The sequence below is a fragment of the Phalacrocorax carbo genome, chromosome 2 (assembly GCF_963921805.1).
Source record: "Phalacrocorax carbo chromosome 2, bPhaCar2.1, whole genome shotgun sequence".
NCBI lineage: Eukaryota > Metazoa > Chordata > Aves > Suliformes > Phalacrocoracidae > Phalacrocorax > Phalacrocorax carbo.
This window is the reverse complement of record NC_087514.1, coordinates 104,704,481-104,932,358: the sequence shown is the minus strand read 5'-3', so window position 1 is coordinate 104,932,358 and position 227,878 is coordinate 104,704,481. Positions and strand designations below refer to the sequence as shown.

At 41.2% G+C, this 227,878-nt stretch overlaps 3 protein-coding genes and 1 long non-coding RNA gene across 11 annotated transcripts; 3 read left to right on the top strand and 1 right to left on the bottom strand.

Moving 5' to 3' along the window:
• Nucleotides 1-10,621: 10,621 nt before the first annotated feature.
• TGFBR1 (transforming growth factor beta receptor 1) lies at nucleotides 10,622-45,978 on the top strand. Its single transcript, XM_064443764.1, has 9 exons — nucleotides 10,622-10,786; nucleotides 18,168-18,419; nucleotides 18,808-19,050; nucleotides 23,683-23,913; nucleotides 31,319-31,486; nucleotides 32,169-32,325; nucleotides 38,377-38,501; nucleotides 39,143-39,273; nucleotides 41,523-45,978. Exons 1-9 carry the CDS (start codon nucleotides 10,708-10,710, stop codon nucleotides 41,646-41,648), a joined length of 1,512 nt encoding a protein of 503 aa, XP_064299834.1. The 5' UTR covers nucleotides 10,622-10,707; the 3' UTR covers nucleotides 41,649-45,978.
• A 19,625-nt stretch (nucleotides 45,979-65,603) lies between these two features.
• Nucleotides 65,604-70,209, top strand: LOC135311733 (uncharacterized). The gene is made up of 2 exons (XR_010371320.1): nucleotides 65,604-65,807; nucleotides 67,631-70,209. It is a non-coding gene; the product is annotated as an uncharacterized LOC135311733 (long non-coding RNA).
• A 4,085-nt stretch (nucleotides 70,210-74,294) lies between these two features.
• On the top strand, nucleotides 74,295-136,613 carry RECK (reversion inducing cysteine rich protein with kazal motifs). The gene is made up of 21 exons (XM_064443763.1): nucleotides 74,295-74,472; nucleotides 78,433-78,491; nucleotides 86,228-86,302; nucleotides 90,479-90,515; nucleotides 96,360-96,445; nucleotides 98,731-98,778; nucleotides 108,728-108,761; nucleotides 109,595-109,792; nucleotides 110,178-110,445; nucleotides 111,186-111,365; nucleotides 112,323-112,535; nucleotides 113,316-113,452; nucleotides 115,722-115,862; nucleotides 118,479-118,667; nucleotides 122,480-122,602; nucleotides 123,111-123,282; nucleotides 125,457-125,649; nucleotides 127,874-128,084; nucleotides 129,412-129,485; nucleotides 132,832-132,987; nucleotides 135,349-136,613. Exons 1-21 carry the CDS (start codon nucleotides 74,394-74,396, stop codon nucleotides 135,562-135,564), a joined length of 2,889 nt encoding a protein of 962 aa, XP_064299833.1. The 5' UTR covers nucleotides 74,295-74,393; the 3' UTR covers nucleotides 135,565-136,613.
• Nucleotides 136,614-160,595: 23,982 nt separating this feature from the next.
• ADNP2 (ADNP homeobox 2) lies at nucleotides 160,596-185,054 on the bottom strand. Of its 8 annotated transcripts, XM_064443757.1 has the most exons (7): nucleotides 184,656-185,054; nucleotides 181,189-181,384; nucleotides 178,702-178,876; nucleotides 178,368-178,528; nucleotides 176,300-176,419; nucleotides 169,673-169,762; nucleotides 160,596-165,979 (listed from the first exon to the last, which is right to left on the bottom strand). In XM_064443757.1, exons 5-7 carry the CDS (start codon nucleotides 176,405-176,407, stop codon nucleotides 162,965-162,967), a joined length of 3,213 nt encoding a protein of 1,070 aa, XP_064299827.1. In that variant the 5' UTR covers nucleotides 176,408-176,419; nucleotides 178,368-178,528; nucleotides 178,702-178,876; nucleotides 181,189-181,384; nucleotides 184,656-185,054; the 3' UTR covers nucleotides 160,596-162,964. The 8 variants fall into 8 exon arrangements, with proteins under 8 accessions (XP_064299827.1, XP_064299824.1, XP_064299826.1 ...); XM_064443754.1 differs by lacking the exon at nucleotides 181,189-181,384; XM_064443756.1 differs by lacking the exon at nucleotides 181,189-181,384 and having other exon boundaries at nucleotides 178,702-178,840.
• Nucleotides 185,055-227,878: the final 42,824 nt, after the last annotated feature.

The window sequence follows — 227,878 nt, the reverse complement described above, 5'->3', positions numbered from 1 at the left end:
AAAAAGATAAAGCATTCAGCTTCTCAAGAAAATCTGTTCTTCTGAAAACTAAGAGCATAACAGACTGGACTTCTAATGACTTCAATTATAGCTACAAAAGGAGTAACCTTCTCTATAAAACTAAACTTTATAAAACAGAATGATACTCAGAGATACTCTAATCTTTTGCCCTAGTGAATATTGAACATTTATTGAGCTCTTCATTTTCTGTCCTGTAATACATTCATTAACTTTGACAAAATTAATCCCATAACTAGTTAGTTAAACTGAAAAGATCTCCTTGCCAGTGAAGACTTTTCTGTTCCCATCTTCTGTGATTCATTAGATCAAATATATTTTCTTGCTACCATCATTTCCAATGTCCATGACGGACATTTTCTTGACATTCATTTAAAAAGCTAGGGTTTTTTTCCTTCATTTTATCCTGTCTTTAAGTTAGGAAGTGATGCATTTCTCCTGATTTTTTGGCCATGGTCACCTTTAAACACCACCGACAATAGGCAGTTTGGTCAGGCAGGTGTGATGAAAGCATTTGCAGCACTACTATTGCCAAAGTTCTGGGATATGTAGGTTATCTAGAACCTTGATTTAAGCAGATGCAAAACAGCAGTCATGTTTGGCTGGATAGTATCTCTTTAATTTCAGTTTTGACTCGTGATCCTTCTTGATTTCAGGAATAGGAAACACTTGTGATGACGGCAGTGGCAAAAAATTTAAACATCCTCTCAGACTTAAAGTATTTACTCCTTAGTGTCAACTTCCTCTCGCATTTCCTGTTTTTGTGGTTCATGGTAGTCTCTGCATAGTTTAACAGCAGTTAACATTCACTATCAGAAGTATAAAAATAAGTTAACAGATTTGATATAGCCTGGCTTTTAGGTGTAGTTCTTAATGAATTGTCATAGGAAAGAATGACTACGGTACAGCAGTATTCACTATTTCATAATTTGTAAAAACTAGTCCTGTTTCAGAGACCAGAAATGAATTCTCAGCTTCCAAAGTCCAAATTATTATCTGCTCTTGTCAGTGGGTTGTAACGTGCCACAGAAGCAAGATGGTCCCCAGAGAGGACAGCTACTTTTTTCTGAGTACCAAGAAGGGATGGGGAGTTACTGGTACAAATCCACCAGGGGTGTTATCTTCTTCAGATACAGGCGTCATCTTAGCAAAAAGATATCATCAAACTAAAGGGCATTAAGTGAAGAGCAGCAAATCAATAGGTCTACATTATTGGATGGAGATGCTAAAGGTTGGCAATCTGCAGCAGCAATCACCACTGAAACATCTTCATATGAAATGAAAAATGACACATTTGTCCATTAATATTCATGTGACAGAGAAACGTTCTGCTTCAGGACACGTTATTTTGAAACTCTTTCATATTTTCTGCTCACATCATATACCTTTCCTTTAGTGTTAATAAGCTAAGACAGCAGTCCTATACTGAGGTACAATTTAGCAGATCTTGCTTCCTCACAAGTGTGCAGAGAAACTGTATGATATACTAGAATGGGAATTATTTTCCACATCTTCCTTCTTGCACAGTCACTTAAATTTGAACCTAACCTATTCAGAAATTAATGGAGGTGACTGGGCTCAAGGAGGCTGGTGATTTGTGTGCTGCCCCCCAGAAAACAGCACACAGTTACGTTTGCTGGAGGAATGCAGAGCAATTTGTGAAGTTGGAGAACATTTGGTGTCCAGATTCTGGCATTTGTTCTAGTAGCAAAATGACCTGGGTACAGCAAGGACTGTGTATTGATTTGGCTTCGCTAGTTGGATAGCCAGCGCCCAGACGTCAGTGCTCAGGGTTCTGCTCACAGCCCAGCTCAGTGTGGCACGATTGCTTCACTATTCTGTCAGTCACCAAAGGGGATCTGCGAACTGCTCACAAATATCAGCAGAAACAAGCAATGGAGGATAAACTAGAAATCCCACATGACTTGGCTCTTAATTTAAAAGATATATGAAAAAGCCTTTTCCCTGTCAAATATATTAGAAATATTTTACCAGATGCAGGCAAGCAAAAAACTGAGTGCCAGGAAACCTGTATGACGCTTGCTAGGTCTATGACTGTGCTGTGCTGTGGCAGTGCTGAATTTTTAAAATGAAAACAGAAATGACTCATGACTTCAGGAGAAATTTGAAGCTTTATTAGTAGACAAAATCAGAGGTATGAATCAAATGTTATCTTTATGTACTAGGAAATTCTGAAAAGCTTTTAAACAACATTCCCACGAGATCGAATACTAGCAAAAAAACCCCATTAACTGACCAAAAATGGATACCAGCAGTCATCTGTGAGGACCTCCCATCAAAAAGGCTTTTTTGTCCCTGACTTGAGCTTATTTATTTAATTATGTGCTGTAAGACCCACCTACTTTCATGGGCACTTGAGGAGAGTGTTACCTGAGGAACTTACCAATTGAGGTTGTCACTGGCAAGGAAAATAGATATGAAGAACATGATAGGAATGTTGGGTTTTTTTTTTACATTTTGAAAGTCAGTATCTTAAGCCTTGTTAAAAAAAACAACTTATGAAAAAAACTTAAACTGTGTATCAATAGAAGGTCATTCCCAATTGCAACTCCTTGGGTTTTTTCTCACTTTAACTTAGCAACTGGCACTCTTCCAAGCCATCATAGTTAATATTTCATACTGTTTGGAAGCAGGATAGTTAAGCTTTTGAAAGCAGTACTGTTGCAAATGCAGTAATATTTGAGACAATGTTCGAATCAGAACTGAAGTTACATCAGGAGGAAAGACAAAATCGTTCAATAATTTGTTAACCATCAAAGATAAAAACAATTAACACTTTTTTTTTAGACAGAGCTCACCAGACATTCACAAGAATGCACTTTATAATGTAATCATTAGTCTTTTGCACCACATACATGCATAGACAGGAGTATTTCCATTTCCAAAGACATAGGAACTAAATGTTTGCTTAGTCTGGTTTTGCATACAGTTACTAGGACCTCAATAATCAGTGGTCATCAACCCCACTTAGAAAAAGAAGACCCAGCCTGGAAAAATGCCTGAAGATAGAACAGAAAGCAAAAAACAAGAATGGTTACTCTCTACCAACAAAATATTCCAGATTCATTAACAAGAACATTCCGTTTCTTGTGTGAGGATATTGTAGTTGTTACTGGCTTTAAAAAAAAATCTTGCTTCAAAAGTTTGTTTACTAAGGTCACAATTTAAAAATACATTCTTCCAAGTGGATTCTGGCATGGATGAAGTAGTTTTTCAATACACAAAACAGTTTTGTACATCCCTAGACGTTCCTAAATGAAATTGAGAGCTGAGAGCCATCTCCATAGCCTCTCACAACTTTTTCATCCTGTGTTCTTCAAGCCTTATGCTTTTATTTTAGCCTTATGCTAGCTGTATTTTAGTACCAGCATTCTTGCTACATTCTTAAATTCTCAACAGAGACAGTTCTTCAGCAATCTAGTATCCAGCCTAATAAGACTTCTTGGATAAAAGTCAACCCTTGGCATTACATTTAAGGGATATGGCTGATGGAACATTATCTCTGCAGAAAAACAGAATGAAGTAAGTTCTTATTAGTTGCAACCAGCAAATGTTGTTCGGGAGAATTCGCATACTAATGCAGAAATTTAAAAAGCATGAATTATTATTTTTGTATAGGTCAAGTGACAGAAGTCTTCCCTGTTAATAATGTCACTTGGAAATGGAGAAATAACGAAGGGCTTAAACGATCTCAAAATTACATATTCTTGGAGAAAAGTTAGAAACTCAAGAACTGGTAAAGAACAATGTTCTACAATTGATTTCCACCATCTCTCTTTTCACTGAATAATTTGCCATCTTATTCAAATAGATCTTTAGTCTATTTTTCTCTTTAATTCTTATTCCTGAGTAGGTACAAACTCCATTATCTGATTTAAAGGAAAAAACCACCTTTTTAGAACACTACTGAAAATCTCAATATAAAATTCTTGGACTGTGCAAAGTACAACACCTTTAGAGTGAATTTTAGCTATTCTTTGCAAAACAACAAGTGAAAACTTACACAAAACACTGCTAGAGACTACAGAAACAGGGTTTTGAAACAACCAGGCAGAACCTGAACTGCTATAGAAAATTTGATGTTATCACTTCAGGTAACATACAGTCACAAGCACTGAAGAATGAGTGTCTGGAAAACATGCAGGAAGTCTAGAAAAGCTGCAGCAGAACAGGAAATTCCCACAGCACACTACAGAAGCAACTCTCTCTTCTCTCATTCCCAGTTTGCAGGGTTAATAAATCAGTGTCAGGAATTAATCATTACTGAAGGTGTGTTATTGTCTTTGTTTTTTTATTATTGTGGCTTTACACTTAACTGAACAAAATGTTATTCTAATGACAGAGCAAAAGTTTTATTAAAAAACTCATTTCTTTTTTAAGGATGATTGATATTTAATCCAAGTTGGCATCTAGATGCCCAAATGTAATGCTCCGGGGTCTTAGTAGGTAATCACCACAATACCCACTTCCAGCTCTAAGAAATTTCTTGTAATTAGCCCTATTTCCATGGAAGCAGAGGTCAAGTTTGTCAAAAACACGGGACGCCTACCTGCTAATTGGTACAGAGCGGTCTGCAATAGGACAGCCTCATGATCATGGCATTGCTAAAGAGGCATTAGCTTTTGGTGAGTTACATATGTTGCTCCTTCCCCACTCAAGTCTAAACTGAGTCCAATCTCAAAACTGGTTTCAGTGTAGAAGGAAACTGACCTTTCTTGAAAAGCAGAATGATATAAATTATTACTTGCACCATCAACTTGGTACAAGGAGTAGTGTTCAAGCAGGTAAAAGCTGTACTTCCATAGAAAAGTATCCTTAATTAAAGGCAAGCTACTTTAATGCATCTATCCTCCACTGTAGTCATAGGTGAGATACTCATGCAATTTCAGGGTTGCTATAGCAATACAAAGCCTTCAAATAGATAATGACGTACAGTCGAAAGTCATTTCCAGACCTCGTTGATGTCAGCCTCTTTGCTTCTGGCAACCCCTCCCTAAACTAACCAGTCGTCTTAGTCACTTCTGTGTTTAGCAACATGTCTTGGACTATAAACTTCTTCCCTGCTTTCAGCATAAATTAGACCTCTCTTTAATGAGACTTACAATCAGCACTGCTCTTCGAATACATTCATACCTGATTTCAAATGAAGCTGGATATCATATGTGTAGGAAAGAAGGTCAGCAGCTGATGGGACTCTATAAGCTGGAATGAAACACTAAGTTTGGGGAGTTGAACAGCAGCAGCACAAAACTGTCATCAAGATCTGCTTCACTGCAGAGTAGGAACTTACAACACTATGATGTATCCACAAAACTATTAGCTGTATAACAAGGAGAGTGTTAGCTGGAGGGATCAAGCAGCTGCATGCTGATGCGGTGTATTGCTGGGCTGCCCAGTTTGTAACTCCGAGACACGGACCTGGTGTGTTTCACTGACAGTGAATTTAAAGACAAAAGGGTTTCATATGTCTTAAGCTTTAACTGGACTTCTGTTAACAGAGATCATTAATGGGGTTTTGAATAACTAAGATCTCACTGTATTTAGTTTTGGAAGCACTCATGAGGCAAATTGAGCAATGTTTATAAAGGTTATAAAATGAGTAATTCTGAGCATTTTATAAAGCAGTGACTTCCAAAAAGTGTTTTCTTTTGCTTGTCTCTGATTCAGCAAGATCACAGATCTTTGCTAAACTCTTTGATTTTCTTGGTTATAGAAACCACATGCTTATAAGCACTTTGATCCCTTCTGTCCTAGCTTGAATAAAACTGCTTGGGAAAAGCAAGGACTGGGGCATGGAGGCAGGTGTTTTTTAGTTTGGGTGTTGGTGGTTTTTTTTTTGAAAACAGCTTATTCTGTTGTTTTGGTAAATGTTACACATTCAGTATTTTTCCTCTTGCTGAGATCCTTGGTGAACGTAATTTGTAAATGTCATGATGCACTGAATAGTTCTTAAAAAACCATAAAATTTAGCTAATTACCATGGAGAGAAAACTGTAAAAATGCCAAGTGAAGTTTTGCAACACCTTTATTTCCTCTTGCGCTAACTGTGCATATTTTCCTGCTGAGAGAAAGATTCATTAGAATTCTTTATTACCCTGATACATTGAATCACTTACCTCTTACACTGAAACACTAATAAAGCTTTTAGTGATCACCAATAATAATATTTCCTTCCATACACTTTTACTTTAAAAGCTAAAAAACCTGTATTTATTAGTGTCCATTTTATTAAGCAAATCAGCTTACAATGCAATAAGATTGCGTTCAAGCTAAGATCCTTGATCTTAGTGGACTAAGAACACTAAGTTGACTAACACTATAGAACAATTAATTTTGTATACTTTTTCTATCTCACCACTTGTCCCTTTTCAAAACTGGTTATATTTTAATGCTTTATGTAGTTTCTTGGTAAGTGGGTTCTTTGCATTACAGAGTTCTGTTTGAACCTTTCATGCAGCCACAAATATTCTGCTTTCCATCTTCCAGAAAGAAAGCAGAAGAAACATTCAGAAACTGACAATAATTACTGCAAGAAATAAAACTAGCACTAAGTAAAGATTAATTATTTCATCCTCTCTCCCTGTGGGTGCTGCATATGTGTATAAATTTCATATTCTTGTACAGAAGCAAGAAATTAACCTGTGTTTAAATTGCAGATATCCCCTGTAAAATAACCTGCTTTGCTCAGCCTAAAAAGCAAGGATTTTTAAAACAGGTTCAACCATTTTGATGATCTAAACAGATCTCATGAAGCCAGATAATTTGGATTTTCTATGTTGTCTTGCTTTGCAGTCTATCTTGCATTTAAAAAAAAGATTAAATTTGTTGCATCTTTCTATAATTGGAATGGTGGAAATTCATTAATTTATGACATAAATGAGGCAAGGCAAAATGTTTTTCTTGCCCATTCTACTAAATATATTTCCACTGACTACAGTATTTCCATTCTCAGTAAGCACTGTGAAAACAAAGATGTATTAAAGTAGGTAAGGAGTGGTTTGAAGGATTCCCTCACATTAAATGCTGAAGAACAATGTTTAATACATCCAGTTAAAATGTCATAAACATACAATGGTGAGGAGTTGCTTTCTATTGATCTTGGCAAATTTGTAGAGTGAAATTGTTTTTTTCATGTCATTTGGGCAGAAAATGGCCAAGCAATTATCACCATTTTGAAAACTCTGAAATCGCAGAAGAGTTACTGTCTTCCTAAATAAAATGTGATTTTACAGATAGGCGTATCTTGGAAACTGTTTGCTGACTGTGTCATGGCCATTTGCCTAACTAGCATATTTAAGAATGAATGTAACTAGGGGCAGTCATAAGTAAGATCTCCTCATTTTCTTTGGATTGGCCCTCGGTGCAGACATGGGGAGAAACCAATGATTTAAATCTTCTAAGGCTATCATTTATACTTTGTATTTTTTTATCTAACTGCTCCATCTTGTACAGCAAAAAAAAAAGACAGATTTTATTAATTATCAAACAGGACATGTAACATGAAGTACTGTGCAACTCAACAAGTAAACCTAAGTACCTCTTACATAACCCTCCTAAAGATAGAGAGGCCTACCCAGACCAGCAAACCCTGCTGCCTGTGCGACCAGCAGTTATGAAGCTCACATGAAGGAACAGGAACACCAATATATTGGAATAAGAGAATTGACTGCAGAAGTAATAGTGGGAGAAAGACGATGGAAAAACACAGGGATGAATATTACAGTAAGAAGGGGGAGCTAATGAGGGAAGGTGCAGGCACTGACCTTCACAGTCAGCGACCCTCCAATGAGAACAAGATCCAATTGTCCACCAGAGCCCTTTTAACATCAAGACTCTGTATCATGATCAGAAGTTCTTAATACCCCACCTTAATCAAGCCCAGAAGCTGCAGTCCTAAGAATCTGGAAACATGCAATAGAGGCAGGGCAAAAAAATGGGTGATTCTGGACACACAGGAGCCATTTCAGTAGCTCTGCAGTTGCTGCTTCTGCCCCAAGTTTACTTTGGCTTTTGAATCTAATGTGGTACACAAGATTATAGGCACAGATCACGCAGTGATCAGGACAGGGGATGACACAATTGTAGGTATTTCTTCACTAGTGGTCTTCACCTCATGGATGTGATGAAAGAAGGGTGAGGCCTGGCAAAATATTTTATTTGTGGTGGCACTGTTCACAACTTGAAAGTGACCTGAAAACACCTTAGCTGGTGCACTGTTACCTGCAAGTTACTGACTTAGTTTATTCTTTCTATGGCTGGTAGCCAAGCATTACTCAGGATGCTAATTCAGAATGCTCCCTGTAGGACTGAACTGTGAGTCCTGAAAGAAAACCTTCACCATGTTCTGCTTCCTGTTTCCTGCCTTCCTTCATATAGTGTCTGTGGCCCATCCTTAAATCCAGAAGACCTGTGATGGGGAAATGAATAGTGGATTTTTTTTTTCCCTAAGCATACAATTTTCTTAAGGTTTCAGTGCTCTACATGAATTTAAAAGGTGTCTCGCAATTTGAGTAATTTTAACAGTACCTCATGATTTAAACAATTTTAACAGCACTTCAGTATTTCTTTTTGAGGATAGTATATTACTTGAAGATCAGCCCTTTAAGTATTTCTACGTATGGATACCTAAGAGAACATGTTTGCCTGGTATTGTCAACTTCAGTAGTTCATTATAGCATGAATCTGTATCAACTCCAGATGTCTGGTCCAACATCTGTCACGAAAGGACATCTGTCATTAAAATATTATTTTGCAAGAGAAAATACAACTAGGGTCTGTTTATATATGAACCTGATCACCAGAGAGAAAGGGAAAGAGAATGAATCAATAAAAATTTACCTCACTTTGAACAGTTATGTTATCAACATTCTTACCCAGGTGAACTGTACACTAGGAGAAACAAGCCTTTTAATGAAGGCCATGTTGGCTGAACAATTGCAAGTAAAAACGAGACAGGACATCAGTGTGACATGGAAGTCAATGTGGCACCGAGGAGGGTGGAGGTTAATGCCGTGAACTGGGAGGTCACCATCTGGCAGAGACAGCGCATGACGCCTGCAAGAGTGACTGCAGGTAACAAGTGGGAAAGCACCTGTGACCTTCATGCCTTGTCCTATGATTGGAGGGTCACACAGCGAGCAAAACGAGGAACAAAAGTGGTATAAAAGCATTTGCTGAACTTGAGGTCTCTGAACTGATTCAGGGTCTAGACAAAACGGCCAAGTAATGGAGCCAGAACCGGGGAGGGGGACGGACAGATGGGGGAGGCAGGCAGATCCCCAGAGCAAGCAGGTAACTGCTGGGAGAGTGATCACCTGATCCCAAAAGGGAAGAAGAGAGCCTTTCCTCCTTCCCTGCCACCCATGCAAAAGTTAATAAAGCTGTGGATGACAGTAACGATCTCAGTCACGGTAATTTTCTCCACAGGGTGGATCCTAGCTGCCACAGCTTGTAAGATTAAGCAGAACCTCAGACAGCTATCTGGACTGTGCAAGTTCGCTTCTGATTCCCGGTTAACGCCTCCAGTCACGCGCGGCGAATGCGCAGGCTGTGAAGCGAGCGGGGAGCCGCGCACGGGGACGAGCACGGGTCTCTCCTCGCACGGTACTAACACTTGCCGGCTCTGCCCTGCAGCGCTTCGTGCTGCGGGAAGACACGTCCTTCGCTCCCGAGCTGGAAGCCGGCTGCAGGGCTAGCGGCAGGAAGGCTGAGCTGCCTCGTGCGCACGCCAGCTGGTATGTTAGCAGTGAATAAGCTGTCAGAGTGTTTGTGTGTTGCATCTACAACCCACCCGACAGCCCACGTGAGGGAGAAGCATCGCAGCGAGCAACGGAAGGGCTCTGCACGCTTCTCCTAGTACCGTCTCCCATCCACAGAGGAGCAATTCCTCCGCTACCGCGGCTTCTCCCCCTCTCCCGGGAAAACCCAAGGGCTGCCGGACCCCCCCCCCGCCTCTCCCTCCAGGGTCGTCGCTGCCACTGCGGCCCCGCACCTCACAGCCGCCGAGCCTCGGGGGCGAGGGGCGCCGCCCGGGCCGGCCGATGGGACCCTCCCCGAAAGCCGCGGCGGCGCCTCAGCCACACGCCTGGGCGCTCCGCGGCCGCCCGGCCTCTCCCCTTTTTCGGGGAGAAACTCCGGTGCCTACCGGCAGCGCCTCCCGCAACCCGAGTACTTCACCGAGCCGCGCTGCGCTGCGCCGCGCCGCACCGCCGACCCCCCCCTCCGCCACCGCCGCCCTCCTCCTCCTCCTCCACCTCCTCCTCCTCCTCCTCCTCCTCCTCCACCTCCTCCTCCGGCCCGGCCCGGCGGCGCGGCGAGGCGAGGCGAGGCCGCCCCGCCGCCAATCACCGCCCAGCCCCGCCCCCGGCCGCTCCGGTCGCGCCCTCCAGACGCCTGTTGTTGTTGGGGCTCCCAGCAGCTGCCGGGGGGCGGGGGCGGAGCGGGGCGGGGCGGGAGAGGAGCGGCGGGCGGGGGGAGAGCGGCCAATCAGGGGCCGCCGCTGCGTCAGTTACATTAGCGGCAGGAGCGGGCCGGGAGGCGCAGGCAGCGCGAGCGCCGTTCTGTTTCTCTCTCGGGCGGGAGGGAGGGGGGGGGAGGGGCAGGGGCGGGGAGGGGGGTCGCGAGGCGGAATCCTGGCGCGCCCTGGCTCGGCGGCTTCGGGACCGGACCATGACGGCGGCGGCCGCTCGGCGGCCCTGGGCCCTGCTGTGCCTGGCGGCGGCCGCGCTGCTCTGCCCCGGAGCGGCGGGTGAGTGCACGCGTGCCCGGGGGGAGAGGAGGAAGCGGGTGAGGTGGTGCCTGGGGACGGGGGGAGGAGGGCGGCGGAGGGCTGCGGGTCCCCGTCGGTTCCTTTCAACAACATGGCGGAGGGGCCGGCTGGGGCGGAGTCGCCTGCCCCCCTCACCCCCCCACCCCCCACCCCGGTGTCCGAGCCTGCAGGAGCCCGGGGACTGCTCGTCCCTTTGTTGGCCGAGCGCAGCGGCGGCTTGTTGGGAGGGGTGGGGCGGCCGGGCGAGGAGGGGCGGTGGCTGGCGCTGGGGTGGGGGGGCGGTGGCGATACCCGCGGCGGCTCTCCGTGACACCCGCAGTCCCCCCGCCGCCAGTGCCCGTCTCGCTCCCGCGAAGGGGCGCCCCGGGTGGCGTCCGCCCGCCCGCCGTAACTTTCCTGCGCCCCCGGTCCCTTGAGCCCGCCGGCCCCTCCCCCCCCCCCCGCCGTGGGCTCCTTTCCCACGCGGGTGTGGGCGGCCGCGGCCCGCCGAGGCGAGTTGGTTATCCGTGGTGGGGCACCCTCCCTCCCGGCGGGTGGGCGGAGTAGCCGGTGAGAGCTGCCGTCCCGGGGAGGGGGCCTGCCCGCCCCGGGGCGCGCCGGCTTCGGCACCGGCCCGCGGAGAAGCCGCCGTCCTTCGGCGGCTCCCGAGGGCGCCCGCGAACGGTGCCGCGGGGGCGGAGGGACGAGCGGCGTCGGCTGGTGGAGATACGTGTTGAATGTTCCACGTAGCGAAGGTAAAAGACTCCCTTGACTCCTACGTCAGGTGGCTTCGCTCCGTTACACGCCACATTGTGGTCTGCTGGCAGCGCCTCTTCTGAGAGCTAGTGTCGCCGTGAGCTGGGTAGGCGAGCTTTCGGCTACAGGCAAATGGCTAACCTGCGTGCTCTGTGAGGGCCAGACCCTGCGGGAACGAAATTTGTGGTGAATATTGTACAGTAAAACGGTTTTGTTCCTCCAGCCTTCTGCACCTGTGCTCTCTTGTAGGAGAGGGCTGGTATCGGAGCTGTGCTGCTGCAGAGCTAATGCATGAAGCGGGAGTCCTCAATAGCGTTCAGAAATGCAAGAAATTCGTATTTTTCTTTTATTTTTCTGTTTTGTGGTGTGCTTTTTGGTTTTGGTGTTTACTTTTTTAAGACTATTTTGTTCTTCAGTTTGAACCATATGCCCTACTGGGGTGTATAAATGTTAAAGACACCTTACTCTAATTGGTTAAGGTTTGAGTTTCATTTGTAGCAAGTTAGATTATAGACAAAATCTGCTTCCTAAATTCTTCTGTAGGTGGATTGTATATTGCTTTGGGTTTTAAAGAGGAAGTAGAGAAGCAACACAACTTTCTTCTTCTGTTACAGCTTTAAGACATCCCTTGATCTGGATTTTTACCATGCTGTTCACAATCCAATCTAAGACAGTACTCATGCTGTAAAGAAAATTTTAATTAAAGATAACATAATTGCCATAATAAAATGCTGTGTTAGTTGCCCATATTCTTATCAAAGATGATTGACAGTCTTTGATGTGGAAATAGTGAAATAAGCTTTTACCAATGGTGGTTCTTGAAAAGGTGCAGCAGGCTTCAACAATTTAAAGCTTTCATTTGTAATACATCCAGTGTAGATGTTGAAGGAAACTTTACCTTGATTTCAGCTTTGAACTTTTCTGTTTCCTTTTAAAGCCTCCAACCAATCAACACTTTTTACTCAATCTCGGTGCTGAAATTAAGGTCTAAAAGCTTTATGTTTAAAAAAGGGCAATAGACTTCCATACAAAAGGTTAAGGACAGAAGTGGTGGTATGCTACGTCTTTTTCTAAACAAAAAGATAAATTCTTCCTATCCAAAGGAATAGGGGGAGAATCCAGGGTTCTTGATCCATAACTCATAGACAAGTCCCAGTACTGGTAAAGTGGTTACTTTGTCTGAACCTTGTGGTCTAAGTTGACAAAGAAATGCAAGATATGATTTGGCTACTGATAGTATTCTTATCTTGGGCTGACAAACGTTAGGCATTTTCTGATTGCTTCTGATGCTGCTGTTCTGCAATATACTAGTGTTGTGTGGATAAATTGTCTTGTCATATAGTTTATATGGAGATCGGGCATGTGATGAATCACAGCAGCTAGCTGAACAGTAGAACAGCCCTAATTTGTAAGACAGAGTCTGAAATTTAGCTGGTTTTTTTTTCCCCTCTCCTGTGTGAGCCATAGTCTTTGGTCTCCCCAAGACTGGAGAGTCATCTCTTGAGATGACTTGCATTCACACAGTTGCTCCTAATCGCAAATAAAGATGGAAATCTGATTTGTATGCTGAAATGAATTTAAAAGTACAAATGAAGATCTTTATTCTCTCTGTTTTCATAATGTTAGTAAAATTATAACCCAGGCTTCTAATTTTAACTTTCTTCTGCTTTTCTAAAGCATATTCTTCTATGAAAGTTACCAGAAACAAATATTTAATGTACCTTGCTGTAAGAGGAATGAATGTGAGTAGCTTTATGCATGAGATGCGAAAAACCTGATAGTGCTGTTTGGCACCTGCACTACAGAGAATATAATATTACTTTTTAGAAGCTGAGATTTTTCACCGAGCTTTATCACAACTTGCAAGCTGATGATAGTGCCTTAATAAAGTAGTTTGTCCGTTTTCTTGAGTACATCACTTTGGTTGCCAAAAAGCACTGTTTTCAGTGGAAGTTTTGCTTAACAAAGATGGATGAAGTGTGTTCGAAAGTTGTCCTGAAAACTTTGGGCATCCAGTGCTGTTATTTTACAACAGCCACACTTAATTAGTGCCTTTGTGAGAAGAATGTGTTAGTCAAAGTCATGAAGTATCATGGTTTAAAAAAATGTACCCATGTCTCAGATGTTGTAAGACCTAAACAGTTTTGTATCTTGAGCTACAAGAGCTCAGAGATGAGTCAGGTGTATTGTTTGAGGAGATTGTCTGAATAAGAGAATAGGAAGCTGAAAGCACCTTTTTTTGTATCATGGTCTTTTGCTTCTGGCAAATTTTATTGGATGGAGGAAAAAAAAACTACCAGTAAACACTGCAGCCCTCTTGCTCATCTCCCCAAAATCTGTTACTGTCCCTTGCACATCATTGCCTTGCTCCTTTATCCCCTGAAACTCTACAACTTGTGGAACCAAGAGTCCTGATTGTTAATCTGGTGAAGATCTACTTTCTGATGAAATATTTGTTTCAAAAATTGTACTTGCCACGGGAGAAGTTATAATGCCGAAAGAAGAGGATCTGGAGTTTCTTCTTCAGCATAATGGTGCTTTTAGGGTCCTTGAGACTACTTGTCATCTTATATACCTTTGTTTTACAAATTTTGATTAAATAAACAAAAGTATTAATAATATAAAGTTGTTAATTACTCATTATGAGATGTAGGGTTGGGGTTTTTAGAGCACCTCACAAGTTTCAACTACTCTAATACCCTTTGTTAGTATCCTTTGAAATACAGTATTTCAGCATGATTTCCAGCCAAAAATTCTGAAGTTCTGTGTTGAGGTAGTTCTGTAGGATGTGAGCAAATACTGTATAGCAATTCCTAGTGTTTTATGTAGTTCAGAAAGACAACAGTTACAAGAAAGACTGTTTTGATAGGTACCTAATAGTACAGACTTCTAAAAGTTAAGCGGATAGGGTGTACTTAATTCTCTGTTCATGTTTTGTATATAGTGTTAATATCTGAGTGCTTGGGAAGCAGCTTATTTTAAGTCTTGTCAAGCTGTGTAGTTTCAGTGTCTTATTTATGTTGCCAGCTTGCTTTACCCTTGCTGTGGGCTTTCCAGGCTGCAACACCCATTGGAGAGAGACTTTTTACAGGGAATATAAAGCTGTCGGAGTCTGAGAAATTACCCAAGTAGTTGTATTCAACACAAGAGATTAATCTATTATTAAATGAGATGGAGATATGATAAGTATGCTGTTGCATGTTCTGTGATATGCTGTGTGTCATAATGCGCACACGCACTATTATAACTGTATTGTCTTACTGTTTTCTGTTATGGCAGTCAGTCACATAAAGCAGGAATGATCATGTAGAATGGTCATGGCATGGTGAGGAAATGCAATAGAGAAGGCACTAAATTATGATGGTGACCCAATTTCTGTTCTTGGTTTTGCCACTGGTTGTCTATATAACATTCAGTGCATTCATTTAGCTGTCTGTTCTTTCATTTCCCAAGCCTCATGTCACTTAAACAGATCTGACCTTTCATTAGTTGGTAGTCGAGCTTCATGCTTGTGGTTCCATCCAAACACTGTTGTAATACTTTAAAAAAGAAAAATAAAACCCAACCTCTGTGCCATGGAAAATGTGGACTAAGACTTGAATGATACTTTCTCCCCTCCTCCACTTTGAGCTTAGTAGTTTTGAAGGAGCTTTTTGTGGTAATAGATTTAAAGGGTATTCTCCAAATGCATTGAAATGCATTACACCTGAAAGATATTACTGGCTGTGGAAGATCAGCTTGCATCAGAGTTGTCATTATCAGATACTGCTGCTGACCCATTCTAGAAATGTTTGTATTCATTTAAGTGAACTTGGAGGCCTGACTGGTTTCTGAGTTTTTAAAATTGCTGTAATGCTTCTCAGACAGGAACATGGAGTGCCTGGAGACAAGGCAAAAATTCATATCTCCAAGAGGACAACAGTATGATATCTCTTTAAGATCAGTTATAAGTGAAAACGCTTCCTTATAGGAATGAAGTGAATTAACTACAGTTGGTCATCGACATCCCCTCACCCCACTGATGTTAAATCTCATGTACAATGTGTTCATGTAGTCGTAGACTTTCTTTTATGCATAGATAACTGGAGAGTGAGTCATGGGCAAGGATATTCCAATTCCATTTGCTCTCCAACTGGTATGGATTGTTGCTGAAGATGCTGAATTACTTTTCCTGTTAGTAAAATCTGGAAATTGTACTGTTATGCTTGAGTTGAAAGGCATGAAGAATTTTAAGTTGAAAGGGTAGGAAGGGGGCTGAAACATTTTTAATGTGTGGGTTTTGTTGGTTTTTTAAGAGTATGTCCACTAGAGAGCAGCAAAAACCTGTATTCCTAGAAGCTTTGGCTCTTCAGCTGATTAGGCATTGTTTTCTTCTTTTAAGGGGAGGCGGGGGAATAGCTTCAGAAGAAACTAGTGATCCGTTTGTGCAGAGGAAACCATTCAGTTGTGTGTGACAAAGTACTGTGTCTTGACAGGACACTGGAAGGTAGTGGTGTCAAACTGGAGCAGAATTATAAATTGTATCAAGTTGTACTCATTGGGAATTCTGTAGCAAAAGAGGGGTGGGAACAATATGAATGAGCAAGATAAGTAACCAAATGCTTTATTTAGCCGTTGTGGTATCAGTGTGTCACTACAACTTGGCAAGATCAGGAAAATGAGTAAGTGTAACAAGGTCAATGCAAACCTCATTTTTCACTTCCAGTAACTTGGCCTCTGTACAGTGACTTAATATAAGTATATCATACTGAATATGTCTGAATATGGTACTGAATATCTGTCTCTTACTGTACGCATTCAGATGCATGCAGTTATGATGAGCCAAAGATATTATTTAAATAGGGGGGAAAGAAGTCATGGATTAAGCCAGTGAGATACAGGCCTGCTTGTTAAGGAAGTTGAAAGAAATATCAATGTGTGAATATTTTAGGAAACTTCTGTGGTTTCAATGGGTTCAAAAATTTTGTTCAAGTGTAAATTACCAAAGGCACACCAACAGGAAAATAACAAATGTTCTCATAGTTAAACTCTGAAAAATAAGACTGTCCTTAGTTCTCTGATGGGGGGGGGTGGGAAGTTCCAGCTTCAAAAAGTGGTACTGTTAAGAAGCTTTACCTTCTCATTTTTTATATTTTTCTAATTATTTTTTCAATAATCGTCATACTAAACAAATAATTTTGCAATCCCATTCATGTTTTGTTTGGTTTTTCCCTCCCTTTTTCTGACTTGCCTATGAGCTGGTGACTCTTGGAAACATGGTTGTCTTTCTGTAGCGGGCCCTAAGAATTTTATCTCATCTCTTCTGTAACAGGAGAGGATGATTGGCAATAATCTGTTTTGATGCAGAATCTTGGGGGAAGGAGGTGTTTTCAGAGAAAGGGGTACACCTCGGAATCAAGACTTTAAGGTGTAATATGTATTTGAGATCAGATGGCCATTTACTTAAATCCATGATATCTAAGGATAGAGAGGGGTGTAAAATCTGAGGCAGTTCAGGTGGCTATCTTGAATTTAAATGAAACACCGAATTTCAGATTTTGGGTTGTCTTTTGCTTTGCCACCCATTAATCTGAACACCTTTGGTGTGAAATTTTGTATGTGTCCTTGAAAGAGGCTTGTTATGGCTCAGTGGATTTTTGTTTAGGGCATGAGTGTTTAAGACTTTAAATTTGCCTAAACTTCTGTATTTTAACCTTTCTGCATGTGTGCACACAAGTTCTATGCCAGCTTTTAATCTCTGCAGATGAACAAGTAGACTCAAAGTGTATTGATACTTTTATTGTTGCTACTGCACTGTTTTCTGTCTGTCTGGGGTCCTGTAAATGCAGGAAGGAACGGAGAAAGAAATTTGAGGTAGTAGTCTTCCTTATCTAAGAACTGCAATTTAAAGAATGAAACCTGATCATCTTAAACATGATTAGCCTTCCTAAGATTCCTGCTTCCCTCCCCGTGCCCTCTCCTTTACTAGTGCAATTGATAGCTTTAGTAAACCAGAAGCTTGCATAATGTAAGGCAATGTTTTCCTGTGGCTTCATAAATAACAAGTCTAAACCGTGTTCTGCTTGTGTGAAAAGGGTGTGTTCTCAGGTAATTCAGGGTTTGTTTTTAATGAGGAGTAAGCCTTTAAATACCCTTTCCTCAGTGCAAAATTGAAGCCATCAAGTAATGTGTAAAGCATTAGTCTTGGGTAGCCAGCTTGTCCTGTTTGTCACTTAATAAAGCTATACCTGTGGTGATTGTGAAAAAATGGTATTATTTGTGTTGGGTTTGAAAATAGCAGAATTGCATGCTATAGAGGATACAGTGTTACTAAAAAGTCTAGATCTTTAACATGAGGAACTGTAATGTAACTTCTTAACCTGGAGGAACATCTAGGATTGCAGCCTTCTAATACTTAATTGTGTAAGGAGAGAGGGCTTCAGCTTTAAACTTTGCTTTCTTTCCTCTGCTCATCTCCAATTTTTTTGTCCCACTAAAAAGCCTTGTAGTATTCCTTAGTGTTACAGTTCTGTGTTTATGTAGCCAATAAGAATATAGGCCTCCTAGTGTTTTGAACTTTTTAGTCATTCAAGTTGTTTCTCAGCTCACATGTACGGTACTAACATTAATGTTTTTCTCAATACAGCGTTACAGTGTTACTGCCATCTATGTACAAAAGACAACTTCACATGTGTGACAGATGGGCTGTGTTTTACCTCAGTAACACGAACTGCAGACAAAGTCATACACAATAGTATGTGTATAGCAGAAACTGATCTGATTCCCCGAGACAGGCCATTTGTTTGCGCCTCTTCCTCCAGAGATGGAGTCATTACTGTGCCTCATTGCTGTGACAAAGACCACTGCAATAAAATAGAACTTCCAATTCCAACACCAGGTAAGGGGTTTGGGCATATTTGATTTTTTTTTTTCTAACAGGAAATTCTGTAAAAGTGGAAGTTTCAGTTTTGAAGTTGTAGGTGAATTTCAAGGCCTAAAGTGCACATTAGATTCTGCTAATAAAATTTCAAAGTATTTGGAACAAGAAATTTAATACTCTGGATAGGGATGTTAGGCCACTTTTGAACATATATGCAATTTAAATGGAAACTGTGAGCAAGCACATAATTGCTTTTGTCCTTAGTAATACTGATTTTGAGTCTTGAAAAAGGTAATGTGCAGAAGTTTTAATCAATAAATTGAAATAATTTGAAGATCACTGCAAAATACAATACAGCTGCATAAAAAGAAGTAGTTCTACCATTTTCTTTTATTTTTACTGTCAGGCCCTACTCCAGGAAAACCGGCTTCTCATCTAGGACCTGTGGAACTGGCTGCTGTCATTGCTGGACCTGTCTGCTTTGTCTGCATTTCGCTAATGTTGATTCTATATCTTTGTCATAATCGTACTGTAATTCATCATCGTGTGCCAAGTGAAGAAGATCCCTCACTGGATCGTCCCTTTATATCGGAAGGAACTACTCTAAAGGATTTAATTTATGATATGACGACTTCAGGCTCTGGTTCAGGTAGTATCACGCTTCTCTTAAACAGGGTAATGACTACTAGCCTTTTAAGGCATAAAAATTTTTTAACTTTCAAATCTACTTAAGCTTATAATTCAGGAAAGCTACTTCCATGTAGATTCATTCAATATCAGTGAAGATTCAATATATGGAAATAAGTGAAATCAAAGAAACACCCTGAGTTGCTGCTACTGTTCCCCCTCATTCTGAGAGTACAGTCTGTGATATGCAGGGAATATCACAGCTATTGTAAATGTTTTGTTTCCCCTGTTAGTAAGGTTCAGTCATCTACCTTTTTGTGCTGCACAGCATACTAAATTACCATCTTCTGTGGCTTTGACATAATTTGTGAATTTTTGTCTTTAGCTTTAATCTGAAAATTCACTTATACCTGTAGTTATTGGTAGGTGAAAAATACTCTGAGTTAATATTTTAGCCAATTCTCTCCTTACAGAAGGTACTTCTCCAGTTGCAAATAGACGTTTCTATATGTATAGCATGGATGCAGTATGCAGTTCACACGTAAAGAATTTTTATGCCTTGATTTCATGAATTTTTGTTTTAGTTCTGACTTTAACAGGTATTGCTCTGGGAGGATGAGGCAGTAGTCTGTTCACTGCATATAGGTTCTGCTGTTGTATGATAGAGTTCTCAATCCTTGGTGAAGTAAGAAGCAGGGTCAGCAAAATCACTACCATGGACTTGTGGAGGGAAGACTTTGGCCTGTTCAGGGCACTGGTTGGGAGAGTCCCTTGGGAGGCAGTCCTGAAGGGCAAAGGGGTCCAGGAAGGCTGGGCATTCTTCAGGAAGGAAGTCTTAAAGACACAGGAGCAGGCTGTCCCCATATGCTGCAAGACGAACTGGTGGGGAAGATGACTGGTGTGGCTGAACAAGGACTCAGGAAAAAAATCGGTAAAACTTTGGAAGAAGGGGCAGGTAACTCAAGAGTATAGGGATCTTGTTAGGTCTTGCAGAGACAAAATTAGACAAGCAAAAGCCCAGCCAGAATTCAATCTGGCCACTGTTGTAAGGGATGACAAAAAACGTTTTTGGAAATACATTAACAGCAAAAAGAGAACGAAGGAGAATATCTATTCTCTATTGGACGTGGAGGGAACATAGCCTCTGATAATGAGGAAAAGGCTGAAGTACTAAAAGCCTTATTTGTCTCGGTCTTTAACCGTCACACCAGTTATCCCCAGGGTATTCAGCCCCCTGAGCTGGAAGGCAGGGATGGAGAGAATAAACCCCCCCGCCATAATCCAAGGGGAAGCAGTTTGACCTGCTGTGCCAACTGAACACCCAGAAGTCTATGGGGCTGGATGGGATCCACCCTAGAGTACCAAGGGAGCTGGTGGAGGAGCTTGCCAAGCCACTCTCCATCACTTATCAGCTGTCCTGGTTAATGGGGGAGGTTTGCCAATGTGACCCCCATCTACAAGAAGGGCTGGAAGGAGGATACAGGGAACTACAGGCCTGTCAGCCTGACCTCGGTACCGGCAAAGATTATGGAGTGGTTCATCTTGAGTGAGCTCACCAGGCAAGTACAGGACAACCAGAGGATCAGGCCCAGCCAGCATGGCTTCATGAAAGGCAGGTCCTCTTTGACCACCCTGATCTCCTTTTATGACAGGGTGACCCACCTGGTGGATGAGAAAAGCTGTGGGTGTTATCTATCTGGACTTTAGCAAAGCCTTTGACATTGTCTCCCACAGCATCCTCCTAGAGAAGCTGGTGGCTCATGGCTTGGATGGGTGTACTCTTCACTGGGTTAAAAACTGGCTAGATGGCCGAGCCCAGAGAGTTGCTAAATGGAGCTAAAGCCGGCTGGTGACAAGCGGGGTTCCCCATAGCTCAGTGTTGGGGCCAGTCTTGTTTAATATCTTTATCGATGATCTGGATGAGGGGATTACCCTTTGTAAGTTTGCAGGTGACACCGAGCTGGACAGGAGTGTTCATCTGCTCGAGGGTAGGAAGGCTCTGCAGAGGACTTGGACAGGCTGGATTGATGGGTTGAGGCCAGTTGTATGAGGTTTAACAAGGCCAAGTGCTGGGTCCTGCACTTTGTAGGATTACACAGGGGTTTTGTGATCAGGCTTGGGAAAGAGTGGCTGGAAAGCTGTGTGGCGGAAAAAGACCTGGGGTGCTGGTTGACAGCTGCCTGAACATGAGCCAGCAGTGTGCCCAGGTGGCCAAGAAGGCCAACAGCATCCTGGCTTGTAGCAGGAATAGTGTGGCCAGGAGTAGGGAAGTGATTGTGCCTCTGTACTCTGCACTGGTGAGGCCGCACCTCAAATACTGTGTTCAGTTTTGGGCCCCTCACTACAAGAAGGGCACTGAGTAGCTGGAGCATGTCCAGAGAAAGGCAATGAAGCTGGTGAAGGATCTGGAGAATGTGTCTTATGAGGAGAGGTTGAGGGAGCTGGGGTTGTTTAGCCTGGAGAAGAAGAGGCTGAGGGGAGACCTTATTGCTCTCTACAACTACCTGAAAGGAGGCTGTAGCGTGGTGGGTGTTGGTCTCTTCTCCCAAGTTACTAATGATAGAACAAGAAGAAATGGCCTTAAGTTGCATCGGGGAGGTTTAGATTGGGTATTAGGAAATATTTCTTTAATGAAAGTGTGTTCAGGCATTGGAAGAGGCTGCCCAGAGATGTGGTGGAGTCACCATCCCTGGAGGTATTTAAAAGACATGTAGACGTGGCATTTGGGGACATGGTTTAGGTGACAAGGTGGTGTTGGGTTGACTGCTGGACTTGATGATCCTAGAGGTCTTTCGCAACCTTAATGATTCTGTGATTCTATGATGATGAAGGCTTCATGTATAGATTAGATGAACGTGGCTGAATGCAAGATGCCAAATGTTAGGAGCTGCTGTTGAATTTAATATGTGCTCGAACTTTTTCATCCTCCTGATTAGCAAACTGCCATTGTTCTTCATGGACAGTTAAGATCTTGAAGTACAGTTGCGCCCAATGTTCATGTTAAAAGCTAATGTAGCTATTTCCAGTGAGGTACTCTTCAGTCTGGCTTACAGTAAAGCAGTTGCTCAAGTTCCTGGCAATACAGGGCTGTGTTTCTTCTATAGCAAAAAGGGGACACTGCTTCAGTTGCAACAAAGTCCGTAAGGAACTCTTACGGATTTAAGATAAATATGGATTCCAATCTTCTAGTTTTGTTCAGCAGCAGTAGTAAGAGAAAGCACAGTTGCCAGAAACAGAAGCAGGTTGAATATTGTAAATATTCTAAAAAGAAGTATAGGAGCAAGGTGAATAGATCACAGTGAGCAGGGTTTTTATTGTACTGTGACGTGTAAACCTGATGATTGAAGGTTTGTATTGTGAAATTGAAATCCTTCATGTCCAGAAGGTTAAGAGATAAATTAAAATTCCTGTATGTCTGGAATTCTTGAGGAACTCTTCTGAACACTGCAGTGTTTTAATTTTTACTCCTCAGACTGAAACACAAGCATGGCAATGCTGCTGACTATATCAGATGTCCATCTAATGCTGTTATTAGCAAAGAATATCCAGAGATGGACAGGAACTAGTTAGTTGAGCTATTAGCTGGGATTTTTATTCTATAGCAGAAGAATATCTTTATTTCTTTATATCAGCTGTTGGAACAGTGATTATGGAGTAATAGATTACTTCGTAAAGTGTTTAAGTGGAATAATCCTATACCAAAAGAGTTTATGGTGAGCAAATAACCTAGCTGATACATTCATTCTGCAGTGTAGTATCACTGCAGAATTCTGTGACAAGCCTTGCAGTTACAACAGGAAAGATTTAAAATAAACAGAAAACCCACACTGATTGATTGATGCCAGTGTTTCTTGTTTGTTACATAAACCTACTGGAGCATATTATGAGGCTCCAAGTTAAAACTTGTAGGTGTTCTGAAGCTGTAAAACCTTTATGAATGTAAGCATTTTTCTCAAGTGTGATTATAGTGAGGTGCACAAGGATGGCCTGTGAAATGGGAAGTTTGCATTACAAGGATGTTTTCCTATTACAGCAGATTGAGAGGCTAACAGGCTACTGGTGTACTTAAGCATGAGCGTGAACATTTGACAGTGTTGCTGATAAGCATGGTTTAAATTTAACTTAAAAATGGACGGAGACATATCCAGTGATAAATCAAGTAAATGAATCAGTAGTAAAAGCCTTCTTGAACTGCTTTGCCAGGAGAGTTATAGGCAGGTCTTTTTCTAATTAAGAAACCCCACCCCACAAACAAAACCCCCATAAAACCTAAAAAAAAAAAAGCCACTAAACAGAAAAACCTACTCAGTCCTGGTCCTGATTGCTTCATGGTTTGTTTTTTCATTAAAATAAAACTTTATGGATCAAAAACTGTCAAAATTCTAAACTGAAAGGAAGTTTGTGGCTTCTTTTTAACAACTGTAGAGGCAGTTTGTAGCATAATGTCTTTGAGTACTCAGTTTTGCTGGCCTTTGAGCTTGAAGGCAGCATCTTACCTACATGCCTGTTAACTGTTAGCAGCAAGCTGTTAAAAATTTCAAGAGACTTTATGTGCATCAGGAAATATCTTAACAGAATATAGATCTTATATTTAATACTTACGATAGTGCTTGTTTTGTTGGTGATGTTTAAGGTTAATGTTACATCTTTTTAGGTTTACCTTTACTTGTGCAAAGAACAATTGCAAGAACTATAGTACTTCAAGAAAGCATTGGTAAGGGTCGTTTTGGAGAAGTCTGGCGAGGGAAGTGGAGAGGAGAAGAAGTTGCTGTGAAGATCTTTTCTTCAAGAGAGGAACGCTCGTGGTTTCGTGAAGCAGAAATTTATCAAACAGTTATGCTACGGCATGAAAACATTCTTGGATTTATAGCTGCAGACAACAAAGGTTAGTGATGCTATGGATTCATTTTGCTGATTGTGTACCTGGTCAGAATAGATGGTAAACGGAGGGGCAAATAAAGTTGTAAGGATCCAATTAAGAGTAGCAAAAAATAATTTTGTTACTAGAGCATTTCAGGGTTTGGCAGGCTTTTTATAGGTTTAATGAAAGAAAGAAGTACATTTTCCTTTTTCTGGAAAACATGCTTTGTTTAAATCTTAAAAGCATATTTAATGAGGTGTAATTTCTACAAGCAAGTTAAAATACTCTTTAAGTTTGGTATCAAGGAGATGCTTTATCTTGTCAGGCCACATGTTTGCTGAATATCTGTACCTGCACTCCCTTAACAGCGTAAATAGATGTGTGGGACCAAAAGAGATCATGTCTAATACTGTTGTCCTAATAAAAATTAATCTTCTACCTCATACTTTATAAGGCTGAAATATGAGAAGTTAGTCATTTAGAACTCCAGTTAGAAAAGAAATTGGAAAAAGGGAATTAATTATTTGTTCCTAATATTAAAAAACAGTACCTGTTTTTTAAAGCTCTCCTGATAAGCCTTTAAGTATCCACTAAGAAGAACAGTTAAACCATTTTTTATCTTGATTTGTTGTGGTTTCAGTCAGCTGAATCTTTCTTGGGTTTTCCTGCAGTCCAAGACACGAAATTTTAGCAAAACCAGCGAAAGTTTTTAATTTCTTACATTAAGGAGAGCTAAAATGTTACAATATTTCATTCAGTTATTTTAAGCTGAAATTACACGTTTCACCACAAATGGCCTTTGACTTTTTTGCAAAGAAAGCATTAACAGAAAATTCTGTCACCTTAGGGAGGAGTCAAGAATCCACACACATCCTGGATTCTTAAAGGGTTCTCAGTTTTGTGGGAAATTCCTAAATGGTTTTAGTGTAGTTGAAGTATATATGTAAGCAGAGTTCTTCTTAATTATCATTAGATTAACTTCAAGTTTCTATATCTATAAATCTGTAGAATTGGAACAGAACCCAAGAGGCTGTGTAAAACACTTCCCTTCTCCAGGAAAGGTTAGCTATAGCTAACTTGCTCCTAACAGATACTTGTGCAGCTTGTTAACCTCCAAGAGCTTGCAGATCTACAGCATACCAGGCAACTTTTTTCCCCACAGCTTATTATGCTTACCATTAGAAACTGTCTTTCTTTCATGCCTAAAGTTTTATTGGATATTAGCACCTGCAAGAGCTTGAGTTTGTTCTGATGGACCTAATGGAGTATCTGGAGCCTGGGTTTAAAATTAGTAGATTGGTTGCATTAAAGACACAAATGAAAACCCATCTCTACAGAAGCCTTAGGTACTATGTCTCACTTAAAAGTATATGGGATGTATTGTAATACCTTAGCTATATAACTTTTAACAAAATCTCTCTGTGGTTAAGCATACCGGTCTCCCATTTTGCCCCAAAGCCATAGATCGTTTGTCCCCAAAATACTCTTGACTACTGTGCAAAGGCGGTACGAGGAAGGCTTCCTAAATGAGTTTATAAAATAATTTTCTGATTGCTGGCTTAGGTTCCAGATGTAACAAAATGAAATTCCATTTGACTTGGTCATCTTTAGATCCTTGTAGCATTACATAATATAAAACTGTCTTGTTTCTATTGTTAATATGCTTGTGCATACAGTGAAAAATCCTTAGTTGATAGGTCATTACCGGTATTTGAGGCTTTAAGGCTTTAGGACAAGGTTCTTCTGTTTTCTTGAACTAGTTGGTAATTGGTTTATAAAAAATGGATAGAGATAGATTTTTCAAAATGTGGATATTCTTGACTCTATTTCTAACAGTATTGTTGTCTGAGCAGATGTGGAAAGCTGGATTATTAACCCACCAATGCAAAATTCTCAGTATAACCTTATACACTCTGTCAGTGAGGAAATACGTACACACCATTCTCTGTCTGGGTCAAGCATTCAGAAGTCCTGAATGTTGAAGGAGGTTAATATTTCAACCCTTGGTTAGAATACTTCAGGCCACCTGTATCCCATTAAATGGAAGAACATAGGGGGACCATTACGGAGGTAGTTCTTCCAGTTTAGCAGGTGTACTGTCGTGGTACTCTGAAAGGAGCAAGTGTGTCACAACATGGCTTTAGAGACCAATGGCTTAAAAACACCTATTAACAGTCTTTCATTGTAGATGCTGGTGCTAACTGATAAAGGCTTATCAGGTGCCAGGTGCAAGACATGCTGTGAAGGATTTGCATCCATTTCTCTGGATGGCAGACTGATGCATTCAGGAGTTATTACAGCCTAGCTGGAATGCACAAAGTCATTAGACTATACGAACCTGGCTCTATGTCTGAGACCTTGAAAAGGTGACTACAGAGATACAGCAATAAAAGGAACTATTTGTGCAATTCCTGCAATTCAGTGCTTGCTGAAAGCTTCAGTGACACACGGAGAAGAATTCTCAGGAGTAGGTTCTCATGTATCCGTCATGAATGCTGAGGGCTCATATCTCCTGACATGTATTTTGTGGTGTAAATGTGGGCCAGTGTTGTGCAATCCTCACTACTAATAAAGGTATTAAGTCTCTCAACACAAGTGTGTGTTTTTCACAATGGCTGGGGAACATCTGGCTGGCCATTGTAGTTGGAAAACTGGGGACAGAGGGGGCATTCAGGTAGAAGGGTGCACATATAGATTAGAAAGTGTTTACAAGTTTACAGATTAGTCAGTGGTGTCCAGCTCAGATGGTGGAGTCCTAAAGCTTGTGACTGAACTACTGTCTTTGCTCCTTGTTCTACTACACTGTTTAGACATTCTATGTGCCTTAATGGCATGTTCTCCTCTACCACAGCTGCATGATGTTCAGGAGGCTATAGGAGCTGGTCCAATCTGTTTGCTTTCCCCATCCCAAAATTTACTGGGAAGTACATGCTTGCTGTTAAGCCAGCTTGAAGGCTGAGAGGCAATGCATTATTTTAACTGTAGTTGTGTTCTTTCTGGGTAGCTCTTTACCTACCCAGCAGTATATGCTAACTTTCAGATACTGCTAGGTCAGGGAAATTACTTTCTGGGCCATGTATTGCCTTGTTTTGAATCACCTAAATATAATTTGGGGTTTGGGTGGGTTTTTTCTCTTGTCTTTCTAAACTAGATACTTAGTTGTAAAGTGTATCAGGGACTACTTATCTGTACTATTCTACTAGCAGAAAAGCAGTGGCAGAAACCTCTGTTTACAGTACTAAATGTTTCCCTGGGTTAGCTGTCCATAACTGTAACTGTCTGTAGTCATGTTACAAGTAAGGTGACGTCTTGTACTGCACACTTTCAGGTAACTTTATGAACTAAAATACTTTGGGCTTTCTATGCCTCCCCCTTAATTGAAAGCTGCACTTCTATAGGTGAAAGTTTTGTTCAGTCAGACTACCTCACATGGTAAGTAGATCCCCGAGAATGATGTTAGGCAATAAGCTGCAGAGAAATGAGCAGAATTCCTTCCTCTTGAGAAAAGTAATATTTGAGTTATTTATTCTTTCCAAAGCTCCAGTTTTAGCCTGAGAAGAAGGAATTTGATTGGAAGATCTTGCTAATCTACATAGCTCAAGTGCTTTTCATCAATTTAATTGAGTGACTATTTCAGTGTGATAGAGTCAAGCTGTTCCACTAACAAAATATCAGTCCTCTTGCAGCCACAGACAAAAGTGTTTTTCCTCACATCTCCCTGAATCTCTCATTTCTAAGTGTTTTCTAGTTATAGATCCCATCTGTATCTGATCTTTTCACTGCTTTTTCCTCGGTTTTTTTGTTACATTAGCCTTTTTTGGCATGCAGATAATCTGTCTCACTCTCTGCTTTGAAACAGTTCACTACGTGACACTAGAGAACACATGCAATTAGGCAGTTTCCATAACTTCTTTCAAACATTCAACTTGGAACATAAGTCTGCAGTTCAAAACTCTTGTACCAAGCAATACTGTCACACTTCAAAACCTAGTATTTGGTATAAAAACCAAGCATGTGCCAATTTCAAATTTTTGTTCTGGTAGTACCAATGTGAAAAAAGCATTTGACACTTCGGTGAACTCAGTCAATTCAATTTTAATTGAAACTTGATTATATATTTGATAAATAGTTATAAATTCCTTTCTTCAAGAGGCAGCTTGTCTAAGATGTTGCTTGGACTTCTAATGTTTTTCTCAAACTGTAATCAGTCTTCTAACAATAAATCTGAAAGCTTCTTTACTCAGAATTCCAAATTTTGTTAGAACTGCAGAAGAAAACCTTTTACTTCTGAGAGATTTTGATGGTCTAAAATACTTTCAGGTTTCTTGCAAACAGATAAAATAAGCATAGTTGATCTTTTAAATAGGTTTCCAGTAACATATATAAAACTTTAAAATGTTTTTGAATATTCTGAAATTGCTTGAGTTTCTTGATCATGGTGTATATTCACTAAATCAAGTTATCTTGTCTTGGAAGGCTGTGCTACTGTATGTAATTACTACTGAGTGTAATTACTTTTTCTCACCTGATAATGCAAATCCTGTCATTGAAAACTTCATTGGAGATGCTGCTTAATGTGCAGCCAAAAATACTCAAGGTCAGGTTAATTATTACTTAGTAATAATTAACTACTGTCAAGAGTATAAGGTGACTGAATTTCATCATAACGTGTTCTGCTTAGATGTTAAATGAATGTGTAGCTTGTCAAATATAGCAAGGTAAAGAAAATTTAGTAGGTTCCATCTAATAGCTGGCTGCTGTACTTATTGATGCATTTCATCTTGTCTGTAATTAATCATATCATGTAGGCTTGGATGTAACACTATCCCTTCTTAAAATCTCATTGGAGGGCCATAAATATGACATGCAGTCATGACTCCTTTCACAATGGATAGTAAGCCCAGCTTTATATTTTCTCCTTTGGAAGGAGGATAAAAACAGACTGAATATTAAGACTTGGAGGTAACAAGATAAAACTGAAGTAGAAGGGTTTGTAATCAGCAGCATATTCTCTTCTGTGGGCACCTAGAGTTAAGAGGGGAAAAATCTTTATGCAAAGACACTACAGTCTTGATTCAACGCAATAATTCTTCAGAAACCTTGTCTTTAAAAGATCTGTTTAAACACAATAGGTCTGGTAGACTACTTAAAATCAGGTTGTTAATTTCCCTACTTATTGTTGTCTAGTTTAAACACCTGTTGAGGTATCCCATTCATCAGAAATAAAAGAAATCAAATACAGGATCAGTCAATATGTGTATAGTGTTAATACCCAGGAGAGGATTATTTCAGGCAATGTAGGGTCATAACTGGTGAAGCAGTAGAATAAAACTGGACAAAGAGAATATTGTGAACTGATTAAAGTTAATTTATTTTTAACTTCTACAGCTATTTGGAGCTCTTTGTATTTAAGAGCACCTTTTTATGTGCCTGTGAACACATACCTGTTTCTAATGGTTCTATAAAACTGTTTCAGTGAAGCTAATACAGTTGGATTGACTTTTCAGAGGCCATAATTCTCTTTGGAAAAAGTCACATTTAATAGCATGCTAAGTTCTATGAGTTCATGCTTGGATATGCAAAGTAGCAGAACAAGCAGCAGTCTGAACTATAAAATAATCAAAAATATTTTTTAAAATAAACCTTTAATTTCCTGAAAAAAAAACCCACACCAAAAAAAGCCTCACCAAAGCTTAGGGGTCACTTCTATAGGCATATTATAAGAAGCTTCCCACTGCAATAGCAGCTTTCAGAACAGTCTTTTACAGGTTGGAGCATTTGACTGCTTTCTTTTGCCTGTTTAGTCTCAATTATGATGTTAATTTATTCTGGGAATGTAGCAAGGCAGAATTCTCTTTCCATTATGAGAATTGTTTGAATATAGATTAGACTTATTTCCTTCCTCTGAAGCATTTGGTGGCTTTTTAATTTTTTAAAATTATTTTTAATGGCATCTCTGGCTTCCCTAGAAATATCCAAGTAGAAGGGATGCTTGAAAGTCTTCCCATCCTCACCCAAGAGCTTATTCAAAGATAAGCACAGCTACTACCATTATAGAAGTTTTTTATCAGTCTGTAGATTGAGCATTTTGTGCCTCTGACTTTTCTGGGCCAAGTGTGTTCTTTAAGGCGAGTGGAAGAAGAGGGGAAGAAAATGTAATAACTTCCGATTTGGAAACGAAAAACTTTTCAGTATGTCTGTGATAGAAACTAACTTCTGAATTGACTTCTCTCCTTTCTTCATATTTAGTTCCTGAGTATGCATTTTTATAATCCTTAGTGACTACCACATGATGAGATCTTTTTGGCTTGTGCTGAGTTTTCTCACTTGTTCTTAGGGAATAGTGGCTGTTTAACTCAGGATAGAAGTCCAACTGAAATCTTTTATGGGATAACTAGTATCTTTGAGAGATGAGAGACCCTTCTACAAAAGTAGCTAGCTATAAAAACGCTTCTCAGATCTGCCATGTGAGAGTTGCTTTTATAACAAAACAAAACTGGAAAACCTGTTTGGTGGTAGGATTGTTCTTTTCTGGGTATGTTTCTACTTCTTAGGTCAAAAACTTTTGCCCCCCTCTTGATTTGAATTCCTTTAATAGGCTTCTCTCTGGCTTAAACTTCAAGGTATTTTGTGTCCACTAGTTTATTAAAGTGAACAATTTCATTCTTATCTGTCATTTGTATGCCTTGGGATATCTGCAAATGCCTGTCTTGTTCTTCGTAGTTCAGTGAAAAATCACACAGCACACTCATTTTCTCATAATCAGTATTTTTCATTCTTTTTACTCTTGTGCCTCCTGGAAACTGAGGTTTTCTCCAGCAACTTAAAGGTAACCAGCGGTGGGGTTTGACTTTGTCTTTTAAGTAATGTGCCTGATTGCTGCTTGCAAGCTTCTGCTTCAGCAGAAAAAAAATCCACCAACTGCTGGTAACTGGAAATTGTCTCGCAGGCTGAGGCTGGATAGGTTATGGGAAGACTTTGAAAGAGTTGTTATGGGGCAAAGCTTGAAAGACACAACTTTTCATGGGTAGCCTGGACAATATTGTACTAGACTGACAGTGACAGGATTAGTTTGCATCGTGTTCAGCACTGTTCCACTCAAGCAGAAAAGTTAGGGGAAGGCAGGGACTGGCTAATACCCCAAATAGTTCACCTTGGAATCATAATGGCATCGGCTTACTGTGGTTTGTCTTTTAGCATAAATAAAATACTAACTACACCGTTCAGGAAGTCTTGCGTGGTAGTCCCAGCCCTTACAGAGACATTTAAATGTTACAGGCATAGAAGTAGAGATTTGATAGTCTATATTTAATGAGGTTACTCATAAAATGTAATTTGCACTCCATAAGCGTTGTATCAAAGTGGCATATATGGTTTGCTTGTTTTTTGTGTGTGTATGTGTGGTATTCATGCCAGTGTTATTTTGCAGACAATGGTACATGGACTCAGCTGTGGTTGGTGTCAGATTATCATGAGCATGGATCACTCTTTGATTACCTGAACAGGTATACAGTAACAGTGGAAGGAATGATAAAATTAGCTTTGTCTACTGCCAGTGGTCTTGCCCATCTTCACATGGAAATTGTTGGCACACAAGGTAATCTTACAACTATTTAGCCTGTCATGTGGGTAATACTGGATTTTTAAAAAATTACGCATACGTAGCTCTTTCTGCTATAAATCTTTTCTTAATTAGAACATTCAGCCTTTTCAGGATGTAGTTGCTTTATACGCAGCTACTTATGTGATGAGAAAGTAGTTGAACTTGGCACAGATACCCAAGTTAATTTGTGGAGCTGAGTGAATTGAAAAATGTCTGGGACCTGTGATAAATTCTGAACTAGTAGAACTTCTTAATTTGGAAGGTTTTTTTACCTTCTTTCTATGGTATATCTGGGTTTTGTGATGTAACAATCCTCCCTACAAAACACCTATTGAAAGGCAGTAAGCTAATGGTGCATGTAGTATCTCATTTGATTTAAGGCGGCACTATGGGTATATTTACAGAGATCAGAAATGTTTTTGTGGCAAGTAGTATATGTATGCAATAAATACGTGCAGGAACAGGGAAAGAAGCAGTAGAGTAGAGGAATATGGTAGACATCTAAGTCATTTTTCTGGACAGTCAACCAGTCCAAAAATTTCAGGAGTTACCTTGATGCACATAAATCAGCAGAACTGGAAGGAATTCTGTAACTTCAAACAAAACCTGCACCAGGCTTAGAATAATAGCCATATCTTTTTTTACAGCTGTGTTATTTCTATTTTTTCCCTTACAGGCAAACCAGCGATTGCCCACAGAGATTTGAAATCAAAAAATATATTGGTAAAAAAGAATGGAACATGCTGCATTGCAGACCTAGGATTGGCAGTTCGACACGATTCGGCTACAGATACAATTGATATTGCCCCAAACCACAGAGTGGGAACAAAAAGGTAAAATCATTAGTGTGATGTCTCATGCAACTTTTTTATAATGCTTTGTTTTTTTCTTCTCCCATATAGAATGTGTGCAAACACAAGCAGCAGGAAGATGTAAATAATGGCAGGTAGAGTTCCTAGGCACTTCCCTTGCCAGCTGGTAATTCAGTTAGACAGTAGGTGCTTAAAAAGCATGTTGAATCTTGGCATCTATTACTAGCATGTGTAAAATACTGAAAACTTGCAAAATATTGTAGGGCATAATTATATATTGAAACAATTAGGAGACTTCATGAATGACAGTTTTGGAGACTTCGCTGCTGCATCTTTAATCTTTTTGCATTGTGTTGCGTGGAAACGTTGCTTGCAGCCTAGTCTGGAGAGTAAGACAGGATACTGACAGTGAAAGTAAAAAGCTGGATTTTTTTTTTCAGTGTAAAGCCTGTGTGGTAAAACATTCAAGGTGTTGAGTCTTGGATGTGGACTTTCATGGGATCATATTTTCAAAAGAAACAGGAGAATTTAAAATAGCAGTCATCTTATGCATAAATAGAATTATGAATGGATGAGTCAGTATACATACTCCTTTTAAAAGCCTACTTCTGAATTTGGAAATACAGATTTTCTTGTCATCAAAAGAACTCGAAGCTGTTTAACTCCAACACAAGTGCAATTAAACTTAGTGGCTGTAACTTATTATTGTCTGAAGGACCAGTAATTTTAACTGGAAGCTCTTCTGAAGAGAAGATCAGTTTCCTTTTACTAATCTGCCGCTGTAGAGCATACAGAGGTAGCATCACTAACAGTGAACCATAGCAACAGAGTTCTGCAATGTGGGCAACCTGTTACCTTTTAATGCCTATAGGTTCAGTGGTAGGTCAAACTGCAATTTGTATGCGTGTCACAGAAATTTGTGGAAGACCAGTGGTTCAGGGCTGTACGTGATTAACTTCAGCATATGCCCTAGCAGCTTGGGCAGCATCACAGAATCTTCTCCAAATCTCCAATCCATACACTAAAAATATTTTTTAATACATCTCTTTGAGTGATACTGCAAGGGAGAGGGGGTGTGACTGGGGTTTTAGAATGAACTAGGATGCCCCTTCAGCTGTGGCTTTTTGCAAGAAAGAAAATTTTTTTAAGGCTCGGTGAACGAAAGGTTTTAAAACATGTACTGAAAACTTGTTTTACTGACAGTTATATTGCTGAAATTACTTTGTTCTAAAGCTCTGCTCAAGTTGGTCCTTTGCCAACTTGAAAAATACCACACAAGCGGTCAGATGAGACTTATTTTCTGAACTACTACTAGATTATAAAGTAGTGGGCATTATTCCTTCTCAAATTTCCCAGTAATCATTGGTAGTAAAACAGCAGAATACTTCCAAATTTGTCATGGCAAACTTAGCTGTGTGCAGCGCATATACCCCGTGTGACTTAGTATTTTCTACTACACCTAGATGCAAAGAGAAATGATGTGCAAACCAGTTACTTTCTTTAGTCTAGTCTTTGAAAGCATCCTTTCAGTTGTGTCTGTAGATCCCACTTGCAAGATCTCTTCTTGCGTAGGTGCTATTAAATTGCTTGTTCATCTGCCTTATGCTTCTTAACAAGGGCAAAGCTGTAGTAACTCCCTTGCTGTGCTGGGCAGCAGCAGGACTAAGTCTTTTTCGCACTTTAAAGATGTTAGTCACTTCTGCCTCTCTGAAAAGTGTTCATTATCATAAAAGGCTTTTCTTGTGCATTCTTAGGTAAGTAACTCTGCATCTCTGATTTTTTTTCATAATAAAGTTCAGATCTTGCCTGTTCAATGACAGTTTTAACTCCTGTTGATTGCCACTGCTGGTACCTCTTCTGCACGTGGAAGCTCTGGGTGCAAGTTCAGGGAGATTTGACTTAAGTTTATATTTTTCTAATGATTGTCTGCTGTAAGAATGTATGGTCTAGTGAGCAAGAAAGACTCACTCTTGGGTGAGTGATCTAGGTGCTGAGTCAGACTGATGATCCTTTACTCTGAATGAATCATTTTTCTCTTCTGTTCAGAGGCTTAGCCTTTACCATAGGGTGTGAACTGTGTGCTTTCACAGCTCAGCCTGCAGCATAAAGCAGGGAGTGTGAGCTTTAAAATGAGAAGGAAATAGAATACCTCTCACTCTAAGGCATGTAAAAATATAGACTAATTCTTTTTTTTTTTTGAGGTGTGGCTCAACTGTTACTTTTGGTAGTTGAAATAGGCCGTGTTTAAAAGAAGTTTGGCTGCAAATTCCACCTTAACATGGGTGCTTTTCTGAAGTTTACCTAAACCCAGTATGAGCAGAATTCTAGCTATGCTTGTGAAGAACAGGCTTGGTGAAGGGAGATGTCACACTCAAGTTGTATATGGGTCCTGTTTGATGCCGAGCCCCCTATATGTTGTACAAGAAACTTAGGCGACTAATAAAGAGCTTTTGGACTAAAAGGGATGGGGGGAGGAGGTCAGTGGGCACCCAAAGCTTGGCAATGCCATGCACAACATAATTTGTAAACTTCTTTGTAGACTTATCCTTTCATTCTTGGAGGGTACTGAGCTGCAGACCTTGTTCAGAAGGTCAGAGTTAGTCTACATAGAATAGCTCTCCAGAACTTAAAATACTGTTTCTGACAAGCAATGCATTTCCAATACATAAGCTGACAAGGAGATGCATGTTTCTCTCCCTTTTGTCTGATAGCCGTGAAACGGCTAATCTGCTAACCGCACTAGATGACCTACTTGCCTTTCGCCTCTCTTGTTCCAGCAATAATCTCTGACTTTTTGAGCAGTCAGTCACCATTCTGTGTTATGGAAGCCAAAGCCAATCTAAATGCATTGATGGAGGATTATGGTAAGAGGTCAATTTGCCAATAAATTCAATGGAAGTCGCATTTGGGGGAGGGGCGGGATTTTTTTCTTTTGAGGGTATGAAGTCAGCTCCATTGCCACATTCAGGCCTCTTATGGTCTTTCCTGTTAAACCTTTGTCCTTAGGCTGACTTACAGAAACTGAGACAGTCTACTCCTTGCTTAAGTGATTCTGACTGACAGTCTTGTAGCACGGTTGGGGTTTTTGGTTTGGTGTTTTTCCAGTTCCATCACTCTTCTCATCCCCATGTGATCTTAAGATAAATATTTTTTTCTTGCAGACCCAAAGATGATCACTATACTGTTAAGTACGTGAAGCAGCATTAGATTACTATCCAATAATACAAAATCCTTGGAGAGCATTAAAACACCCACCACAATCTTGCATTATTGATTTAAAAGTTTTGATATGGGTGTCCCAGAATGATTTGAGCCTTGTCCATATCAAAGATTGTGACATATATAGACTTAAGACTCTGCTTAAATACTTACATTCTTCTTCAGACTGTTGTCCTCTGCTTGTGCTGTGTTTATCACTTGTGGGGAATTTATATACCTGTACAGTGCTTAGGAGAATTCTCATGTCAGCAACCTTTGAAGTTCTGGGCTACTGGTTGCAGTTTTGCTCTTTTGTTGATAGCTCTTCCTTCCTTGTATGTTATGTCACGTCCATAAGACAGTAGTGCTGAGAGAGTTCTAAAAGATATGATAGTCCTGAAATTTAAATAGTGTCTTGTATTCTGCATACCATCCCTGGTACTAGGAAAAGAAAATCCTAGTATTATGTTGATTAAATGAAATTGTATATAGGCTTATGTGGCTGTTCCAGAGGTTGAGCTGTTGCCTGACACTATTCCACTCCAGTAATCTATACATGTTGCTTTTTTACCAGTTAACTGTGCTCTCCAAAGCCCTGGTGTCAGTGTTCACCTGCTTCATTAATATGTCAGCTTGAGATTGACAGGCCAGAGATGTGGAGAAACACACTGAACTCTGCTAAACATTACATATCAGATTTAGCTGCCAGAGCTATACCAGATTGAGAGCAATACTACAACTGATGTTGGTTGATTGCAGCAAATACCACTCATTCCTTCCAGCAGCCAGCAGGGATGCTGCTATCAGTAACTCTTACAATGCAGTCCACACTGATATTTTTTTTTTTTTTGCTTGATGTTCCCACGTTACGCCTAGTCACTAAACACGGAAATAATCACTTGGATCCCATGACCAGTTTTCAGGCCTTGTTTCTCAGTTGAAAGTCTGTCAGATTTTTTTCTATTGCAGGAAATGTTGATAAAGTAGACTTTTCTTGTTGTTAATGTGTAACCCCAATAAGGTTTGCTATTTAAAAAATAAAGCCTGGCATGGTTTATGATGGGGCTTACAGATTGTATGATGAAGAATCAGTTACTGCAATGGTAGGGAGCCTTTGTTCCTAAGGAACCCTTAAAAAAGCAGCACTGTTAACTGACTCTTCATGTCTCTTCCCTCTCTCGTCTTGCTAGGGGGTGTTGTAAGTGGCTGCTGTATACCTGCAGATTCCAGGAGCTGGGGCTTCCTCCTGCCTCTGGAGCCCAACCTGATGGGTGCAGAGTTGGGGCTCTGTCAATCCCAAGCCCATGGATATGGCTGCTTTCTTACTTGGGATTCAACCAGTAGTAAGGCTGGGCATACACAGACACATACAGTACTGACAGGGCTGATTTCGGATTGCTATACACAGTGTGCTTTTTTCAACACCCACATAAACCACTGTCAGAACTTGTATAAAAAAAGTACAGACAGCCCAGTCTCCTTCCTTCTCTAACTATCAGTACAACCCTCAGTGTGTCTAATGCGTTCTTCTGTGCTCCACAGGTATCTGCTCGCCAGCTGGGCTGGGTTAACACAGTAGCAAACAGATGCCTGTACTGGTATGCACACCTCCATGCATGGATTCCCTCAAATACCAGCACAGGCCTTCCCCTTGTCAAACATACCTACCTGGGCCACCTACTTGCTGGCTAGACCAGCTTGAAGTTTGCTAGTGAATTACACCCATGCACACCTGCCATGCAAACCAGGTTTGGGGGAAATAAAATCCTTTCAGCCCACCCCAGCAGCTGGCACCCAGGCATATAGACTTTATGACCTGTGATTCCCAGTCCAGTTGCTGGTGCTGAGAGGCCCTTACCCTGCTTCTCTCATCCCAGTTCTTCCCTGTAGCGGGCGCCTGTAAGCATGTGACTGTGAAGCCTGTGACCTATGGTCCCGCTTCAGCGGCTGAGGCAGAGACCCTCATTTGGTCCATTTGCTGGCACCAGGGTGCCTTCACCTGCTCTCTGCAGTTGCCAGCCCAGAATTCCTTCACACTGGTCCCCTGCAGTAGCTCCAGACCTGTGTTCCTAGGCTCTGCAGTTCCTTTTCCAGCTGCTGATGCTGACACTTTCCTTGTCTCCACTTCCTGGCACCCCAGGCCAACTTCATCCCTTGTCTGACTCCAGTTGCTAGCCTTGAATTCACCTACACCTGCCTCCAGTTGCTGGCATGTAGTCCTTAGAGCACACGTCCATGCGAGGTTGAGAGTGAGATCGTATAGAAAGGTAGTCAGGATTTAATAAGAAGATAAGATAAACTGTGGCGAGCAGGTGCAGGGCTTAGGCTGGCAACTGTTTACATAGCTACTCCTTTAATATCCTTTTCTATCTGTTGCCCCACTTCTATTCCTCCCAGTTACTCTTCTAAACTTTCCTTGATAAGCATTGCATAGTCCCACAGGCCTCCCTTGAATATCCACAGTCCTCATGATGTTCTTGTTTCCCACTTGTTAGGAGTTAAAACATGCAGACTGGCCCTCTCTAAAGCTATGCCTGGAGTTTCTTTCTAAAAAGAGAGCTTCAGTTAGCAACTGGAGACTTTTAGTCTTTGTCATTGTCTCTGTTATCCCATGTCTATCAGGCTTATGGCTCTGTTTGTTTATTGTTTCACGTTTTACTTATTTCCCCTATTCCTTTGCTGATTCCTCTTAGTTTACTTATCCTGTTTGCACTGAAAGGTCTTTGATTGGATAACCTTAACAAAGCAGATTTTCCTTTGTCTCGTTTCCCACATAAATATTTAAATTTGGTTTTGAGCTGATCAGTAGCACTGAACTTTCTCTACAGTAAGTATTTATAAAATTAAATGTTTTCTTTTTTTTATTGTAAATAGGTACATGGCACCTGAAGTTCTAGATGATTCCATAAACATGAAACATTTTGAGTCATTCAAACGAGCAGACATCTATGCAATGGGATTAGTGTTTTGGGAAATAGCTCGGCGATGTTCAATTGGTGGTATGTGGCAATCTTTACAAAATTGGACCTACTAAAGAATTTATAAGTAACTTACAGAACCTGAATAAGTTTGGGTAAAAAGTCTGTTCTATAAATGGTGCAAGGTAATAGCCATATGTGTCAGACTTCCTAACTGCTAATCCTGTAAATGACTGATTTATTCAGCCTCCTTGTAAATTGATGAACCATAGGAAATATCCTTGCCTATATTCTTTTTTTTTTTTCCTAAAACCTTTACATAGAGGGAAGAAGAGGGTGAAGTTAAATGTCCTTCAGAGCAAAGGGCAAATACCACAAGTAAGGGCTAGCTATAATGTGTTCAGACAATATCCATACCTTATTTGAAATAAAACAGGCTATTGTAAATCTAAGCAGTATGTCTTTAGTATAGCATATGAAAGAATTAACATGGTTTCCATCTTTTCCAAATATATGTTTCAAAATAAAAATTCTTCAAGGATAATGTACATACTCATAAGGTACAGTTAAGGATTTTTTTACTACTATTTATTTGTCATTGTAAAGTAATTTTTAAAAATTAAAACCAAAAAAGAAAATGGTAGGGTACTGATAAGGGGTAAGAAGTGAAGAATATGTAATTTAGTGTTAGCTAAAATAAAGCTATTTTCAACCTGTTGCAGGAATCCACGAAGATTACCAGTTGCCATACTATGACCTCGTTCCTTCAGATCCTTCTGTTGAAGAAATGAGGAAAGTTGTGTGTGAGCAGAAGTTAAGGCCCAATATTCCAAACAGATGGCAGAGCTGTGAGGTATTAACTAACCTTGCTAAAGCTGCTTTAATGGACACTAGAGCTTTTATTGATTTCAGTGGCTTAAAAAATTGTGTTTGTTATCGAAGGGAGAAGGGTTGCTTCTAGGAGAACTTGATTTCATTCTGATCATTGTGGCTTTATTGAATGTTATTGATCCTTGGTTATATACTTGATTAATATTGGTTAATACTTAATGTAATTTCACAAAAAGTAATAGCTAACTCTGCATGGAGAACTGTAGGATCCCTTCTTGTGAAGCATAGGTGATGCTATGTGAATTAAAACTAGTCTGAATTATATTATACAGGAAGCATCATTGCAAATTTAATTGTGCAACTGGGGTTGTACTGCATCTGGCTAGGATTGAGTAGTTTTTCTTCACAGTAGTCTGTATGGTGCTGTGTTTCGGATTTGTGGCCAAAACAGTTTCATAGCACACCGATGTCTTAGCTATTGCTGAAAAGTGCTTACACAGCTTCAAGGCTTTCTCAGTTTTTCATGCTACACCACTAAGCTGGGGGTGGGCAAGAGGATGAGAGGAAGTGCAGCTGGGACAGCTGACCCAAATTGATCAGAGGGATAGTCCATACTATGCAATGTCATGCTCCCCAGTAAAACTGGGTGAGCGGGGTGAGTTTTCCAGGGGTTGCTGTTGCTCAGGGACTGGCTGGACATTGGTCAGATGGTGCTAATTGTTTTTGTATCACTTGTTTTTCTTTGGTGTTGGCTTGGTTTTCCTCCTTTGCCTATTAACTTGTGGGTTGAGATAAAGAGTTTTTCTCCCTTTTGCCCTGCTGATCTCTCCCCCAGTGGGATGGGGGAGAGTGAGCTGTGGCTGTGTGGGGCTTAGCTGCCTACTGGGGTTACCCCACCACAGGGGCAGTAAAGATATATGAGGTAACTGGGTCTATGCCAATTGGCTTGTAACTAGGCTGGTTATCTTTTTCAAGAAGTGGACTTGCTAGTTTCAGCTCAATACTCTGCCAGTACAGCAGTGCTGCTTGTTGGGACACAAATGGTATCTTGAACAGTGCTGTGCTGCCTCATGTGAATGCTCACTTGGAACTCACTCACTCGGGGGTCTCTGCCCTATTATTGTGTAGTAAAAGAATATCCTACATACTGGCCAAAATAGTAAAGGCCTTCAGGAATCTTCATCCAAAACTGTGGTGACCTTAGTGCTTTGTGTGTCTCAGAATTTGTACTGTATGCACTTACTGAAGGATGAACACAGTTATTAAGAAGCTGAGACTCTAGTAAGCCAAAGACTTAGAACTGAAGTGTGCATGTAACAACCACTCCTGACCATGTCTCTGTCGAGGCGCTTACCTGATTCTGGGGTGAATTCATTATGCTGTTAGTCACTGCATGGGCAGTAGTATGCACAGCAGCGAGCTCCTGCCTTTCCAGCCAACTTTGTTCATATTGCTTGCTCTAGGGACCCAACAAGGGCTAGAACCAATGCTTTCTGATTCAGAGGTTAGGTGAATAGCTGCGATAGGCTATAGTAGGAGTAAGGTTGATGAGATATGATGCACTTCAGATAGAAGAGGGAACTGGGTTGTGGCATGTGTGAAATGCATACATGGGAGAAGGCCTGAGATAAGAGATCAGGCAAGAGAACGCAGGTGGGAAAGAAAGGCGACGATATGCACAAACAGACTGTAGAGTCAATTTTAAATCCTGCATGCTTACGTAGCAGCTCAATGTAATACAGCTTTGATTATAAAATCTTGGAATGTAGAGCTATTGCTTTACTTCAGTCTTTATTTGCATTTAATTTTGTAGTAGCATTCACAGGTTTCAAAGAACGGCTGTTTGAAGGACAAAAAGACTCCAGAAATTTTCAGAGTCATTTCAGAGCTTCAATTTGAAGAATACAGCTGATAAACTTCTGAATTGCTAATATTGAATTAACTCCTTAACTGGAGGTACAATAAAGTATATCTTTGTCTAATGCAAAAATTCAGAAAACAGTTACAAACAAGCTACTACTTTTTCATTAAAATATTTTTGTGGGGGCTGAAAGTCTACTGAAAAATACTACCTCTGCTTTACAGTATTTTAAAAAATTTTGTTTTTCTGAAACTAAAGTAAGGATTTGAGTGTTTCATACAACAGTCTTCCATACAGCTGTAGTACTGGTAATAGGCTTCAGAAAAGCATGAAGAGGCTAAGGCAGAACAGAGGTTACTTGGGCTACATTGGAACAGCAGTACATATAATGACCTGTCTTTCCTTTGCAGGCATTACGAGTAATGGCAAAAATTATGCGGGAATGCTGGTACGCCAACGGAGCTGCTAGGCTAACAGCTTTGCGCATTAAGAAAACATTATCACAACTTAGTCAACAGGAGGGGATAAAGATGTAATCCTGGATTTGCTACCGAAGATTACTGTAAAAATCCGTATCCACACCAGAGTGGCGTGTTAAGAAGGTCAATTGTTCTACCTCATTGGGGGAACAGAATGATATTGCTGCCTTTTAGTAGTTCATAGGAGTGTCACTTACTAGGGTTTTTGTGGACATGCTAAACAGTTGTGTCGGGTCCTTTCTGTGCACTATGAACCTCTTTCCCAGGTTACTTACAAAACATTGGTGTAGTCTAGTTTTTTTTAATTATCCTATAATTTTTTTATTTGGAAAGCTGATAGCTGGTCTTAACTTCTAGTTAACTCTGCTAAAAAAGGAGGTCACTTTTAAAATGGAATTGGTTCACTGTATTGTTCTAGAGTGCATTGACGGCTCTTTAAGCAATTCTATTCCTGACTGGTACATTGACTATTCTGAACCACTGTCATGGTTCTTTGATTCAGATTGTGAATGTACTGTTGGAGTACACTTTCCTAGCTATTAAGGTAGTATATCTTTTGGACTCTTACCTTGACTTACAAATTGACCTCAATCAGTTGTGGGAACATAATTTATGCAACTACACTTTATACATGATTACTGGGTTTTTTCCACTTTTTCAGAACATTGCATTGCCTTCAAAATAGATTGTATTATACCAGTAAGTGCCGCTTTTGAGTCTTTTAATGCAGAACAGTAGGAGTGTACAAAGCCTATGGTACTTTTGGTTTCAAAAATACAAGTTAAAAATCCAACTGTTTCTTTGCCTAGTTAAGATATAATTCATACTTGTTTCACCAAGTGAGTACATAATTCATGGAATACCTTTAATCCTACCGAAATCTGACTCTTTAAGCCACTGTAGGAGTTCTAAATAGTGTAAGCTTGTTAGTTCACTGTCATATTTTGTAATTGTCAAGTCATGAGTTTTAAGTGGTTTTTTTAATCAAGTGGTACTTCTAAAATGCTTGAAGTACCTATCTACTTCAGAAGAGTAGCAAGAGAAGTAAAACATTCTTAGGGGAGATTTTGCTTCGTTGAATCGAATACAAAAAACATATTTTCTGTGCAGTTCTGCAGAGTCTTGAGGCTCTAAAGAACGGTATTTGCAATTAAATGAGGATTAAGTGGACCTGTAATTAGGGAGAAGTTATTTGGGCTTTTGTACTAAAAAGTTAAAAGCTGCTTATTAACTTTATGTGCGTATATTTTGTGTGTGCCTCATACACAGAAAATGGTGAGCTACAGAAAGTGGTGAGCTGCAGGTCTTTGGATACAAATACCAGAGGATTCCTGCAATCCTCTTCATAGTTACAAGAACAAAGCTTACGGTGGTTTGTGTTGTCGTAAGAACACAGAAGAATATGCATGGCTTTAGTCAATATTTGCCTGAGATTTTAAGGATATCACAGGATTTTAGCAAACTTGTTTAGAAATTGAAGCACTTCCTGCCCAAATGTGCAACTTCTGGAAGGGACTGGGAGAATTAATATGGAAAAATTATCTTTAAAAACTGCTGTTACCAGTGTATCTTTTTTTTAGTTGCAGTTTTAGGAAGAGTCTGGTTGACCTTTGGCTTCATTAATGCCCAAAACTCTCGGTAGTATTTCAGTATGTAAATGTGCCTGGGAATTAATATGTCGCCTAACCTACTCTCCAGAACACAGCAGTATCCATCCTATTATGCAACGCACATGGCAACCTTACCTTTGCTTCCTTTTCATTCTTCAGCATAAAGTCCACTGAGAGTTTTCCACAAAGCTAGCAGCAGTGGCAGGGTGGTTGCTAACAGAAGCATAGTTGAGATTGTGTTTGTGGTCTGTGATTATATGGTAGTTAAAGCAGTAAGATGGATGGCTCCTAGTAGGAAGAGGCTATATGGGTGACGCACAAAATGTAGCCAGGACAAGCCTTAGCACTTCACTAACGCTTGTGTATTTCCAAATTCTTAGCGCTTACTTGGAGATAGGTTTAAATGATGTGGGAATTACATACCTTCAGATGTTGAACTGCAAATAGTGGAATGCTTTATTCTTAGCCTTTATGGACAAGTTTACTCATACTGGAAGATGGCATCCGGGAGAAGAGGGAAAAACAAGTTCTTAGAAAATAATTGGGTTTAAACATATGTACAGCTGTCATGCTTATGTTTGTTTGGCATTATCTGACTAGTCAGGCTTCTGTGCTTCAGACCTCTGTCAAGCAAAGATGGATCAAAAATGGCTCCATGTAGGTATTTTAAATAAACTATGCCTTTGTGCGAATGGACAGCTGTGCACCATGGAGTTTTTCAATTATGACTGTTCTAAGACAATGATGAACTAACTAAACTCCCAAGTCTATCTATTTGGCATGCCTCTCTAACAAGTTCTATGTATCAAGACAAATATTTAAAGAAAACAGGTCAGCATCAAAGTAGAACTTACTACATCTCCACATCAATGTCAAAGGCTTCGTATTTAAACAATTTAACGTTATTAAATTTTGAGGGTTTTTTTGTAGACAGAACTAGATCTTTACCATAAGATGATAATGGTATAGTTCATACTTTAGAGTCATCAGGCTACTGGCATGCTTCAGATTTTTATAGTAATCTTGATGGTAACATGAGAGAGTTTCCAATATAATTCATCAAATTATTTTATTAGTGGCTTTTTTTAGCAGCTACGAAACCTCATCACCATAATATTTAGTTTCCTAAATTACAAGGAGTTCTCTTGCATTTAAAAGAGAATCTACAGCAGCTGAGCACCATCATGGCATGCAGATTATTCAGTCAACTGTACAGTGGTTTGTTACATTTGTCTCATCTCAACCACCTACTGGTCTTCATTCTCCTGAATTTGCTAGCAACTGTTCTTAATGTTGTTCTAATTTTTTCTCTTTGTAAGGGAAGCTTGCAAAAACAAAGCACAGGAAGGATGCTTGATACAGTGTGTGACGTTAGGAATGTTATTTTGGGACAACCTTATTCATATTGGAACGCAGAACAGGAAAATTCTGAATAGAGCTATATGTATCCTTAGTTCTGACACCACAACTTCAAGCTTTGTTCTTCTTTTCCATTATATAAACTGAACACCTTTTACAAAGGCTGTGTCTGTATATATTATGTAACTTTAAATGTTACCTGTGTAAGATCATATCTTATATATATGGACACAGGTACACATAAGTATTTTTCAGATTAAGATTGTAATATCACCAGATCTGCTCTTGGAAATCCAGGGGGACCAAAATATTTTAGCATTAAAAATATTAATTTTGTATCATTTCAAGTATATACCAAAACAGTTTCTGATGAATACTGATGCAAATGTTTATTGTAAATATTACATACACTATACATTCACTTAAGTTTTGTGGATTTAATCAATTTGACATTTTAGTAGCATCAAAGCCTCAGTTTGGTTTACAGACTTGTGACCAGGTGGATATGGATATGGAGAAAAAGGAGCATTGGAGATGGTCTGATGCTGAAAAGCCTGAAATGTTGTTTTTGGAATGCTGGAATTCTTCAGGGACCTTCCAACCTTAAAAGCTGGAATTCTGGGATGTTTCTCAAGCTGACTTTTTACAAGTATGACACAATGTCACCCGCCCGTGGTTCCACTTGTAATCCTAAGAAAGACTTTTTATATAGGTAAAGACGTTGGGATTGACTGTATGGGGACATGAAGGTGTCAAATGAAATAAGAGGCTATTTTATTTTTTTTTTCAGTAATGGTTCTGAGTGTGATTGCCATGAACTTCACCTTTTAGTTCCTTGTTTATATTGTGCCATTGAAATGGTTGCAAGGTGTTAATCACTTTGTGTTTGGGGAAAAAAAAAAAAAACACCCACCATATCAGTTGCTTTAAACTCAAATTACCTCTTAAAAGACCAAGGTACATTTACCTCATGTGTATATAATGTTTAATATTTTTCAGAACATTCTCCAGGTTTGCAGTTACATGTTTCTAGAAATATGGGTATTACTAAATTTACAACTTCAGCGGTACTAAATGTATTATCTGGTGCCCCAAAACACTTTAATTTTCTGTATTTTATTGTATTAGCAAGTTTGCTGCTTTGTCACTGTAGCACCTGCCCTTACATAGCTGTGTGGATACTGCCTTGTAAATTTTACTTTTTGGATGATTTGAGGATCCTGTACAGATGAGTGTCACTTTTTTAAACCTTACAAAATTGTGCATTTCCCTTACATTTCTGAAAATATGTATTGTATTTGTAGAGTATACATTTCAATGGATTGTAAATAGGACAGTAGAAGAGTGGATGCTTATGTTAAGTGCTAACACTACGGTAGAGAGATTAAATCAGTGAAAATAAATAACTTTTTTCAAAATGCATGAGTTGTCTTTCAGAGGGAGAAGTTGCAGGTAGGTATGGGTTTGGGTGTGATGTTCTTACCTGGCAAAATACGGGTTTACTGTGAATTCCTTGCCTCAGAAGGCATTTCTGCTGGTATAATAATGATAAAGGGGTTCGCTAATGCCAAGGCAATCCATCTCATGTATGCTATACAGATAATGATAAAGTGTCTGGTCTTGTATGTGTCCTACAGTAGTGTTTGAATAAGTACCTTGCTGGTGTCTCTAATATCTCGGACGAAATAACTAAAACAAAGTGTTCCTTCTCTCCATTTATATTTACATAGATGTAACAGAGCTGCTGAGGTTTTCAGGCTACTTAAACAGCTAACCTCAGTGCATCACAGAACAGCAAGTAAAATCAGCTTGTGTTGGAGTGGATTGTTTCTGTGCAGAACTCTATTTTAGACTGGTGTTATATTTCTGAAGGAACATGAAGGTGTAGACATAACAAAAAAAGATATCTTGCCCTTCCATAACTTTATGTGCCTGCATTACTTTTGTCTCAGAAATGACCAGACAGGATTACCAAAAACCACTTCTTCCAGCAATCTCTTTCTCCAAAATGGGAAGCCATAAGGTGTCCAGAGAAAGGCAAAGGCTATGTCAAAATGCTGTGTTCCTGTTCAAGCTCTTTCACAGGAGGTATAATTATTTAGCTGAGAACACACCTATCCTCCCCCCATGAGTGGCAAAAGGAAGGCTTCTACCACTACAAGCAACCAAAACTCAGTAAAATCCTGGGCCACTCTCATAAGACTCCTAGCAGAGGAAGTATAAGGTCTGGAAATAGCATGGTAGACAGCAACATTACTAAGCTTAGTTTTTGTTGAACAGCCTTCTGTGTCTGATGCCATGAAGGACTGAAACTAGCAATTGAAAATCCATGAACAGCAAACAATTACTGCAAGGAACTTAGATGTGAGGATGTTTTGAGATTGTTTTAGAAGAGATGCTGAATTCAGGAGCCTGCATGCTAGCCTGGATTATAAGTCAGCATAAAGAGTGGCAGGCTTTCAGCTGGTTGGTTTTTGCCTGATGTAATTATTTTTTTTTTCTAAAGCATGGGGCTGTTGAAATAGGTTCTTTTTAATACCCACTGCATTGAAGTAATGAATATTTTGTGTAGGTGCAGCATAACTAAAGAGTGTATAAACAGACCACTTCTGTGCAGTACCAAGTAAGGATTGCAGTTTTCCTTTTATCAATTTTGTGAAATGGGTAACTGATGTACAGTAATGTACCAAGTAATTATAGTGTAAGGGTGGTCCTGGTAGAAAATAGATTCATTTTAAACAGGAAAATTAAAATTCCAAGTTCTCATTTAATGACCTTAACTAGCTTGCTTTATCGTATCAAGCGGTGACGTTTTAACTGGTACTAATAGGGAGGAAGCGCATAGGCATGTTTTCTAGGGGTGCACTCTGCAGCATAACTGTTATGGACATCTGGGTGACAGCTTGTGTCGGGGGATACTGTGGGAGGGGTCCTCTGGGAGTGATGGGCTTGGTCTGTGTGTCTGCAGGGTTTCATCAGTTACGAGACACGTGGAAGGTATGTTGGTTTGCTTGCACTGCTAAGATAATGTTTTTGTCCTGGAATTTGTATAAGTGTTCATCGCTTTGTTGGAGAAGAGTTACTAGAATCTTACACTGCAAACCCCTTTACTGACGTGATGGACTGCTGTGGTTTCAGGAGTCTCGTAATTCTGGCTTGGAGTGGCTGGAGTTGTTCCCAAGTCTTCCAGGTTGGAAAAAAAAATGTAGGCTCAGCATTTCCTTCATTAACTTGACTAGACTGCAAATAAAGTGTCCAGATGCCCTCGGGAAGCCCAAAGCCTTGAGTCTCCCTGAAATCCCTAGTCTCTGAGATGTAATGGTAGCTGAAATCATTATCTCTCTTTTGAAGAGACAAAGCCAGAGCAAGCTGTGCCGATAGGGTCTTGTGCAGAATTTCAGTGTTTATTGGTATTAAAATAGATAGATGGAGATTCAACATCCTTGAAGTGTTTGTAATTAGCTCAATTATGAAACTGAAAAGAGCTCTCCAATTGCCGGTAGCAGAAGGTTTGTGGAAGCTGTTGAAGAATTGGGCACATAGGTTGATATTAATTTTTAATGTTATATATATAGTGTAGGTTTTTAAATGAGGGGAGAAGGGGTTAGAAATACGTCTTTCAGTCCAAGGAGGATTTAGGACTTAGGGGATGTGTAGGGGAGGAACAAAGGGTGGGGAAAGAGGTTTAGGTGATCTGGAGGGGAGGGAGCATGGGAAAATAGAGGGGTAAGGGGATGAAAAGGGTGGGTCATCTGTAAATGGTTGGCCGGTCAGTATGCAGGTCTGGCCCTGGCTTGCACCACCTGTCTTACCTTCTTTTTAAAACCCTTTCTACATCTTTTCCTGTGTGAGGGACTCGGTTCTGGGAGTGCAGGGGTGTCTGAGTGCAGCAGCTGGAACCAGACGATGCATAGGAAGTCCCGTGTGCCCATGGTGCGGCAGCAGGAGAGACCAGGGTGAGCAGACCCAAACACCAGCAGGTGGAGCGTGGCAGTGGGTCCCGGGGGTCTGTGTGTCCGTAGTGCCAGTGACCGGAGCAAGCGTGAGTCTGGGTTCCAGCAGCTGGAGTGGGACTGCAGGGCCAGGTTCCAGCAACTGAGGACACTGGGGTTCTGGGCAGCTACCCAGACATGCAGCTGCTGGCCAGACTGTGTGTGTGAGCCTGGCTGCTGGGGGCATCCACCCTGTACATATGTACATACATGTTCCTGCTAACAGACCTCTGTCCTGCTCAGCCAGACAGGAGAAGGACAAGGCCACAGGTTCCTGTGGGTGCTCTGTGTGGCCAGCCCTGTATGCATATGTACGTGTTGCATACACAACTCCTGTGTGTGAATGCTATTGGGAATACATTTTCAGCCTCACTACTGGCCATACTGGGGATGCAGAGCTCCGGCAGCCTTGCCTCTCTTGGACTGTTGGATCTGACATGTTTTCCCCTTAACAAGTACATTTTAGAAACCTGTTACTTTTTAATCAGTGCATGGAAACTGGTGCAGTGCAAAGGTAGCAACATATAATCACATGCTTCTCTGCTCTGGTGAGGCGGTGGACACTTGGTGTGGCTGTGCCCATCAGCAGTGATGACGCAGGTGGCATATTGGATGTGGCTGCCATCCTGGGGTTTCAGGTAGAGAACTAAGGACACTGCTGCTGAAAGTAGTCCATACGATTCCAGGTGGGATGGAAAGGCTTACTTGCATCAGCCCGGGGGCAGCAGAGGATGCAGTGCTCACCTGTACTTTCCATGGAGAAGACAGATGCAGACTCTTCTGATAAATATGCAGCAGAAAGGACAAGAGGTGGCAGTCACAGCCTGGCCACGGATGGGAAAACACTCTTCACTGGGAGGGTGCTTAAGCACAGGAATAGGTTGCTCAGAGCAATTACAGACTGTTCTTTGGGGACTTTCAAAACTTGACTGAAAGGTTCAGAGCAATGTGGTTTAGTTAGGTTACTCATAGCATAGGGGGTGGACAGAGAGATGTCGGGCTCTGCTGTCCACCAAAAATTGTTTGGCCAGCTACTGGTAGGAGTGTAGGCTCTGAATCTCCTTGTAGAACCTAGTGATGACATAGCAGAGGACTTTGTGCTTGTCCACATCTGAACATTTTTGTGACTGTTACCAGTTATCCCACATCTTAAAGATCAGTGTGTTGCCACCAGTCTGAGTTTATCTGGCACACTGGGAGTTTGTGGTAGGCCAAGGGCAAAGCAGTCACTGTGGTGAGACATGGAAAGTCACGAACCTAGAAAGTCACGTGGCTGGTTGTCTTTTTCAGACAAAAGAACATGTTGGAGGGTCAGGGCTAGTTCATATGTGGTGATCTCATGTGGCTGCTGCAAGTATTGAGCCTGTTGTCCTCTCATCCATGTTGCCCTTTGGCTGGTGACCATGCTTGCGGTTGATAGATTATTCATACAGCAGGTATCACCTGTAACGAGCATTAATAGCAATAAAGCTTACATACCTAAGAAACTTCTTAAACTGGCAATTAATGTATACTGCCACCCTTGTGAGACAGAAGAAATGGCTCACTAAGGGGCTACAGTTCAGAAAGCAAGTTGTAGCTTTCCTTTGAATGGTTTCAAACCACATATTTAAGGGGGTTGTCTAGTCGAAAGGCCAGGTTAAATATGATCTGAAGCAAAATCCTAACACACACAATGTAGACGTAGCATCCTTAGTATTAGCTGTCCTAATCTGTCCATCTGTTCTGATCACTCTGCATTACCTGCTAGTGTAGACATATTCACAGTTACTTGTTTTCCATGAATATTTGTGGCCCAATGCCACAATATAATCTTGATTACATGCCTGCCTGCTGTAGCTCGGGCAATAGAAGCTCATACTTCCAGAACTGGAGGTCACTGTTTTGATTCTTGGCATTGGTCAGGACAGGCTGAGAGAGTTGGGTTTGTTCAGCCTGGAGAAAAGAAGACTGCAGGGAGACCTTATTATGGCCTTCCAGCAGGCCTGTTGTGACAGGACAAGGGGCAATAATTTTAAACTGAAGGAGAGTAGATTTAGACTGGAGATAAGGAAAAAAGTTTTTACAATGAGGGTGGTGAAACACTGGAACAGGTGGCCTAGAGAGGTGGTAGATGCCCCGTCCCTGGAGACATTCATGGTCAAGTTGGACAGGGCTCTGAGCAACATGATATAGTTGAAGATGTCCCTTCTCACTGCAGGGGGGTTGGACTAGGTGACCTCTAAAGGTCCCCTCCGACCCAAAGCATTCTATGATTCATCTGCCCACAGGGAATAACATACTTAGAAAACATCTACTTTATTGTGGTTTTAAGTTAAATATCTAAAAAACTTAAAAGACAGAAGCAGTAACAGTCTTAAGAAAAGAAGAGGTAAAGGGAGAACTGAGTTGCTATGTCTTACAAATTGCTCTGGACATGCCCACTTTAAAATTTGCCGTCATGCATTTTCCCATGAGTCGTATTCCCATTCCCTTCTACACTGGGGTGTGGGAAACTCATGAGTATAGTCCCAGTGGTCAAATTCTTAATTGGTACAGGAACAGGATAACGAATGGCAACATAAGAAGTCTTTGATACCACAGCTGCTGTCTATCTTACGTGGTTCCGAAGAGCGGAATCAGGCCATGCTTTCTTCCATTAATGCCCCACTGTGCAATGGGCTCTCTGACCTACATGTCCTTCCTAAAAGAGAAGCCTTTTAAAACTTTTTCTTATTTCTTATTCCATGAAGATAGTCTCTTGACTCTGTTACCAGAAGTACCAGTGAGATTCAGTTTCTGAACCTCTCCAGACAATTCTTCAGGAAAGCGAGCTACCTTTTTCTTACCTTTTTTCCAGAAACTCCTTTCCCTATGCTTGTTTTTCAAAGATACTGCTTCCCATGCTAGATGTATAAGGCTTTATATTTTTGTATTGGCAGACCTGAGCCCTTACAGAGAACCTCATTTCCATCTACCCCTGTCTGAAATATCCATGGATTGTTAGTCTCTTCACTGCAATAATATTGTTAAACTGCTAATTTCCATTTCTTACAAAGGCTCCTTCTGCTAAGGCTCGTGTGATTGCAGTGGCTTACAGCCTCTGCAGGGTGGTTGTGCACATCATCGCTGGTACCATAGGTAGAGCACTCCCCAGTTCTTAAGACACTCAGAAGAGCATTGAACTTGAAGAAGGAGGGAGTATTGCAAAAAAGAAAGTTTTACAATCTTTCCTTTAACTTCCTCAGGCTGTCTTGTCAATGCATACAGTATGCTCGCGGCCCTCTCTTTTAAAGTCCAAATCTTCTGGTGAAGAGGATTCTCCAGAAGGGGAGGTGGGTGCTTTGTTCCCTTTACTGTTGCTGCAGTTGCACACAGGAGGCTTGAAGTACAATACTAAGGAAACTCGTATGGTAAAATTTACCTGAGAGCTTGCTTACAGATAATCTCAGTGTAACTGTACAAGCAGATAACACATTTTGAAGAAAAGTTCTAGGTAAGTAACCTGTCTTTGTTCATCATTCTGCTAGTCTTTGAGTTGTAATGCAAAAGAAAATGCGTTTAAGAAAAATACAGTTTAAGCTCCTAATGATTTTTTCCTTTCATAATGACGTGCTGCTGCAGCTGTTTTTCCAGTTTCCTGTAGCCAGATGTATGCTTTGTTGTTTCCTCTTCCAAAGATGTTTCATTCTGCAGCTGTTTTTCTAATTGTTTTAAAAAGAAAAAATTTATGCTAATGGCCATATATTCAAGACACTTAAATTAAAAACAGGTAGTTTTTTAGACCACCTGAAACCTGGCTCAAGTTAGACTTCTTTAATATGTGGCTCAATTAATAGATGTTTAAGTATTACTGTTTTTCATGTCACATCACTCATTTTTAGAAGGTGAATGGCGTCTTGGCTCTTTTTTCATTCAGTAGATCTCTGCTGGGAATAATTACATTGGTATTTTTATGTTGCATTTTGTGTATATTTAGTGTTGTAGTATGAAGAAAGGCAAGTCCAGCTGTTAGCTTGCTTGCTTGCTTCCACCTTCTTTTTTAGCTAATCCAAAATTCTGCCTGCTAGCATGTGTGTTGAGTCACTTGTACTCAGCTCACTCCTTGTCTCCCCACAGAAGAGACGGCACCAGTTGCATTTCCTGCTCCGTGTGAGAAATCCACTTGGAAAGCTGGGGGGGTAGTTGGCTTGGTTTAGTTAATTCGAAAAGGTAATCACAGAATCACAGAATCTCAGGTTGGAAGGGACCTCAGGGATCATCCAGTCCAACCTTCTCTGAAATTTCTTGAGCAACTGTCTTGCTTTTTTTCCAGCCTGACTCTTGGAGACTTTCTTCATAAACAACTTTTTAGTGAGAAATTTTATCCCAGTAGTAGGTCTCCCTCTCCCTGCAGTCCTACCTTTATTGCTGATCGATTTTGATTGGCATCAGCAGTTGCATTATAAAAGGACTTTGGCCCCTTGGCATAAAAAACAATGCTTTTTTTAAAAAATAAAATGTAGTTTTTAAGAGCAAAGTTTCCTAGTCCCAGCTATTTTTCTGCAGGCCTTTACAACCCAAAGGAAATGTCAAGCTGCACTTCCCAGCTGCTGTGAATCTTAACTGCTGCTTGCTTTGTTGGACGTTTTGTTGAGAACAGGTAATGCAGTCAGTAATTGACACTGCCCTGCATCCATTTCAGGACCAAATCTGTCTTCGTGTATGACAGCCCTCTAAAAGTACACTCTACTGCCTTGGTGATAGTGATAAAGCAGTGAAGCAGGGTTGCTTGGCTGCTTGTAAGTGGGAGTGTCTGTCAGGCTAGAGGGCTTTCCATCCCTTTGGATGCAAGGAGGAAAACTTCCACAGACCATTTGTGACATGAGCTCCCTTACTTTTACACCCCTTCACACAGAACACAGGTGCTTGATTTTGCTTTGGCCCCTTACTGCTTGAAATTTACAGGATGAAATGTCTGTATTGCGTGCTTGAAGTTTACAGGATGAAATATCTTTTTTGGTATGGGCTGTGAGTCCAGTATCCTTAATGTTCAAAATCTCTCCTAGGTTTTCATGCGTAAAGCAGTTCAAAAGTATACAGCAAAATAGAGCAAACTTTAATGCTTTATTTCTTCTGTATTAATTTTCTGGTTGAAAGAAGTTGCAATCACAAGATTTCAATGAGTGACTTACAGAAGTAGACTTCTGTAATGCTTCAATTATATCATCCTGAAAAATATCTAAACGCTAGCTAGATATTACTTCTCTAATGAAATTCCTTGGGAGAAGAAGGAAGGAAGGGTACAAGACTAGAGATCATGCAGTGTTATCTTGAGTGAAAGGATCATTATCATATTGTCATTATTTTAACCATAAAAAAAATAGAAAGCTGTTCTGGTTGGACTTCTTCAAATCTATGCTTTAGACAATACTTTGTTTACAACAGCCCTTTAGAAAACCAAAAACATAAAAAAAGAATCAAATCAAAAGACCAGTGGCAGCACTTTGAAGCACTAGCTTGTTAGCTTCAATATATATCAACGTGAGTTTCCTTCCGTGTCCATCTGTTAGATGGGATTAAGAAAGCAGCTGTGCCCTGAGGTATATTTAAAATCCATGAGATACTGTAATCTTTATAGATCTAAATCAGTTTGAGTTTCTCATTTAGAAGTTGATACAGTCCTGGGTTACAGTAATACTTACACATGGCAACTGAGCTCATGCAGATTCCATATTTGATCAGAAAGGCAGGAGATTTAGAAGAAATTTAAGATATTTTTTTTTCTGTACTCCTGAGGGTTTTAGTTGCATCCACATGTCTTACCTAAGTGGTGTTGCAAAAACTAGCTGGTCTGCCCAAGACATTAACAGACATGCACTTGTGAAGCAGCGGTAGTGTTTTAGGAGCTTCCAAGAGTAGCTCTGTGTTACTGATTCCTTTCCTAAGACATAACTGCTCAGGCAGTGCTCCAGTCACTGGGGTTTTCATGTGTTTTGGTGTGTGTGTTCTTCCATTATAGTCCTAAGCACTATTGGAGGTGATTTATGTAGGCCACAGTTCAGGAAGCTGTTGTCTCTCGAGGTGATCTGTTTACCATGTCTAAGCTGGAGTCCAGTTACTTTATAAATTAGTACAGATGTTTTACATACGAGTGACTGATTAGGTTATGAATCAATCCCTCAGATACAGACTTGTGTGCTTTTTCTGGCTCCCCGGCAACCTCTTTCAAACTGTCTCCCTAGATGAACCCTGACACTTGGGAAGTAAGAGCTACAAGTCCTAGCAGCGTATGACTGTGGGCCTGAAAGAGGTGGCCAGGTTGAAGGGACACTGGCTCATCCAGTTTTCACAAAGGAAATATTTTGAAGAATTGATTGAAGAAATAAAAGCTGATTCTCGAAGTTGTTCATGCCAGGCCCTACTCAAAGAAATGCATTGGAAAATTTCCATAAAAGCATGGAAAGGATACTTAAAATCAGGGATGGTCTCAGAAAGGAAAGGAGGTGAGATAGCAAGCCACTACTTGGTGTTGCTCAGGCACTATTTAGTATGCACCGATGGCTTTTTACCCAGGCAAGTATCTCCAGCACCCTATTCAAAACAGCACTGAGACGGTGACGCATGCACACACACACACACACACACACACACACACACAGAGAAATGAAGTCATCTTCCTTGAGAAAGAAAAGCATCATAGAAAGGAACATAATGCAGGTATTTTTGAAGCTCTCAATAAAGAAATGACTGTGGCAGACCACAAACATGATCTTATGCAATAAAAATTCAAAAGACATGAAAATGATAAACTAAATCAAAGATGAAAAATCATGGCTAAGAAAGTGAGAAAGAGAGAAACCAAGCTGTATCGGTAGCAGTTCTCATGCCATCTGTGCATATGAGGAGGTGCTAGACAGAATTTTGCTGATGCATCCTATTTTGAAGGTGCTGTTGAAGATAATACAAGTATTCCATTGTCTGTACTGTTATTTTTGTTCTTTCATACAGAAAATCATTGCAGAATCAGTTTGTTTTCATAAGGATTCTGAACAACAACAAAAAGACCCCATAACATGGACTGTTGTAATCTAGGCAGCTAGAACACAGAGATACAGAGAAAGCACAATGCTCCAGTAAAGAGTGAAGCAATAACCACTGAAGGAAAACATGCTCCTTATGTAGGAGGAAAACTATGATTCTTTTTATATATCGGCTATCTCCAGTATAGTGAAAGGACATAAAGCAAGCTGGAAAATACCAATGTAGTAGATTATGCCTCTGCTAGGAATGTAGGGGAGAAGTTAACCCTGATTATTTCGCTCTGCAAACAGCATCTTGCTGATGGCTTAAGGCAGCCAGAAAAAGCAGTGAGCTTTGGCATCCTAGTCTGTGATGAGGCTTCTTCCCTGGCTTTCACAGAATAGCAACTGATAGCACTATCTTGTAGTAAGCACTACTAAGCAGCTCTAACCTTTCTGTTAGCAGGCACAGTCCATGTTTTAGTCTCCCACTGCATGCTCCAATTCACCCTGCAGTTCCTTAGGAAAGGACTATAGTTAATTCATGTGGTACAAACGCAACCATAGCCAAGTGGCATACCAGGGAATGTGAAGGCCATATCTGTAGGTAGGACAGAGGTTCACTGCAGTCAGGAAAATTCCAGCATTGTTAATGTATCCAGGCTGCCCACTGTAACAGTTGTACGTTCCTGACTGGAAAAAGTAGGGTTTCTATCCAGGTGTGGATTTATGCATGTGCAGTCATGTCATGCTGCAGTTAGCAAAGCTGCACTTGGATCTCTTGGGACGGGGGAGGTTTTTCTGCCAGAAGCTCTACAACTACTAGTGTTTTCCCTAGGTTTCCAGCAGAGTACTCTCTCATCTTGTTCCAACAGTCCAGGAAAGATGATGCATTGAAAAATTGAAGTTTCTTTATTTTTCAGAAAGTGTTGTGTTTTACTCATAGTCCCCTAGGTTCAGCTGCAGGCATACCTGATACTTCTTGCACATTTTTGCTCTTGTCTTCAAAGTCACCATTTTGTAAACTACATGGACATGAGGATATCTTAATATATTCATATTAGTTATTGAAGTGATCTTCAAAAGCTAGCTCTGGTGTTTCACTGTGACAGAGTGTCTGGGTTCTCCTTCCATTTTCAGACATTTGGTTTCCACTGTTTCACATAGTTTGAGTCCACTTACAGGACGTAAGGACCTAAGTTATACAAGTAGAGTAGGTTCAGCTGCCTAAACAAAGGCTTGAACTGCTTAATAATGTCCTGGGATATCTCACGCATTTACTTAAGCAGGCTGATACAACACAAAGGCGATGGAGACATGCATCTTGCTGCGGTGACAGCTGACATAGCCTGGAGTGTCTAAGATGACATTAGCAGTTGTGTTTAGACTGAAAACTGTCCTTAGAGAGGGATGATGTGAATGTGTGTACATATGAGATTATATACATAGATATCTGAGGACTGTAAAGATAGCAACTGGCCTTTTTGTAGCTGCAGAAGTTGTTTATCAGTTTTGGGTTTAGTTACTGTTTTGTTTTTCATAGGCACCTCTCTTTTCCTTTTTTTTTATTTGAGCAAATGCCTGAAATGAGCCCAATGTTGTAATTATTCTGCATGCTTGCTTGATAATGCTAGTTCCTGTTCATTACAACAAGAAATCAACCTATAGTGCTGGTCTTTCCTGGTCTGCTGCTCTGCATATTTTCTACCTTTAGATTGTATGCTGCTCTACGGGTTTACTCCTTAAGTTGACATAAAAGTAGTAGGCTCTGGAATATCTTTTTTAACAAAGATCAACTCTGGAGGCTCTTTCAGCTTCATTTTAATAACAATTTTTAAATATTCTCTGCTTTGAAGATCAGTCTTGGACTGATGTGAGCGGTCAAAATCAAGGCAGTAGAAGGCAGCATTGGTTTTGTTCTGGTTTCCTTTAAAGGTAAAGGAAATACACTTCCACAGATGAACCGAACAGAATGACCTTTTGAATTAAGACTTCTGTCCAAAACAGTAGCCCCATCCTATGGGGAGGGCAAATCTACAGATCAGAAAATTACTTTCGTCTTACTTGTGGTTAAACTGATGCTGTTATTTTAAGTTGCTCTTGTGCAGGGAAGAGCTGCTGATGTTGAATGCAAACACTTATATACTTAATATAAGAAGGATATCAGACTATTAGAGACCATCCAGAAGAGGGTGATCGACATGGTGGAAGGCCTTGAGGGCAAGACACTTGGTTTGTTCAGCTCGAAGAGAAGGCTGAGGGTGCCCTCATTGCAGACTATACCTTCCTCAAGGGGGGGCAGAGGAGGGGGAGGTGCTGACCTCCTCTCTCTGGTGCCCAGTGATAGGACATGAGGAATTGGAATGAAGCTGCATCAGGAGAAGTTCAGGTTGGACATTAGGAAAAGGCTTTTCACTGAGAGGGTGCTCAGTCCCTGGAACAGGCTCTCCAGGGAAGTGGTTACAGCACCAAGCCTGTCCGAGTTCAAGGAGCATCTGGATGACTCTCTTAGTGACATGGCTTAGGTTTTGGCAGTCCTGAGAGGAGCAGGGATATGATCCTTATGGGTCCCTTCCAACTTGAGATATCCTATGATTCTCTGATTCTACTGGTGGCACCCTTTCTGAAGCACGAACACGAAAAAAGAGCAGTAAGGAGCAAGTTTAAAGATCTTCTGTGTTCCTGTAGCTCACAAGTATCTCAAGTGTTTTAATTTTGTAGAGCTAGTAAGGACTAAGTTTTTAGTAGAATATGCAAGATAAAACCCATTTGTAATTTAATCAGCCTGTCTAAATTCTGCTGGAATGTAGATATTTTTGCTTATCAAAGCTTGTTATGCATTTTTTCCGCAGCTGAAGCTGTTAAATCCATGCTGTTTGAATGCATTTGTGAGGTGAATTCATGTAGTTGCCAGAATTGCTGCCTGGTTCAGCAATATTTTGCTTTGGTGATCCTGAATGGCAACACATATGTTTTCCAGAAAAGATGTTTTATCATTCTGGAATACGACGAAATGACATGCAGGACTGCACCCTTAAGTCAGGTTGCTGCATGTTGTTATGGAAATCTCTGTAGCTGGAAGATCAGTGAAAAGCCATTAATTCCAAGGTATGAGTGTTTTAATTTCTATTATTCTGGTTAATGCATTTAATAAACGGAATAGTAAATATGAAACTGCTTTTCATCTCTTTGTGTAATTACAAATCTATTTGGATATGGCAAGCATTTTTACACAGTTACTACATGATTTACTGCTTTTATGCTATTGAATTTTTTTGGTACTTGGATTCTGGTTTTGTTGCAACTGGGACACTTCCTTGGCAAAAAAAAACTTACCTACAAAGACACAGAACTATTCTGTGCAGGGGATCACAAGCATTCAGTTCTTGTAAAGTATTTTCATTAGTCTCAGCCTAGTTATTCATTGCACTATACATGAAATGTGGTATTGAAATATGGTATTTCCCACACTCAGTTTTGTATGTGTCTTATTTACGGATACATTGAAAAAAAAAGTTTGTAGAGAAGGAGGACTCGCTTAACTCACCAAGAAATAAAGAAATAAAGTTGTGGCTAAAAACCTTTTTTCCATTGTTTTTTAAATGTCTTTATTCTCCTTGCTGTGATACCTGGAATTTTCTTTTCTGTCAATGTACTTGTAAATTGTTCAGATTTTTTACTATTTTCTTCTTTGACTGCAATGTTCATACAATATACATTTGTTGCTTCTGTTCTGTTTTTTCCTTAGTTTCAAAGGCGTGAGCCTGACAGTCACATAGGTAAATTGATTTGGTACCTGGAAGGAACAGGATGGGCTGCTATGTAATGATACCTGCCTCTGTTTTATGCGGCTACTTCATGTTAAAGTGCAGTAAGCAGAGGCAATTAAATTCTTTGCAATAAGTTCTAAAGCTTCTACAAACTGTAATACCTCTATGGACCTGGCAGAAAATTTGAGTTGGGTGAAGTTAAAAGCAGGTATGCACACTGGTTATATGCTTTCTCTTTTTTCAGTATCTGATGCATTACAATCCAGTACTGATACTTTTCTTATTTGTCATAAGCCCTATTGTAGTGCTCTTAATTCTTTCATTTTTGGCTGCCACAGCCTGTCACAAAATTGGTCAAACCCAAATGCATCAGTTATATGTGCACATTGATGCTGAATGTGGAAAATATTTATTTTCAAAATATTTCAGTTAATACTTGCTGCAAAATCTAGCTGATATGGAAAATAATATTTTCTTAATACTAATGGGGGAGGAGGGGGCAATTTTAAGTGATGCCAGTCAAGAATTCTGAAACCCTTTGTAAAACTACCCTTTATTTCAATCATTTCTTTGTTTTAAATGAAAAAAATCTCCCCCATGTTTATGAATTGCTGGAATATTCTTGCACCTCAGAAGGTGGCTCAGCACTGCTATTTTTACAACAAAATGCTAGTAGATGTAGGTAAGTCAAGAGTTAATCACATCTTACAGCAAAAATGTAAAAGCACCAAATCAAAATGCTTTGTCAAAACTTACACTATATTTCTGAGGCATTCACATCTAGGTGCTGGAGCATGTCCAGAGAAGGGCAACAAAGTTGGTGAAGGGTCTAGAGAACAAGTCTTATGAGGAGCGGCTGAGGGAGCTGCGGTTGTTTAGCCTGGAGAAGAGGAGGCTGAGGGGAGACCTTATCGCTCTCTACAACTACCTGAAAGGAGGTTGTAGCAAGGTGGGTGTTGGTCTCTTCTCCCTAGTAACAAGCAATAGCATGAGAGGAAATGGCCTTAAGCTGCGCCAGGGGAAGTTTAGGTTGGATATTAGGAAAAACTTATTCACCAAAAGGGTTGTCAGCCATTGGAACAGGCTGCCCAGGGAGGTGGTGGAGTCTCCATCCCTGGAGGTATTTAAAAGAAGGGTAGATGTGGTGCTTGAGGATATGGTTTAGTGGTGGACTTGGCAGTGATAGGTTAGCCATTGGACTCGATGATCTTAAGGGTCTTTTCCAACCTTAACAATTCTATGAATTTAAAAACTTTACAAGTCTTGTTACATAAGATCATTCTGCTTTTAAACAATTTGATACACATTTTCTTCACTGGAAGGATGGTCAGATTTGATAGTTACTCAGCTGTTTTTAGTGATCTGCCTACATATGGTACCAAAACAACCATGCCATTTCACTTTTAAAGACAATGAATTGTAAAGTTATGATTATTCTTCTGCCTTCCATATTCTATGCATCTACACCACAGGTGAAGTAAAATTGTAATTTAGCATTAGAAATCATCTCTGTTTCTCAAGTCATCCTCTCAGGTATTCAATATTCAGGTCATCTTCTAAGGTATTCTAAGTATTCGATAGTGTTTTGCTGCAGATACAGCGGAAGGGATTGCTAACATTGCAATTCGTTGCGTGATTGAGTTGTAATTCGTTCATTGACATAGAAGGTGGAGCTAGCCTGGGTGATACTATGCTTCCAATATACCAATGAAAGAGTTTTGCTGTTGGGCTTTTGGCTTGTTTGTTTTTCTCATCAACAAATAATGTATGTCATTTTTTCATTCTTGTGAGTCTGGTTAGGGAACCACTTAACTCTTTTAGCTTCCTGTTTGGACCTACGAGAATAAAAATACATTTGCTGGAACCCCAATTAGTTATTGTTCTGCTGTAATGGAATTAAAGATTTTGGGAAAGATCAGCACCATTGGAACAAGGAGAATGAGAAAGAACAGTTGTCAGCTCTACTTCCCTACTGAAGATCAAAACCACAAGATAGCAATACAACTTTTAATTGAGAGTGGAAGTCTGCTATGTTTATTCTTCCCCAAAACTGAACATTTTTGCTTTAGGCATCAGAGAGACAGAATTTCTTAAGGACTGAAATGCAGGGAATTTGTTTACAAAAACCTATTGTAAAGTTGCAGCTACATGCTCTGCTGTCCAGAAGACTCACTGCACCACTTTAAAATCCTGAGACTATTTTCCATCTTTAAGCTTAGTATAAATGCTAAAAAGCCACAGAGAAAAACAACCAAAGTTCTTAATACACACCTACTTAAAATGTGCCCAGGTCTGGAAAGAAATTATATTCAACAATATTTTTTTTTTCTTTTTAAAGAAAAAGCCATAATGGAGAAGTCTGGAAAGCTCAGTGGCAAGGAGAGAATGTTGTTGTGAGAACATTTTCATCAAGGGATTAAAAAAAATTATTATTTAGAGAAGCTGACATTTTTAATACCACACTACTTCAACATGAGTGTATACTGGTATCATTATTTCCAAGTAAAAAGGACTAATTTTTCATATATTTATCACTCAATGAGAAAAGCTTAGTAATGCCCTTGTAGGATTCTTTGGCAGGGAGGAGTGAGTTATGTTATACTTAATTTTTGTTTAAGTCTATAATTTCCTTGAAATTTTTTTTAGAGAAAAGAACTTTTGAAGTATCTGAATTATATGGCTTTGAAATATTTTTTCTTACAAGCCTCTAATTTTGCAGATAGTTACCTCTCTGGTTTTGTTTGTTGTTTTTTAGAGAGGTTAGAAAAGAACATGATCTATATGATACAGAGGCTTTTAATTCCCTTTTTTCAAACTAAAGCAACAAACATTCATGGGACTGGAGAAAAGTGTCCATTAAATATCTGTCTAAAATTATCATTTTCATAGTTTATTCATTTACTTATATCCTAATCAAAACAATTTTACCTAATAAGTTGGTGAAACAGAAAAGTAGTCTTCAAAATAACACCGAGGAGGAATTGATATCTTTTAATAGAATACAGTCCTTACTGATCAGTGAGTTCATAGTCATTGGCACAAACAAGATGGGTTGATGAGAAACAAGGATTGTTTTGATTTTTTTTCTTTAAAAAACCCAAACAAACAAACAAAAAAACCCTGCTGGAGTTAATGAGTAGCTTTACTGATAGATTTGCTGGTCCACTCCCACCATATCAAATTATTTTCAAATAGAAGCATAGTAACACAAGTTAATGAGAAGAATTTCCCTTTTGTTTCAGGATTCATGGCTTCAGACATGACATCAAGAAATTCCGGTAGAAATTCAGCCTTTCTACCACAAAAATGAGTCACTGTATAACTAACTACCTGCAGTGACATACAGCTGATAATTTGTCGTTATTTAAATTTCATACTTTTTGTTGCGAGTGACCTTGTATATCTATATGTTAAAATATTTGGCTCAGAAGGTAAACGAGCAACAGCACATAGGCATTAAAAAGTAAAAATATCTTCATTAAGAACTGTGCCACTGCATTACTGGTCTCCGTAAGGAATTTTCACTGTTTGAAAAATAATCTTTTGTAACAAATTCTGGATTAAAAGTAACCCGTTCTCCTTGTAGTTAGTAGATCTGCCATGTGTTTGAATGAGGAAAATGTAGCATTTATTGGACAACTCATGTTGCATACAGAGTACTACATGATATTTAGCCTCAGGAATAACATGAATCTGATCAGAAGTCATACCTTGTTATTCCTAATATCTCACAATTGATAACACACGGTTCATGATTTAGTCACTTATATACAGAAAATGCTAAACGTGACAGAAAGACTGAGACAAAAATATATAATGCCTGTTTGGTTGCATTGTACTTCACAGAAGAAAGTTACGTCTTTTAATTACCAGTGCTGATAGTCGAGGTGAGCGTACAGAGTGCCTGTGCTAAAGCAAGACAGTCATGGGAACTTCCACTGACTGTTGAATGAACTTCTTACAAAATTTAAGTTGACTCGATATGATCTAGCAACTAATTTTACAAGAGCAAACGGAACTACAACTACATAATAGATGAAGTAAACCCCACCTCATTTTCTGTCTATCTCCTTTGAAGCATTTGAGGCCATAACTCCTATGATATGTAATCCCAGTTTGTTTCTACTGTATCTTAAAATATAGGAATGTGTCACACAGAAAACAGATCAAACAGATCTGCAGCAAGGAGTTTGAACTTTGTGCTAAAAATGAAATCTGGGAGGATTTGAATGTGGGAGGTGAGTCTTGAAATTTAGAAAATGTTCCTAAATGCAGAATGTTTCCTAGAGATTAAATAGTTTTGTTTGTTACTGTCTCTTGTGGTGATTAGGTCTTATTCTCAATTCTTACGTTGAAAACATAACTTTTGGATTTTAATTGCCAGAAAGGCTGAAAAATTTCAATAGCTTCCTTTGCTAGGTTTCTCTTGCAGAGCACACTTACAAAGGTCCAGCCAGAACAAGGGTGCTTTAAGCTGCTTCAGGTTTGTTTACGAGCACCTTCAGATCTGCCCTGTACAGTAGTCTCTGTGCTGCGCATGAAGGCCCCATGTATTTCTCAGGCATAGCGTGGAGGTCTGTGTGAAGAATCAGAGAAAGATAGGCCTGAAAAAGATTCTAGAAGTCATCAAACCTTTCACACCCCTCCAAAGCAAGATAAACCATATCCATGTGCTTGGCAAATATCTGCCAAGACTATTTTTTAAAGACTTGCCAGACAGTTTCTCGTGGATATTCTACAACTTCCCTAGGCAATACATTTCATTACTTCACTAGCCCTATCTTTAGAAAGCTTTTTTTTTTTTATATCCAACCTGAATTTTCCTTGCTTCAGTAGTTGTGAAGGGAAATATATGTTTGCCACAACTTGATGGTGACAAAATGCATGTTGGCTCTTGCTTGCTTTACGGTGGTACTCAAAAATAATGTTGGATGAGTCAGTCCGGGATTGTTTTTTTCCCCAAAATAATCAAAACGAAATTGACTGGTGTATAATTTCTTACCTCTTTCCTTTGTCCTTCTTCAAAAGAATCACTGCCCCCTCTCCCAGCCTTTTGGTACATTCCCAATCCTTCACAAGTTGCCAAAATAATACCAAGTCCCAACTTTGCTTCGGCTGTTTCTGTAAACTCCTGTAATGAGCGAATCACCTGGAACTAATTTGAAGGCAACATTGTACCTGTTTTCACTTTGTATCACTAAGGGATATAGTCACCTAGCTATCATCTTCCAGTAATTTCAGGGTTTAATTAGCATAAATGAAATAATCTGCCACTTCCTGTTAGAGCATTTCTGCTTTGCTGCAGCACTTCAGCCTTTCTATATACCTCATTTGATATTAAATGGATAATACTGATATATTAAATGTGGCAATGCTCACTTCAAATCTATATGAATTAAACTTTCATTTTGAAATATTTTTTAACTTAAGCCTTGCAGTAACGTGTTCCTGGGCAAAGAACTGATCAGATGTTGGAAAAAATCCTACTTTTGCCATAAAATGTTACATAGAACCAGAACTTCTTGATGACTCCATTTTGGTTAATGGCTTTGATGCCTATAAGCATATTGACATGTGGGCATTTGCTCTTGTTCTATGGGCAATAACAAGAAGAACATTCAGTAATGGTAACTCAAAAAAAATTTTTTTGAGTGTTTCTAAACGTATAAGTAGAATAGGAATTCCTTGTAACAATAAACATAGAAAAAATAACACACGTTAATTTAGCCAGCCAGAAAATCAATATGCCAGAATGCTCTCTTCCCTCACCTTTGCATTGCATTTTGTAGAAATGGTACCTTCAAAATTGCATGCTGTTGTTTAAGATGGCATGTTTTACTCATATGCAAGCTATTTAGAAGCTGCAGCATGCTTTTCAGGGATACATGAATGATAATAGGCTCCTACGGGAAAAATTCAGGGAATGCAAGAGGAAGGGCAAGGAACATGTACAACTCCTGCAACTGTGTACTAGCTCTAGACATGTGGTGTATTTTCAGCTGTTTTTTCCATTCATTGGGTTTTTTCCAACCTGTTTTACTTCTGTTGTTGTGTGTTTTTTTCAATTTATATTCTGAGTGACGTCTAACAGATATCATAACTTAGTTTTTTCCCCGTTTTGGTTTCCTAGCGTAACTGTAAATCCTTTTCAAAGGAGAGGATCTCAAGCTGGTTATCATAAGGCTAGTGACCCATAGACAGCTAGCTGATTATGTGTACTGGCTTTCTTTGGCTTGCAGGTAACACATTAAGAGATCTAAAAGTGGATTATATTATTTGGTTCAATGTTGGTTTATGTGATAAACAGCTCGTCCCCACAAACACGAAGGAGCTCAGAGGCACAGCAGCAGGTGGGCGAACCCCTACAGCCCAGTAAGAGGCATGGAGACCCTGCCCCAGCCTGTCCCAAAGCTGTCCTGGGAGAGCCATCAGCCTCGCTGTCCAGGTGTGCGACCCAGATGATGAACCTGCTGGAGAGGCTCTCTGGATCACCTTGCAGACTGAGGTAGGGTCACTGCCGGCAGGGCTACAGCACATGGCACAGGATGCAGGGAGTGTGCTGGGGTTGTGCTAGGCTTGCCATGGCATTTTTAGGGGAGGAACCAAAGGTGGGGAAATGGAGACATCAAGGTGGTTGAGAGAGGAACGAGCATGGGAAATGAGAGAGGAAAAGGGGGTAAAAGAGGCTGGTTGTGTATAAAGAGGTGGCTGGTCATTACACTTAAGGTCGTTATGCTTTGGTCATTACATTAAGGCTGGGACTTCTGGAGGAGGTGGCTGCCAGAGCCAACCCCAGCAGGTCCCAGCCAGCTGCTGGAGAGTCTATAAGGTATGGGTTGAATGGGACACCAGTTGGTATGTGTGTATCTGTGCAGGAGGCAAATGGGGAGAGAGGGGATGCAGGACCAGCTACTGGCTGCTCTGTGTGTCTAAGCCCAGTTACTGGAGAGATCCAGAGCATGTGTGCCTGTGTTCTGGTGTGCGTATGGAGTGGGAAGTCCTCTACCAGCAGCTGAAGTGAGTCTTCAGGCCGTGGCAATTTGCATGCCCAGGTGCTAGTAGGCTGGGCAGGCGTGAGGATCCAGGGGCAGCTGCTGGATAGACTGCCTAAGCCTGGCTGCTGGAGTGTACGTACATGTAGAGGTTTACCACTCACAGGCCTCCATCCTCATCAGGCAGAGAGGGGAGCAGTATGAGGCTGTTGGTGCTGTTTGTGTGTGTGTGTGCTGAGTACTTCTTGCTGTGGTGTTCTGTGTGCCCCTGCCCACTGGGAAGGGGTGCACAGCCCTGCAACTGGTGGGATGCGGGGGCATGGAGCTGCAGGAGCCTTGCCACTGATGCATTCTGCAGGTCCCCAACATGCTGTTCTCAGGAGATTTTTATTTTTTTTTTAATGTTCTCAACTACAGCAAAATGACCACTTTAGCATTTTGCAGACTTCCCTTCTGTTATTAATGCTATAGTTATGGTGTTGATTTAATTTCAGTCGTTGTTTTAGCAATTTGTTGTTCTTATTGTTGCTGGATAGGTGTAGTCATAGCTGTTGAAAAAATAAGTAAAAATCCCCTTTAATTTAAAAATAGCTTTTTTTTTTAGGAATTGCAGAATAATTTAAAGTAACATTTTAGGATTGTGTTCCGCTATTTTTGTCATATCTTCAAAGCTAGGATTTACGGAACAGCAAAAAACCACATCAGATGACTTTCAGAACCTATAGGTATTTTAAAGAAAAAATTTTTGTTCTGATTTGAAAATATTCTTCCATCTCTAAACATGCATGATGTATAATAAAATGCAGCTTGATAAAGTACACTGGCAGTTCCCCATTTCCTAACTTTCATCTCATTAAGGTGTGTTCCTTAGTTGCTATTTACTTAGTGAAAACATAATTAGTAGTGCATGTAAGGTATATAAATATACATGAAGGGCATCACATATAATTTTTGACATCACTGAAGTATTTATGTGATTTACCTATTGGGCACTAGTAAGAACATTTTTAAACCAAGCAACTTCTTCATTTTCTCCTTTTAAGATGCTATGTGTGGGACTTCATTACATTTTTGAAAGGTTATTTATTCTCAGGCTTTCCCTGAGAAGAGTGTAGGCACCTAGAAAGGTGAGGGGCTCATAGCTTTTGGCTTGGACATCGACAGCCACATCCTCCCTTTGTTCCACTGGAGGAGCTGAGCTTTGGAAGATGGAAATCCACCAGGACAGCTCAGGAGTTAGGAAGAAGCAGGTGCCTAAGGAATGCAGGAAACTGAAGCACAAAGCATATGCAATGTTTACATGCTTCTAAACAGTCAATATATTTTTTTTCTGCAGGTGCAGGCTATGCTGTGCCACGCGTGGCCCGTGGCTGCAGGATACACTCAGCCAGCTCACTGCAAGTGAGGAGCCTGCGGGCAGCACTTGCTCTCCCTAGCCCCGCTGCCTTGTCCCAGTGCACTACTCCTTGTATTCTTCAAAACCTGTGACTCCCTCTCTGTTCTTCTCAGGCACATATGGCTTTCCCTATCCTAGGAAAGACATCAGGGTTCTCTAACTTCCTTCACAGATAAGCTTGATATGTAAATTATGCATATATATTTTTACTACAAACAGTTACAGAAGTTAGAATGAATAAAGCACTTTTTGACGTTTTTATCAAGGTATTTTGAGAAGTATTCAGGATTAATGCATACTAGAAAAGTTCTACCCTAATTCGCACACATCATTCAAGTGTAGCTACAAATGGGAATAGGCATTGATCTGTAATTCGCATAATTATAATGTCATCTTGACAGAACTTGCTAGCTAATGTATGGAACAGCAAGAATAAAATAATTTTATTTTAGCTAAAACTGATTAGTTTTAGTTAGTTTAACTAAAACGGATTTAAATAATGTGAGACAAATTGGTTGAAAAAAAATGGAGTTTTATGTCTTCCCTTTTCATGTTTATTTTATCTGCCAGTCTACACTGATCTTTTTTTTCTGTTTGAAACTAGAAGCAACTGCATAATTGTCAATTAGCAGCATAAATGATTTCATACCACCCACCTCCATTTTTGCAAAGCATGCAGACTGTGTTCATACGGAAATGTATGTATAGCAGTGAATGAATTACAGTTCTTCAAAGATTGCTAATTGAGAGAGCATTATAATTGCTAAAACGTGGAGGAAAATGTATAAAGCTCTTTGGGTGCTTTAAAATATCTCACTGTAGGTGCAGGTTATGATGTAATTTGTAACACAATTCCATAGTACAGCAAAACATAAAAACAACCTTTGGAGAATATTCCAACAGCAATTTGGTCCTTAAACACCATATGGAGAAGTAACTAATCCTATACACGACTCAGTGATTCAGAGGGATAATCCACAGAAGAATTTCCATATGGCATTCTCAATGTTCTTCAACACATCCTTTTCTATCTCCAACCCATGCTTACGATACGCTGGCAGATGCACTGCTGATACTGAAGCCTGAGTTGAAAAGCATAAATGAATATCCATTTTATCTCTATTTGAAATGATGAGTCATCACTTGCTAGATGATGCTATTTGTCCTCTTGGATGGTGAACCAAGGCCAGAAAGAAGATAGAATTTTGACTGGCACAAGCACGGCCCATCTCTACTATGGTACAGGTGTGACAGACTTTATATTTAGACATTTGAGTTTAGATTCAGATTTAGATTATTAGGGTGGCTGAAGGATTTGATGGGATTGACATGATTCCATTTGAAATACTCTTTTCCCACATTTTGAAGGGATCAATTTTCTATCCCTCAAACTCCAGAATCTTCCAGTATAGTTTCCTTTATTTCCAATTTCTCAAACTGAAAAAAACCCCTTTTTTTTCTTCTATCAGTCTCTTAATTTATTCCAGAAATCAAATTAAAATAATCTTCCATCCCATTAGAGAGCCTTTACATGAACATACTACACACACTTGCTAGCAACCCTGGCCCACATATAGTAGTCTTGAAGGCAGCGAATTGATTCAGTTACATGAATATGTAAGTCCATTATAGAGAGCATAGAGCACAAAGACTATAGAGCGTACAACGCAGTGTGAAGCGTGAAAAAGAAGCATAAATGTATCTTGGTGACGTTTTTTAGGCATTATTTTTACCATCATCATCTTTAACATGGAAGGAGATGGTAATTAGGCTTTACTGACGCAGTTTTGCTATGTCAAAGAGAATGAATGCTTCCATTAGCCCACAACCTGTTTCTAAATTATCCACTTCATAAGGTCTGTTATCAAGAAGAATATTTTACTTCACTCAACATTCTCATTTGAAGAGAAGTAGACATGTCTTGAATCCCATAACTGATTTCAGGGGTTCAAAATTTAGACTGACAGGTGACTTTAGTTTCTGTTCACTTGTCTGTTGGGAAAAGTTACACCATGTAAAGCAGAGCCAGATTTTTTTTTTATGGACCTCTTATGAACATCAAAACTGCCTCTTTCAGTGGACATGAAATCTATTTCAAATTCCTTTCCAAAACTATAGAATAGTTTCTTAATTTATGCCCACTGACGATGACAGAACCTTACTTCTTTATTACCTTCATAGCAAATTGTAATTAATTATATACTCCACACTTATTTCATCACTTTCAGTTGGCTATTCTTCCAGAATCGATGTATGCAACAATAATTATTTGCCTATAGCAAGATTTTATGAACTCTAATATGTGCAACATGTTCAACTTTTTTAAAATTAATTGCAGGCATTGTATTTACCATTAATGTACAACTTTATTGGCTTAAATTTCACATCTGTGTTGCTTTATATATAACTCTATCAGTGTAACTGCACACTGCTTCTGATGTGTGTAATAGCAGCCACCAAACCTTGCTTTTTTTATTTGCGTTTTACCTTTTAATATAATTGTTATGAAAAAACCCCCATTCTAGCTTTCTGGTTTTTAAAAAAGTGAAGTGATATGAAAAGAAAATAATCTTTCTTATTCATTATTTGGAAAGTCAGCTGTAAAATGCTGCCCGAGATCTAAAAAAACCTAAAGAAGCAGCTACAATTTGCCTGAACAAAAGGGTTTGCCTGTTTAAGAACAAAAACTCTTTGAAAGAGGTTTTGTCGCGGCAATCCATTCTTAGCCTGAAGAAACAGGCAACAGCCTCACTTACTAGTTAGCAGCTTGTTGGGGACAGTCCCATAGCTGGGCCCACAATTCCCACCAGTGTGCACCCAGATGCATTTGAGGTAGCTGCAAAGCCCTACCTAGTTCCAACAGAGAGACAAAATAGAACAAGCCTCAGCATAGGAAAGCTATTCAACATGCACTAAAAATCTGGCACTGGCTTATCATGCAGGTATCTAGTTGTTGATACACAGATTAGACAAATTAATGCTAATTAGGGTAAATCGACAAATGTTGTAGACTTTCCAGCTGTAAGGTGAAGATATCCTAAGAACTACAGCAAAGCAAAATGTTTTTAAGTATTCATAGTTAAAATACAATGGTTTTAGAATTACCAAGAAGGAAAATACTAGTGGCTTCCAGTAATGAGATAAAAGTAGAAAAGAAGGTATACAAGGTGGAAAGAACCTTTTGCCTGATGAACTACTGTGTAGAGAGGGGTAGCTTCCGTTTTTGAAGTTCTTAATAGGCTGGGACACCAATTTTATGGGGCACAAAATTTATGTACACCTTAAATCAGATATAATATGTTAAATTCAAATATAGGACAGTATATTTTCAGTCCAGAGAGTACTCTGCTGAAACATATCGAGATATGCCACATTGACAATATGATTCTCTGGATTTAAGAAAAATGTGGCATCGTTTTACCTCCTGAGGGGATCCTGATCAGGTCAGATCTCTTTCAGTAGAACAGATATTTGGACAAGTAATTCAGACCATGACTATGACAGAATCTTCACCTATAGCTGAGGGGGGCTTCAACATAAAATACGGAATAACGTTCAAACCTTTTAAGTATTCAGAATTTTTTAAGGTAAGGAAACAGGATCAAACGCTGCTCAGAAGAAAATATAATGAACTAACTCTTCAAGCTAATACAAAAAATGTAGCTGATTGATCAGATTTTATTAAATTCTGAGCAACAAGAAATACAGCGGAAAGTAATAATTTTCCCTTAGCACTTGACAGGAGCAGCAAAAAACAAGATACAGTTACAGAAGGTTTTCTGCCTTATAACCAGACTTTAAAAGTATGCTGTCAGTACATTTGTAGCAAACTGCTTTACACTGAGGCATTTAATTATTCCAAGCCCCAAAGTTCCACCTCTCATTGTTAAATATTGGGTAGGAATCAATTACAGAAGGACTCTGTTTTTAAAAAGGTTTAACTGGAGAACAAGAATTTGCAGATTCAACATCCAAACACCCAAGGAACAAAAATCTTTGCTTTTTAGAACAATAATATTAAAATTTATACTGTCCTTACTGAAAGCCAACTTTAAAACCTTATATTATTCCAAAATTCAGTTTGCTTCTTTAGAGTGAAGGCGATACTTTTAGTGGTCTCCATTATTTCTCTGGAACTGAAGTGTTGACCTGGAGCGATGATGTAGAGCCTTTTAATTACCAGATGTGCTAGCATCTTTTCTCTGCCTATTCACTTCTGGCACAAATTATTGTTGATAATGGCTTTGCACATAAATGGCATTGAGGGGAAGCAGACTGCACCCTCATCCAAAATCGAGCCAAATTAAACCATTTAGCATAAGTGGGGAAAAATGCATCTAATCGGTTCAGGCCCCTTGTATTTTCAGAGAAACTAAATCAGCCCGCAAATTTGGCCATCTGGCTAATTTTGCTTTTGGATCTGCTGCCACCTCGTGGGCCCATGATGAATTTTAAGTCCCGAGACAGTAGGCAGAAAACTAACAAAAGTTAACCTTGGGTTTTGGGGGAAGCCCAGCTATTTAACTGACATGTAAGCATACTTACATATAAGCATCATTCCCATTCTGGTGTGAAAAGTGTTAGGTTTTTTTGTAATCAGGTTATATTTGCCATGTTTCAGTTTTTTGAATTCACAATTACAGCAACAACTTCAATTTATTAGACTTCAAATTAAAATATAACTAAATGTACTGCTATTTCTTATGGATTTTTCATCTCATTGGAGTGTTCTCCTGTATTGCCTTGGGTTTTTTTCTGGACCATTTAAGAATTTGATACTGGAATTAAAGAACACTGGATTCCTACAGCTTCTCCAGGCTGTAGAAGACTGTGGCATCATTAATGGCTTGGTCAGACTGTCTCTGGAGGAAGAGTTCATTGGGATGACAGACTGGAAAAAGGATACCATCAGTTTGTGGGACACTGGGTTCTTAAAAATGTTCCTGTTTTATTCTTGCCAGAAAATCTGATAATGGGATGCTAAGGTGCTCATCCCAGAAGTCTGGAGCTGTCAGAAGCTGATTTATTCACCTTGGAATGGCCAGACTTCAAGGCAAAATAATTACTAGCTATGAAATGAGCAGTAACTTAAGTTCATTTTTACTTCATTGGATAGCTTATGTGTAATTTCTCTTGAATTTAGGAAAAAAAAGGGGGGGGAGGGGATGTGGGACAGAAAATTTCATCGCTACAGGGAAAACAGGCTGCATTGGTAGCCCTGTACAGAGGTTTCTTCAGTTAGAAACTCTTTTTTTCTAACTGTCCACACTGTAGACTGAATCTCCACAGGTTAGGTTGCCTTCCTGCTGCCAGGCATACGAATGTTTTGGCACTGACCCAGGCTGCAGCATAGACACAGAAAACTGACAGCCACCACAGAACCTGAACAAAAGGCAGAAGAGCAGCAGCAGTAGCAGCCCAGCACGAGCATTCTCGGCTCCCTTCACAAACTGAAGTCCATCACAGGCAACACCGCAAGCTAAGGATGGGAACTTCACTGTCAGCAAGAACATACCTGTCACTTGGAAGCTGAGGCAGCTTCCCTGCCTGTCACCTTCAGCCTGAGCACAAGCCATCCTCAGTGGCACAGGGTGCTCAAACCGCGCCAATACCTGCCTGCGCGCTATGGTACCTTGACCCAGAGCAAGCGCTTGGCATAGAGCAAGCGCCAAGAGCTGATGAATCAGGACCTTGCAGCCATGACAGCCTACTCATCTCTACTTGGGGAGTGTCCTCTCAGCCTCAGGCATCTTTCCCAGGCTGTAGCCTATGCTTTGAGCCGTTCAGTTCATTTCTCCCACACAGTCTCTGGATACACAAAGTAATTTGGAGTTGAGAAGTGATTGTGCCCCTGTACTCAGCACTGGTGAGGCCACACCTCAAATACTGTGTTCAGTTTGGGGCCCCTCAGTACAAGGAGGACATTGAGGTGCTGGAGCATGTCCAGAGAAGGGCTACGAAGCTGGTGAACGGTCTGGAGAGCAGGTCTTATGAGGAGCAGCTGAGGGAGCTTGGGTTGTTTAGCCTGGAGGAGGCTGAGGGGAGACCTTATCGGTCTCTACAAGTGCCTGAAAGGAGGTTGTAGTGAGGTGGGTGTTGGTCTCTTCTCCCCCGTAGGAAGCAATAGGACAAGAGGAAATGGCCTCAAGCTGGGTCAGAGGAGGTTCAGGATGGATATTAGAAAAATTTCTTTAATGAAAGAGTGGTCAGGCATTGGAAGAGGCTGCCCAGAGAGGTGGTGGAGTCACCATCCCTGGAGGTATTTAAAAGACATGCAGACGTGGCACTTCAGGGCATGGTTCAGGAGGCCTGGTGGTGTTGGGTTGAAGGTTGGACTTGATGATCTTAGAGGTTTTTTCCCAACCTTAATGATTCTATGATTCTATAATTTCAAGCAGACAACAGTGTTATACAGCAAACTTATACTCGATACTCTAAAACTAATGTGTAGAAATATATTAATAATGCAAATATTATAAACCCGCCGGGAGCAGCTCCCCGCAGCGCCGGCTGGAACGTCCGCGAAGGCCGGGTGGAGGGGGCGGGGCCTGGCGGGGGAGCCGCAGCCAATGGGGGCGGCGGGAAGCAGCGCGGGGCTGGGCGCGGGCGTAGGGGGAGGGGGCGCTGCCCGCGTCAGAGCCCGGCCGTCTGGCGGCTGGGGGTCGCTCGGCGCCTCCGCGCGCTGCCGCTTGGCGAGCGGGCCATGGCGGCGGCGGCCGCTCGGCGGCCCTGGGCCCTGCTGTTTCTGGCGGCGGCCGCGCTGCTCTGCCCCAGGGCGGCGGGTGAGTAGCGACCCGCGGAGCGGGGGGGGGGCGGTGCCGCGGGTCCTTCTTCAACAACATGGCGCAGGGGCGAGGCCGTCGGCGGGGTGCCGAAGCCTCGGGGCGGTGGTGTCGCCGGAGGGGATGGGGCGCGGTCCGGCGCGCGGGTCCCTCCCGCCGGGCCGCAGCCGGGGGAGTGGGGGGCGGTACACGGCGCCCCGGCAGCCGCCGCCACCCGCACCTGCCCCGCGGGAGTGGGAGGCGGGCGGGGCCGGGGCCGCAGCGGGTGAGGGTCGGGGGCGGCTCGCCGGGCGCTGCCGGGAAGGGGCAGCGTCGCCTTCCTGGTGTCGGTCCTCTTCCCGCTGCTACTGTCGCGGTGTCTGTCGTGTCCCCCCGTCCTCACCGTGGAAAACACCTGCCTGAAATCCTGGTGGGAAGGAAGGGAATGCCGGGCGCCGGGGAGGGGGGCTCACGTAGCTGAGGTGGCGAGGAGCGGAGTGCAGGGGCACGGCCGGCCTCCCCACGTCCCGCCTGGCTGGCAGGATGACGGTATGGACCCCTCCGTTTGCCCCACCGGGTTAGGCGGCTCGGGGCCGGGATTTGTGTCTTCGGCTGTCGTGCTGGCAATAGGTAAATTCCCAAGACTGTGGTTTGAAATGGAGAAGACCTGGTGTCTTGCTCCAAATGGGTCAAACCTGACTTCTGGATTGCTATATGAACTGTCAGCACAGTCCTCGCGTTCCCTGTGTTTGCAAACATTGTCAGTAAAAAGAACGATATTGAGCAAGGCACTGAATTTTTTAATAAGTGAAGGCAAGATGTTTAATAGAGGGAAGCACAGTGGTAAAATAGTTTTCTGCATTAAAGTTGTAAGAGCAGATAACTTCTTGACAAGACCGAAAAGGAGTAATGAAAAAAGGAGGTGGCACAAGCACAAGTATCAGCAAACAGCTGTTAATAAATGCATTGCATTGATAATGTTGTCACAGGAGTAGAAAATACAAAATAGGTAGTACTTCAAAGCAGAAAGCTGCAATCACTGAGGCATTTATGGGCCTTTCATTGTTGTTCTATAGTTCTGATTTCTAGAGAGGCATGGTCTTAGGAAGAAGGCAGTGAAAAAACAGTGGAATGAACTATGAAATACTCTAGCCCAACTTTTCCTTGATAAAACTATTCAGATGGCTGAGATAGTAGATCTTATTAATGCAAGAAGTATAGATATTTCATAGTTGGACCCAGAAATTTTTTAGAATACTAGAGGAAGTGGAAATGAGAAAGCAAGGGACTAACTGAAAGAGATGTCGTAAGATGTTTTGGAAGAGGTTAACTGGAAACAGAATAGAGGAATTGTGTTTGGAATGGATATGTTTAATAACTTCCATTTCTGAATTAAGCACTAAAGATTACTGGGGGCCAGTTTAATATGCTCCTAACTCAAGATACCATCAATTTATTAGGGTTTTGTATAAAAAGAATTAAATGACCATAAAGTTCAGTATATTCGTACTTTATTGTTACACTCTCTGGTATAACTGATAAGATTTGTAACTCAGCAGGGGAAGTGATTGAGAAGGAGAACTATTCTGGATGTGTGTTAGTTTATCATAGAAGGGTTCAGAGCCACTGAAAAGTAGTGAATAAAAGGTCACAAAGTGTTAAATAACTATGTGAAGGAGCGATTAATAAAATATTGCCTAAGATATTAATGAACTCAGATCATAGTGACATACGCAGTTAAACATATGCATTGTCACCTAAGTTAGTGTAAATTCTCTTTATAGGTTGGGAACTCTGAATTCTTGGGTCTCTTAAATATAACAGTTGCTCTCAATAAAAATCTATATAATGAAAAATTTCTGGGACTTATGGCAAAACAAAACATCAAAAATGTGATTGAGAAGCCAGTATTTCTGTTTGTAAGTACAGCCTATGTTTAAGTATGTTTGGTTGGATGTTTTTTTTTTTACTTATGACAATTAATTTGCTGGATATCTTTTCATTGTGAACCTGAATGTCTTCTCCAGCAGTATGTTCATGTGCTTGCAATCTGATTCAATAGGCACTGAAATTTAGAAACATTTCTGAAAATAAGTGCAACTCATGCCTTAAGAAAAACTGTCTGTTCTTCAAAGTTAATGTTTATTGTTGTTGTTATATATCTCTAATACCATGGCTTTACAACAGGACTAAGAAAGTGTAAAGCAAAGCTTTTCAGCTAGGTGAAATAATAATGAGCATGGTGGAGCCTGCTAATGATGAAATTGATTCTTGGCACAGATTGGCTTACTGAACATAGGGCAGGAAAACCTGCAAGATCCCATGGGTAGCCCTCAAATCGGAAAGATTAAGTCATCTGTGTCCTATCTCAATCCTTTTATCTGATGGTAGAAAATGGGCAAAAACCCATTAAAGTCAATTTTACAATTTTATTCTTTCATTTCATTGTGTTGTAAGCAGGACTTTTGGTGCTGTCCTCATTTATTACAGGTATTTTGCTCTGCTGTTTCTAATTATTAATTAAAACATTCACTAGTTACAAATCCTACTTTGGTTTCTCTTCTTTCCTCTTCAGGAATTACAGATTTCTGCATTAAAATGTAGTTCAATCCTGTAGTAGTTGTCTTAAATTGTGACTGTACAGACAACCTATTCAGTGATTTATTCCCACCCCCAGTTCCTCAACGTTTTCAGCCTGAAATTTTCTTTTATTTTTTTAATGTAATTTCAGTATTGGAGAATTTTGGGTTTGGTGGTGGTAGAATCTGTTGTTTTTTAAATTGGTTATCTTCTTGTGACAGCTATAAGCTTTCAGATGGATACACTTGTCAGCTGTGAAATTATGAAGGAATTCATGCCCCAGATCCCTCTTACTGGTTTAGTCGAAATCTATTTAGTAACTAGGCATTGTGAGACACAAATTTGTACGTGTGATATCATTGTACAGTATTGCTTTTAGTTGTATCAGTGTGATATGTAGTTCAGATACAGCTGAGCAGAAATCTGTAATCGTTAAATGAATCCTGTGTGTGAAGGCGTGCATGGAAGTAAAAGCTTTGAAGGAAACCTCTGTCTGCCAGTTTTATGATACGTCGTTCCAAACACTGGGCAGTGGGGATGAAAATGAGTATCAGGGAGTTGTGCAATTCATTTTATATTGGCCAAGCTTCACTCTGAATTAAGGAAATACTTGGATGGTAGGGGAACAAAACACCACGAAGTATAATGTTAAAATTGCTGCTTTAAACCTTGGCATTTCATGACTTCCCAGTGTTTCAGTTCTAATTTGTTTTCCTGTTGATGTGTTCATAACTGTGTTTGCTTTATGACTTCCATCTAGTCAGGCAAAACCACTCTAAATTGTTTCACTAGTGATGGATGATTAACAGTTTTGTTCCAAGTTTGTAAGAAGCCAGAGTTCAATGAGCAGCTGTGTTAACCTCTGTATGAAAAGGGTTTCCTGCTCATATTTCCTTTTTCCACCTGTTCCTAACCGGTTCTTACACTTTTCAGATTCTGTGAAATGATTCAATTTACAGAGGCGTATAGTCTCTATAGAGATTTTTTGGTGGGGTTTTTTTTGTCCACTTTTTATTATTCTGGGGTTTTTTCGTTTTTTTATTTCCCCTGGGTTAATAAATTGAATTGCCTCATGAAAGAATTTGGCAGGTGCCAAGCTAGTGCAAGTGAAGCAGCAGAAATGTGGCTAGAAGCAGAAGGAAGGGCAGTGAGAGCTCCTTTTGGTGGCAGTGAGTGTTCAGGGGTAATTCTGTGAGACTTGATGAACGGATCTGTGTCAACTTCGGAACAAAAACTTCTCATGTTCTTTTCTGCCTTCTGGGAAGGAAAATTTCTCACGGGCATCTGTGGACCAGACGAATTGTCCTGATCGGCCATCAAGTGGGGGCTTCTGTTCAGAAGTGATAGTCAAGCGCTTCAAGCCTTTTAAATATGTTTTTCCCTCCCCCTGCTTTTCCATAGGCTTGTCTTGTTGTTACCATGCAAAGGACAACTTAATGTGCCGTGATGTCTGTGAACAGGTAAGCTTGTTTTAAATTTGGTTTATCCCTCAGAGTTAGTCATGCCCTTATACAATGATGTAGCAAGATTAGGGTTACAAGCAAATGATTTTCTGTGTGAATACTATGTGTGAATCATGAGGTGTAGTATTATTGTTATTTAAATGAGAACTTAAAGGCTTAAAACTGTAGTCCTCTTCCCTTTCATCATGGAAAGCAGGTTCTGCTGAAGTTGAGGAGAAATAGAGATACAAATTTGAGATCAGGATTTGGTCAAGAAGGGATAAGCATGTTCGGAAACTGGGAGGGGTGAAGGTATCTTACCCAGTTTCTGGATCATGTGCGTTTCCAAGTTTTTTTGAATTTATAATGAAGAACAAGATGTTGAAACTGTTCTTCCTGCCAGTTCTTGTTTCTTAGCTAAGCATCTGAGATACTTATTGTGATATATGGCTTTGTGAATCCAGCAAAAATCTGCTTGCTTACTCTGTTCATAAGGTAATAACAAAGAGGTGCTTGTGCTAAATTCAAGCTTGGAAAACATTTTTTCACAACTTATGTTTAGATTTGTACCTTCAGGTAGTATGTTGTACAGCTTTGTGTATGTGTATTTGTATAAACTTATATACATAAAAGTTTTATATCAGCAAAGCTTGCATACACATATACACAATTTTTATATTAAAATTGTGTCTTTACATCATATCTGCCCCCTTTTCTTGTCTTCATTACCTGCCTCAGGGCTATTCAAGCACTAAACCTGGTTATGATTAGGTTTATCTGTGACTGTACTAATGAAACTTTTAGGTTGAATTGCACTTCTCCCTCCCTGATATATTCATAGCTTTCCTATTATTAGGCCAAACAAGGAAAAGTCTGGCAGTCTCTTTCCATAAGACAGTCTCTTAATTCCTATAATTATTCTTGCAGCCTTTCCAGCATAAGTTTATCTCTTTGAATACAGGTAAGCAAAACTACATGGTATAATAAACAGAAGTATAGCACTTGGTCTTAAAAACTGCGATAAAACTTGCATGTAAGTAAGAGGAAGATATCCATTCCTGTACATAAACAAATTCGATTGGCAGGTTTAGTAGCTGTATTGAGAAGGCATTTGGAGTAATTTGTCTAATTCTTTCTTCTGTTCCATTGGTTTAAAGTTCCCAGTTTATCATGTGAATTCCTGTTAGCTCTTCATGAAAGGCCTTAAGCTTTTTACTGTCAAATTTCATCCCATTTCTGTTATACTGCTTCTGACTGTTGTGTAAAGTTTTCTGTGGTTTTTTGTAAGATATTCTGATCTTGCCTCATCTGGATGATATCTCTCTACTCAGATAATCAGCATGTTTTAGAGTCTTTCTGGTGAGAGGTCTAAAGCAAGACAAGTGCCCCTCAAATTGTTCTATAAGGAGCTGTCTTAGTTACCTCACATCAGGTTGGTAGCATCATTTTCTGAATGACCCTTTGATATAGACCAACAAACTGACTGAAGTGGCTGTTTACTATTTTCTACTTACTTTCATGTTCTGTAACTTAACTGTTTTGTGCGGCATGATTCAAATGCTTTGTCTTTGTTGAATCCATTTTGGAATGTATTATTTGATGCTTACCCCTTGTCTTAAACATAAAATTTGTAGGATGAAGGTTTACATACATGAGAGGTGACTGTAAGGGAACAGAGTTGGCTGAATGATTTGCCTTTTTCCATCTTTCCAAACACCTTTTCTAAAACATTTGTGATGCGCTTGTTGCCTTGTCTGTACCACCACACTGTACCATCCTGACATGATAATTGTTTAGACTTGGTAGTGTGAGCCATCAAACATTGAAGTTGCTTGCCAGGGACAGCAGGGAGAGAGCAGGCTTGTGACCCATATTTCTATTTAACTAATACTCAAGCAATGCCAGTGACCAGGGTGCACAGACAGGACAGAAATTTGGGGTTTAAGACAGATGTTTCTTGTGGAGAGGGCCCACAGGAGGTGCAGATGTACTGCTTTAGACTGTGCATACCTGCTGTGCCCAGCACAGCAGTCTCTGGCACTGGCTGGGCCAACCACCCATGACATGTTGGAAGTCTTGACCCAGAGGAAGGATGCTGGACACATCCAAGCCTTGGGCTGCAGGGAAAGGATGATGTCTGCCCTTGAGTCAGTGGCACTTAAACTGTGGAGTCATGCTCTGGTGAGCTTCTTGAACTGTCAGATAAAGAAGCTGAGGATAGAAGCATTGCCTCTGTGTAGATGGGAGCTAGACAAGCTCTTCATGGAGAACCTGCAAGGACAATAGCCTGAACTATGCATTGCATGGAGAGAAGGATGGCCAGAGGCTAGGCTTGGTGGAGGCTGAAAGTTTGTGACTCCGACAGCAGGAAGAAGTTTCTTGACCTGTCTTTGGTTATGCGCTTACAGAATAGATTTGGGGACAGAATAGTGAGGAGGAACAAGCTCCACAGGGAGCCATCTTGGCCTAATCAACTGGTTGCAAACAGTGCCACCGGGATAAAGACTCCCTTCTGCAGGGGATGGAGGCACTCATCTGTAGATGAGACTTGCTGTCTAAGATGGTTTGGTTTTTAGGGGCTCAGATCTAGGATGTTGCAGAAATTGCAACGATTTTTTTGACCCTCAGACTGTTACCCATGGGCTGTTCATCTACATGGGTACCAGTGATACTACTGAGGGATGCTTTCGATGGGTAAAAGGTAACTACAGCCCAGGGGCTAGGGTGATGGGAACAGGAGACCCAGTGGTGGTCTTGATACTGCCAGTTAAGGAAAAAGGCTTGATGAAGATAAGGAATGCTGTTAACTAGTAATTCAGCTACTTTAAGTGAGCCCTTTGAAGAAGAAAACTTGGGTTACAGATTTTTTTGTCAACTAACATGATTCAAATATCTAATTATTTTGCATTCTTAGTAAGTATTATTCCAAGCTTAGTTTCAGAATAACCTCCTTTTCGTGATTATTTGATTAAGTCTGTCAGATACTGTAGCAAGGAATAAGTGGGCCTGTCTTTCTGTAATTGACTTTTTTCCCTAAGTTTATTTCTGGGAAGTTTCACAATGATAAGGTTCCTGGCAGCATTCATCTCTGTTCTGCTCCAGAGATCTCCATCCAGATCCTCCTCCAAGCATAGGAGCAGTCCATCCCAGTCCTCAGGAAAACTTGTGTTTCAAGAGCCTGGCTTGGCTAAACAAGAGGAGTCATGAACAAGCTTCAGTGCAGAAAGGCAGTATAGAGAAGGTAGAAGCAGGGAAAAGTTATGAATGCAGAATTTAGAAAGTTTGTCCAGGCACATGAGGTTATATTGGGAAGGACAAAGCTCATCTGGAGTTGAGACTTGCAGAGGATGTCAAGGGCAACAAGACATGCTATGGCAGTAGTTAAAGGCTGAAGAAGGAAAAATGTACAGCGGTTGCTGAATGTAGCATGTGATTTTAGTGTCAGCAAACACAGATAAGGCAGAGGTACTGAATGCCTTCTTTCCTGAGTCTTTGTTAACAAGGTCCCCCAGTCCTCTGTACATAGAGATGGGGTTCAAGGAGGAGTACTACCAGTAATAGGTGATGGTTGAGTCGGAAGTTACTTGAGAAAATTTGACCTGTGCAAGTCCATGGGACTAGAGAGACTGCATCTGAGGGTGCTGAGAGAGCTGGCTGGGGTCACTGCAACGTTAGTCTCTATCATCTTTGAAAGGTTGTGGAACTTGGGGGAGGTCGCCAATGACTGGAGAAGGAGAAACAATGTATCCATCTTCAAAAAACAAACAGAACAAAAAACCAAAACAAAAAAAACCAAAACAACAACAAAATAAACAAAAAAAACCACCAAAGGACAGTTCCCAATCCAGCAAACTACAGACTACTCATCTTTTAAAGCCCTGGGAAAATCATGGACAGAGTCCTCTTGGAACACATTTCTGAGTATGTGAGGGATAAATCATGTCTCACAAAGCTGATTGCCTTTGATAATCAGGCTGGATTTCTGGATGAGGGGAAGGAAGTTGATGACAGTTGTGTTTACTTCAGCAAGACTTTCAACACTGCCTCCCTCAATATTTTTGTGTCCATTTTAGGATAATATGGTTTTGGTGGATGGACAACTAGATGAGTGTGAAAATTGGTTGGATAATTTGGCTCGGAGAGAGATGTTAATGTGTCCTGCTCTGTCTGCCGGCTAATGAGAAGTGGATTACCAAAGCAGTCTGTCCTGGGACCTGTGCTGTTTAACATCTTTATTAATGACCTGGAGGAGGCAACAGATTCTACTCTTGTTGAGTTTTCAGGCAATAACAAGCTGGAAGGAAAAGTTGATAATCTTGATGGCAGGACTGTCACACAGAGGGACCTGGACAGATGGAAGGAATTGGCCAACAGGAACTTTATGAAATTCAGTAAGGACAGATGCCAAGTCCTGCACCTGGGAAGAAAGAATTGCTTACAACAATATGAGTTAGAGGTTGATTTGCTAGGGAGCAGATTTACAGAAAAAGGACCCAAGGGTGCTGGTATACAGACAGCAAGCTGAACATGAGTCAGCAGTGTGCCCCAACAATAAAGGCGGCATTCTGGGCTATATTAACAGGACCATAGCCAGTAGGTCTGGAGAAATTATTCTCCCCACTTAGCACTTGCTGACCACATCTAGAATACTGTGTCCGGTTTTGTCCCCCCGTTACAAGAAAGACATCAGTTGACTGAAACAAGTTAGTAGAGAGTCACCAAGCTGATCAGGGGGCTGGAGCACATGCCTCCTCTGGAGAGGCTGAGGGTACTGCCTTTAGCCTGGGGAATAAGGAGCACCTCAGAGCAGCCTTCCGATACCTGTAATAAGATTGCTCAGAAGACAGAGCCAGGCTCTTCAAAGTGGGAGAACAAGCGAGAACTGTCATAAATTTAAACTAGAGAGTTCCAGCTGGTTTTAAGGAGGAATTTCTTCACTGTGAAAACACAGAGGCTGTGCATTCTCCATCCACACAGGTTTTCACAACCTGACTGGACAAAACCCTGAGCAACATGATCTGACCTCATAGTTGACCCTGCTTTGAGTAGGAGGTTGAAATAAATAGTCTTCTGAGATCCCTTCCAAACGGAATTATTTTACTATTCTTTGACCCCAGAAGACCCCAAATACTAGTGCAGTTCCTTTCTTGCTCTTATTATGGAAACCAGTACTATTGCTCTCTTGTTCCATTAGTTTATTGTGTTGCAAATTTAGAATAGACCTGTAATGTATTTCTCCTTCTGAAAGATCTGAAATGCATCCATGTTTCAGTTATTCCTGTAACTTCCAGTTTCATATCTCACATTAATAGGGCTGTTTCCGTCCCATTTGTTGCCCAGTTCCTTGTTTTAATTTATAAGCGTTTACTTAATTGGACTGCTAAAGGAACAAGAACTAAAAACATGATTAATGTGGGGCCAGAAAACAATTTAAAATGCGCTGAGAGCTCAACTTAGGTTAACACCTCCATGAAACTTTAAAAAGCAAAACAAAACAACAAAAACATCAAAAAGATTTATGAGGTAAAGCCATCTTGTAATAAACCATTGAAATATTGCTACTGTTGTAAGGAAATGAGATGAGCAACACTACAAAATGGTCTGAAAGACACCTGGGTAAAAAAGATAAATCTGCATGATTCAGAATTGCATGTGAAAGTCAATAAGGTATGGTAAGATTTCTTCCCAAATATAGCTATGCAAAATAATTTCAGTTGGAAGAGTCATTTTGTCTAATCTGCTCAGAGAGTGCTACCTTCAAAATGAAATCAGGTTGCTTAGGATCTTTTTAGTCAAGTTTTGAGTATCCTCGATGGTGGGCTTTCCACAATCTCTCTGAGGAATCTGTTCCAGCACTTAACTACTCTCCTGGTGAAGATTTTTTTTTTTTTCTTTCCCCCTTTGTACCCAGTCAGAATTTCTCTTGCTGCAACTTGTTACTTTTACAGCTCATCCTTCAGTTGTGCAGCTCTGAGAACAGTCTGACTTGCCTCTTCTGTAATCCATCTTCAGGTATTGGAAGACAGGAATTTAGATCCCCCCGTTCCCTCTTAACCCTTCTTCAATTTGAACAGATTCTTTTACCTTGTCCTGTCTTGGGATGCTGGACTTTACGACATACTTTTTGGCCTTCTACTGGACACTCTGCAGTTCATCAGTAATGTTCCTTGCATAGGGGTGGCATGAAGCTGGGTTTAGTATTACAGATGTGGCCTCATCAGTGCCCAGTAGAAGAGAATGGTCACTTTCCTTTAACCTGCTGGTAGTGCAGTTGCTAAAGAAGTGCAGTATGCTGTTAGCTTTCAGTAGGGCTGCATCGGTGCTCTGCTGGCCCATGTTCAGCTTGTCATCCACCAGGATCCAACACCCTTTTCTGCAAAGCTGCTTTCTAGCTGGTTAGCACCCAGCCTGTACTGTTGCATGGGGTTACTCCATTTCAGCTGCAATATTTTGTGTTTGCCTTTGTTGAACTACAGGAGTTTCCTGCCAGTCCATTGCTACAGCCTGTTGAAATGCATCTGAGTGGCAGCTCCATCCTCCAGCATATTGATGACAGCTTCCAGTTCAGGCTCATCAGCATACCTGCTGAGGATTTTATCTGTCCCATTGTTCGGCTCACTAGTAAAGCCATTAACAGTATTGGTTTGACTCGTATATTACACAACTTCTAAGTGGCCAACACTAAGACATTGAAATGCTGACTGCTAATCTTTGAACCCTACTGTCCAGGCAGTTTGTCGCCCACCTTGTAGCTCACCCATCCTATCCATGTTTCACCAGTTTGGCTCTAAAGATATGGTGGGAGACCACATAAAAACCATTTTAAAGTCAAGACAGACAGCATACGCTGTTCTCCACTCTTCTGCTAAACCAGATTTTTTATTATGGAAAGCTATCAGGCTAAATTTACTCTTGCTATGCCTGTGTTGACTCTTCCTGGTCACCTTCTTCCCTTTCACGTGCCCCGACGTGACTTCTGTGAGGATTTGTTCCACAGTCTTCCTGCAGGGTGAGGTTAGGCTGAACAGCCTGTAATTCTGCAGGTTAACCTTCTTGCCTTTCTAATGGATAGGATGTGTGTCTTTTTTTGATCATCAGGAACCTCATCCAGTCAGCATGATCTTTCAAAAATGGTAGCAAAGCTGCCTTGCAATGACAGCGGCTAGCTTCTCAACATCCTCAGCTGGCATCCCATCCAGTCTCATGAACTTCTGGATGTTCAGTTTCCTTAGGTAGTGCTTAACTTGATCTTGTTCTGCTATGGGTAGTATTCATTCCCCTGTTAGTTTTGATAGTCTCTTTTACTAATCTAGGTTCTATTCATCTTTGTTCCACACAAATTACTTGTTTCAGGGTGGTGTTTTTTTTTGAAGGAGTTTAGTTGCCTGAGGTCATGTAACATGTAGCAGAAGGTTCATTAAGTAAATTGTTGTATAATATTTTGATATACGGGGCAGAACTCCTCTGTGTTTTTCATAATGCCTGAATAGAAACTTTCTGACTGAAATGTTTGAGGAGGAAATTCTCATTCACTTCTAAGTGTAAAAATTCCTTCTTCATAAAAAGTGGAACATTTGAAAGACTATAGGTATAGAAAAGAAAATCCTAACTTTGCATTGTTTCCATATTAACTGTTGGCCAGAATTGTCTATGGGTAGACAGTAGTGAAACTACAAATGATTAAATCAATTGAAAAAAGTATTAAATATGTAGATACATTCTATATGTTCTAAGGTGTGTTTTGTTGCTAACAGATTTTGTCTTCTAAGAGTGATTCCCGTTTGAAGCACTTACTGCAGCGAGCACCTGAGTATTGTCCAGAATCAATGGTAAGGCTTGCTAGTTTTTAATTAAAGAAAGCAAAACAACTAATCTTACATTAACAAAGTTCTGTTTGCAAAAACGAGATTTTTAAAATTACTTGTATTTAATTTACTTGCTGAGTTTTGTGCTGGTAGAATATGTGTGTTTGTCTTCAAGCTTTTTCTTCCTTGTTATGAGAATTAGAAAAATTCTTATAACGAGATTTGATCCTCAAAGTAGGATTTTTGTTGTTGTAAACCCAATATATATTATGCTACTTGCAGTAAGATGGGACTTGCCAATTTTACTAGGTATCCTGGTTGTGTAAGCTATGAAATGCAATGAGAATCTGACCTATGTTGTAAAAAATTGTGTTGGGTGATTGTCACTTGGATGTTGATGGCAGCAACTTAAATTATATCACATGTTCCAGCTTGTGTATGGGACAAAGTCTTGGTTGGGCTAAGGCAAGGAGACTGTCATAGCTGTTCTGAATGGTTTATGGCCATATCTGACAAACTGAAGTAATGCTTTTATAGGATAACTAAGATTATGGTTTCCTAAAAGTTCTCAAGTGTATCACAAAAAAAATGAAGAATGTAATCTGCTCCCTGTGTTAGATAATCAGGGAAGAGATAAGCACTATCATTCAGGCTGTAAATTTTGGAGTCTTTATCTCTTGGCAGCTTAGAATATCTCAACACATTTGCTGTCAGAAAGGTCTGCTTTATTCTTGTGATTTTTGTTACTTCTGAACAGTATCAATGCTGTTTTGAATTAGCCTAAAACATGTATTCAGATGGGTTGTGTGTAGGAGTAGTAAATCTGAGAATAACATTTTATAAGCAACTTTGTAAGAGTGTGCTTCCTTACAGATCCTTTCCTCCAGAGTATCAAAAGGATGGTTTTTTCAGTGTTTTGTTTCTGTGGATCATCAGCTCTAAGGTCTTGGGAAGTTAGAGGCAGCTGATCATATGAGTAAAATCTGTGGCATGAAAATTCACCACATATCAAAGTGGTGAATAGTATTTGTTTCAGTACTGGTTTTCTTTGTTTTATTCCCTGCTATGAAGAGTAGGCTCTATCTGTATAGTAGAGGAGTGTATTTCTAGAGGACAGGATTGGAGAGCATCTGGAAGGGGGGGAAATGATTGACAGAATTATTAACTCCCAATTACCGTCTTTATAAATAGCAAGTTTACTGTCCAGTGTGTATCTTAAGTTAATATCACTGAACTGGTAATATTTACAAACTTTTTAAAAAGACATCTAGATATAAAATCATTAGCAGTTCAACTTAATACCATATTTGCTGTTTTCGGATACAACTTGTCTTTATTGGAGAAGTGTTCTAGTGACATTGCACTGATGAGCGGATAGGATATGAATTTAATCAGATGGTCTATTTTCTGGAGCAATGGTTACAGACTTTGTGTTGTCTGTTCAGGTAATATGGTAGAAAGGGTGTTGCGTGGTATTAGTCAATAGAGTAACTGCCAACACAAGAAGCGAGTTTATCTTAGAATCATAGAATCATTTAGGCTGGAAAAGAGCCTTAAGATCATTGAGTCCAACCGTTAACCTTCTCATGAAATAAAGGAAGTCAGCTGAATCAATGGGGTGGAGCTAGTAGAAGTAGTAGGTCTTTACCCTTTTCTTTTCAGCTGACTTTGACTCTTATCTAAGTGGGAAACTCCCACCGATACGGAGGAGGACAGTTCTGGATCATTAGATACAGATCCATTGCAACTTAGAAAGTCACTAATTCCTGTGATGACAGAATCATTGCATTACAGTATGGGTTGCTGCTCCAGTGTGATTGAATTGAACTTTTCATTTTGTTTTAAAGAACATGTTCAGCACTCTTCCATTTAAAGCCCCTTGTGGTGGGTTGACCTTGGCTGGATGCCAGGTCCCCACCAAAGCTGCTCTATCACTCCTCCTCCTCAGCTGGGCAGGGGGAGAGAAAATACAATGAAAGGCTCGTGGGTTGAGATAAGGGCACGGAGAGATCACTCACCCATTACTGTCATGGGCAAAACTGACTCAACTTGGGGAAATAAACTTATTGCCAATTAAAAGGTCAGAGTAGGATAATGAGAAATAAGAACACATGTAAAAACACCTTCACCCCACCCTTCCCTTCTTCCTGGGCTCAACTTCACTCCCAATTTCTCTTCCTCCTCACCCCTGCCCTGCCCCCAAGTGGCACAAGGGGATGGGGAGTGGAGGTTGTGGTCAGTTCATTGCATGTTGTCTCTGCTGTTCCTTCCTCCTCATGTTCTTCCACTGCTCCAGTGTGGGGTCCCACCCACAGGGGACAGTCCTCCACGAAATTCTCCAGCGTGGGCCCTTCCTACAGGCTGCAGTTCTTCACAAACTGCTCCAGTGTATATCCTTTCCACAGAGTGTAGTCCTTCAGGGACGGTCTGCTCCAGTGTGGGTCTCCTGCCAGCAAACCTGTTCCAACGTGGGCTGCCCTCCACAGGGCCACAGGCCCTGCCAGGAGCCTGCGCCAGTGTGGGCTCTGCATGGGCTGCAGCTTCCTTCAGGGCACATCCACCTGCTCTGGTGTGGGGTCCTCCATGGGCTGCAGGTAGATATCTGCTCCACCGTTAACCTTCATGGGCTGCAGGAAGACAACCTACCTCACCATGGTCTTTACCACAGGCTGCACGGGAGTCTCTGCTCCTGCATCTGGAGCACCTCTGTGCCATCTTTCTTCACTAACCTTTGTGTATGCAGGGTTTTCTCTTTCATATGTTCTCACTGCTGTCTCCCAGCTGCTGCTGTTCTGCAGCAGTTTTTCCCCCTTTTTAAATGTTATCACAGAGGCGCTACTAACATTGCTGATGGGCGTGGCCTTGGCCAGTAGTGGGTCCATCTTGGAGCTGGCTGGAACTGGTACTGTCAGACACGGGGGAAGGTTCTGGCATCTTTTCACAGAAGCCACCCCTGCTACAAAAACCTTGCCACATAAACCCGATACCTCCCTTAAGACTTGTCACGTGCCTTCTTACTCTCCACAGAATTTTCCTCTGATTTAATCTAATTAAGGTTTTCCTAGTGCTTACTTTAAAAATATTGAATTCAGTAACACTGTACTAAAATACTAAAATGAAATCCTTCAAGGCTTTTCTGTATTCTTGTCATTTTGTGTGTGATCATGTGGTCTAAGTGTTGTAAGACTTCAGTTGTAGGATGTTAAACATCTACCATACATTGTATAGCAACTCCCATAGCTTTTAATTCTTCAGGTTTCTAGCGCAGCGCACCCAGTGTAACTGTGATATTTACTTGTTTCTGACAGTTGAACTAAAATTCTTACCTTAGATGGAATTCTTCCTCTGCTGCCTTCTAGGCAGCGCTCTTTATTCCAGGACATTTCTAACTTCTATTGGGTGGGTCACATAAGTACCTATGGCAGACCGGTGTCTGACCTGGGATTCCTTTTCTTTTATATGAGCTCCAGTGTAAAGAATCCCCTGTAGTCAGCTTGGCTGACAGTAGCCCCAGTAATAACAGTAATGAGAGAGAAGGGGACAGTGACTCTTTGGTAAGCTCTTCACCCTTTCTCTTCTGCCAAAAAAAAAAAAAAATTTACTGAATCCTTCTGCCTAATACCACCAGCCACTTAGGTCATTTAGCAGAACCTGTGCTTATGACCATAAGTGCTTTGCAGTCAGGGTGGACCCAACAGATCCTTGTTGTTACTTTTCATGTTAGTAAACTTCACTTATACAACTCTCTCTTTCATGTATCTGTCTTTCCCTGAAGCTACATTTCTCTGGTCTCTGTCATACCTTAAAACCTTTTGTTTTGTGTGTGGTTATATATGGTGTGAGGAGTTTTTTTTAAGCTGGTGGAATGGAGTGCTAGGGCAATAAGCTTCTCCACAGGTCTTGGTCCTAGATAAATTTTTTCCTTTGTCTAAACAGTTGCTACTTAGTTCTCTAAACCTGGGTGGAGAAAGTTGACTGACAAGCTAATAATCACAGCAATTTCTGCACCTACAAAAACGTTGCTATTGATTCCATACCCTGTAGATCACAGCCATTTCATCAAACAAGTGGTACTCCACTTAGATAGTGCTTCTTTCAGGAGATGTTTTAGACATAAGACCTCTTCAAAGAGGTTTGTGTCTGCTAGAAACTCTCTTATTCTGTAGACTTATTTTTCCTTAATTGCATTTTACTTTTCAGGGAGAAGTGTGGGGTTGTATAAATTCTTCTTTGCCAGGTAAGAAATGCTAGTTTATTATTGAATTGTGTTGCTTTTTCACCATATGCATGTTTTGATGTTGTGTCTACCACCTGCACCTATAGATTTTGTGATAATTTAACTTCCATGTTTCCTTATAAACTGTATTTGACGCCTAGTTTCCTTTAGTCTAAACTGGGTTACCTGTGGTTTTTTTAAAACTTCTTTTGTTTTCCTAGTTAGAAAATGTTTATTATGTTTGTATGATTAAACATATGCCTCTGACACATCCAAGAAATATCAAAATTTCTTTCCTTTAAAGGTTTTCTATTATTTTTAGTTTAAGTGTACCTTAGCCTGATCTTTAAAATCGTGGATTATTGCAACTTTGCTCTAGATATAGTATAATATGGAAAAAAAACAGAGTAACGGGGAAATAGTAAGAGCTAGACAAACAATTTAAGAAGTGCAGGGGCTCGGATCAAGAACAGAACTTGATACAGGTGGATTTAGAAAGTTAAAGCATAAATCACAACACAGGACTATTATGTTAAAAGGAGAGGTCAAAAATAGATAAAACTGGACTTACCTACTACTATTGTATCATGTAATTTCTAAAAGACTTTGAGTGAAATTATCTTGCTATGGTTGAAAAAGTGGTAGTGAGGAAAGAGGAGGCTCTAACAATTTTGTGGCAGCTGCTCAGACTTCCCCCTCGGCCCTGCTTCAGAGGTAGCTGGATCCAGTACATGCAAAGAGATTTGCTGTCTTACATTTTGCTAGTTTTACTTAACCAATAATATCTTTTGGAGTTGCAGTGTTTCTGTCTCATCTAAAACCTGATAAATTTTTAGTTGGAGACAATACCTAATCTTCACTGAACCTCAGTAGCTGTATACAAATGAGTGGCAATTCTTTTACTACAAGTGAGAAATACATATTTTATTTTGAATGTTAGGTTTTTGTAAGCAAGTGAAAAAACATGGGAAATCTTTGTTAATGAACCACTTCCAAATTGCCTTCCTGTACTTTCTAAACTGGTGTGAGGCCTCTTCAGTGCCTTTGCGGAGGATTCTATTATCCTCTGATTTATGGGGAAAAAGTAATTTCTTCAGTGACGCTATAAATCATAGTTTAGTCCTGTGATAAAAGTGAAATCTTCCTGTATATCTTGAGTTTGTATCCTGAACTTTGTACCTGCATGAAGCCAGTCACTTTTCATTCTTCTTGCATGTGAAGTTATGTTACTGTTTTCTTTGACAAATAAGTATTCTCCAGTGATTCTATGCACTGATTTTGTAAATTAATGGTGTGGCGTATATAGGACAGCATTATGGGGAAGTTCTTGTTCGCTTTCTGGGAAATCGGTACAACTGAGTGCCTCTGTGAGGTGCCTGTATGACACTAGTGTATGCAGCATGGGGAGCAAACAGGAGGAGCAGAATTCTATGTGCAGTTACAGAGCTACGATTTTACTAGAGTCACAGAGACATAGCAGGAAGGCTCCCACAGTGGGAGTGCTGTGATGGACAGGTACAGGAAGGACAGGACAGGAAGGTGAGGAGGGGCAGTTGCCCTTTACCTGAGATGCGTGGAGCTCTGCCTTGAGATGGATGATGGGCCAGCTGAGAACACCACATTTGTTTCCACTTCCTTAAACCAATCATGATGGTCTTCTGTTAACTTTCTTTTATGGCTCATCCTTGCAAAACAACACTGTAAATCATGTTTTATTGTCCTTGCCAAAACAGTATTGTAAGCCTTAAATACTTCAGACTAGATATTCAGGAATGTAAGTATTCTCTGAAAGAAAATTATTTCTACATGTTTTTTTGAAGGCAATTATCGTTAGCTTGTCAATGTTTATTAAATCCAGTAGGCCTACAAAACATGTATTTTTTTGGGGGACTTGTCTGGGAAATTAAAGTTTCTTTACAACCATGCACACAAAATACTGCTCAAGAAACTGCTCACAAAAGATGATTGAGGGACCCCCAGCTGGAGGTGGGGAGAGGGGGAGGGCGCAAACAGCAATCTGTAATTCTGTATAACAATGTTCTGATTTTAAGCTTTATCTTTTCTATAAGCAGACTGTAGAAGAATTAAAAAAAAAAAACACAACAAAATTCTGACTAGGGCTTTCGTGCACCCTTCTTGACACGTGCAACTCTTGAATGAGGGAAGCCTAGTTGTTCTTCACTTTCTTCTTTTTCCATCTTCCTCTTTGTTTTCCTCTCCAGTTCCCTCAGGATCACAGTGATCCAGCATTTCTCAGGTATTTTCAGAATGTAGAATGTTTCTGCATTTTTTTGTTTATGCAGCTTTTAACCTCTGTTTCTGACTTCAGTAGTCATGTGGAGACTGCAGTAAAATGTGATTAGTAAGGAAGAAAAATGTGTGTGATGTAAGTCATCTCACTAATCTGATGTGGCTTTTGGAAACTTTGGAGGAGATGTGGGACAAGAGCCTGTGTTACGCAACTAGATCTTTCATAGTTTAGGGATCTGTATTGTACTTCTATCAGTTAATTTGGTGAATAATCAGAAGTATGGACTCCAGTCAATTAATTGTGCACCGAAGCTATAGTTTCATCTAGAAATGCATGCATTTTAATTACATTGACTACAAAATTAATCTCTAAGTTGCCATATTAAAATTGCAGTCAATGTTATTTGAAGACGCAACATCAATTTTTTCTCCACAAGTTTGCCAAGAAAATACTAACTATGGCTGAAACTTATCAGTATTCTTAATTTGGCATTTATTTGTAGCTTGCTTCATTCTTGAAGCACTGTTTAGTTCCAGCAAAAGTATTTCTGAAAACCACAAGCTCTCTATTGCACAAAATATGGACACTTGATTATTCAGTGGTGATTCACTAGTGAATATTCAGTGGCAACACTGCCCTAGAGCTGTACAGCTGTATTTATCATGTGTTTCTCCTGGGTATAGCTGGTTATTGCAGCAGAGATTTCTGGAAATCTTGTTCTCCTATTGCACATGATATTTATTTTACATTTTTTAGATTGCTTGTACCTTACAATATCAATCCTACTAATAAATCATAGAAGCATTAAGGTTGGAAGAGACCTCTAGGATCATCAAGTGTAACCCAACGCTACCATGCCTCCTAAACCATGCCCCCTCAAGTTCTGCAAATATGTCTCTTTAAATACCTCCAGGGATGCTGACTCCACCATCTCTCTGGGCAGCCTATGCCAATGCCTGACCACTCTTTCAGTGAAGAAATTTTTCCTAATACCCAATCTAAACCTCCCGTGACGCAGCTTGAAGCAGTTTCCTCTCATCCCATCACTAGTGACTTGGGAGAAGAGACCACCACCCACCTTGCTGCAACCTCCTGGAAGAAGTCTGTGTATTGCTCCACATACGAAAGCTATGCAGAAACAACTGCTATGTTATTTTAGGCCTAAAATAGAATATGATGGGTAGTTGATATGGCAATTAACTGTACATATGTAGTTAAACATGTGCATGACTGCCACGTAGACATGCATTATCTTTTGGAATTAGTTTTAAATAATGCATCAAATTCCAGATTTTTGAATATTGATTACAAGCTACTCTTTAACACTTTCAGAAAGATGCTCAATCTCTGAAAAACTAATTCTGTACCCCAATTATGGAAGTGGAAAGTGAGCTGAATATGCAGTTGTTCCTGGCCTTCCCAGCTGCTTTGAACTAGTTTGAATTGGAAAGGTGAGCCAATACTCTGAAGTAGATGTAAAGAGGATTTGGACAGTCTCAAAAGACCAGTAAATCAGTGCTTCCAGAAGGTCTGGACCATATGGATGGTACATGGCAACTTCAAACTGACAGAATACAAGCTGCAATCAAAAATTGATCTTTACCTTTGCCTCTCTGCCCCTTCCACCTGCTATGCAATCCTGCTACCTTGCTTGTATTGAGCACTATGGTTTTAATTTGCATTTTAATAAATGTAATTAATATTTTAATTTGCTGGGGAAATATATTAATTTAGTTAAAGATTTTGCTCCTCCTTTACAAATCTACTGTTAGGGTGTTTTCTTAATTTGCCTGTCAGAATATCATGAAAGACTCAGTGGTAAGACTTTCTATGGCACCTGTGTTTGTAAAGCTGACAAAATGCATTTTAATGGCAATTTTGTTAATGATAAATACATACTGGTGATTGTTTTCCATTGATTGCAATTACTTTTAATGACCTTTTTTCCCCAGTGTTTTCTTAGCATTTGAATTTGAGCTCACTGGTCTCACTCATAGCTCTTTCACTTCCCTTTCTTAAAGCTGGACATTCCATATGACTTTTCTGAACAAGCATTTCTACTAGGCTTTAAGAAGCATTTTTTAAATTGTTTGATTCTTTTACTTCATACTTTATATTTCTACATGAAGAATATAATTTGTTAATGTCCTAAAATACTGCTATATTTTTAAAATATTCATAACAAAAATGAGTGGTTCATTTGAGCTAAATCACCCCACCCCCTACCCCAAGGAAAAAGAGTGTAATGAATTTGCCACAGCTTCTGGGCAGCTGCAGAGATTAAACCTTCCCTTTAATTGTTTGTCTAAAGTTATGTGAGAAATAGATACAGGAATACATTCTTTTGCTTCATTTGATTTCTGATGTCTTGAAAAACATCAGAAAATCTATATCTGTGAGCAGATTAAGAGGATGAAACAACTTATGGCAACAATTTGCTTTTCTGTGTAACTCTATGGTAAGAAATGAGGATAATGGGAATAGTGAAATAAATGGAAAGAAAGAGGCAAGGAGATGGGAAACTTTTGTTGAAGATAATTCTGGATATGAGACCATGTTTTTGGAGGGGGATAAACTACAGAGGAAGTGTTGTGGTTTAAACCCAGTAGGCAGCTAAGCAGCACAACAGTCGCTCGCTCACTCACTCCCATGCTAATGGGATGGGGGGGGAGAGTCAGAAGGGTAGAAGTGAGGAAAACTCATGGGTTGGGATAAAGACAGTTTAATAATTTAAAAATGGAAGAAAAAAAACCAAGAAAAACAGATGATGCAAAAGAAAACAATTGCTCACCACCAACTGGCTGATGCCCATCCAGTCCCCAAGCAATGGCAGCCCCCACCAACCTCCATTCCCCCAGTTTTATTGCGGAGCATGACATCATATGGTGTGGGATATCCCTTGGGTCAGTTAGGGACAGCTGTCCCAACTGTGTCCCCTCCCAATTCCTTGTGCACCCCCAGCCTGCTCACTGGCGGGTCAGTGTGAAAAGCAGAAAAGGCCTTGACACCTTACTGCTCAGCAGTAGCTAAAACATCCCAGTATTATCAACACTGTTTTCATCACAGATCCAAAACATAGTCCCATACCAGCTGCTATGAGGAAATTTAACTCCATCCCAGACAAAACCACTACAGGAAGACTGAAGAAAATACAAGAAATACAGTCTGTGTTGATAAAGTTGGTAGAAGAATATGCTGTTGAAACCAACAAGAGGATATGTCTGTAGGAGATAATATTGTTACTTTTAATGAGGGTTTTTTTCCTGTTGGTTTCTGTTGGCTTACATTTCAGATTAGATAAATGACATTATGAAACTTTGATACTTCCAGTGAACGTATAGTTTGCATAAAGCATCTTTAGACTCAGTGTATAGAAGGTACTTCAAAATTGCCAAGTTCAGCATTTATTGAGGCAGAGACTTGCTCTTTTCATCCTTAAAGTTGGTTTGGAATGACTTCATATATTCCAATAAAAATTTGATCTGTAAATAGGCTTCTTGAATTAGAACAGGATTATGAAATTTGAAAAGTAACTGGCTGATGGGGAGGGAAAGGAAAATGATGGCATAGTTTCTCTTCCTACTGTAATATGTATTGTCATCTTCTTTTCAAAGGAGTTTTGAAGAAGTCTGATGGATGGGTTGGTTTAGGTTGCTGTGAGCTAGCTATTGCTGTGGAATGTCGGCAAGCATGTAAACAGGTAAGGCTTTCTAACTTTTTCTATGGTTAGTGACAAGTGACGCTGTGTTGCATTCATTTATATATTACTGGTTGTGAACTTCAGGCTTAATGTATTTTTTTACATCAAAATTAAATTATCACATAAACTCTTTTTAAAGTTGCAGAATATAACATGGTACTTCCCAGGAAGTACTACAGGTGATAAATGCCAGCAACCAAATTCCAAAAACCAAAACAAAAATTTAACATTTTTGAAGTGAATTTTCAGTAAAAAATTAAAAGTTCATATAAACAGAGTTGAAAACCTAGTTAAAAAAAAGTGGTGGGGTTTTGGGGTGAATTTTTTTTTGATACATATTTTCAACTGTGCTGTAGAACTAGGCTGCTTGCTATGACTTGGTGAGCCTGAGGAAGAAATTTTAGGACCTTAGGGTTAGCTGTGGCTTTTTTGTACATTCTGATGCCACATTTAATTGCTTAGTAACGAAGATACAGGTAAGGTGAAATCTTACTGTGTTTATAACTTTGACACCACAGAAGTTCCAGTGTGAGAGCTGGCAAGCTGGCTGCACACGTGTCCTAGCACCACTGCACTTGGCAAATGGAGCTAATCCACTTAGTTTTGCTTTGCAACCAGTAGGCATGTGATTATTACTGATGTGTTCTAGTTTGTTACTTCGCAGTGATTTATTGACTGAATCCATAAAGATTCTGAAGCGCTCTGTGGTTATGCTGAACTTAATTTATTAATCTATTGATTTTTTTTGGTCACAGTCTCTACATGAAAGTTGTTATTTTAAAATACTGCTGAGTGGAAGGCAACATGTGGTTACAGCCCCAAATAGATTTTTGTGCCTCTCCAAAGAGGTTTTTGTTCATCCGATGGAAGAAAGTTGATTTTGGTGCTACTGAATCACTATTTTTGTCAAGTGACAATTTGAAGCGTAATATGTAAATTTAGCAATTACCTTTTTATTAAAAATCTGTGAAGCACTTTGTGATTTGTTTTTTTCCAAATGTATGCTTGTGACCTTAAAAACATCTTCAAAGTCAAAGAGCGTATAAATATTTATCATCATCCTTGTAGGTCAGTTCTGGAGCACAGATGCAGTTAATGTTCACTGTAGTATCTTGCATGTTACCTGTGTAATCTTAATCCTGGACCAGCAGCCTACTGCAAATTGTTGTCATGCAAAAAAAAAGAGATGCTCCTTCACCCAAAATCATATAGTTTAAAGTATTTGACAAGAGATGAGCAGTGACTATACAAACTGTGTACTCACTCACTGTGTGGAAAAGAGATGAGGAGTGTGTAAACCAACTGGGTACATTTGGTCTTCTGAAAAGAAGATACATACATCTGTTCCCAAATGCATTTCTTAGCAAAGTTTTCAAATTTATCCAAATGTTTAAGTGTTTTCCAAACCTGATACAAACACTCCCACTTATTGCAGTGTCCTATGAAATTCTGTCAATTTAATCTTATGATTGTTATTTCATTTCTCATTTTTCTTAGAATCAGATGCTGTATTTTTTGATGGCAGACTCTGCTGTCTCAGAATCTTGGCTATATTTTGTACTTTAGCTGACTCTGTGTGATACATTACATATGATTTTCATTCAGACTAAAATACAGAAACTTGCCAAACATTAGGGATAATGGGAAATATTTGGATTTTAATTTTGATTCTTGAAACTTGAGGGAATTCTGGAGAAGGTGATATGGTAGGTCCAAGGTCAGACTTTACCCTAGTGTTATAAATTACTGGAGGGGAAAATTGCTAATGTTAGCAGTAAAAATAATTTTTAGTATCTGTCATATGAAAAAAGAGCAAGTGGTACACTATCGAAAAAAACTGATCTGCAGTTTGAAGGGAGAATTTCTGCAACTCAGTTTGATGACAGGAACTGTAGGGCTGTACGTACAAGAGGGAGGATAGGGGAAGGAGGCACATAAGTGGTACTGAGCATGCAAAATGGGGAGATTTTTAGTTCTTCCATTTCCTAAACGTTCCATGTATTCTCTATCTGGTAAACTTTTCACAAAAACAAAGTTGCTTTGTGCGCTTCCGGTATTAGCTAACTTGATGCAGAAATATGAGGTTTTGGTATGTCATTAAATGTAGTATTGACAGTCATGGTTTCTGCTTTTTTTTCTTAGTTTTACGTAGATTCTTCAGGTTCTTAAAAAGGAACATTGAAATACATTATGAATCCATGGTTATCAAAGTCAATATAATCTTTATTTTGCAATATGATTTTATTATTTTCTACTAGAAATGGAGAAATTTATCTGTCTTTCAGGCTTCTGCAAAGAATGATGTTTTAAAGGTCTGCAGGAAGGAATATGAGGTATGTGTGTATCTTGTCTGGATATGTCTTATTAAAAATCACTTGTCTTAAATTTGGTAAAAAGTATCCTGTAGAAGAGGGAAGGTCCAGTAGTCTTATAGCCATATTTCTGGATACACTCATTTTCAACTAAATTTAAATTACCTGTCTCTACAGTATTTGTAAAAGGACAATCGTTTCTGTAAAAGGGGCTTGTCTTCTTTCAGACTTGCATATACTTTAATTTGAATGAAAAAGATGCAACTTTCAAGATGGAGACATGGATTCCAGAAAAGTTTGTTTCATAGGAGTTCTGATGAAAGTTGGCATTCATCGTGAGCATTCATTCCGTCAGAAACATTTCGGCTTCTGTAGTGGGAAGGTCAGCTTAAAAGTGACCTAAAGAAATAAACTCAGGAAAGAATAACCTTTTAAGTATCCTATCCTAATGCTAATCATATCAAATGAATAATTTTTTGTAACATCAGTGAAACTATGAATGCTTGCAATTATTTTTACTGTTCTGCTCTTCAAGTTAATCAGAGTATTTTCAGAAATCTGCCTTTACCTGTATTCTTTTTAATACAGTTTGTTAGAAATGCTATTCTGCTAGGACTTCTTTTCTTTTGATCAGTTTCTTAATTAAACACGAGATTCCTCCTCCCCTCTTTCATCTCATTTCTTCCTGCCCTGAATTAGGTAGTCATGCATAAATTCTGCTCATAATCAACAGTTCAGGATACCAGACAATCCTCTGTTCTCTTGATTTGGGCAGAAGTGTAGCAGGTTTCCTGTTTTTCCAGATATCATTAAATTCATTTTTTCCCTGCTTCAGTCCATTTATCTAAGCAGTTTACGGAGTATTTTGCTAGACTCTTCACTGTTGAAGTTACCATAGCTTGTTCTCTTAAAAAATGAATTTTCATTTTAAGTAGTTCTGTCTCCTCTCATGCTATGATATGCTATACTGTCATCACCTGTAAGCTTCTCCTCTATTATGCTGGTCTGTTTCCTTCTGTTTTTTCTGGATTTCTGCATTGCTGTAGGAGAGGTTGGCCAATATGGGTTGAAGGAGAACGGGAGAGGAAAGGTAAGAGATTAAAGAATGACTACAAAATGGTGATAGTCATTTTATTTACTTTTCCTAGTTCTTCTTTTACCAGTTTTTATCTGGAATTTTGGAAAGTGGGTCACTCACTCTTATTCAAGAGTGATCTTGCTGTTATTGTACAGAAAACCTTAACCCTTTCTATCTGTGCAACACTAAAAGAGAAGGAGAGGGAGAAAAATTATAGAAGAAGGAATCAATCTTCTGGTTGGTCAAGAAGGAAAGATACTTCTTCAATGAACACTAGGAAGTAGTAGATACAGATATTATGTTAAAGACAGAAGTGAAGTATATGATGTGGTAGATCTTCAGTTATTACTGAATTTTGTATGACAATGGGCTTTCCTATGTATCTAGGCTTACAGGTACTCATGAAAAATAGTACCTGCAATGGTCTCAAGAGACCAATTGGTTATATAAAATTCAAGGAAGTTTTGTCTAAGGTAGGAGATTCCAAAAAATACTTCTGGAGGGAACCTGTACTTTTTCACATCCTAGTCGTTCTTTCTCCTTTTCTTAAAAAAAGTTTTCTTGGTGCCTTGGTGAATGTGTCCTGCTCTTTCTGTAGTCTGTACGTGTGCCTGTGACCAGTACCATACTTTGTACTCAGTTGGGTTGGCTGGGGAAGAAACCGAACAACTGGGAAGGGAGTGGCTAATTAAAACTGAAAGAGGTGACATAAGATCAGAAAGAGCCTGTGCATCATATAAATGAATTGTCATACATACTGTGTCTGCCTTTGTGTTTAAGAATTCATACTTTATTCACTAAAAATGAAGATCCAATTTGAGAATTAGTTTACAATATAGGTCATGGTGCTGTTCATAAGCTCTCAAGTCTGTTATTGAGGTATTGAATATATAAGTACATGACATGTAAGTCAAAGCTAGCTGAATTAAGAACATAAAAATATAATTCCCTTTTTGTAAACAGTCTCATAGCTTACCAACTTTCATAGCTTACATACTCACGTAAGGATTTCCCGAGGATTTTCACAGACTTCTTGCAATAGGTGACTGAACTGCGCATAGTACTTTCCTCTAAGCTTTTGAGATTAGGGAAGCAACTTCATGAGACACCCTTCAGCTTCCCACTAAGTTAGTGAGCATGAAGAATGAGGTAAGTGTTCAAGGGCGGGGCGTAGGGTTCAGAGCAGTTGAAAAAACCCCGAACTCCAAGCAGGAGGCGTCACAGAGTTTGAAGTTGCTAAGTAGAGTCTTAGGTTGTACAGTAGCAGAATCGCTTTAGCACTGTTGTGCCAACTTTACACAAGATTAACTGAGATTATTTTTCTGCTGGTCATACGTTTCTGGATTAATTTTACTGTAAATGTTTATGAAGCTTGTGATTCTTTTAATTGGGAGATTTTAAAATGAATCATGTTGTAATAAGCTACTCATTTTTGATCAGCGCTTTGAAGATTGAGTGTCCTCTAAAACATTTTTTATTTTCAAGGAGCAATGCATACAAAAATTTAAAAAATTTAACACAGCTTACTGAATATTTTTGGGTGTTACTGAAATGTACTTTAGTTGCCTTCTTTTGAAAGATTTTATTGGGGTAATTCTTTTTTCCATCTTCTGCTTCTCCAATATTCATTTTATCGTCTTCATTTTTTCTCTAGTTCTATGCATTTCAACTCTTTCTTCCACTACTTCTTCCAGCTTTCTGCTATCCTGTTCATCTTCCTCTAAAAAGAAGGTAGGTAATAGTCACAGGAAGAAGAAAAAGTGGAGACTGTATGGATTGTATGTAGGATTTTCTGCTTTTCCTATTTTCAAAAGTTCGATGTAAAGTTAAGGTTCATTTTTTAAAAGACTGCATGGAATATATGCTTGGAAGAGTAACTTAAAATAGTTTATAAAGCTTGAAATTAGCTTTGAAGGCTTTATTATTGAATTTGAGATCACTTTTCTCTCTTTTGTGCATGGAAAGGGTAGTACTAAAATTTCCATTAGATTGTAGCTCTTGAGTCTCTGCACTGCATACTGTGAGTTCACCTCTCTGCACATTAAGAACGCCAGTTCTTATTTCATGTGTACTAAATCAGACATTAAAACTTCCCTAGTTAATTGGCATTATGAGAGCTTTGCTGCAGCACTATTAACATCTGCTGTGCAGTCGAAATATAATTGGAAAAGTTGCCAGTTATTTAGCTTCTGCTCTTAAAACTATCTTTGACACATCGAAGTAAACATTTTTTGGTGTCCTTGGACTGTTTAAAGGTATTTTTGCTCTCACAGATTTAAGCACTGTTTAGCTTAATCTGACTTCATTTTCTTACAGTTTTAAGTACAGAAACTTCAAATGCAGTCCCTGCAGCTTCCAGTGCTGTAGTAGGGATTCAGAAAAGTGTTCACTGTGCTACAGTGTTGGCTTGTTTTATCTTCTAGGGTCATACGATCCTGCATTATGCTGAGGTTTTAGTGGATGCTGGCTACTAAACCTAACTGTTAGTGTGGATTACTCAGAGACAAAAGATTATAACTCAAGGAGCTGTTTAAGGCATCACCTAAGGAAAGGTTCCAAAAGAGTTCTAATGAACTCCTGAGGCTGTGTGTGGCCTCTGGAAGTACTACTTGACAAATTCAGGGTGGACTCTGACCATATAGTAAGCATCGTAGCTAGTATTATTATCATCTTCTGGTGCTTTTTGTCTCTATTCTCTACTGTTCAAATAAGGTTGGTAGAACACTCGATCTTGCCAAAATTTAAGTTCCAGTGATTTTTGTTCTACCTCACTGTGCAAGTGTTCTCACTTCTGTACTGGTTTACATAACTGAGGAAAATCTTGGTCTTGTTAATTATTACAAGTTTTTAAAGTTCTTAACAGATGTGCACCGTCATTTGAAGCTCCAGCTGACTCCACTAAACCTTAGTGTGTTACCTTCTGACTTCTAAGATTAAATGAAGTCAAGGAGAGATTAACAGGACTTTCATTGCTGTTCTCGCAGAGTGAAGCATTTTGTTTCCTACTGTATTTGTTAATTGAGAAGTATTCCCTACAGCTAAGACGGACTTAATCAGATAGGATCTATATTAAAATGTTTAACACGGTTGGGTTGTCCAAGACAACAGTACTAAACTTATTTTTCTGCCAGAGTTAGTAGAATGCAGATATCATGATAATTTTTAGGGAGGAAAATAATCTTTGATTTTTAGCAAACTACTCTTAATTTTTTGGCATGAAGGAATAGCTTCACTGTCACTTTTAATTCAAGACACAGGAGGCAGCCATTTAGAAAATATATGCTCATAATATAAAAGCATGTCTTACAATGCAGAAGGCTCCTTCCTTTAGCAAAATGCTCTGCTCTATTTGTGTTTGTGTGCATGCATTTTGGTTTTTTTGAGCCGTTACCTGCAGCTGATGAGCTCCAAAAAGAGCGAAACCAGTTAGGTCCTGCAGTACTGGCTAAAATCTTTCTTCAAGGAGCTTCTGGTAAGGAAGACTGGACAATGCTCTCTGCAGGATAAACTTCAATTGCCTTTTTCAATTTCTGTAACACCAAAAGATCTCTGAGACGCTTTTCTTTTAAGGCATACATGGGTTTGTTGCCTGCTACTTTCCACTCCTTCTGTTTATAGTCTCACTAGCTTTGATCACCAGTTTCAGCAGCATTTGGTTTTTAAAAAAAAAGTCTGAAATATGAGACTAATGCACAAGTAAAACAAATAATTATGTTTGTGTTTCATAAATTTCAATATTGCCACCTTGTTCAGTCAATATTTTATTCACAATTTGGAAGTGGAGTATCAGACTCTGTGCGTGTACATAGTATTGTCTTTTTATCCTCATTTTTCCAGATCTTGATGACTTAGTTCTTCCTTTAAAGAGAACATCCTTTTCTGCTCTTTTGGTTTTTGTGGGGTTTGTTTTGTTTTGTTTTCCCTTACCTATATCTCTGCTTTATCTGTTGCTTTGTTTTCTCAGTCTTTCTCTTCTGATAGCTCACTAGCAGGTTCAGAAGGAAACTTGAATGGGCAGAAAAGCTGCTGTTTCCTTAAGTGTGAGTGCTTCTTTACTAGAGATGGGTATTAACCCTGTGTTCTGTAATGAAGTTATGGTTAGTAATTCAAATCAGGCTGTCTAATGCTGTTATCAGCTTTGTATACAAGCAGGTGACTACACACTTTTTTTTTAATTAAGATTCTCTATGTCTGTATAGCTGCACTCCCCACCTGTGTACCTGTACTTTCTGGGAAGCTGAACAATTATCCAGACCTACACAAAGAGCAAAGTCAGCACCCTAACTAGCACTGTATTCTGTGGTGGCTACAGACACCACAGTTTCATGAAATACGGTGAGTTGCTTTAACAACTCAGTGCAGCTGAAGTTCTTCCTGTTCCTTCCTGCAGCTGCCCTTTTTCCACACACATTCCCTCCCACTGCTAGCCATACAAATACACTTCTCCTTATACTTTACTTTGCCTCTGGCAAGTCCATCTAAAAGATGATATCTAAAAGATTATTCTGTTCTAACTTAGTATTATATGTGTTGAAATCACTGATCTAAATTCCTAGGATGTGAGAAAAATGAGATTTTAGCAGGGTTACTGAGAAAAATCAGGTCGTGAGAAGATGATTAGTGCCAGAGCTGGTGTAAAGGTGTGCACAAGACTATACAACTGGGAACAGGGAGAGAAGAGTTTAAAACAAGGTGGAAAAGAGGAGTAAGGCCACCTCTTAACAGAAATATGAGCATTATTACAGTGATTCAGCAGTCTTGCAACTATAGTTTCAAAGTACAGAAAGAAGATTTATTATCTTGTATGGGCATCCTATCTGTATAAAATTGGTGTGTAGATTTGCTAGAAGAAGATAATTTTGTCTCAACTTGAGCCCTCCTTTAGAGGAGGAACACTGGTAGACACAATAATCTTCTCAACATTCTTGTCTGTGTTGCGTGTAGTTATAAACTGGAATCTGAGCTAACAGGGCCAGTGGCACTGTTATCCCTGCACTGCTTTTTAATAACTTCTTTGTGAAATTCAACTTTTAAATAACACGACAATTTTTAGCTGAGTTTATAGAAGCATTGCTATAAGCATCACAATTCTAAGCATTGCTTGTTCTGAGAGTGTGGTCAAGTACTCAGGTATAACCATGACAGACAGACTTAAGCCTTTTCACGAGCCTCTACTATCCCAGTGTGTTAATAAAGTTACAATGTTGGTTTTACCTGGCTAGTTAGTACGCCACCTTCCAGTGCTTGATACAGGGCAGGTGTGGAGAAGTCTTAATTTCAGCAGCTCCTGAAGACAGTCAGTTTGGGGTCAGGGCAATGTTGTGTATGGCAATTCCTATCTGACAGTTGTTTCTTTTTTCAAACGGAAGGTCCCAAAGAAACCAAGTGGCCACATTTAAAGAGTGACTTTCTGATAACCATAATCTGGCATCCATAGGATGTATGGTGCTCTAAAAATGACATGAACCTTTAGGCAACAGTATAAATCTGTTCTTTACCGATGTGGGATGGTGACTCTGTCTACATGTTCTGTTTCCATGAGTTCTTTTGTCCCTCATCTCTGTTACACAGATGAATGGGTGACAGGATTTGCTTTGTGGGTAGTAAAGAGGGAAAATCTGAAGTGAATCAGATGAAAACTTGCTGCTGGGATGAGGAATGTTGCTGCAAATCCGTTCTCATTCTCAGAGAATCTATGCAGTATCTGTGCTCTTGGGAGAAAAGAGCTAAAATTTGGTAGAGGATATTAGAAGAATGACAATATGCCTGAATTCTTGCTTTGTGAGGTTTTGGGCATTGTTTTGTGTAAGGTAAACTTGAATTTCTGTGTGAAGTATCTTCAATAGACCTGTGCTTTTATTCATGATCACTAAAATTATAAGTAGCTGGTGTTCATGGAAAACTAACTTACATTTTCAGGTTAGGTTTGCGTTTATTCTCTTAAGGTCGTTAATCTCAGTGCCACATCTGCCATGGTTTACCCATGGTTTAAATTTCTGACTGTGAAGAGAAGAAAGCAATGCTGTGCACTACAATATTGGGACTGTCCTCTTTAAAATCTTGCATTGGAGTGTTAACATATTTCCATCTCCAAAAATATATTATTCAAAATATAATAAAATTGTGAGACTGTAGAAAACATGATTGTGGCACTATGGTTTTCTTGGCATAAAGAGTAATCGGCAAGTTGGAACTTGTGATTTAAATTACAGCATAAAATAAAATCATTAATGTCACGATACAAACTGAAACATCAAGGCTTGAGGCTTTTCAAATCTAAATTAAAATGTGAGTCTTCTGTCTTGGTACAGTAAGTAATTCTTTTGGCTCTTCAGATTTTCATCAGAACTGTCTATTCAGGAATGCTAATTCATTTGAATGTTAATTCATACATAGATAGCCAATTTGTGTTCTGAAGTGTTTACTCTTAAATGAAAACAGAAAAGAGGATGAAGATAGCTACGAAAAATAAGAACAACATTTTAAAAGAATCATGTTTTTACTTGGGTACTTACAAAACTTTAATGAGGAAAAAAAATCTAAAAGGGAAAGTACAATTGTAGAATTCTCCAGTTCTCTAGTGGAATACATGTGCTTAATGAACTTCAATGAAATAAGAAGTTGGGACTCTATAATATTTACTGCTTCTGGTGTCAGGATTTAAGATGTCTCTGAAGGTGAGTAGATAAGGGAAAGGGTGCACATAGTGGGGGTTATGAAGCTGTCTTGTAGAGAGATGAGACTGCCTGTTTGTGCCGCTCCTCTGAACAGAGTATGTTCATAACTGAACATGAGCAAGCTGCTTGAGAGGAAATCCTCAGCATTCAGATGTTGTAGTTAGTGGTATTTTTATGAGTTAGCCACTGGGAGATTTGATCACTTTGATATTTACTTTGCTTTTCTCTGTAATCCTACTTAGACAATAGTGGGGAAAATAAGGATGCTGCCAAAACAGAATAATTGACTTAAATGATCTCAGAGAAGAAAGTAAGTAGAGAAGATTAATTGAAAAACAAACTCTACACAATCTTTAAGATAAAAAGAAAAGTAAAAACGTCAAGAGGATTCCTAACACATTTGTATTTTCCTCACTTGAAAAATGTAACACTTCTCTCTGTTTGCACCAGTACAAATTTTCACAAAAATACCCCAAGGATTATTGCGGATACCCACTTCTCTCCAATGCAGAGAATTGTAGTAAATACTAGTAACTAACACAGATGAAGAATCTAGTGAACTACTGAACTTAAGTTAGGTCTGCATTTTGAGGTCTCTTCTCATGTAGAGGTAGTAGCACATCTGATACTCTGCTGTACTGAAGCAAGATTTTAATTCCACAATATGTTTGTGGGCCAATATGATGGTGTTCCTGTTTTCTTCTCTAGATGCTGTGTAAAGTACAAATTTGTTTAATGATGGGGATAGATGAAATGAAGGAGATCAGGAACTTTATGAAGATCGGGATTGTGTTTTGTCACTATGTTAATATATTTGATGACTTCCTATAATCTTGTATTCTGACAAGTGTGGAGGTCAGGTGTGGAAGGGGTTCAAATTTTTCTTCTTTTTCACAATCATATAATTTTAAAGTCTTTGATAGTTGGCAACTACTTTGTAATTTCAACCTTATGACTTCATCTTTTCATGGAGTTCTGGAAAGCTTATATGTGGTATCTGTTTTTTTTAAGAAGTAGTGTGCTTTTTCAGTGTGGGGAAGAGCGGGGTAGTTTGGGGCAAGAGTTCAAGTCTTGAGGGAGGTGATTCTGCCTGTCTACTCTGCTCTGGTGAGACCCCACCTAGAGTGCTGCATCCAGCTCTGGCGTCCTCAGCACAGGAAGGACATGGACCTGTTGGAGTGGGTCCAGAGGAGGGCCACAAAAATTATCTGAGGGCTGGAGCACCTCTCCTGTGAAGACAGGCTGAAAGAGTTGGGGTTGTTCAGCCTGGAGAAGAGAAGGCTGCAGGGAGACTTTATTGCGGCCTTTCAGTACTTAAAGGGGCCTTATCAGAAAGGTGGGGGCAGACTTTTTAACAGGGCCTGTTGTGACAGGGCAAGGGGCAATGGTTTTAAAATAAGAGAGGGTAGTTTCAGACTAGATATAAGGAAGACATTTTTTACAGTGAGGGTGGTGAAACGCTAGCCTAGGTTGCCCAGAGAGGTGGTAGATGCCCCATCCCTGGAAACATTTGAGATCAGGCTGGACGGGGCTCTGAGCAACCTGATCTAGCTGAAGATGTCCCTGCTCACTGCAGGGGGGTTGGACTAGATGGCCTTTAATGGTCCCTTCCAACCCAAATGATTCTATGATTCTGTGATTGATCTGTCAATGAGAGTCCTCTGAAACAAAACAGCAGAGTGTGCGTGTTTCCCTTAAGTCATTTAACATGTATTACATCTCCCAACTGTAGCTTTTGGCTGCAGTTTGAGGGAGCTGATAGCATGCTTGAGCTTTTAAGGTATATTGTTGAGTTAGTTTGTTAAGGTTTTCTATTTGCATATGTGCATCTGTGCAGAGTTCTTTTTTTTCACATAGAATCTTTAAAATTACTGTAATTAAAAAAAAAATACCAACGCCCACAAACAACAAACCCAAACATTTTGGGACATCCTATTATAGCATGCTGTTTCTAAGTTTGTCCAGGAAAGTCTGCCTATTTACTTACTTGACTATTGATCTATTTTATTATGAATGCACACAGAACTAAGTTGACTACTGATCTTTTAATATCCTGCTTTCAGTGTTTTTGTATAATGTTTTTGTTTCAATTCAATCTAATTGGAACAAATAGTAACAAAGTTAGATTTATTAGCTCATTATAAGAAATGACTGGACACTTAAATATTTATATGAAGTTTTCTGGCTTGTAACACTATTTTTGTTTTGATTTCAGAATGCTCTCTTTAGTTGTATTAACAGAAATGAAAGTAAGTATGTAATGAATAGTTTGGGGGTTGTGTTTTTCTTTTATATTGTTCTTTTTTATCTAAAATGTAAGAAATTCATATATGTACATATAGATTCAGTTCCACAGAAGGACAAACTACAAGCATAAATTTTCCTCCTGAAGTGATAAGGGGATTGGGCTGTTCATATATTTTATATTAGGTTTTATTTTGTGTAACTTTTTTTGCCCTACTTTCATGATTGCTTAGAAGCTCATTTTTTCCTTCTGCTTTGTTTATTTGATGAGTGTTAAGTAACAAAATTAAATGTCTAGATGAAATCTTGCACCATGCAAGTGTTTTGTTGCCTGATGTCTGTCTATATAAAATGAAATCAGTGTGTCAGAATTAATTCTAGTAGAAGTATTTATCAAGAAGTGTATATTTAATAACATATCAAAAATGGGTGATACCATCTGTGTGGTTTTTTTAATAAGTTTTAGGACACTACTTTCATATTTCTTTGTATACTATTAATATTTGCCTAATAATTCAATTATAGAACAAGTTTGGTTACCTTAAGAACAAAATAGCTGAAGAGAAAATTCAGCTGGCATGCTGGTGTCTTGAACCTGAGTTCAAGATGGCTTTGGGGACTTCTTTGCCTAGCCAAACAAACAAATTTAATTTGGCTAGTTACAGATATTGCCAGTCATTCTGTAGACAGAGATTATTTTAATAGAACATAGAGTAATTTAATTTTTTTTCACAGTAATACAATACCTTGAGCATCATTGTGTGTGGTACAGACATGCTCATTTCTTCATTTCTCTGTGTGTAGAAACCTATAGATTTTCTGTTGTTTGTTTCCTCAGTGGGGTCAGTCTGTTGCAGTTATGCAGGTCATCATACAAACTGTCGGGAATATTGTCAAGCAATTTTTCGGACAGACTCTTCTCCTGGTCCTTCACAAATTAAAGCAGTTGAAAATTACTGTGCATCTATTAGCCCTCAGCTTATACACTGTGTGAACAACTATACACAGTCATATCCAATGAGAAATCCTACAGATAGTAAGTATAAAAAAATCCTTCTTTACTGAACATTATAAAAAAATACTAAAAATGTTTGAGGATTGTATATACTTTTTCTATAAAATGAGTTGTGTAAGTCTGTTGTATAAATTGTATTAATGTATTTCTATATTGTAATTATATTAATTTATATGATGATAACTTTTGTAGGTGTATTACTGGTTTTGTTTTTTTAAAAAAAAATTCTGCATATTGCTGGTTTTCCCAGAGCTGATTCTGTTTGTATTTAAAAGAAGCAATGTTATCTGAGGTTATTTGGTGGGGGAGAAGCCTCCTTATGGCACTTCTCTGAGGGCTATTATATCATGTGTCTTGGTGCTTGTTGTATGCTTGATCATTGACTATTTTTTAATTTTTTTAACAGGTTTGTATTGCTGCGATAGAGCAGAAGACTATGCGTGTCAGACTGCTTGTAAAAGAATTCTAATGTCAATGAAAACAGAGCTTGAAATTGTTGATGGACTTATAGAAGGCTGTAAAACAATGCCTCTCCCTCAGGATCCACTTTGGCAATGTTTTCTTGAGAGTTCAAGATCTGTTCACCCAGGAGTCACTGTGCACCCTCCACCTTCAACAGGCCTTGATGGAGCTAAGCTCCATTGCTGTTCTAAAGCAAACTCTTCCACATGTAGGTCAGTATCTCTCTACCATTATTTCCAATTTTGAAAATGCTTCAGAAGTTGTCTCGCATCGGGCCTTTGCATAAATCTTGCTATGTACATCAAATAGAGTTCTGTGAATCCTATTGAAAAATACAGGTTTAGGTAATCAGGTAAACAGTGTGTCACGTTCTGTCCAATACTTACTTTGTATCACAAAAAGTACTGTTCCCTAAGAGAAATCACACTATTCTCACTTTTAGCACTGGCTTATTATAGCAGAAATGCTAAGTTAATGAAACTTATACCTTAATTGTGGTCATAGTAACCAATATTACAACAAGATGAAGAGGCCTTAACCAGAGGCTAAAGAGAGCCAAGGGGGTAATGAACTGCACAAACTCTCAAGTACCTCATTGCTGCATGTTTGAACCTTAGCCGTATTCCTTACTAGATGCTATTCAGATTTTTGTCAATGAAAAATAACTTAGGTTAGCAACAAACAGTACACCTGATTCAAACATCAGGGGAGAAGAAATGTGTTTTGCTTGCCAATCATTTCCATAGGAGGAGAAGGTGTGATTTGAAGTTGAAGGGTGGGATTAGTTGTTGTTCATTGTCATGTCAACCTAGATTCATTACAAGTAAAATTAGCACTGATCTTCCACAGTGAGTGTAGGCTGTTGTGATCAGCAAAGAAACAGGCTCTGCTATATCTAAACAACTGCTGTTCTTTTGATTTTATTTTCTTTGTCTATATTTTTTTTTTTCAGAGAGCTCTGCACTAAACTTTATAGCACAAGCTGGGGCAATTCACAGAGCTGGCAAGAATTTGATCGCTTTTGTGAGTATAATGCAGTTGAAGTTTCCATGTTGACCTGTTTAGCAGATGTACGAGAACCTTGTCAGCTGGGCTGTAGAAATCTTACTTACTGCACTAATTTTAATAACAGGTAGGAGAGACACACTGAATATTTTATAAAGGAATTCCTGTGCTTTGATTTAACAAATAAAATAAAATGTTTTTCAGGCTTACTTTGAGATTGTGTGTAGCTGTCTTTCTGCAAATATTTTTTAGATAATTTAAAAATAAATAGTTTTTATTTAGAGTAAACCTTTGGAAATTTATTTAACAATAGACGTAACAAAACTTACAAGAATAAAAGCTAACCCATGAACTTGTAAAATGTCATCATGTATTAGCAGCATATTCCTCTGTCTTACTGTATAGACAAGTAAGGCATCATTACTGGAATGTTGTATATTATAAATAAGGTAAAAATTCTTGTTAAATGTTTCTCTTTTTCAAAATTTCTTTTCTTTCAGAGATATTTCTGTGGTTTTATACTCTACAGGGCAAAATGTATGATTTAAAAGTGGTGTCTGAATTAGTAATTGCAAGGTTACAACTGAAATAGTTTTGCGTTTTAAAAAAAATAAAGATTTTGTTAGCTGTTAGAGATCTCTGGCTTTTCTTTGAAGTAGTATACAGTGGCATGGGTGTTATATGAGTAGTAGAATCATATGTGATAGATACAGCCTGGGCAAATATAAATGATAAATCAACTTGCATTAAGTGATTCACCAGGAAACATTCGCACAGATATTTGGGATATCTAAGATATTTGCTTTTAAGTCAGCTTTCTTCAGGCAAGAAAAATTTAAGCGATATTTGATCTAAGAGGTAGAGGTAAGAAGGAAGTTTCAACACTGAGTCTTAAAGAGCTTATTTTCCCTAAAGGCAAAATTCAAATTGATTTTAATCTTGCTTAACTGTGGAAGGGGTTAATTTCTTTTATACAACAAAAAGCAAGACATATCAAGGTTGTAGAACTCATATGGTGAAAGGTAAAATGTGTGGTGTGTTATTTTTCTTGGGTACATGCCATATCTTAACTTCTTCTTTTAAGACCAACAGAACTTTTTCGGAGCTGCAATACTCAGTCAGACCAGGGAGCCATGAATGACATGAAGCTATGGGAAAAAGGGAGTATTAAGATGCCATTTATAAATATTCCTGTGCTTGATATTAAAAAATGTCAACCAGAAATGTGGAAGGCAATTGCCTGCTCACTCCAGATTAAACCTTGCCACAGCAAATCTAGAGGAAGTATTATCTGCAAGTAAGTACTGTTATGGAAGAAAACAGTTTAAAGGTTCTGCTAAGGATTTTAATGGGAACTAAAAGGCTGCTGTAGGACTGTGTTTGGCTTATGTTAGGAAAACATGGCAACATGAACACGGAAGGAACATGAGCTCGTGTAGCTGCCATTGCTTGAATCTCCATCACTGTAAATAGAAGGTGCTTGCCTGTTAATGAGATGTTTGTATATGCTTCCATTGTAAATTTGATTTGTTGTTGGGTTTTTTTTCGGCTGTCTGTGGTGTCTATAAAACCTTTCCTCTTTCGGTTTTGGGACCTACTGGTGATTTTCAGCTGACAGAAATGTCTCAAAAAATGAAGTTTATTTTTTAAAAAGTTTTGAAAGTAGGGAATTGGGTGGAAAAGAGACCAGTTAATAGTACAGGTAGTGAGATAGAGTTCAACCCATATTAGACATTGATAAATGAAGGAAATGCTTGGTCTTGAAAGGTATATGCATATGATGCCATAGAAAATAAAGATCACCAAGCCCAAATTAAAGGAAGAGAAGTGCAAGCTTTTCTGTAAGTGTTCCTGTCTTTGTGTCACAAATGTGTTCCTCTCCCTGTATGCAAAATGTAGCATATACATATATATTTATATATATATATATATATATATATAAAAACACTGTTGTGAGGCAGGAGGGGTGAAGTTGTAGATTCGGGGAAGGGAAGAATGTGGAAAGAAATCTTTTTCATATAAGACCATTTTTCTTCAAGTAGTGTTCATGAAGTTCTGTTTCTTTATTTATGTAAAGATCAGATTGTGTGGAAATACTGAAGAAATGTGGAGATCATAATAAATTCCCTGAAGGCCACTCAGCTGAAAGTATTTGTGAGCTCTTATCTCCAACAGATGACTTGGAGAGCTGTATCCCTTTGGATACATACCTGAGTAAGTATCAACATACCAATGCAACAAAATTAGAAACCAAGATGCTTTGAATGCTTATCATTGCTTTTAATAACTTTCATTATCTCTTTTAAAGAAAATTGTATTTAATTTGAGACATTTTGTTTAGTGTATTAGAGAAATTGAATTTTTCAAATTGCTATAGCTCATTACGTTTATTCCTTCTTGTATTGGGTGTACATAGCACGGTTGTTTTGGTAGTGGTGGAGGCTGCAGGGGCTGTATGGGAAGATGTCAGAGACTGCACTGTGCCAGGCACAGCCAGCTCAGCAGCAGGCCCACTATAGGCCAAAGCTGAGTCACTTAGCAAAGTTTGTGGTGCCTCTGTGGGAGCATGTTTAAGAAAGGGCAAAATGTGGCAGGCAGGTGGAGGAGGAGGAAACTGGCGGAGTGAGAAACAGGTAGAAACAAGGTCAGAGCCACAGGAGGTACTCCATGGCAGAGCAGGTGTTTACAAGGCAGCCTGTGGAAGACACTGTGCCACAGCAGGTGGGTATACCCTGAAGGAAGCTGCAGCCTGTGGAGAGCCCTTGCTGGAGCAGAGAAATGTGTGGCAAGGAATGAGCAGAGAGAAGCCGTGATGTACTGACCATAGTCACCATCATCCCCCACTTCTCCCAGTCCCCACTGCATCACCTGGGGCAGGGGCAGAGAAATCTGGAGTGAAGGAGTGAAGGTGAGCCTGGGAAAGGGAGGAAGAAAGAAGTTGCTTTAAAGACTGTCTTTTTGGTCCCATTACCTGAATCTGTAATCAGATAGTTATTTGAATTGGCAATAAATTCAGTTAATTTTCCCCAAGTCAAGTCAGTTTTGTGCGTGGTGATAATTCTTAAGCAATCTCCCTGTCTTTATCTCAACTCATAAGCTTTTCTGTTCCTGTTCTACCTGTTTTCCACCCCCATCCCATTTGGGGGTGGGGGGGAGGGATGGGACAGGACTGGGTTGGTGTTTGGCTGTTAGCCAAGGCTAACCCACTACACTTCTCTTCAGTGACTTCATATATTCAGTGCAAGTACACTAATCTGTATCATCTAATAATCTGGCTTGTTGAATTTCAATGATTTTTATCCACTTGAAAATAGACTCGCTAATCTTACTTTAAGAAAACCCTGTTCTTCAAGAAGTCATCTCACATGCCAAAAAAGGACAATAATAATAAAACCACTAGCACTATTTATTTACAGGGCAAAAACTGGATCATGCTTGGGAGGACTGATCTCAAATAAATGTTTCTTAAACAATAGCATGATTTAGAGCACAACTTCATGATGTACAAAGCTACTTTTGCCTGATGCATAAACTCTTCAACTGTGCAATTAGAATAACAAAAAACGAAGTTAACTCTCGGGGCAATAGAACATGAATTTAGTAGGTATATGGAAGAATGAAGTTTTTGTGATTCTGTTTTCGTCTAGCGTATCTTATCCCTCCGTGTGGAACACAACTGTATTAGTAAAATTTTATCTTGGTTCCAGATTTCATTTAAATGGATCTTTTTACATGATTTTCCAAATCTGCTCTGCCCTACTACTACTTGCTATTGCATATTTATCTCTGTAGGATTTAGACCTTTTTAGCTTTATAGGATTTCTTTCTTTTATACCTTCTTCCAAATTAAATTTTGATATTTCTTACTCAGAATCCCAGGAACTTTGAAAATAGTAAAATTTTGATTAGTGAGAGCTGCAGCTGAAAGCATGCCTCAACAAATAAGTTGTTGCCAGAGAGACAATGTATTGAAACTTTGGTTGGTTCTTTCCCTTTAGCTGTTGTTTTTCCATGTTGTTTTCCCTTTCCATAACCTTGTAACAGGAGAACATTGCTAGTGAGTTAAAGGGAAAACAGAAACAGAAGTTTATCAATTATAGCAAACTTGGTTGAACATCAAGTGTACTTTAAACTTCCAGTTTGTTAATCACTGACCATGGGACTTCTCTTGATTAAACTGCCAGTTGTTGTCGATGTGTATTTTTGTCATATAGAGAAAATTATTGGGGAAACAAAATAGAGGAAATATATTTTGCTTTTGAAGGATCATCCAGGTCATCATTTCCAGGATTGAGGCCTAAACTTTTGAAATAAGTTAACTACTTTGTCATGTCAAGCTTCTAGAAGTATAGTTAAAAATAAAAAAAAAAATTAACTGAATTATCAAAAATATTATTTTACTGAACGTAAGAAATTCCATGCTTTACTGAAGAAAAATAAACCTTATTTAAATCAATACATATGCTGTATATTCTGTTTTCAGGCCCAAGTTCTTTAGGTAACATTGTAGAAGATGTTACACATCCATGTAATCCGAACCCATGCGCAGCTAATCAGTTATGTGAAGTAAATAGAAAAGGATGTCAGGCTGGAGAACTGTGTCTTCCGTATTTGTGTGTGCCAGGTAAGGGTTTTTGGACTTCTGTTTACCTGAATTTTGCTGATAAACATGTTATTGAAATTTTGTTGAAAGCTTTAAACTGAATTCCTGATATCCCAAAAGAAATATTATCACAATTATCTTGTGTTTTCAAAAGCTGTAGCCTACTTTCTAGCTTGTTCCATTTCTGAGTGTGTTTCTATTTTTATTGTCTACTGAAACGTAACATCTTATTAGAAGATACATCATTTATTTTGCCTCAGAAGAAACAAATGTCCATACATGGTCTCTAAGCAGCCTGCCTGCTATTTAAAATTACAAGCATGCAATACTGCAAATACAGTGCCACTCACTACTTCTGCAGACACACAACATGTATTGCCCTGTATTTCCATACATTATTAGCCATATCTGCATTATTTTCCTTACTGGTGAAATAAACGTGCATTATGTCTTGCCTCAAAATTAATGAAAATCAGGCTGTCAGTCTTGGGAGGACATTTTGAGAGCTCTGAGCATCTGATCAAATGCAGGGCGCAGTGGGATGTACATTTCCATTGGCAGCAGTTCTGGTGTTATATTAAAGTTCAAGATTGTATCTTACATGGAATTGTCCCAAATACTTCTTCATAGGCCAAGTCAACTTGTCAAAATCTCTCCAGCAACTCATGGGTTACTAGTTCTGGTCTGAGTAATTTGATACACAGACTTTTTCTTAAGAGCTTCACTGTTGCCGCTTCACTAGATTCAGGGTGCCCAGATTTAGGGCTCGGGAAGGAAATGACATGGCACATAATTTATTTGCCTCTCCTTTCTTCTCTCTACTACTTGAGCTTGCAGCACTGTTGCAGCGTCTCTCCACTTCATGTTTAATGACTGACAGTGCTGTGAGTTCATTGACTGGAGAAAAAGGCAGAACCACAAAACAGATGAGCTCTGTGTCTTTCCCAAATCTGTACGTAGACTTGTAGTTTGGAGGGAAAAGACACTGACTTTGGGAAACAATAAAAATGTGAATAATAGATGTTGTGCTGCCTTGTCCTTCCACGAGACCCACAGTACTGCTTCTCATTACAGATGATGTCTGGAGATGCAGCAATACACAGCTGACTGCATTTCTGCTGCTGCTCCATTAAGTGATACTTTTAATGTAGGTGCATCTCACTAGAAAGGCATTCGTGGTCTTTTGGGAGCTACTTTTTTAGAAGATAAGTGTTGTCTAGCTTCTGCACCATGAGTAAATGTGAGCTGACTGGGGAGAGAGCCTCATGTAGAATGAGCTTCAGCTATCTAACTTTGAAATGGCAGGCTTGGATAGTGTTGATAATAAGGATCAAATCTACAAAAGGAGGTGGGAGACTGTACGATGTCCAACTTCTACAGCCCCTTCATTGTTCTATTTTAGACACCAACAGTGTTTGCCACAATTTTCCTCTTCCTTTAAAGCAAGTGTATCATTGTGACATAAGGGATCATCTATGGTCTTGAAGCAAAGAGGGAAGCTTGCATTTGGTGACTGCTTGAACATGTGTTGAGAGAGACTAAGCAAGTGAGAGCAACACCGATTTTTAAACAGAATTGGATGAAGCAGCCTCCTTTCTAGAGGAAGTGATAAGAGGACATTGGCATAACTGTCTTGCATCAGTTCCCTGAGCCTCTTTTGTTCCAGCAGTTCTGTGGCTGATCAGCGGTTTCTCCAGTGATTTTTAATTACAAAGAGGGAAACTGGGTTTTGCTTCACTTGTACATCTGCTACACTTGTGCTCTTCTAAAAGTGAAGATAGACTTCAGCTCATTCTTTTTGTGAGCCTGTTGTGAGGTTATGTTTGGTTATGGTTCTATGACACTAAATATTTTCTGAAAAGCTGAGCATTATTGTTATAGAGGTTGTATTGTCTTCACTTGCTGCAAAAATCATTCAAACTGATCTGAAAAAAAGCTCACCCAGAGCTTTTGAATAGACAGTTCCCTTCCTCTAAAGGTTGAAAGGTGACTTTTACATTTGAATTAAGTCTTTTCATTGATTGAAAGTTTCGTGGAATTTGTTGCACTTCATCACTTCTAGAGTAGTTTTAATCTACTATTTCTTTTATTATTGTTTCCTTGCAATTTTTAAAACCATTTTTCTTTCCAATTTTTTTTAATCCAGTTTTCATGCGTCTTCTCTTCTCTCTTTCCATATCTACCTATTAGAGTCCTTCAGTGTTCACATAAGAGATACAAGTAGGGAAGGAAGATGCAATAAAACACGTGAGAGGGGGGAAATGGGTGGGCTTTGCTTGTAAGACCCTTTAGTTTGTGTATGGGGAAGAGTGAAGCACATGTGGTATTTGTTATGTCACATGTTTCATACTACTTCAGAACAGTGGAAAGAGAGATCACTTCGGAATTGTTGGAATACCAGTCTTTCTCTGAAGTGACATTTCTACAGGTACCTCAGAACGTTGTCTCAAGCAAGTATCTTCTATTTCTGCTACTTGCTGCCTCTATGAAAAAGAATTTGTCTAAAGGGCAAGAGCAAGGCTGTTTTAGGAACACGTTAACTTTTTCCCAAGTCAAAGAGTAGTAGTAGTAATTTTCAGTAGTGATACTTGACAAAATATTTACTAAATATGAGCTAAAATTTCTCTTTGTATATAGGCTGCAAGCTGGGAGAGGCCTCAGATTTTATTGTCCGTCAAGGTACACTTATTCAGGTTCCATCCTCAGCTGGTGATGTTGGTTGTTACAAGATTTGTACCTGCGGACATAGTGGATTGCTGGAAAACTGCATGGAAATGCGTTGTGTTGACCTCCAAAAATCATGCATTGTTGGAGGACAAAGAAAAAGTAAGTAATATCCTTATACAGCACCTGTTCCTTAAGTAATGAATGTTGAGGTACATATGAAGACCCGGAGGATCTGAATGCAGAGTTCATCAGAAAATACAAAAGTTAACGTCTGCATCCCTATATAGAATACCTGTTTAATTCTTATATATGCTGGAGGGTCCCATTATTTAAATCAATACTGAACTGTGTCTGTCTCAACCAGTGAAAGTCCTGTGTGAAGCATGTTCTTAATACACCATTTTTCAACCAAAAGATCACTCACTGACTTGCCTCATATCCCCTGTATTTTATGGTACTTGATAATAGGTAGCTTCCATTCTGGTAGAACTTGCTGGTGAGAGCTCTGAGGACTGAGGAGGGAAAAAAGTTCTGAGAGGAGCCAGTAGACAGAAGGGATGGAGAAACAACAGAAAAACAAACTGATCTGCTTTTGGAGCATGCTGAATTTCTGAGGTTTAAGCACAGTATAACTGGCTATAAATGGCTGCCCATTTCCTGGATTCTAGCTTTGTGGGTACTCGCAGTCTACTTCTAACAGATTGGATATCCAGTGACCAATCGAGGTATCTGGGGAAGAGTATGAGAAAAGGCAGATGATTTAGTCATACTTTCCATGAATATTCTACCAGAATCTGTGAATCTGTTCTGTGCTTCAAACCACAGACCTTTTGAGCAGGGAGTGGTTTCTCTACTAGCCCCAGATGGTTTTGGGGGTTTTGGGTTTTGTTGGGTTCTTGTTTTGGGTTGGTTTTTTTTTTCTTCTATGGATTTTAATTATGGGTCAAGAACAAGTCAGAAACTTTTATCATGAGCTATAACCTCTGGCAAGAAGGTCCATGTGTTAAGATATGCCTAAAACCCCTCTTGGGTTTTTTGTTTTGTTTTGTTTTTGTGGGGCTTGCAAAGGATTTCTTTTCATTTGAGCCTTGATAGTTTGTTTCATCTGATTCCTCTTGGTTCATGGGATTCATCCTAGTTCTTGTACTGAAAAAGTTGATGAATAATTGTTGCCTATTTGCCTCCTCTTTCAGACCTCTGCCATAATTCCCCTCAGCTTTCTGCGTTTTTCTCCAAGCCAGTTCCTATCTATTTAATAATTCCTGATATGAAAACAGTTTTATACTTTTTGATGATATTTATTACCCTACTGTGTACCTTTTTCTAGTTCTTACATTTTCTTGACACAGAACTAGAATTTCATGCAGTATTCACAGTGAAGTGTCCAATCAAGAGTATGTAATAGCAAAATGATGGTGCTTTCAGAATTATTATGAACATTATTTTTTTTTGGCTACTAATTCTGTTGAGGTCATGCTGTCACAGAGTTGTCTATGGTAACACCATGGTCCGGTTCTTAAAAGGAAACGTTCAGCTCACAGATCATCATCTGACATGTAGAGAATTGCATTATGTTCAGTACAATGAATTTCCTCTGCTATAACCTTTCCTAGTTGCTCAGTGTGGTGAGATTTTCTTGCAGTTCTTCATTACTTGGTCCTTTGTAACTTAATGTAATTGATATACTTTGTCATGTAAATACTTGTGTTTGTTTTTTGGATCACATAAAAATATGTTGAACAGAACAGGCACTGCATAGATCATGGAGATTCCTCCAGTGATCTCCTTTCATTGCTTATTTATTCTGTTTCAGTTATTTATCCATATGAACACTTTTTTCCCTATCTGTACTTTTTTCTGAAAGCCTATGGTAAAGAGCTATTAAATGTCTGTTGAGTACTGAAGTGTATCAACCTGATTTGTCCACATGCCTACTGACTCCTTCAGATAAACCTGAAAGGTTTGTGATTTGCACAAAACTTTGATTCTTTCCCCCACTGTATCATATTTAGGTATGTGTCCACGGATGCAAACTTCTATACTTTTACCACATTCGTGTTGCACAAAATTAAGTTTACCTATCTTGTATCCACAGAACCCTTTTAAAAAAATGTATATATTTTAGCAACTTCCATTGGTATCCAAACCCTGGGAAAGTTTAAAGCAAGAGGTTATAAATAAGTTCACTTATATTAACATGTATTTCACACTTGAGTTCATTTGGAACTTTTTGGTGAATGTTTCTGGTCTTGCAGTGTTGTTAGCCTGTCCAAGAGCTGCTTCTGAGGCAGGTTCTCTAACATATTGCCTGTGAAGAAGGTACTCAGCTCAGACTTTTAATTTCCTCTGTAGGGAACAAGGATGCAAGAAACTCTCTTAATTTTTGTTGTCAACTTGTCTTCTGAGTGGTTCTTTTGTGTATTGATCAGGTGTTCACTGTATGGTCCTCCCTCCTATCACAAACCTAGCTGTAGGTGTAAAAGTCACATAAAACCAGTTCTATCAAAGTAGCTGTTGATGTCTGAGTTAGCAATGACCTAAACCAGTAATCACCAGTAGGATGTATTTCCAATAGACATATGCACAGAGGTGTGCACATGGCGAGCCACGCTGATCAACACAGAGAGAAATTAGTGCTGCTCTTGGCATCCACATAAACACACATAGCATTAACACAAACATGAACAGCACCTGTTTCTGTTATGATGATGATGAGAAATGAAGCCTGCTAATGAGATATACACACACAGAACGTTCTGCCATCATTTGTCTAAGAATACCTCTTCTGAATTGCTAAAATGCTGAGGATTTTACTTGTCCCCCAGTAATATTTTTCAAAAACTTTAATCCTTAATCTCAACCCTTTGAAAAGACATTAGAGAGAATTGCTTTATTTAGTAAGGCACAGTTACTCTTGCATTTTCCTGAAGAGCTGTGTAGTTGTTGCTAGTCTTTAATAACTGGCCTGGTTATGGATAGATCAGCTGTCACCAACATGAACTGATTTTAAATAAAACATCCAGCACAGTGAAGGGAAGTCATGTGGACCATTCACAAAACCAAACTGGAATTGCTAAATTGAAGAAAAAATTTTGATTCTTAGATTCAGGTGTGAAAAAATTCCTGACTTATAAAATACAAAAATTAGGCAGATTGCTCCATCCTCAAAAAGCTCAAAAAGATGGTGTCATTTGCATTATTAAAGGCTCCTTTCTGAAGGCAGACCTCTGTATTTGTGTGTCTGAGGTGCTGAATCTAGATCTGGGTTTCTGTTCAGCTTTGCTACAGTCTTTCTTGTTCTCCGCTTTGGACAAAGCTGCATTTTAAGTTTCATTGCTTGTTGAGGTTTAAATTATGGCTGTCATGGATGTTGCAAACCCATACAGACTGGAATAGAGCATGGGCACTTTTTACCTCTTGACAAAAAGTACACACAAAGGAAAGAAATTAGGACTACAGAGGAGTTTTGCATTGTGCATGAGGCCGGCTGAAAGTTTAGCAGTCTTACATAAAATTAATTTAGGAGAAGAATGTATCTTTACAAAAGCATTGCCTTTAACAATACAGAGCTTGCTATCCAGAATTTGTAGAAGTACTGTGTACTATGCTACCACTTCTTCTGTTTTCTCAGTGTACGTCTTTTTGCAGCTTTAAATTGTTCTTACCAAAAAAAAAAAAAAAAAGGAAAAAAAAGAAAACCTAACATATAGGCTTGGAAAGGATAAAGGCCTTGCTTCCTTGTTTAATTAAGTCTTCAAAAACACATGTGAACAGACTTTTTCTTTAAATGAATAGAGCAAAACTTGAAGTCTAACAAAAGATAGAAACTTCAGTGGGAAAAGAAACCGAATGAGGGAAATTACAAGAACAATTAATATTGAAAATGTAATATCTGTGTACTACATGAGTATATAGTCTTCTGGTATGTTCACATAAATTGTATGCATTCACTTAATTTCTTTTATTTTAAGGCCATGGAACATCCTTTAATATAGATTGTAATGTCTGTTCATGTTTTGCTGGAAACTTGATATGTTCTACACGTCAGTGTCTGACTGAGCATAGTTCAGAAGATGAACGTCGCAAGTTTACAGGTAACTTTCCAAACTATGGAAACTGTAAGCTTACTATCCTTAGAGCAAGAAATAGCTTCTGAACTATTTTTACAGTATTACTGGAAAATACCTGTTAATTTGTTATTAATATGTTCTTTTAATTATTTATTTTTCTTATGTCCAACCTGCACTTCAGAAAAAACATACCTTTAACCAAAAAAAGAAAATCTGTACTGAAGAATAAAACCTCAGGTAATACGTAAAAATAGGTAGAGACAGAGTAATGCCACTGGGGACAAGAGATAAGAAGTTTGGGAAAAAAATGGAGAAAGCTGAGCAGAACTAGCAAGAAGGCAGGGCACAAACCTCCCTTCCTGCTACTTATAAGTATGTGCTACAGCGTTGCTAAATTACGGGAGGGAGGAAGTGGCTGAGGATAGACACACCTTTCCACTTGCTGGAAGGCAAAGATATCTTAGTGGCCCCTTCTGTATCTTCTGTCATAGAAGTGTGCACCAAATTCCTGTTTTGTGTGTTGCTTTTACAGGTTTACCATGTAACTGTGTAGATCAGTTTGTACCAGTATGTGGTCAAAACGGACGCACGTATCCGAGTGCATGTATAGCTCGCTGTGTTGGGCTCCAGGACAATCAATTTGAATTTGGATCATGCATTTCCAAGGATCCTTGTAACCCCAACCCTTGTAATAAAAATCAGAGGTAAAAGCAGAATATGTTTTTAAGCTTTTCTTTGGCATCATCTACTCGTAAAGGAGATTTACTTTTTCTTTCAATGTGTTGTATGTTGTAGTAACATCCCACTTTTGGGGTACTCCAATGAAAATAACTGTTTGAAGTAGCTACTTTTTATTTGTCATAGTAATGGACTGTATTAACTGCAATAACTTATAATTCTTTGTTCTGTTTATGTAGTGTTATGTCACTTAAATTCATTATGCAGATCTTGGTTTTAGCAATAAAAGAGAACTGATGTATACTTCCAAAAATGGAAGAATCAAATTTTGTTGAAATGGCAATAAGTATCATTTTACTACTTTGTTTCACACCTTATTCTAGTAGTTTAAAAAAAAAAAAGGCCAAACCTGAATTTGAGACCTGAATTTTGTCTTGCTTATTCAGTCAATAATCTGTGCTTTTTATCTCTAAAATAGGAAAATATCAATCACACTGGAACACTTGAGTTTCTCTTAATTAGACTGATATCTTGTGAAAATCATGTCTGTACAACCCCTGTTTTTTCAAAATCAGAAAAAACAAGATCTATATAGACAGACGTATTAAAACAAAAATATGCTCTGTACTAGTGTCAGGAGAAAAGAAAATCAGACCTTTCTTACACAAATTTAAGTCGGTGGCTCATAATACTGGTCTCTGTCTTCAATTTTCTCAGTGTTGTGTAACACTGCAGTCTCCTTTGAATTTGTACATTTTTCTGTTTTGAAAGCAAACCACCATAAGAGGTTGTGTAATGCTGTGCTTTCATGAAAACTGATGATAGCTTTTTTTTTCAATTTTTCTGCAGTTTAAAAGCCTTGATGCAGAAAACTGCAGAGAAAAAAACTGTAGTACTGTTATGGCATTGAAAACTGGATTTTCAAAGCCGCGTTATGGATATACACTTTTTACCTTTTATATTTTTAACTTGGCAAGTATAGAGAGGTTTTGCAGAATAACCATTATGCTTAGAACCTCAAGTTGTAGTTTCAGTAAAGGAATGTGCACAATTTGTCTGGGTCAGTTTGATAATGTAGCATAAACTAAACATGCTCATTTTAAAATGTCTCTGGAGTGCTTAGGATCTATTTAAGATCTTACATTCCACTTGTAAAGTGTTTAAATCTCAGAATTTCTGAGTCTTCCCTAATATAAAAGGAAAATGTGTAATACATAGGACAGCAGTGCTCACAGAGAATAAGGTTGTATTGTACGTAATGCAGTGGTGGCATTGTTTTAATTTACAGAAGGAGATTGTTAGAAAAGCCATTTGGCCTTTCATCAGTCTATTCATCAAACTATTGGATGGCATTTCTCTAGCAGAGGGATGTCTCGCAGGCCATATGGCAAATGTTTTGCGGATAAGACCATGGAAGGTACAGATTTAATATAAAGGGGAATGAATTTCTGCTGTTTATTGCTCTTCTTATCTGTGAAGGCTTGAGAGAGATGCCATGCCAAAAAAGGAAACTGTTTTAGTACTAGACCTTTCCATTTGTTTGCCATGATCCCCGAGATATGATATGATATGATATGATATGATATGATATGATATGATATGATATGATATGATATGATATGATATGATATGATATGATATGATATGATATGATATGATATGATATGATATGATATGATATGATATACCGAACCCATGAAGCTAGAATCCAATTAGGTATTTGTAATTGAAACCATATAATCATCTAAGTCTTGTTTTCACTACCTTCTCAAGGAAGGGTGAGGCTAGACCTCTGCAATATAATCTTTTTCTCTTGCAGTTCACTGTTTTCACGTTTTGTCTAGTTTCCCTTAAATATGTGTTTACAAAATGAAGCTTAGGAGTAGGTAAGAAGTTCATCCAAGCCTTTTTCAAAAAATAAATGGAAAAATACTTGGTAAAAGATTAATTTTAATGGAGACTGTAGTTGCATTCACATATATTGACTAAAAGTGGTGTGAACCAGTTTCAGGTTTGTGATGACACCTGAAATTGGCTATTCAGAATGTTTCATCACATGTATTTCCTGAAGCTCTGCTGAATCATAGTTAGCTCTAAAGCACTGGAAAAGATTTCACTGAAAATATTTTCCCTGAATATCTTGAGACTTAAAAAAAAAAAATCCTGTGACATGACATGAAATCATTATTACTTCATGCAGGTGCATACCAAAGAAACAAGTTTGCTTGACTAGTTTTGGGAAGTTTGAATGTAGCCAGCATGAATGTGTGCCAAGGCAGTTAAATTGTGACCAGACACGGGATCCTGTTTGTGACACAGACAACGTGGAATACAGTAACTTGTGTTCTTTGTACCAAAAAGGAAAAAGTTTAGCATACCGAGGACCATGCCAGGTAGGAAGTGGTTCTAGCAATAAATAGAAAATCTTCTTTGTTCTTTAATGTTCAACTTTGCAATATTCTGGGTTTTAGAGCGTACAAAATGTTTTCATTAAACGTAATCCTTTAAAAATGTAATTTTTACTAGTATAAAAAATACTTCCACAAAATTATATTTAGAATTTTGTCAAGTGTTTCTCTGCTTTAGTTAACAGTTGTCTCAAAACCAATTAAAAGCTTTACTTATGCTTTCTTGGGGATAATACTCCAATTTTTATATTAAGTCTTCCTATATTTTTCACTATTAAAGCTTGCACTGAGGTATGTTTGCACTGATTAGTGCAGTTCCTTGGTTGGTTAAATGATAGTTTTCACCAATTTGAACTTGTTTTAAATAAAAATTTAATGCCTGGTCATAGCAAGTCTTTAGTGTTCTGTGTGATTGTGCCCCAGGTTTACCAAGTTCCTTGTTCAGGATCTATTTACACCTTAGTTTTGTTGGAGACTAGGCAGTCTGTAATATTTTCTTTAGTTAGTCTGGATTGGATTAGTCTTCATATTAATCCTGGAGAAGGATTAGGATTAGGTTTAGTTCCTCCATTTCACCACTCCCTACAGTGTTGGTAGACAGGCTATTGCTATCGCTTTACAAGAAAAGTCAGGAGCTACTCTTTTCAAAGTTGCTGGATTTGCTGTTGATATCCAGATTTTTCTCAAATGATGAAGATTAATTTGAGGCCTTCTCTTGGTCTCAACTGATGGATATTCTTAGAAGTACAGAATAATTTTCAGGGTTTTTCTGTATTATAAATGCTATTGCTCTTCTAACCCACTTTTAGTTTCTGCCTTTCTGTCTTTATACCTTCTTTTTCTTGCCCTTTTTCAGCAACCTCGTTAAGTACAGATAATTCTTCTCATTGCACATCAGATATCTCATGAGATACTCAGAGAATGTTCAGCCCTTGAACAGTAAGAATCAAAGGAAAATTGAATGGCTGTTTTTTTTTTTTTCCTCCAGCAGTTATATGTCTAGTTGTATCCATGTTCATGAAGTCTTTGACACTGGTAGTTTTAAGTTTTCACTCTTCCTTTTACTTGTCCTCCATCTCTTTTGTTGTTAGCTTAGGTGTGTAACATAGAAACGATAATTGTCTTGCTATTTTAGAGTATATGCAGTGATCATGTAGCTATGGTGACTTACTTGAAATATTAGTTTAATAAAATATTTAGACCTTAGCAAGAAATTATGGAATTAGTTCTGTCATTACCCAAGACTTTGGACAAAAGTATTAGTCATACCTGGTCTGTAAAGAGTCAGCAATTCCCTTTACTTCTGTCCGTGTCCAGAAGCTTAAGTTTATTGACATTTGATCTCGAGTGTGTTGGACTAATATACGTGCATAGGTGGGATAGGAAGAAACTGTATTACAATTTTTGATTTTTACATGTGTTTGAATCAAATGACACACTAGATATGTTTTCCTGAGAGAAAATGGACACGATCAATGTATTTTTATAGATATAAAGGTCTCAAATACAGATTTTTGGCAGAGGTATCTAGTAATGGATTTTATTCTGAAATGTATACATTTAGCTTCTCAAATAATGTGGTAGAAATACATAGAATCATAGAATCATTGAGGTTAGAAAAGACCTTTAAGATCATTGAGTCCAACTGTAAACCTAACACTGCCAGCTCCACCGCTAAACCATGTCCTTAAGTGCCACATCTACATGTCTCAAATACCTCCAGGGATGGTGACTCATCATGTGCACACACGCTAAGTTTTAAGAACACAATTAATTAATAATTAAGTCATTAAAATATTAATGCTACAATAGCAAATATTGTTCTAATATATTTGTGTTAATAATAAAATAATGCTTTGTTTACTACATAATAAAATTGTGATAATCTCAAATTAAGTAAGTCAATTTAAATGACGTGGTCATTTTATTTAAGCACAGAACAAATTGTTTCCCAAAACATGTCTTATTGTACATTTCTCAGATTCCAACTTATATTTTTCTGTCACCTTCTTGAAGAACTTATTCTTTGCATTTATTACCCATTCATAAACTGGCAGGTTATTTACCCTAGATTTCCTACTTGTTTAAATGTTTTACAATATTAGCAGCAAGTTGCCATTAACATTGTTATTCCTAATGTTAAAACTACTCTGAAGTTTTGTCTGTAGCATGAATAAATTAATCTTTGAAACGTTTCTGTGTGTTTCAGCCATTTTGCAAATCAGTGGAACCTGTATGTGGACATAACGGGGAAACCTACAGCAGCGTCTGTGCCGCCTATTCCGACCGTGTGGCTGTTGACTATTACGGGCAGTGTCAGGCTGTAGGCGTTCTCTCAGACTACGGTTTTCACACAGAGTGTGCCTTTGTTAAATGTCCCCGGCTTTCTGCTACTGGCTGCAAACCAGTTGTTGCACCAGGTATGTTGATTCGTTGGTGAAGTTTGCTGCAGATAGGAGACAGCCTCCATGCTAGGTGTATAAACAGGTATATATTTGGGACAAAACTTAGGTTTTAAAATAGTCTTCCATAATGTCTTTGAGATATCTAAGAGAAAGGATGAAGTAGAGATCTTTATTTAGGGCTAGAACAAGCCACTGTCAGAACTCAGCCGAGTAATTCTGAAGTAGAAAGGCCTTGGATTTAGGAGTCACGCTCCTTCAGTCTTCAGAAACTTGCAGCTGTCCACACAGGACTGGTTTGGTAAAAACGAATGAGGTCTGTGGTGTCTAGGATAGAATGTCACTGGGAATCAGGCGAGTAATTTTTCGGAAGTGGCAGCACAGATACCACACTGGAATGCCAAACTACTGTCAAAGAAGAGTTCCCAGAAAAACAAAGATTATATTTAATTAGAAGACAGAGTAAGATACCATATGTATTTATAGTACTGTGAAAGAGGAAGATGGAATAGTTTTGCAGTTGTGCTGCTTTGAACTGTTTGGGGTTTTTTATTGTTTTCACAAATACTTCCTTTATGAAACAGTCAGTAACTAATCACAGGTAATACACAGAGCAAGGAAAGTTCCGTTTTTAAAAAGTTTTATGCATTTTTTTCATTCACTGCTTTGAAAAAAGCATCTTTGTGCTTTGGTATTACATTTAATATTGTAAAAGTCACTCTGTGAATGTGAATTATATATAAGTTGGGGGTGAATTAAATACACAATCATGGGGAGAATGTTGAAATGTTAGCCCTTTGGTTTCTGAGCTAGTGAGGAAAAACAGGAGAAATATGACATGCTTCTGTGTTAAACATGAATCTGTCAGACATGTCCTTTTTCCCCCCTTATTATATAAAGAGTCTAAGCTCCAACATGGTGTAACTGCACAACGTTTGCACTGTGCATAATTGCTTCTGTCATGTCCTAGCTATTCAGCTCTTGAAATTCACCATTTCTGTAGTTGCATATGCATGCCTCCATACACAACCATGGCTTGTAGTACAAAAAGTGCCTGTGGTTTTTAGCTTAAAATAATGTATCATCTTGAAACAAATTAAAATCCATCTTGTTGCTTCATGTTGATGGTAGTGTGTGTTGAAAGGTGATTGCTTTTGCATTATAAATGTTTTCAACATTAAAAAATACTAGAAATTGTGCAATTCTGCTATCCAGTTGAAAGATCTACTTTGCTTTGGTAGTTTTGCTATTTTCATTCTCAGTTAACGTTCAACTTTTGAACTCTGTTTACTTAAAAGTGAAAAGACTATTTGCTTTTATTTCTGAGATATTTTTATTCACATAGGAGCCTGCTGTCCATTATGTGCTGGAATGCTGAGAATCTTATATGACAAAGACAAGCTGGATACTTTTGCTAGGGTAAACAGTTTAATCATGCCTTATGTTAAATGGTACACGGAAAAGTCAAGTTACTGTATACTCTCTTCTGAAAAGTTAACACATTAGAAAACCAATTATTTTTAGTAGATAGTGTGTTATTTGATTTTTTTTCTTTATACTGTTTATACTTTATTTCTTAATATTGGATATAGAAATTTAATTACCATGCAAAGCTAAACAGAATTAGAGTAGGCACAAACAAGCACATTCAGGTTTGCAGTTTAAATGATTTGTAGTAGTAAAGACATTATATGGGAACTGTATTTATCTCATGGTAGTAATACAGTACATATTCGTTACTTACGGCCTTTTTGTTAAGATTATTCTGCTAGCTCACTATTTCCTAATGTGGGTAGCTTAGTTCTGACATTGTCTTATGTTAAAATTGCATTGTTTTACACTCTTCAGGTTATCTAGATAGTTGGCTCTGATTTTGTTGCTCATCAGGTAAAATGTCAGGTTTTAATTTAACATGTCTGTAAGTTAGACACCAGCACCCTTCCTTGCTGTTCTTTGAAAACCTCCAGTATAAGATGGGTCTTCTGGTGTTGATTGTCCATCACTGAACACAACATACTAGGCCCAGACTCCCCATGTGGTGTAGAGAAGGATTGCACTTTATTGACCCCTGCTTTTATGCTTCAGTAAATGGAACAGCGCAGAACACTTGGTTTTTGGCATGACATCACAGCAAAATAGAGTAATATGATGATTGTGCCTAGTGAAGCAAAACAATTTATGTTTGCATCTGCACATGATTTTAGTTTTTCTAAATATCAAGAAGAAAGAGAATTTTCCCAAAACAGTATAAAATTACATTAACCTATTTATATGTTTAGAAGTAGAGAGAATTAGCTATTTTTGGAAAAACATATAAAAATTTAGCTTGACCAGGACCCCTGGAGGGGTCTAGTCCAACCCCCCCCCGCTCAAAGCAAGGTTAACTCTGGTTAGATCAGCTTGGCTAGCAGAGTTTTTAAAAACTCCAGGAGTGGAGATTCTACAGCTGGATGCTGCTGGACTCTCCAGTTCGTCAGTGTGTAAATAAAGGAGGACGATGACTACTGCTGGCTGTGTTCTCGCTGTTGCAGCCCAGTGTGTGGTTGGCCTTCATCTCAAGGGTGTGCTGCTCACTCATGTTCTGCTGATTTCCCCTCAGACATTTCGTGTTTGCGTGTGCACGCGTTGACCAGTTTTGCTGAGTAACAGTGTCTGTTAGGTCATGACTGCATCCTGGAATGTCTTGCAGTTGTCATCTCTAACGGTACCAGGGACATGGTGACCACTGCAGCTTCTCAGTTCATACACTGCAACATGTGGCTGCGAAGAAGAATTTTTATTTTTAGTTAGCGGAAGGCTTTCTAATTAAAGAAATTTATTGGACTTACTCTAGTAGTTATTCAAGTAGTTGGTGATAACTACTCTCCTGTCACCTACTAAGTACCCTAATACCTGGAGTTGCTTTTTTCCTTTTTCTTCCCCTCTTTTTTCTTCCTTTTGTCACCACAGTCTTGCTGACTTTCTCTTCTCTTGCTTACCTAATGCTACAATACACAGTCTTCCAGTTTTCAGAACTCATATATATATCTAAATATATATCTTTACATTTAAAATATGCGATCTCCCTATCATTCAAGGCAGCATTCTCTTAGCACATACCAGAAATTACAGATGTTTGACTGAAGCTCTCTCCTTTGGAAACTTCAATCAGGGTTCATCCAGTAAACCCCCAGAGATGATCTCTAGCTGGTCACAACCACCTGGAGAACGTGCATGGTGTGACACTACCCTGAGCAAAGGGAGACAGAAGCTCTGTACCTTTTACTCCAGTGTGAGTCAGAGGCCAGCTAGTATTTCCTAATAATACAATAGAAGATGCCCAACTGTGTATTTGCGAAGATTTGATGCTTTTGTCATCTACATGAAATTAATGTTAATAACATAGATCTCCCCGATTCCATCAATAAAACCATAGAATTGGTGTGCAGCTTTTGCTTTTGACAGTGTACGTATACATAAGGTGTATACATCCATTGTACTGGAGGTGGCTACATCTCAGATGGAATCATTGCTAGAAACGCTAGCATACGCTTCAACCAATCCAAGAGGACAAGGAGTAGTAATGTATGCCTATTTCAGTTCAGACAGGTGGCTCTCATGATAAAAAACTGCTTTGATTACTGAAGAGTAAATGTGACTTGTTTTTTTTCTCCCCCACACCTCTGGCCTTTTTTGTAAAGAGAGCAGGAAAGAAAAGTCAGCATCTACGCAGAGCAAAGACACATAGGAGATCTGCTAAGATTATAGTCTAATCTATACTAGATTTCCAATATAAGACATTCAAATCCAAGTTCGACGCTGTCCACATGCTTCTGTTTTAAGACTGTTTGAACAGAGTTTGCTGATCAGTCAGCATGTCAGACTACATTTTAATGGGGCTGTGACAAGGAAATCCCTCAAAGATCTGGTAAAGAAGTGTTGTGTGACACCTTGCAAATTTCATTCATGTAGTCTATTTGGATTTCCCAGATTTCAATTTGTTAAGGTCCTGTACCTGTGGTCTTAAAAGAAATGAAGCTACAGTAGGATAAGAAGGATGGATCTCTTGCAGCTAAAGCTAGAAAACAGAACACAACAGAATGACCAGAAGTCACAAGTGAGGTATTTGTGTTGGTGTCTATACTGTTCAACGCATCCAGAAGTGACCTGGAAAAAAGGTGAAAAACCTTTAAGGTGTGGCAGTCCTTAAATAAATGGAGTATCTACAATCAAATTATTGTTTGTTAGATACAGACAGCAGAACAGATAAGAATTTTAAGAGAAAAATTTATTTACCTGGTAGTTATGTAGCAATCTTGAAATATCACGTTCCCCTATATACCGACATGTATCTGTCTTCACAAAGCCATAAGCTCTTCATTTCTGGTGGCTCTTGGAACAGATTCTGTGATAGTAAAGGAGTGCCAGCTGGTAGGGCTGCTCTGCCTCTTGTTTCCCAGCATGGGAGTAGCAGATGCTGATACAGATAAGCACTTATATTATTCTGAGGTACGTGACACACAAACACACCAACCATGAAGGTGGAGAACAACACATCAAAACCGTGGTTAATTTAAAAAGTAAAACATTTTTTCCCCTTCTTCCTTCCACTTCTTTATGGGTTTTGGGGGGTTAGGTTTGGGGTTTTTTTGCTAGAGATTAGAACCGAGTAGTTTAATAGCTGAAACAAATTTTCTGGCGTGACACAAAGTTACTAAAACTGAAGAGAAGAAATGTAATTTTGCATAATATCACACCATCCATGAGGTTCTTTGTTTTCTTCCAGGTAACAAATAAAAAGCCTATAACAGTACTTGACATACTTGAAAAAATCCGTCTGCATGTCTCAGTGCCACAGTGTGATGTGTTTGGATACTTAAGCATAGAATCTGAAATTGTGATTCTCATCATTCCTGTGGATCAGAACCCCAAACCGTTGCAGGTAGACTTTGTTGTTGTTTTGGTTACCCAGCATGGATTTACTTCATTTCTATATGTGTACACTTCATTATTTTCAACACAGCAGTTTTCAAATTGTGCATTTTCCTGTGTACTGAGTACATGGGGATTTTCTCTAGTGACTCAAAGCTGCATAACCAGTATTACAGATGGTAAAACGTGTCTTGAGAATCCTACTTCTCTGATATGAGGCTTTTCAGTGCAGGTAGTTAAAGGGGGGAGGTGAAGGAAGGCCAAAGATAGAGTAGTATGATTTTTGTTTTGAAATTAATAAATGCAGAACCCTCAACTTCCTATGGCTAAAATAACATAAAATATAAACTGATAAAAATAAATTAATTACTGAATGACCTCTTAAATTAATATTAATTGTATACTAAATGCATAACCTGCGTATGAAATGGTACTCCTTTGCCTCTGGTGTAATGGTTGAGAGTATATTGAAGGATATGTGACATTAGGCTGAAGCACATCATACATATTGATATCGTATTAATGCATGGTGCGTGTCTTGATGTTAAGCAGTAATTCATAGCAAAGAGGATCCTTTGATACTATTCTGAGACCATCCTGGGTTTGATATTCCTTTCCACCTTATGGTAAAAAGTGCTGGGAGATCCCAAAATGCTATTATGGCCTTTTTAAAGGAAATAACATTCCAATAAGCTGCCCAGCTTGCTGTGTTGTAGCTAGTCCATGCTAGCAAACAAGAACCTAATGCTCACGGTACTAAACTCTGAAGGTAAACCAATAAACGCAGCTCAAACTTCTTACGGTATTTTCTTAGGAGCAGTTCAGAGCAATAGAAGCAAGGCTTTGGCTATGTATTTTATTATTATTATTATTATTATTTTCTTGGAGCTGTTGCTTCTTTTTACTTTCTGCTTATTAATCTGTGGAAGACCAGTGAGGGTATCTTCTTCCTATTAAAAGAAACATAATTCCTTGCCATGTCATAGCTGTTTCTTGCCTGTTCTTGTCTTGCCTGGCCCTGCTGACAGCACTTTACAATGAAGTCCCTTGGGAGATTAGGTACTGTGACTGGTTCATTCTGTTTCCTGACATGTTGATGTGTACTAGTGTAAAATGAAGGATTTAGCTTTAAAAAGGAAGAGTAAACAAAACCTGCCCACAAGCTCTCTCTTATCTTCTACAATACAAACAGAATTCAGGCAGGTTAATTTCCTTGTTGTTTATTTTATATTGATGGCCGCTTCCCATTTTCATTTTATTTCCTCAGTCTCATTTTGCATGCTCAGTATTGCTTCTGGGATGGGCTAAAGTTATGGTAATAGTGTGAGGGGATAGAATCACTGCCACAAACTTTGCAAGCTGCAGTATCTAATAGGGTAGTTGTTTCTCAGGCAGATATATTGTGTGTGTTTCGCCTGCCCATGCTCCTGGAGCAAGCCTGTTATGTCCAGCTCAGCTCCAGCGTATGTCTCCTTCCTTACAAGAAATAGCCCAAAATGTTACCAGGATGTAGGAAATGAGGTCTTGAGCCTTGCCAACCTGGTCAGCTCTCACTCCATCTGCAGCAGGTGCTGTCAGACGCCTGGGGGCAGGAGGACTCTCTGAAATCAGAGGGGCCACCTGAAACCAGGGAGAAGCTGCTCACCTCACTGGTGACACCCAGTGCTGAGCTGGAAGCTCATCAACTTTCAGAGCTTTGGGCCTCCAGATATTAAGTTTGTCAAGTTAAAACTTCACCAGAGGCAGCTTCCAAAGCGGATAAAGAGACTTAGTACTAAATTGATTCCTGCGTTGCAGTAGAAGGTAAGGTGGGAAAAATGGAATTTCTAACATAAATACATAATTATCATCATGTCAGTGAGTGAATGGAAACCTGGAAACTGGGGTTTCCTCAGGTTTTCGTATTACTTCCGTACTTCCCTTCCCATGAAAGAAATCAGTTTTCCCTGATTTGGAAGAAAAAGCCCAATAAGTTGCAAATCCTGATCTTTTTCCACTGTTGCAGACTTCAGGGCAGTATCTTGGTCAGTCAGTCAGGAAGTCCTCGGTTTTAGAGGTACTTACTCTAGTTATAATTTACTGTGAGCTTTTTGGCATCAGCGTTCAAAACACATCACCCACGATAACTTGTACGTAGCTTGCTTCCTTCCCTTTTGCTACCGCTCAGGGCTTCCACAGTATTTTTCACAGCGCCAAGGTCTATGAGAACAGCTCCAATATGTTTTCTATGGAATACTCCCAAAAATTGTACAAATCTTATGTGCTGAAGGGAATAACTCAGATTCTCTTTCCTGAGTTTTGCTACCTAGCAACATCTTTGCTTTGGCATTTTACATGGCAAGAAGAGAACTAATAACTTTTTTTTTCTTAGATTGAAGCCTGCAATAAAGAAGCGGAAAAGATAGAGTCACTGATAAATTCAGACAGTCCAACATTAGCATCACACGTACCGCTGTCAGCTCTAATTGCATCTCAAGTACAAGTTTCATTTAGCATTTCTTCTCCTTCTGTTAAAGTGGTGCCTGTTCTGCACTTCCTGTTTATAAGCCTTTTATTCACCTTGTCGGGATTAATATATTATATATAACGGCTTAGAAAACATGCGTGAGTATTGCGGTGTGTTATATTGTGAAGGACATTCAGAATTGTTGATCACTGAAGCAGAAAACGGGAATTGTAGAAGATTTGATGAAGCTGATATTTTTCAATGAAGAACTAAAAGTATTTGGAATAATGTGAAGAGAGGATTCTTTTATTCATTACTAGTCGTGCGACTGTTTCGGCACAATTAGATTGTTTCCCATCAGTCTCGGAAACAATAATACTCTGGAAGGTTCTGACATTATGGATTTATGATTTTTCCGAGAAGGGATCTTACAGGGATTTTTCAGCAATGAACAAAACAGTGTTTTGAGTTTATTGAAGAATATTAATTGTATTTTGCTCAGATGCATATCAGTGGCAACGAAAAGCGAGCACCTATTTTAAACATCATTTTTAGAAGAAACAAACTGCTGCTACTTAATTACCTTACCAAAAATTTCAGAGTTTATTCTCATGTAAATATGCTTTCATATTTTATTATGAAGAAAACTAACTAGCCCTGGGCCTATTTCGGTAGATGTCTTTACTGTCCAAGTGAAGATTTGCAGGACATGGGGCTCAATGCTTGTAAAATGACAATCAAGCTCTATACTAGTACCTGACTTCAATGAAGAAATATGTTCTTTTTATAGTTTTGTACATTTCAGAATCTCATATTGGAAGCGAAATTATAAAGAAGCTCAGTATCTATATTTAAGTGCCATTTAAAATATTGCAGTATTTGCATGTTATCTAATGAAATTTATACTTTAAATGTTTATACAAACAGTATGTTTTATTACTTATTGTATTTTATGCACCTGACCTTAGTCTACATGAAGTATTTTATATCAGTATTATGATAGCCAACTTCTGAAGTATATACAAAAAAAAGCCTTATTTTTGCCAAAATGCTGAACTTTGAAAGAAAGCACTGAAAACTTTTTGAACATGTATGTTGTTGTAGCATGTTTGTAGCAATTATTTTCTGCTAAATCTTTTAAATGCAAAAGTATTAAAGCTTTTTATTTTAATAAAACTCTTCGTCATGTGTCCTTGTATATGAATTTAATATATGAATTTAATCTTAGAAAAATATATGCTGTATTGCAGAATTCTGTTTCTCTCTCAAATCAACACTTAAAACGAACTGCAGCTACGTACACTCGTGACTCACACAGTTTAGTGTTTCCAAATCAAGGGGGCTCGGGAGGTGGGGGTTTTTACTGAATCTGTCACAAGCATGTAAGTTTACGCTATGAGTGTCAGAGTCGATTAACTGTAGCAGAAGAATGTAGATGCCTTTATGGGACCCTTGGGTAAGGTTACAGTCATCCTCAGCTTTCAGTTGGAAGAGCCTCTCTCACCTACAGCTGGAAATCTGCACAAACGTTAAGGACAGAATTGCTACCTTATTTGTACCTAAGCCCTAAGGCTCAACTTCCTGCAAAGCAAATGGAGTGACTAGATGCGTATGCTTGCAAGTCGACGGTGAGCTGCTCTGAAACTTCCATCAGTTGCTTTTCTAAGCGTATCTCTGTTGATCGTTGTCTCTTAATGAGCAAAGAGTACTTTTAAGTTCAGTTGTACTCGATATACAGTTTCTGAGTACCTTTGAGAGATGAGTACAAATGCAGATAATCTTTGGAAGTGTTCTTGCCAAATAACTCCAGGAAGACTCACGCACATAATCATCAAAGTCTGGATGCAAAAAACTTGTTGAATATGTTGATAATCCATCTGTTTCTGAAATTTCTTCAGTGGATTCTTTAGAAACTTGGACATAACAGCATAATGAATGCATTTGAAAAGCTTTTTGAACTGAAATGGCTTAGATGATCTCGCCAGAAACTGCAAGCAATTCAGATGGCTTATTGAATTCCTTATTTCTTCCAAATGATTAGCAAGTATTTCTTCAACATGTAGCCTGTTTGCTTGCTTAGCATTTAGCTGAAGCAATCCGATGGCTACTAAAATGAAAACAATTATAAATGCCTTAAGAAAATACACACACACACACATGCACTACACTGGGAAAATTAGTTAAGAGCTTAAAAACATACCTTCTGTGGAACAGACTAGATAGAGATATTTTTTTTATAGGCGTGAAGATTTTCTTCAGTGAAAGAGAATACCAAAAAGTTGCTTCAATTTGTGTGATGAATCTGGAAAAAGCAGAATTTAAGCCCAGAGATTTTTGCATTCACATGTGAGCGTCCAGTCCTTGCTAGAAAAGAGTGAAGATTTTGAGTGGTTATGTTACGTATGTACAGAACCAATGCGATTTCATATAATGCTAATTTCATTTAATATAATTTCATATAATGCTAAATTCTTGAGCACAGGTCCGGCATCCAGAGGATCCATTGCTGGACGAACAAAAGTACTTAAGTATTTGCTAGGTTTCCTCAGGACCTTGGACTGCATCAAAGGAATGAAGACACTATATACTTATGGTTGTGAATTCAAATGAAGTAGGAGACGAGATGGAAAAAAACCAAGCCCAGTTTTACTTGCAAGTTATGATTTGAACCTAATGGGGACAAATTTGATACAGGTTTCAGATGAGTTTTCCCTACATGTGCTAACGACGATCTGTCACCATCTGTGTGGAAATCTGGGTTTGCTTAAGAAGGAATGGAGACAGCACACGGGCACGTCAAAGGAGCACAAGCCTGTGTGTTGCTTTTATAACAGGACTTGGATGAAACACTTCCAAAACGTTATTTTCTTGCCTGCTGAAAAACCCGAGTTAGTGTCAATAATTGGCTCCAGAGGTGCTTCAGTTCTGTTTCAGTTTGTTTAGTTTGGCTCTTCTCAACAGGGTGGCAGCGAAGCGGAGATGCCAGCAGTGCCTGACTGTACACCCCAGGAGTGGATCACCCACAGGGGCAAATATCAGCGCAAGGTATTTCTGGCTTACACTTTCTGCTGAGTTTTCAGTCCAGCAGGAGCTGGGATCTCTTAATTTCAGAGAAGGTAACAGTCAGTTCTGCGAGAGACCATGAAATTGGCACTTAGAACCGCAGTCTCACCTCACAGACCCGCTCTTCTTTCATGCTCTACCTTTATGCTACTTTACCCAGTGTCATAACTTGGAGCATTGCATGCATGTATCTTGATTGAAAGGTAAAGGGTTATTTTACATCCTTTCTGAGTTTTATGATGCCTTTCCAGGTCTTCCTTTCACACATAACAAAGTATATTTCAAAACTTTTCAACACCACCACCATTTCTCAGATGCCCTGGGAGCATTTACATGAGCAAATATAAGTACCTAAAAGTGCTTTGTAATGTTGTGGCCTAGGTGTTTCATATTTGAAGTGCGGCCCATAAGGTGACCCGCTAGTCAAACGAAGCCCAAAATGAAAAAAGTACTACTTGGGGGGGAATATTTACCTGACACAGTTGTGCTAGACTTGACTGCAACTTCTTGCCTATGCTTTGAACTGGTGCTTCTATACAATGAGACCAGTAGCTCCAGCTGTGCCATGTGGCCTACAGATGCAGGGAACACCACCACCTCCCAGCTGCACCCACCGCTTCTACGGCATTCTGCCTTCGTGGTCGTGGTTGCGCATTGCTGGTTTTGTGCTCTTTCTTCCCACTCCTCTCTGGGCTACAAGCTTTTGCGGAGCCCATTGCATAAGCCAAAGAGACTCTGAGCTTAAAACCAAACAGAAACTCTACTTGAAAAAAAAATGTTTCAAAGACCTAGCAGGTTTGTTTGTCTCAGGTTATCACGCTACAGTAAAAAGGATACACTTTTAGCACTATGTAGTACATCAACTTTTGCTAATTAATACCATGAAGCTGAAGGTTTCGCTTGTTATCTTTAAATCTGATCAATTCCATACAAATTCAATGCTATCAACATTTGCATTATTGGAGGCTGTGTTTGTGTGACCAATATGGTATTTAAAGCAAAGGTGATTCCTTTGAAAACTGAGGAAAAGCAATTGTCCAAAACTTTTCTTGATTTTAATGGCCTTTGTACATACACTGCTAAATGGAAAAACAGTATGTGCCTCTCACCTCAGTAAAGAAGGTAATTTTTTACAGTGAGACCACTCCATCACTGGAACAACCTCCCCAGGGATGGGGTGGAGTCCCCACAACTGGAGGTGAAGGGACATGGTGCTAGATAAAGCGCCAAAAGGTAGAACCAGACGGTCTTCCAAGGTCCCTTCCAACCTGGGCTGTTCTATGGGTCTGTGATTAAAGAAACACTTTCAGTTGCAATACATGGAAATTTTTGGCTTACTAAATAGTTTTCAGATCTTACCTTATAAACAGTTAGGATTCATTTAGCATTGTTTTCAGCATGACATACAAAGTAACTAGTACTTCCCACTTTAGACAGCCTTTTTCACAATATACATTAAAGCCTTTAGAATATATTCAAATACACTGGTGTAAGTGTAAGTTATGAACGATAAACTAGACTTCTGCAAGCAAAACAGCTTTTATGATCAGTAAGTTCTTTACCTTCTATTTGGACTCTCTGGTGGGGGGGGGTAGAAAATCAAACCTTTACATCAGCCCATTATTCTCAAACTACTGGCTATTGTTATTTAGAAAAAAAGATCTGTGTATTTTAAGTACAGCTAGTTTTAGCACATCACTGCTACAAAAGCGTATGCACTGACACCCCCCCCCTTCTGCATTCTTCAACATGAATAAAGTTATGGTCAAAAACATATTCATGCTAGACATTTTGAAGAAGACTTACCCAAAGGGCAACAGCAAAACGTTTAAAAAGTAAAAGCTCTTGTGACAGGGAGGAGTTTTTTCTCCTCGCGGTTCCTAGGACATAAAGGAGAACAAAAAACCAAAAATCCTTTCCTGAGGCTGCAAGAACACATGAAATAATGCAGTAGCCTTATCGTCAGTTATGTAAAGAAAGGTGGTTAACCTTAAATTTTCCATTAGATGATCAGCACTGTGCTTTTCAGCACATATATGGGCACAGTTCTGAGTGATTATTATATATAGGTATATAGAACGTATCTATGAACCTATTTGCTTTCCCCACACCTGGTTTCTGCTTCGTTTGGCCAGGTCCAGTAAGGAGAGTAACCTGAGCCAAAGGGTGTTGCTGGTGCTGTAATTCTGACAATACTTAACAGGCCTATAGATTCTTGCCGTAAAGAGCCACCCTTGCGTTTTGGGAAATGCTTTCTGTTGTATTTGGCAAGGTTTCTCAGTTTACTTCTTTGTGCGTGGCTCTTGGCATCAGCTGCAATATACAGCTGCAGAGGGTTTCAATCTGCTTTTTCAGTTCTGATTCTCCTTCAAAGCTAGCATTAAAAGGTAGCGAAAGCGAGCTAACTAGTGCTATATCTAAAGCACTTCTGAATAATCCTAGAGGGTCAAATGATTTAATTAGCAGGTTAGGATATAATACAGCAGGACAGGAGGGGTTTTTTGCAAAGCTTTCTCACCAGCACGAGTGTGGCAGGCTTGCCATTAAAGCCTGCTCTTCAACTCGACGATCCTCAATTCTGCGCTGTTCGCTGGCAGCGGGATGAGCGGATGGGTTATTGCTACTGTTTGGCGTATGAATTTACTTTTTAAGCAGTTTTTGAACTGCAGCAGGAGTATCATCAATAAATATATAAAGATATTCATGTGCACAAATATCTATACATACACATATATACACGCGTAAATGTGTATAAATCTATTTATCTCACTGTGCCCTGTATCATCCTCTTGAGGAAGACCGCATTTGGCCATTATAGCAAATTTAGCAATTCATTTTAGCAAAGAATCCAAATTTGGGGAGTTAATTCTTTTAAGTTTGGATTTCAAGTACAAATAGCAAAGATGCAGGATCGAACTCTTTCATTTGTTACATAAGTTATACACAGCGCTGTCTAGCTAAAAGTGTGCAAAAAGGTTAAAAAGATGTCTCTGGATTGTTGTATTCTAAGACGCACCCATCAGCAGCAGTTCATTTTCCTCTGAGCTAGCAACACTCTGGTCCCTTCTGGTCGGGGCAGTAAGAGCAGCTTCCAAGCACCAGTGCAAGTGCTGACATGAATCAGGAGCAGCGATCAGCCGCCGACCACCAGCAGAAGTTCAGCTCCTTTGGCACAAAAAAGTAAGTTTAAATATTTGTGGCCATTAATTCCTTGCAGAAACTGAGCTGTTGCCAGCAAGGCTGTGGTTGCATTGTCATTAGCACTGGCTGTGTGCACTACCGGTTCATCCCAGAGCTAATTTCATCCAGATCAGAAGTAGGCACGTGACTGCGTGCTCCCGACTCGGCCAGAACACAAGATCCAGTGAGCAGCCCGGCTGGTTTTACTGCTGGAAAACAAATGTCATGCACACATTTGCTGTGTACGTGTTACATCTGTCAGGCTGTGCGTTTTGCTTTTCTAACAGCTCTGAGGTGGCAACGCAAACTCTGGAGCAGCAGGTCATGGCTGTAGTGTTTTCTTAAGTGCTGCTCAGACCCGTAACTCTGGACTCACTGTGTCCCTGAAGCACAGCTTTAAGACCTCACTCAAGACCCACATGAGTCAAAGAAGGTGTGAGAAATGCAAATAGGCATTTCAAAACCAGGAAAAAAGAAACCTATGGCATCTGCAACTCAGTTTAGCTAAGTCAGGTTAGAACAGTCATGACGAGAAAGTAACCTACGTGTGAGCTTTCCCAAGAATTATGGAGACGATGTGTGTCTTTGATCTCTGAACACTTCTAGTAAAGTCTGAGACAACACGGATCCTTAATTCCAGTGCTGTGCTACATGAGTTTTTATCAATAGTAGCACCCTCTGCAGTTCTCAGCGTGGCGATTGTCAGTGTCTGGTCAGTAACTATACTGTTAGCTAGAATAATGTATTAAAAAAAATTATCAGATGTGGCCTTCTCTGTGCAATGGTGTGCTGGTTTTGGCTGAGAAGGGGTTAATTCTCCTCACTGTGGGGGTCGGCTACCTTTCCAGCTTCCCGCGCTCTGCCGCGTGGCGGGGGGGGGGGGGCTGGGAGGGGCAGGGCCATGGTGGGGGCGGCTGACCCCGACTGGCCAATGGCAGGTTCATTCCATACCATGTGACACCATGACCAATATATTGAGGTGGGGGCAGTTGCAGCGCCAGCGCGGAGGCGGCGCGGCGTCGGGTCGGCGGGCGGCGCGCGGCTGCGGCGCGTGCAGTTTGTTCCGGCGGTTCGTTCCCCCTCTCCCCTCCCCTCCCTTCCCCCCCCCCCCCGGGGCTTTGCGCCTCTCGTTGTTCTCCTTTACATTGCATTTCTACTGTTGTTTCCTTTTAATTCTCGTTGTTCTCCTTTACATTGCATTTCTACTGTTGTTTCCTTTTAATTCTCGTTGTTCTCCTTTACATTGCATTTCTACTGTTGTTTTCTTTTAATTTTAATTATTAAACTGTTCTTATCCCAACCCACGAGCGTTACCCTCCTGATTCTCTCCCCCATCTACCGGTGGGGCAGTGAGCGAGCGACTGTGTGGGGCTGAGCTGCCGCTAAACCACGACAGTCTTTTTGGCGCCCAACGTGGGGCTCAAGGGTTGGAGATAACAACAGCTGCTGGTCACAGCACCATGTTGTCCTTTTTGCAGTTGGTGTTACAGATTGGTGTTGATTTGTTGAGTCTGCTGTGTTCTGCTGTGATTAGTAATGTTTTGCCTACAAGATTTGTTATACAAACACTCGTTTTCAGCTTTATCTGGTATTTGGGGTTTTTGCTGAAACCGTTACTGTACTTCGGATACCACCTTGTTGAGGCAATTAGCAATTATACCTCCTCCTCTGAGAGACTTTATATGGAGGAAATACAGAATAATACCTTTGCAACTTTGTTCTATGATGTCTCTGCCTTTGTTACAACAACGTCTTTGTATCTTGAACATCCTTGGGTGGTTAAGGTGCACTTATTGTGAGTTTTTGGGCAGGTTGTTTTGGTTTTGACTAAGCAACTTAAGAATATCACCCAGAAATCTGCCCCGAGGCTTGATAGTTACGAGTGGCAGGGCATGTGGGATAGCATGGGCAAATACCTAGGGCAATGGGCACCCCCAGTGTTTTGGAGTTTCACCCCCGAACAAGTGCAGAATCCTAAAAAACTAGTAGAATATTTGGAGAAAGTATGTTGTTACGCTGGGAACTCCAGAGAGACACAGATAACTGCAACATGCTGGGGTCTGGCCCATGCATACCGAGCCCTGCTCAACAGCATTCAATGCCCCCAGGGGGAAGAGAATGTCTCTGGATTGAAATGCAAAGTGACTGGCACTGTAGACAATCCAGCCCGGACGACAGGCACTGCAGCCACTCAAACCCCCACAACAAGTACTGGAGCTGGCTCAGAAAATAAACCCGTACCAGTATCAGTTGCCCCCATACACAAGACAAAATATTGGAAGCGGACATCAACTCGTTTAGAACGGGATGATGAAGAACCAGGGCCATCGCGGGGAGAGGAGGGAGAAGTAATAAATGAAATAGAGACCACCCGATCCCTGTCCTTAAGCGAGTTGCGAGATATGCGAAAAGATTATAGCCGTCGTTCAGGTGAGCACATTGTCACCTGGCTGCTCCGATGCTGGGATAATGGGGCCAGTAGCCTGGAACTAGAGGGAAAAGAAGCCAAACAATTGGGATCCCTTTCTGGGGAAGGGGGCGTTGACAAAGCAATAGGAAAAAAGCCACAAGCCCTCAGCCTCTGGAGGCGACTCCTGTCTGGAGTGAAGGAAAGGTATCCCTTTAAAGAAGATGTTACATATCGCCCAGGAAAATGGACAACTATGGAGAAAGGCATCCAGTATCTAAGGGAATTAGCTGTGTTTGAGGTGATTTATGGTGACCTGGATGATCAACGGTCATCCAAAGATCCAGATGAAGCCGAGTGCACACGACCCATGTGGCGGAAGTTTGTACGGAGCGCACCATCTTCGCATGCAAACTCATTGGCAGTGATGTCCTGGAAAGATGACGAGACACCAACGGTGGCAGAGGTGATAGATAGACTCCGAGATTACGACACAAATATCTCTTCCTCGCTTGTCTCTGCTGTGGAGAAACTATCCCAAGAGGTCCAGCAACTCAAAGAAGATCTGTCCTACTCCCCACCTCGACAGAGCAGTGTCTCAGCTGTTAGGAATAAGCGTCCTTTGGCTCAAAGAAGGGGATACACACCACGGGCCACCCTATGGTTCTACCTGCGTGACCACGGAGAGGACATGATGAGGTGGGATGGCAAGCCTACCTCGACCCTACAGGCATGAGTGCATGAACTGCAAGGAAGAACAGTCACTCAGGGGGGCTCTTCCAGGAAAGCTGCTGCTCCAATTTCCAGTGAACAAGTCCCCAGACAGAGGAGTAGAAGCGCAGATTTTATTTCTAAGTGTAATAGAGGGACTCCTGATTCACATTTGCAGGAAGTGAGTTGTGACTGCCATGATCAGGACTAGAGGGGCCCTGCCTCCAGCCGGGTGGAGGAAAGGGATAACCGGGCTTACTGGACTGTGTGGATCCGATGGCCTGGCACGTCCGACCCACAGGAGTATAAAGCTTTAGTGGACACCGGCGCACAGTGCACCTTAATGCCATCGAACTATATAGGGGCAGAACCCATCAGCATTGCTGGAGTGACAGGGGGATCCCAAGAGCTAACTGTATTGGAGGCCGAAGTGAGCCTAACTGGCAATGAGTGGCAGAAGCACCCCATTGTGACTGGCCCAGAGGCTCCGTGCATCCTTGGCATAGACTACCTCAGGAAAGGGTATTTCAAGGACCCAAAAGGTTACAAGTGGGCTTTTGGTGTAGCTGCCTTGGAGACGGAGGAAACTGAACAGCTGTCTACCTTGCCCGGTCTCTCAAAGGACCCTTCTGTGGTGGGGTTGCTGAAGGTCAAAGAACAACAGGTGCCAATCGCCACCACAACAGTGCACCGGCGGCAATATCGCACCAACAGAGACTCTCTGATCCCCATCCATAAACTCATTCACCAACTGAGGAGCCAAGGAGTCATCAGTAAGACCCACTCACCCTTTAACAGTCCCATATGGCCAGTCCGGAAGTCTAATGGAGAGTGGAGACTAACAGTAGACTATCGTGGCCTGAATGAAGTCACTCCACCGTTGAGTGCTGCTGTGCCAGACATGCTAGAACTTCAATACGAACTGGAGTCAAAGGCGGCCAAGTGGTATGCCACAATTGATATTGCTAATGCATTCTTCTCAATCCCTCTGGCAGCAGAGTGCAGGCCACAGTTTGCTTTCACATGGAGGGGCGTCCAGTATACCTGGAATCGACTGCCCCAGGGGTGGAAACACAGTCCTACCATTTGCCATGGACTGATTCAGACTGTACTGGAACAGGGAGAAGCTCCAGAACACCTTCAGTACATTGATGACATCATTGTGTGGGGCAGCACAGCGGAAGAAGTTTTTGAGAAAGGAGAGAAAATAGTCCAAATCCTTCTGAAAGCTGGTTTTGCCATAAAACAAAGTAAGGTGAAGGGACCTGCACGAGAAATCCAGTTCTTAGGAATCAAATGGCAAGATGGTCGTCGTCATATTCCAATGGATGTGATCAACAAAATAGCAGCCATGTCTCCACCAACTAGCAAAAAGGAAACACAAGCTTTCTTGGGCGTTGTGGGTTTTTGGAGAATGCATATTCCAAATTACAGTCTGATTGTAAGCCCTCTCTATCAAGTGACCCGGAAAAAGAATGATTTCAAATGGGGCCCTGAGCAACGACAAGCCTTTGAACAGATTAAACGAGAAATAGTCCATGCAGTAGCTCTTGGGCCAGTCCGGGCAGGACAAGATGTAAAAAATGTGCTCTACACTGCAGCCGGGGAGAATGGCCCTACCTGGAGCCTCTGGCAGAAAGCACCAGGGGAGACCCGGGGTCGACCCCTAGGGTTTTGGAGTCGGGGATACAGAGGGTCCGAAGCCCGCTATACTCCAACTGAAAAAGAGATATTGGCAGCATATGAAGGGGTTCGAGCTGCTTCAGAAGTGGTTGGTACTGAAGCACAGTTGCTCCTGGCACCCCGACTGCCAGTGCTGGGCTGGATGTTCAAAGGAAACATCCCCTCTACACACCATGCAACTGATGCTACGTGGAGTAAATGGGTTGCACTGATTACCCAGCGGGCTCGAGTAGGAAACCCCAGTCGCCCAGGAATCTTGGAAGTGATTATGGACTGGCCAGAAGGCAAAGATTTTGGATTATCACCAGAGGAGGAGGTGACACGTGCTGAAGAAGCCCCACTGTATAACCAACTGCCAGAAAATGAGAAGCAATACGCCCTGTTCACTGATGGGTCCTGTCGCCTTGTGGGAAAGCACTGGAGATGGAAGGCTGCTGTATGGAGTCCTACACGACAAGTAGCAGAAACTGCTGAAGGAGAAGGTGAATCGAGCCAGTTTGCAGAGTTAAAGGCCATCCAGCTGGCCTTAGACATCGCTGAACGGGAAAAGTGGCCAGTGCTCTATCTCTATACTGACTCCTGGATGGTGGCAAATGCCTTGTGGGGCTGGCTGCAGCAATGGAAGCAAAGCAACTGGCAGCGCAGAGGCAAACCCATCTGGGCTGCCGCACTGTGGCAAGATATTGCTGCCCGGGTAGAGAACCTGGTTGTAAAGGTACGTCATGTGGATGCTCACGTTCCCAAGAGTCGGGCCACTGAAGAACATCGGAACAACCAGCAGGTAGATCAGGCTGCCAAGATTGAAGTGGCTGAGGTGGATCTGGACTGGCAGCATAAGGGTGAACTATTTCTAGCTCGGTGGGCCCATGACACCTCAGGTCATCAAGGGAGAGATGCAACATACAAGTGGGCTCGTGATCGAGGGGTGGACTTGACCATGGATATTATTGCACAGGTTATCCACGAATGTGACACATGCGCTGCAATCAAGCAAGCGAAGCGGGTAAAGCCTCTGTGGTATGGGGGACGATGGCTGAAATATAAATATGGGGAGGCCTGGCAAATTGACTATATCACACTCCCACAGACCCGCCAAGGCAAGCGCCATGTGCTGACAATGGTAGAAACAACGACTGGCTGGCTGGAAACATATCCTGTCCCCCACGCCACTGCCCGGAACACTATCCTGGGCCTTGAGGAACAAGTCCTGTGGCGACATGGCACCCCAGAGAGAATTGAGTCAGACAACGGGACTCATTTCCGAAATAGCCTCATAGACATCTGGGCCAAAGAGCATGGCATTGAGTGGGTGTATCACATCCCCTATCACGCACCAGCCTCTGGGAAAATTGAGCGGTACAATGGACTGTTAAAAACTACACTGAGAGCAATGGGGGGTGGAACATTCAAGCACTGGGATACACATTTAGCAAAAGCCACGTGGTTAGTCAACACGAGGGGATCTGCCAACCGAGCTGGCCCTGCCCAGTCAGAATCCTTACGTACTGTGGAAGGGGATAGAGTCCCTGTAGTGCACACAAAAAGTATGCTGGGCAAAACAGTCTGGGTTCTTCCTGCCTCCGGCAAAGGCAAACCCATTCGTGGGATTGCTTTTGCTCGAGGACCTGGGTGCACTTGGTGGGTGATGCGGGAGGATGGAGAAATCCGATGTGTGCCTCAAGGGGATTTGATTTTGGGTGAAAACAGTCAATGAACTGAATGGCACAATGTGAACTGCTATATAATACTGTGTGTCACCTCTGTGTTGTACCAATGATATCAGAGTACGAGCCTCCCAACCCATGGAAGATCAACGATGAAACAAGCCGTGCAGCAGTGATGGAACGATGACTGACTCGGTATGCAGCGACCCAGCGCCACACACCATCTCTCCCACCCGGAAAGACTGATACAACAGATGGAGCCCAGAGTCATGGACTGGATGAACTCAATGGACATTTTTAATGGACATTGTACAGGGAAGGTCCATGAACTAAGGGAATGATGTCTGTGTATTATGTTAAAGGATGGGAAGGGGAGGGGTGGTGGTTGGTATGGTTGTATTGCATCATATGGGACCTGGGCATGGTGTAAATGGTATGGAATAAGGGGTGGAGAATGTGCTGGTTTTGGCTGAGAAGGGGTTAATTCTCCTCACTGTGGGGGTCGGCTACCTTTCCAGCTTCCCGCGCTCTGCCGCGTGGCGGGGGGGGGGGGGGCTGGGAGGGGCAGGGCCATGGTGGGGGCGGCTGACCCCGACTGGCCAATGACAGGTTCATTCCATACCATGTGACACCATGACCAATATATTGAGGGGGGGGCAGCGCCAGCGCGGAGGCGGCGCGGCGTCGGGTCGGCGGGCGGCGCGCGGCTGCGGCGCGGGCAGTTTGTTCCGGCGGTTCGTTCCCCCTCTCCCCTCCCTTCCCCCCCCCCCCCGGGGCTTTGCGCCTCTCGTTGTTCTCCTTTACATTGCATTTCTACTGTTGTTTCCTTTTAATTCTCGTTGTTCTCCTTTACATTGCATTTCTACTGTTGTTTTCTTTTAATTTTAATTATTAAACTGTTCTTATCCCAACCCACGAGCGTTACCCTCCTGATTCTCTCCCCCATCTACCGGTGGGGCAGTGAGCGAGCGACTGTGTGGGGCTGAGCTGCCGCTAAACCACGACAAATGGAAAACCAGTAGGTTTGGATTCCCTGTTTTCATAAACCTCATTTAACTGGAACTTGATTTTCCTAAAGGCACGTGATACCACCACAAAACCGTGAGCAGGCATTTACAAAACTTTTATAACTGAATTTTCTAGGGTTTGGTTTGTTGTTTTTTTTTACCTCCCCAAAGAAAAATGTTATTTGGAATTGCTGATTATTTCTTTCTTATGTAAAAATAAATTATATGCTATATGTCCCTTAATCGCTCCTCCTTGTTGCTGTGTGCTCTGTTGCAGCATAGCAAAGACTATGGGCACAGCTGGAAAAGTTTAGAGAGCTGCATATACAGTTCATTACAGTCATTTTAAGAATGTGAAAATAGGTGGCTATGTCTTTTTCCATATTCTTGGACTCTTTCCACAAAGTCTATCATCACGTAGCTCCCCACCATCATTTCCAGGTTATTTTTCTTTTTTCCATTACTTGCAGTAGCTGTGACTTCAACATTTACTTGCCAGCACCAACGTACCTTTCTTGCACAGTCCTTAAAAATTACAAAAAACTTTGGCTATGTGGTTTTTAGAGCAATTTAAAAAAAAAAACCCCTGTTCTCTAAAAACAGAAAAGTTTTCATCTCCTCTTCAGCAGAGTGCACTCCTCTGATGACAACACAACTGTGTGGCCTCCATTACTTTGTCCTGTATGAGTTAACTAACTCGGTATTACAGCATAAATAATAGATATCCTCTATGTGTCTGGCATATCTAAGCGCTAGCTTTTTAACTGGGTGCACACCAGTGTGTACAGAAATGTTTATTACCACAGCAGCTCTTTCCCTTGTCCCATTAAATTAATTTGAAAATTCCAGAATATTGAACTAAAAGTAAAATACCTATCTTACCTCCGAACTGCAATGTAAGCTTGCGTGTTGCATTGCTACTGCATCTGTGGTTGCATGGCACGGCGCATTCTGCTGTTGAATCCCACATTGCAGGTTACAATCATAAGCCCCTGCTTATGATACACTGTAAAAAAAAGGGAATTCAGTTAGCTATCCAAACTCTTTTCCAGTGTTTATCTCAACCCACCTAGCAATTTGTAATGTATTTAAAACATGGTATCACAGTAATAGATAACTACTTCTGTGTAGTACAAGGTTTGCTCTCATTATTTTACAACTGATGACCACCATGGTATTAAGAGGGTACGCAGAGTTGTGACTCTGTGTGAACACCCCAGTCACAATCATGTCACCCATGTTTAGCTCTTCAGTCAAAGCCAGTGAAATTATGGTCTCTAATCATATCACAAAATGCATTAATTATGAAATATTGCCTTTCTAGGTTTAGAAGGTTGCAACAGGAGAAACTGTACAGGCAGAAAGGGTTGGAGGCATGAAACCATGTAACAGACAGCTTATTACAAAGGCTAACAGAGAAGAGAGATGGAAACTCTTTCCAGCTGTGTGCCGTGTAAGGGGGATGCGCCCTCTCCCGCAAGCCCAAGCACGGACATCTCAGCCCTGCTGAGGGAGGCGTAAGAGCGAGGCGGCGCTGATGATGCCAACAGAAGTTTTGAGCTGTAGTAACAGGGCAGGCAAGCTGTGGCGCGTGGTGGGGAGCTCAGTTACAAGGCTCCCAGGTTAGTTAGTCATGATGCCGAACCAGCTAACGCAGTCTTGATTGTAACAATCACCAATTATGTCATTCCATTATTTTGTCATTACTTTTCTTTCATAATGGTTCCCATTTTGCAAGTCCAAGGTGAACTTTTTTTAATCATTGCGTGCTTTCTAGTAGCACAGCTGAATCTGAAGTTGGGTTAACCTGCCTACCGTTTAGATACTCAAACCAGAGAGGTCTGTGGCTGAACTAGCCACCTATGGTTCCTGTATTGCCCATGGAGAGAAATACGCATTTTTCAGGATAAGTCGTCTGATGTATTTTAAATATGCATTGTAGGGTAAGAAAGACTGCGCTCTAGGGATGCCGGTCTGGTCAGAGGAGAGCTGCTCTCCCTGACCCAAGGAACAGCACATGGGGTATCTCCTCAACAGCAGTACACATAACCAGGATGCATTTCATTATTCTTGGAACAATTTTTAGCCAGGTTTAAGCATCCTCAAAAATATGCAAGGCCCTGATTACAATCTGGTAATATGCATCCGTCATGTTCACGGAGAGAAGTTTCTCTTGGCAAGTGTTTAAAAAAACTTCAGAGGTAAACAGCATGGGTGTGGGCAAGGGCCAGAAACTCAGAAATTCGCTTTGAACTTTTCACATCAAGGATACACGTAGTACAGAAGCACTGCTTGAAGGACAAAACATCAGCATTACTGTGACCCTACTTGCTCTGATGGTGTAACTCATGATCCATTATGCCTCATACCCATTTTCTGTTACTCAGCTAGAAGCAGCACACTGACACTTGCACGCAACAAGTAAATTATATAAAACAGAAAAATACCCACATTAATACACAGACTGCGTTAACATCACTGGAACGAATTATGCTAATGAATTAATTATTCGGTACTTGTTCTCAATGCCATAATAAATTTCCAAAACTGAATTCTTCACCCGCATTTCCTTTGTACAGCACTGTCTTGTGTCAGACGTGAACAGATCCAGATGAAGATAAAGGCATTGGCAGCATGCATGTAGCAACTGTGTCGTCCCATGATACTCTGATTTTTAACAGCAGAGTTAGGTGTTTCATACCAGACCACGGCAGGAACATTTATTCTTAGTAAATGCTGTTCTTTCAGCAGTCTATACCGCAACAGACTTTTAATTACATTATTATTGATAGATGCCAGTTTTCCAAGGACACATTCATAATCTGGCACGGGATGTGAAGGGCAGCCAAAAGGGTTTCTACAAGTACATAAACAGCAAAAGGAAGACTAGGAAAAACGTGGCCCCCCTGCTAAATGCAGAGGGTAGGGGGGTGCTGATGACACAGGACGCAGACAGGGCTGAGCCACTCAAGGCCTTCTTCACCTCAGACTTTACTGGCAAGACCAGGCTTCAGAAATCCCAAGTGCCTGAGACCAGAGGGGAGATCTGTAGCAGGTAAGACGTACTCCTTGGTGGAGGAGCTCCTGGTTAGGCACTCCTCCTGTACTTACTCCACATTAAAACACAGTGGATATATGTAAGACCATGGGCCTGGAGGGGTTGCACGCACGAGCATGGACGGAGCTGGCAGATGTCAGTGTGATGGAAGGGCTGGAGCATCTCACGTATGAGGAAAGGCTGAGAGCGCGGCTCTGTTCAGCTTGGAGACAGGAAGGCTTGGCAAGGGGGCGACAGGTGTGGTTTAGATGATCTGAAGAGGTCTCCTCCCACCTCAACCATTCTGTGATTCTCTAATAAAGCTCTGAGTAGCTGAAAAGTAGCACTATATATGCTAACTATTTTGCTGGTCTCCTCGCTTATTTTGCATTTTTAAGATATGGCTATTTCCAGTATTTGAAGCTCTAATGCATGCCATATTTTCGCTTTGCAAGTTAATAATTCCAGATCAACAATTCCATTGCAGCAACACATATCAAATATCTTTGAAATGCTTTACTCTGTGCATCCAACCCACCTGTAGTCCTTCCGAAGTGCTGTGCTTCATCCCCCCAGGCAGCTATTTGACACCTTAGAAAAAAAATGGCACTGACTCAGCAAGTAGGTCGATTTTGCCCAGTCCCTACCTGTCAGAACAAAAGTGGCTAAACATCCAGCAGCCCTCTTGACTTGAACAAAAGCCCTGCGTATTACTTGGGGAATCCAAGCCACAGTTTAGGAAAAACAGGTCTGTGGTTGAAGAGAGTGAAGTGAGTTGAAAATGTATGATATGCCTTATTACATATTTCTCAAGGGTACATATTTTTCCTCATATATTATGGCCTTTCCTGAATTGTGAAATGAAAGGTCTTGCCCCAAATTCACAGGCTAGTGAAAGACTCTCAGCCATAACCCAGGTGTTTCTACTTTGAACGTTTAACACCTGTCTAAGGTTTAGGATGTTCACTTTGGACTATTTGTGTTAAAGCTTCAGATTTATTTTTTAAGGTTTGTTTTTACTTATAGCTTCAAATTGCTAATCTTTTAATACAGAAATCCTCCACTCTCCAAAACATGTATCAATTTCACAGGAATCACTGCTGTTATGTCTTCAATAACTCAAAGATTTTCTCGTAGATTGAATTACTTCGATTTTTTTTTTTTTAACAAGACAGATCTAGTATGTGCTAAGGGTTTGTTTTGGTTTTGTTTTTTTTTTTAGAAATGCTTCTGTGGATTGTAACAGGAACTGAAAGAGGTCCGTAAGTTGTATGAGGTGTTTGGCTCAGATTTGTATTTGCTGAAGGCAGTATACCAAGGTTTCTGAGAAGGGATATAACTTTCCTTGAATTAAATTCAGAAATAGCTAGGTACAGGATGTGAAACATTTATTTTGATAGACTCAGGGGGACATCATGCTCTTGTGGTTTTAAAACAAAACTTCAACCCTAAGATTAAAAAATACAAACACTGTGGCCAGGGTTGTCTTCCCCACAGAAATCCCGTAGGTGGCATCACACCATAAGTTTAATTACATTTCAGCTGCTTTTAATTTAGAAGGAATGCAACTGGCTTGGGATTTTTGTGGGGTTTTTTTGTTGTGGGTTGTTTTTTTTTTAAAGCTAGTGCTCTTCTGCAGCTTCAGCTCTATCTTCTGTGCCACTTCATTTTCAAAATCAAATCCGCACAGGCCTGGTAGGTCTCCTGCGCTTTACATAAATTTACTTTCTCCTGTAGATGCCCATCAGGAAGTATTCAGGATGGCCCCGAGAATGTAATTCTCCAGTACATAAACTGGAATGTCACTTTTGACTGGTTTTTGCATTCCAAAACATACCTGACATAAAGGACATGTATGGATGTATTAAATTGTTGGCATGGAAATGAGTCAAACCCATAACGGTAATTTTTGTCACGCGCAATCTACAAAGTTCATTTAAAAGGGTATTTCAAGAGGCTAATCAGACATAGACATATACACACACACGCTCTCAAGGTTTCAACCCTTGGAAACAAAGTAGTTAATACTTTTAAGATTCTTCAAAAACCCTGGTTGTTCAAGGAACTCTCATGCACAGACATGAAAATATCATGAATCATAGTAAATTCAGTATTTGTGCCTTAATTCAGAAGAGGGAAAACTAGCAAATGAGGAAGCCAAGTTATAGCTGGAGATGCCACCAGAGAAGACCAGAAAGGCCAAGAGAAGCTAAACCTTCCACAGCATGTCTGGCGATGTCACAAGCTGCTGGACCATTTCTCTATCATTCAGAAAGTATATTATGTATTACTAGCACATTAACATATGAATAATAACCAGTAGATGTCAGCACCATTCTTTCTCTGATATCGGGGCCTCCACAAGGGGAGGACTGGGAAGACTGGCAAGGAGCCAAGGTGCACGTGATCCAGCCCCAGTTCACGAAGCGAACATCCCACCCCCACTGACGACTATCAGGGCACAGAGCCCCTCACTCCAATTACGGCAATGTTGAATTATTTGATGTGCAACCACCTGGGCACAAAGAATATACCCTGCTGCTGAGAAGGATGTAAGTTGAGGTAGGGACGTCCTTGGGCCGAGCCTCCACTACGTGCTTGAGCTGACCCTCTGCTTATTCCTTGCAGCCCTCTGTGTGGTTTCTGGGACTCCATGCAGTGGTTACAGCGTGAGTGAACCCTTCTCTGTTGTGCTGGCTCTGAAACCCCCCCAGCTACGTGCACATTGAGTCTCAGATTACAACAGCACACAGCATTGCTCCCGCTTGTTCTTCAGGCACATTCTCCAGAGGAATCTCCTCTCAGGGTTGTCTGACCCAGCTTCTAGAGGCCTCAGGCTGCACATCCCCAGTGTTAGGGGCTGCAGCTCTGACCCCTCATGGACATGGGATAGGTGAGCGGAAGCTGCCTTATCATACAAGCACAAATAGTACTTTTTTTTAGCAGTATGGTGGGAAGAAAAAAAAATTAAAAAAAAAAAATCATGCTTACAGGGTTTATCACCCTGCTCAGGGCTTGTCACCAGCATAGTATTTCCAGCACAGCTAATCCCTCCTATCTCAGCTGGGTCTGCTTAGAGGGTTTGTGAATTCCTCTGCCTAGAATTGCCTGTGTAAATCTCTGCCCTTCTAATTCCTTTAAAAATCCATCTCCTTCCACCTGCAGAGAGGGAAAAGGGCTGGCCCCAACAGCTAACATCTTCTAATAGTAACACCATTGTAATCAAAAGTTTTACGGCTGCAGATTTCCCAAAGAGAAATCTGTATTTCTCAGCATGATGCAAATACTCCACCTAAATCTGGCCAGCAAAAACAAGGAGACCCAACAATATTTGGTCAAAAGTAGTACAAAGCAAAAGTCATGCCAATAACAGATCTCGGAGACAGTTACCATTTCTCTTCCACCTACTCCAAAAGCAGAGAGAAAGTGGATGGGTGTGAAACCCACACCAATCTTTTCAAGTACTTCTATGAAAAGCTGACCTCATTGCCTCACAGGTACATATGGCTTAGGGCAAGAGAAACAGCAGGAAGCACACAGAAGCATCCGCTCTGAGAAAGTGTCTTTTTTTTTTTCCGAATACATCTTTTTTGCTAAGTTCTGTTCCCCCAGAAGCATTAAACTATTAAGAGGTTTTTATTGCTATTGTTGTTGTTCTGGGTCATCCCCTCCTCCCCCAAACTAAAGCATTCAGAATTGTATGTGCAATTTTTTGTATTATTTTTATTAGAATATTTTAATTTTTATATAAGTATTTCACATTTTAATTCTTAGAAGAATATTTTTGAATAATTTTCATCAGAAAGCCTCTGGTCCGAGCTAATATACCCGATAAAGAACAGAAATGGTATCAGAAGAATCTGGTGGCAGAGGTCTTGCTTGCAAGAAGGACCTCTGCTCTGTCCGAGATGTGGTCCCCCAGCAGCCCCGGGCCCCTTCGGCCCAGCAGCACCAGCCAGCTCGGCTTCGTGCCTCAGAGGGGCCCTGGAGAGGCTCCCCCATGGCACTGCCTGCTCCCACAGCCCCCCGGCGTCCAGGGACCCCAGCTCCTCTTCGCACTCCTCGCTTCTGCAGGGACCTGCTCGAATCCGCTTCTGGTCAAGGCCACGTTCAGCAAAATCCAGTCCCATCCAAACACACCCCGAAAGTGAGTGTGAGGCGCAGCCTCCTGCCCTCACAGACAGACGTTTTGGAAATTCACCCACAATCGCCATCCCTCACGCAGTTTTTTAACTCCCCTTCAAAACGCCACTCCAGCTGAGGTGAAACACGCCTGCATGTCCTGACCACGGCAAGCACCTTGCCCTCGTTAGCTGGACTTTCAGCCGGTCACCAGGCTAGATCTTTTTGTAAGAGTTGATGGGTTATCATAGAATCATAGAATTGTTAGGGTTGGAAAAGACCCTTAAGATCATTCCCACGGAGACTGTCCAGCGCAGCACTACACTTGCTACCAGCTCCTTTCTGTCATTGCTTTCTGGCACTTGGGTTCAGACATGCTCTGCAGATTCCCAGAGGCATGTACCAGCACCCAAAATGCATGGAGCGAGGCCTCTGGAGGCCTGGCAGCAGCCGGCACCACTGCTCAGTCCGGTGGCAACCCTCCAAAGAGGGTGGACGGAGCAGCTCGGTCAGTGGGAGAGGCCCTCACCTGCCCACACTGGGATGAAGGGCTCATGCCCCCGGCTGGAGCTGCTGCCCGGAGCCCTCGCCCACCAAAAGGCAGGAAGCCAGGTCCCGAGCCCAGGCGGCCACCCCCTTTCTACCAGGTGCAGCCACCTCACATGCCTCCCCTCAACTAAAGTGCTTTCTGCCCAAACCGCACTCGATGCTTCTGAATACCACGGCCCTGACCCAAGCACTGGTTTTGTACGATCCCACACTGAAAGCATGGGTGGTCACATTTGAGCCTCTGTTTGTGCCCAGGTTACCATTGGCCTTGAGCAGCAGCACCCAAGAAGGTGAATCTATGCTGCCTAACCTTTATGCATGTGTGTTTATAAATCATGGTGGTGTTGTACTAAGTCCCAGCCCTCAAGTTCTTCCAATATGGTACTGGCTCTTTTCTACACTGATGCTGCCCGACAGCTTTTCTTCCATTAAGAAGTTCGGTTAATAGACTTGCACTTTTCACATCATTAATTACGTTAGCAACAACAGTCCCAACAGCTACCTTAAATGGTGCTCTTACTCCAAAATAAGCCAAGACAGAGTAGATCCAGCTGTACTGCTCATGCTCTGCCTTTCACCTCTGCTAACACACGGTGCTACATCAGAGCGTTGACCAGCCCATCTTACACTTTTAGCTCTGTTGAGGATGACGTGTGGCCACCATAGCATTAATCAGACAGAACTTGATCACATGCATGGTCACACATACAGCAGACGGCCGGTGCTTTCAAAGGTAACTACCTGTTTTGGGGTAAGTCATGTCCTTACAACCCCGATTCTCTGACCAGATCAGGAGGGGGGACTCTGAGAGCTCTGAAAAACTTGCCATTCAGTCCTCAGCCTCTAGCATAGTGTGTGATGCCAGTCCTGTGGCAGATGGATGACGTGTGTATTTGCTATGCAAGATGACTTAATAAATTAAGTTGTTAAGGGCACTTGTCCTTCATGACCTAGAAATTATTTCACAATGTGTGTTCCAGGACTAGATCGCTATGCACCAAAGACAGTATCTCACAAAGGCTCCCAACAGTATCCTTTCTGCATCACCTTTTCTAAAACGTGACACTGCTGGCATACCACATGCGTGACAGTACAGTTAACAACCCCAGTCCACAAGAGACAGTCCCCCACATCTCTCAGTGGAGACTGCAAACTGCCAGGGGAACTTCTCAGCCCCTTCACTGTTCTTCTGTGAAGAACAACTAAAAACCTACACTGCTTCTCTGTGCTCTCTCTTCTGCTACTCATTTACTAATACTACTTGACTGCGCTCAAGTTGGTGTCTTGGCGTTTTTCCATCCATCCATAACTGTGCATTCTTCTCCAGTTATTCATACTACAGCTGCCCTAACGCCAGTTACATGTAGGCCAGACAAGAACCACCGAGCAGCAAAGACTACCACAATCACATCAGGAAGACTGCCACCCCCCAAATCTCACCACAGCCCTTTCACTCACTGTAATCGAGGCACTATGCCATGCTGAGTACAGCTGAGCTACCTAAAGCCTTAGCACATGTCTGTCTCATACCCATGCAGCAAATGGATAGCAATCCTGCTTTATAGACTTCTCGCTTCGTTCACAATTTAGTATCTTTTTCACTTCCAAACGACTGTAAGCCAAAATGACACTGACTCTGATAACACAATTAATCAGATCTTTCTCCAGAAATGAAAGCCCGATGGCTTTCAAACAAACATACGCACTGTCAGCTGTTCCGTACGTAGCTTACTTGGTGCAGCTCGATGTGTAAAATACCTACAGGTCTCAGAGTCTTTAATATACTCACCCACATTTTACGCTAGGATGACAAGAACTGCTTACTCCCATTTAGCAGACAAGCACCCAAAATAATTATACTTGCAAATTATAATACTTGCAAAGATACTCGAGGCCTTTACCTTTCCCAGATTTATTATAAGGTGCTTTTCAACATACTACTAGGTAAAGCACTGTGACAATAAATAGTTTATGTGGAATTAGAGGACTGGCACCCAGCCCACATTCGTGTTCCCGATATCTGCTGACCTACAGTCTTCTCAAACGTGCAGGGCAGTACTGTAAGCACACACCGCACACGTCCCCTCTAACTCAGTATGTTAAACTCGGACAAATTCAAAGCAAAATGAACTACGTGATAGATGTTCTGGGATCTGGTACCTAAGCAGAAAGAAAAAGTCACAACTGCAGCTTGCCTATCAAGCCAGAACAGCTGAAATGAGAAACGAGATATGCAGGCACTAAAGCAAGGTGTTAGGTGCGACTTTAAATGCAGCACCACAAAGTTCTGCTTCATTAATACCCTCAATTTGTCCTTTATATATACATTTTGCAGAGGAAGGAGTGAAAATTCTTCTGACATTTAAAACAAGCCAGGCACATTTTCTGAAGTTTTTTTTTTGGTCTTTTTTCCCCCTTGCAGGTTTCTTCTCTGTGAATCTGTTACTTTGCTACTTAGCTACAAGTATCTTTCCTAGAAAAATGTGCCCTCAGTTAAGTTTGACAAATATATGTTTGAAAATGGCACAGCCAGCTGCAGTATATTTAGTTTTATAGAGACACTTGTTGGGAATTGCACACGCAAAATTATATTGAACAGCTACTTAAATAAGCCCCTAAGCTTTCCTGAACAACTTAAAACAGTGAAGGGGAAAACAAGTTTGACGTGATGGTGAACTGTAGTATTCTACACAAGAATACAGTACTGAAAGCCCATCAAAAGGGTGTTTTGGTTTCCATCCCCTTCCAAAACATCAGTTTACCGAACATTAACTCCCAGCACGTGAATGTATACAGAAGAAACATGACCAAGTCACATCATAATAATAATCCTTCCTACTACACATTCAAAGAAGTTACCACACTATTTCACAAGCACAATTTTTCTGCTCAAAAACTCAAAGACACCATACGAAAATATTTCTCGAACACACAGACTTCTCCAGAGGAATACATTTCAGAAGCAGAATACATGCAGGTATTTTTTTTATTCCCACAAGGAACAAGCACTTGCTACAATCATCCTGCAAACCAACCACTATTCTTTCCTACTGGACTTCTTTTACACTGGACCAGAGCTTCATCCATGTGCTTTAAGGAGTTGCATTCTGAAGCCTGCTGCAGAGGGCAGCTCCGTTGGTAGATCTGTTTTCCCAAAAACATTACACCAGGAGTGTTGGGCCCTGTCCATAGAAAAGTTCCACAGAGGCATTTAGCACACTGCTCGCATGCAGCCCTGGAGAGGGGTAGCGGTATCTTCCCAGACTAACACTTCCTAACTGAGTGACTTCACACGTCGAGAAGACTACAGCAAAAGCCTAATTTAGTTAAAGCTGCTGATTTAACTTGGCTGTTTTCAGGCTCCTTGGCTTTTCTGAAAACCATGGCCATACTGCGTCTCAGTCACTACTTTCACATTTCAGAATTCATCTGTTTTTTGTTTGTTTCTACAGTCCTTGTTGGGCACCCACAGACAGCAGCAGCATTTAGTTATAGCAAATTAGTACCAGCATTTAAGAACATCAGTCTCTAGGAAAATATGCAGCTGTCAATATTTGAGATAAAAAAAGGTATTACTAAAATGCACTGAGGCCCACCTAAAGCATCTGGACCTAAGTCCTAGGTCTTACTTTCCTTTTGCGTCTATTAACAGCTATTTTGCACCAAAATAAACTTTCACATCACATTCCCTGAATATATTAATTATAGGGGAAGAGGGGATAGGTAATCATTTGCACACACACCTAAGAGAAAGTTAGAAAGCTGGTTTATTTGAATCTACGAAATCAAAGACCAATAAATAAAATGCTTAACATCATCACTGGACACTACAGAGGAAAACTCTGGTAAGACTGGTGCCCCAAGCATGGACGAACCCTGAAATGACTTCTCTGCTCCCCACTCCAAGCCACGCTGTTCTTTCAAGAACAACCTTGAACCGTTCATGGCAAGCCTTCCCCAGATGCACGCTCCCAAATTCCTCCTCCCTGCGGGAGTTTCAATGGTACCAGCAGAACTACCCGAAGATGGCAGGGCTCACAGTATCAAGGCTTTAAGAGTGAAATTGAGTGTCTAGATTTCAGAACTTCTACAGGGCATCCCTCTTCCTCAGCGAGAGCCCTTCAAACTGCTTCATGAACTGTGCTATGCCCAGATATAATTATTTTATTTTTAATGAGTTATTATTAGGCTATAAGAACACACTGCTGCTTACTCACTGTCACTCTTTGGGGTAGGGTGTGCAGACGATCCCATATACGGTGCTTGTGGTTGTTCAACGCTGCTATTAAATGACTAGGTTTTACCAAATAACAGATTATCTCAAGTTTAAGTTAACGGTATGTTATATATACATTAAAATGCTTTGAAATTCTCAATATGAAAATATCAAGATTGTATCCAAAATAGAATTTCAAACAGCTTATAGAATCTCAGGTGGACAAATTCACCAAATTCTGCTAAAAACGGCACAAAGAACAATTCTGTACCTGCTTTAAAAACTACTGCACAGAGCAAAAGTATGCTTACTACTTAAATAGAAATAAGCTTGGACATATCACCTTTTCCTTGTAACCCTAGCACAAGTGAACCGACAGAGAAGCCTGTCTTTGTTTTTCATCTGGGAAAGATGGGTGGGGAGAGGGGGATGAAGAGGAGGAAGAAAAAAAATGCATATTATACGTTATTTATTATATAACTGGCTATTAATGAATATTGGAGGCACCGTTTGACAAGCCAGATGAAACCAAGCATATCTAGAAAGGAAGGACAGTACTAAACAAGGCCACAATGTGGCCACCAGTACTAGAGTTTGTTCTTCAACTCAAATGAACCTTCCCAACAGCTTTCATGTAACCTGTAATAGGGATGCGAGTTCATACTGAACAATATAGTCTGTTGGGGTTTTATACTATTCTTATGCCCTCTGTAGGACAATAAAAAACAATCACTACATGAGTATCATCGGTTCAGGCACTCGACAGAGTTTAAAGACTTGAGGCTACCAATTCAGCCAGTTTCAGTTTGTACAATTTCTGACTCAAAGGACTTCAGGCCATGTATCGCATTTGCTGGGGAGGAGGCACGGCTCAGTTACTGCCCCATGCAACAGCAATTTAAAATAAAAATCGGATTTTTCGCCAAACTTTGGTGATATTTGGATAGGGCTTCTACAGGTAAGTGATGTGCACAGAAGCCACATACTCCACGTATCAAAGCAATCCAATACTCTCCAAAGCAGTTTTGCTTTTTGAAAAAGAAACAAAACCAAATGCTGCTACCAGGCTTTGAACAAAAGGTATTTAAACAACCAGGCTTCAATACCAACAAAAAGAGTAAAACACTTCCGGTTAGCAAGATCTATTTAACAGATAATAACACAACCATTTCAAGTGAGTTAATTATAACACCTCAATAGGCACCCGCAAGCCCCTCAATCCCCACCACGTTAACACTAGTTAGATACTGCAAGTCACCAGACTTAACTGGCACAGGTATTCCGACTGATGGAAAAAAAAATAAAAAAACAGATTGCCCTGTATTTTATTGCTACCAGTGCACTGGGAATTTGAAGGGGCAATGGACGTAAAGGCTATAATCACTCCTTCAGTCGATAAAACAAAAAAAGGTTGAAAAAATTGGGACTTAAAAACACAATAATCAAATAGATGTTTTTCATGTAGTTTACCTCAGTATTTTAACGAACATTATACATTTTATTGTTTAGAAAAGGATGACAACATTGCAGAAAAAATAAAATAAAATTTGTTTGTAACAGGACAAAGGTTTTACATGGTGGTATAAAAAGTGTAATGGGAGCCTGGAGGGGGAGAAAGGGCAACAAACAACAAAAAAAGAAACCCAAACAAAAAAAAACCCACTACTCCAGAAAAAGAAAAAAGCTAAAACAAATTCCAGATGTGTAAGTCTGAAGGTTTTAGCTTTTTCAAATACACAGCTACGTGTGCCTTTCACAAAAACAGTCACAGCTGAACAAGACTTTTTGTACTACTGCACCCTTCAACAGGCCAGTCTGCAAGTTAAAACAAGTAACACAATAAACTGCTAAATCGGTAAGTATGCCATTATGGATTGCTTTTAGCTGTTATAAAAAGCTTGTTTACATATCTAACGGTTCATCTTTTATATTCAAACTGTGCTTAATATTTTTTAGTTCAGACATACTGAAACCCAGCAGCACAGATGATTTGTGATTATTTATCGCCTTTAAGCATATATTTCTCCTTTTTCCAAAGAACGATGCAACATCAATTTTCCACGCATATAGCAGTGAGGAAAGTAATTCCATCTCTTTTTTAGAAGGATATGGCCTCTCATGAAAATAGTCTATCAAAAACTGTTTTTGAGCCTCGTACGAACTGTGATCATAGTGTTTAGGATCTACTGCTAGAATGCGAAGATCCTCACTAGAAGGAAGCTTCTTCATCTCAGTCCTAGTATTAATCTTTTGTCGCTTGAAAGGCACTACCCCTGAATTCACTTCATTTTCTGGAGATAGAGCTATGCCAGTACTTAAGCCCGGAGGCTGCTGTTCCTTATTCCTTTGGTCTTCTGCAACAAAGCATGTATCCGATTGCTTTCTTTTCAGTATCCCAGAATCATGCTTATCACCATTCACAAACAGTAGCTCGCTCTTCTCAGTACACTCAAGCTGCATATTCATGCTTGAGTTGCTGTCTTTGGGAGCACTTCTACAACGGAGCAAATGTACAGCGATAGCTGTTAGAGTCATATTTCCAGTGTACACACCACAACAGTGGATGCACTTGAAAGCAGGAGACTTCAAAATTGTATGTACAGTTGGCATTATATGATGTCGCTCTTTCAAATGCATTTCATAGGTTTCTTTACTAACAAACGTACCAAAGCAAAATGGGCAGGTTAAAACTTTTTTGTTGCACCTATTGTTCATTTCTGCTGTCTGAGGTTTCACTTTGATGTAAACAGGGACAAGCGTCCTCGAGTTCAGGCCAGCAAGCACTGCCAAATGGACTTCTCTTTCACCAATGTCTTCTTCTGGTAACATGGTACTGAAATCAAAGTGTGGAAATACAAGGTCACCCTGAGCATCATTACCTAGTTGAAATCCTCTGTTGCTATAGTCTGCGTGTAACTGCTTCTTCCCATTGTGCGTAGCTTTATTGTGCTCCACAAGGCTTTTTAAGTCATGGAAAGTAACTGTGCAAAACAAGCAAGCTAAGCCATGCATCAAGAGATGTTTCATGAGCTCTTCCTCACAGAGAAAACATTTGCAAGAGAAACACCTGACTGTCTTTTCTGTCATCCACCTTAGAAAGGGTGCACAAGCTGCTAGTTTGTCAGGTTCCAGGGTTTCCTCCATTTTTATTTCACCATGTTTGTGGGCCACCTCCATGTGCACCTGGTAAACATTGGATGGGAAAAGCTCATTGCAAACAGGGCAAGTCTTCCACTGCTTAGCCTGTCTGATAGCCTGACTTGTTTCAAGACCAGGTGGGGAGGCCTGTAACGATATACCCGGAGATGTTAAAAGCACTGGAGGAGAGGGTGCACTAGCCGGTGACTGGGACAACTGAGTTATTGTGCCAGACTGCATTAACTGGTTGGGCATTTGTGGTGGCGTAACAGTTGCTACTCCACCACCAGGAGTTACAGGCAAAGTAACTGAAACTGGGGCAAGAGTGTACATAGGTATCCCATTAACCTGCTTACCAGTTGGAATCAACTGCCTAAGTATAGAACCTGCAGTGAAAAAAGTTGCATTTTGAGAAACTGCAGGTTGAACTGGCTGATTTACTAGGAAAACTGCTGGGGCAACAGGTTGATTAAGCTGAAGAAACCCAGGTCTGACAGGCTGTCTGACAGGAACAACCCCAGAGGCAACGGGCTGGTTAAGCTGCAGAACCCCTGATGCAACTGGCTGTGCCATGGGAAGGACCCTGGGACCAAGGGGTCTATTCACATTCCCAAGTGATTGATTGACTGTGAGAACTCCTGGTGCAACCGGTCGATTAACAGGGAGGACTCCTGGTGCAACCGGTCGATTCACAGGGCTGACAGGCTGAGTAACAGGTAGTGGTCCAGCTGCAACTGGACCATTTATAGTACCAAGGGGCTGATTAATAGGAAAGAGCCCAGGCCTGACAGGTTGATTAAGAGGAAGCACTGCAGGGGCCACAGTTCTGTTTACAGTCCCAACAGAATGACTAATAGGAATAGCTCCAGCCCTCACAGGCTGATTAACAGGGAGCCTATGGGAAACGATGATAGGCTGGGAAGGTGATGGCTGAATATTAACATTATTCTGACCTACAGGAACATTACTAGACACAAGAGTAACATGTGATGGGGTAACAACCGGAGCAGAAGTTGTATGTTCAAGGCTACTAGAGGCACTTGGAACCGTCGGTGGTCTGACTGGGCTTTGAACTGGTTTTGGCTGCACCACACTCTGGTTTTGATTATTCTGTGGAAATGCAAGCTGGACGCAAGCCGGAGCTGCGACAGAACCTGCTGGGGCAGGGGCAGGCCCTGCAGATGGAGCAGTCGCTGCCATGTCTTGGGAAGGCTTTGGAGCAATATGCATTTGTTTCACAAGTCCTGGTTTCTTAATATGTTCTGAAATCACAGACCGAAGTTTGTTCTCCAGGTCTCGGTGTGTTTCAGCTGTCAAGACATGATACATTAAAGAATCTTGGCTGTTTGCAGAAGCATTACACTTTTTACAGTAATGCTCAATAGAATTCTCTTTTTGTTCATCAGGTTTCTCACCAAAATATGTACTTACTAAGTTTTGAAAATGGTTCATCAGAACATGTTTCTTCATGTTGTAATACAATGTGTCTGTAAACTGACATTTTAGACATGTGAAGTTTATGATGTCACTCCTGAATTGTTTCATGCCATCCAAAATGCTGACTGTGTAGTTCTGTATTCTTTTATTAGACGAATGAAACATCCGGATATGTTTTCCCGTTACTTTGGGACCAGAAGCAAATGCACATTTTGGGCAAGGAACCACCAGCTCTTGGTCCATTTCATCCTCATGGTAACGGTGCAAGTGATTCTTGAATGAAGTAAGCAATTTTGATGAGAACTTGCATAAGCTACAGCAGTACGGCTTTGTTCTGTATCTCTGCAAACAAAAACAAAAACATCCACTTAGAAACTGCCAGTTCCTAAATCCCTGTTATCTGTTTGAAAGTAAGTCTGCTTTATCACCTGTCAAAAATGCCTTCATGGGATGTATAGCATGTATCTTCTCAGTTTCATGGAGATCTGTTTTTGAAAAGCAGACTTAAAGATGACATACTTAAAAGTAGAAACATTTGTGCCCTTTTTGTTTCTTTATAATGTATTAAGAAGCCTTAAATGAGTTCATTTCTACTCCAGTTCTCAAGAAGTAATTCTGAAGCCCCTTTTTTAAAGATGAGAATCACAGAACAAGCTAAGAAGAATTTGTATGCCACTGTACATAGGAGGTGAAGCCTTAGCAATTAGGAACAGCAGTCCTTTTAACATGACCCTTCTAAACCTTTATTTAGTTCAGGGCCACCTCATATCTACTGGAGAAAAGGACAGAAGAGAGAAGGGGTGGAGGTTTTTTGTGTATTTCAATGCCGTCCCTTCACTGAAAGCTCTCCAATAGCACCTCTCCCAGCAAAGCCACAAAAGACTAATTTTTAAAGAACATTCTTTTGGAGTCAGATTAATAATAGAAGGAGAAAGGAATAAAACCCCCTTTTATGATAAAGCAGCAATGACCTCTTTGTATTATCTCAAGATACTGGACATCCCATCACAGTAATTTAAGAAATTTCGTCTAGCACACTCATTACAGAGCACATAGATTCTTCTCAGAAAAGTATTTCAACTGTATAAGAATAAGCTTTACTATCTTCCACTAAATAGGGGTTTGCTCCCTCAACTACATGTCACTTGACAGCATTACTTTTTGTATCCATATGAACATTTTCTCCTTTTTCCAAAAAACTGTAGCCCTGTCAACCATTTCTTTCTTATCAACTTCCTATGAAGTTTTTGGCAGGAGCCAGGGTTAACTACAGGATCAGCCACAGCAACATTCAGGTGACAAAACTGCACTCTCAAACATCTAGTAGAACTTGCCTGTTCCCTCAGATGTGTTTGTTTTCACCTTACTGACTTCTGCCCCTTATGAAACACCATCCAAAGGGAACAAGCTGTTCCACTGCTATAGCATCCAGCCTTCACAGGCACGCTGTGAAGAGCTGTAGCAAAAATTTGTGCAGGTTTTTTTGTCATTTGTATAGCCATGAAGGTGTCATCTATTAGCAGTGCTAGAAGAGTCTCCTGATAACTAAAATCCAGCCTCTAAATTCAAAAGATTGGGTCAGATGAAGCCACTGGCTGGCTAAGGCTGCTATGGAGTACACCGTGAAGGTATCTGTGAATTATCCTCTACTTAAGACTATTCTGGTGTCTGGTCTTATCTGCTAGTAAACAGCACCACAGCAAATAAGAAGCAGCTGCAATCTTCCTTTTAAACCATACCGAGCAGAGAAAAGGCCAATGACACTAATGAACTAACAAAGCATGCAGACCATTATTAAAAGCTGCACCTCGCTACCCTTACTTCTGAAGAAGCCAGGTGACAAAGAGAGGTGACTGCTTATTTTAATTTGCAGTCTGAGGCTTAGAAAAGCTTATATGCTTTTAAATACTGGGCCCGTACATTCCTTACTTCCCCACCAACCCCATTTCTGGTTTGGGTCTTTCTGTCCCCGTAAACTTATACCACAGTGCAATATGCTGTCAATATTCCCTTGCTGCCAGGTCTGAACAATCATTGTTAGGTGCAGTGAGAATACTCTACAAGTAAGTGGTCCAAGTGCTGAATTAATTTACTATTCCATAGTAATGATGTCTGTACTTCTTAGACAAACAAGCACTGCAGTATACCACTAAGAAACTGCCCCAGTACCTCCATACTGGTAAGCCTAGGGGAAATAATGGTCCATGCTTTCTTAGATAATTTATTTTTGGTAGAAGTAAAAATTATGATATTTCAGCAAAAGAAAAAAAGTTCTGTACCTCAAGTTCTATCAAATTAAGATGAATACTGAAGTCCCACTACTTAGCTAAAAAGAAGAAAAACAATAAAAAATCCCACAAAATTCTGTTTCAGCAGAACACAAGTACGTGGAAGACTGCTATTTTGATGTTTTCTATATGAACTAGAGCTCTTCCACACAGGCACCGAAGAAAATTATTTCATCAGCACATTCTCGCATATGCATCTAAGCTGCTTTTTATGTTTGCAAGTGCTACTACAGTGTACCAATGGCATCTCAGTTTTAGAGAAAATTTGACAAAATAAATACTCTAAGCCACTTCGGAAAAGTGAAGCTTCTTGGAGATTGACCAACACAACCCTAAACAATACAAATGGAATCCAAAAAGGCTTGTTAGAGGCATTCAGGAAAACTCAGTTAATCCCACTCCAAAGAACAAACCCCAGAACACCCTCCTCTTCCCTGTTTCATGTCCCCTGCTCATCTAACATAGAAAATCTTCTAACACTGAATTTCTTTCTTTAGTCAAAAGGTGGAAGAAGAGGCAAAACCACACAAAATCAGCAAGGCTAGAGCTGATAAAAGGAGTTTTCCATGTGCATAAAAAGGAAAACAAAAAAAACACACAAGAAAGAGGCCATCATAACCAATAACAGCATTTATTCCATTCACCTAAAAAGGTTGTCTTCACTGAAGGTAACTGTAGGCCTTATCTGAAGTGATGCCAGGAGGCTAGATGCAATCTCTCTATGGACCTAGTCAAACAACAAGTCACATTTGACTATTTTATCCACAAACTCATTGAACAGATGAGCCTCCAGTCTTTAAAGGTGTGAACCCAAGTTCAGGAGATAACTAGGAGACAAAGCAGACAAAGGTCCTGAAGGGCAGGAGGGGCCACTTTCTATTAAATGAGTTTGGCAAAGATGGGAGTGGCTTTGTTTAGTCAGCCTGTATGCTGAGGGCTTTGTTAAAAAACAAAAAAGCAACGATACTGTCTTTAACACAAGTGCAAAAGGCAGATAAAAAACACATCCTGGCAAAACACCACCTTATCCTAAACCATTACCTTTTGATCCAGGATGAAAAGAGCAGACCCACCACTGTTCACATGCTGCTGACAGGTCTTCATCATGGAAGCAATCTGAAGCCCTAAGACTCTTCAGCAAGACTGAGAAAAAAAACCTATCTTTTCTTCTGGATATACTCCTATGCTCTATATAGTATCTTAGAAACTTGCTAGAATATAAAATTATTGACATCCTTTAGTTTGTTCATCTCAGTCCTGCTTTTCTTGCAGATTCTAGCTTCACACAAGATTCCAGCTATATAGAATTAAAAACTGTTTCACATACGCAAATCCAACTAATGTTTTCCACTGCAACCCTATCCCAAGCCACTAATGATAGTTTCAGCTTAATCCACTCCCATCTATGCAATCACATTTTCACCCTTCCAATGAAACAAGAAGCATGTTGTATACAAGAGCACGTTAAGACTACACATCAGATTAGGCTACGGCAGAATAGCAGCATGACATCTTAAATACTGATGTTCAAGGCTGTATCCGTAAAGCGTATATAGTCTGTATAATCAGCTGCATCACAGGAAAGAACAAGAGGAAACGAAATATTATTCTCTGACTAGTAGTACTTAGAAAACAGATGTTAACACTTTAAAAAAATTATATTTTAACTTTTCCAGAACTCCTGAAGATAAAATTTAGTGACTCTACATGCACATCTACCCAGAATTTGTCACACAAATATACATACCTTCCTTTTGCCCACGGGCTCCCAAGGAGAGACATCACTCCATGAAGTGTTACAAAAGTGTTTTTCACCTGGGTCAAAACTTTTAAGATTCTGAAAGAAAAAAGAAAACAAGAAATAATCTGCTTTTGCAGTCTGTTCTGAATACAAAGATAGTCTCAATACAGAGCAAGGAAGAAACACACAGAGAATGAAGGGGAAGTCCATACAGGTCTCAAAACTCAGTTCAAAGAAATTACTTCTTTGACCCCTCTCTGATTTATTTTACCTCAAATACTTGTTCATATGACTGCCCTGTAACATAGCAGGAATTCTGAACACTTCATAGTTACTGAAAACAATACAGGAGTGAAAAATGTTTACACTTTAATTCCATTGTTCACTGAACTTGGCTAGAAGCACTGACAGATATTTTCTCCCTCTACCTTCCTCCCCCTAGATCTGTAATAGTTCACTATTTATTCCCATTTATTAACTTACCGCTATGGTTTACTTTGCAACAGGTTTTAGTTTTAAATCTTCATACCATTGCTATGCTTTTACCTTGGAAAAAGCAATGACATCCCCAGAAGCTTATTTCAAAGAGCAGCAGTGTTTTTCTCAAGCTGTAAAAGCAACGGTACTATTGCATCTGGAACAACTGTATCAGGGTAAACAACTTTCCTTATAGCATTCTTCTATATAATCCCATCAGAGCAGTTCATGTTTGTTAAGCCAAAGCCAGCTACTACTCTAAAAATCTTAAGTTGCATTCCAATTTTCTGAGGCCCACACATATCCAAAGCACAAACTTAATTAAAAAAACAACTAGATTCCCATTTGCTAGGCTTTTCTGAAGACCCCAGGCTAGCTTCAACAGCACACTAGAGTATCTTAGATGAAACACAGCCTAGAAATCCAGGCTTAACAAACATAAAACCAGCATCACTTCCCCCCTCATGTTCTCCTTCCCTTTCACTCAAAATTCTGCAAGATGCTTTGAGAGGACGAGATGTTTTCACCTCTGCACCAAACCCCATTGGAACAGCAGAAGCAGGTAATAAAGACCATTTAAGATTAGATCTTCAAGAAAAGTAGAATTAGTAAATCTAGTAGTTTGTGTCAAAAAAAACCAATGAAACATTTATATGAAGTTTACAAGCAACACAGGATATAGTGAGCAACAAAAAGAAACAAAGCCTCGAGCAGTCAAATACACAATCCTACTTAATGCAGGCTTCTGTCTGCACTAGGCTCCTGTCCACACTGCGCAACTGTTAGCATCCCAGTATGTACAACAGATTATAGTGAGCTAGAAGGGCATGCCAGTGGTAATTTGGTTAAAACTAAATTATTCGAGAATTGAAAAAATGTAGCTACATTTGCAGCAAGTTTTCTAGGATTTTCTACCTTCAGGTTTCTCCATGGAGAACCCTGAAGAGCTCAGGGCAACAAACACACACCTTCCATTCTAATCAACATCTAGGCACTAAATGAGTCCTATTTGCCCTTCAGCCAAACCTTAGAGGAAACATCTTAGAAAGATCACTTGCATGGAACGAGAAATCCCACTGCCTTAGTGAACACGATCCTTTTCTTACATATGTTTGATTAAAAAAACCCAAAGAGACTCAAGATTTAGTAACAATTCTTCGGCCAAACACACTGGATTTTCTTGAAGTTTATTGCCTACCCCAAACATGTTCTGTTTTTGGTTTGAGTGTTCTTCACCAAGAAGGGCTCCTAGACTTGAAACCAGATTACCACAAGCCAAATATGTGTGATAGTAAGTCTAGATCATTTTACTGAAACGGTTGTTTCCTACAGAGAAATATTCACTGATAAAGATAACCATTCTTATCACTACAATTGGTGCTGCAAACACCTATTCCAAACTCTTGCTTTAAGCAGAGATCCACACCAACATCTCAGAAGCAAGCTTTGATTGGATAACTTGTTATACCCTTCCCACATTTATCACTTTGAGGAGGGGGAGGAAAACAGGAGAATGGAAAGGTAACAAGACGGAAATAAAAACCCTCTGAAAAGCCTGATTAATCCTGATGCATAGTGGGTATTTATAAGTTTAAGACAAAATATTGTAAAACTAAGACCTGTTCTCCCCTCTATTGCTATTTTCCAGAACAAAAAGATAAAGTGCTCAGAGTTTAAAGACTTAAAGACCATAATCTGTTAAAGATGCTAAAATAGTTTACTAAAGGAAAGTCTGACATTACAATGTACTTAAAAGTACTACTTGGAGAATCCAACTAGTAAGCTAGCACAAAAGCCTCATGCTTCCTTCCTAGCAGAGATCAACTAAGAACTTTTAGCCCAAAAACTAATCCATTTGGTCTCCAAGCTACAAAGAGATACTAGTTGTATGTGAAATTCATTCACCTTCCAAACAAACTACTGTCCATTATCATGCCTTATTGGAACAGTTTAAGACCAATTGTAAGACCAGGTGGCAGGTCACGTCTGTATATCATTTCACACCACCTCCTAAGTTGTCCATCCTCCTCACAAGGACAATGTCCAGAAACCAAACTTAATATCTGAGGGGAAAAAAAATTAAAAACCAAACAACTTAACCTACTTCTCACCTATACCTCTCGCCATCACACACCCTATTCTAACAAGAAGAAATACTATCATCATACGAGCCAAGTACTAATCAAGTTCTATAAACCAATTCTTCTTGCTGATAAAGTTATACCAGAACTAGCCTCAGATTACCTGGTAAAAACAATCTGAAGTTATTAATTTGGTTGATGGAGAATTATTTGCAAAAAATTAAAATGCTATTTTTTGGGGGCCCACATTCCACAGATCTTTTTCCAGAATGGAAAACGTTCGCTGGGTTCACCACCACCACCTATTAAAATGAAACAAAACCATGCAAACACACACCAACACCACCCCCCAAAAAAAAAAAAAAACAACACCCAACTTATTCCTCTTTCAAAATTAAAGTCCATACTGAAGTCAAAGTTTGACTGCAATCAGTTGCACACACAAAAAAAGCTAGCATCATCAAAACATTTCTACTTCAAAGGGTCAACCCAGAACAGCTTCTTAGAGGTTTAAGTACAAAACAATATAAAAGGCAATAAAAACAGTAAGAAAATATTAGACACACTATTCCATGAACTCTTGTAAAATTTATTTAGAGATATAAAATATTGTTCAACTGCAAAACCCAAGAATGTTCCAGAATTAGATACACATGTAGGTCTTAAGAATTTTTTCCAATTGTTTACTTCTACAGTTTCAGAAAAAAAACACAGAAGACAACACCACCCCTACAGAGAGTTAACTAACTTGAGTACCATCATACAGAATTAGTCCAAACTCTTGACTACAATAAATGTGAAGTAATGAACATTCTGAACAGCAAAAAACAGCTAGGTATCAGCTGGCTGAAACACGCTACTGTTTACTCAGATAGTTCCATTACTGTGTTGTGGTTTTAACTCAGCAGGCAGCTTAACCCCACAGAGCCATTTGCTCACTCCCCACTAAATGGGAGAGGAGGGAGATTTGGGGGGCAGTAAACCACCAAATCGCCCCAAAAAACCCAACAAAATAAAAAACCACCAAAAACCACCCAAAAAACCAAACCCACCACTGCACCAGTGGAGATAAAGGTAACCCAACAACAGAGGGGTCCCCCAAGAGACCAGGCAAAGTAGACAACTGTTTAATTCTCTCCGTCTCCAAGGCAGCTACATCAAAAGCCCAACGGTCCCCTGCTGGGTCCTTGAAATACCCACTCCTGAGGTAGTCTATGCCAAGGATGCACAGAGCCTCTGGGCCAGTCACAATGGGGTGCTTTTGCCACTCATTCCCAGTTAGGCTCACTTCGGCCTCCAATACAGCTAGCTCTTGGGATCCCCCTGTCACTCCAGCAATGCTGATGGGTTCTGTCCCTGTAGAGTTTGATGGCATTAGAGTGCACCGGTGTCCACTTGAGCCTTATACCCCTGTGGGTCTGATGTGCCAAGCCATTGAATCCACACAGTCCAGTAAACACAGCTGTCCCTTTCCCCCACCTGGCTGGAGGCAGGGCCCCTCTAGTCCTGGTCAGAGTAGCCATTACTCACTTCTTGCAAATATGAATCAGAAGTTCCTTTATTAAGATCAGGAGTAAGACCAGCCCTTCTACTCTGTCTGGGGAACCGTCCACCGGAAACTGCAGCAGCAGTTTTCCTGGAAGGACCCACTTTTGCAATGGTTTTGCCTTGCAACTCACCTACCCATGCCTCCAGGGTCGAGGTAGGTTTTCCATCTCACTCCCTCACGCCCTCCCCATGGTCACGCAGCTAAAACCACAGGGTGGCCCGTGGTGTGCACCCACTATAATCTCTCTCTTGAGCACAGCAAGACTTCCTCACAAACAGGTGAGATACTGGTCATAAGAGGTGGGGAGTAGGACATATCTTCTTTGAGTTGCTGGACCTCCTGGGATCACCAGTATCACCACAGCCAAGACACAGGGCTGTATGGAGGAGAGAGACTTGCTCCGTATTGCCAGAGTTGGTCTGCCAATTCATCTACCATTTGTCCCTCTCCATCTTTCCATGTCACTACGACCAAAGAGTTGGCATACAACGCTGGTGCGCTCCATACAGACTTCCATCACACCGGTCACGTACACTTGACTTCATCTGGATCTTTGCATAACTGCTTCTTTTCCAGGTCATTATAAATCACCTCCAGAACAGCTAATTCCCACAGGTACTGGAGTACCCGCAGTGCCTGTTGTTTTGTTGTCAGATGCAGAGACCTCCTCTTCCCCTTCAGGGCACTAAATAGTGTTGAACAGGGCTCAGGAGGCATGGGCCAGGCCCCAGCCCATTGCCAGGATTTGCATCTCTCTGCAATTGTCAAGGTGACAGCTGACTTCTTCCAAATATTTTACTAGTTTTTCAGGATTCTGCACTTGTTCAGGGGCAAAACTCTAAAACCTTGGAGGTGCCCGCTGGCCTAGGTACTTGCCCACACAGCCTGCCACTCATAACTACCCAGCCTTGGGGCAGACCGCTGCGTGGTTTTCTTAAATAGCTGTTTAACCTTAAACAAGTCATGAAACACATTCAGGAGGCAAAGGAATACGAGCATGCTGGTTGGACTATGCCAAGGATATTCAGAATTCTCCAGAGCTATTTTAACTAGCCTGCAGGAGACGGGGAAAGGGAAGGGGCAGCGGAAAGGGTCCCCCCTTGTCTCCCCCATAAATTGGCTCTCCAAGGAGAGGAGGTAAAGAGTGAGAGCAAATAAATCAACATTGCAACCAGCGACTCTTAACCTAACAATGACTGATTGTAACAAGTTTATTTTAACATGCTCTGGCCAGACCTGCTGTTATCTCAACCTTTTGAGAGCGACAGGTTGGTGCCAAAAAAAAAAAGACTGTCGTGGTTTTACCTGTCAGGCAGCTCAACACCACACAGCCATTTGCTCACTCCTCCCTCAGTGGGATGGGGAAGAGAATTGAAAAAAAAGATAAAATTCATTGGTTGAGATAAAAACAATTTAGTAGCGCAGACAAAAAAAGGAAAATAATGACGACAAAACACTATGCAAAGCAAGTGATGCACAATGCAATTGCTCACCACCCACTGACCAATGCCCAGCCTGTTCCCAAACAGCAGATGCCCTGGCCACCTTTTCCCCAGCTTATATGCTCAGCATGACACCACATGGTATGGAATACTCCTTTGGTCAGCTGGGGTCAGCTGTCCCAGCTGTGTGCACTCCCAGCTTCTTGTGCGCTCCCAGCCGACTTGCTGGTGGGGCAGTGGACGAAGCAGGAGAAGTCCTTGACTCTGCGTAAGTTCTGCTCAGCAGTAACTGAGCTATCAGTGTGTTGTCACCATTATTTTCATCCTAAATCTAAAACACAGCACTATCCCAGCTACTAGGAAGAAAGTTATCCCAGCCAAAACCAGGACACTGTTTACCCTTCTTCCGCTATTCGGCTTGCCAATCTCAAGGTGTGAAATCCTTCTGCCTGTTGCACAGTACCTTCTGAAAGTGGCAGCAATGGTACTAGCTTCATCCTGATTGCCCCGGTATACTTGCACATATTTTTTAAGATGCAGAACTGAACTGTAGCTCATTAAGAGGAGTTTGGTATTTTTCCCTGGACACAAAGTTTAAAGGCCTGCAACAAGATTACTCCGTCTGACTGCCTGTCCGTCTTCAGAAATATGGACAATTTTATATCCTTCAGAGGCTTGCCCTTGATATATGACAGAATGCTGCTGAGGAGCCTCAAGTCTTCATCTCCTTGTGATCTCAACAGCATTGCAAAAGAGTTGCTGTGTAGTACACAAATAACATTTCATTATTCTGTGGGGGTTTTCCTAAAGCTGTACTGCTTCCTTTTGTTGAAATATTTCTAGCAAAGAATATGCAGCACCACCTACAAGGCATCTGGTTGAGAAATAAAGTTTCTTTCAATGTTATGAACTAAAACACTAAGACCCACCCCGGGCATATGACTAGTCAGTCACGAGTTATCCTCCAAGTAAAGACCCCACCATAAAGATTTATGGCAGAGGGGTATCATATATACGCTAAAAAGTGAAGTATTTTTCAAGGATTTATGTTTCACATTGGTTTACATTATTTCCAGTGCTTTACCTTCAACAGTTCCCTGCAGCTGTCAAGCCCAAGATCCACAAGAATGTCCTTCACCTTTTTTCGAGCCTTCCTGATATTATCAAGATTTTGAACAGGAATTTGAAACATTTTGCACTTTTCCTGAAAAAGAAATACAGAAAAGTGATGGAATACTTGAACACAGGCATTTGCATTCAACAGTATCAAAACAAAAACTAAAGTCTGCAAAATGTATTCTTAAATATGAAAACCCAAAAGCCTTAAGCCAAAGAACTGCGCTCATTAAAATTTCCCAGTAGATCACTTGCTTCCTCCTAAAGGAAGCACAACCTGATTTGGGGGGAGAAAAAAAAATCCTTTGCATTTCTTCCCTCTTATCTAACCACAATCCACATTCTTCTTCCAGATCTCTTTGCATCTATACGGCAGCTATGCTGGGTTTTGTGGTTTTTTTTTTTGTAAGAGAACATGAATGCCAGAATTTGACTATGTTCTATTCAGAAAATTACTATCATCTCATCTAGGAAGGAAGAATTCAACACCTTGAATGGTAATGTTAAGAAGCCTCTCCACCTTGTTCTTTGAGAACAAGTCTTACGAGGAGTGGCTGAGGGAGTTGGGGTTGTTCAGCCTGAAGAAGAGGCGGCTGAGGGGAGACCTTATTGCTCTCTACGGCTACCTGAAAGGATGTTGTAGTGGGGTGGGTGTTGGTCTCTTCTCCCAAGTCACTAGTGATAGGATGAGAGGAAATGGCCTCAAATTGCATCAGGGGAGGTTTAGATTGGGTATTAGGAAAAATTTCTTCAGTGAAAGGGTGTTCATGCATTGGAAGAGGCTGCCCAGAGAGGCGGTGGAGTCACCATCCCTGGAGGTATTTAAAAAACGTGTAGAAGTGGCACTTCAGAGCATGGTTTAGGAAGCATGGTGGTGTTGGGTTGACAGTTGGACATGACGATCCTAAAGGTCTTTTCCAACCCATGATAATCTGTTTTGTTGTCATTTATGTACATGCTTAAAATATGATTGCTGGTGAAATATTAATTTCCTGCAGAAATTTTTGCTGCTGTAAGCCAATATGGACCTTGGCATACAACAAGCTGCTACTACAGTAATGCAGTAGAAATAAAATGTAATTAATGTATGGCCCTCATAGCTAAATATGCTGAAATCAGACAAATATTTTTAATACCCATATGCTTTCAGGTCTCCTGAAGGATATATAGATCTATCACCCTGCCTTGGTCCAGAAATTGGATTTATACACTAACCTGCTCCCTCCAGCAACCTGCAATAGCAGGAGCCTAACATACAAAGGAGGACGACAGCCTAAGCATGATTACAGAAAGATTATCTGCTGCAGGTCATCAGTTTGAAGAGTCGCTGCAAAGTGTGGCTGCCCATCTGTATGGAACATGCCACCAGGAAGGTTCTAGCGCTTCCCCAGCAGCTAGGCTTTTATCACTCCCTATGCAGCCGGGCTATGGACACATCAGTTGCTTATCTTCAGCTCCCAGTACATCATAAGGTATCCCCATAGGCTTAGCTTTAGAAGTATGTGCCTTTATCACCTCCTCTCTAGATTAGAGCAAAATGCAATTGAGACTGAGATTTAAGAAATTTAAATGGGCACAAAATGCAACAGAACTACGCTGCATTGAAAAAGGTCACTGGGAGTTTCACAGGTATTTCTTTGTTCTTAGCTGGCAGAGAACCTAATAGAGTTTAGAAGATCTCAGTCCTACTGCTAAACAATTTATCCATCCAGGACGAGTTCTAACAAGAAAAAAACACCCAAACTGTACTTCAGCCATATGACGGTCCCGAGTGTCTTGAAAAGCTACACTTCTCAAAAGAGTAACATCACTGTCAACATAAAAACTTTGCCTTGAAAGGCAAGACTTTCCTGTAAACAGTTGCAAAAAACCCCTTCCCATGTAAGACAGAAGCTACAAGCTAAGAAAAATGAAAACCCAGAAAAATAACCTTTTTCTACTCTACGTCATTACTCAAGAAGAAAAAAACCCCAAGCTTAAATTTATGTGCAAAAGTTACAATTGAGGTTTTCTTAATTAAAATTCAAACAACTCACATGCTATTCTCCTCTTCTTCTCCCCCCAAAGGAAAGATGTGTAGAGAGAAATGGAGAGGGAGCCCCATTTGACAGATGCTAGTCTTGTTTTCTAATATTTTTTATCGGTAAGAAGTCTGGAAGACATTCTGATACCATTGGGGTGGGTGTGGAACAGGAACCTATACAGAATGGAATAAATTAGAGTAACTAGTCTGGCATTCTGTCAAAAATCCAAGGAGAAAAATTTAAGACAAAAGTCCTCTTTTTAAAGTGAAGTCAACCGGGAATTTGTACAGTCTCTGGTTAAAGCTTTATGATCAGTCCCTCTAGATAGCAGGTTATGTGCACCAACCCCATGGTCCACTGCAGGTAACAACAGAGCAGACAGGATGTCACCATGCTCAGTTCAGCCAGATGATGTGGTTCAATACGTTAGGCTCCACTGGAAACAGTTCCTTCACCTCAGTCCTTTAACTGATATATTGATGCTACTGAAGAAGATGAAGCAGACATTTCTTGAGGCATGTCTATCTCACAAAAAAGAAACATTAGTCTACAAAGGTGGTATAGTATGTAACATCCATGTATCTCAAAGAGCTTTCTTATCCAGTAATCTTTCTGAAATGGAAGTCATTAATCCAGGAAACAACAAAAAAACGCAAAACAAGAAAACTGGAAAATAAGTAATTTGTATTCAAGTTCATTTAAGTAGCTGATTTTCAATTCAAAAATATGGATATTTCTGTATCATGTGCAGGGTTATTCAGCTAGTCTTTAAACAGACTGCTTGGGAGTAAGACTCTAAGTTACTCCACTAACATTCCCTGTACCCATTAGGCCAGCAATGCCCCATCATAAAGGTCACAAAATTTCAACCTTCTAAGCTTATTCCCTCAAGCCCTCAGTTTAATTCCCCAATTACTATACAGTTTATTATCTATACTCTTTTACTACTGATTTATTTCCCTTTTGTTTTGGACATTCTTCAAGCCTTAGCTTGCACTTTATTTCCATGTATAATTACAGTCAATCTTTTGTTGGTATGCATCCCATTCTTAACAAGCAAATTCAACAGGAAAGCACCACAATAATATTAAACCTGAGTTACCCTAGCCCCAGAGCCTTGATCCTTTTACTGCATTGGCTACCTAAAAGACAAATTTATCTTAAACTACTTTTAACTGTAGTTTCCAGAAAACTGAGAATCCATTGAGTTTTCATAGACGATACATTTTCATAAACAGAACCAAGGCAACTTAATAGCAAAATAAAAGAATTATTGTAGCAGCTGATGTCCCAAACTCAGTTCTAAAAAAAGTCATTCAACCCTTGCTCATGCATTTTATCCATCAATCTATTCCTGCATTTACTGTTCATTTAGGTAACACCTCCATAGTGATACAGCAAACTGAAGTTTTATGCAATACTAAAGGTTCCCTTCATTTCTGCAACATTTGTCATCATATATAACAACATCCAACTACATTCAGCTTTTCAACGACCATATATGCAACTCTTCCCTTCCAGTAGTACTGTAGTATTTTAATACTAGCCTAAACAAGAAAGTAACAGTGTTGACAGCAACTTAGTAGTCAAAGACAAATACTACTAGCTTGCCAAGTAACCATGCCTGATCGTTTCTCTGTATGAAAAAAACAAAAATACTAACATTTCACCTCTTCAAAATCAGAAGTCACCACAAAGTGAGAAGTTCCTATTTGCCTTCCTTTTAGTCTACTTCTTGGAACAATACTCATTCACCTTAGAAGGTACCTCAAGAGTACACCCAATCCAGCCTTCTATTTAAAACAGGCTCAACAATCAGTTGCCAGCCACCAGGGCACTGTCTTGGCCAGTCAGGTCTTTAAAACCTCCACAGAGGTTTGACAGGCTCTCTGGGCAACCTCTTCTAGTGATGGGCTGTACTCGGAGTGAAAGGTTTTTTTCCTTACATCAAATCAGCACCATTTTAGTTTGTTTCTAAGGAAACTAGGTATATGCAATTAAATTAAATATGAAGCTGGTAGAGCTGGAGCAAGGAAGATGAACAAATGTGCCTTCTGTGTGCATGCAAATACATCTAGAAAAATCTGTCACTGAACTAGATAATCAGACATTTCTAGAGATTTCATGAAAACAGGCAGCTAGAGAGAAACTGTATCAGAAGACCCACAGAGAAGGCAGCTGCAATGTAACCCTTTTTAGACACGAGATAAATCTACACAGAAGCCAGATCTCCAGAGTTTTCCGAGGAAGCTGACCTTCAATATCTTGCTCACTGAACCACTGATAGGAGGGAAGTTATGAAAGGATTACAGAATTTTGTCCCTTCATATTATCTGCTTTGGAAATTAAATCACTTAGTTTTTATACCTTTTTATTTAGTAAACTGTCATTAGTAACTGTGGAAGAGTTTTTTGTAAAGACTTTCAGGTTTTGGGATATTTGGGTGAGAGTATTTTTAAAGGGGTTTTTTGTTGTTTTGTTTTTTGTGGTTTTTTTTTTAAACCTACTTCTATTTCAGCAGTTATCAGAGCTGATAAGCACCAATAAAGAATTCTTTATTTTCATTTTATAAACTCATTGGAAGTTGGTCATTCAATATTAGTTGAGAAAACAATAACTGCTTCATTCCTGACATTGAAATGAGAGCCTGTGATCTACTAATTCTAAGAAGCTAAAGAACAAGAACACTGGATGGCAGAATTGGCAACTAGGAAGACAGCACACTGAGAAACTGCCCAGAAGAACATGAGTTCAGCTTGGCAGTGCCGAGTTTTACTCTCATCCATTTTGTTTTGGTTTTTGGTAAGCTTACAAGCCCTCCAAGAATTCATACCTGGGTATCTGCTCAACCACATATTACACTGACAGTTCCATTCCCTGGACTTATCTCGTCTCTGCATTCTGAGAGACCTAACTGGATTTAAGAGTACATTGGCACCAAAGCTTATCCAGCCTTTGGAGGGAGATGAAAGAATATAGCTTCCTATCAACATCTCTAGGTGTTTTAATAGCTTTGAAAATTTTGATTCCTGGAAAGAAAAACAATTGATTAGAATGGATACTATTCTTGTTCATTATTTCATCTATTGTAAATTAAAATTTAACTGGTTACAGAAAAATATAGATTAATAAAACTTACTACAAGTAGTTCTGATCAACAAAATAATTCTACTTTGGATAGAAACTGGAATTTAAGAAAACAAGTGCAACTTGATAGCAATCTCAGGTAAAAAAACAAAAAAAAAGGCTTTTTGTGCAACTAAATTGGAAACCTTTTTGGGTCTCAAATCATAGTCTCTCATAGTCACTATAGAGAGACTACAGTCTCTCATAGTCACTATAGAGAGACTACAGTCTCTCATAGTCACTATAGAGAGACTACAGTCTCTCATAGTCACTATAGAGAGACTACAGTCTCTCATAGTCACTATAGAGAGACTACAGTCTCTCATAGTCACTATAGAGAGACTACAGTCTCTCATAGTCACTATAGAGAGACTACAGTCTCTCATAGTCACTATAGAGAGACTACAGTCTCTCATAGTCACTATAGAGAGACTACAGTCTCTCATAGTCACTATAGAGAGACTACAGTCTCTCATAGTCACTATAGAGAGACTACAGTCTCTCATAGTCACTATAGAGAGACTACAGTCTCTCATAGTCACTATAGAGAGACTACAGTCTCTCATAGTCACTATAGAGAGACTACAGTCTCTCATAGTCACTATAGAGAGACTACAGTCTCTCATAGTCACTATAGAGAGACTACAGTCTCTCATAGTCACTATAGAGAGACTACAGTCTCTCATAGTCACTATAGAGAGACTACAGTCTCTCATAGTCACTATAGAGAGACTACAGTCTCTCATAGTCACTATAGAGAGACTACAGTCTCTCATAGTCACTATAGAGAGACTACAGTCTCTCATAGTCACTATAGAGAGACTACAGTCTCTCATAGTCACTATAGTTTTGCTCTTTTCCTGGCTATAAATCACATACCTGTTAAAAGAGCCATCTAATCCAACACAAAGATGGCCATCACTCAAAAGTTGCTAACACAGTAAAAAGCATTTAAGTATGTGATTACATGGACAAAGATACAGTGCATCAACCTGCACCTTTCCTAAAGGTCAAATCAAAACAAGCGTAGATAAGTAACTACAGCTACTGTGCTTTAAATAACTACTGTGATGCTTCATTAACCCAAAATCAAGTCTCTGTTATCCAGGACTAGTTAGAAGAGAAGGGACTACACCCTTCAAACTCATGGAGCCTTACTAGAGCACTGTGACCCATACAGAGCTTGATTCCCTTGGGGATCAGCATGAGACAGAAAATGAACCCAGTAGGACCCAAGCTCATTCTAGATGACTTGAGCATCTACGTGGACCCTACTCAAATCCTGCAGGGCTCATCAGCCACATGCAAGCAGAAAAGTTGCACACCAAGCCCAGGTCCTCTAGGAAGAAGTACGGCTCTATTTGTACAGCACTAGTCAGCCTGGTATGACTCAAAGACATTTCATACAGGTGTACAGAACAGTCCACAGCACAAATAACCCAGAACCTGAATAATTCAGCAAGGGGACAGAACTGAAAGAAATAAGGCTGTGCTACAGGTTTCAGCAGAAGGAGTGAAGTGTTTAAACATAAGCCAGCTCTACCAGCATTCAACAAGACTTAACCCAAATTGAGGAGTTCCCCATGGTAAAACAAGGCATTATAGCTCCTCATTGTGCCTGAGGATTTGCTACAATTTGGGGGGGGGGGGGGGAGGGGGGTGTTGGTTTTTTTACAAAGCTTTCATGAAATTAACTATTAGAATTACAGGTCTTATTACAGCTTAAAATAGAGCATATTTACTACACACACTTTGTCTAAATATGGCTCTAAAGAAACCCCCTTTTCTTGTTCAAAATTAAACTGAAAGTTTATTAAAAAGAGCACTAAGATTTCAACAATATAGATTGCATTGGAGATCCCAAAAGTGCATCTCTGTAAGCCTTTCATTATAAGTCTTTAAAACTTTTAGGGTTCAAACATGCTTTTTTGATGTTAGGAAACTATTAAGGAAAACAACCAATTCCCCCTCAATAGTTTACCTGTCAGAACTTAAGTATTTATCAGCTGAAAGGGAGTTGTTCCTAATTTTGACAGTAGAGAAGCATGAATTGTTGCAGCAGAAGTCAAATACCTATCTTTTACTCCCTTTACAAAGCAGAGCAAAAAACCTTCCCACTACTTGCTCTCAAGTGCAAGGCAAGTGCATTCAAATGTTTTTAATGATTTGCATTGTATGAGTTACGTTCCCTTACATTATTCATAAACTTTATTTTTTCAAAAATTTATGCACTGAAGTACCACAAGAATATTTAATGCGATTTTGCATGCCATTAGCCTTTTCGTTCTAATTTTGCATTTATACTATTCCCGTGAACATCAGTTTCCCATAAACTGTTTCAAATACCCATATCGTCTGGAAGTAATTATGACTTTTCATCCACAGACTTTGAGACAACAGGTTGTTAGGTTGGTTCCTTAGATACTCCATTACTTAAGGACTAATAGAAATTGGAGTGGGCGGGGGGAGGGGAAAGTGGCCCTCAGCAGCTGTTTAACAAACAGTAGCGGGAAGGCAGCGAGTCTTCCCCGAGTTAAAATGCCTCATTAGGCTAATTTCCCCTTCCGACCCCGGGCAAACCCGGAAGTCCCGCTCGGGCGCGCCGCGGCCAGGGGCCGGGGGGTCACTCCCGGGCAGGCCGCGGGGGCCGCCTCCGCGGGGACGGGGCGGGCATCGCTCCTCTGCGGCGGGGCCGGGCCCGGCGGCCGCCGCCCCGCTACCCGCCTGGTCTCCAGAGCGCGCCAAGCGGTGCCGGCGCCGCCCGACAGCCCCGACGGGCCGAGTGGGGAGCTGGCAGCCCCGGGGCCGGCACCCTCGGAGCTGACAGGGGCCACCCGGGCCGTCCGGCTGCCGCGGGAGCTCCAGCACAAACGCCTGCGGCGCCCCCAGGTGCTTGCCGGGGGAGAGAGGCTCGGCTCGGGAACTCCGCCGTCGCGAAGGGGCACTGCCCCGGCCCCACGCCGCGGGACTCGGCGTAGAGACCCTTCTCGCCCGCCCCCCGGCGAGGTCCGGGCTCCCCGCACCCCGCCAAGCGCGCCGAGGGCCGAGCGCAGCCAGCGTCCACCGAAAGCCGCCGGGTCGCCCCGGCGGCCGCAGCGCCCCCGCTCGGCGAGGCCACCCTGCCGCGGGCACCCCCGCTCCGCCCCGCCCCCCGGGTCGCCCCGCTGCACCTACCCGGCCGGGCTGCAGGGGGAGCCCGCCACTGCGCTGCCGCCTCGCCGCCGCCGCTCCTCCCTTCGCCGCCGCCGCCGCCTGCAGGGTCGCGGGCCCGCGCCGCAGCCTCCGCCTCCCGCTCCTCACAGCGCCGGCCCCGCCGCCGCCGCCGCCGCCGCCTCGGCCGCCGCGCCCCTCCCGCGCCGTGCCGTGCCCGCCGCCCCGCCCCGCGGCTCCTCCTCCGCCGCCGCCTGCTGCTGGTGGTGGTGCCGCGCTCACTGGGCGCGCCGCGAGGGCGGTGGCGGCGACAGCACCGCTGGAGCCCGGGACCGACCGCGGCTGAGCCCCCGCCCCGGCGCCGCGCCCGCCGCCCCGCGCCCGCCCTCCAGCCTCCGCCCGCTCCTCATCCAGAGCCAGAAAGAGAAAATGGCGCTTGATTTATCCCAGGAAGTGACGTCGAGGCTCATTTGCATGCCATGCAGCCAGCCAATGGGAAGAGAATTGGGCCAAAGCTCCCATTGGCTCCCGGGAGGAGCTGGGCGCGGCTGGGGGCGGGGCCTCGTGGGGGAGGCCCTCCGTCCCCGGGGCTTACCTGCGCCCTTGTCACCTGCCCCTCCCAGGAGCGCCGCTGGGGGCTCTCGCGAGACCTGGGGGCATGACGTCACGGAGTGGGAGGAACCTGAGGACATCGTGTCCATGACGTGAGGTCACCACGTGACCACCCAGCAGCCCTCTCCTGATTTGCATGGAATGTGGGGTGAAGCCTTATTTGCGTACTGTGGGCTGGAGGCCCCGCCCACCTCACCCAGCCAATAGAGTGAGGTGGGGCCTGGCAGCCAGGCTTCCCATTGGAGGAGGCCCCACCTGGCATCTCGGCACATGGCTCACACCTCCCCAGCCTGGTGCTCCACGTCGGCCATGGTGGGGCCGGGGCGCCCTGGCGAGGAGCTGTGGGAGCTCTGGTGTGGGTCCTGGGCACAGGAGCCCCAGCAGACACCTCTCCCATGACATTGGCTGGGAGCCTGGCAGTATCCCGCCCATGGCGCTTGAAGGCACTGCAGTCTGATGAAAGGTCAGTCTCCTGGGCTGTATCTACTGGGCATCTCCGTGCTGAGCAACAAGCACGGTTCTTACGCCTACCATGACAGTAGATGGTTTCTAATGAACACAAGATGGAAACAACCGATTCCCTGTGCTGGTGGGTAACAGCCAAACCACAAGGACCAAGATAACCAGCCACATCAGCAGCGTGGGTGGCCCTCCACCACTGAGACGCCTGGTGTGGCTCTGTGACCAGAGCAGGGAGGAAGCAGGTCATGGCAGGACGTGCACTGCAGTTGAGGTGCATAGGGCCATGCACCAGTACCCGCTCCCTGCCATCCCTGCCATCTTCCTGGGACAGCTTTTAGTCTTCCCCTTCCCCACAAGGTTGTCCTGGCTTTGCTCAGGCCATCTCCAAAGGGTTTGCAAACGAATTACTTGAACTAGAGTTTCTTTAAGTATTCACAATAAGAATGAAATGCTCATTGCATGGAAGCCAAGGGGAATTTTGCCATTTGCCTTGGCAGCCATATGATTTCACCATTTGTCTATACATAGAATCATAGAATGCTTTGGGTTGGAAGGGACCATTAGAGGCCATCTAGTCCAACCCCCCTGCAGTGAGCAGGACCATCTTCAGCTAGATCAAGTTGCTCAGAGCCCTGTCCAGCCTGACCTCAAATGTTTCCAGGGATGGGGCATCTACCACCTCTCTGGGCAACCTAGGCCAGTGTTTCACCACCCTCATTTTAAAAACTTTTTACCTTATATCCAGTCTAAATCTACCCTCCTTCAGTTTAAAACTATTGCCCCTTGTCCTGTCACAACAGGCCTTGCTAAAGAGATTGTCCCTGTCCTTCCTATAGTCCCCCTTTAAGTACTGGAAGGCCACAATAAGGTCTCCCTGCAGCCTTCTCTTCTCCAAGCTGAACAACCCCAACTCTCTCAGCCTGTCCTCATAGGAGAGGTGCTCCAGCCCTCGGATCATTTTTGTGGCCCTCCTCTGGACCTGCTCTAACAGGTCCGTGTCCTTCTTATGCTGAGGGCTCCAGAGCTGGATGCAACACTCCAGGTGGGGCCTCATGAGAGCAGAGGAGAGCAGAATCACCTCCTTCGACCTGCTGGTCATGCTTCTTTTGATGCAGCCCATGACACGGATGGCCTTCTGGGCTGCAAGTGCACATCGTTGGCTCACATCCAGCTTTTCATCCACCAGTACCCCCAAGTCTTCTGCAGGGCTGCTCTCAATCCCTTCATCCCCCAGCCTGTATTGATTTCAGGGGTTGCCCCAACCCAGATGCAGGACCTTGCACTTGGCCTTGTTGAACCTCATGAGGTTCTCCCAGGCCAACCTCTCCAGCCTGTCCAGGTCTTTTTGGATGACATCCCATCCTTCTGGTGTGTCAACTGCACTGCTCAGCTTGGTGTCATCTGCAAACTTTATGGGGGTAGACACAACCCTGCTAAGTCGGTGATGAAAATGTTAAACAGCACTGGTCCCAGTATGGACCCCTGAGGGACACCGCTCATCACCAATATATAAATATAGCTCAATATAGCTCATATGCAGGTCCAGGTGTTGGCCAGCTCCCATCAAAGCCTGTGAAGGCCACAGCCATAGACTGACTGGTATCTTGTCAGAAAGTAACACTAATAAAATACTAATATTGGCAGAAAATTATTCTGTTTTTCTTTAGTAGTGGCCACAAAAAATATTCACCTTTGTAGTCAACACTCTAATAAGTACGTTAAAACATAATTAGTTCTAAGTTTTTTGGGGTGATAACTTTCTGTTATTGAAAATTTATATAAATTCATTAGCTGTGTACTTTCTGCACTGTTGTATATGCAGTAGGGGTGTAGGTAAGTCAAGACTCAAAAACATTAATGGAAAAAAGGCCAGCCATCTATAAAAGATAAATTATTCATAGTAGATATATGACCACAATATAAAAAATTGTTATTACGCAGTGTGAGGAGGGATATGTCCCAGTTAGTTAAAATGTAGCATTTAAAATAAAGTTATTAGCTGCTGTCTAATAATTCATGAAGTAAAATCATAGAATCAATCACAGAATCATTAAGGATAGAAAAGATCTTTAGGATCATCAAGTTAACCGTTAGCCTAACACCACCATGCGTCCTAAACCATGCTCTGAAGTGCCACATCCGCACATTTTTTTAACACCTCCAGCAATGGTGACTCCACCACCTCTCTGGGCAGCCTCTTCCAATGCCTGACCACTCTTTCAGTAAAGAAGTTTTTCCTAATACCCAATCTAAACCTCCCCTGATGCAATTTGAGGCCATTTCCTCTCATCCTATCACTAGTGACTTGGGAGAAGAGACCAACACCCACCACACTACAGCCTCCTTTCTGGTAGTTGTAGAGACCAATAAGGTCTCCCCTCAGCCTCCTCTTCTCCAGGCTGAACAACCCCAACTCCCTCAGCCACTCCTCGTAAGATACATTCTCCAGACCCTTCACCAGCTTCGTTGCCCTTCCCTGGATACGCTCCAGCACCTCAATGTCCTTCTTGTACTGAGGGGCCCAAAACTGAACACAGTATTCGAGGTGCGGCCTCACCAGTGCCAAGTACAGGGGGACAATCACTTCCCTGCTGACTACACTATTCCTGCTACAAGCCAGGATGCTGTTGGCCCCATTGGCCACCTAGGCACACTGCTGACTCACGTTCAGCCGGCTGTCAACCAACATCCCCAGGTCCTTCTCCAACACGCAGCTTTCCAATCACTATTCCCCAAGCCTGTAGCATTGCATGGGTTTGTTATGACCAAAGTGCAGGAGCCAGCACTTGGCCTTGTTAAAACTCATGCAGTTGGCCTCGGCCCATCGATCCAGCCTGTCCAGGTCCCTCTGCAGAGCCTTCCTACCCTCAAGCAGATTGACACTCCCACCCAGTTTGGTGTCATCTGCAAATTTACTGAGGGTGCACTCAAACCCCTCATCCAGATCATTGATAAAGATATTAAACAAGACTGGCCCTAAAATGGAGCCCTGGGGAACCCTGCTCGTGACCGGCCGCCAACTGGATTTAGCTCCATTCACCACAACTCTCTGGGCTCGGCCATCCAGCCAGTTTTTAACCCAGTGAAGAGTACACCCATTCAAGCCATGAGCCACCAGCTTCTCTAGGAGGATGCTGTGGGAGACAGTGTCAAACACTTCAGTAAAGTCCAGGTAGATAACACCCACAGCCTTTCCCTCATCCACTGGGCAATTCAACTAGTCATAGAAGGAGATCAGGTTGGTCAGGCAGGACCTGCCTTTCACAAAGCCATGCTGGCTGGGCCTGATCCCCTGGTTGTCCTGCACATGTTTGTTGAGCTCACTCAAGATGAACTGCTGCATAACCTTCCCCAGTACCGAGGTCAGGCTGACAGGCCTGTAGTTCCCCGGATCCTTCTTCTGCCCTTCTTGTAGATGGACATCATATCGGCAAGCCTCCAGTAATCTGGGACCTCCTCCGTTAACCAGGACTGCTGATAAATGGTGGAGAGTGGCTTGGCAAGCTCCTCCACCAGCTCCCTCAGTACTCTTGGGTGGATCCCATCCGGCCCCATAGACTTCTGAGTGTTCAGGTGGTGCAGCAGGTCATAAACTGCTTCCTCCTGGATTATGGGGGGTTTATTCTGCTCTCCGTCCCTGCTTTCCAGCTCAGGGGGCTGAATACCCTGAGGATAACTGCTCTGACTATTAAAGACTGAGGCAAAGAAGGCATTAAGTACCTCAGCCTTGTCCTCATCTTCCATGGCTATGTTCCCTTCCGCATTCAACAGAGGATGGAGATTCTCCTTGGCTCTCTTTATGTTGTTCATGTATTTGCACAAATATTTTTTGTTATCTCTTACAATAGTGGCCAGATTGAATTCTAGCTGGGCTTGTCTAATTTTGTCTTTACATGACCTAACGAGATCCCTGTACTCTTCTTTAGTTGCCTGCCCTTCTTCCAAAATTGGTAAACTCTCCTTTTTTCCCTAAGTCCCAGCAAAAGCTCCCTGTTCAGCCAGGCCAGTCATCTTCCCCATCAGTTCGTCTTGCAGCATATGGGGACAGCCTACTTCTGTGCCTCTAAGACTTCCTTCTTGAAGAACGCCCAGCCTTCCTGGACACCTTTGCCCTTCAGGACTGTCTCCCAAGAGATTCTCCCAACCAGTATCCTGAACAGGCCAAAGTCTTCCCTCCACAAGTCCATGGTAGTGATTTTGCTGACCCCGCTTCTTACTTCACCAAGGATTGAGAACTCTATTGTACTGTGGTCATTAAGCCCAAGACAGCCTCCAACCACCACATCTCTCACCAGTCCTTCTCTGTTTGTGAACAGCAGGTCAAGTGAGGCACCACCCTGGTAGGCTCACTTACCAGTTGTGTCAGGAAGTTGTCTTCCACACACTCCAGGAACCACCTAGACTGTTTCTTCTCTGCTGTGTTGTACTTCCAGCAGACGTCCAGTAAGTTGAATTCCCCTATGAGAACAACGGCTACCGATCGTGAGTCTTCTGCCAGCTGCTTGTAGAATGCTTCACCTACCTCTTCATCCTGGTTGGGTGGTCTATAACAGACCCCCAGTAGGATATCTGCTTTGTTAGCCCTCACCCTCATCCTTACCCATAAGCACTCAACCTTATCATCACAGTTGTTGAGCTAAGCAAAATAATGTTATTTTATTTATATAATTGCTATTTTATTTGTAACATATTAATATTATAATAAGTAAAATAATTAAATATGGCTCTGCCAAAATGGAAATGCCCGATGGCTCCCACATAATCAACAACATTAAACTTCTGTTGCAACAAAGCATCACCAAATAATTGCAGAGTGTTTCAAACAACGGATATGTTAAAAAGATTAAGCAAAAGATTAGGACAAAACTGTTGTGCAAGGGTCTTCCATGTCTGAATGTTACAGAAAAACTGGAATATTTCCTGATTTTCACAGAACCACAGGATGGTTGAGGTGGGAAGGACCTCTGGAGGCCATCTAGTCCAACCGTCCCTGCTCAAGCAGGGCCACCTAGCGCCAGTTGCCAAGGATCATGTCCAGACACTTTTGAAATCAGCCAGTGTTTTCTATCCTGGTAGTTAAAATGGGAGCTACTTTATAAACTGCATAAATTAAATGTTCCTATGTAATAACTTTAGTTGTAAATCTGTAATCTGTTTATCTCCAGCTGTCAAATCGTGCGGTGTGCTCAGCAAACTCAGGTCCTGTTTAAATTAGGTGGAGTTAGCACTCATTCACTTGCGACGGGAGGTTACATTTTCGCATTGCAGGACCAGCATTAAACTGTACAAATCTGAGGTAGGTCCATTAGCCTCCAGCACATACTTAAGACTTTCCAAAGTGAAACCTGTGATTAGACTTCAAAGTCCTCCCCTTGTAAAAAACAAATAGGATAGCAATGTGCAAAATTAATTTAAGAGGGGGACTTGGAAGAATAAAAATGGGTAAGGTTAAAAGGGAGGAGCAATGTATATATTCATTTTTCCCATAAGTCAACAACAGTTTCAAAATATTAAAATAAGTGGGTTTGAGGACAACAGAGTGAAGAGAAGAAAAGTCAGAAACACGCAATGTAAATAAGAGTAAATAGTAAAAAGATCAGTTTTTCTTAGATAAAAGTAATAGCTTTGATCAACTAAATCCAATGGGATTAGTCATTTGCATTGGAAATGTATTTCAGGACAACTACTTTCTGACTAGAAGATATCAAGAAATTTGGGGATTGTGTTTTAATTACATGTAGCTTTGCTGTTATACAGGAGTTAAATATTTTCATTAGCTACACACTTTTAAGTACATTTAACAGTAATGTATTACTCAAAATAGATTTGCTTATACTGTTGGACAGCTCAGATCTGGAGGAAATTACAACAGCAAGGGAGTGCTTTGGCAGCTCACAGTGACTTGTGAGCACCTTAGTCCTGTCTTCTCCTTCCTGTGGGCAAGATACACAGCTTTAGGTCTTTCCCATTAGCTATCTCCAAGTAGAACAAGAGGCGCAAAGAGCACCTCTCTGCAGGTGTACAGCCAACAGCTGGGTTGGCAGAAGGGAATCCTCACACTCTATAGAAATAAAGTCAGGAGAATTAACTTCTATAGCTGCCTTCCAGGTCCTGGAGTGAGATCCCAAACCAGTACTGTCCCAGATGGCTCTTCTGGGGAAGTGCAAGAGGGGAGAGGGGAGCTCTGTCTTTTTGCAGGGATTTTCAGCCAATACATTTTCTACATCAGCTTACATTAATGTAATGGTAGCAAAATTCTCCTTGCCTTTGAAGCATATGCTGCAGCCCAGTCCAGTGATCATTTTCAAAACTGCCTGTTGAATATTTTATTTGGCCTGTTCTAGAAGTTTAAAGATAAAGGTAATTATTTTACAAAAGCTCTTCCCAACACACAGACGTTACAGGTTCTCTCTTTCCATAGTCCATATGTTTATTTTGTCAGAAAAAAAGGTGTTTCGTTGATTGTTGTAGTGTTGCTATGATTCTGGAGAAACAGAAGACCTGGGAAGAGTTTCCAAAGGAGCCACGCACCGGTCTCCCACTGCCACCCCATTCTTCTGCTGCCTGCAGAGGACCTTCTCTAGTCCAATCTTCCAAGTAACAACACTCTACAGTTATGACTCCTCAATTCATTAGTTCAAACAAAATTATGCACTAAGAGCTAAAGTACTTCTCACTTACGTTCAACTAAAATAGCAGGATATCTACTGTGCTCACGGTTTGGTGATGCAAGCTGGCACAGCCGGCCACTGAAGTCTGGAAAGCCTCTTACTGAATGTGATAGGTTTTCAAGCAAGTTTTTATCAAGAATGAAGGAGCTTCTCTTCTAGAAGAAGAAAAGGAAGCCAAGAAACAAAGCACAAAGAAAAGACAAAGCATAATGCCAGGCAAGCAGAAGTTATGCAAAAAGTAACCATATTCAAAAAGTCTGGTTGTTTTTAACAGCTTGGAGCACATTGCCAAATCAATGCTGGAGAAATAGAAAGGATGACAGAGTTAAAAAACTAAGTACCATTGTAAAATAAAAAGTGGATTGAGAAGCTCTTTCCAGAGAGGCTGTTCTTTCAGTTATCATAATAAAACTCTTTAAATCACAGGTTGATGTTTTCACTTTCTGCTGCCAGACCCTGTCATAGTTAGGTGGCACGAGACTTTCTGGACAACTGTTTAAAACCCAAGCTCTCATTTGGAACGTACACAGTGGGTCTTAATTTCTTTGCTGAAATTAGATGCATTAATAATGGTAATACAAACACGTGCCGATCTCTAGCCTCAGTCTTCACTCTGTAATGTTAACAAAACCAATAGATCATGTCATATGCCAGAATACAATATCTAGGCCAAATTAACTTGTCCTTGATATTTATCCCTAAATCAGTTGTATTGAGCCTGGATACTTAATGAAATTGTGTCTCCTTATATTCTATATGAATATTTTTTATATGAGCATAATGTAAAGATTTCCAGAGGAAAAAATTTAACACAGTTACTTGTTAATTATAGCTGAAGCAAGATCACACTTTCTTCACTAAACAAAATAAAGTTTATCAAGACATTTTTACTTACAAAAATAGATTTAATATTACTGTTAAATTATGTGATTCATTTGGCTAAAAACAGATGGACCTTAAAAATCTAGGACATGTTGTAGAAAAGAATAATTCAGACAAACTAAGAAGTAAAAGTAACCAGAAAAGAACAAGGAATTTTTCCAAGTCCGTCCACTAATTAGTATCTCAGGCACTACTTCACACTCAAAATTAATCAAATTGATTTTATAAATAATCTGATATTTCAAATATCATCAGCAAATTTTCAGTTTCATTGACATTAGAAGAACTTTAGCCAAATTTGAAAAAAGTATGTCTAGAGAGATTAAATATATCTGGTTAAAAAAAAGAATTAATCATAAAATGTGCACAGTAATGCAGGGGATCAGTTCCTCAGTAGGTGCAAGTATTTCTGCTTTGAGAATTCCATTGGGAAACACAATTCAGTCTACTTTTCATAATTTCTGAAGTCTGGAAATGGAAACAAGACAAAGTTAGAAAAAAAAACCAATCACCACTGCTTTTGCCAACACTTTGCATGTACATTTCTGATACTTTATTGTTCAGATGTTCCCTTTTTTTACAAGAAGAATTCAAACGCAGTTATAACAATGTATTCGATGTTGCCAATCATAATGCCAACACCCCTTCAAGTTTGGTCCAATTTTCCCAAGGTTGTTCTGGAAGTACATGGGTGTATGTCTGCCAACATCAAAGGGATCTGCATAAATCTGTAGGAGTACATATTTGATTCACACAGTAGGGCTAATAAGGCTAATGAAATCTACTAGAACTTCAACAATTCTACATTATTTTGAACTTTATTAAACTGGAGAATATATTCAATGAATGAGCTATATTTTTTCACCTGCATTTTCTCCTTGTTTAAGTTTTATCAGCAAATAAGTTTCCTATAGAGCTCGATGTCACATGTAACTTGTGTGATAAATAAGTATTTATATAGGCAGATCTTTATTAACCTACTCAAGCCTTTCTGCTATATTCCATTAAAGACAGTGCTTCCATCAAGCAAGTATTCTGAAAAAGCTATAAACCAGCATAATCTAGCTTCTTTCTAATATATGTACTTCTTAGATATTAAGTGGTTTTCTTTGTTCAGAAATTATGTTTAGCCAATTCTTAGAATAAATGTAATTCATGCCTGTATTTATTTATATAGCCACAGTAGTTAGGGTGTAGTCTTTAAGGAAAGGCAACATTGCAGGAGGTGTACCCTGTCTCAGCTCAGCATGCTGTGCTGGACATTTGATGGGAGATCATATAAAACAAAATATACAACAGTTGATGTTTAACAGAGCTTCAGACTAATCTAGAAGAGAATAATTAGCAGCTTGTTGTCACTAGATTCAACATTAAGTGGAGTTTTTAAAATTATCTAACCAAAAAGATAATATACCTAGTCCTTGGCCAGGTGTAAAAACAACATATTACAGGTAATTCCAAGAATCTGGGCTGGCTTTGGCCAGCCCCAGCCCAATGTGTGTGGAGTTCATTGAAATAAATTACAGCCTCATTTTTCCAGTTAGCATGCTGCATGTGTACTTGAAATAAAGTGAATATTTAAATATTTGATCTTATGAATATTTACATATAAAGGAATTTTCCCTTTCATTTGAAAGCTAATAGCTTTAAGTCCAAAACAGTTAACAGTTTCAGTAAATATGGGGCTATGATTGTTCATGGTCAATCTCAAAAAGTTTTAAGTTACTTTTTAAAAATGTAATAATACCATTTGATTATTTCTAGGGTTGAATCTCCTTTGCCCTCTGCACAAGAGAACAGATTTAAATTTACATTTATAGTGCTTTAACTATGTAAGACCCTGAACAATTCCTCCTCTTATATGGATTCAGAGGTTTAATGAAACATTGCTGGGGGGGTGGCGGGGAGGAGGGTGGGAAACAACCAGAAATAAAGGTGACTTGCTGCGGAATCACAGCAGTCCATCTAGACTTCTTAGGCAGTGCCCAGCACTGATGACTGGCAGACTTGCTTTTGTAAATGAGATGTTTCAGCTGCGTAAGTGAAAACATGGTTGTGGTGCTGCTCCCTCTCCCAAAGGTGACATATAAATCCAAGTCACAATATCTAAAAAGTTTAAGAGATTATTTCATTATACAACCTTTCAGACATGTTGTCTTGACTTATTCCTAAAGCAGACGGAAACATTTACCTTATATTTTGTGAGAAATTAAGTTTATGTTGAATGTGAGAGGTACACAGGAGATAACTTTTTGGTGGCTAGTCTTGACTAGAAATATATGGTTGGAAAAAGAATGGATTGGTTCTGTCAATGTATCAAAGCAAATTCTGAATAAATTAGTTACATAAAATTTCTTTTCTTAAAAGTATAAGTATTGCTTGAAAAGAAGACAGACAAAGAGGACAATTTAGTTTATATTCTAAGACTGCCTTATCAAGATTAGGGCCTTCATGTTATCTTACCCTGGGGTCCAAATGAAGGCTGCAGAATCTCAGGAAAATTGTAAAGGTCGCAAACAGTGGCAGATTCATGGCCAATAAAAAACTGTTCAAGAAAGCTGAAAAATGTGAGATTGTTTTGAAGCTGGACTTAATGCAGCTGAACAGATTCAACTGGATTCAATGCCAGCAAAGGAGGAGCAGCATGGTGATGATTAGGAAACATGTATTTCTTCAAAGCACAGCACCTAGGGGTGACTGTGAGGAGCCTAATTCTGATCATGTTTTTCATACCAGGAATGTGTTTGAAGCCGCTGCTATGAAAGCCCTCCAGATATATAATTTGTTCAGCTTCCTGACAGATCTCTGGAATTCTCATCCCACCTGGCTGCTTAGGAACTTCTCCTGGAAGGAGCCGTGTTTCACATCTAGCTAACAGACTCTGGATCTACTTTTAAGCTTAATCCATCTGTCAAACTGTCTGCAAGCAGGTACCAAAGCTGCCAGTCCCAAGGTGGCTGATAGTGTTGCTTGAACAACTGTCAGTGAGATAATTAGTGTCGGGGGACTTCCTGTTGAGGATGCCTGGGCTAAAGGACTGTTCTTCCTGATTCCCCATCAGAAGAAGGGCTATCAATATCCTAGATGAGAAAAAGCCTGGATGAGCACAACACATATTTAAAACAGGAGGGTTTGAGTTACACCGTGACTTATGACAACTGGCCCAAAGGTACTTGCCTCACTCCATTGGCTGACTCGGTGCTTAATTCCTTCTGTGTAAAACATGGAGATAGGTAGCCGTTCTTCACCAAATAGGTTCCAAAAGGTTTGAAGAGAGAATCACATAGTGGACTGGGTAGTTGCTGAGTTCAGACCTGCAGTCCCAGGAGCCTTGGTGAAGGCTGTAACTGTTCTGCTTTTTGTGACCTTACATGGAAGTATGGTTATCGAAGCAAACCCAGTATCATATGCGAGGCACTTGCATATCTGGAGTGAAATCCATGATGATGACATTGGGATCATTGTGGTGAACAGACACAGTTTGAGCTTGACTTGAGATGGATGTTACTCCAGGCTTAATGTAAAGCAAGGTCAGACGCAGAAGAGAAGAATTCAAGATCATTGCAGCTGAGCTGGACATCCCTTGACACCTATATGGCTGTGAAAATAGGAGTGGAAAGAAAAATGCAAGTAAAGAGGATCATATAGTCTGGGGAATAGATGGACTAATGAAGTATGCTGTCTTATGGACAGTATTTTATCATTGGGTTTCAGTGTCTAATAAGGTGAAAGCATCCATCACAACTTTCTCCACAGCTGGGGTTTGCTAGTTCATGCTGCAGTATTTTCTGTAGTGGGAGTCCTACCAGCCCTCTTGCCTCTGATGGGCTTCCTAAAGATTTACTGTTAAAAAAAAAAAAAGCCATGAAGTTGCTTACATCTAAAAGGGATTGGAAAACAAAAAAATTGTCTTTGTGTCAGGGCTCTGAATGCCCCAACAGACTCTGAACCTCTTCACCCCACCTTCCCCTGAGGGTTTGACTGTCTGCACCCAAGGCCAGCTCTCACACAGCCCAGGTGTGTGACTGCTGGGAGAGCTTGGAAAAGCCTTCAAGCTCTGGTCCTCACTTCTGCTAGGCTGTAGGTATACCTGTGGCAGAAATCATACCTTGCTGTCTTGCTCTTCTGTCTTGACCTCAGACCTACCTCATCCCTATGGATCTGTCTGGTGACTGCTGGAGCATGACTGCCTATGGTTACCATCGTGAGCCCTGCTCTGGTCATCTTGCTCAAGTGCTGTGAGACCATGTCCTGTTGGGGACCCCTGCCTGCCTGCCTTGCTGTCACCCTCAGCTTCTGGCTCCTCTTGCTCTGCAGAGCTGCCCTGCTCTGGCGATTCCTTTACCCTCAGCTCAGACAGCTCGATTGTGACAGGCTTGGCTTTGTTGGGGTCTGTGTTGGGGGAAATAAGTGAACAAAGCTCAAGACAAAAAAATGCAGGACCTGAGGGCAGGAGTCTTGTTTTCCACTGCTGCCATCTTTGTAGCAGAGCTTCTGAACAAGGAATGATGTCTACCAGAGGTTAGGCACCTTCTTTACCTTCTCGCGTCTCCAACAATAGAAGAAAACAGATACGTTCTGTAGATACCTGTTGGGCCTATCATAAAATCCCTGGAGAGTCTCGTGTTCAGGGAGTGCACCTCTATCCCTCAACATGACAGATAGCTTTCCTAACTCATCTTGGTCACTTTTAGATTTCTTTTTATCACTCAGGTCTCTGCATTATCTGCTCCCAGAGTGGCCCATCCAGCTCAGATAGAGACCCACATATCAGTTGTTCGGGTATAGTGCTCTGCATCATGGTCCAGATTCTCCTGGAGGGAGAGGGCTTTCAAGGTACAAAGTTCAAATCACCCTTAACTCCAGACAGTTAAAATGAACAGAGGATTTATCTGCAAGATCTGAGAAAGGCAACACATACACAAGTCTTATAAGTGCCATAACTAAATAAAAACATGCTTTATACCCTCCACTCAGAAGAAATCTGAAAGGTCCTTCTTTTTCTCCTTCTAGCCAGCTGACAAAACCAGGGACCAGCCTCTTACTTAATCTACATGATCTGTGACTGAGTCCTCTTGCATTTCCCCTCTTCAATTGGCAGAACAGATTATTTTTAGTCCCACAGGGTCAAGTCACATTCTTTTTCTCCTCCCAGAGATTACTGAGATGTAATAATGCTCGGGAGGTAATTTTAATGCTTTTAATAATTTTCCCTTTACATAACTGACAGTCTTCAACTCTTTGGAAATGCTCAAGTCCCTTTAGCATTGTTAAAAGTGGTTAATACTGTCTGGACAGCATATGTAGCCAGTCAGCATTTTCCCTAGTGTTTAGTTAAGCTACAAGCAAATCACTAACCCATTGAGAAAATAATGTACTTTTGCTCTGTATGGGACCCAATGAAGTTCACTGGGGGAAGCTTGCTTGTCCCCAGAACCACATACATAGCATAAAACATAAAACATATAATTTAATAAATACACTCTACATAGCCACAAGCAAGGGCGGGCAGCCCTGTGGCCCCTTTCCCTGAGTGAGGCTGTGGCAAGGCAATACAGGTAGAGAAGAGTACAATCAGGACCAGTGCCTCCAAGTCTTTCCCACTCACCTCAGTTTTCCTGCTTCTGACGTCTTGTATTGGAACACTGCTGCTGCTACTCTGTTACATGCACACAAGCACTTACACTTTTAACACCCTCTGACCTGACAGTCCCCCTTGCATCCCATTCCCCTGTACTTGACTGTAACAGCAGACACTTCCTACTGTGGGCTCTGTCCTGTTCCTCACTTCAAGTGCTGACCTGCCTGCATGTTGGGTAAGAAGGGTCCAGAGGGCCTGCGAAGGCTAATTTCTCATCCTGCCTTTTGCATTCACTCACCACATGGTGTTTCAATCAGAAATCTCTGTCCACATCCTCCTGAAAATGAGACACTTCTCTCCAGGGTGAAATTTCAAACCTTGGGCTGGCTAGGCTCCTACATGAAATACAGAAAGAACTGGGCTTCTCAAAAGGGGATCCAGATGTGATTGGTGTCCATGAGCAGGGGACTCTGTACAGCTATCCAATAAACCTTGTTTTGATTTACAGGAGGCTGTTCTGTTGGTAGACAGAGCCACTGCACTTAGCGTGGTCTCTCTTACACACTTTGAAATGTCAGTGTTTCTCAGCCACCCAGACTCCCATCACCACCTTTGTGTCTGGTCTTCAACACAAGCCAGAAATGTGCTGAGTGCATTAATTCTAGATGTGATTGTAAAAGACATGTTTGCATATAATACAGGGTTCATATAAAACAGCTTTGACCAGGAATTGAATGATGCTCAAGAAATTCTGTCCCACAGTGGACTAACAAATGGCTTAGAAAGAGAGCCAGACATTATCTAGTCAGTTATTAGCAAACTCAGGTTTGTGGTATGTTAAGTGCTTCACAGTGGGACCAGACAGTCCCTCAGTATTAAGGACAAATCTTAAAAATCCTTTTTATGTAATGGAAGGATTAGAAAATTCTCCAGAGGACTGTCAAAGATATGAATCTAAATAACCATAACCATTTCTACAGGACAAAAAGAAGTGGCAATTCCTAATTCCAGAGCATCTGCCCTGAAGGGTAACCTGAAGGTACAGAATTGCTGACTGGCTTATCAGTCAGGAGGTTGTGAACAGCAGGCAGCTCATCTGCCACCTTCAAAATGGGATGAAGCTTAGATGCTGAAGGAAGAAACAGGAATGGAAAAGCCCTCTTTTAATTTGTTTTCAATTGTTCCTGTAGATTCTGCACCCCCTGTGTTTGTATGTACGTTTTGTAAGGAAATTGCTTTCCTGACATATACTTTACCTTAAAACCAAAGGGAGATTTCAGGGAACGGGTGGCAGTTACAGTGCTCAGTTCTTCCATGGCGCCAGTCCTTGTAACTGTGATACATGACCACTGACATGCTTCCCCCAGGCATGCAGCCAGTGAAAGGGTGCTCTTCTACTCAGCTGCATGGGGAACTGGAAGGGAAGAGTGATCTGGGGAGGAACTATCAGCTAGGGGCACCAGGTGTTTCTTGGCTGCAGCTGACCATTGGGGAAAATAAGTAAATTTTGAGGTCCTGCTTGTTATTTCTAATGGAGTTGCATCATTGGACTAAGTATTGAAAGTTCTTCAAAATGAAGGATGCCAAATCTATTAATAGAAAGCAGTGTTTTCAAGTTACTTGGGCTTCTACCACAATTAGTTCAATATACACAATGCCATTATGGATCTAAAATCTTTCTTACATTGTCAGCTGGGCTGTCCGTAGCTATAAAGTGTGTTGTTTTTTCATATTTGTCCCTGCTAGCATAAGCCAGTTCAGAGATGAGTCCAGTGCAAACATAAGTCTAGTCAGGCACATATTTGGATAGTCTAATCAGCTTTAAGCCTGCACAGAAATAAAAGCATCTCTGCTAGCACCTTTCAGCAATAATGCAGGAATAATATTCTAACCAGCTAGGCAGTTAGACTGGTTTTTTCATCAATATTAACCTTTAGACTTCAGCTAAGTGTTTATTCTGACTTCACTGAGGTCCGCTCTTGCCCATAAAAAATAAAAGCATACAAGCACTGTGTATCAAGACTGGGAAACTAATTTTTAAATCTCTTAATTTCTTAGAAGCTGTGCTTAAAAGGGCCCTCCCTTTTAAAAAGCAATAGAAAATGGCTTTTCTTTTCAGCTTTGTAAGCACTCTTGCAACTTGCCTGTCTACCTTTTGAACATCTTTTCCTAAACAAAGATCCCAGTGAATCCTGACAGATAATGATTGCCCACACTTTTCCATGCTGAAATAACTGTTCACTGTCTTGTGGAATAGTATTGGCACAGCAGTCAGATAGCTACATAGGAAAGGGTGCAGAAAAAATAAGTTGTTTTCTAGGTAACACAAATGCATCTGTTGATACTGACATAAAAGAATCGCTTAATCATCTGCTGAGCCAAGAGCAGCTTTTACATTTGACCTGCTAGTCAGGTATTTCCTAACTTAGTGTAAATAAATGGATAAACATTTTTGATCCTGTCTTGAATTATATTTTTAGAGTGCTACTATTAATCAGTTCCAAAGTACATACACTCGTCACATATGTAAATACGTACATACATATATATATGTATATTGTCTGTGAATAGCAGGACATTTTGTGCAGAGGTACAGTGTGACACTGGAGACCTGCTGGCTGAGAGTCTCTGCCTCAAAATTGGAATGAAAAGTAACATTTTGGTGGAGTTTGTTACAGCTTGTCTGACTAAGAGAATGAAGTGGATGAGCTATAGATAACTATCAGAAGCCCCTCAATTGCAAGCCGTTGCCCTCATGTGGACTTTCAGTCATCCAGTTATCTTCTAGGACAATAAAACAGGACTGTGCAATCAGCCCATGAGTTTCCTAGGCTCTACTCATGACAATTTCTGAATGCAAATACTAGTTAAGCCGACTTAAGGTAGTTAAGCTACTAGTTAAGCTACTTGACCTGCTCTCACAAACAGGGAGGAAGTGATTGCAAATACAGCTGTAGACAGCAGTCTGAGTTGCTGTGACCACCAGGCAAAATAGGATCTGGAGGAAGGCTAGGAAGGTAAGTAGCAGAGCTGGGGCTTTGACTCTGGGGGAGCGGACATTGGAAAGAAGCATGGTAGGTAGGGCTACCTGCTTTGCTATTGAACTGAAAGGCAAAAAGAGAGTGTACAAGAAGGGAAACAATGGCAGGCAGAAAAGGAAAAGAGTAAGTACAAGGGTATTCTGGATGAAATCAGGAAGGCCAAAGCCAAGCTGGAACTAAATCTTTGTATGGATAAAAAGGTCAACAAGGATTTCTTGTAAGGAAGTGTATTAGCAGCAGGGAGGTCAAGAGAAAATATGGGTCCATTGATGAATGGTATGTACAACTTATTGGGAGACATCATAGAAAAGGCTGAAATGCTCAATGTTTTTTAACCTCTTTCTTCCCAAGTGAAGTCTCCTCTCAGACCTCTGTGCATACCAGCACAGTTTGGGAAGGGGAGAGACAGCAAAACAGCAGCTACTTAGAAAAGTTAGATGCCAAATCTGTGGTGATGGATAGGGTACACCCAAGACAAGAGAAAGTTAGGTTGGCTCAGTCTGGTGAAGAGGATCGTGAGGGACAATCTAATAGCAGTCTAGAGTTGCTTCAGGGTTAATTACAAAGATGACAGGACCAAACACTTCTCAATAGTGGCAGACATTAAAATGAAGGACAATGGCTACAAGTTGCAGGTCAGGGTGTTTGGATTGACTATTAACAAACATTTTCATAATATGAAGGTGTCCCAACCCTGGAACTGACCCAGGGAGGTTGTGGCACCCCATCCTTAGAGGTTTCCAAGGCTTTAACATGCAGAGCCGTAGCTGGCCTAATTGTCAGCAGTTCATGTTTAACTCTGATTGCCATTAAAAATGAGCACTTAATACAGAACAACAGGTCCCTTGGAGGGATGTGTCTGAACTTTGTGCTCACTTTGAACAGCTCAAGAACTTCACCTGAGAAAGACAGCATTAATGACTGAAGTGTTGCCATTGGAGAAGTGGTGTTGTCAGGAACAGGCACTTGTCAGGAATTTCTCTTTCAAACTCTACCACTTTTTGCAAGATCTGGTGTTTTTATAATCACATGGTGGTTATGCTTATTTGCAGTCCAAACTAACTGTTGATACTGTATAGCACTGAGTATTTATGCATAAGGCCAACGGACTTCAAACAACTTTGCCACTCATTTTGCTAGATTCATGTCTCCACATAACACGGTCTACATTGCTATCAGATTTTGGGGCAGAGGGATGCTCTTCTTTTAGGATACTGTTATTTAATTCATCTATATCAGCCTTGGGAGGGTGGAAAACAATTGCTTACTTGGTAATTCTTATTGTAAAAGAAAAAAAACAGCAGACACTACCTGGGAATAGTAGAACACAATTATCACAGATGGACCTTCACCCTCATGGAGTACTGTTTTTCTCTCACTCTTTATTTTTAGCATGTTTTTCCAAAGGAAACAGCTCAGGCATTTTGCAGATTTGTTCAGGTGGTCAAATTATCTCAAGACAATCCACAGCTCTCACCCCCATCAGAAGGTACAAGCCTCCTTCCCACAAAGTGACAGAGCCAATGATTAGGCTGGGATGTGATTACCCATTCAGTCCCTTCTGCTAGTGCAAGGCTGGGAAGAAATGTCATCAAAGGTTTCCTCAGTATGTATGTACTGCTAGGGAAAGAAGGAAGGAGGAAGGAGGATGAATCAAATCAAATTGAATCAAATAGAATAGTTTGGTTTAGCTGGAAGGGGCCTATAACAATGATTGCATCCAACTGTCTCACCACATCACAGCTGACCAAAAGTTAAAGCATGTTAATGAGGACGTTGTCGAAATGTCTCTTCAACATTGACTGGCTGTGGGGCATCGACCACCTCTCTAGGAAGCCTGTTCCAGGGTTTGACCACCCTCTTGGTAAGGAAATGTTTCCCCATGTCAAGTCCAAACCTCCTCTCAGGGATGCAGCTTTGAGCCATTCCCACACGTCCTGGCACTGGGTAACAGAGAGAGGAGTTCAGCACCTCCCTCTCCACTTCCCCTCCTCAGGAAGCTGTAGAGAGCCATGAAGTCGCCCCTCAGCCTCCCTCTCTCCAAACTAAACAAACACAGTTTCCTCATCTGGTCCTCATAGGACATGCCTTCCAGCCCCTCCACCAGCTTTATTGCCCTCATCTGGATGCATTCAAGGACCTTAACAGCCTTTTGAAATTGTGGGGCCCGTTTACGGGATTCCATTCCTGTGCTGTGTTCCCCACAGTATGATGTCCAGGTTTTGGCTCGGATAGAATTAATTTTCTTCCTAGTAGCTGGTATAGTGCTGTGTTTTGGATTTAGGATGAGAATTATGTTGATAAGACACTGATGTTTCCGTTGCTGCCTGAGTCAAGGCCTTTTCTGCTTCTCACACCATCCCACCAGTGAGTTAGCTGGGGGTGCACAAGAAGCTGGGAGTGCACACAGCTGGGACAACTGACCCCAACTGACCTAAGGGATATTCCATACCATGTGGTGTCATGCTCAGCATATAAACTAGGGGGAAAGCTGGCTAGGGTGTCTGCGGGTTGGGAACTGGCTAGGTATTGGTCAGTGGGTAGTAACCAATTGCATTGTGCACCACTTGTTTTGCATTCTCTTTTAACATTATTATTTTTTTCCTTTTCTTCTCTGTCCTTTTAAATAGTCTTTATCTCAGCCCATGAGTTTTACCTTGTTTTTTTCAATTCTCTCCCCCATCCCACTGAGGGGGGAGTGAGCAAATGGCTGTGTGGCGTTGAGCTGCCTGACAGCTTAAACCATAACAGTCCTTTTTTTGGCACCCAACCTGTGGGTCTCAAAAGGTTGAGACAACAGCAGGTATGGCCAGAGCATGTTGAAACAAATTTCTTACAACCAGTCATTGTTAGGTTGAGTCCCTGGTCACAATGTTGATCTATTTGCTCACAGAGCTTCTTGTGCTTGTTCTCAGGGTTGTGTTGTGTAAACTCCACTTGCTGTGTCTGTTCCTTTTGTGATGTTTATCACTGCTGAGGGCTAGCTTAAGGTTATCCTTTTGCTGTACTCTGTAACACTGGCTTATGATAGGGTAATATTACTGGTCGTGAGACTAATCTGGTATTTGTACTTAGTATTGCCATCATCTCCATACTTCAGGAACCACCTCTTGGAAACTATTAATAATTACAATCTTTATAGTTTTTCCTCGGAGAGCCAATTTATGGGGGAGATAAGGGGGACATTTTCCACTGCCCCTTCCCCTTCCCCTTCTCCTCCAGGTTAGTTGAAATAGCTTTTAAGAATTTTGAATATCTTTGGCATGGTCAAACCAGCAAAGGTCCATATTGGCATACAGCAGCAAAAATTTCTGCAGGAAATTAATATTTCACTAGCAATCATATTTTAAGCATGTACATAAATGACAACAAAACAGATTATCATAGAATCATTAAGGTTGGAAAAGACCTTTAGGATCGTCAAGTCCAACTGTCAACCCAACACCACCATGCTTCCTAAACCATGCTCTGAAGTGCCACTTCTACACGTTTTTTAAATACCTCCAGGGATGGTGACTCCACCGCCTCTCTGGGCAGCCTCTTCCAATGCATGAACACCCTTTCACTGAAGAAATTTTTCCTAATACCCAATCTAAACCTCCCCTGATGCAATTTGAGGCCATTTCCTCTCATCCTATCACTAGTGACTTGGGAGAAGAGACCAACACCCACCCCACTACAACATCCTTTCAGGTAGCCGTAGAGAGCAATAAGGTCTCCCCTCAGCCGCCTCTTCTTCAGGCTGAACAACCCCAACTCCCTCAGCCACTCCTCGTAAGACTTGTTCTCAAAGAACAAGGTGGAGAGGCTTCTTAACATTACCATTCAAGGTGTTGAATTCTTCCTTCCTAGATGAGATGATAGTAATTTTCTGAATAGAACATAGTCAAATTCAGGCATTCATGTTCTCTTACAAAAAAAAAACCACAAAACCCAGCATAGCTGCCGTATAGATGCAAAGAGATCTGGAAGAAGAATGTGGATTGTGGTTAGATAAGAGGGAAGAAATGCACAGGATTTTTTTTTCTCCCCCCAAATCAGGTTGTGCTTCCTTTAGGAAGAAGCAAGTGATCTACTGGGAAATTTTAATGAGCGCAGTTCTTTGGCTTAAGGCTTTTGGGTTTTCATATTTAAGAATACATTTTGCAGACTTTAGTTTTTGTTTTGATACTGTTGAATGCAAATGCCTGTGTTCAAGTATTCCATCACTTTTCTGTATTTCTTTTTCAGGAAAAGTGCAAAATGTTTCAAATTCCTGTTCAAAATCTTGATAATATCAGGAAGGCTCGAAAAAAGGTGAAGGACATTCTTGTGGATCTTGGGCTTGACAGCTGCAGGGAACTGTTGAAGGTAAAGCACTGGAAATAATGTAAACCAATGTGAAACATAAATCCTTGAAAAATACTTCACTTTTTAGCGTATATATGATACCCCTCTGCCATAAATCTTTATGGTGGGGTCTTTACTTGGAGGATAACTCGTGACTGACTAGTCATATGCCCGGGGTGGATCTTAGTGTTTTAGTTCATAACATTGAAAGAAACTTTATTTCTCAACCAGATGCCTTGTAGGTGGTGCTGCATATTCTTTGCTAGAAATATTTCAACAAAAGGAAGCAGTACAGCTTTAGGAAAACCCCCACAGAATAATGAAATGTTTGTGTACTACACAGCAACTCTTTTGCAATGCTGTTGAGATCACAAGGAGATGAAGACTTGAGGCTCCTCAGCAGCATTCTGTCATATATCAAGGGCAAGCCTCTGAAGGATATAAAATTGTCCATATTTCTGAAGACGGACAGGCAGTCAGACGGAGTAATCTTGTTGCAGGCCTTTAAACTTTGTGTCCAGGGAAAAATACCAAACTCCTCTTAATGAGCTACAGTTCAGTTCTGCATCTTAAAAAATATGTGCAAGTATACCGGGGCAATCAGGATGAAGCTAGTACCATTGCTGCCACTTTCAGAAGGTACTGTGCAACAGGCAGAAGGATTTCACACCTTGAGATTGGCAAGCCGAATAGCGGAAGAAGGGTAAACAGTGTCCTGGTTTTGGCTGGGATAACTTTCTTCCTAGTAGCTGGGATAGTGCTGTGTTTTAGATTTAGGATGAAAATAATGGTGACAACACACTGATAGCTCAGTTACTGCTGAGCAGAACTTACGCAGAGTCAAGGACTTCTCCTGCTTCGTCCACTGCCCCACCAGCAAGTCGGCTGGGAGCGCACAAGAAGCTGGGAGTGCACACAGCTGGGACAGCTGACCCCAGCTGACCAAAGGAGTATTCCATACCATGTGGTGTCATGCTGAGCATATAAGCTGGGGAAAAGGTGGCCAGGGCATCTGCTGTTTGGGAACAGGCTGGGCATTGGTCAGTGGGTGGTGAGCAATTGCATTGTGCATCACTTGCTTTGCATAGTCTTTTGTCGTCATTATTTTCCTTTTTTTGTCTGCGCTACTAAATTGTTTTTATCTCAACCAATGAATTTTATCTTTTTTTTCAATTCTCTTCCCCATCCCACTGAGGGAGGAGTGAGCAAATGGCTGTGTGGTGTTGAGCTGCCTGACAGGTAAAACCACGACAGTCTTTTTTTTTTTTGGCACCAACCTGTCGCTCTCAAAAGGTTGAGATAACAGCAGGTCTGGCCAGAGCATGTTAAAATAAACTTGTTACAATCAGTCATTGTTAGGTTAAGAGTCGCTGGTTGCAATGTTGATTTATTTGCTCTCACTCTTTACCTCCTCTCCTTGGAGAGCCAATTTATGGGGGAGACAAGGGGGGACCCTTTCCGCTGCCCCTTCCCTTTCCCCGTCTCCTGCAGGCTAGTTAAAATAGCTCTGGAGAATTCTGAATATCCTTGGCATAGTCCAACCAGCATGCTCGTATTCCTTTGCCTCCTGAATGTGTTTCATGACTTGTTTAAGGTTAAACAGCTATTTAAGAAAACCACGCAGCGGTCTGCCCCAAGGCTGGGTAGTTATGAGTGGCAGGCTGTGTGGGCAAGTACCTAGGCCAGCGGGCACCTCCAAGGTTTTGGAGTTTTGCCCCTGAACAAGTGCAGAATCCTGAAAAACTAGTAAAATATTTGGAAGAAGTCAGCTGTCACCTTGACAATTGCAGAGAGATGCAAATCCTGGCAATGGGCTGGGGCCTGGCCCATGCCTCCTGAGCCCTGTTCAACACTATTTAGTGCCCTGAAGGGGAAGAGGAGGTCTCTGCATCTGACAACAAAACAACAGGCACTGCGGGTACTCCAGTACCTGTGGGAATTAGCTGTTCTGGAGGTGATTTATAATGACCTGGAAAAGAAGCAGTTATGCAAAGATCCAGATGAAGTCAAGTGTACGTGACCGGTGTGATGGAAGTCTGTATGGAGCGCACCAGCGTTGTATGCCAACTCTTTGGTCGTAGTGACATGGAAAGATGGAGAGGGACAAATGGTAGATGAATTGGCAGACCAACTCTGGCAATACGGAGCAAGTCTCTCTCCTCCATACAGCCCTGTGTCTTGGCTGTGGTGATACTGGTGATCCCAGGAGGTCCAGCAACTCAAAGAAGATATGTCCTACTCCCCACCTCTTATGACCAGTATCTCACCTGTTTGTGAGGAAGTCTTGCTGTGCTCAAGAGAGAGGTTATAGTGGGTGCACACCACGGGCCACCCTGTGGTTTTAGCTGCGTGACCATGGGGAGGGCGTGAGGGAGTGAGATGGAAAACCTACCTCGACCCTGGAGGCATGGGTAGGTGAGTTGCAAGGCAAAACCATTGCAAAAGTGGGTCCTTCCAGGAAAACTGCTGCTGCAGTTTCCGGTGGACGGTTCCCCAGACAGAGTAGAAGGGCTGGTCTTACTCCTGATCTTAATAAAGGAACTTCTGATTCATATTTGCAAGAAGTGAGTAATGGCTACTCTGACCAGGACTAGAGGGGCCCTGCCTCCAGCCAGGTGGGGGAAAGGGACAGCTGTGTTTACTGGACTGTGTGGATTCAATGGCTTGGCACATCAGACCCACAGGGGTATAAGGCTCAAGTGGACACCGGTGCACAGTGCACTCTAATGCCATCAAACTCTACAGGGACAGAACCCATCAGCATTGCTGGAGTGACAGGGGGATCCCAAGAGCTAGCTGTATTGGAGGCCGAAGTGAGCCTAACTGGGAATGAGTGGCAAAAGCACCCCATTGTGACTGGCCCAGAGGCTCTGTGCATCCTTGGCATAGACTACCTCAGGAGTGGGTATTTCAAGGACCCAGCAGGGGACCGTTGGGCTTTTGGTGTAGCTGCCTTGGAGACGGAGAGAATTAAACAGTTGTCTACTTTGCCTGGTCTCTTGGGGGACCCCTCTGTTGTGGGGTTGCTGAGGGTTGAAAAACAACAGGTGCCTATCACTATCACAACAGTGCACCAGGAGCAATATCGCACCAACCGAGACTCCTTGATTCCCATCCATAAGCTGGTTCATCAACAGGCAATCCAGGAATGATCAGCAAGCCTTGCTCATCCTTTAACTGTCCCATATGGTGAATGTAAGTCTAATGGATTGGAGACTAACAGTAGACTATTGTGGCCTGAATGAAGTCATTCCGCCGCTGAGTGCTGCCGTGCCAGACATGCTAGAACTTCAGTACACACTGAAGTCAAAGGGAGTCAGGTGGTATTCCACAACTGGTATGGCTAAAGTGTTTTTCTCAGTCCCTTTGCTAGCAGAGTGCAGGCCACAGTTTTCTTTTACTTGGAGGGGTGTCCAGTACACCTGGAATCAACTGCCCCAGGGATGGAAACACAGTCCCACCATTTGCCATGGACTGATCCAGACTGCACAAGAACAGGATGAGGCTCTGGAACACCTGCAATATGTTGATGACACCATCGTATGGGGCAACACATTAGCACAAGAGCATTTTGAGTAAGGGAAGAAAATAGTCCAAATCCTTCTGAAGGCTGTTTTTTCCATAGAACAAAGTAAGGCCAAGGGACCTGCACAGGAGACCCAGTTTTTAGGAATAATGTGGCAAGATGGACATCATCAGATCACAATAACAGCTATGTTATTTCCTTCACCAACTAGCAAAAAGGAAACACAAGATTTCTTAGGTCTTGTGGGTTTTTGGAGAATGCATATTCAAAATACAGTCTGATTGTAAGCTTTCTCTATCAAGTGACATGGAAGAAGAACAATTTCAAATGGGCCCCTGAGCAGCGAGAAGCCTTTGAGCCAACTAAGAAGGAGATAGTTTGCACAGCAGCTTGGGGCGGTCTGGGCAGGACAAGGTGTAAAAAATGTGCTCTACACCACAGGTGGGGAGAATGACCCTACCTGGAGCCTCAGGCAGAAAGCACCAGGGTAGACTCGAGGTCAACCCTTAGGGTTTGGATTTGGGGATACAGAGGATCCGAGGCCTACTACACTCCAACTGAAAAAGAGATATTGGCATCATATGAAGGGGTTTGAGCTGCTTTGGAAGTGGTTGGTACTGAAGCACAGCTCCTTCTGGCACCCTGACTGCCAGTGCTGAGCTGGATGTTCAAAGTGAGGGCTCCCTCTACACATCATGTAACTGATGCTACATGGAGTAAGTGGGTTCCACTGATCACACAACAGGCCTGAATAGGAAACCCCGGTCACCCGGGAATCTTGGAAGTGATCATGGGCTGGCCAGAAGGCAAAGATTTCGGAATATCACCAGAGGAGGAGGTGACACATGCTGAAGAGGCCTCACTGTATAATAAATTGCCAGAAAATGAGAAGCAGTGTGCCTTGTTCACTGATGGGTCCTGTCATCTTGTGGGGAAGCATCGGAGATGGAAGGCTGCTGTATGAAGTCCTATATGACAAGTCACAGAAACTGCTGAAGGAGAAGGTGAATAGAGTCAGTTTGCAGAAGTAAAGGCCATCCAGCTGGCCTTAGCCATTGCTGAACGAGAAAGATGTCTGGCGCTCTATCTGTACTGACTCATGGATGGTAGCAAATGCCCTGTGGGGTCGTTACAGCAATGGAAACAGAGCAACTGGCAGCACAGAGGCAAACCCATCTGGGCTGCTGAACTGTGGCAGGATACTGCTGCCCAGGTAGAGAACCTGTCTGTAAAAGTATGTCACATAGATGCTCACATACCCAAGAGTCGGGCCACTGAAGAACATCAAAACAACCAGCAGGTGGATCGGACTGCTAAGATTGAAGTGGCTCAGGTAGATCTGGACTGGCAACATAAGGGAGAATTATTTCTAGCTCAGTGGGCCCATGACACCTCAGGCCATCAAGGGAGAGATGGAACATACAGATGGACTCGAGATCAACAGGTGGACTTGACCATGGACGCTATTGCGCAGGTTATCCATGAATGTGAAACATGCACTGCAATCAAGCAAACGAAGTAAGTAAAGCATCTCTGGTATGGAGGACAATGGCTGAAAAATAAATACAGGGAGGCTTGGCAGATTGATTATATTACACCCCCACAAACCCATATTACACCCCCACAAACCCACCAAGGCAGCACCATGTACTCACCATGGTGGAAGCAACCACCAGATGGCTGGAAACATATTCCATGCCCCATGCTACCACCCAGAACACTATCTTGGGCCTTGAAAAACAGGTCTGATGGTGACATGGCACTCCAGAAAGAATCATGGAATAATAGACTGTCCTGAGTTGGAAGGGACCCACAAGGATCATCAAGTCCAGCTCCTGTCTCTGCACAGGACAACCCCAAATTTACACCATAAATTTGTCCAAGCGCTTTGTGTTGTCCAAGAGATTCTTGAATATCGCCAGGCTTGGCGCGGTGACTGCCTCCCTAGGGAGCCTGTTCTAGCGCTCCACCACCCTCTAGGTGAAGAACCTTTTCTTAATACCCAACCTAAACCTCCCCTGGCACATCTTCCTGCCATTCCTCAGGTCCTGTCATTGGTCAAAAGAGAGAAGAGATCAGCACCTGCCCCTCCTCCTCCCCTTGTAGGAGGAAGCTGTAGACCGCGATGAGGTCTTTCCTCAGTCTCCTCTTCTCTAGGCTGAACAAACCAAGTGACTTTAACTGCTCCTCGTACGGTTTCTCCTCTAAACTCTTCACCAACTTCGTGGCCCTTCTCTGGACACTCTCTACTGGCTTTATACCCTTACTGTACTGTGGCACCCAAAACTGCACACAGTACTCAAGGTAAGGCAGCACCAGCACAGAGTAGAGCAAGACAATCATCTCCCTCGACCAGCTGCAATACAGTGCTTGATGCACCCCAGGACAAGGTTGGCCCTCTTGGCTGCCAGGGCGCACTATTGGCTCATGTTCAACTTGCCGTTGACCAGAACGCCCAGGTCCCTCTCTGCAGAGCTGCTCTCCAGCCTCTCGTTCCCCAGCCTGTATGTGCATTCAGGGTTGCTGTGCCCCAGGTGCAAAATCCAGCACTTGCCCATGTTAAACTTCATACAGTTGGTAACTGCCCAGCCCTCCAGACTGCCCAGATCCCTCTGCAGGGCCTCTCTGCCCTCGAGAGTGTCAACAGCTCCTCCCAGTTTTGTGTCATCAACAAACTTAATTAGTATTCCTTCCAGTCCTGCATCCAAGTCATTTATGAAGACATTAAAGAGTATGGTCCCCAAGATGGATCCCTGCAGAACCCCGCTAGTGACTGGCTGCAGCTCAATATAACCCCATTTTCTATGACCCTTTGAGCCCAACCCATCAGCCAATTGCTCACCCGCTGCATTACGTGTTTATCCAGCTGCATGCTGGAAGTTTTGTCCAGACAGAGACTGTGAGAGACAGTATAGAAAGCTTTACTGAAATTCAAAAAGATTACATTGACTGGCTTCCCTTGGTCAACTAGCTGGGTAACCTTGTGTTGTGGTTTGACCAGCAACTCAGCCCACACAGTCGCTCACTCACTCCCCCACTGATGGGACAGGGGAGAGAATCAGAAGGGTAATGCTCGTGGGTTGAGATAAGAACACTTTAATAATTAAAATAAAACAACAACACAATTGCAATGGAAAGGCAAACAATGAGAGGTGCGAAACACTGGGGGGGAGGGGAGGAGGGGAATGAACCACTGAAACAAACTGCACATGACACAGCCGCTCACCACCCACCAACACAATGCCACCCCTCCCCAAACCGCAACTGCCCCCATTAATATACTGGTCATGGTGTCACATGGTATGGGATGAACATCCCATTGGCCAGTTGGGGTCAGCTGCCCCAGCTGTGGCCCCGCCCCTCCCAGCTTCCTGTCAACATGGTAGAGTGCAGGAAGCTGGAAAGGTCCCTGACCATCACAGGCACTACAGTGAAGAGAATTAACCCCTTCTCAGCCAAAACCAGCACACCTTGTCATAGAAGGAAATCAAATTTGTTAGGCAGGACTTTCCCCTCGTGAACCCATCCTGGCTGGGACCAATGACTGCATTGTCTTTCAGGTGTTTTTCATTAACTCCTAGAATAATCTTCTCCATAAATTTACCAGAGACAGAAGTGAGACTGATGGACCTGTAATTACCGGGGTCATCCCTGTTGCCCTTCTTGAAGATTGGGACAACATTTTCCATCTTCCAGTCAAGTGGGCCTCTGCAGATTCTCAAGAGCATTGAAAAATCATTGAGAAAGGTCTCACTATGACATCAGACAGCTCCTTAAGTACCCTTAGATGAATCCCATCAGGCCCCATCGACTTATAGGGATCCAGCTGGAACAGCAAGTCCTGCACAAGTTCAGGGTTTATTAGGAGTTTATTGTTCCCACAATCATGGTTCCCTAGCCCAGGTCTCTGGGGGTCCCTGAGCCCTCCATTGGTGTTGAAGACCGAGGCGAAGAAAGCATTAAACGTCTCTGCCTTATCTATGTCCCTGCTTGTGAGATGACCATTCTCATCAAGCAATGGGCCAATGCTATTTCTGGCTTGCCTTTTGCCATTAATGTATTTTTAAAAGCCCTTCTTATTGTCCTTCTCAGTACTGGCCAACTTCAACTCTGATTGAGCTTTAGCCGCACATATTTCCTGCGAACAGCATCCCTATAGTCCTTCCGTGTCACCTGACCTTGCTTCCACTGGCCGTATACTTTCTTTTTTCACCTTATTTCAAGAAGAATATCCCTGGTTAGCCAAGCCAGCCTTTTACCTTTGCTGCTTGACTTAAGAAACAACCTCATAGACACCTGGGCCAAAGAGCACGGCATTGAGTGGGTGTATCACATCCCCTGTCATGCACCAGCCTCCAGAAAAATTGAACAATACAACAGACTTTTAAACTACACTGAGAGCAATGGTTGCTGGGATATTAAAACATGGGGATACACATTTAGCAAAAGCCACTTGGTTAGTCAACACTAGAGGATCTGCCAATCGAGCTGGCCCTGCCCAATCAAAAATTTTAGGTACTGTAGAAGGAGATAAAGTCCTTGTAGTGCACATAAAAAATATTCTGGGAAAGACGGTCTGGGTTATTCCTGCCTCAGGCAAAGGCAAACACATCCATGGGATTGCTTTTGCGCAAGGATCTGGGTGTACTTTGTGGGTGATGCGGGAGGATGGGGAATTCTGATGTGCAACTTGAGGGGATGTGATTTTGGGTGAGAACAGCCAATTATTTTAACTGTATGATGTTAATTGCTATACAATACTGTATCTCATCACTTCTGTGGACACTATGTGTCAGATCAATGGTATCACAGTAAGAATCACCCAAATTAATGAAGAATGAATTTTGATGAAACCAAGCATAGTGCAGCAATGATGGAACCAGAACTGGCTTCAGCATGCAACAGTCCCACACCACACACCATCTCTCCTGCCCTGAAGGACTATTATGACCGATGGAGCACAAGGTCAGGGACTAAATTAACTCAATGGACATTTTAGAGGGATGGCCCACAGACTCAGGGAATGATATCTGTGTGTCTATATCAAAATACAGGAAAGGTGGTTGATTAATTAGGATGTACTGGAAAGTCTGGGACCTGGGCATGACATAGATGGTATAGAATAAAGGGTGGGTGTTGTCCTGGTTTCGGCTGGGATAGAGTTTTCTTCCTAATAGCTGGTATAGTGCTGTGTTTTGGATTTAGGATGAGAATAATGTTGATAGCACACTGATGTTTCAGTTACTGCTAAGTAGTGCTTGCACTAATCAAGGACTTTTCAGCTTCTTACACCCTGCCAGCAAGAAGCTGGGAGGGGGCACAGCCAGAGCAGCTGACCTAAACTGGTCAAAGGGATATTCCATGCCATATGACATCATGCTGAACAAAAAACTGAGGTGACTTGGCCCAGGACAGGGGGGCCAACTTCTCAGGAACTGGCTGAGCATCGGTCAGCAGGTGGTGAGTAATTGCATTGTGCATCACTTGTTCGGCATATTCTTTTATCATTATTATTATTTTCTCTTTCTTGTCTGCTCTATTAAATTGTCTTTATCTCAACCCACATGTTTTACCTTTTTTTTTTCAATTCTCTCCCCCATCCCACTGAGGGGGGAGTGAGCGAGCAGCTGTGGGGTGTTTAGCTGCCTGCCATGTTAAACCACAGCAACAGGAATGCATCTAGTACAGCTATAGCAACTTATTTCAGGATGTGCTACTTCAGCATGTGTTTGCCTTCTTGGGCTCTTTGCAAAGAGGTCTGAAAATGCACTGGCTACCCATTCATAACTCAAAGCTTAACTCAAAAGTTAGGTTTTGTCTTACAAGCGCCATGTTGTTTGAAATCCTTGCTCCTTAAAGACTGTTTTCTTTCTAAAAGCCCTCTGGACAGGGGGCAGTCCTGGCAAGGGAATTTGTTTCCAGCTTCACTCTGCCTGCTGATCCACCAGGTCCATATTTGGGCACATGGAAGTGCCTCTTGCCTTTTTACACTGAGCTGGCATTGATATGTTGAGATTCTTTAACTGAATAGACATACACGGGCAGCTTTCTGCACTCATTGCACCAGTTTTGCAAACTAATTACCAAGTGTGTGCTAGAAGACTGGTTTTCATAGTTGCTTTAATCAATTTAAAAAAAAAAAAAAAAGAAGTTCCTTTGTATCTGAATAACGTCATCAGTAATTTCACCACAGCGACATTCTCAGGTGGTTTCAGGTGGGCGTATAAAAAGCAAAATCCTCAGTCCTTCTTGGCAGCTTATAGGTGCACAGGGACTCTCAAAGAGAGGCAGTTGCCTTTTGGTGGTGGACGGCCACCTGCCCAGCCAACTCCTTATCCACACCAACACAATCAGCAACAACCTTCCTCTTCCCTAAATAACTGCAGAAATAATTTAAAAACTCAGCTACCTGTCTTCACACTCCAGGAGAGTGTTTCACGCTGAGCCACCTGTGTTTTGTCTCTTGGAGCTTTTTCAGTGTCTGGCACTTTCTCCAAGGAAACGTCCAAAATGGAAGCTCAGTTAATGCCAGCTGTGGTTATTTCCTTTCCTAGGAGGAGACATCCATTTCTAAAGGGACTAGACTGACACCACCAGCTTCCTGTTGAGAGCCTTCCCACACAATGCATCTGTTGCCCATCTGGCCAGTGGAGGGCTGGATTTGCTGGTCATGATTGCATGGAGCTGGACTCCAGCAGGCTACTGATGGATGAAAGCCTCATTAACACATCTCCCAGGCACCACCCTTCAGGCTTTGATGCCATCATATTTATGAAAGGGTGAAGTTCATGGTCAGGTTTAGATTTAGATTGCAGAAAACCATTGTTCAAGAAATGTAGGATTCCTTGTCTACATCATATTCTGGATTTCATGGCAGCCCATGAACCAGAAAAAGCTGTATCTCATGGTCTATTTCTATGGCTCACATACTCCATACCAGCTGAAGCTCTGACAGAAGAGACAGCCCCTACTTCAATAAACCATGTGTGAAGAACTGCACTGTAGAAATACATAACCCAACATCAGGTGGAGCGCCATGAGTTTCTGCTCCAGCCTTTCCACCAGACCAGTGTAACCTCTGCTGCCTTCTTTTTCAAAGGCTGTGTTATTTCCATGGTGGTCTCTTGGCACCGCCCATCCCACCCTATGGCGCTGGTTACACTTTGGCTTTCCTCCAGGCCGTGGCTGCTGAAATCACCCCCCTTGCACCCCAGGAAAAGGGTTTGTGCCCAGCCAGATCAAGGCCCTTGTCCTCCTCGCTGCCTGACCTCATGGCCGCCAGCTCTGGTGCAGAGACGGGGGAGAGGGGACAGCTAATAGGGGTGGTCTCTGGGCGGCAGGCTTGGTTTCTGCCATGGCCTGAGAGAAGAGTAACAGCGCGAGGTTTGTCCTTGGGAGCCAAGTGGCAGAGGACACATCAGGGACGGCCAGCAGCTGCGCCCAGTGCGTGGCCACCAAGGGCAGGGACGGCCCCCTGGGCCCCCCGGGCACAGGGACTGCCTCGGGGCCAGCACCCCAAAGGCCTTCCTCCAAAGGACGCTGGGCAGATGGGTGGTGGGCGGGGCGGCGCGGGGGCGGAGCCTGGTCACACCCATGTCATAGGGCCACCACCCAGCAACGCAGCAGTCACAATGCCCCGGGACAGGATAAAAGGCAGCACCGTCCAGTGCCCGCTGCCAGGGCTGGCCTGGGGGCAGCCTGAAGACATCCGAGAGGAAGTCCTTGAGAAGCCGGCAGAATTACTTGGAGGGGGCTGCGGGAGCAAGACCGGAGGAGGCTGGACGAGGCTGCTGGAGAGGAGAAGAACCAGCGAGAGCTGGAGGTGCCTGAGGCTATCTGGCCTTTTCAGCCGGAGAGCTGTGGCTAAAGCAAGGGAACGCCTTCTTGAGGAGCACTGCAGAGCTCGCTGTCCTCATCCCCTGCAGAGCCAGTGGCAGCAGCTGTAAGAAATGGGACACGCAGGTGTTGCCAGGGGTCTCTGTGTTTTGGAGCAGGACCCACTGGTGTCCTGCCAGGCACAGAAAGGATTCTTGCCCCCAGGGCTGATCAGGCTGGGGACATCAGGCCACTCTGGGAAGCCCCTGAGATGGCTCCAGGTTGAGGGAGAACAGGCTTGGGCATCTCCTGGGAGGCGTGACCAGCCTGTGGGACAAGGAGGCAGGTCTTGCTCACAGGCTCAGGGAATAGCCGATCGCCAGCTCTGGGGTCAGAAAGGAATTTTCCCCCGGGGCAGATTGGCACCAGTCCCTGGGGGTTTTTTGCCTTCCTCTGCAGCACTGAGCATGACCACTTGTCAGGGCTCCTCTGCCCCATTTTGGCTAGGTTACTGCCTGCTGCTCATGCACCACGAAGACGGCCTCTCGTGCCCTGCAGCTGGGGGGAGGAAGGCTTTTTTATCCTCCAGGGTGGGCTAGCAAGTGTCCCTGGGGGTTTTTTGCCTTCCTCTGCAGCACTGAGCACAGCCCCTTGCCAGGGCTCCATTGGGCCATTTTGGCCAGGTGCCTGCTGCTCCTGATCCACGAAGGTGGCCCTCGTGCCCCGCATCCGGGGGGAGGAAGCGTTTTAGACTCCCAGGGTGGGCCCCCAGTGTGGCCCCCAGGGATTGCTTCTTTTCCTCCGTAGCATTGAGCACAGCCCCTTTTCAAGACTCCTCTGGGCCCTTTTCGCCTGGTTCTTGCCTGCTGCTCTTGTACCTCCAAGGTGCTACTTATGCCCTGGCTATTTTGGGCTCTCTTTCCCATTGCAAGTTTATAGTGGGAGCCAGCTCGGCTCTTCCCTCAGCTCCATTTCCCCAGGGGTTCTTGCCTGTGCAAAACAGCCAGCGCTTGGAAGGGCTCCAGGCTTGCTGCCCCATCCGGAGCTGCCACTTTTCGTCTCTCCCTGCATGGAATACAAGCGTGGGACAGGCACAAGAGTGCTTTTCATGCATCATGGCCAAGAAGCACAACAGAGCAAGCTCTGAAGGCAAAAAGGATGCTTGTCATCAATATGTGTCCTCCTTTGGAAAATACCTCACAGTAGCAGACACATTTTCTTCTTTTGTATGTGATCCTTATCTTCATTCTCCAAGTTCTCACTCTCCAGGAAACAGGGACCGCTTGGCACGTATTCCTGCTGCTACTTTCTGTAGCTCTGTGGCTTTCCTTTGACAGCCTGCAAGGGATGTTTTTTCAAGCTAAACTGAAGAATACATCAGCCTGCTTCTGGCTCCACATCTGTGTTTTGTTAATGCTTGTGAGCATCAGCTCTGAAATAGATTCAGAAAAATAACATAAAATGACATAAAGTGACATAAAGTGACATAAAATAAAATAAAATCTATAAATAAAATCCTGTTTCCACTTGTAACATTTCTGATTTTTGTCCTTGAAAGTGTTTTTGGAGCTGAAAAACCCCTGGCATGTCAGGCAAATAACAGTCGCATTGCTTTTCAACTCATGGTGAGCACAGGAATAGAATAGAATAGAATAGAATAGAATAGAATAGAATAGAATAGAATAGAATAGAATAGAATAGAATAGAATAGAATAGAATAGAATAGAATAGAATAGAATAGAATAGAATAGAATAGAATAGAATAGAATAGGTTATGCATGTGGTTCTGCATGACAAGCTGTGACCTAGGCCTGAGGGGTCCATCCAGGAGAGCAGCTCCCTGCAGGGCAGGCCCCAGGCCCATCTGCGAGAGAGGGGCAGAGGCGGTGGTTGGTTGTCCAGACCAACAGACGAGGTGTTGCACACCTGCAACATCGATCAGGCAGGGACTGAAGGCTCCAGGCGGAGCTGAGACACCACGTCCCCTGGGCCCTTGGCAGGAGACGGTGTGGGCGGGGGTCCCAGGGGAGGCCGGTCCCGCCCATTGAGGCCCCTGAGCACCCCCAGGACCCTGGCAGAAGTAGACCTGTAGCGCTCGTATGCTCTCCTTTCCTTTAGGCATTTATGGTTGGCCACTTTGGAGACAGTGTCTTGGCCCAGATGGACCTTCACCCTCATGGAGTACTGTTTTTCTCTCACTCTTTATTTTTAGCATGTTTTTCCAAAGGAAACAGCTCAGGCATTTTGCAGATTTGTTCAGGTGGTCAAATTATCTCAAGACAATCCACAGCTCTCACCCCCATCAGAAGGTACAAGCCTCCTTCCCACAAAGTGACAGAGCCAATGATTAGGCTGGGATGTGATTACCCATTCAGTCCCTTCTGCTAGTGCAAGGCTGGGAAGAAATGTCATCAAAGGTTTCCTCAGTATGTATGTACTGCTAGGGAAAGAAGGAAGGAGGAAGGAGGATGAATCAAATCAAATTGAATCAAATAGAATAGTTTGGTTTAGCTGGAAGGGGCCTATAACAATGATTGCATCCAACTGTCTCACCACATCACAGCTGACCAAAAGTTAAAGCATGTTAATGAGGACGTTGTCGAAATGTCTCTTCAACATTGACTGGCTGTGGGGCATCGACCACCTCTCTAGGAAGCCTGTTCCAGGGTTTGACCACCCTCTTGGTAAGGAAATGTTTCCCCATGTCAAGTCCAAACCTCCTCTCAGGGATGCAGCTTTGAGCCATTCCCACACGTCCTGGCACTGGGTAACAGAGAGAGGAGTTCAGCACCTCCCTCTCCACTTCCCCTCCTCAGGAAGCTGTAGAGAGCCATGAAGTCGCCCCTCAGCCTCCCTCTCTCCAAACTAAACAAACACAGTTTCCTCATCTGGTCCTCATAGGACATGCCTTCCAGCCCCTCCACCAGCTTTATTGCCCTCATCTGGATGCATTCAAGGACCTTAACAGCCTTTCTAAACTGTGGCCCCAGAACTGCACACAGTGCTCAAGGTGAGGCCGCACCAATGCTGAATACAGTGGGATAATCGCCTCTCTGGACTGGCTCGTTGTATTGTGTTTAATGCACCCCAGGATGCCGTTTGCCCTCTGCTAAGTCCTACTGATACAGGTAAAACAAGCACATCCCACACTGCTTCATTGACCCATTTCTTGCAGTAGCAGCAGGTCCCACAGTTGCCACAGGGGCCTGAGCACAACCTCAGGGAACAGGGAAGCCTCTCCCTCTGCCAGGGATCTGAAACAGAGCCTCTGTAGATTAAACGCATCTTGAACTTGTTATCTAATACCACAGCAATAAGCATGGACAAGATAACCCATACTAACCCAATGTGAACTCTCTTTGAGCTGCAGTTGCTCAGAGAACTCTTTCAGTTTTTTAAACAGGCTGCTTGGCAGGTGAATGAAAGCAGTGGTTTGAAGTGCATTCTCCTTTTTCTTTTCTAGTATACAGCCATATATCATCAACTCTTCCATAATGTCTGGCTTCCCTTGAAATTGATGATCTGTCTGAGGAGAGAAAAGAAAAAATAAATATTATCAAAGCCAGTCATCTATAAAGATAAGGTAAGATGGGAATGTAGTCTCAAATAGAAAAAGGGGGAAAAAAACATAGTTATGTGAAATTAGTGTGAAAAAATACTATTTGGGCACTATCAAACAAAACTTGGTTACAGCTAAGAATCATCCAGGAGATGGCACATATTCAGATATCAAAAATGCTAGGACCTGGAGATCAGGAATGGACACAACAGCACCAGACAGAGTGTTGTTTTACAGACCAGTTCTGTCCTGCGTCTGCTCATCTCATCTCACTTCACTGGGATTGCAGCATTTCGTCCCTCTTTTAAACCTACTGGAAATTTCCCCAGAAAGATCAAAACCCCAAAGTGATGGTATAGTTCATTAAACTGAAAGGCAAAACCTATAGGGGAAAGTAGAACCAAGTCTGACCACTTGTACTTGCAAATTGTGATGTTTATTTACCATGTGTCTTATGAATCTGCCACAAAACAGCCTATCAACATCAATAAAAAGTAAGCATTTGGTAAGGGATGCACTCAGAATAATGATTTTTAAAGACTTCCACCCCACAGATCTTAACACAAGAAAGAAACAATTACCAGGACTCAGGCACTGAAGGGCAAATGGCAGCCTGTGTCTGGGACCGACCAAGTGATAGGCATTCATTTCTGTTCTACCAGAAGTGTTGACTCCCACTAACTGCTGCTGCTGTGACAGAAATAGAAATGCATAAAATATCAAGCTTTTAAACAAAGCAGTCAGAGGTACCAATGAGGAAGTTAAAGTTCAGGCATCCAAATCAGAGTGACACACAGAGAGCACCTGGCTGTCTTCTGTTAGCCTTCAAATGCCTGTGAGTGCATAGAGCTTCTCCCAGCCTGCTCCCCCACTGGTTTTAATGCCATTCTTTGTTAGAAACTGCCAAAAATAGTGGTTTTTTCATCTAATTTCCAGCAGAAACTTTGCAAACAGGTGAGTTTGGGAGAAGAAAGACTTAAAGGCATTTCCCCTTTTCTTGCAATACATTTCAGCGGTGATAATAATAAAAATACTTGAACTGACTTTCCATTGCCCAAATATGCACAATTTTGCAGCTTATCAGGTGCTGTAATCATGTTTGAAGACTCTTTGAACTAACTAAACAGCCAAATTTAGATTTCAGTTTTGCAGCAAGGCCTATGTAAGCAGGATGCAGTAGCTCTGCCGCAGCCCTGCAGCCCGCCCCACTTCACCTTCCTTCCCCCAGCAGAGGTGGGGGTCTTCCACAAGCTGGGAGCTGGACACCCTTCCCACCTGGGAAAGGGGGTCTTTAGTGTAGTTTTAGTTCTCAGGCAGGGGTAAAATCTGAATACAGATGAGGTAATTGCATCCAGCCTGGAAAACACCCTCGTGCATTTTCTGCAGGACACGGTACTTTCTTGCTTCTACCCCAAAATCTTCTGCAATGAAACTATGTCCTAGGCAGTGTTGACTCTCCTCTGTAGCAAACCTCTACTTTTTGATGGTAGGTGAAAAGGGCTCCTGTTTGTGCTGTAAGCCTTCATAACATACTACAGGGGCATATGGTGGTGTTGCTCTCAGTTTCAGATGTTTTGGGCCCACTACCTACTTGCTGGGAAGCAGTTGAATCCCGCTCAGGAGGGGAGCAGGGCTGCCCACATGGATCTCCTGTTCAAGGGCTTGCCCATGCACGTGGTGGCACGCAGGTGCTTGGTGCAGTACCTTGCAGCCTGGCATAACTGTGTTTGTGTGTGTGCTCTGAGCTCCAGCATCCACTTTCACACCCTGAGCTCTCCCCAAGTTTATTTCACTGTGTTTGAGGTTCTACCCAGTGGGAGAGACCACACAACATGACTCAGCAGCATTGATGAACGATTTGACTCTCATGCCTCTTAATGAGGAGATGGTATCTGAACATATCACTGCTTACTGTTTTGCCTTTGAATAGTGATTTAAGTTACTCAGTATTTCTTTAAGGAGGCACACACTCCGTAGGCTGTAATAGCCATGTGTAGTCTACCAAGCAAAACTAGCACTGCTAGCAACAGGCATACCAGTCTGCATGCCAGTTCTTCAAATCTGTTGTGCTGCCTAGGGAAAGAGAATATGTGAAGTAAGCATTTTGGTGGCTCTTTCATTATATATGTACTGTGAAAAGTTAGATGAAAAAAACCCTTAGTCTTTATTTTGAGAGAGTTCATCTTCCTCCCCAGAAAAAGTGGCCATCAATGCAGCTATTCGGAGTCCATTAACTGACAAGCTCCATCTTCATGTTTTGGGAGCAATCATTAAAGCCTGGCTTGATAATTGCTCAGGAAAAATGACATGGTTTCCAGCCAAGCACTCCCCACCTCAACTGTTCCAATTTTGTGGTTGCCATTGAGGCTTGTGATCAGAGCAGTGGGAGAAGAACCCAAGCTGTATTGTACTGGTTTTTCTTTTGTCAGGAGCCACTAGGAGACTTTGATTGCAGCCAAAGGTGTATTAAGCTGTTTAGAGTCCAGCAGTAGCAGCTCCTCCTTCCTCACTGTTTTTTTTTGAAGCACCTCCTCAGAATCAGGTGATGTTAGCAATGTCAATAAAGTTGGTAAGATCTTGTAAACCACAGCTGTGACCTGCTGCAAAATCCTGAACCAAAGTTTTCCACTGAAGAAGTAAACAGTAGAAATAGAGTAGCCTCCTCCTCCCAAGACACACAACAGTGGAGACACTCACAGACTTCTCAGTCTAGCAAGCACAGAGCACCCTTGAAACCCTCATGTCAAAAAGAGTAAATACCGACTTCTGGCTTTAGGGTGAGAGCCAAGAAGAAATATATATGCATTGCTTTGTTTGGAAAGCAACTAACACACCGCCAATAACAAAAAGTTCATAAATCTTGCAACTGTAGATGGTTCAACTAAAGGCTACAAATATTGCTTGAACCTGCAGAATAAAATAATCATCACTTGAAATGATGCCAGGTTCTCCCAGGTATTTTGCTGAAAACCATGACAGCCCATGGATCCCAGCCACAGAACTTGTCTCCTCTACAAGACAGCACAGATCAACACATCTGCTGTAGCACTGCCATTTTACTATGCCCATTCCATGGCTTTGTTTTCTCTCTCTTGCCTTCTTTACCTATTGCTTGGAGCCAGAGAGAGAGTGATGAACTGAAATTAACTACAAGTGTTCTCCATTAGAATTTGTTTTCCAGCAAGACTGAGCAAAGCCCAAAAGGTAAGATGGACTACCTTATCAACATACTAACTAAAAAGAAGTAATTACCACAACACAAACACTTCTCCATCTTTATTCTTACAGTTTGAAGTGTGATGCTTTGTTGGTTAGATGTTTATGAGAATGACTGGTCTTTCACCAAAGATTTTAAAGTACAAATGAGCGCAGTGCAGCAATGTGCTATCAGCAGTGAGCAAATGCAAGAAAAACATGCACAACTCATTATTCCTAGTTGTTGAAGATTTTCTTCTGGTTTGATAGGGCACATTCTGTAGAGCTTTGAAATCGTTAAAGCTAAACCTTTTTGTCTTCACTTAGCCTCCTGCAGAGTTAGATATAGGACAAAATGGCAAAGCGCTGGGCAATATAGTAATTTCTTTCTTTGCTGAGCTTTTATTCTACATTTTTCAGCTTTACAGGTGCAAACAAGGCTTATGGGTAAGTTGGTTTTCATGACAAATAAGTAATTCCTTGGACAAATTTCAGTGAGATGTGCATCTTGGTTTTCTAATTTCCCTGGCATGATGCCGTTTTGTCAGTGGCTTTTCTGACTCACACGAGTAAGGAGACTGTCACCCTCCTCAAGTCACATGTTTTGGAGAAGGTTAGTAAGCTTCTTGCTGTCAGCCTGTCTGCAACACGGCAGTGTTACCCAGCAATTCTGCTGTAGAGATGCTTCTGTTTTGGAAAGACACAAAATGCATAAAAACTTCCATGACAAGGTGTCATGGTTTAGCCCCAGTCAGCAACCACGCAGCCGCTCACTCACTCCCCCCTGGTGGGACAGGGGAGAGAACCAGAAGTCTAGAAGTGAGGCAACTCATGAGCCAAGATAAAGACAGTTTAATAGCTAAAGCAAAAGCTGCGCGAAGAAGCAAAGCAAAACAAGGAATTCACTCACTACTTCCCATGGGCAGGCAGGTGTTCAGCCGTCTCCAGGAAAGCAGGGCTCCGTTACGCGTAACAGTTACTTAGGAAGACAAACGCCATCACTCCCAATGTCCCCCCCAACCCTTCTTCCCCCAGCTTTATATGCCAAGCATGAGTCTCATGGTATGGAATATCCCTTTGGCCAGTTGGGGTCAGCTGTCCCAGCTGTGCCCCCTCCCAGATTCTTGTGTGCCCGGCAGAGCACGGGGAGCTGAAAAAGTCCTTGACCAGTGTAAGCACTACTTAGCAACAACTAAAACATCTCCACATTATCACCAGTTTCCAGCAAAAATCCAAAACACAGCCCCATACTAGCTGCTACGAAAAAATTTAACTCTATCCCAGCTGAAACCAGGACACAAGGTCTTAGAGGGTTCAGAGAAATCAAAGCAATTGGCCAAAATGAAGCAGAGGAACTGTGGGCCCTCATTTCCCCTTCAAAATCCACACCCTATAAGACCAGGTCCTTCAGGAAAATAACCAGATCAGAGGGATAACTGAGGTATTTCTTTGCTTTCAGTCTAAAACTTAGATCTGCACAATACACTTTTAGGGGCCCAGAGTGTTTGGAAAGGTTTGGATTGACAATCATAGGAAGCAATGAAAGCTCTTGTGTTTTTTCAAACCATCATTGACTAATAACATCGATTCAAACACAAGTTGTGTAGCACATGCTCACAGGGGCACCAATCGCTTCAATTCAGCTGCACATCTGATTCTGCTGATGTTAAATGACAATTACTCCCAGCTGCGTATTCCTACCAGCACTAACAGCTGAATACAGGACTGCAGCAAGTGGCTGCCATTAAAAGTAAGGGACCAAGTCTGAAGGCCCCAGAAGTTCCTTGCCCGTCTGTGGTTATATAATACATAAAAACTAAATCAAGGGATTCTGCAAGTGATTATAGTTCATGTTGTTCAGATAGAGCGCAACATTCATTTATTGTCTTTTACAGCTATGAAAGTCTTGACATTGTGATTACACTGGTAGCAAAGCAGAGAAAACTTCCCACCTTGCCTCCCTGGGAAGCCAGCAGATGCTGAGGGAGAGCACTAATAAGGGGGAGGCTGGGGATGGGACAGCAGCTGCTCCCACCCACCTGCTCTTTTGCCACTCTCCAGACATCCCCTGGGCCAATTCCTCCTTCCAGTCCATCCTGCCTGGTTGTTTTTACAATTTCCATCTCTTCTAAATCTGGTTGCTTTGCTTCATTTTCCTCATCACCATGTTCGGAATGGCTGTCCCATCCCTGGACACCCTGAGTAAGTGCTAGGCCAGCTCTCTTCTCAAAGCCTGGTTTCTGTGACATTAGCTGTGGCAAGCAGAAGAGGTCAGCTGCCCTCACTTGCTTAACAAGGGAGGAGTAGTATTAGGGCTGACAGTGAGAATGGTTTTGGTTTTTAGATTAAATCTAATCTATGAACTGTAACCCTAGTTTATAGATGTCCAAACTAAACAAGCAGAGGTAATCCACTTTGTTCTCTTCATTCTTTCAAAACCCTAATATGTAGGTTGTTTTTTTCCTTTTTTAACCTTTAGGTAGAGTCAAGACAGTCCCACATTTTATACAGCAGAAACTAAGGATGGAAACATTAGTATTCTGTGGGTTCATTTAGCAAGTACCTATTACCAGGTTCCTGTCGTTCATTCAAAAACCGAAGAGCTTTGTTGCCAAGTTGTGACAAATTCATGGCTAGCTTTGATTGACAGCAATACTGCAAATGAACAGTTTCTGATATGATAAATACCTTTACTCACTGGAAAACAAATCAAAGCATCTACTTCAAAGTGCGTCCAGCCTGTGGAATGTAGTAAGAACTCCTGGAAAGCCTGAACAAGACATGCTGAAATTTGTGGGATTATTCATCTACTTCAAGTAACGCAAGCACTACCGTGAGCTACAGCTTCAACACATATCCCAATAGAAGTGATGCACATAAGATCCTGACCCTTATTCCATACAAGCTCAAAGCAGTTTATAGGAATATCCTACAGACATTCATAGCCCATATCCCCTCCATATTCTTGCAAGCAATCAACCTTCACAATATGCTTCAAGGAGCTTATTAAATAACCTGCAGTGAATTTCAGTGTTTTTCGCTGACTGTAACTCCTCCAGTCAACCTAAAAGTCCTTTAGACTATTTTTTATATTCTGGAGCTCGTACTTGCTGTCTTTTAAATCTTTTTGAAAAACTAGAGCAACATACTATAGTGCAACCTCCCCTGCACTCTTTCTTCACTTCCCCACTAATGGAACTAAACGCTTATTAGAATTCCTTTTTACTACCTTGTTAGTTACAACTTATTTTGAAGCTTCAGCCCTTATGACTTTATACACTTATGCTACTATTTTTCACTTGCTTTGAGCCAGTAAGCTTTATTCTCTCTTTTTGTATGATTCCCCATCCATTTCCAAACCTCAAACATTTACTGGGGCATTCTTCCCTGCTACTTTTTCTCTGCCTTTGAGTTTTTAATATTTTTTTTTCAGTCACGGTCAATGCTTTGCCCAAGTTTACCCAACAGATGAGCAGTTCTCCATTCTTCTCTGGTTGCAGTTCCCCTTGCACAACTGTAAATTTCTGAATATTAAAATAAATTTATTTTCTTCCAGGGTTGTAACTTTATTGGC

Coding starts and splice junctions, on each gene's coding strand:
- TGFBR1 (XM_064443764.1), top strand. CDS start 10,708: ATGACGGCGGCGGCCGCTCGGCGGCCCTGGGCCCTGCTGTGCCTGGCG. Junction 10,787..18,167: donor GCTCTGCCCCGGAGCGGCGG/GTGAGTGCACGC, acceptor TTCTCAATACAG/CGTTACAGTGTTACTGCCAT. Junction 18,420..18,807: donor ACTTCCAATTCCAACACCAG/GTAAGGGGTTTG, acceptor TTTTACTGTCAG/GCCCTACTCCAGGAAAACCG.
- RECK (XM_064443763.1), top strand. CDS start 74,394: ATGGCGGCGGCGGCCGCTCGGCGGCCCTGGGCCCTGCTGTTTCTGGCG. Junction 78,492..86,227: donor GCCGTGATGTCTGTGAACAG/GTAAGCTTGTTT, acceptor TGTTGCTAACAG/ATTTTGTCTTCTAAGAGTGA. Junction 96,446..98,730: donor GTCGGCAAGCATGTAAACAG/GTAAGGCTTTCT, acceptor TCTGTCTTTCAG/GCTTCTGCAAAGAATGATGT.
- ADNP2 (XM_064443757.1), bottom strand. CDS start 176,407: ATGTTTCAAATTCCTGTTCAAAATCTTGATAATATCAGGAAGGCTCGA. Junction 169,763..176,299: donor GCTGCAGGGAACTGTTGAAG/GTAAAGCACTGG, acceptor TTTTTCTTTCAG/AATCTTAAAAGTTTTGACCC. Junction 165,980..169,672: donor AGCCCGTGGGCAAAAGGAAG/GTATGTATATTT, acceptor TTTTGTTTGCAG/AGATACAGAACAAAGCCGTA.